The sequence below is a fragment of the Seriola aureovittata genome, chromosome 15 (assembly GCF_021018895.1).
Source record: "Seriola aureovittata isolate HTS-2021-v1 ecotype China chromosome 15, ASM2101889v1, whole genome shotgun sequence".
Taxonomy (NCBI): Eukaryota; Metazoa; Chordata; class Actinopteri; order Carangiformes; family Carangidae; genus Seriola; species Seriola aureovittata.
Window position 1 is genome coordinate 6,754,987 of NC_079378.1, and position 220,294 is coordinate 6,975,280.

General features: G+C 40.4%; 7 protein-coding genes, 1 long non-coding RNA gene and 1 other non-coding gene across 21 annotated transcripts; 5 read left to right on the forward strand and 4 right to left on the reverse strand.

The window, feature by feature from the left end:
• The first annotated feature begins 31,510 nt into the window (after positions 1 to 31,510).
• LOC130182665 (serine/threonine-protein kinase pim-1-like) lies at positions 31,511 to 34,972 on the forward strand. The gene is made up of 9 exons (XM_056397751.1): positions 31,511 to 31,780; positions 31,929 to 32,222; positions 32,643 to 32,798; positions 32,960 to 33,054; positions 33,150 to 33,197; positions 33,331 to 33,549; positions 33,655 to 33,835; positions 33,950 to 34,123; positions 34,242 to 34,972. The coding sequence occupies exons 1-9, from the start codon at positions 31,717 to 31,719 to the stop codon at positions 34,331 to 34,333; spliced, it is 1,323 nt and encodes a 440-aa protein (XP_056253726.1). The 5' UTR covers positions 31,511 to 31,716; the 3' UTR covers positions 34,334 to 34,972.
• A 1,915-nt stretch (positions 34,973 to 36,887) lies between these two features.
• arfip2b (ADP-ribosylation factor interacting protein 2b) lies at positions 36,888 to 52,222 on the forward strand. Of its 8 annotated transcripts, none has more exons than XM_056397358.1 (10): positions 36,888 to 37,190; positions 39,774 to 39,884; positions 42,985 to 43,041; positions 44,815 to 44,923; positions 46,049 to 46,105; positions 47,692 to 47,807; positions 48,010 to 48,231; positions 48,347 to 48,504; positions 49,202 to 49,376; positions 49,503 to 52,222. In XM_056397358.1, the coding sequence occupies exons 2-10, from the start codon at positions 39,786 to 39,788 to the stop codon at positions 49,656 to 49,658; spliced, it is 1,149 nt and encodes a 382-aa protein (XP_056253333.1). In that variant the 5' UTR covers positions 36,888 to 37,190; positions 39,774 to 39,785; the 3' UTR covers positions 49,659 to 52,222. The 8 variants fall into 8 exon arrangements, with proteins under 8 accessions (XP_056253333.1, XP_056253336.1, XP_056253337.1 ...); XM_056397361.1 differs by having other exon boundaries at positions 42,985 to 43,017; XM_056397359.1 differs by having other exon boundaries at positions 36,914 to 36,969.
• An 869-nt stretch (positions 52,223 to 53,091) lies between these two features.
• On the forward strand, positions 53,092 to 60,741 carry fhdc3 (FH2 domain containing 3). Its single transcript, XM_056397925.1, has 12 exons — positions 53,092 to 53,176; positions 54,116 to 54,647; positions 54,969 to 55,030; positions 56,162 to 56,264; positions 56,387 to 56,472; positions 56,919 to 57,019; positions 57,140 to 57,210; positions 57,337 to 57,444; positions 57,564 to 57,634; positions 57,825 to 57,942; positions 58,046 to 58,210; positions 58,363 to 60,741. The coding sequence occupies exons 2-12, from the start codon at positions 54,177 to 54,179 to the stop codon at positions 59,428 to 59,430; spliced, it is 2,424 nt and encodes an 807-aa protein (XP_056253900.1). The 5' UTR covers positions 53,092 to 53,176; positions 54,116 to 54,176; the 3' UTR covers positions 59,431 to 60,741.
• Positions 60,742 to 60,950: 209 nt separating this feature from the next.
• Positions 60,951 to 104,907, forward strand: trim3b (tripartite motif containing 3b). 5 transcript variants are annotated; one of them, XM_056397929.1, is made up of 18 exons: positions 60,951 to 61,085; positions 62,797 to 62,877; positions 79,701 to 79,876; positions 82,252 to 82,381; positions 82,917 to 83,027; positions 83,171 to 83,322; positions 83,610 to 83,790; positions 84,080 to 84,181; positions 84,344 to 84,442; positions 84,860 to 85,012; positions 85,322 to 85,700; positions 86,368 to 86,471; positions 86,578 to 86,745; positions 86,904 to 87,072; positions 87,720 to 87,761; positions 101,935 to 102,005; positions 102,170 to 102,310; positions 102,474 to 104,907. In XM_056397929.1, the coding sequence occupies exons 3-18, from the start codon at positions 79,731 to 79,733 to the stop codon at positions 102,624 to 102,626; spliced, it is 2,301 nt and encodes a 766-aa protein (XP_056253904.1). In that variant the 5' UTR covers positions 60,951 to 61,085; positions 62,797 to 62,877; positions 79,701 to 79,730; the 3' UTR covers positions 102,627 to 104,907. The 5 variants fall into 5 exon arrangements, with proteins under 5 accessions (XP_056253904.1, XP_056253903.1, XP_056253901.1 ...); XM_056397928.1 differs by lacking the exons at positions 60,951 to 61,085; positions 62,797 to 62,877 and adding an exon at positions 65,567 to 65,790; XM_056397926.1 differs by lacking the exons at positions 60,951 to 61,085; positions 62,797 to 62,877 and adding an exon at positions 75,241 to 75,375.
• trnaw-cca (transfer RNA tryptophan (anticodon CCA)) lies at positions 62,000 to 62,071 on the reverse strand. Its single transcript has one exon. It is a non-coding gene; the product is annotated as a tRNA-Trp (tRNA).
• Positions 104,908 to 105,519: 612 nt separating the features above from the next.
• On the reverse strand, positions 105,520 to 114,597 carry trim47 (tripartite motif containing 47). The gene is made up of 8 exons (XM_056397932.1): positions 114,361 to 114,597; positions 113,774 to 113,985; positions 111,132 to 111,177; positions 110,894 to 110,989; positions 109,916 to 110,140; positions 109,587 to 109,609; positions 109,346 to 109,467; positions 105,520 to 108,813 (listed from the first exon to the last, which is right to left on the reverse strand). Exons 1-8 carry the CDS (start codon positions 114,541 to 114,543, stop codon positions 108,284 to 108,286), a joined length of 1,437 nt encoding a protein of 478 aa, XP_056253907.1. The 5' UTR covers positions 114,544 to 114,597; the 3' UTR covers positions 105,520 to 108,283.
• A 1,798-nt stretch (positions 114,598 to 116,395) lies between these two features.
• On the reverse strand, positions 116,396 to 176,940 carry LOC130182781 (FRAS1-related extracellular matrix protein 2-like). The gene is made up of 24 exons (XM_056397924.1): positions 171,789 to 176,940; positions 168,872 to 168,961; positions 155,116 to 155,262; positions 144,767 to 144,997; positions 139,634 to 139,759; positions 137,896 to 138,147; positions 132,541 to 132,690; positions 132,193 to 132,402; positions 131,025 to 131,222; positions 130,460 to 130,624; positions 130,016 to 130,198; positions 128,745 to 128,875; positions 128,134 to 128,292; positions 126,993 to 127,296; positions 125,958 to 126,089; positions 125,214 to 125,545; positions 121,493 to 121,685; positions 121,262 to 121,387; positions 120,974 to 121,101; positions 120,645 to 120,779; positions 120,415 to 120,541; positions 120,024 to 120,211; positions 119,750 to 119,896; positions 116,396 to 119,288 (listed from the first exon to the last, which is right to left on the reverse strand). Exons 1-24 carry the CDS (start codon positions 176,788 to 176,790, stop codon positions 118,740 to 118,742), a joined length of 9,405 nt encoding a protein of 3,134 aa, XP_056253899.1. The 5' UTR covers positions 176,791 to 176,940; the 3' UTR covers positions 116,396 to 118,739.
• A 12,017-nt stretch (positions 176,941 to 188,957) lies between these two features.
• Positions 188,958 to 199,834, reverse strand: ufm1 (ubiquitin-fold modifier 1). Its single transcript, XM_056398262.1, has 6 exons — positions 199,749 to 199,834; positions 199,589 to 199,645; positions 196,472 to 196,529; positions 192,894 to 192,933; positions 191,099 to 191,131; positions 188,958 to 189,403 (listed from the first exon to the last, which is right to left on the reverse strand). Coding segments are annotated over exons 1-6 (264 nt in total). The 5' UTR covers positions 199,751 to 199,834; the 3' UTR covers positions 188,958 to 189,329.
• Positions 199,835 to 200,707: 873 nt separating this feature from the next.
• LOC130182850 (uncharacterized) lies at positions 200,708 to 207,966 on the forward strand. 2 transcript variants are annotated; one of them, XR_008829754.1, is made up of 3 exons: positions 200,708 to 200,968; positions 202,347 to 202,645; positions 207,852 to 207,966. It is a non-coding gene; the product is annotated as an uncharacterized LOC130182850 (long non-coding RNA). The 2 variants fall into 2 exon arrangements; XR_008829753.1 differs by lacking the exon at positions 207,852 to 207,966 and adding an exon at positions 203,181 to 203,344.
• Positions 207,967 to 220,294: the final 12,328 nt, after the last annotated feature.

The following is a 220,294-nucleotide window of genomic DNA, read 5'->3' on the forward strand; positions in this document are numbered from 1 at the left end:
CTCAAATCATACAGTAAAGGTTAGCCTTTAGTGGTATGGCAGAAACCTGAGCTGTAGTAGCCAATATCCAGTCAATGGTGGATTCAGTTCTTCCAGCTCATATAAAGGCATATGATGTTGACATAGCTGAATAATTACAAAATGTTTATTTCATATGGAGCACAGACATGTTTGTATAGCTGCTGGGGATTTCTGCCTCATTTGGTCATCACACACAGTCGAGCAGTGTGTTATGTACAGAAGGAGCTGAACATAGATTTTGACAAGGTGTAAAAGAAAGAGCCAGAGACAGAAGCTCCTGTGGTACAAGTGAGACAAGCAAGACATCTTGTGAAATGAGCGGCGATGATGAATTGCACATTTGAAATGCAAACCATTGCATTTGAATGTTGACATGATTGTGTTATATGTATATATTGTGATTGTTCTCACGTCTGTAGTCAGCTGAGGTACAACTGTACAATTCAGGGAATGGTTACGCATGTACATTCGTTCTGTGTTATACAATTGTAGCTAACCTGGCTAATTTAAAAGCATATTAGCTAAACTATAGTAAAAGAGTTGTTGCCTTCATTTATAAGTTCACCTCAACACAGCTGTGTTTACAGCCTGCTGTCCCAAGACTGCTTTTGGAACCTGCTCTTTCACTAACCCCACACAACTCCAAATAATCACAAGCACACACATTCACATGCGCACACAACCTTAGAGGCTACTACACAGTGACACACATGGCCCACAACAATCTCCCCAGCTGATTTTGGCTCAGCTCCAGCTCCTACAGGCACATACTTGGCAGGTTTTTTAGTTGCAAAATCTGGGAGAAATCTGTCTGAAGCAGAAGTCCATCCCCTGAAGACCTCAAGAAGATGTAAGCCAAATATGAAATCCTTGGTACAGTATGATATTTGTGTGTGTGTGTGTGTGTGTGTGTGTGTGTGTGTGTGTGTGTGTTATGACATATTGTAAAGGTAATCTGTGAGACACGTGGAAAGGCACAATGAAGTGCCACATCCCATGCTTCAGATCATCAAGTAATAATCGCCCTGTTATTGGAAACCTCTTCAACCCTTGACATGAATGTGTTATCATGGGAAAGATTACCAGGACAAAACATGGAAGTATATTCACTTCAAGATCCACTTCAAATCCTGTCAAGGAGCTATTTGTGAGTTTTGTTATTGCTAGCTAGGATTAACACCTATTTACTTCCCAGTCTTGCCAAGAGCTTCAGCCAGCGTTGGATTTACAATACAAGAGTGTTCAAAAAAACACAGCCCTACAAGGTAATAAATCGTAAAGGTAAAAAGAATAACAGACCATTTAGGCCAAAGTACCTTTTCAAACAGCTTTTAATCAAGTGTGCAAGAATTCTGAAAAGATTTAGACTTGTAAGCCTATTCAAGTACAATTCGAGACTTTTGCATTATTCCAAAATGAACATTGGTTTTAAAAGATAAAACAACACTGTAAATAGTTTATTGGAAAAAAGGTTAAATAAAAATGTAAACTAACTCTTGTAATATAATAAAATGTAAATCATATTGCCGACTAATCTTATCATTTTACTTTGTTCTGTGTTTCTACTGTAATTTATATTTATAGTTCTTTTTTTTTTTCACTAGCGCCCATAAACCTAAAAGGAAAGCTGGGGAAAATGTGCTTTAAGTCTTTAATATGAAATAATAAAAACACACTGAAGCATTTTGATGCCTAAGAAACCTTTCGAAGCGCTGAGGTGCCCAGCCTCCCCTAGTTTGCTCTGATTGGTCAGGGGAGATGTCTATCAACAAGTTAGTCATTCAGAAAAGCTCTGAAAAAACAGGCTTTTTCTGATAGAGAGAACATGTCATTATGTCTTATGCTTGGTTACGCTTGCTGTCTTCCTCATGGATGTACATCCACGGTCCGACCCTCCTGAAGTGAAATATATAGATGTATATATAGATGAAATTTAAAAGCATTTACTCCTCAGAACACATTGAGAACCTTGTGATGGCCCCTTGCACGGGCCGGGAGAAGAGGGAGAAGAATGTAGACAGACATACTTGTGACTAATCAGAGAGCTAGAACAAGCTGCTACGCTGTTAAGACCTGTAAGTGAGTGAGGAAGGTTGGTTGACAGCACTTCAATGCTCAAGCTACAACATAGTGTTTAATGCACAACTGAATAGCTTTACTCTTACAACACATTTTAGTTCATCACTGTTTTCCCCGACAAGTGGGAAACAAATGAAGATTTTCAGTTTAACAGCATCACTTTTAATGGCAGCTTTTGGTATTAGTTTAAGCCTAATTGCCAGAAAAAGTCATCTCATGAGTTTGGAACTGAAGTGAAGGCTTAGGAAAAACACGATTATGTACTTTGATAAACCTTATTCTCCTGAAATGTCAGCACACTCTGTTAAGGAGCATGTTTTCTTTCCCGTGGGTCTGGGTAATCTGCAGCTGCACTCTCTGGGAATCAAGCCTGTAAACATCATATTAAAGTTGGCCAGCGCTGCAGTTAGTATCCAGGTGCTCTTTCATTCTGACTTTGATCAGTTCAGCATCATTAAATGATGGATCAGTGCATGCACGTAAATGCACAGCTACTACAGAACAAAATGGCCAATACATGCAGCTGGTAAGTATGAAGAACTGTGCATGGTATATTAGAGAAAAATATTGCTGCACTGCACCCGGTTTATAACAGTATTCATGAATGTAGGTCAGTGCACAGAAAGAGAGAGCAGGAAGAGAAATAAAAAAAACAGAACAGAAATAGGAACAGCCCTGAAAGTAACAATCTTTATTGTAACTTTTAACTGAGGTGGAGGTACTGCAGGGATTTCTTGAAGTGCAAGTTTTGTATTGTGTGTTTGATGTTAGTTTGATTAAAAAAATCTGCAAACAGCAGAAAAATATGAATAATTTCCCCTCGAGGATCCCCATCTTAATGCTTGAATTTAATTCACTCTGATGAAATACTAATGAAACAAAGCTTTAAACTAAAGGCTGCTTTCATTTAAAGTCTGATAGAACTTCCACTGGATGGCTGGTCAATTTTGAAATACACTAATTTTGTTTCTCTAATAAGTAAATGGAAAAATGAGAGAAGTTAATTATGCTGATGGTAAGCTACACTGATCATAGTGTTGGATTTCATTCCACTACAGGAACTGTTTTCATATGTGTAGCCCAGTGCTTTCACTTTATATCTTCTTTGTCTCTTGAAGAGCTTGCCAAAGTTTGAAAAGCTATTCTATAATGTTAAATATTATGTTCTCTCTGCTTGGACCAAAGTTTTAGTGTGCATTTAGGGGCACATTATGGGAAATGTGGGATCCAGCGTCATTGCTGCTCGAACAATACGAGGGACTTAAAGTCATGATATTTCAGCCTCTGCTGCACAGATTCTTTTTTGACTCTTGTGAGTTCCTCATGGAAGTGCAATATTTAAACCCCTTTAAAAATAATTCCCCTTTAAAGATGTTTAAAAGGTTAAGACATTTCATGAAATAAAAGGTTAATTCAGTTTGCATTCTCAAAGATGTCATCATTTTGCATTTCATTTTATTTGAGTCAACAATGTGGTGCTCCCGTCAAAGGGTTAGATAAGAATACCTCAATTCCAAAATCTATCCATGTCCCGTTCATCCAGAAGTCTCTTTGAACAGATTCCCAGAGCTACAAACAAGACCTGTGGAAGTTGGCTAAAGCGACTTCTGCACCAAGGTCAGCCGGGCCACAGTGACTCTGTTCCCCCACCCCAGGAAATTACCATGAACACGTACATCCCTACACAACGATATTTAAAGGCTCTCATCAGTACCTCTGGTGCCAAGATCCAGTTTCATGCTGTTTATCATTTGTTATCTCTGCTGGCAAAGGAAAAGCTTCTCGCTGTTTTCCACTGCTGGGCTGTTCGGGACATGTGTGTATGTGCGTTCTGTACGCATGTGTGCAGAGAGAGTGTGATGTTTGTGCACACGTTGTGAGCTACGCCTTCCCATTTGCGGTCTGTTTGCACTTTAATACTGTCATGTGGTCAAGTTCCAAATATCAACTTTGCCAAACAGCCTAAATTGATCACCGTGCTCCAACTGGTTTTCAGAGAGTTTCGTTAACGCGAAAAGTTGCAATGTTCTTTCAACCCTCATTGCAAACTCTAAATTTAAAAAACTAAATGCAACTTAAACCAATATGGAGTTAATTTCTGCCTCCCCTTTGAGCTGGGCCACTTGCGTGACTCACAGTATTCGTGGAGGAGAAACAGTCACTGGGGCTCTTTGGCTTGCAACCTTGGAATTGCTATTTTTAGTGAGTTTTCACTTTTTTTTTTTCTGTGGCATCAAGCAGAGAAAAAATGACAGGAGAAAGGAGCCAGCTGAGTCAGTGTGAGCCTGGTTCTCATTTGTGCTGACCTTGTGTTACAGGACTCCTTTACTTGTGTCACTCACACTTCACACACTGCAGGACGGAGGAGGGAGGAGAGTGAGGTGGAAGGGCGTACGGGAGAGATGGCAAGGGAGACTGACAAGGAAAAACAAAACAGTTTACGACTGAACTTATCTGGACTCATATTCAGCCACATATACGGGTCAGTATTTGAACTCTGCTACATTGTTAATTAGTAAGAAATTACAAGAATTGAAGGGAATAATCCCACTGGGAGTTTGTGCCATTTTAGCCTTTCTAATTGCCATTCTGACCGAGTGTTTAATGCACGTTGTTTGTGCATTGTTTAAAAATAGCACTATTAATCAAGTTCTTAAATGTTAAAGAAACAAATTGTACTGTGGATTGCAGCACGGAGCAATCAGTCAGCAAAACCAAAATATGAATGTATGAAAAATTCAAAGTTCCTCTCAAAAAAAATGCTCATTTCCCCACAGCTCCTGAATGTGTCCTCGTGAGAGTGTGCAGGTGTCAAATACTCTGGTGAGACCCCGAACGTTTCAGGTTATGGTCAGTCGATCAATCTGCTGGCTTTTAGGGCTGAAAGTACCTCAGGCAAAATATGAAATATGAGCTATGTCAAATTGAGCCACATGTGCAAATGTTACAGCTACTTTGAGACTCTGCAGCATTTAGGCTGCCTTATTGTCTAGAGCTGCATCATTAGACGATCATGTTGACGTGTAAATATCAAGTAACAAAATACCTGTTAACACTTAGAGCAGTTTAGCTTAAGGTTGGAAAATGATCACACATCAAAACTGCAGGGTCTTAATGTTGTTATGACAACATTACGATTTTTGGGCTTAGAAATACTTTTTTAGTTTCACACATTCCTAAATTAAAAAACATACTGGCAACAAATGGATCCCAGTAATCTGGAAAAATAGGTTTACATTTTAAGGCGAGAGAATGTAACCATTGCTGAACAGTGGCCTCTTGTGGCCACAAGTGGAAATTACAGCAACATGGTACATTACATTTCCCTCCACTTCCCACTTTTCTCGTGAATCAGTTGATTTAAATGGGCAATATTTTACTTTAAAACATTCAAAAAAATTAATTAATATTAATAGCGGAATAAAGAAATGTTAACATTATGTCAAAGACATATTTAGTTGTTGAGATATCTATTTAAGTTAGCATGCTAACCAGCTAGCCCCGGCCCACCCGTCGCATAAAACCACTTTGTACCTCAAGAGGTGATGGTGAGTCGCTGTAGCATCCAATCTGCTCTCAGTCGGACTTTCCTCAACTCTTTCCTCAGACTCAGCGCTCAACATCATCTAGCTTGCTGCCATCAGTGTGTGAGCGTGTGCGTGAATGGGCGAATGAGCCGCAATTTGTCAGGGTCATTGGACAAAAGTGAGTTAACTGTGACATGATTAAGTTTGATGTGAAAAGTTAGATCTTCACAAGATAAGTTCTGATTTTGTGGTGTATTTCTCGAGTTTTTTCTGACTGTAATTCTGGAAAACAATATCTTATTATCTTGAGATAACAAGTAGTGAACATAATGGCAACATCAAAGTGTCATTACAGTAACATACATGAACACCGTGTCACATATTAGGGATACCTCATTCTCTCTGGCAGTGACTGCATGATGAAAAAGTCTGATGGTCATTGAGTTTATTAAAATAAAATCTGGAACAATCGTTAGACAAGACGACAGGATAATTACATTGTGATCATGAGCTTATGAACCTAAATAAATTATCGGCTATCACAGCCACTCTCAGCTTCCATGGTCTACTGGTAATCTGACTTTTATTACTTTTTTTTTATCGGTAGCATTTTAATCTTGTGCTTCTACCCTGTTGTTTGTTTAGGAGAGTTTAGTTATTTTAGTGCTAAAGATCTAGATTGTATAGATTGTAGATTGATGTACCTGTAAATTGAATTCGGTCGGTAACAAAACCAGGTACATCATCAAACAGCAGAGCCCCAAACAGATTAAACCTTTGACATCATAATCCTCCATAGTCGCCGTCCACCGCCTTTACTGATTGTGAGGAATGAAGAGCTGTAGGCCATTTATTCATGATCTCATGCTCTGAGCCTGAATGGGCCATTCAGCCCCTGCGCAGGTTGCGGTGCCGCCAGCCAAGACATTATAGGGTGGGGTGTCTTTCTAGTTAGTAATTCTTTATTTGCATGAATTACGGACCATGGTTACTGAGACAGAGTTCAAAGGTCATGTGGATGGCACCCAGTTGGAAAGTACGGAGGAAAAGGGAGGGAAGCTGAGTTTGCCAAGATTATTCAATCTTCCCTGCTCTGCAGAAGTCCTAATGGACTCCATACCTTTCTCTCTCTCTCATCTCTCTCATCTGTTTCTCTCTCTCTCCCACTGTGCATCTCTACAGCGGGCAACTGCAGCAGGAGAGCTGGTCCCGGTCCGACTGCCTGTCAGCCTCTTAGTCAGTGAGCATTGTCAGAATGTCAGCACAGCTTAGTCTGAGTTCACAGTGAGGTTCGGCGTCCTCACTTGCCTTTTTTTCTTTATTTGATGTATTTTTTTTTTTTTGTCCTGTGTTTCTTTTATATCCATGTGTCAATTATGAAACCTCACCATTTCTCCATCTACTTTTCCTCTATCCACCCCACTGTCACAATAACCACCCCCCCCCCTCTCTTGTTCTCTCCCAGCCTCTTCTCTGCCCTCTATATTTGTGTCCAAGATGTGAGCCAAAGGTCTGACACAGATACCGAACTTAAGAAAACACTCTTGGCCCTCAATCAGGAAGGTTAAACCAACACCATAGGCAATGAAGGAAAGGAACAGGACAACAAAAACCACTTCTTCTCAGCACTGCAACACCAAGCCTTTAAAAGGGAAAAATTGTAACTGTGGTTGAGGCGAAATATGTTTCACATTACAAGCCATTATGCTGATTTATGATTGATAGATTGATAGACTGCGAGTCAGACTTTTTCTTAAATGGAAAAATTCAATCTATAATGCTGCACTGAGACTTTTCAGCATTTTAAAACACCACAGTTGCCCGTTTATTTCCCCATGGCTCCGCGTATCACGTGTACACGTTTTTTCCACTGTGTGCGCAGAGTATCCCAAAGCTCTGTAAGGAGGTGCAGGTCGCTGACCCCCTCGCTGTCAAGGAAACGTTAAGGCATTATCCTCCGCAGATTTTTCAAATAAAAACAATAACGGCGAGCTTTACTTGCGGGGTTACAACTGACATTCCATCCGGATTATTTGTCTGCTACTCACTCCTGAGCGAAATCTCACGCATGTAACCCTCTGTAATGGATTCAGTAAGAGCAGAACAAATCAACTGAGACATCCGATCTCAGAGCATCCACTTATTGTTTTGCATTTTGGCCGTGCAACGTAAAAACAATCGCAGAAAGTAGTCACAGTGTGCAGGTTCTTTTTAAATTAATTTCCCATTTTATTCTCATCTCCCATGTCTGACAAGAGTTTATTCAGAGGAACTCTGGCCATGCATAATTTGTTTCCTGTAGTGAACCATCTTACAGTATTGTTTTGTGGAAACTTTTGTTCTTTCACTTCTATTATGACTCTTCTATAATTACTTGATTTATTCACTGGCATTTGTAAACAGCTTCTGTCTTCATTTAAATTCTCTGCTAGGCCGGTACGTTGCCCATCAGTCTGAGGCAAGAGTCTCTCCGAGAGACTATGAGAAGTGCAGCTGTTTTATGACTTGGGTAATAGTGCAAAGTGCTCAGATATAGAAACAGTCAAAAGTTATATATCCAGAGACATAGCCAGTGGTTCACCCTGTAATCATCATAATTCACAAGTGTTATGAATATTACTTGATAACAGGCCATAGTGGGCAGTTAGGCAGCTCTCTAATGCTTGGTGCAGTTGTTTTACTGCTCTTACTTTTATTAACTTTGACACTCGAATCCTTCGAAAACAGAGCAGTCAGTGTAGCCACGGAGATGCTGCTTCACATCCAACCACATGAATCTTAAATTTGAAACTACCATGTGTTTATGATGATTTGCATTTAAAAGTTAAAGCCATGTTGGTCAGAGTTCTGTTGGAGCTGATTTTGTCTCTCGTTCACTTCATTTTCTACACTTCATGATTCACGATTCTCCTATGAACTGCATTCATACGCAACTATTCTGCAGCACAGCAGTTATTTACATCCAACGGCAGCATTCACTGTGCACATGCAGTGTGATGTTCATACAATGAGAACCAAGAGAGGTTGTTATATTTTTACAATATGATTTTTGATTTTGACCTTGGAAATTAATTAAAACGCAGTTACTCAGAATGCATTTAAAAAGGACACATACACTGTAATTACAGTTTAATTTTCAGTGGTGCGAACAAGTGTCCTCTCAGAAACATTTATGGTATGTAAAATTATAGAAATTCAACATCTGTCTCAAATAACCAAATGGAAAAACTGGTACTTTGACACACTTCACAGATCAGAATGTGTTTCCAAGCTTTCTCTCCCTCACTCTTCAGTATGGACAAGTCTTTGCTTCAGATGAGTCTGCCCAGAGAGGAGAGGTAAAACAGGGAATTAGGGAGTATTTACAGTAAGAGGGAGATCCGTTGTGTGCAGCTTTTTTGGCCATGAAGCGACGTGGATCAGGCTTATCATTGAGACAAGCCAACTGCTTGTCATTTCAGCTTAAAGAGTTGGGATGCTTAAGTACTCTAGGCATAGAAAATTTTGCTCAACACTTTGTTTAGATTAAGTTGGAGGGAAGAAGTAGTGCTACGCAGCATGGCTTATATCCACTATTCGCACTTCAATAAATTAACTGGTGGGTTTTTTTTTTTTTTTGACAGACACATTTACAAGCTACAGCATCATGCTCCTTTGCAGAATAAGTGAGTAGACAGCTGAGGAACCTGGGACTGATCTGACAAAGTGGCATAGCTGGCACAACATTATATGAGCATTGCATTTTAATTTTGATCCACTGAGCAAAAATTTTCCTCTCTGTGGATCAAATATTGTATTATTATTTATTTGGCTTATACATTGCACTATTTAAACCTACTCGCAGTGATTGCTAATTTCTCTAAAGGTTATACCAAATGCGGTGAAAAAGGGAAATAATGGAAACAAGAGGAAGAACTTTTATTTCCTATGAATCACATTTGGCGTTATGTTTTATTAAGGGTGTTGCCTGTCCCAGTGGATTGGTCAGTATTAAATCAATCCGACATTGGAAGTCTCAATAAGCATTTGAAATTGGCTAATTACTCATTTTTAAATGTACTACTGTTTGTACATTTCAACACTTGCAATTTTGGCTGCATCAGTGGAGCTGCTGACAGTTCAATCAACCATTTTGGATTTGCCAATTGGAAAGCTGGTTCACAGTCCAGTAAATAGATATGGTCCAACTCAACTGAACAAAAACCCAGACGAGGTCTGGTGATATCAGAACTGCACAGTTGGTGGAGAAGTTGTTTATAAGTCATTGTAGCGTTGGTGCAGGTAAGACTAAAGACACTGAAACGTGGCACCGCCTTTAATAAAATCAGCAGGGAAATGGTGGAGTGGTCCAGGGTAGTCATTATATAATAAATCATTACCGCAAATGACAGCTACGAGTTTCTTTGAAAAAGACTGAGTCACTGCAGCTGCCAGTAGTAGTAGTAGCTGAGTCAGATACTGTGGCTCCTGTGTTTGATTATAACCCAGTGTCTCAGGGCTCCACATGTCTCCCAGGGTGTCTCTCACAGGCTGTTTCTGTGAAGAAAATAAGGAGAAAAAAAAGGACAATCTGTTTTGGCCCGCATGAGTAATGAAACCACATTTCTCCTCTCTTGCACGGAAAGGAGCGAGAGAGGGCGGGATAGCGGCACTGCAGGGACGTAAAAATCATATAAATTAACAAGATTTAGGTTTTGTTACTTCCAAAAATGTTGTTTTCTGGCTGATAAAAGCCTGGATTACTTCCACTGATTTATAGCCGTGTGTTCAAGTTCGCATGATGCTTAATCCACAGCCATTTATGTTCTTGAGAGGTCAAAGGATTTGAGGGGATTGTCCCAGTCGAGGTGGGTGGCGTTGCTGCAGATATAATGAGTCACATTTGAATTAGGTTGTTTTTTGTTTTGCCCTCACAATGAATGGTCGGACTGTGGAAGAATTGGCTTCTTAACCGATGACAGCCGCCGACCACATAATAGAGATATCAGGCATAGTGAGCTGTGAATGATGAAGATTTATGGGGGCGCTGTAGATATCTTCGAAGTGTCCCCCATGGCTCCCACATTTCCTGTCATGTCCTGAAGGTAGACTCCCTCCATTATCTCAGCATGAGAGTTCATGCTCATCACTGCCACCTCCCCCTACTGTGTCCTCTCCTGCTAACTCCCTTTACCTCCCCTCTCCCCAAACTCTTACAGTTAGAGAGATTTAGACAGATGCATCAGGGTGTTGCACCTTTCCAAAGCCCTTTTCTATCATACTTACAGTGCTCTGTCATTATGAATTATATCTGGTGTGGAAAAACACAGGCTTAAACGTTTGCTGATTGAGGAAAAACAAGCGCTGGCTGAGCCTGGCGGCAGGGGAGGAGGGAAAGAATGTCACGATAACTGTGATGGTATTTCTGCAACTTGCTGTTAGTGCAACTGCTGAAACTGGGGATGTTTGATCCATTATTATCTCCTTCTGATTCACCGCAGTTAATTTGCATCGGTTGGTTTCCTCTCACCCACATTTAATATTGAAGTCTTTACACAATGAAACGTGGCACTGGTCAGTGCTTCAAGGATTGTATTCCAGTAGTGTCAGTATGAAAGATGGCTGCACAGTAACTCTTTCCCTTGGAAAGACAGGGGAGATTTGGATGTGGGCTTTGTTGGCTAAATCGTTAAGCATACTACAACATGACTTAGTGCCAGGGGAGTGAATACACAAAGCACAGAGGTCTATGTATCTATTTTATACTTGATTAAACTATTTTGTAGGTCATGCTGACATGGAGAAAGTTGGAAGAATATCTATATTTACTCAGCTGACAAACTAAATTCTCATTTGCGTGAGACAAAACATTCTTTCGAGTCCCTTTTTCTATAAGACCTCATCCAGTATTTTATTTAAAGGAGCTATTTGTAAGTTTTGCTATTGCTACATAGCCAGCGTTAGCATTAACACCTGTTTATCTGCCAGTCTAGAAGAAACATCACAGGTATTAAACTTAATTCCTTTGCTCACTAAGAGCTGTCTCTATAGTGGAAAGCAACGCCAATGTTAACCCCTGTCTCTATCATGTCTCTTCTTCCACTGAAGTTAACATGCTGACCAGCCAGCCCCGGCCCTTCCTGACAGTGACTCACTGTAGCCTCCAATCTGCCCTGAAGATGAAGCGCTGCTCAGAGGGCGTGTTATAACAGCTTGTCTTGTAAACACAACGATGGCTGAAGCTCTTGTCAGGCGACAATAATCACCACCTGCTCCCAGCAAGAAACCATGTTCAGCAACAGGGAAAACAAACAAGATTTTTTGCTTTAGTGTCACTTGTTCTTAGTCAAATGCAAACTAAGATTTTTGTAACTTCACAAATACCTTTTGCAGATTAAAATGGTCTGATTTTACTTGTTAACTATAGGACAACAACTTGGTTCATGTTCAGATTTGTCCACACAAAGTTGTGAAAATCTTAAAGTATTTGACAGAAGTGAAGCGTTAGGATCACGAACACCATGATCTTGTCACGCCTATGTCAGGGCACCACTTGTCTTTGGTATCGTGTAGTTTTCCCAGCTTTGGAGGAACATGCGGGTCTGTTAAGCAGCAGTCAGAACTCCAGCGGTCAGCACATGCGGTTGCCATTTGTAGCTATATTACTAAATACTAAATACTATCTCCCCTCACATTTCAGAGGAACTACAGGAGGGATTTTTGACAGCAGGCAGGAGGTTTCAACCCCCTCCTTGGTGTTCAACCTCCTCCTCTCGCTTCTCATGGCCCCACGGTGTGTGAGTCTTCCAGGTTGTAAAGGATACGGGTTGCGGTTGTACATAGCTCAGATGTACTGAATTCCTGGCAGTGTGGCATGTCACTCGGAGGAACAGTAAGATGTCAAGGCCAGCGAGCCATGAGTGAAAGAGGGAGAGGGATGGGGGAAAAAAGTAGCCCAAGAGATTGTGTGTTGGAATAAGATGGATGAGGTGAGAAATCCATTTCATTACAGAAGCCGGTCAGCGTGAACCATTTTTTTTTTTTTTTTTTAAATTTTGTTTCACATAAAGAATTTTCTGCTTACTATGAATCTTTTTGCAAACCTACAGATACAGTGAATGTCAGTGACTGTGTTTCATCATAATTACTGTTATGGAGATTTTAAGACATCCACCCTACTTTAAGGTGTGGACTGCCTTTATCACAAGAAATGCACTGATTATTTTTGATCTTTGGATCCTAATGAATTTATACTTTTTTCAAGCATTATTTACTATTATTATTTACAGACTGCTTTTTAAGATATGGAGACACCGTCTTTTCAAGGTGTCAGTTAAATGCGTCATCAAAACGTCATCGGGTGTCCTGCAACGTGGCTCCAGATGAACGCTAATGTTGCTCCATATCAGCTGAATGCGTTTGCTAAGTTTGCCATATCAACTGAAAGGTTGACGTGTCTGCATGGTTTTCCTCAGATGTGACCCATTGAAGTGTACCAGCAGTGGGTGTACCGGTTCTTCGTTGTCACAGCAACATCAATAAACGTCATGGTTACAATAATAAAACACCTGGCTAAGGTTGTGCAAAGGTCATGGATAAAAGAAAAAAAAGTTCCTCCCGTCGCCATTACTACGGCCACTAGAGGTCGCCTATCAGAGAACAGTAACCATGGTAAAGTTAGTTGTTGCACAGACCACCTCAGAGATCTTTTCTTTTTTTTTTTACAGTGTCACTCTACAAATCATGAAGGTGTAAGCCACATCTTACAGCACCTGAGTTAGGCAGCCATCAATCTACTTGATCATATGCTAACAGAAACTAAGACATCCCAAGGTTAAGGTTTGGGACAGTTAAAGTGCCTGAATACAAATCATGTACTATGGCAACAAATATCAAAGTAATAGCTAATATGAAATATTTAAACATAGTGTACATGCAGCTTTAAAGGTTGTAATTTTTCATTTGGGTTTAGATGTTTGAGTTATTGGTCCAGATCTTCCAAATGCTAACAGCCCATCTCCTCTAAGCTACTAAACTACACTGTTGCATCTTTTAAAAATGGCAGGGGAGAAGAGAGAACAGCCAAAACCAAGGTTGGCATCACACTCTTTAATTCTGGCCCTTGACATGGAAAAAAAATGAAGGGGGTGGAGGACAATGTAATCCTCGAGGCAGCAAACTCTTGGGTCCAGACTGTGAAAAATGCATACCATGAGGTTGATGCTTAAACTCAATCCAAGTCGACTAACCTCGTGAAAGGTATAGTGTGTGAAAAGAGTTGTTGAGTGTGGATTCAGACGCACAGCAGCAGGATTACTTTTGTGCTTTTGTTTTCCACTGAATAATGAACGTATGGGAGACTGTTCACAAAAGACGGGCTTGTGCCATTAATCACCGGCTAAAAATAAATCTTGCACAAGCACAACTCTAAGTGATGGAGAAGGTGACCAAAACAGTGATTCTCTAGAGAGTACAGCAAGAGATGTTGAAAACAGCTTAATCATTTCCTACATTGTGTGTGTGTGTGTGTGTGTGTGCCTGTGTGTGCCTGTGCCTGTGTATGTATATAGCCATACAATGCACATACAGCAAATGTGTTTCAAATAGCCAAACTGTAGCACTATAAGTCATGGCCCAGCCTGTGTATGTTTGGAGAACCCAACAGGCGCTGATTGCAACTTTATTTACAGTTAGCTATAAATACATATAAGGATCTTTTTACAGTCAGCTCAAAGCTGAAGTCAGGCTCTGAGACGCTCTCTTCACTCTCAGGCCTGGTGGATGAATGGGAGTGCGTCTCGCCTGTCAGATGGAGGATGCAGATGGAGGACATATAGATACTTGTTTTCTGTACTCCGTGAGCTGAGATCACGCAATCGGCTCGCACACTTTCACTTTCTGCAGCTTGATGCCAGAGCACATTGTGCTTTTTTTCACGAAGATAAATACGATGGTTGGTTATTTGCCTGACTCTGCTTCTCGGGGTCACATTACAGATGTGTATGTTGCAAACATCATTCTTGTCATCTAAAAGGGGGGAAAAGGAGATAAACTGCCTCGCCATTGTGAGCCGTTACTGTAAGTTATTGTGTACCAGTTCGGCAACTGTCAACTGACCTCTCATGAACCTCACTCAGCATTGTTTAGCTGCAGCGCTCAGCCAGACGTCGTATTGTTTTTGCTTTTGGGGTTTCTCTCACGCTCACCCTGTCACTGCGGCCTGTCTTTCCAATACTGCTCCTCTGACCTCACACAGCCAGCTCATGCTCGGTTGTGGGGCTTTATGCTCGCTGCACGTCTTTGTACACATTGCAGGGAACGCTTAAATGTCTGTGTACAAGTGCGCATACCTACATTCATAAGCTACAGGCGGGATTTGTGTGTGTGTTCCTATCTGTGGTTAAAAAAAACCTCTTGTTGAAGGACCAGAACACAGGTTGAAGAAAACTGGAATGGGCTCAGAAACAGCGAGCAGAGCAAACTCACGTCCAAGACTTCAAGTGGAAACTATTCCAGACTGAAGTCCCATCTGCTTTCACTTTAGAGTCTGAGTCCTAAACTAAATAAAGATCCCTCCTGAACACTTTTATTGCCCTTCTCTCTCTATCCATCCTTCTTTCTCGTCCTCGTCTTTTCTCTGTATCACCATCCCTATAGCACAGATTTTCTTTATTGTTACTTTGTTTGAGCTTCGGTGTTGACTTGAATGTGAACGGGCCGCGTTCACTCCCCTCTTTCTCTCTGGTTGCGAATAAAACTGTCCTGCGGTGTTACGAGTTAAAATGTCCCCAGTAGAGGCCAGATCTGCTCCTGCTCATGTGCAACACTTGGGTTTGTTTTTACTTGTGTACTGGAAAGATTTTAACCTTCCTCTCAAATGCTGTCTCGGTCTTTTTGTTATTACAGATTCATATCTGATGCCCGGCGTCTGTGTCTCCTAATGTCTTTTTTCCTTTTTGGATTGAAATATAACTTCAGTGTTGCCCATCTTATTCTGAAAATGAGTGTTCCACTGAAGAAAGTAATAATGAGGCACAAATCGCTACTTAAGGAAAAACTATATTTAAAAGTGGCTGTAATCAAAGTTTTTATAATAACAATTTATCAAATTACAATGTTTAAAACTAGAATTACCGTCTCGTGGTTGTATTCCTCCGCCACTCATTCTAGTTTCAGATTACGTCCCTGTTTATCCAGAATAATACAAAATATTAACCATTTGTGTGAAATTTTGTCATTAAAACCGTAAATTCGTCCGGCCCTAGCTGTTGCTGGCGCAGAGGCATAAAAAATTTTTACAATTTAGAGTTTTATAGTGAGTTTCAGCTCATTGTTTTAGCTGTTCGGCCCAACTATACGGTTTTAGTTCGCTCTCACAGCTCTCATAGTGTTTTGGTTTTTTCCGGCTGCAGTAGGCAGCTGTTTTCAGTGAAAAAGCTTTAAAATCCCACTGTTTGCTACCAGCTCAGCACCAAACAGCAAACAGACACAGTCCACAGTGAATAGCCGGTGAACATAGTGGAGCATTTAGCAGCTAAAGAGCCAGATATTTCCTCTGGGGTTGGCAGACATCAAAAACAGAGGGTGAACATCCGACTTACATTCGCCAGGTGGCCAGAAACGCGACTCCACGTAACTGCTGGATGTGTAAAATAAAATTAAAGAATTAAAAAAAAAGCAAATGTTTGCTAAGAAGTGAAGCGTGTGGGCGATGAGAAGTCGATGATGTGTTCACAACTTGTTTCCACTGACCCGAAGCAGCCCAAAATCAATCAATCAAAAAAAACAAAACAAATCATTATATTCTAAAATCTGTCAGGTTTATATTCCTTGTTTCATCCTATCAGCTGGCCACCATTTTTATTTTTGCTGAAAAAGTACCATCCTACTCATTCAATAATTCAAAAATATAACAGTCAGTGTTCATGCATGCGTGTTTCACATCTGGATTCTTGGCTCTTGCTCTCTCTTCCTACCGAACACTTATTGATGAATGGGATAAGGGTTAGGGTTAGGGTTAGGAAAAAAAAGGAGCAATAAAGGGATACAATAAAGAACGAATAACTGAATGCTTAGTCTTTCTTTGGTTTTGATATCTGAGTCTCAGGGAACAAGGCAAACATATTTTCCCAAGACAAAGGCATGATTTACAGCCCCCTTATTTAATATAAGTGCCTTGAAGCTCATTATCTGATTAAGTAAAGTTTAATTGTCATCATTGTTTCTGAGGTTGCCATAAAAACGCTTTTCTCCGAGGCCAAGACGACATTTATCAAAGACATCTTTGTTTTTAATTTTGTGCTCTCCCCCAAACAACCACAGAGCAGCACAGCAGCATTAAATACTCCAATCAATTTAACAAACAGTATTGTTGAGTGTAGTCTGTACACACAGGGTGCCACCATAATGAATGGTCACCACACTAAACTGAAACTGAGTCAACACCACAACTTCGAGTCCCATTAAATTCTCACTGGGCTAAAAAAGCGCTGCTGGAATTGGACCAAGAGACATCTGAATCCATGTTTAAGTGTCTGTGTGTTCAACGTCGACCGGGGGAGCTCCTGCACGATGAATTATATCCATCTGCTAATGTCATTCCAGCGTGCTGCCTTATCCCCTGCCTCTCCCTGCATGGTATGGTTTGGATTGTCACACTCTGCAGCCAATGCAATCACCGGGCTAACTCCCAGGCATGCGCTGCAGCCCGTGGCCAACGGAGGCCATGTTTTTGTTTGTCTAAACAAACACTGTTCATTTTTTGATGTCAGGTTTGTTTGAGTTTCAAATAACATACACCAGAGGGAGGGATTGCAGTTGTTGGGCACTGAACAAAGACTTCTCCATCCATACAAATAATTCATAAAATGAATGAAACACTCTCTAAGTCCACACAGATCTACAGAGGCATCTGCTGAACAAAGAGATGATGATGGGTTTGTGGCCGGACCGCATATCCCAAAGAGACATTTACTGTATATTTATGGGGATGTAATTCTGTTTACCGATGTGCAGGCTAACCGGCTGTCTCCTGGCTAGGTAACGCAGGTCAGCGGAGGGCAGACTGCGTTCAGAGAGCTTCTAGGTGGGTCACAGGTGACCTCATAGTCCCGGAGACATGGAAAGAATGAATGCACTGCTTCCCATTTTTCTAATTCTTCCCAAGGGAGTCAAACCAACCGCACAGGGTGCATGAATAAGTCATGAAGTACAGGCATCTTTTTTTTTTTCATCTGAGGTGATGCTCCTCTTTCTCATTGGCATCCCCTTCTCTCTCTGTCTCTGCTTCTTGCTTACTTAAATTCAATCAGAGCGTCCTCTCTTCATTAAGGCCAAGCCAGCCTGGGTCCTCTTTGTCTTCTTTTAAGAGATGCACACTTGCCCTTCTCCTTCCCTCTCCTCAATTCCTCCTCTGGGTCCTCTTGTGGTTGAAGAGGGCAATTTATTCATCTATTGATTTACTCGTTTGTATGTTGGTCCCATGTGAGGGAGGATGATTTCTCTGTGGGCTTCTCAGTTGAGTGCTGTGAGCCCAGATTTGGCCAACCGAGTCAAATCAAAAAGATAGGCGTCCACTGAAAAGCACAGAGACATGTAGAATGAAGTGGCAAATTATGAATATGAATCAATAATTCCACTTGTTTACCAAGGCGCTGTTCCATTGAACTGTCCATTTCTGTCTGTGTTTTATATTTTAGTCTGGGTCTTGGCTAACCCCCCCCCCCCAGAGAACAAGATCTGGATGATGTGGGTACAGAGGTCAAAGGTCAAAATACAAAGTGCTTAAGAGGGGTGAGAAAGGCTTCAAGAATGATTGACTATGAGAGAAAGGAAAACAAACTAAAATGGTAATCTGATGCCTCTTGGAGCTAATTTATGTAAAAATGTGCAGAAAAAGTCAGAAAAGGCATCAAACACCGTAAAGTGCAGAATGCAGCATGACTGAGAAGAAGAAATACTGCCACGCCATGTTCCTCTTTTTTTCTTTCTTTTTACATCACGTACCAGAAAAGGCCTCACACAACTGACTTTTCCTATCACATATGCCAGTGGTCCTCAAACTTTTTCACATAAAGAACCCCTAAACTGACACAAATCAGACTGTGGACCCCCATTTGATTTTGTCCCAGGGTCCCTCATCTGGCAAGATTTGTGCTTTTAGATGTTTTATTACAGAGAGTGTTTGAAACCCATGACCAAAATAGTCATACACTGTGTCATTGTGTTACTTATGGAAAGAAATATTTATTTTTTATTATATATTTGTATGAAATAAATGATTCCCCATTTTGCTGGGGGCCCTTGAAGGGATTCCTGGGGGTCCTTGAACCGCACTTTGAGAAACACTGACATATGCTGCCTCCAATTTGCAGGATCATCTTTTCTTTTTTTTTACTTCTCTAAGCAAAACAAAACAAACAAACAAAGAAAACCTGCAAATATCAGGACATGATGAGTGACTATGGAGAGCTTGGCTTTAACATGCCTGTGGCATCTCTGAAGCCATTAGTACATTTTGTCAAATTTATAACAGATGCACCTAATAGATGAAGACAGATCCTGAAACCGAGGAGCGTCCCCACAGACAAGAAAACTGCAATTCACCGTTGGGTTTGTAACCGACTACATTATGAGAGAATGTGAAATAATTATATTAGCTGAGACAATGTCAAAACCTGATCCAAAATTTATGAAATTGTATTATTTCTCCTGCCCTTTTTTTGTCACATTATGCTTTCTTGCTGTGTGATTTTATCTGTCTTGACATTTGCTGGCCTCCTGTCGTTGAACAGATGAAATTCTGCATATAATGACAAGCAGCAGAAACACAATTTCAGTGAAAGAAAAAAAAAAAAGAAAAGAAAAGAAAAAAAAGTTTAATTTTAGAACAAACAAGAAAATATATATGACCTGGGTCCGGAGGAGACGAGAATGGCATATACAATCACGCAGACAGGAGGCAGTAAATCAGGGCTGTAGTAAAACCTGTGGCATATGCTTCTGGTGTGTGGTATGGGTGTGTGTACGTGCACGTGTGTAAGCTGGTCACCAATATGCCCATCCTAAAATACATTCATAGCACAAAAAAAGGAAGACTCTGAGGCAACATGTGCATCTATTTTGGGTGGAAATTCTTTGCCAAGTGTGACTCACGAGTGAAAACACAACCTGTTTTTCAGATTTATGACATTTAGTCAGCTGGGGGAAAAAAAGCGAAATTTGCATTGGCTGTTATTTGTGCGTCGTGAATGTTGTCTCTGTAACCAACAAATACGTCACTTTGTGTCTGCACTTGTTTCCCCTCGTGATGCATTTATCAAACTCCAAAGCAAGGATTCAGAGAAATGAAGAAGGATGACGATCCCGGATATATCACACAGAAACAAGAGGAAAGCCCCGAGATTGTCAGCTGATAAAACTTTTCCACAGTTGATGGCCATTGGTAAGACATGGTGCAGATTTTTCTCTTTTGGCCTTTTGACCCATTTTTAAGAAGAAGAAGAAGAAGAAGAGGGAGAGATTTGAGAGAGTGGGCTCGAAAAGAAGCCATTAAAGTTTACTTTGTACATCCTGGTTATAATTCAGGATAAGAAAAAGAAAAAACTCTTTGCCGTGGCTCAACACTGGATGTCTAAACCTACTGTAGTTGAGCTTCAAGCAGTCCGAGGTATTAAACTGATTCTTAAGCTTCCACAGATGGATGTACAATGGTAAGACCCTTTTTCTGGTTTACCCTAGATATACTGTGCGCACTCTCGGAGTAGGTTGATGTGACTAGGGGTGGGGGGGTGGGGGGCTATTTCTTAGCTGTGAAGTACAGATGTCTCAGTAACATCAGCAGCAATTGCAGGGCTAAGATGAGCAGCTTTCACAGTAAGCCACAATGAAAGGCTCCGAGACGCCAGGATGAGCCGCGTTATAAGCTGCACTCGCCCAGAATAAAGTTGAGGCTGTTTTCTTGAACTTTCTCTTTTCTTCAGTAGGATCAGGATTTGTGAGAGAATGTAGGGATCACTCTGCTTTTTTTTTTTTTTTTTTTAGTGGTTTAATCTCTGTAGTTGATCCAGTGAACATACTGTCTTCGTGGGGTTTCAGAGGATGCAGAGGAAGGGAGAAATTCACAAAAGTCACAAAATCAGATGTGAGGTTTGCTAATTATGGGTATTTAAGAGAGGAAAAACTCACCATGAGAGCAATAAGAAATCAACTCGGGTTTCATCAGCTGTGCACGTCTATAATCCTGGACTAAAGTCAACTGACACACAACAGTTCAGTGATCACCAGAATGACAACAAAAAATCACTTGGGAGAGTCACTGCGGCGTCTTTTGACTCCTCCCGATCTTCTGCTAACCCGAGTTCACAGGTTTTCACAAACTCTCTAGACACATGGAGATTTAGTCCAGGCAGCAGCACCGAGAGAGAAATTACACCACGACCATATAAGGACATTATTTCTCCTGATCTGCAATCTCAAATGCAGCTCTGTGTGTGTGTGTGTGTGTGTGTGTGTGTGTGTGTGTGTGTGTGTGTGTGTGTGTGTGTGTGTGTGTGAGTGTGTGTGTGTGTGTGTGTGTGTTGTGTGTGTGTGTGTGTGTGGTGTGTGTGTGTGTGTGTATGTGTGTGTGTGTGTGTGTGTTTGTGTGTGTGTGTGTATGCTCGTGTACTTTGTAAGCACCATTTTGAATTGTAGACCTTGAGAGTGAGGATATTTTTGGAAAGTGAGGACATTTTTGTCTGACTGATTTCTTCAAAGGGCAGTTTTGGGTTTAAGATAAGGCTTGAGGGTTAAGGTCAGAAATAGAAGCAGTGATGTTTTCATTCAGGTCAGGGTTGGGGTGGAGGTTGGGGTTAGGTATTGTGATTGTTAACGGGTGAGTATATGAGTATATAGTGAGTGTTTCAGTCATTTGACATATTTCTGACAGGGAGAGTGAGATGCATTCACACTCTGTATGATGCATGTGAATATAACAGTATATAATATAAGGCATTCATGGAGCTTGCTGTTGTGCATTTCTCAAATTTACACTATCTGAGCAATAAATTCCATCATGCATAATAAAATATCAACTTTATTTCCATTTTTCTGACTTTCCTGACTATTTGCAATATCATGTTGCCTTCCCAAATAAAACATTGGGGGGAACTCCTCAGTGTCTGCCTCAGTCCCCCGAAAAGGAATCAATGAAAACTGACATTGTGCTATAACTTCACCATTTTACAATGTCACATGTGGTGCTCTCAATCCAAACATCATGTCAGAATCGTGCTGTAATGTTCCAAAAATGCAGCCATTTCTCATCCGCTAGAAGCTTTTCTGGATCCTCTCTGCGTGCCGCTTCTTAAAGGAGTCCCGGGATGAAAACATGGAACGGGTTTGGAGGGAACACAAGAATGAGGGGAAAATCGAGAAAGTGTAAAATCTGCAACTGGAAGAGAAAGCAGGTGGGCCGAGCGCTCATTTCTGACCTGTAAAACTCCGCTTCAGGATAGTGGCGGCCTACTGTGCCAAACCTGGCTCACTTTCGCTTCATGCTGAGCGAGCAAAAGGTCACCCTGAAATTCATCCAGGGGAGAGGCGGACTTTGATGCAGGCACAGTGACACAGATTCAACATTTGTGGAGGCGGAGGATGTCGAGAATGCAGGGTCAATTTTTGTGACCTATTAATCTGTCCTTTATTGGACTCCTATTTTAATAGATTTGACAGGTAAGTTCATTTTGATGAGTAGTCTTATCCACAGGAGAGAGGAAGTGGCTATTTGGGTGGCTGTGGCCTCCTGCACACTTCAATCCTATAAGCTCTCTATAAAGGAACCCCCTTAAGGAATTCACTTCTGGATGAGCTTGTGTGTGTGTGTATATGTGTGTCTTCCAGTTAAATATATGTGAGGTCTTGCTCCCTCGTTACAGGTATCTTTGTCAGTTTTCATATGGCGATGCACCAATGCCTCCAAATTCCTGTATATTTGTACTTTTTGGCCAGTGAAGCATTCGTGATTGATTTTCCTCTTTTAAATTCATTGTCAATTCTCCGGACTTGATGATTTGAAAACACACTGCGTGTGCAGATGAATGCCAGCGCAGTCAGTTTCTCTCTTTGCAATCACTTCAGCAGCAGCTAAAAGTCAGAGGTCAACAACTGGCTTTTACTTTATGTATTATCCTCTCCAAGATGTTGTCGCTGAAATTAGGAGGAGGAAGAGTTGAGGACGAAAGATGAGGAAAGCAAGGAAAGAACAGGAGAGATTATTTGCTTTTTGCATTTTTTTTGCAGGAGGGGGAGATGGTCTTGTCATTTTAAAGGGTTTCGAGGGGATGTTTGTTCACCTTCTTAATGGCTTAAAAGGACTGGAAGCATCTATCTTTTCTCTCCGCGCGTTTCAGGGGGGAAAAGCCCAAGAGGAATGGACCAATTCTAGTCTGTGACTGATTGCACAAGCTCCAACAGATATGCCCCGGCACACATGGAAAAATACCATTATTAAAGTAAATATCACAATGGAATTTCCATTCCTCTGACATCAAGTGGAGATATCCTCCATATTAATAAAATCTCATGAAACCAGTTTACATTTTAATCACAAGGAGCATGGGATTTTCTGTTTTTTGCAGAACTTAGGAAAACATATTTCAGTACATGGTCTATAGAAATACATGAGGATAACGGTGTATTCTTCTCATTGCACAGTAGAACAATGTTTGATGCAGCTACTTTACAACCATCTCTTGTGATTTTGTGTAGATGTACTGTATAAGTGAATATAAACTGCAGACCAACATGTTGCTGGAAATACTACTCCAAAGGAATGTCAGTGTGCATGTGCTGTCAGAGTGTGTGAAAGAAAGAGAAGAAAAAAAAAATTGATAGAAAAAGATGATAAAACTAGATGTCAGGAGACTGTGCATGCATGCACACATAAATCATCATCTAAATCATTTACGCGAGCCAGCCGCCACCGAGCATGACCAGTGACAGCAGTCCGTCTGCTGCCAGGCCTCTGTCATGAGGAGCCTGGCACGGTGGGTTTGACAGCCCCACGATCTGAAACATGAAGACCAAATGGACCTGGGGATCTCTGGGGGGCTGGATAGGATCTTTCGGCACCTCTGTGTCCTGCACATTTGGCCCATACTGCACTGCTGTTATGGCTGGAGGTACAGAGGGTTGAGGGTGAGGTGAAGGGAGGGAAAAAATGGAGTATTCAGGGGCAAGAGATAAGGTCTCACACATTTCAGAGCCGTGCAGCTGTTCTGTGGTTTCTTTTTTTTTCTTCTTCTTCTTCTTCTTCTTCTCCTTCTTCTTCTCCTTCCTTTTTCGTACAGCGTTCCTAAAGACTCAATACATTTGGGAAGATTTAGTTGCACATAATGTGTGCTTCATTCTGTCTGTCTGAGGAAAAGCAGGATTCCTACTCATTATTTATGCGTATAGATATCTATGCAGTTGAATCCCTGCTTGTTAATAGCTGTGGTGCCTTTAATCACATTGTACCTGTCGGTGTCTGTATGTCATAAATTTGGATATTACTCTTTAAGACAGACGCTCCGGTGAGGCTCATATTGTGCTGTTGCCTGATAAACAGACACATTCTTGGCACGTTGGGCACATTACTTGATGCTACTTTGGATTTGACAGTAAATGGCTTCAGTGCATGAAGGAGTATGTCTTTGGACTGCCTGTACAAGGGTAAATGTTTACTTTAAGTTTTGTTGCCATTCCTTGCCCTTGCCTAATAATTGTATACGTTTTTAATTAGTCATGGTTGTGATATAGCATCAGAGCTGCTGTTGAGGTCATGTATTTAGCGTGTTTGTGGTGTTTGGATGCCTCCAGGGCTGAAAAACCTTTAGTAAAATCAACACACAACTCTAAGCCCTCATGCTTAAAGCCTGCATCCTCATCTTCACTATTATTTATCTGTCCTAATTCTGTCTTTAACTTCTTTTTTTTTTTTCTTTCCTTTTTTTTTTTTTTCCCCCAACGAGCATCTCCCAACAGTTCCAGCTGACCAGCGTAATGGAAAGCTCCACACCAAACCAGACTGGGCTCGGTGCAGCACAGGCAGCCTAATGCGTCTCATAAGGCTGAATAATGGAAGTGTCACCAAGGAGCTCCAGACAGAGACCACAGACAAAAACCACGAGGGGCAGCGTCTGAGTGCGTGCTTTTAAAGGGATCCTGTTAGAAAGGAGATACTGTGTTCAGAAGTGTCATAGAAAAATATGAACAAATGTGAATAGAAAAGCAAGTGTGATGATAAACCTTCTGTCATCAACAGTAAAAGGCTTTTTTTTTTTTTTTTAAAGACAAAGCACAGCAGAGGAATGTCTGTGGAAAAAAAAAGGTGTTTCCTCTTTCATTGTTAGCGGTCGACTGGATGTGACTGCCTCATAAACCCGTGTGAGTGCTTGGTGTTTCTGTGGCGGCTTGTTTGATTACACTCCATTTCCCCTCTCCCACAGCCCCACCAGGTGGCTGCCCGGCGCTCCTCTGTCAACCAAAGCCTCTGTGGTCCCGCGGTGCTCACGTCTCCTGGAGGCGCTGAGGTTAGTTCAGGGGCGTTTGGGCTCACTGCAAAAAATTATGGGTTTGTCAGAACTGTTTCAAAGAAGACTGGCACATACAAAAAAAAAAAAAAAAAAAGAGAGATCAAAGAGGTGCCTTTAAGCTGCTTGATTTGAAAAAGGATTCCTCAGAATACACAATATGTTGGAGGTCCTCTAGGTTCCCAAACACTGCATTGAAATATTGGTTTGAATGGAACTCCCAAAGTTTTTGAATTATCTTTTTGAACTGCCCATTGTTGATCATAAGGGTTTTTTTTTCTTTCTTTAACTGTGTAAATTCAGTGTGTTGCAGAAATGCAGATTGTGCAGCCGCAGTTTGTGATTGTTCCTTGCTCATATAAAAATGAGTCACAAGCAGTAATATTGTAGTATTTTTCTACACTACAATTTATCATGAGATCCATTCATCTTTTGAATGTAATATACTATATATGAGTTCAACAGTGATGTCCAGTTCATCTTTTTAGTCTCATGGAGATGCTTCCAGCATGAGCTCACTAATCCCATAGGTATGACTGCTGAGGACAAATCGTCTCTTAAGATGTCACCTCAGGAAAAATAAAGAATCTTTACTCTCATTACCCACTGATTAACTACAGCTGGTGTAAATATTTAGGAGATAGCTCTTGTTTATTTTATTTCATATGCATTTCTCTCTCCTTTCATGATTAGGCCCATGGATCCCCGCTTCCTGGCTGGATTAGTGTGTTTGCTTTGATGTGGCTTGTGCCCGTCTTGGTGTGTGTGGGCAGGCCTCTCACTCCTGTGAGTGTGTGTGTGGCATGGTTGAGGTGACGGGGTACATGCAAGACCCCCCCCCCCCCCCTTTTTTTTTTTTTTTTTACTTTGGCAGTGTTTAGATGTAGTGCGTGACCCGGAGTGCACCATAAACCAGCAGATTGAGGAACAAATACAGCTGTAAAACACCAATCTTGGCAACTAAGGCAAACACTTCTGATCACAGCTTGCTCATTTGGCCACAACTGTGTGCATGTATGTGTGTGTGTGTGTGTGTGTGTGTGTGTGTGCGTGTGCCCCATTATGCGAATGTACGTTGTGTAGTTTTTAACAAGCTACAGTGTGTTCTGCCAAGTACAGGTAGCTGATTTCAAAAACAAAATAAACTCAGGAAGCATTAATAACATCTCTGGCACATATGGGAACAGTGAATGCGTCCAACATCGCAAAGGCCTCCATATGAATTACAAACTACAGCAATATCATGTTCAACACGCATCAATATTAATACTTATCATATGTGTAATGTATCGGTTTAGATAAGAAACATTAATATCAGACTGTCAGTCCAGGTTTAAAAGTAAAACGTGACTTTGGGTTGGGGCCTATGGGTTCAGGCTAATGCTGCTGCGCTAACGGTTGCTAAGTGCCGCATGAAATACTTGCTAATCAGTCAATACTATGATCATTAATAGCTGAAGGCTCATGAACAGCATTTATTAAGTGTTATCCAAACATTAGACAGTGAAAGTTCATTATTAACTCTGGAAACTGGTTTGACAAAAGAAATGATAGACTCAAGGTCCACTTACTGGCTTTCAACTGCATCTTGACCTTTCTCAGAGGATGGGGATTGCACAGGTTGTCATGGAGATAGCTCATTTCTCATTCTTAGGTCATGGTATGACAGCTGAGCAACTGTATCTCCATGACAACAGAGGAAGCTCTGTGTGCTGAGGAAGATGTGGCTGAATCTCTGGACAAGGCTGCGATGTGGATCTTGATTTAAGATTTGCTTTTGCAAATATATGTCAATTATGGTTAAAGCACATTTATCCAAGATTATCCACATATGGAAATTAGCAAAATATGGAAAGTAGTTCTACTGGAAATGTTGACTTTGTTACTGTTAGTGTTGGAATGAAAACGCTGTCACTTATTAAAGGAAACGGAGGGAAAGGATTTACACCACTGGACTCGGAGAGCTCCTGTGCTAATATTATAACACACCAACACACACGCTTTGCAAAAACAGCAGCACGACACCCTTCACGGAGAAAGAAAAACCCTGAATGGCAATGACCTGTAATATTTACCTATGGTGACTCCTGAATGGCTCGCTCACAGCTACAGAGGGCCCCGCACACCTCAGGGCAGGGGCCAATGTTTTTGCTGCTCCTGATGCAGAACAGATGAGAATGACTTTTTTGGAAATCTTTTGGTTCGCTGTCGAGGACTGGAACCCCCTCGCTGCACTCAGTGGCTTCATGGTCAGTCAAAAAATATTTAAACACTGATATGACTTTAAAACACGTATGAGGAAAGTGTGTTTGCGTGCGTGCTGTGGAATTCGTCCACATGAATCGAGTATCTCAGTGGAGTACACACACCGTCAGTGTTAAACAAGCACTGTGAGGTCGGCCGCTCTTTGTTTGAAAAGAGGGTGGGGTGTCTCTCTACAATGTAAACACCTCAAAGAGAAGATCAGTCTATTAGTGGCGTTTCTGATTAGCTGATGAACAAAAGCAAATGAAGGCTGGTGTGGTCTCCTGGAGAATATACACCAGTGTCATGTACTCAGGGCCGGCTGGCGATTGGCATGTTCATTAAGTGTCATGTTTACAATGAGCTGAGTGCGAAGCCCACATGTGAAGTCAGCAGATGATTTCAAGTGGCTCTGAAGGGGTTGTTAGTCATCCAGTAGATCATGGAAATAATCATAAAAGCTGCTGTAGTCATCATGATGTTGCTTCATCTTTTTCCCTTACACGGATGATATGTGAAAAGCTTCATCAGCTTTTGAAGCGAGTTGTCTCTCGGGGGATGAGATGTTAGTCTGCAGAAACTTAATATGATGTCTGCTCTTTGTAGACATGATTTGTAGTCGTCTGTGTTTTAAGTTTGGGATTTGGTGCCATCATGAGGGCGTATCAGGTATAGAACGGACCAAAAATGCTTTGTATTGAAGCATTTAGTGATTGAGATGGGAGGACTAAATGTGTGCTGCACGTCTGATAGGTTGCAAAAGTTAAAAATGTGAAATGCATTGATTTCTAATTTATGTTCAGGATGAGTGGAGACAGTGTCGGCGCCGGTGATGAATGTATTTGCATGAGACTTTTCCCTTCATGTGTGTGGGTCTCTATATGAGTCAACAGGTGAGTCTACTCACTAATGACTGAGTAAGGAATAACATCCTCTAGTTCCAGTAACTGGTCCTTCCGCGGCCAAACTCACGCCTCGTGCGGTCGCTGACTAACTCAGAAGATCAAAAACTTTCTCCGTCACTTTCTACAACCATGACATTTAACAGAAAAATATGTAGTTCTTGCCTCCTCTGTGCTGCACACTGCTAACTCTGCACTTTCCACAGGAGCAACGAGTGGTCACACACAGACTTGCTTATGTGAGGGACGTGTGATTCGCTACAAATACTATGTGTTCATGCTAATCCCTGATGTTTTCCCCCAAGTGTTAATTTGCATAATGTTTGTGAGAAATGGACACAACTGCCAAGTTAGAATTTAATTGATGTGTTTGTTCCGCATGAATACGCAATAAAATTCCTGCACATGTCCATAAAAACAAAAGGCTGAGCACAGAGAATAAAAACGGAGAGTATGAATTATGTTCCTTGATTTGTGTGGTGGTAGTTTCTGGTAAAAGGAATAATTTTAAACATAAGTGTCTGTGGAAGCAACTCATCTCTACAGGACATGTTTTGATAACTTGACAAAAAAAAATGCAGCTGTTTTCATAGTATCTCCTTTTTTACTTTTAGCATCCTGTTGGAGAGAAGAATCTCAGCTGTTACAGAAAAAAATATGTTTCTTCATTCTGCATTCTCTGTATTTTGAGATAAATATTAACTTTTTCATCATATATATATAATATGGTAATTTATATTTAATTTCATTGGGTCTCCCTCAGAGCGTGAGTATAGAGGGAGGATATTCTTTGGCTGTTACTTTTAAAAATTATTGTTTGAATATTAAAGGTCCCATATTTTACACTTTTCCTTTGTTGTATTTGAAGTGTTGATCCATAAGAAGATATATTTGTGGTTTTAAGAACCAAAAATCATCTCAATGTAGTTTTACATCTCCTCTCTGGAGCTCTGGATTATTTTCTGAGTGATCAAATAAAAATATGGGCGCGGCTTGGGGCATGGCTGAGGGAAGTGACTGCTCTGGTGTGACATCACAAAGTTAGGGAAGTCCTGACGGCTCGTTTTAAGGTTAAGTTTCTGAATACAAGCTGTGTGCATTTCTCTGTGGACCGGGCGCTTTGATACTACTCACAGTAATAATACAGAACCTAAACCTGCTTTATAATAAAAGAAAACATGGACATCTATGTTTATACAATATGAGACCTTTAAAATCCATTTTTTTCATACTTGCTCACCTCTCTTCTCTCCTCTCATGTGTAACACACATGGATGGAACTCATGTAACTGTAACATAACCAGGAGAAGAGTCAATGAATACACTCAATCCAGTAAATCAAGATTCATTTTCACACAATAAAAGTAAATCATTATCATAATTTGAAGAAATTGATTGTAACTGGCCGATCTGGAGCAGGAGTGTTACGGCTGTAGGTTATAATTTGGAATGACAGCACTGTACACACACATCTGCAGTAGCAGCAGCTGTGGCGAATTATGTTACATGCGATTATACTGTTCGCATGTCCGCAAGCTGTAAAACATTTTTTTGTTTTGTGTTTCAGTTATTTAGGATAGAGGAGGAGAAGAAGAAGAAGAAGAAGAAGAAGAAGAAAAAGAAGAAATTGCACGAAACACTGTGCCATGTTCACTGCAGCAGGTTAGTGACTCAGACTGGCATCAAACAACATGCCGACAGCTGGGAAAGTCGTTCTGTGTTCACGCACACTTCCATTGGTAAAATGTTCCCATATGGAATTTCACACCCATTCCCAAAAAATAGACCATGAGTTTCTCTTGGCTGCACAGTTCTTTCAGTTTCCCATCCATTCATTAATAAAACGTTCACTCTTTCCCTGGCTTTCACTTTCCACCTCCGTCCTCGGACTCTGATTGACTGCAGAAGCTGTTAGAAAAACTCCCCAGCCTGTCAAGTGCTTGCAGGATAGCATCCAGCACTGTTAACATTGTTCATAGGCAGTGGTTCATTCACAGCTTCCATATTTGATTGTGACAGGCACATGCTGTATGTGCCCAGTGTTATGCTCAAACATTTACTGTCACATGGAGGCTGAATCCTAAGTGATGATGCCCAGCTGGATGCGAGGGAGTTGATTTGCTTTGGTTTGAACTGTATCATCCAAAATGTACACATCAGCATCAGCTAAATGTCTGTGATTATTGGTTTAAACCCTCAACTCATGTGAAACCATTTATAATGAACTATTTGGCATGAGATCCATATTGTGATTGGCTCAGAGGTAGGTGTGTGTGTGTGTGTGTGTGTGTGTGTGGCTTTGCTTTTATTCAAACAATCTTTTCATTTTAAAATTTGCTTGTGACAGCCGGATCTTGTGGTTGAAATGAAAATAAAATAACCTGAATTTACTTTGCATATGAACTAAAATGTAAAAGACATCCATTTTTGTTTTTTGTTCATTTAAAAATAATATTAAATCCTCAGTGAGTCTGTCTGTTTCAGTGTGTGGCGGGGCAGCAGTGAAAACAGTAATTAAGATCACACAGGATCGTTATGAAGATGCTGGATTCACTGAGGGAAAAAAACATTAGTCACCTGATGATCACCCCAGACTAAAACACTTACCCACAGAGGGCAGCACTGTAACTATGTTGTTCAAAAACAGGAATAGGAAGACTACAGTGCAAGTGATGGAGATGACAAGTACGCAACAGAGAGGAGATGTGCAGTTAAGGAGCAGGGAGAAGAAACAACAACAGAAAACAGATTTTATGAGTGAATACAATACATATGGGAGTCTCGAGTTCGCCCTTGTTTCATCAAAGCCTCACTAAAGTGACATCTAGATAAAGTAAAATAATAATATCTAAAAAACAAAAAGAAACATGGCCTCTGAACATAATCCGGCCAGGGATAATACATGTGATATATACATTACATATATGAGACAACATACATGAATAGAAACCTTAATGCATGTGGTGACAGGTATTTTTCCTTCAAAAAATATTTCTCATTCCAAATTAGTTGTAAATAAACATAACCTGTGGGAGACAGAGTTGTATAAGCTTTTTAATCGGTGGGACGGTCGGCCATGTGACTGAGAAACAGCGGATATCAGTAACTGCACAGTATGCGTGTATCATTTGACTCATTTGAGATGTGACTTAATGACTTTCACTGAAACAAACACTTTCACATGTCTCACATGCACAATTTATTTTCAAACATTCATTTGCATATTCCAGAACACCTCTGTGTGATGTCACTGACAGGAGCACATTCCGTGTTCTATACGTCACACCTAAAGAACACGCCGGGAGACACGTTTCAGCATACAACTGTTGGATCTACGTTCAATCGTCGTGTTAGTGAAGTTAGTTATATTGTTAGTGAAGTTATCACATTCGAAACTTCTGGAGAATCTTCATGGATAAAGCACCTGGAAGGAAGATTAAGAATCGCCGCTGTCAGGCTCTCAGGGGAGATAAAGGTAAGTGAGAAATGACTGTTGGTGAGCCCTTTTTCTCATGCTGAAAGGTTATTAAAAAAAAAAAAAAAGACAATTTCAAACAGTTAGCCTCTACAATTCACAACAAACTGATTTTCCAATATTTCACTGTGTTTTTCCTCATTTACAGAGAGCAGCAGCAGCAGCACTCAACAAAATGCATCACCTGCAATGGATAGCAGGACTCAGAGACCTAAGAGGAAGGCCAGTCCTGAAAAGGAGACCCAAAGAAAAAGGAGAAGGGCCTCTGAGATGGCTGAACCCTGTGGCAGCAATAAAGAGGATGGCATCGTGAGGAGAGGGAAGAGGAAAGTAATGGACGACGGAGAGGGGCCATCAAAGCAGCAGCAGAAGAAGAAGAAGATGCCAGTATTCTACCTTCTCAAAAACAACGAGGACTCGGCCTCCACCTCAGTGGACACTGGTAAACCTAACCTGATCATGTGTATTGTCAGTTTATAGTTTACATGAGGTTTATATTTAGTGGATACATTAATACAGAAAGCACACAAATGTCCATCAACTAGTGGTAATTATTTGTGAAGATCATTTTTGATTTTTTTCTGTCCAGATTTTGAGATATTTGTCTTTGAGATTTTTGAAAGAAAAACTTTTTCTTTGGTAGAAAGTAGCTCCAATACAGAAACTGAAATGAGCAGCCATTCTTTGAATTTAGATTAATCCATAGAGGTGGCAGATCAGAAAAGACTAGTGTCATTTTGAAAGGCACTGAGTCACAGTTTCTTATATCATTTAGGTTGTGAGGTGCTTATGAGGATTTTATTGTCCACATTACTGTCACGACACAAGCTGATGTTCCTCTGGGTGTTTTTCTCTTCTGCAGAGAGCAGCGACCCTTTAGAAGGCTGCAGTACATTTGTGAGCAAGAAAAGCGTTAAGAGAAAGGCCACCGCTGAAGGAGAAGGACCGAAGAAGAAGAGGAGACTGGACCCCAAGGAGACAAAGAAGGAGGTGGAGGAGTCAGTAGATGCCCAGAGAGGTAAGTAGGAAGTCATTAATGTAGAGTTTGACTTTGTGTTAAGGTGGGGTTTAAAACGAGGATTTACATCAGGTGTAACATAGGAGGGATTCATATTTGAGCTTGAATAATTAATGTTCCTCACAATTGTATTAAAACAAAATATGTGTGTTTGTGTTTAGCTCAATTTAAGGCCAAATACAAACAGCAGAAACAGCTCGGTGAAGGAGGATGTGGGTCTGTGTTTGCTGGCTACCGCAAAGCAGATCATTTACCAGTAAGTGATACACACACATGCTCATGTACACACAAACACACACACACACCATATGGTCATAATGTGCTAATCAAAGTGCTGTTTGTGTCTTGTAGGTAGCTATCAAACACATACCAAAAAACAAGGTGTTTTGTAAGGAAACGGTGAGTAAACACCGACTGTTGTTGAAATGTGCTGCATTCATCAACACCCTCACTAACCGAATGTAGTGGGAATGAATTATAGTCATCTATGGAGCATCTCTCCCTCATCCTCTATCCTGTTGTTATGTTTCAGGACCAGAATGGGAACGAGCTGTCTGTGGAGGTGGCTGTCATGTTGAAGCTCTCTGCTGAAACGCCTGGATCAGTGGGGACGTCAGCGCCTGTGTCTCTACTGGACTGGTATGACCTGGGCCAGAAGCTCATCCTGGTGCTGGAAAGACCAGTCCCCTGCGAGGACCTCTTCACGTACCTGGAGGTCAAACGAGGCACTATTCAGGAGGAGGAGGCCAAGGTAAGCTACTGGAGGATCTTATGTGTAGGACGGCAGTTGTGGTCAGCTTTGAATCACAACAGCTAACACAGAGTCACCATGTCTCTCCGTCTGTCTCTCTCTCAGATCATAGTGAAACAGCTACTTCAAGCAGCAACCGAACTGGAGAATCAGCGCATCTTTCACCGGGACATCAAACTTGAAAACATCCTCATTGAGACGGGCTCAGACGTCCCGCGTGTTCGCCTCATCGACTTTGGACTCAGCTGTTTCTTCAAGAAAAGATCAGTTTTTCAAGATTTCTATGGTAAGATGTCTGGCTTCTACTACTGCTCCTCAATAATTCACTGGTCTGTAACGTTTAATCAAAGCTTCTCCTCCTACTCATCCTCTTATTATTGTATGTGTGTGTCTTTTCTAGGTACCTGTGATCACATCCCTCCAGAGTATTACAGTCATTTTACCTACAGCGCCAGCCCCACCACAGTGTGGCAAGTAGGAGTGGTCCTGTTCGAAATGTTCCACAGACGAGAACGTTTCGAGACCAGAAAGTTCCTGACAAAGAAGCTGAAAATCAACAAACAACTGTCCGAGAGTAAGAAAAACACACTCAGACACAAACCTGTCAGCAGACACACATCCGTTCACTCTGATGGACGACTGGAGCCGTCACCTTCCTCATCTAACCCCCAACCTTGAATCTTTCTCTCCAGATTGCCAGGATTTCTTGAAAATGTGTTTGACCAAACTCCCAGCGCGTCGCCCGACCCTGGAGCAGCTCCAGCTTCACCCCTGGCTCAGATAAACCCCCCCCACACACACACACACACACACACACACACACACACACACACACACACTTCAAATTATTCAGACCATACACACCATACAACAGGTAAGGGCCAATCTTATGGATCATTAATGGATAATTACTAATTCCTTTCTCTCTTTTACAGCAAGGATGATGCAAAGATTTCCTTGGACTTTAATTGGACTTTAATTGGACTTTAATTGGACTTTAATCTGACTTTAATAGGCTTTTATTTAACTGGTCTATATCAGACTTCTTACATAACATTTTTCCCACTTGCAGTTCCTGTAGCACCCCCAGCCGTCCGTGGAGAGGGGATCTCTCTTTGAATTGCCTCTCCCGAGGGTTCTTCCCATCTTCCCTCTAGCCTCGGGATTTTGGGGAGTTTTTCCTCGTCTTCTTAGAGAGCTTGGGCTGGGTCAGGATCTGCTGCTGATATAGACCCGTGGAACCCAATCAGCCATTATGTTCGGACACTTTCTCACTTATACCACGGCCGCTTGCCTGCAAAATGCTATACACTGTATAAGCAAGCTAAAGATACCAGTCACATACAACTGGTTTTGACCTCGCTTTCCATATTGCAACGAAAATCAATCATTTGCCTCGTTCTCTCTAAGAAAATATTTACTCTTTTTTCCCACTATTGTAAGATTTTTTCCCATTACTGCTGGTCTAACAACCAACAGTAATGGGAAAAAATCCTTTGCAGCTTGATCTTATCTTGATCTTATCTTAAACTAAAACGCTTGGAGCTAGAGTTCCAAGCGTTTTAGTTTAGGTTCAGCTGTTGTTGTCTTTACCAACAGTTTAATACTGCAATTAACTTAAGTGGCCATTGTACAAGTAATATTAAGTAGCAATACCTAATTCATAATCCATGTAACCAAACTGTAATTGAATTGAAACCCAATAAAATAAATCTGTTGTTTAAACCGCAGAGTCGTAATTCTTTTGTTCTTGTTGCATTTTGAATTATATAAATGCTGTAATCTACCTCCAGTCTCTTGGTGACAGACACATGTAAAGAAAGTATTGACAGTGATGATCTTAAAAAAATAAAGTTTTATTTTTCATCAAACATTTTTTTCCTCTTTCATTAAGAAAAGATACCTCCCCTTGAGACACACTTAAAATGAAACCTGACATGATGAGAAGCGAAGTTCTCCTGAAGCAGTTTCTTTCAATAAACGAGCATTAATTTATAGCTGTGCTGTGATTGTGGTAATCTGACTTTGAACAGAAATAAAAGCAGCCTTAAATTGCAGCCCAAGTGTTACCAAAGTTACTAACTTTTGCCTTCCATCTGAACTTATATTTTTTGTAAACTTGGTTCTCCTTGGAATTGTGCCTGTGTCTTTATGCACAGTCTATGAATCTGCCCCTTGGATTCACAGAGGTCAGAAGTACTAACATGTGTTGGGGCACAATGACGAAAACGAACAGTTACAATTCAAAGGTACCTGAGTTAATGTACAACCATCTGCAGAAACCTGTACACATCACCTCCAAGATGCCCCCGATACTTCCAAAGACGGGTTGTAGCCGGATAAAGGAAAAATGAAGACCTCTCACTCCGCTCCAATTTCCAGGTACAATTCTAAAGTGTGATGAGGAAATGTGCTCAAAGTCTGCAGTTTATATATTTTGTTAAAAGTATCAAATGATGATTAGTTTGAAATTATGGAAGGTAGAATTTACATATTTAATTCATCACAAAGATGTAAGGAAATTGAATGCTACAGTGGATTCTTTGAAACCATTAGGATGTATTAGTAGCTATTTAATTATATGTTGCACTGTGAGTTTTTATGGATGGTGCCTCTTCAATTATATCTTACATAAATCACAAAAAGGCAACCATCCAGATTGTACTGTAATTATATCATATCTTCTGCATCCTGCTTTACACAATGGCCCTAATGAGCTATAAAGTAATTGGCTTTCATTTTGCACCATCCTCTGAGGCCTTGGTAACACACACACACACACACACACACACACACACACACACACACACACACACACACACACACACACACACACAAACAAACAAATGCATATGTAAAGTACACACTGACCTCTCATTATTGTTTGTGGGTGTGAATATATTATTCCAGTCCAAGCCAAAAAAATGGAGCCTAATTAGCTAACTACTTGCCCTGCTTTTGATTCGTTGTTTGTTTGTTTGTTTTTGCAAATGTTATAATGCATATGTGGTTGTACAACTTGAGTAGCAGGCCCAATCAATTTGACCTGTTACAATGACTACACAACGTTAATGTAAACATTTTGGTGCCTCCTTTTCAGTATTAGTTTTGTGAAGAGTTAGTTAAATAAGCCTTTAAAAAATATTGTCGGAAGAGTTGTGCCAGATCATTTATTACTTATATAATATATAAAATAACTTCAAATCTGCTTGACAATGGTGAAAGTTAGCAAAGGTAGCGGCATGGCTGTTTTTACATTTGTAAAGTGAGTGATCCATCTTCTCGTCAATAGACGGTCTTTGCGTCGGAGCGCGTCTGAGAAAAGAATCCCACGGTGTCGTCAGTTCCGTAAAGCGTTCCTCTTGGCTTCATAGAAAAGAAGGCAGAGGATTATTTACGAGGAGTCCAAAGACAAAAGCAGTGAGAACAAGACTTTACCTTGTTATGTAATTTAAGTGCTTTTAAATAAGAGCGCTGCATTGTTTCCCACGGGCAGTTTTTTTTTTTTTTTACTCGGGCTGACAAAACACACATCAGTCTCCTCTAAGCCGCGCATGAACTGGGATGCACTGACGTTAGCTTCTTAGCTTGCTCGTTAGCTTCCCGAACATCTCCGTGTAAACGACGGGACCAAGCACACCGTAAGTCCAATCCGTTTGTAAACGACGATATTGCTTTTTGTCTGGGTGCGAGATTGTTTGAGATTTCTGTCACAGTTAACCAACCGGCTTTGCATTGTGAACTCACTTGTTTGCCATTTTTAAGCAGCTTCATCTGAACAGCTGTATGTGTGAATCTGGAATCAGGCCTTTTATTTTTTCTTGGGAGCAAATTAATTTCCAGCCTGAAAAGATGCTCCAATGCAATGCACATTCTTACGAAAAAGCCATTATGATGGGTTCTTTTTTTTTTTTTTTAATGGCCTCTACAAACCATCACCGTTTTGGACAGATTGGACCCACCGGAGGCCAAAGCTAACGTTACCTGCTGTTGAGGGAATAACCGTACACCTGTGCTGCTGCACCTGTTCGGGCTCCCAGACGTATTCGGCACGGTATCAGGAGATGTGTAAACCTTTAGCCTTTTCCTCTCTCTTTACGTCTGAAGCTAACTATTAGTCATTTATTAGTATTTTTTAAATTGTGCACTTGATTTGAATTTAAACGATTGGTTTAAACGACTCGCATTATATTAATAACAATACTACAAGTAAATAATAACACGCATTGCCCTTGATGTGGCTCATTTTATGCGGCTAAATGGCTATTTCGAGTTATTTCGGATGCTGCTTATTGCTAATTATAGACTGCCAATAACTACTATTAAAGTTAATGTCCGATCTTAGCCTTATGCCATTTCCCATTGATTAAGTGACTTGACTGAGAGACACAACATACTGTAGTGAATCGAAGCACTTACATAAATACTGCAGCCAGATCGAGGCCCATTTCAGATGTAGATGTTATGCAAAGTAGCAAATTTGTTTGCTCAGTCTATGAAGACATTTAGTATCTCATGTTGGAAATGTAGAATGTCAAATCAATAAGAGGACTTTTCTTTCCAGTGTGTGGCACTATGTGTTAAGTCAGTTTGGGTTAACATGGACAAGTGTCGAGCATTCTTGGGCAAGAGAAGCTCCTCTCTCCTGTGATGTGTTAAAGTCAACAGGGATGTGTCATTCCTCTGGAAGTGGACTGGGCATGGCAAAGTGTGCATTTCTAATGGATAAAGCCACTCAGGCGAGGACAGAGCAAATGTAAACAAGTCTTACTCATGCCTCCCTTCATGCAACATCTGTGATGTTCGTGCCAGCGAGTGAACTAACTGCCACAAACCTGCCATATTGTTGTGTTCAAGATGCAGTGAGCCCTGTGGTTGCAAGTTTACAAGGACACCAAGGTGTTTTGAAAAAAAAACAAAAAACAAAATCATATTTTTGTCCTACTTGACACTCATTATTCAGGTATGCGGCATATACTGTATATCCTTTATATCCTGCTTTGCACAACGGCCTTAATGAGCTATAAAGTATTTCAAGGACATTTGAGATTGCACATCAAACAAGATTAGAAGGATAATATACAGTAGTTATGTTTCATGGAGATCTGTTATCAGCATTTAATTATCAATCAAAAACTGAATATTTGTAATTACAATGTGATACATCTGTTTATAAATGAATAGTAATTAGTGAATTATTTTTCCGATGATAATAAGTGGCTGGAAATAAAGCACTGCTCTGTCACTTATTCATGAATTTGTGTTATCTACCAGACGTCCCCATTTTGTTTCCCACACTTAATCATATTAAACTCACATGGTCTACAACAGATCAGGGAACAAACTGGTTAAGAAAAACCAGTTGTGGAGACACCACTGTTCATGCTGGAGTTTCTCCAGACGTGACGTTTACCTGTTATACCACAACCGTGCTCTGCCATGATAACCATCTCCCACATTTGTAGACCTTAATTCTGCAGCATCATCTGTAGCCTTGTCACACATGCAGTAGTCAAGTCAAGTCTATCTTTTTTTATAAAGTGCCAAATCACAACAGCACACACTTATTGAATAGAGCAGGTCTAGACCGTACACTTTATAATATTGATTACTGAGACCCAACGATTCCCAACAATACAGTACACACTGACCCTTTATTGGTTTCTGTTGGAGTGAATTCATCAAGCTGTGAATTCATTATTACAGTCCAAGTCAAAAAACAGGAGCTATAGTTCTACTTGACCTGCATTTTGGCAGTTATTACATGTGACCCTGTATAGCACGCCAGATCAGTTTGACCTATTAGAGCGACTGGGCAATGTTGCTGTGAACATTTCACTGTCTCCTCTCTAGTTAGGGGTTTTTTAGGGAATGGGTGCTGCTAGCATACGGCCCTTTAATTGAGTGGGGTAGAGTGGCCACTTCAGCAAGATGGCTCATTGTAGCGGCGGCTCCCAGTGCATTGGGCTTTCATAGGTGTGTTTGTTTTTTATGCCAAGCGGTAGCCTTGCTCTTTGAAAACCACATCCTCGCTTGTTTGTTGCAATTATATTCCCATCTGCCTAATGATTTGGGTGTTTTGACTACGCTCTTTGGTCTCTCCTCTTCAAAGCAGCATTCAGGCCTCACTGTTTTTCCATGTCTGCCTTTTTCACTTCATTTACATACAGTAGCTCGTTGTATCCACACTTTAACCGTCTCTCTTTCTCCCCCTTTTCTCTCAGAAATAGTGCATTATGACAGACAGCATTATGAGCAAAGCTGCCACAATGGAGATTCCTATCAACAGTAATGGCGACACAGGGACACTACCAGAGGACGACAGCCTTGAACAGGTGGGTCCTGGCTAATTTATCAGTTGACAGTGTGCTGTGTGTGTAGCATTTTGAGACCACCCTGGGTAGTTGTTATTTACCTATTTAAAGCGCTTACACATGGGAACAAATATACACACTGTTTGTCTTTACCCACATGTGATCCCAGGGCAACAAGAGATCATTTACATACTCGCCAGCAAACAGATGAGAGTACAGAGAATACAGAGTTGTTTACCTCTCAATAATCTTATTTTTTTAGTTTCAATGTTACAGCAGTGATGATGTGATTTTTCAGTCTGAATTACTTTTTATATATTAATTTATAGTTATACTTAGTTTTTTTTTTTTTTTAAACTATTAAGTATATTTTATTTTTAAGGTTCTGTCTCTTGTCAGTTTTAGTGTAAGATTCATTGTGAAGTCTTTGATCAGACACCCAGATATTTTTTTTATTTGCCTCTAGTTTAAAATATTCTCCTCAGAAAAGTCTAACAATAGCCTTCTCTTGATGATGTAACCAGTGATACAGTACTATCCCCGAAGGTCATACTGTATCATTCACATGAGAGCACATGAGGAGAGTCAAACCTACATAAGTCAGCCAGCTGATGTCATTACGTGGAATTAGCGCTGGTTGATCACAGTGTGTGACGGATAAAGGCGTGCCTCTCGCTTGTTTGACGTTGACACAGTGGTGATGGGTATTGTTCCTCAGCTATCACAAGATTAGCTAAGTGAGCTGACTCTTTTCATACCATCACACCACAGTACAATTCTGTCAGTAAAAATATACAGTACAATTTAGGACTCATTGTTCCTAGTAAATACAGTTCTACAGCTGCATGAATGTGGCCACTCACTTACTATTATTCTCTCACATTGCCTTAATGCACCTGTGTTCAGTTGCGGAGAATGATCACTCTGAACCTGTATTCCAGTCTCCCGCTGTGAAATTAAATCTTGCTCTTTGCCTGGTTTTAGCCGTTATCGTATTAAGTCCTTCCTGTCATTCACTGCTAGATGTCCTTGTGTTTCCTTAGCTTGCTTAGCTACAACCGTGGAAAGGGATCCTACTGGGAAATCAGGTGTTGGAGTCCAGATGTCTCCTTGGGAACCAGCTTCCCCCATTAATGGCTCATGTGGCCTCCTGTTCGGGGCTGCAGATACATCTCTGGTGTATTTGGTTAAATCTGAACACTAGGTGTGAAACTGAAATGCTAGACTCTGTAGATGTAGTCGTAGCTCTCCAGGCGGGAACTGTTTATTTACAGAAGGAATAAGCACTTGTCGGGCCTCAATTTAAGGCAAATGCTCCTGTGGAGGGGGTGAAGCACAAACATTTTGTCTCTACCCTTTCAGGAGGTTCTTAGTCAGTGTCGGTTAGAAAGGAATAACAGTGGAGTTGCAGAGTAAGTGACGTTCATTTTCCTGCATCCCAGGGCACACCTTGTTAGACAAACAGACTGAAGATCCTGGTGGAAGCACTGGTGGTTATTTGAGTTATTTGCTCACCAAACTAAGTGTGGCTCCAGTCATGTAGTAAAAGGAAGCCCTACCCTCTCACCAAGTGTGCACAGCAGAGCGAGTATTCACCCGTTTGTTGGGGCTACTTCAGTTTAATGTGTTCATCTATGTGTTTAGCTTGGCTGTTTAGCGCTGGATATTACCCAGTTGTCATAGCAACCCTGCAATTAATCTGGCTGTGAAACTGGCTGTGCTTTGTCCTTGGGTGAAAGCCCTCTGAAATCAGATTGATATCTACTGGGTTTGAAGCGGCAGCAGTTTGTGTTGCTCGTGCACGTAGAGATGAAGATTGGCAGGTTAGGAAAGAGCAGATGTCCGGTTTCAGATGATGTAGCACCGAGCTCGTGTCGGAACATGGTTGGTGACTGGCAGCTTGACAGTGACAGATAGGACTGACTGCCAGCAGCGTCCTGGCAAAAGCATGAGAGGCATCACAGTGGATCACTGGTGGGAAGTCAGAAATTCAACAGCATCTTACACTGTTTATACTGTTGTACACAATTTCTCGTAGGTGAAAGAATAGTGGTTTGTGGCCTTTTTAAAGCAGACTCTGTGTGTCCATCATGTTATAGCATTCTGTCTTTGGTACGACGTCTGTACAGAAACAGGCGAGACAATTTACAAGACTACAGACTGCGCTGTTGTATGACAGCCGGAGTTATTGTGTGATGACATAAAGGTTCTGTAGTTTCCTACATCTTAGGGAACAGGCACTGTGTCAACAAAGTGTCCAGGGAGGGATCAGTGTCTGCGTCACTGTTCTCCCACACTGAACAGATGCCACAGCATGAGGCAGATCTCTAATGAATGAAGGTTTTGTCCTTTTTTTAACATGCTTTTTGGTTGTTGGTTCAGTGTCCGTGTAGTTAAAATGTTGAAAACTATCATTTTAGGCTCCAGAAATTGGAACCGTTGTCATGATGAGAGCCAGTTGGCCGCTCCAGACATGACCCAGTTTAAATTGGTAAAATGGTACCTGGAGTTTGGCCACTCAAACTTGGTGTTTGTGTGGATGTTTGCATGTGTCCACAGTTTCTTCTTTCTTGATTTTTTATTTTATTTTTTTTCCCTCCTTAATGTTGATGTGACTTTTAATGTCTTGTAAATGTCTTGTAAATGAATATATTCATTTTCACAGTGCTGAATTAGAATCAGTATTTTCTGTGTCCAGACAGTGATGGAATCATATCATGGCAAAGCTGTGGTAACACATTATACATGGACACACCAAGTGAAACATGTTCACCCAGTGGATGAACAATCCACTTTGAAACTTTGACATATACCAGCTAAGTGACGAACCCTGACCTGACCTGCTGTGATATCAGTCATCACTGCTCTCCATCTCACATCCCCGCTGTCCGTGGACATTACAATGATTTTTCTGGGATTTCTTTTTTTACATCGTTCTATCTTGTTTCATGCTTTCAGTCATGGATTTTTCTTTTTGTCTCCTTTCCTTTTTTTTTCCTTTTTTTTAATTTTCTTTTTACCTTTTTTTGTTGTCGTTCTTGTTGTGTTTGTTGACCCCACCCCCCACCCCCCACCCCCCTCCTCCTCCTCCCTACCCCCTTCCTCCTCCATCTCTGTGCAGGCTGCAAAGCTGCAGTGGAGCTTAGATGAGCAGGTAGGGAGCTCCAGAGGCACCAGGGTGAGCAGGCCATTTGTGCATTTGTGTGTGTGTATGTGTGTGTCTCTATGTTGGTGTGTAGCACTGCTGAGGGGTTTGACTTCATGTGGCGTTACATTGCCTCGCATCACTGCGTTGGTTTATTCCACAAAATGTGTCGGAATTGCATTTATATGGCAAACCACTGTGCAGCTTGAATCGTGCTGCCTGTTAATTTGGCTCCTACTAACTCCAGCTGGAGGGAGTCTCTCAAACTGGACATGTTTCGAGAGACAAACAGCTGACAGCTAACACTTCAAACTCAACACAAAAATCTGTTTCCATTTGATTATTAGATTCAAAAACATCTAGATCATGTTGTCTTGTGTGAGCTAACATAGCCTAGATTCTGTGTGTGTGTGTGTGTGTGTGTGATCGTTCCCCAGGGTGATGTGTGTGTGTGTGTGTGAGAGATCCCTTAATTTTTTTTTAGTGGGTGTTGGTTGACAAAACAAAACACTGTGGCATACTAATTATCATCATGTCGTACTAATGCTGTGATGTTGATGTGTTTCAGCTTCACTAGTTCTGTTTTCATGTGTCAGCTGATGTTAAACAAATGTAGGTGTGTTACAGCAAGAAAGTCAGGTGACTGTTAGGTCCGTCTCAACAAGCAGACAAGGCCCTGAAGCAGAGAGAATCTTCATCAGTGAATGCTGTTTGACCTTTAACGAATCACAGCAGCTGTATTTTAACTTCCTTTTTGCAGAATCAAACATACTCCTTGTGTTTGTTTACAACAAGGAAATAGCGTCCTCCCTTCTGGAGCATTCTTCTGTAGTCACAATCTTACTGTACAGTCTAAGCCCAAGGTTTCAGGAAGTGCCCTATATATTATCCTCCCATTTCATTTTCCCGATGGGCGATATGGGCCTTTGCCACAGTTGAGTTACTGTGAATTGTTTTTGTAGCAAATAAAATAAGTCTCTTGCTCACGGCACAGGCATGAGTAAAATTTAGACCTGATTTCTTGTAGGAACTACGGCTCACAAAGGCTTCTACCAAAGTGACAAAATCTGTTCGGGCCAGATATTCCCCCTTTTTCCATAAATCCCTCACCGATGTGTTTTTTCTTTACTAGCTGATACACGAGCAGGAAGGCAGACAAAAGAAAACAGTGAGTTTTAATTAAAGAAAACACACAAGATGGATCATGTGGCTCATAACACACAGTCCCCCCCACCCCCCCAACCCCCACCCCCACCCCCACCCCACCCCCTTGTGATCCAGAGCTGCGCTGAAGCCTGTGATGGTGATTATTTTGGAAGGAGAAAACAGTTTGCTTGAGCATTTCCTGCTGCATAGATCACTGGAGCCGCTGCTCGGGTTAGACTCTACGTCTGGTGATTAAACCTCCTTTGCTCGCTCTCTCAACAGCATCATGGCAGGAGATTCAGCTTAAATCCTTAGTTAGGTTAATTATTGACCGTGCACTTTAGAGGTGTGTTTTCTGCTGTTCACACACCTTGAAGTTTTTCCCTCTTGGCTCCTAGTTAAGTAGTTGAAGTTAGACAATGCCTGAAGATATGTGTGTACTGACCAACCTTCCTAACATAGTCGTGTTTGTCCCCCTCTAGTGAATAAGCCTTTAACTTACATTGTCTACACTGTGTGAATGTAACACTCAAAGTCATAAATGCTTGTTTACATATCCCCACCCCCAAAACCACCCAAAAACCCTTCCCTTTGTTCCTCTGTTTTTTTTTTTGTTTTTTTTTTCCTTGTTTGTTTTTTTTCACCGTTTAAACTTTGCAGGACCTACAGCAGGTGATGGTATCGGGTCCCAATCTAAATGAGACTAGCATTGTATCAGGGGGGTATGGAGGAACAGCAGAGGGTATCATCCCCACCAGCTCAATCAAAGGTAGAGTCCTACTTCACTCTTTGTCTCTCTCACTCATCTGTGACATCTTTCCAGTGTCTTTTTCTCAGCCGAACTGTCGCTCTCTCCCATTTTTGACTCCCTCTGTTGTCACTACGGATGTCTATCTGTGAGTGTAATTCGGAGGACAATGAAGAGTTTGATTTCTCAGACCTCCGATCAGTCTTCCCATGAGATGATGCCGCAAATTAATTTGCAGTAATTGGTGGTCAATTTGTGCTGATTTATCGCCAGCGTGGGCCTCTGCTCTCTCTGCTCCTTATTACTCAGATTACATGGTTCAATGCCCAGGCGTGGGATAGAGACAGTAGAGTGAATGATGAACTACTGAACACTGATTTTAAAACAAACTAAGTGTTCTTATAATGATGTGTTGACTACTACCCAAACTTCCTGTCAAAAAGATAATATATATATATTTTTTTATAAATGCAACTATAACTACTTGAAAACTGACTAATCAGCAAACATGATCTGAATCTGCACTGCATAAGAATGTGCTTAGACATACAACCCCCCCCCCCCCCCCCCCCCCCCAGCAAAAAAAAAGAAAATGCAGTCATTGTGATATGGGCGAGGAGCCGCGTTGACCAATCAAATATGTGCAAAGTACACATTCTTTCATGAATGCAGTGTTTACAGTTCATTCAGCATTTGTCACAATCAAAGATAAAAAATGATTGCGGCCTTGATAACTTCTCACAGCACTGAAAGACAAATTCATTATCAAACACGTCATTGTTCCTAAATGTCAGGCAACCGTTTCGAAACCACAGCGTCCCAACAGTTCCATAGATGCCCGACGTCAAACACCGTTTCATCTCACTATTCCTCACAACGTTTCTTCTTGCTCGCAAGCGGTTAATATTTTGCTTTTTAGATGAAAACTTACAAAAATAATTACACACCGAATCATAAATAGATCCAATACATGGTGTGATGCTGCGGGTCTGCAGCTGAGGGATTCATGTAAGTTTCTAGTTCAAGGCGCTGACCTCAGCAGTGTCGCTGTATTCACAGTTTCAGAGGGAATTAAACACCATCTTGTTTCTTATTTGATCCTAATATTTCTGCATCTTTGTCCCATCCTCTCTCTCTCTCTCTCAGGCCCTGCTGTGCGCTACAATGCAGAGTTTAACAAAAGGATCCCAGTTACAGGATTAGGTGGCTCCACAGACCAAATTATTATTAATTATAGAGAGCTTATTTCCAAAATGTGATGGAATCATTTTTAGCGACGCTGGATGTTTCTAGAATCTAGGATATCCAGTTTATAAGTACTGCTGTTAAGATTCTGTAAGCAAGAACTTCATCTGTTACCTACAACACACAAAATGTGACTCATGGATATTTCTCACATGATGAATCTCTCATTTTGGAAAGACGTTCTTTATACAGAGTGTGACTTTCAAATGGCAGAGAATTAGCTTCTCTGTCCCTTTTCATGAAATGTTCTCTGTTTCAGTGGAGTGGAGGGGAGTAAATTTATTTCTGGCTGCTGCTACTTTTCTTTGACACAGTCACAGTATTTCGTTAACATACTTCTCCTCTATTTCCTGGTTGATTTCTTCTGGGGTTGTAAACTCATCCTTTAACGGGTCTACACTTTTTTGTTCTTGTGTAGCAAAACAGAAACTGCCTTCATGTGTATTTGTATAAAGACCTTGAATATCAAAGTCAAAAGTCAGATATTACCGTGACAACTTAAGTAAACATTTAGTTTCTTAAAAGCCTGGCTGATCCAGTTAATTTAATATCACACTATTCAGTTCTGCTGCAGTTCAAACTGCCCCCGTCTTCACCATCACTCATTTGTCTGCATTGTTCACTGACTGTCATGCACTAAATGTTGTCTTTTCATCTTTGTACTTGTCTATCTTTATCCTCCACTTCCTTTTCACAACTCCCTCCTACATGTTCCTCGTCCTCCTCGTCTCCCTATTGTTGCCTCACTTTTCTGTCTTTCCTGCGTCTCCCGCTCCTCTCGACAAACTTCCTCCTACGTTGTCATTCCGTTTTTGGCACGCTTGTGCAACCTCAATAATTACTTCATTTCTAAACCCCGAAATATCCAACTATCATTCTGAATCCTGATCCCAACTATATAAATCCCACTCCCACATCCTTCCCTAATTCATACTCACCCTGAACCATTCCTTCATCCTTACCCTCCCCTACGACCCCCCACCCCCCACTTCATCCACTGTCACAGACCTGCGTATGAAGGCCAGGCGAAGTAGCGTTCCCCCGAGCAGTTCTGTCATCTGCCATATAGCAGGCCAATCACATGAATACCAAGGTACTGGAGAGGAGAACATTCAAAAGGCTCCACAATGATTAATAGTGTAGCAGTGACCCAAAATATCCCTGTAGTCCAGTGTGTTTTCATCTTATCACAGCTCAATAGAAAAGAATTTAGCGTCTACAATATTAAGTTTGTTTTCCCCAGTATTTCTTGCCACCTTCATTTCTGCTGCTCGCCCATTAACTCTACTTCACTCCTATGCATGCTCTACAGTGCTTTACGGGTCAGTGGTGACGGACATGGGTTGCAAGATAGCAGACAGATTTCCCTCAGTTTAGAGCAGCACAAACTGTGCTGAAAAGAAACTGTGCTGTAAAGTGAATGCACTTTCAGTAGCTGGTTCTCTACTCGGTCTGTTCTTTGCTGGGGGGTTAATCATGATGTCTGCCTCAACGTGTTTGTTGTTTACCATGTTTCTTGTGCTCGTTTGGGTCTTCTCTCTCAGGGTCCAACATGCACCACAGCAGCAGCAGCTCGTCCATGACGGCAGAAGAGCTGACCCGAGGTGTGGCTGTGGAAAAACTAGAAACAATGAAGAAGTGGGGTCTCAACACTTACAAGGTATCTGTAATGTTGACTAACAAGTAAAGCTGTGAATAGATGATAGTTTCAAGATAAAGAGCTACTTGGTGATTTTTATGTTTCTTGGCCTGAGGATCCTCTGAATCCCCTTCTCCCCATGTCTTTATGAAGCAGGCTAAAGTCACAGGAAGGAATTGCTTTGTGTTACTGATGTGTCTGTGCCTCTTCTTCATTGCGTCAGTGTACAAAGCAAATGATCTCGGAGCGTTTCGGTCGGGGTTCCCGGACTGTGGACCTGGAGCTGGAGGCCCAGATCGAAGTGCTGAGAGACACTAAGAGGAAATACGAGAACGTCCTGCGACTGGCCAGAGCACTGACCAACCACTTCTACAACATGGTGCAGACGCAGCATGCGCTCGGTGACACCTTTGCTGACCTCAGTCAGAAATCTCCAGAGCTTAGGGTGAGGCCTCAAAATGTATTTATGTGGTTTTTATGTCACCTGTCTTAACGCTTAGAGGCTTTAATACCATTTGTGTTCTGCATAGTGTGCGTTAATGCCTTGTTTTTCTATACAGGATGAGTTTGGCTACAATGCAGAGACTCAGAAGTTGCTGTGTAAGAACGGGGAGACTCTACTTGGTGCCATTAACTTCTTTGTGTCCAGCATCAACACACTAGTCAACAAGACCATGGAGGACACCTTGATGACGATCAAGATGTATGAAAATGCAAGGTAAGGACATTATTCATATCACCCAAGAAACTGGATGGAAACTCTTTTCAGAGGAGGATCAGCAAAGAGATTTAGACAAAACATGAGCACAGAAATACGGATGTTGTCCTGTATCAAATGACAACGTGATTTGAGTTGCTCAAAGTGATGAGGCCACAGAGAATTATCACGTGAATCTGCAGTTTTATAGTGAGATTCAGCTCGATGTGTAGCGGTCTGATCCACTTTACTATTTTGGTTCACTCACTGTGAAAAAGCTGTAAAAACACACTGTGCACGAGTAGAACATGTAGCAGCTAAAGAGCCAGATGTTTTTAAAGTTAGTTAAAAGAGTGAATATTGGACACTACGTGGCCAGAAACAAACTCCAAATTAAGTGCTCCTTAACTGCTGGATCTGTAAATAAGCCATTGTTAACAAGTTCCCCAACAACCTCAAAAGGTGATAATGTTGTGTTCACAACCTGTTTCTGCCTCCCCCAAGTGGTCAGATTTAAAAATGATTTTAAAGTTGTTTTTTCCAACAGGATTAATGAGAATAAATCATCTAAACTGGACTAAGAATTACATTTATAAATACAAGGAGCAGACAGATAGGGTTCAGGGTTTCTTTATGATGACACTGAAAATTGGTCTGGATCTTTGAAGTGTTCCTCTTTTTCTTGAAACTGTGTTTTCTTCTCTGCATTTCTGAACAGACTGGAGTTTGATGCCTACCGGTCAGACCTGGAGGAACTGAGTCTGGGTCCAAGGGATGCTGTTGCCATGGCCCGTATAGATGCTGCTCAGCAGCAATACCAAGTGCATAAGGAGAAGTATGAACGCCTCCGCTCAGACGTCATCATTAAACTCAAGTTCCTGGAGGAGAATAAGGTTGGTTTGCAGGACAGATCTGCATCATCAAAAAAGTGTTTACCTCCACGCTGACTCAAAGTGTTTTTCTTTGTGATAAATTGCACACTAACCAAATTCCTAAACTCTCTTGTCTCTGTCTCTCAGGTGAAGGTTATGCATAAGCAGCTCCTGCTCTTTCATAATGCCATCTCAGCATACTTTGCTGGCAACCAGCAGCAGCTGGAGCAAACGCTGAAGCAGTTCAACATAAAGTTGAGGCCTCCAGGGGCCGACAAGCCCTCCTGGTTAGAGGAGCAATGAGAGGGCCTGCTGGACCTCCTGCAGTCTCCTTCTTGACCACCTCCACCTGTTACCTGTTGAAACCCCCAACTTACAGAGGACCACTACAGAGGGAAAACACATACAGATAATTTGGTGGATGAAGAAATGAGATGAGCGTGTGGCTGGATGATTGGACAGATGAAGGAAGATCGGACAGATGGATTGCAGGGTATTATTGATGAATGCAGCAAGAAACGACGTGGCCAGTTTCATGAACAGCCAGGGGGCTATTAGTGCCTCTTTCCCCAACTTCCTCTTTTTTCCACTCGAACCCTCTCCTTGTGCTTTGTTCCCAGAGAAACTGTTCATCTGCCCCTTCCCTCTCCCCCATTCACCTTAAACCCCCTTCTATCTCAACACTACTTTGCTGTGTGCGCTTGTGTTAGTCATTCTTATGGCCATTATCGTACTCCTCAAGTGCTCCCAGTGATCTCAGTTAAACTTCAGTCCCACACCATCTTAGCAACAGAGACAGATGAGTAAAGGAAAAATAGTAAAAACCCATTAAAATACATTCAGATGTAACCAAACACAACATCAAAACTCCTCCAAACCTTATAACTCTCCTCGTGTGCCTCCTTATGTATGATCTAATGTAAGTGCAGAAAAAAGAAGTCAAACTACACATGAAGGGGATTTGTTTGCTACACTGGAAAGGAATGTGCAGACATTTCCAATCAATGTACATTTCAAATTAAGTACTGTTTCACTTTTGAAATGAAATATTATACAATTGTTTGTAGCTTAAATATATATATAAAAAAAGACAATGCTGTGTTTAGTTTAGTTTTTGGTTAATTTGACCATCATGTCTTTGTTTTTTTCTAACTATATCAGTTGTACTCAGCTGTATGTCTCATGCCTCAGAGTGAAGGACAGTATAGTCTTAGGGCAACGTGTGCTGGTGTTTAGTCTGAGGTTATGAGAAATGCTACAGATTTGAATTGTTACCTGATTTACTTGTTTTATTTACCCAAAGAGAATTGAGAGAGATGGATGATGATTGGATGATGATTGGATGATGAAACCCTGCTACGTTTTCATGGGTTATTTAAGCAACGCTGATTGGTTCAGTCTGGACTGAGGAAGCTTTGAGGGACAGCTGACCTATGACAGTCTGTTAAGATCCAACAAACTTGAATGGATTCACTCCATTATTACATTGTCTAACGGGCTGTATTTACAAGGAATTCACATTGATACATGATACATTGAAATGTGTTTTTTTTTTTTTTAAACTTTGTTTGTCTCTGCAATGTCTAGGGTCATATCTTCCAGTCCTCCTGAAGCAGAATATATTTGTCTATGGTTACATTTCTTCGCCGTGAAGATTAGTGTAGCCGTCTAATATTACTAATTGTAATATTTCAACATGATTTTGTTGTTGGTGATTTGGAAAACAAATTTTTTTTTTTAAATCTCCTGTAACTGAAACATTGTCTTAGTGTAATGTTAGTAAACAATCATGAATGGTTGACAATTAAGAGATGGTATTGCCACATGGTACTGCAAATGTAATGTTGAATTTTTATGCATCACTGTATTTATTATGTACATTGTATGTGTTAATCTGTTTGAATCAACATGTTGTACACTGGAACTTCTGGTTTGTGCAAATCCCTCATTTTTATGAGTATGACATTTAAGGCATTTTACAGGTGACACACTAACATGACAATATGCCTCAGGCCAACTAAATCTGTAATTGATATACTCCAGAAGAAGAAAAGATATTCTACACTAACTGATAGGAAGAACCGGCTGCAAAGTCAAATGAAGATAATCCAGTATAATGAATGTTTTACCATGCTGCATTTAATCCTAGAAACAGAAGGGAGTGCTCTGTGAAACCTCCATCAGTTAATGTGTCAGGCCTCCAGCTTCTCGTCTCCTCTCTATTTGCATGGCAGACAGCGATCCAAAGTATAGGAGCAGATATCTGTGAGCGTACCGATGCTCTACTCTTGGCCATCTGCGTGCCAGCTCGCATGGACTGGCCTAACGCCGTGCTTCAGGGTTCACTTTTTAATGCTGCACTCGTGAGGACAGTCGTGAAAGGAAGTGGATTTGATTTTTGATGAGAAGCAAATATCAAAAACGGATTCTTAAGATTTTTTTTTTTCTTATGTGTCAGTGTGTCAACTGGGTGTATTTTATTCCAGCTGTAGGAAGACCTTGGCCTCACTTACAGCAAAAACTGCAGTTTCGCTGGCCAGCTCCTGGTCTGTTTGACCGCCACACAGCAATATTAACAAAAATGTGACTCCTCTTTTCCAAACCTGCCCCTTTGAAATTCCTCCCCTCTTACACCAAAATGAAGATTTATAAAATGAGATATTTTATTTGTGTACAATCGATATTTTCTAGGTTGAGCTGGTGTATTGTACTGTATGAATGATTGCACATAATGGTATTTAAGATGATCAATGAAGTCGTGTCATGGATTGATGTGATACTCTGCCTTCATTCCTCGCTCAGACCTGAAAAGTCCCACCCTGCCCCACCCCAATGGAACAAAAATTAAAAATACACATTTTCAAATGGTCTGGCTGTATTTCCTGTTTGTGTCTTTCACCTCATTTGTTTTCCACTGGTGAACTTCCTGTTGCACGTGGAGTAGAGCAGCAGCAGCCATCTGGATTCAGTCAAATTCAACTTTATAATCTTGTGATTAGTCATCCACTGCCATTAAGACCTATTCTTGATCAACCTCATTTATCTAACTTCTCCCATGAAATTTAAAACTTCCTGTTTGATTATTATTATTATGACAGCTGACAGAAGCCCCCCCCCCCCAACGCTATTAACATTTCTTAATATGCTGTCTAATGAAACCACCAAAAAATAAAAAATCCACACATTTGTACCACATTTTTATCGGGGGTTTTCTTCAGGGCGCTGTTGTGTTCATTATTATTATTATTAGTAGTAGTAATTGATATTATTGTACTATTGGTAACACTAGTACCTATTGGTATTGGTATGATTATTCCCACCATAACAATTAACAATAAACAGCACATACAGATAACACTATTACCTATGGGTATAACTGTTTTCACATTTACAATTACCAATCAACAGTGTTTACTGCTCTCCATCTGTTCCTGTTGCTGTTAAAATTGAGTTGAAAATTGAATTGAATTTTTAAATGTATACATCTGTGAATATATGATAGCTCCTTCTGCCTTTATCTTTATCTATAGCAATAAAGGACATGGTAGTTTTTGTATTCGCACATACTCATTTAATACTATACTCCGTTAAACCTGCCTGTTTGTAATTTTTTACATTAACAGAAATACCAATGGTTTTTTTTTCTTACCTCACGATAAAAAGGCGTTTCCATCCAGGTACCACAGACTTGAATTTGATTGGCGGAGACGCGCCCTGCACCTGTGATGCTGTTTGTGAGACACTGACTGAGGCAGTCTGCAGAAGCACGAGGCGAGAGATCGGAGTGAGGATTTATTTGACAGCTGTATTTTAAAAGCACGGTGAGTAAAATAAATCCGTAATGTTGCCCTTGTGACAGTCCAGACTCTATTATGACCCTTTATTTTGTTTGCCGGATGATTTGTTAAGGAGGAACACGAACGAGGATGTGAATGTAACTGACAGCGAAACTTCAACAGAAAAACGTCAAATCAATGATGCTTTGTTTGTCGCACAGACATGATTGAACAACTTTGAGTATATTTTCGGATTTTTAAATCCGAACTTTAAAATTCCGCATAGGAATATCCCACCGAATAGAATGTGTTTCAATGTAATCACATTTAATTGCAGTTGGTTTGCCTGTTTATTCTACAGCTTCCCCCTCCACGAAAATAAACGGCAGCAAACTGTGTAGGAGCAAATTAGAGAGTAACGTTTAATGTGTGATTATGTTTCTTGGTGGATGCCATCCATGCCGAATTTACCACTAGGCTCTAATGAGTAATATAAGGTATAAATTGAGTTATGTGAAGCATTTTCATTTGCTGTTTAGACAGGAGCATTAATTTGTGACATTTCCTCAATGGCGTTTCCTATGATGCACTGAAGATCAATACTTCAAGCAGGGTGTTGTATTTCTGGAGTAAATGTTATGCTACTGTGTTTTTCAAAAATGAAAAGTAGAAGGTTGAACAACAACGATATGTCTTTCTTTGAGTAAAAAAGTGGTGGCACAAACTATAGTGTCTACCTTACAAGTTGATTCTTCTTTAAATATTTAACTTGCTGTATTTAATATCACTTTTATGGTATTTTTGTTACGTGTGATGTTGATATTTAGAAAACTGTGGCATCTGCTTACCTAGAAAACATTCATATGTACCTATGAAACAATGAGAAAACATTACATTTGGAGCAGATTGTTCCTGATGACTTTATAAGATGCTACCAGTGAGTGTTTGTCTAAAACACTGCTATATACTTCTGTGTCTCCTCAGATCTGAGTGGCCAGCAGTGGGATACTTTCATCCAATCATCTTTGGGATTTGACAGATACAGATGGAGGGAGTGCTGATTTTAAAATCTGCATCTCTTCCCAACTGTTCCTCTCAAGACTCGTCTCCCCCTTCGCCACTGGATGCTCAGGAAGATTCAGATCTCCAAGCATCTTCTGCTGTGACTCCCTCCATATGTGTTGTCGCTGCACCACCTCCGCCACCACCACCACCTCCTCCTCCTCCGCCTCCTCCGCCTCCCCCTCCTCCTCCTCTCACTACCACTTCTTTTGGCTCTCGTGATGTCCAGAGACGATCCATGAAAAAGCTGAACTGGGACACCATCCCCAGCCAGCGCGTCCTGGGCAAGTTGAACGTTTGGACGTCTAAGCGGCCTCAGAGGGACCTGGTGCTGGACATTCGCAGCATGGAGGAGCTGTTCAGTCATGTGGACAAACGGGCATCGATACGCAATTCAAGGGTCATGGGTCTGAACAAGTTTGACGGCATGGACCTCCTCCCACAGGAGCCTCAGGTAAACAACTTGGGCTGCACTTGGGTCATATTTGAAACCATGACAGTGGCTGATTTCCAGAAAGTGATGTAGACGCTCCTAAGTTTTTATGGATGAGTAAACTGAAACAAAATCCACGTGCTAGGGAAGTAATGAACACAGAAAATAGGAAGTTATTTTTAAAAGTTCCACACCCATTATATCGTCAGTGAGGAACTGGGAGGGTTTTTGCTTCCTCAAAAATGATGTGAATTATAATGTTGAATGTGGACTTGTCTCATCTGAATATGGCTGTACAGAGGTATCTGTTTACTGATGTATTTTGTTCCTTTTTCACCACAGGTCACAATCCTTGACTCTAAAAAGAGTATGAATATCGGGATCTTCCTGAGACAGTTCAAGAGGTAAAGTAAAAGCTGAGGTAAAAAATCTAAAATAGAGAAAAATATTGAACACTGTAGAGCAACACACGAAGTAAAGGATGCACAACAAGAGCTAAGCTGACTCCAATTGGTGCAGCTACAGTAAGCAGCGGTCAGAGAAAGGCGCTTTCATGTCAAACACAGTGGATGCTGGAAATACGGATCATATACGCATGAACCACTTCCACTGTGCTAATCATTACCCAACCGGCAGGTTCTTTATCTCAGTGGTTTCATATTCAAATACATGGAAATGCCTTTTTAAACATCATTTGACAGCATTCAGGAGCAACATATGGGATAACATGTTTGTTTGAACAATTATGACGAATTTTATTAACACTTTAATGATAGGAAAACATAGTTCTGACCAGTGAGAGTTGAAAGGGAAGATTGAAGTTGATTTGGACGTCTAATATTATAAAGTATAGTTACACAAAATTGCGTAAACGTGTAAATATTTTTAGGTTTAGGTAGTTGTGAGATACATGCTGGCGCTGTGTCTGCAACTTATCAAGATGATGTCACTCTCAGCCCAAAGTTCACTCAGCCGTCACTTTGAATATCAAATGCACTGAATGTGTGTGAGCAGCTAAGTACTGCAATAATACCTGCTATAGCAACTTAGTCCAATTCAAATTGCGTGAGTTTCTGTGTGGTAGTGATGAAGTTCATTCCATGATGGTTTTGAAATCACATGCTGGACACTGTAAAGTGTGACGTGTTTGAATGACTATATCAACAGTCATGTCATGGAATAAACGATCACATTCATTATTTCATTTCATTTAAACATTTCTTGTTATAGCTTGAATCTGTAACTTAGCATAATAATATTATCCTTGGCAGAAGAGGTTGATCCAATATGTGAAAGTAGGCTGCCGACCAACAACTTGTGGCTTCTAAATTAATATTAATGTTTTCAAGGCGTCTATGTTTGGTCATTGTTTGTGTTCAGCGCTCTAGTCTCCTATAGGTGCACTGTAGCACGTGAATACACCACCTTGAGGAATTTATCAAACAATTATTGTGATGTTGGATGAGTGATGGTGATTGTGAAGTATGGAGGTATGCTACCCTTTTATTAGAGTTGTGTTCTGTCTCCCCCTGCAGGCCGGTGACAGAACTGGTACAGGACATTCGTCAGGGGAACTGGCTCAGATTTGGAACAGGCAAACTGAAAGAGCTTTGTAAACTGCTACCAGAAGAAAGTGAGGTAACAACAGCTCATCTTTCCACTTTGGTCCTGTATGCATAAAATAAGAATAATGAATATGTACATGTCTTGGAATAAGAACTACTGTAATATTACATATTCCTCCATTTCCTCCTGTTTAGATGAAGCATCTGCTGTCGTTCAGTGGGAACCTGTCTGTGTTACCTGAGGCTGACCAGTTCATGGTGCAGCTGGTCAAATTGCCGGGGTGAGTCTGGAGTTTTCCAAAAAACACATTACAAAAACATTTATAAAATATTTGATTGCATGTTAGTTAGCCATGTGTGCAGTGATAGCCAACTAAAATGTGTAAAAGTCTCACACATATGAACTCACTTCTTTTCATGATCAGTGACAGCCATTGTCACCATGACCCCCCCCCCCCCGAAAAAAAAAACCACACTATCTGCTGTTATGCTGACAGTGAAGAAATGTATAGAATATTATTTTTTAAATCTTGCATACAGTATCTTCTATTGTTTTTATAATGCTACCACTTTTGCGCCGTAGACTTCATATATAGCAAAAAGCAAACAAAAAGAAAGTGTTGCCATATCCAGATCTCTCTAAGTTTAATAATGGGTAATAAAACTGAGAAACTGACTACAGCTAATACAGTAAGTAGCAGTTTTGCTTATGTTGTCTTTCCTTCAGCTACGAGGAACGCCTGAAAACGATGGTGCTGAGGGAGGAATTCTTTCCTCTTATGGAGGAAGTGAAGAACTCTGTTGGTGTCATGACCAAAGCAGCTAATGGTAACCTCTCACACGCTTCCACCAAAATGTGCTTACAATCCCAACTGGGTCTGTTTTATACCATTTGATGTTTATATTAAGGTTCTTTGTCTCCATCTCTTTTTTCCTCTCTCCTCTTAGAGCTGTTGGACTGTGATGAACTCCACTCAGTCATTCGGCTGGTGTTGAAAGCTGGGAATTACATGAACGCTGTTGGTATTTCTCTTTCAGAATCACATTTCTATTATTGATGCATTTAAGCTGCCCTTTTGTGCTTTCATTTCATTTATTATACTAATGAATTGACAATTGAAATATATGAATAATTTATCATTCAGGGTGGCTACAGTGCCAATGCCATCGGCTTCAGGATGACGTCTCTGCTCAAGTTGGCAGACACCAAGGCCAACAAGCCTGGCATGAACCTCATGCACTATGTTGCCAAGGTGAGGAGGAGCCCTGGGATGGACAGGATGCTCACTGAAGAAAATATTTGTGAAGTGATGATGCTATCATACTATATCTATATATCAGTTATGAACCCGACTGTCTCTCCCACCCACAGCAAGCAGAGGACATTGATTCTGAGTTGCTGACTTTTCCCAGCCAGCTTGAAAACATCGGGATGGCAGCAAGGTGGCTATCTTTATTTTACTGACAGTCTATTCTGTATTTGGTTCTATTTAACTGAACATGTTTTGCTTACTAACAGTTAATTCAAATATTGTATCTGTATCCAAAACTGAATTTGATTGGTTTAATGTACAAATTTTTGCATTCCTCGGAACACGTCATGTCAGTGTGTGAATGTTGCTCCATACCGCAGAATTTGTAAAGAGGAGGTAATCGCAGACTTTGAGAGAGAGGTGAAGAAGATCAAGGAAGTGAAATTGTACAGCAGCACACAGCCTGGCTTCTTGCAACAGATGGAGACGTTCCTCATGGTAAAGTCCCCCCCCCCTCCACAAACCGAGCTTGTGAAAACTTTGTGCACTTTGCATCCCTCTTCTTTTTTTTTACCCTTTTCTTTATGTTTTAAATCGTCAGAGGGCTGATGCCAAGCTGGCCGACGTGGAATCCTCTCTCCAGGAGCTGAATGGCCTGAGCAATGCTGTTGCTGAGTACTTCTGTGAAGACCCGGCGACCTTCAAAATGGAGGAGTGCTGCTCTATCTTTCATTCTTTTTGCAAGCGGTTTGATACAGCTGTAAAGGTAAGACTAGAAAGAATTTGCAATAATATTTACATGTGCATCATGGGGGGAAAAATGATGTTCAGTGTTTTGAATTTCAACAAGCTTTGTCCCCCTGGGGTTATAAGTCTGCCCTGTGTACTTGAATACGTCTTCCCTTTACCTGGCTGCAGGAGAACCAAGAGCGAGAGGCTGCAGAGCAGAGGCGCAAGCGGAAGGAGAGCATCCGTATTACAGGAAAACGACGCTCCACAATGTCTGGCCCGGTACCTGAGCCTGGTCGGGACTCGGCCAGCTTGGAGTCGGCCTTACACAGCTTTCTGACCAACGTTCCAGAGGGATTAGTCAGATGTAGGAGGAACCTGCTGCCCCCAGTCGAAGGATCCCCCAACGGCCGCAGTCCTCGCAGTCCTGGTCAGTCAGCAGAAAAAACGGAGACTACGTCCTCTACTAAACAGAGGAGGCCTGAGAAGAAACAACCCAAACTGCAGAAAGAGCAAGTAGCAGCACCGGAAAACAAGGAGGAAGCTGAGAAGATGCGTGTGATAACTCGGAAGGTGCTACGCTACCAAAACAGCAAAAGTAGCCTTGATGGGGACAGAGTCTCAGGCACTCCGCGGCGCTCGGGGAGACCGCAAGACTCTCTGGCTACTCCAAGTACCCCGCGGCCTAGGACCAGAGACTTCTTCTTTGCCAACAATGGGGACGTGGGCTCCCCGTGGACTATCCTGAGCCCTTTTACTTGTTCTCAAAGAAACATCCCTAAGCGAAACAGACAAGCACACCAACAGAGACTGTCCTCGACTTCTGGTGGAGATGACCTGGATGATGGAGTGTGGGAGAGTGATGAAGGCAATTGTCTTCCCAATCGGGACAGTCTAACATCTCCATCCGTGGGTACTGCGTCTCTTCCCGAGTGCCCCCACCAGAGGGCTGTGTCGCAGGCTCCCATCCTCAGGTCTATCTCCATGGATGAAACAAGGCGATCTCCAGCATCTGGTTTCCGTCTGGGGGACATGTTCCAGAGAAGCATGTCTCAAAGGTCATACTCGTCCGGCTCAAGGACAGAAAATACAAGAGAAGAAGTTGCAGGAGTCTTTCCATTGAATCGCTCTAAGGCGAGGAATCGTGTGGAAGGGCAAGTGAGCAGCTCTGGGCTTATATCCTTCTTCAGACGCATTGGAGGCAGAAGTAAGCCTGGTGATGTGGAAGAACAAAACTTCAAAGGATCTAACACTTGATTAAAATTTTATTCAGAGACAGAAACCAAGCTTTGTCATGTTTTTGTGCTTTAGATTGTTAAAATTTGTTTGTCCCCCCCCCCCTACCCTGTCATGGTTTTACCCTTCAGTGGAACCAAGGCAACTGAGGACTTGCTTTGAACTGAGGACTTTGATTTTTGGAAGTCAAACCACGTTCAAAAATCGTAACATCTTTTCTTTCTTTTTTTGTCTTTTTGTGCGCAATAAAGGGTGACGTTCTACCTTTTTACTTTAGTTGTATATGGAATATGCACTTACCATACCATTACATTTAAGTGTTATGTACAGCGTTTCTGGTTGAAATGTCTCCCCATCCACCCATGTCATTGAAATCCTTGAAAGTCTTAGTGGTGCTGATGTCTCCTTAGTGACGCCTGCTCAGTTTCCAGTACTTACCTTTCACTTCATCTATTATTTCTTCTCTCGGTCAGTCTGGCTGGAAGGCGGCAGTTCAAGTAGCAGAGAAGTTGGGCTCTTAACTTTTTGGGCTCAGAAAGACAAATTCATCCAGATTTGTAGACCATAGGTACAGTACATTCATTTAAATTTCAAACTTGTTGCAAATTCTCTGACAAGAAAATTACATTTGAATGGGACACATTGTTGTTGATGAACCCACACTGGGTATTTCCAGCCCCCTCACCCCTTGGCTTTCAAATGATCTGTCCACCACCACTGTGCCACCCTGGTGTCTCTGCTCAGCAGTAAGTGAGATTTTGGACAGAAAGAGACATTCAGTTGAGTCACTTGGGCAACAGGGTTTTATTTACACCCATTTCATTTGAGCCCTCGGTGTAATAATACTCTCTGGAACAATCTGGTCAATACAGGCTCCTTTCTGACTGTTCTGTTGTCCTCCCCACATCCATCCCTCCCACTGGCGCTAGCTCAATGGGGACATTTGCAGTCGCCTGGCATTTCAAATCAGGGGGCATGATGAATAGAATGAATGGGGGGAATTTGGGAAATATATGGGCAGTTTTTTTGTTTTTTTTAAAGAAAGTGGGCTACTATGTGACAATGAAAATGAAGTCTTTAGCTATAAATATGCAAATTCTCCTTTGTGGTTGGTCAAAGCAGAGGCCTTGCACACAACAGTCTGGTACTTAAAGCGCTACATCAGCGGTCACTGAGCTGTTTGATGTCAAATGAGAGCTGTTGAGGACCATCTCATGTGAGTCGTCTCCTGAGGACATGAGGTGACCTGCTGTCCTCACCAAGTTGCACTCTCACCAGGGCTATCCCTCATCAACTGGGTGCTCAGAGTGCGTGTGTTTGTGTGTTCGTGTGTGTGTGTGTGTGTGTGTGTGTGTGTGTGTGTGTGTGTCCCAGTGAAAGATGAGAAACAAGCATGAATAGAGAAGAGAAAGGAGGTGGGGTGGGGGAAAACTTGGACCAAGTGAGAGTGAGTGAGAGAGAGAGAGAGGGAGACTTGCAAGTTGTATTGTGAGGGAGCATTTAAGCAGAGAAGAGCATGTGAGAGGACAGAGGACGCCAGTATCTTAAAGCGACAGAGAAAACACAAAAAGGGACTGACTGTACAGGACTAACAGATGAAAAGGAACACAGCAAAGCCTGTATAGTGACAATCCTGGATGTTCTTTAATGTGGGAAGAGGCGGCTGGACCAAAAAGGTAGATTAATCAATTAATTAATCAATTGTTTCAAGAATGCATGATAACAGATCAGCTATGAATTGCTCTAAGTGATATATTTACATGTTTTAATCTATGCTTTTCTATGTACTTTTAAATTGAAAGCCCGAGGCATTAAGCACTAAAGCAAACTGTCTATGTGGGGAAAAAGTGTTGTTCAGACAGCGTCCTGCTGACATTACATTCTGTGCTCTTTAGTAACGTGACAGAGGATCACACTGTGTCGTTGCTTGTGCTGCAAACTTAATCCACCATAGCAGCTATGGGTATTAGACTGTTTACAAGTGTGTTGTAATCAGATTTGAGGTTGGAACGGAAGACCATGAAGAATCCACTCGTGATGCACTGTGATGTGTTTCCAGAAGTGCATGTGAATTCATTATCACTCATCTGTGATGAATTTCTGTATGGGAAACGTGTGACTGAAGACACTTTTTATGCCTCATATCCAGCCATGGAAAAAAGAAGACTGCTCAATAGTTATGAATGATTTGTTTATTTTTTTTGATTTGAATGTGTTTTTTTTGTTGTTGTTGTTGTTGTTTTTTTATTTCACTGCACTTTTGAATTGAACTTAAGTTGGTACTGGTTAAGCACAGAGAGATGACACCTATAATGAATAATTAAATTTAAATGAATTGTAAATTACAATGAGTGGTATGTGTTTTAAGGAAAAGGTAAAAAAAAAAAAATGTATTTCCACAAGTGGTCTTATAAACTTAAAATCGAGGATATTCAGAGTGCCCGTGGCTGAACACAGGTACAAGTAGACTACTGCAGAGAAAAGGCTGTTACGTCCTTATATTCTGAAGAGAGTTGATATTCTAACATTGCAGAATAAATGTACCATTTCTCAGCACGTATCAAATTTATTGTTGAAGTTTTCAAAGAATTGACCCCGACGTGATTTGAACACGCAACCTTCTGATCTGGAGTCAGACGCGCTACCGTTGCGCCACGAGGTCTTGTGACGACATAGGTGTGGACAGCCGATCATGAACCTATGGTAGTGGCTATTTCTGTCCCCGTGCGTCGATTTAAATATCTACGAAATGTTTGTCTTGTCGATCGTAAGCTTTCACGCACAACAACCCTTCCCTTGTGTTTCTCGTAGCTGTTACCTGATTTGGCTTTTATTTTTAATTGACAGTGCGTGTCTCTTAATTTTCACATTAAAGAAGAGCAAAACATGAGATCACAGCCCCGCTTTGTCCTTTCACCAGCACGGTATGAAAGTTTACGCGTCCCTCCGTTTCCATCCAGTAATACATGAAGGTGTTGCAGGTGGTTTTGTCTTCAGTCAGTCACTAGATGGCGCAATTGAACAGAGTTTAGTTGGTTTCTGATTCAGTCTTAACTTCTTGCTTTTACGCCCAGCAAGAGCCATGAAGGCCCTCAACAAAACTGGCCCTTTACTAGATGTAAGTACTAAAGTAAATAATAAGGTATTTGCACTAAAGTAATGCAAATTAAAGAAGAATGTATGTGACATAGTTGTTAAAGTTCATGGTCCCTCTACAGGATGCAAGGACTGGCTGCAATTAATCTGTGCTATTATGAAAACAAAACAAACTGTCGTTTCCAAAAGCCTCGTGCCTGTGTTATAAATACATGTGCTAAATTTGCTTCTAGTTCAGCTGATGTAGGTTGGGCAAGTCTGTCTGTTAATTCCAGCTGTTCTCTTCTTAAGGAGAGAAGAGGAGCATCTGGAGAATCTAGAGCACCTGCTAACCTTCATTAGTGACCAACCTATTCATAGGAAAATGGATGGGTAAGTGCACACAACAGAACACACACAAAAATTTGTGGTTTTTGTTTGCAATGTCTGTTGTTGCATCATGTGACATCACAAGTTGAAAACAAGCGTCTTCTATGGCTGTTGCAGTATTCTTTACTTCTCTCACAATTCGCAGGTCTGTTGTCAGTAAGGTAACATAAAACACAGTCACCTTAAAGTAGGGTTGCTCAGTGTTGACGTTATTGTCCCTCCTGCTGCACCAGCAGTTTGTGGCATGTTGATTGGTGCAATAGGTGAACATGCAGTACGATAGGAAGCAGTCAGTGTCCATCCAGTTGTTTTTATTTCACTGTTTCTATCACAGCAAAGCCAGATGTCCTTTCTCTAATTCAGAAATATTCAGCAGATATTCTTGGTATCTGGACAGTGAGGTGGAAGCATGGGCCTCAGTCTTGATTTCTAACATGTGTGCCTGTCAGTGTGCATTTTGTTTTGTTGCTGGACAACACAAGAAAGACTGAGATTGTACATGTCACAATTCCTCCTCTCGCTGTCAGGAAACAGAATAAGAACACATACAGCCTCCCCCACACACCTCGCTGCTGCAGCAACCAAAGCTCCAGTGCTGCTTGATTCTCAGACTAACTAATACCCAACTGACCACATTCACTTGGGTTTAGCCCAATTTTAAAATCCATCTAAGACACAATCTACCAGTGAGATGAAAGCCTGCGCTCATAAGTAACACAGCTAATGAAAGATTTTTGAGATGATTTTGGGTCAGGAATCGCAGCGTCACCATAGCTGAGCAGTGGCATGACTTTAAAAGTTTTTACCGTACTCTTAAAGAACAGAAATTAACTTAAGTTCATGTGTCTGAACATGAAGACTGCAACCTTTAAAGGACCATACCGGTTATATATACTTCACATTTCTGGTGGCCATTTTCCCCAAAAATACTAGGTATTTTTATACTAATTCCATACCGTGCAGATCCCCACTGTTTCCCATTCATTTCAATTTGATAGTTAACCTATACAGGCTTCCTTACGCAACTAAACCATCATTGTCAATATATACTCTATATGATTGTTTTTTTCTTTATGTTTAAGAGGGTAGAGCTTTTTTATGCAGGAAGCCACTGTTTCTCTTCTAGTTTTAAATTCCTGGCCACACAGATTATGACATGTAGCTAACTCTCAAATCCTGGTCCTGAATGTTTTGTTCAAGTAGTTCAAATTTCAAATGATATTTATACCATTCCGGCATAAACTGACAGTCATGTCTGCCTGGAAGCTGGGAGGTCAATCTGATAGCTTGGGGCTTTGGGAAGTGATCAACACGAACACCAGTGCAGTATAGAGTTATTGATTAAACCACTGTCTGTTTACATCACATTCTCTGCTCCAGCCATCACATTATAATAGTATCCACATAATGTGCATTCAAATGCAGACCATGTCCACTCCACATGGGCTGATTTGTCTGTGCACCAATAGTGAAATGTGAGGTTTTTTTTCCACCTCCTGGATATCTAATGACATGTGTAAATACAGAATTTCTTTAATATACTGTAAGATGATGTTTGGTGATTAAGCTTTGTGCAGTTTTTCTCATGCAGTTTCTTGAAAACGCAGGTAATGAATAGGCCTCTTCTCTCGTCCATCAAGAAATAGTTTGCCTGTGTCAAAAGCTTGTCTATAACCTGGAGGGTTTTCTAAACCTGCAGAGATTTTATGATTTGCAGTTCAGGGATAAGAAGCTAACTGGACTGTTTCAGAGAGAGAGAGAGAGAGAGAGAGAGAGAGAGACAGAGACAGAGAGAGAGAGAGATAGAGAGAGAGAGAGAGAGAGAGAGAGAGAGCAGCCATCTGTGTGTTCTGCTGCACTGGATGCAGTCTCCATGGCAACATGGTGCTCCCGCAGCAAAATCCTGGGAAGATGGTTTGGTCCCCACCCCCATGCGCATGCACACAAGTGCTCCACAGACACTTGAGAGGAGGACAGCGCTCATGCCTCTGCCGTCCACACACACACACACACACACACACACACACACACACACACTGATCCTACAAACTCCACTAGCACAAATTTCCTGTCAGTATATATTTCACTACATGTTACATTCGCTCTTTACCACTATATTTTATTATTATCACAATGTCAGTTTTCCTTGGGGAGAACTTGAACCATTTCTCAATCCATTCTCTGTCTGTCTTTTATATACCACTCCATCAACAATTGCATCACCCTCTTTAAAGCCGAGCTCCACATTTGTCATTCTTTCCAGCCACCAATTCCCAGCAGGCTTTGGTCATTCCTCCTGTCAGCTGCCCTGCACCTACACTCTGTTTGTGAGGAGGATGGAAAGAGTGATAGACCTGGTTGGCTTTTCTGTTCATCACTTCTTTCATGTGAAGCATCACCAATTTTCTGTTTCAGCAGTTTGAGCTTTTCTCATTCTCCTTACAAACGCAGCGAAGGAGGGAGAGATGAGATAGGTGAGGGAGAGTGAGGGCAGGAATTGAAAAATTCTCTTGTCTCTTTGTTGCCATATCCCCTTCACTCTGCTCATCTCCCACGCTATTGGACAATCCAGCCCCCTCCCATTTTCACACCAGCCAGTCAGCTTGTACAATCTCTGTATCTCTTGCCTCCTAAGAGTCGCTCTCTCTCTCGCTCTCTCTCTCTCTGTGTCCCTCAGTCACTTTCCCTCCCGCTAGCACACACATACATGCGTTAAAGCCAGATCCTGATCACACACATACACACACACACACACACATACACACACGCCCTGTTCTTGCCTGCCTCCCTTGACTCCCTGCATGAGGTGCTTTTTGCTGTGGCGATGTCGGGTTTTGTGGACGGATATCGCTTCCACTGGAGGAGAACGTGCTGAAACTTCCTCGCACCTCCTCTTTCATCTGTCACGAACCTGCTGTAAGTGAATCTTTCTCTACGACGCCTGCTCTCATCCCCGCTCTTTCATCCCACCCCACACCCCACACCCCCCTTTTACTATGTGCCGGCGCTCATTCCTTCATCCTCCACTATTTCCATACTACACCTTCCTCCCCTTGGTTGGATGGTGCGCCCCTTTCCCTTCTCTCACGTCTCCCTCACCTCCCTCCAGCTGGCGGATGCTGACACCCTATGTTGGCTGTATGCAGAATAATGCTGCAGGCCATTTGCTGGCCTGTGATGGGTTTGTGCTGTGCAGCATAACCTGATAAATATTTCCCGTGTGTATGTGAGACCCCTTTTTGTGAAGCTGGCCTGACTCTGATTATAGATGAATGGAGCTATCTGTGCTGGATAGGTGGTTTGGTGATATTCTGGTGTGAACACAGACTGGGAGACACTAGGAATATGAATGTGTGGCTTGACAATGAATATTGTTTGCATGGATGATGTAATAACTCAGATAAGACCTTTTTTTATTGAAGAAATTTAAACATGCAACAAAAACCATTGTTTTGTTTTTTTTGAATATCATTCAGCATGCATCAATTTGATATTGTTCACTGTAATTTTTATTATAAATGGTGCTATGTCTCACCACTACAGTCAGGTGACAACCCTATGTCTCCATGTTTGGTCTGTTTTTTACAATTTCAGATTACATGCATTACACGGATTTAACAAACTCTACAAAACTCTTAAAAGCTTAAAACAAGATTGTTTGCCTCCGCTAAGTGTCTGAAATGGATTTCAGTTCCTCACATTGGGCTCAATCTAAACTCTACCAAGATACAGTTGATGATGCTGGGAGCAGAACATTACTTTGACCTTAAGCATGATTCTTTGAACGGAACTCCAACATGACACAGTTGAGGCTCAGTGGAGGGCTACGACAGAGGTTTGCACTCTCGTACATGTAAGAGCAGAAAAGCCGGGATGTTGTATGAGGACATTTTCTAAAAGGTTGAAATAGTGATCCTGGGGCACCTCTGGTCGCTGTGGGGGAAGTGGAGACTGGAATGTCCAGCTGGCATGGGAGGAATGTCACTGGAGCTGCATGGGAGGGGGCGAGAGTCAGACGAGGAGGGATGTAAACTTAACGGTGAAAAAACACTGAATGATTAACTGAGCGGTGGCCACTACTGTAACTGCTGCATTTTCTGCCTCATTGGCGTCATAACTGTCATATGCACCCCTCTGACTTGCTAATGTGGAGGTTTTTTATGCTGATGCTGAATCAGTGCAGCGATCTGTACAAGGAAAGACGTGGAGCCATTTCTGTATTCTATTAATACACTAGAGTAGTTAAAAGCACCACGACCAGTGACGTGACAGCAGCTGATATCCCTGTAAGTTGTGACTGTTGTAGCCTGTACGTGTGTGTGTGTGTGTGTGTGTGTGTGTGTGTGTTTATGTGTGCGTTTTAAAGGTGTGATGCTCTAAGGTGATTGTGTTGCCATGGGTAACAGCAACAGACTTTCTTCCACTCCGCAAGGTCAAGAAAATGTTTGTGCAAGTCTAACTTTATGTAAATGCTTTTGATGCAGCTTTTATATGCACACATCGGGGGGGGGGGGGGGGGGGGGGGGGGGGGGGGGGGGTGGAGAGGAGAGGGTCCTTTGGCACAGAAGCAAACAAGTACAGCTCAAACTCATTAATTCAAAGTTTTAAGAAGAAGAGAACATTTTTGATTAAACTCTCAAAGCTAGAGGGCTTCCCCTGAGAGATGTGACAGCTTTAGCTGGGACTTCTGTAAGAATCTGGTCAGGCTAATTGTTATTACCCTCTGATGTAAAAGCTGTGATGGCTAATTCAGCTTAAATGACCTTTTTTATTTTAGTTCAGTTTTTATTGATTTTTTTTTTTTTTAAACATCCAGCTCCAGCTTCTCCAACAGGCATGCTGGAGCTCAGCTATCACTTTTTCTGATGGATAACAGTCATGTGGAAGTGATATTAACGATTACTGGGTTATATGCTCTAGTGTCAGTTTCTATGTGCGTTATATTTTACACCAGAGGTTTTCGAATAATATGCAGCTTATGTTTTATGTTTTTCATGTTCACTTTGATGTGTATTCTAAGCCCAAACTATTTTTTTTCTTTTTTGGACAAAAAATATGATGTTTTAGTCGATAATTGGCTGGATAACAGATTCCACGGGCACGGTTAGTATCTGTCCCTTGTTTGGATTGAAAATAAGTGACTGTACATGCTCAGATGTGCGCACACGTACAGCATTAATGTGTGGAATAAGAGTGAGCGCATATTTGTGCTGTGGTTAAAGGACATATAAGTTTTCAAAAGCATATTCAACCGTATTTACTTTGCATTGTTGGGGGGGTGGGAGCCATGTGGTGAAAGCTTAGTGACTGAGCTGAGAGATGCAGTCATGTCATGTTGGATATATTTAGACAGATCCCTCAGGGGGTCTCAGTAATAGCACTGACCATATTATGCCATTTCCTGAGCATTATATTTATAACAGGATATGAAACTGCTGTAAAACACTGCAATTTTAGTCAGTTTGGTCCATTTTACTGTCATATGAGAGAGGTTTCACATCTAACTAAACATCTCAATACAGTGCACCAGGAAAGGGGCAGATTTCTTATAGCCAACAATACAAGATCATTTCACATGGGCTCAGTTTATTCTTCAATATATGGTGTGTTTTGCACTTTTATTTTAACTTGTCTTTTTCCACTGTGCTTGTCACGCAATCCTTGATTCCAGAAGATGACTGCTTGCTTTCAATGTAGGCTTGCAATTCTAACCTTTATATTAATACAGAGAGTTGTGTAGTGATGCTTCAGTTCATTATAAGTTCTGATCAGAGGGTCAAACGAAGAAGATATTCAGCAAATCAATCTGCATTGTATGGCACTGGCATTTTTTTTTTTTTAAATCTCTTTAACAGTGGAGAGGTGAGTCTGTTGTTCTATATGAATACAACTGAAGGATAGACTAGTTACACTCGTTGATGTGTTAAAACAATGAAGTACTCATGTTCCTGTGGTCACTGTCTTGATAATAATCCTTGAACCAGTCATGAGTTGGTTCATTACTTCTTGAAGGACTGACACTCTGTCAGCTATAGGCCCTGTACAGTATGGAAACCAAACGTTTAGACGTTTGAATTTGCACTGAATGTTTCTGTATTGAAAAATAATAATAACTGTAAATTCTCCTTGCTGTATACCATCTTCTCCTATAGGGTAAATATAGGAACCAGAGAAAAAAAAGCTTTGGTGAGTCTGTGGTGGTAAAAACAAATAGTGAGTAGTATTGGTTAAGTTGGCAAAATTTGGGTCAGTGTTATGAAAGCAGCGTATTTAGAAATACATGGTCAGATGAGCTTAGATGAACAGAAAACTTGCGATGTAGCCATTCACTGTGGATTAATGATTGCGCTATTTCGAGGTCTAATTAAAACCATAAATCCACTTGTAATCAGCTTCAATCAAACTTGTGTAATTAAAAATCAAAAACACACCCTGTCACCGTGTTGCAGATGCAGCCCTCTAACTGAATTCTGTCAGTATCTGTGTTTGGAAGAAATCCTGATGTGCTTGTTGTTTTTTTTTTTGTTCCGTCGACATGCTTTTGTTATAATGATGTGCCACTAGAGCTGCGTGCACCTGTGTGTCTGTGTGCGCTGAAGTGCGAGCCGTGTGTTAATATGTTGATGCAGGCGGTTCCTGTGACACATTCCTGCCCAGCTTGGCTCAGATCAGGCGAGCTGATAATTTTAGCTGCGCTTACATCAGTCGGGCCCCGCTGTGTGCGGGACAGTGAGGAGGAGGTAGCGCTCCTCGACATTTGTCATCCACTACGACGTCCTTGCCATAGGACTGCACATGATTAATGTGTGTGTTGTAATGTGTTAGTCAGCAGATAGGCTTCCCTGCTTTTCTGCCCTGCCAAACGTAGCAGCAGTCTCACAGACTATAAGGCAAACAGCGTTGGATTTGGCATCAGCAAAGTGTGATCAGTATAGTGTAGGATTTCTACGGATAAAAAGAAGCACTTGCACATTCCAATGCAAAAAAAAAAAAAAGCAAACACAAAAAAACCTTTGTGAAGCCTTTTATTATTCAGTTTGTGTCGAGATGGTTTCACAGAGGCGTTGTTTCAACTAGGGTCATTTTACTGGAAGGAGTTTCTGTTATTTTGTCCAGCAGAACTACTTTTCCTCCTTCATGTGGAGAGGTTTAACAGACGTGCAAATCATAAATCCGCCGACCTATCTGCATGACGGACAATTGATGGAAATTCTAATCCCCTTTAAGTAAATGAATTTCCGCCATGTGAGGACCCACAGGGTTTTTTTTTTTCATTATGCCTTTTTAAAATGAGCAGTTAAGAAAAACAACAACAAGAAAACAAAACAGCTTTCACACTGAGGCGCAGCTATTCTGCTGCTTACAACCACAAAGTGAGAACCAAAACTCCAAGTCACGTTACATAACAACTATATTTCATCTCTGACATCCATCACTGTGTTTGATTTTGTTGTGTGTGTGTGTGTGTGTGTTTCTGTGATGTGAAAGATATGGGAGCAAAATGCCCATGGCTTTTTTATTTCTTCGTCTTCTTCCGTTATGATTGCTGCGCTTGTTTTCTGGATATTTGGCTCTTACATAAACCACATTGTGACCTCGCTCAGATCATGACAAACATATAAACTCCCCACATACCCAGAACAGATAAACACTCAAACGCACACAAAGACATGGAAGCTCTGTTCAACTTCAACCTATACCTGAGACATCACTGCGGTCTGGTTCTGTTATGCCATGTGACTCGGAACTGGCTGTTTATGTTAATATATGTTTAGCTCGGGGCGTCTATTCCCACAGTTATTTAAAGAAACAAATTATGTCAGGATCAGCTCCCCTACCCTGTGGCACATGCTCTGCCTTCACTGAAACAAGTCTCTGTGCTGGGAGAGGGAGAGGGTCGGGTGGAATAAGAAAGTGGATGAAGAATCTGTGCATGATATAATATTCCCTTTGATTGTATTACCCTTCAAAATATTATTTAATATAGAAGATTATGATATTCATAATATCATAATCTTCCCATTTCTTCTGCTTATACCTATGTTTTGCAGGCTTTTAACCGGCCATACAAACTCTCTGTGTAAAACACATGCGGGAATAATGAATGTCAATGTCAAAGTGAGTGTGTTTGATATTCATAATTCCTTTCAAACAAGAAAGAAAGAAAACAGCTTGCCCATTTTTCCCCCCCAAACTTGGTCTGTTATCAAGATGACATTATGATATTATGTGACTGTGCTTTGCATCGCGCACTCTGAGAGATGGAGCCTGTATCTCTGTATCTGAGCCGCCCCGTGTATCCTATTTCTCGAGGCTCGGTGGAGTTGAGCTGCTCTTCTGATGTTCGCCTTGACGTTATTCATGTCAAGAATCTCTTGATGAAGTTCTGTTTGCAGCAGAGTGAATGCAGGGGTGGGGGGTGGGGAGGGGTGGGGGGGTGTGGGGGGGGTATAATGCTTTTAAAACTGCAGCGTTCCCAGAAATACATTTTACTTGTGGTTTATTTCAGATGTGTAAAGGATTAAAATGGATCAACGACTTTTACAAATTTTTATTATTATCAATTCTTATATTATTTTCTATGAGACACATTCTTTATACACTTTTACACTACATCTATTTTAAGGCAGGTGCAGGTGTGAGACTCTAACAATAACTTGTATGTTTACAGTTGAATGCTTTCAAGGGAACTTTTTTTGAATGATACTGACACTTGAGTGAGTGCTTTTCTTTTTTTTTCATTCTGTTTCATATGGATGTAAGGCAAAAGGATGTTTGTGTGAAGTGGAGCTCTTGGCACACATTTACGCTCACACACCTGCTTTCCCTGAGGCCAGATGTGGTGTAACGACAGCTGGGTCACTGCCACTGCATTTTTTTGTTTCAACCCATCAATCAATCAGGGATTTGCACGTACAGTAGTGTTTACTGCGGGTTTACTCTGAGCAGCCAATAACAAGCCTCCTGGTTACAATGGTACGTGCATAGTCTCAAATGGCCTGCCGTGTCTGTGTGGCATATGGTGTGTTTACATATCTATGTATAGAATAGCAGAGACACACATGCTGATAATTCTCAAACCTTGTTAGTAGTTACACCTATTTGGTTTTTTTCATTCATAACTTTGAATATAATCACACCTTCTAAAAAATGCTGTAACCATGAGAATACGGTTTGCACTGTTGTGCAATGTTAATGCTGTATAAACAAACATGAAATCAGACTCCTATGTCTAATATGCATCGCATGAACCGGAGCTTTATGGAACCAGGTGCAAAATCATGCAAATGTTTAGCATGTGGATCCTTCTCGAGCCTTTCTGAGTCACTACTATGCTGGTCGTCCGAGGATCCCTGCTCTTTTCCACAGTGTGTGTGCAGCTCAGAGCACGTGCCTTCCAGTGGTGTGAAGGGGATGAGAAGTGATAGCTCTATATATAGAAGTATATGTATGGTGGAGGCTTAAGACTGAACCGTGCAGGAGAATGGAAGCTCGGTGAGCATACTAACTGAGGGTTACACAGGCTGGTCCGTACACATCTATTAGCTGTGGGTGTGTTGTTTTATTTGTATCGTTATAAGGACCAAATTATGGTTTAAACCCTCAGAGTGAGGTGTGTGTGTGTGGTGTGTGTGTGTGTGTGTTTTTGTATGTGATTGGTGTCATTTCAGCAGCAATGCAGGAAAGGGGGAGGTGGGCTATAGTGTGACTCAGACTGAAACAGCTGACTGTGTGTGTTTGTGTGTGTGTGTGTGTGTGTGTGTGTGTGTGTGTGTGTGTGTGTGTGTGTGTGTTTGTGGAGATAGAGTTATCGTGTCAGGCCTGGAGCTGTCAGACTCTACGCCATCGTGGTAGACCCAAGATCTCAGGATCATGCTCTGTTACACAAGCGCCTTCTCGTTATTCAGTGTGTGTACGTGTGTGTGTGTGTGTGTGTGTGTGTGTGTTTAAATGTAGTGTATATACACTATCTGTATGTCCTCTTTTCCTCTTCCTCGTCATCGCTTTTCCTTCTCGTCATGTTCTTGAGTCTGTTTCCCCTTCTTCTCTTTCTTTTCCTCCACATCTTTTCCAAGTTCACTTTTTCTGCCGACAGCGGTCACGAGGTTTCAGAGCGCAGCAGACGGAGGCAGGAGGGTACAACGCTGTGCAGGGAGTAGAGCTCCTAAAACACAAGGCATCAGGTGTGCAGCGCTGAGTGTGGGCACATTACTGGCTGCGAGCAGGCACAGCGGCACCCTTAAACCCTTGTTACTCACTTTCACATTATTTGTCGCTGTGTGCGACTTCCCACAGGGCACAGAATAAAAAGTGTTACACCGGAGGACCTGAAAAAACAACATGGCAGCTATGTGATTCTGTGAAACTATAATTCTTTACTCACTGCCTGAAGTAGGTGTAGTAGATTTTCTTGTTGGATGAGCATCGCTATCATCACCATCATTACTGTTATTGATCCGCCTCTTGACCCCAGGGCAGAACGGTTTCTTTATGTTGTTGAAGACACAGAGTCAACAGCTGCAGTGAGTTTGTTTCTACCATTTGACTCACACTAAAGTTCCTCCTCCCTGCTATGATAACCATATTATTATTCGTATTGAAAGGAATGGGGGAAATTTCTACAGTGATATAAACCTTGTAATATCTGAGAATATGTAATGAAACACTTTTGTTTTCTCATTATCTATCGTCTTTTCATGCATACTCCCATTACATTACGTGAATAGTTTCAGGAGACTCACTGTGGCTGCCACTGGTGGTTCATCTTCCTCCAGTTTTAATAACTGCAGGAGTTGTATATTCTGATAAAACTGTCGTTTCAGCAGAAAGCGCAACGCTAAAGCAATAATACTGTCAAGCGCTCACTGCAGGGACGACAGCAGTCTCCCTCAAAAGGCTGCCCACACCGGAGTGCAGCATTTTGTATATTGGTTTTGTCAGATAGCCCCCCCCCCCCCCCACTTCTCTAATTACTTACTGCGGAGCATGAAAACAAGACATCCGATTAGGTTGTTCTATCCAGCGGCAGTATGTTTGTGGGAGTTGATTTCGTTTGGAAAGAACAAGCCTGCAGATCTTGTAACTGCTGTCAAGTCCAGCATGCATTTGATTCACTTGTTTAACAGGTGTAAGATCACTGGCTCCTACTGAAATCAGTGGAAGTTGTTAAGAAGCTGCAGCAATACAAAAAACACAATAATCTGTACGGGAGATTCAATAAATTCGCTGCAGACAGCTACTGATCTGTCATATCTCTTATCCTTTACTTCCTGTTAAACCCACCATAGTAGATGTGGCCTGTGAGTATTAGGCTGATGGGATTTCGGAAAGGTGTGTGTGGGCGTGGAGGTCGCAGAGCCGGAAGCGAGGGAGGAGAGACCACTGGACTCAATCCGCGCAGATTTACTGTAGATTGATGTTTTTGTCAGAAAATCGTCACCTCTTGCTCCAGATTAAACTCTTGAGCACTTCATAAGGACAGCATGTTTAAGAGATTGGGAGCAAAATTATCCCGTGGTGAGATATTTTACTTCAAATTCAAAATGATAATCCCCTTTTCAGTATTAAGGGTTTTTCTTCATCCCTGCATATGTGTAATTTGATACTATAATACTTGACGGAGAAGCATATGTTCCAAATTCTCATTTGAAGTTTGTTTTTTTTCTTTTATAGGTGACGTATCATGAATTATATAACTGTGTTTTGTTTGGCTGCCCTGCGTGTGTGCGTGTGTGTGCGTGTGCATGTGCATGTGCGTACTTGGCTGGCTAAGAAATGATATATTTCTGCATAACAGTAACTGGAGGCCAGATGATCCAACTGTTTGGATGAGCGTCACCCGTCAGCTGCTGTTTAGAGAAGTAAACCTGCTTCTGGGCCTGATCATCGAAGCTTTTCAGAGCGCACAACATTTCACAAATCACATAATGAGGCACCAGATTGAGACATGACGTGCAATATGCTCCCGGTTTCAAGTTATTGTCTTTCCAGCTCTGACAGTTGGACTTTCCTTCTTCTTTTCTGTTTCAATCTCTACCTCTCTCTCCCCTCTGGCCAGCACGAATTGTTGGCCCATGATGCAACCCCACTCCACAGTTTAAGTTTCCCAGCCAATCAGAGCGCAGCAGTAGGAGGGTATCCAGTCTGCTCATGCTTGCAAACAGCACTGACAGTAGGAGGGACTTTCAATTTACACTCCCACCCTCTGTTGTCGTCCCTGTTCAGTCCTTTTTCAGTGTGCCTGTGTGTGTGTGTGTGTTTGTGTGTGTGTGTGTGTGTGTGTGTGTGTGTGTGTGTGTGTTTGTGTGTGCTGTATTGGAAAAGGAGAAAAAACGAGAGAAGGAAAAGGGAAAAGGAAGAGTGGTCAGCAGGACTGAGGGGGGGTGGGGGGGTGGGCCTGCGAGCTTGAGTCAGGGCGTGTGCTGATTCTCCAGTGTTACTCTGACTTTACACATTTCTGCCATGGAGCGTTCTACACTGATCTACTCCTCTCTACTGACAGTAGGTAGTCTCTCCGTCATGTCTGTGTGCGTTTGTCCTCATGTTCATGCAGCACACCTGCGCATGTATGACTTTGACAGTATCAGCTCGGCTGTCACCATAGTGACGTGTGTGAGTTTGTCCAGGCTGTCGGCACATATCCATCAGGGCTGTACAGGTGCATGACGGTGAGCGGGGAGCAGATGGGCTGATACTTTTACTGTGTTCTTTTCCTTTTCCCGATGAAACTGTCTGTCTCTCCGTCCCTTCTCCCTGCCCTCCTGCTGAACTGGGAAGAACGACGATTAATTTCCTGTCTCTCCTACTCCACTTCTTCCCCCTCCACTTCATTTCCACGTGTGTGTTATAAGAGATACACATGAGCTGGGAGGATCCAGTTGTACAGTGAAGCAAGAGCAGGAGTTTTAGAGCTGAATGAGACAAAGAAAGTGAGGGGAAGAATACTATTACTTTGTGTCCTGTTAAGCCTGCAGTGAATAGACGCTTTGTGTTTGAACTCCACGGGTGTTAGCTTTTTGTCACACGCGAACCTGCTGCAATCATGCACTTAAAACACACACACACACACACACACACACACACACACACACACACACACACACACACATACACTGTTAGTCGCACTTGCAAGCACTGTAATCCTGAGAGTTCGGGGAATTACTCAAGCTAAGGTCACCAGCAACATTACTGCTGTTATTGTTGTGTGTATAATTGCCAGGAGAATTATAACACCTTTCATTTTGATGGTATTAGTTGACAGCTCCCTGCAGGATGTGTCTGCTCATACATCACTTTTTGAAGCTTCCTGCAGTCCTGCCTGGGTTTGGCTTCATCCCACCCTGCTGCTTTTAACTGCAGAGGCTAAATTTCGCATCTGCACGTCTTCACTCACTCTTCTGATTTAGCCAAGCCTGTCAGTTAACTGGTCATGGTTACTTTAAAGCTTCAAAAACTAAGCATTGTGGCCCACTTAGGAATTAAAGCAGCCATGAATGAAGTTGGAACCACGGTCGGCTGAATACATATGCATAATTCATGTGCATGCATGACTCTCACGTGTGTCTGTTGTTGCATCATGTATGCATGTTATGTTTCAATCAGCCGGACTGTTAAGAACATACAAGTGCTTTGTAAAACTCTTAAAGCTTTCATGTGTCAGTCAAACTGTAAGTTCAAATTTCCATTTTCTGTGACTGACACTGACCAGATGGTTTAAGCTTTTGTGCTTTTCTTTTCATCCCAGTGTTTTGAGAAATACTTCTTATTTTGAGGATTTATTCTAATGCAGAATCTTATTATTACTGTGGCCACCCAAAAAGAATGTATTTTCAAACACAGTCAGCAGTAAATAAACGGACGCCAGCCACATCACTCTCCAGCAGTTCTGAGACCCCTGGTCCTATTTTAGTTTCGCTGTCATTGATTCCCTCGCCTACCCATTAATACATGTGTCTAAATTTAGACAGACGTCATCACAGAATGATGATATTAGTATCAGTGTGTTCTAGCACAGACAGAGAATGGCAGGGAAGTGTGAGAACTTTACTGAAGTACACAGAACATCCTGTGGTTGATCGCTCTTTAATTCTACATTATGTGGAGAGACATTCGAACTTCTTTTCATCAGAGACAACCAGATACTCTTGAAATGGCGCTTTTACGTGCAGGATTTCTTCAGAACAATGCATATTTAGATGTAGACAACACATTAGCTATTTAGCCTCTGATCATTTCCATCAGACACCCTGCTTGTCCCTAACCAGCGTGTGATTGTGACCTTTAACCTCCCAGTCAAGAGACTGTGTGTCACTGGACCCTCTTTGCAAAGACTGGAAAGATTCTGCCTGGTTCTTACCCACCCTGATCATGTGTGTGTGTACGTACTGTATGTGTGTGTGTGTGTGTGTGTGTGTGTGTGTGTGTGACAATTGGACATGAGCAGAGATGGGACATAGGGGATTGAGTGTCGTATTAGAACCAGCTGTGACAGATGCGCAGACAGGGGGAGAGTCTGGTGGGGGATGATGATTATCAGTGTGTTTGTATGTGTTTTTGTGCCTGAGTGTGTGTGTCCTTGCTATTGTTTATGTAAGTGTTTATGTTCATAACTACTGTATATCTTAAGGCCAGGTATGTTTGTTGGAAACACACGCTACTATCCACTCATCCCTACAGTTATATGAGCGTGTGACTACATGTCTGTGTCTGAAACATGAATAATACATGTGTTGACCTACTGAGAACGTTTGGCTGGACTACATTACTTGAGCTAGTTAGCAACACAGATAAAAATGGCATGCATAGTGTTCAGGAAAGGTGCCATTTGAAGCCTGAGGTCAGGTCAGGTCTGTGTATCTCAGAACTACACACTGTGATGGCCTTTTGTCACCTCTCACAAAAAAGCCAATGTTGCAAATGGCATGCTCACATTTTGTTATTCAGACTGGATATTTTTGCATTGCTAACACCTAATCTTTCCACTGTCTTATTTCACATTCACACACTAGATGCATGTTAGCAATGGGAATATGCTGCAGTAGCATCTTCAACATACTGCTGTAATTGTCACGCCATATGTGTTGGGGCTTGTGCTGATGAATGTGTAAGTGGTGTAAGTGTGTTGCTGGGCAGAATATCCATACCTTGCAGCTGCAATTCCATAATGGAGGAGATTATGTAAGGCATGGGGCTCTTCCGTTTTGCCACTATTAATAATAAATAAACTGTCAGTGACATGCATTGCAATTTATTAGGTGTGTTATTTAAAATGTACATGTGTATTTTCAATGCAGTTTGAATTAGAGCCAGCATGAAAATATTTGGTAACATTTAATATACAGTTCTTATTAAAGGTCCCATATTTACACTTTTCCATTTTATTTGAAGTTTTAATATCCATAAGAAGATGAAGACCATCTGAATGTAGTTTAACATCTCCTCTCTCAGGCTTCTCTCTGGAGCTCTAGCAACAACAGGTCAATGGGCCAATCAGAGGAGAGGCTCTGAGCCTCTTTTCTGATTGGCTGACTGTTTTCTGAGTGATCAAATAAAAATATAGCAGATTTCGGTCAGAGAAACCAAATCCTGCAAGTTTGGATGTTGCGTCAAGGGTGGAATGGGCTTGGGTCACGGCTGAGAGCGATGACTGCTTTGTTGTGACATCACAAAGTTACAGAAGTGCTGGCTGCAAGTTTTAAGGCTTAGTTTCTGAATACAGGCTGTTTGTGTTTCTCGTTGGACCTTGACACTTTCACAGTATTAATATAGAACCTAGACCTGCTTTCTAATCAAAAAACACATGGACATTTCACTTTATACAATATGGGACCTTTAAACAATTCCATACACTGATGTATTATCCAAATTTAAACAAAACAGTGCCAAACCAGAAAAATTATAATGCAGGATTATAACATACCATCACTCACAAACGGATGCACAGGTCCTTTAATACACGCTGAAACTAAATAGAACTGCTAGATCAGTTATTTGTATACAGGCTCATATGTCTAAAGACAACAAACTTTATATGTAATTATACAAAAAATTATATATATAATGTAAATCTATGTGTATGTACATAGATTAAGAAAAAAAACCCAATTATTTTACTCATGTTGAATTCTATATTTTATGGTAGCACATGTGGCTTGATCTTGAGAATCTCTGGTACTGAACTATTAACTAGACCTCACTAGTGACTAGCAAATATAGACAGACTGACAAACACAAATAGAGGGAAACACAGACACTACCCTGCACATTCTGCACATTCATTCAGTCACACGTGTGTACGAGTGAAGTGGATGTAACTGTCACAACAGGTCCGGTGCATCAGGAGTGTGTATTATTCCTGGTATGGATTTGAGGACTTGTGTGGCCTGGAAAACCTGTTTTAATGCATTATTTTTTAGATCTGTAATTAAAAGGCATGTCTTTAACTACTGACTGCACTTAGTGTTTAGTTACGAAGCCTTTAGCCTCCTTTATTTTCAACTGTGATGTTCAACAAGTTAGGCACATGATGATTCAGGTTTGTCTACATCTGCTCCTCTCTGTTACACTCAGCGCTGGTGCATGTGTCTGTTTCACACAGTTCTCCTTCAGCTGGCTTTGTCTGGCATTAACCTAGAAATAACACCACAACAATGGAGACATTTTTATACTAATCAAGGAGTTAATCAGCTTTGTTCACTTTGGTTCCTGGTACCTCCTGCGGGAAGTTTGCTGAGCTTTAGCGGCAATGAAAGTGACACTCAACAGAAAAGCTTTTATAGGCATATATAGGCAAATATTCACACTTTTATCTTTTTCTCTCTCTGCAGGCTAACTGCTGTCGTTGTTCGTGGCTTTAAATGTCCTCTGCCATGGCGAAGCGTGAGGCTGGGAGCACCAGCCCTGTGGTCCGTCAGATAGACAAGCAGTTTCTGGTCTGCAGCATTTGCCTGGATCACTACCGCAACCCCAAGGTCCTGCCCTGCCTGCACACCTTCTGTGAAAGGTAACTAATACTTGTGCTCTCTTATTGAATGAACGCTGGCAAAAGCCTTAATTACCCACAATTCCCTCAAGCTAAATCTGACACAAACCCAAGTCTCTGCACACCCCTGTTCACACCGTCTGCTACATGTAGCTTTTTGTGACCATGCAAAGAAGGTGGTAGAACACAAGCTTCACTGTGGCTGTTTTCCCTGCCAGGACTTATCCTCCCTGCTTATTACTGAAGAATTCTTGTCATATTTACATGTCCCATAATAGAAGAACCTCATCTATTGCAAATCCCTACCCGCAATTAAACAGCTCAGAGCACTTCTCCTCACCGACTCCACTGGGATAAGTGCATTCCTTAGCATCAGGGACCGTCAGTGACTGCAGTCTGACAAAAAGCCCCATTGTTGGGAGATACATTTACAATACTTGAATTTGCAGTTCCTTAGAAAGACGACACCCCCTCGGGCGATACTTACTGCAGTCTTTTTGTGCCGAGCCAAGCTGAGGAGGCCTTTGGGAAAGTTTGTTGTGGGTCAGGGTGGGAGGATGGAGAAAGCAGGGATGGGCGTGTTGTTAGGTGCACAGGATAACCAGGATTATGTTTCAAACTGGTTTACTTCTAAACCTATCATCAAACAAATATTTATGGAATAGTTTTGAATAGCCACACAAAGTATGGGATAAATTCTTTTTCCAAGCAGGGGGCATTGAGGGGCATTTGCCCACCAGAAAGCAAGTTTAATCCCCGGTTTAACTGGATGGCATGTGATCTGAAGCCCTGCTGAGGTGAACAGATTTTTGTCTGGAACTATACATGATGTAGCCAGAAAGATGTTTTAATACTGAATGGGCTGATGTAGTTTTAGGGGTTTTAAAGCTGAGCTGGCAACCGCTGCTGGGCCTATTGTGATTGGTGTGGTCTGGTATCACTTTTAATTTAGCTTCCTTTGATTATCTGTCGTTAATCACGTAAACTTCCAGCACATCTGCTTATGAATCTATAACGATGTGTGATCAGGATCGCCTCAGGTTATCCTATTGAAATTATGCCAGAATAAATTCTATCCTCCTATAAACAGGGTCACGTGGCCTCTTGTGCTCATACTCATGACTGTTGGACTTTAAATTAGCCAGTTAATCAATTAGACTGACAGAAAATGAATAATGAATAAAACAGTTTTGGTTATTGATTAATAGTTTTTCTATTTAATTTGTTGTTTTTCTCTGTTTTATATCATTGTGAAAAAAAAAAAAAAATATATATATATATATATATATATATATATATATGTTTTTTTTTTTTTTTTTTTCACTGTTATTGGAACAAATATGCAGTTTAAACAGAAAACAGAAATCTTTTTCTAATGTTCTCTAAACAGGTATTCCGGTAATTGCAAATCTAAAGCTTAATCGACAATGAAAATAATCATTACAGATCATTTCACCATATAAGTGTTTGAGCCTGTGGTCGCCAGCTGGCTGTGTGCGTGTGACAAAGGAGCAGTGTTATAGTGGTGTTGACAGAGCGATAGGTATAGACCAAGACTTTAGTTAAAGCTCTCAACAGCTCATGACTGCACTTCACCAAAGCCTGGTTGACACAGGCCTGGTGTGTTGTCATAAATTAAACAGGCAGGTGTTAGTATGTAGCTCAGCCCAGACAGCTGCCAGACCCCCCTGTGTACAGCAACAGAAACTTATCCCCGACAATGACCTCAGGTTGTGTTGCAGCATTAACCCCAGTATCAGTGATCACAGAAGCTACAGATAAGAAAAAAAAAAAAAAACAGTCAGGGGAATGCGGTGTAATCTGCATATTGCAGCTGAATTTTGCTGACTGTGGGTTTGGTTCAGGTTTGAAGGTGTCTTATGTTAAATTGATTGCCTCCTAAGGGCAACTGAGCCTGAACATCCTCAGCCTTTAGGGGCTGGTGGGATAGATGTAGATGTGTGACTGCTGCCAGGATGAGGCTCGGGCCTCGTCACATGCCACACGCGCATAAACATACGGGCCACACACGAACATATACTCTCCCCGAAGTCTTTTGTCTCGGTGCATCTCTGTCAGGCAGATTGGTTTGCCAGAAATTCACTTACTCAAGGCCTCAAACTGTGGGTGTTTTCTCCTGAGGCTGCGGGTTCTGTGTATCGACTTGGATTTACACTTTCCCCCAATTTGTTGTGACAGCGGCACCGCTCAGACGCTGTTTCTCAATTACGGTGATAAGGTGACAGCTCTCCCTCTCTAGTGTCCTCTCATTCTCTCTCTGCTGTATCCATAAATTGAATATGACTAATAATTATACACAGAACAGTGCAAAAGAATCACATGGGTATATCTCATACTCTAACTCGTGCTTTCTTTAACTTGTTCTCCCTCCTCAGTTGTCTCCAGAACTACATTCCCCCAGAGTCTCTGACGCTCTCGTGTCCAGTGTGTCGGCAGACGTCCATCTTGCCGGAGAAAGGAGTTTGTGCTCTACAGAACAACTTCTTCATCACTAATCTCATGGAGGTTTGACTCTTAATCCTTTTTTTTTTTTTTTTGTTTACTTCAAGTCAGACACAAATGTTTTAGCCCGACAGGATTTTCAAGTACGTTTACATGGAACAAAGGAAGAAACGATTATGAAGTAAACAACAAAGCAAAGATTATTAAAAAGCAGTTACAGACAGTACTGAGCCAGAGGGTTTATGTGTGTTGCTGATGCTGTTTTTGTGAGAACCACTCCCAGTGTTAAACAAAGGGAGGACATTTTTTCAGACTGAGGTCATTCAGGACAGTCCTTGCTTCTTCAAGAGGCTCTTTTTAGGATTTGTTTACCAGTGCCACCACTTCAATTCTGGCTGGGGACTTTTATTAAATATCCCCGCTCTCTGCTCTTGTTTCCTGTCAGCTATTAACTGTCAAATAAAAGAAAAAAATGTCCCCAAAAACACTAAAAGAAAAATGGAAACAATACAACACCAGGCCACACAGATGGTTTTCTTACAAGTCTACTGCTCATTACAAAACAGCATAATGAAGGTTCAAATGTTTGTCCGACCAGGTCCTTCAACGAGACCCAGAGTGCTCGCGGCCGGAGGCCTGCAGTGTCCTGGAGTCAGTCAGTGCCGCAGTTGCAGGAAAACCCCTCTGCTGCCCAAACCATGAGGGGAAGGTGGGAAGCTCTCAGCTCAGTCATCGCCTCTTTTGTTATTAGCAATTATTAATGTGCAAGTGAAAACTGAACTTAAACCTATCTGCAATTCCCAGCAAGAATGAGGGAGCTTTTCTTTTTACTTAGTTTGTCTCCCTCTGCAGGTGATGGAGTTCTACTGCGAATCATGTGAGACGGCCATGTGTCTGGACTGTACAGAGGGCGAGCACCGGGAGCATGTGACTGTTCCTCTGCGGGACGTCGTGGAACAGCACAAGGCTGCGCTGAAGACACAGCTGGACGCAATACACAGCAGGTGGGGAGCTTGATGCCTTGATAAAGCTTTCAGAATATATCCTTCACATCAGGTGTTTGGGAGTTTAGGCATTTGGCCCAGTTTGCCATCAAATGTCACCTGTGCTGTGCTGTGCCTGGCGTGTTAAAACTTGGTACTGATTATAGTGACTCATGTTCATGCTCAGCAAAGAATACGTTTTTGTAGCTTTCTAGCTACTTCCTCATCAGATTATCTTTTGATTTTTAATTTAATTTTAGTAAGGATTTATAAAAGTTCACATTGTGCAATCTTGTGCGATCTTGCAGGCTCCCTCAGCTGACAGCAGCCATCGAGCTGGTGAGTGAGATCTCTCGCCAGCTGAATGACAGGAAGAATGAGGCAGTGGCAGAGATTACCAGCACGTTCGAAGAGCTGGAGCGGGCGCTGCATCAGCGCAAGTCGGCCCTCATCACAGACCTGGAGAGCATCTGCAGCGCCAAGCAGAAGGTTAGCATGTTATATATATATAGAGTATACAGTATATGCTCTCACATGCATGCACATGCATATTTCTGTGCACTTGCATCTTTGCACACTCATAGTCAGACACACAAGCGTACACATTCATACGAACATGTCACATTTCTCACATTCCTGTCAACAATACTTAATATTATAAAAGACTCTTAATCACCTCTTTTTATATATTTCATCTCATCTCACATTTTACTCTGACCTGTTCTCCTCATCCACTCGCTCTTCTGTGTCCCCTTGTATTCCACTTACCTGAGTGCAGGTCCTGCAGACCCAGCTCTCATCTCTCCTTCAGGGGAAGGAACACATCCAGAGCAGCTGCAGCTTTACAGAGCAGGCTCTCAGCCACGGGAGTGCTACTGAGGTGCGCTGACAGATTGTAATTTGTTCAAGCAAGCTAGCAAACACTTAACAACACTTATGGGAGCCAGCTATCAAATATGATGCAGCAGTGTAACACAATGGGAGCTCTTGCCAAATGATGTATTAAAAACTGACTTAGAAGACAATATGTGTCTCTTGCAAGGTGCTGCTGGTTCAGAAGCAGATGAGTGAGCGGGTAACAGCGCTGGCCCGACACGACTTTCCCGAGAGACCACATCAGAATGCACACCTGGACTGCCAGGTATCGCCTGCTGCTTATACTGATTCAAACTGTTTCTCTGCTTTTTACTATTGTGATCTGACTGATGTTCCTATATGGTGACGCAATGCAATTTCTAAGCAGTTCTTGAGTCTATTATTAACATTTTTTTCTCCTATTGAGGGTGTGGGAGTTTTTCCATGTTGTCACTAATGATCTCAAGTTGTTCTGTGATGTGTGAAATGTTGATGTTTATCGCTGGAGAATATAGACATTAAAGCTGAGTTAATTAAGTTTTTACATCCAGCAGATACAGAGCAACATGAACATCCCAGTTGTATTCATGGTCATCTGATGGCTTAATATTCACTTTCCTTTTAACTGGTTTGTTTTCCACCAACTTTAGAAAGCAGGAAGTTATTCTACAGTTGAAAATGTTGTGTATCTTGTGCGCTGCAGGTGGAGACTGAAGGTCTGCGACGCTCCATCCAAAACCTGGGTGTTCTCCTCACCACAGCAGCTGTAGCTCACACCTCCGTCGCCACAGGAGAGGGCCTCCGCCATGCAGCAACCGGGCAGCACCACACCGTTACTGTGACAACAAAAGATAAGGTACTGTCTTCATGTCATTTAGCCTCACTGTCATTTCCTACATGTGTAAAGTGAACCATGGAGAACAGCTTGAAATTTAATGCCATTTTTAGCTTGTTTTTTGCAAGTTATTTTATGGTGGAGACTCTTGTAACCAAGGCAACTAATGAGGATATTATTATTATCAAAAATAAAATCTTTTAGGAGCTTGTGATGTGTCTGTAGAAAGTGCTGCCCTAGATGCTGCGCCCATGTGCATCATGCTTGAACAACAAGAGATTTTTTATTTTTTTGTTGTTGTGGAATTGAATCAGTGACCTCTGTCTGCAGGATGGCGAGCTGGTGCGGACAGGAAACGCTGTTTTAAAAGCAGAGATAACGTCCGTTGATGGGAACCGCGCTGCAGAGACAGAGGTAACGGACAATAAGAACGGAACATATGAGGTGGGCTACACGTTACGCTCTGAGGGAGAGTACTCCTTCGCTCTGCTGCTGTACGGCCAGCCGATACGCAGCAGCCCGTTCCGCCTGCGGGCAGTGAAGCCCTCAGATGTGCCGCAGTCTCCGGATGACGTGAAGAGGAGGGTGAAGTCTCCCAGCGGGACAGGGGGCCACATACGGCAGAAAGCGGTGCGGCGGCCCTCCAGCATGTACAGCACCACCAAGAAAAAGGAGAACCCCATTGAAGATGAGCTCATCTACAGAGTGGGTAAGACGGCTGACCACATCTAGGAGAGGATGTAGACATATGTCATAGCAGGGAAAATACTATATTTCCTCTGTATTTCCTGTATTTGTTGTTTTAATTGCAGATCAGGAATGTGTAGCATTACCACAAACTAGTCTCTGAACCATAAAACAAGTTTTTAGATTGGCATTCTCACTTCCTGGCTGTTTTCAGTTCATGCCACTGGACTGCAGAATGAAAATCAACCTGCTGAGACCTGACAGAAGGAATGACATCCACAGAAAATCCAGTGTATTCACAAGCTATGTTGTCAGGAGATCACACCTAGAAAGCAAACAACAAGCAAACATGGATGATGTGTAAAGGATAATAAGAATTTGCTGGTAGCTTATTTGCATTATGAAGAGTTAGAGAAAGAGAGATTATGTAACTTCCACAAATGAATGAAAGTGTAATTTTCTCACTGTGATTGAGTACCTGGCTCAGGCAGGTTTATGCAAGTTCATTTTTGAACTGTACTGACATGAAAAAAAAAAACTCAATTTACCTGGAAGGTAAAAGTCAAGTTATGCTTTGTAAAATGATCAGCATCAATGTATGAGCCTTTGAGGAAAAATGTGACACACTGGAACTAAGGTGAAAATATCAAATGGCACATTTACTTAGTGTGTAATTATTTTTCTTTCAGGGTCCCGGGGCAGAGAGAGGGGGGAGTTCACCAATCTGCAGGGAATCTCAGCCTCTAGTAACGGCAGAGTGGTGGTGGCTGACAGCAACAACCAGTGCATACAGGTGAGGCAGACGCAGAGAGGAAGATGCATGTAAGGTGCAAACATGTGTGGGTCATGTAGAAAAGGAAAGTATTGTTGTTAATGTCCTGTGATGGAACTGATTACAGGTATTCTCCAATGATGGCCAGTTCAAGATGCGCTTTGGGGTCAGAGGTCGGTCTCCGGGGCAGCTGCAAAGACCGACAGGCGTCACTGTGGACATGAACGGCGACATTGTTGTGGCTGACTATGACAATCGTTGGGTCAGCATCTTCTCCTCTGATGGCAAGTTTAAGGTGAGGCTGCACTGTCTCAAAAGCTTTTCTGAATTCATTAGGTGAAACATAAGAAAATAAACATTATAACATAAAGAGATAACGATGGTTTAGAAATTCTCTCAATGTCCATTTCTTTCTTTCCCTGCTAAAATCCTCTCTGTCTTACACCCTCCCAGAATAAGATCGGCGCAGGCCGGCTCATGGGTCCTAAAGGTGTGGCTGTGGATAAGAATGGACACATCATCACCGTGGACAACAAGGCCTGCTGTGTCTTCATCTTTCAGTCCAATGGGAAGCTTGTGACTAAGTTTGGAGGCAGGGGGACATCGGAGAGACAGTTTGCAGGTGAGAAGGAAGCATTAATACGTCGCAACAAGACGGGAAGCTCACAAACAACACCCTCTCGTTCACTGGCACTATCTGTCACTGGGGCAGCTGTGTCTACCAGCTTTTTAAAGTAAATCTGTCATGATTAATGTATTTAAAAAAATATATGGCAACACAAAATATTGTAAGGATAATATTCTGCAACATGTTTTGCAGCTTGCATTTTAGTGCTTTTTATATCTCTATATAAGCACTCATTGTGAACTCTCTGACTAACAAAGGTGCAGTTCACAGTTATTTTCTTTCACCTCTATAATAGTTAGCTATTAGCTGTGCCTATCTGAGCATGAAAGTAGGAAGTGAGGCAATGGCCACATCATCAGGGTGTAAATATGCGATTCTCCACTCGATTCTTTGGTTTGGTTTGTGCTTTTATTGTATTTCTGACTATAGACTGAAGTGTTATGTTGTGATTACATCCTCTTTAAAAAAAATATAAGCCTGTATACACTTGTAGGCAAAGCCCCCAGGCAACAGAATCCCCTCACACACTGTGCCTGTGCTGACCACCCTACTCTATTTTCTTCTTTCTTCTTTGCTTATCCTCCATCTCTGACTACATATTTTTTTTCTTTCTTTCTGTTCTTCCTGTTTTTCCAATTCAGAAAAACTTGGCCCAAACTTAAATAAATCTGGCTCAGTTTTCAGTAAGTACTAAGTGTGGCCTTGCTGCAACCCAGGGGCGTAGGTTTGGTCTCAACATTGGTAGGGACACAACAACACCGCCACCCCTCCAAAACAAAGAGATTGACTTTTTAATGCTGTCAACCTAATGGTTTATTAACATATAAGATCTGAATTTAGATTCAGAAATGCCCATACGCAAATGTAATATAATTATATATGTTAATAAAGTTGCATTTTACTATATTTCATATATTTCATATATGTTATAAACTTATATATATATTATATATACTTATATATGTCATTATAATATATCCTCTTATATGTGTGTATCCTCTTATATGTGACACATATGGTAACATCATTCTTGATATAGAGACCTATATGTCATTTATATGTCATACTGTATGTCATAGTATAGTATGGCATAAAAAGTCATAGTATGGGAAGGCAATAGAGTTGACACTTAAACTGATGTGCATATTTTTGGGCTGCCCTGGGTCCGAACCCAGACTCTTCTCACTCAAAACTGTGAGGCAAAAGCTCAAAAAACTACACTACCATTCCAAACCATAAGCAACATCATAGTATGCTAGGGAATGAAAACTCATGGTATAGTAAGGCATGAAAATTCAATGTCATACTATAGTACTGAATAAAAATATAAACTATATTAAGTCAAAAAAAGTCTTAGTGTGGTAAGGCACAAAAATGTCATTGTATACTAAATCATAAAAAATTTCATATTATATTTAGGCATATAAACGTCATAGTTTAGGCTTAAAAGGCTTAAAATATCATACTATAGTAAGGCATGAAAGTCATAAAAATGATATAGTGTAGTTTGGCAAAAAAGTCATAAAAACGTCATAGTATAATAAGGCATAAAACGTCATACTATAGTAAGGCATGAAAGTCATAAAAATGACATAGTATAGTATAGCAAAAAAGTCATAAAAACGTCATAGTATATTATGGTATAAAAAGTCATAAAACGACATAGTATATTATGGTATAAAAAGTCATAAAAACGGCAAAGTATAGCAAGGCATGAATTGACATAGTACAGTAAGGCATTAAAAGTCATAAAAACGACAGTATAGTGTGGCATAAAAAGTCATAAAAAGGTCATAGCATAGTATGGCATGAAACGTCATACTATAGTAAGGTATAAAAAGTGATAAAATAGTTCATAGTATAGTAAGGTATAAAACGTCATAGTATAGTAAATCATAAACAGTCATAAAAACAACATAGTATAGTATGGCATACTGTAAAAAGTCATAAAAACGTCATAGTATATTATGGAATAAAAAAGTCATAAAAACGTCATATTATAGTAAGGCATATAACGTCATAGTATATTATGGCATAAAAAGTCATGAAAACGACATAGTATAGTATGGCATACTGTAAAAAGGCATAAAAACATTATAGTATATTATCGTAAAAAAAGTCATAAAAACTTCATAATATAGCAAGGTATAAATTGACATAGAACAGTAAGGCATGAAAGTCATAAAAATGACATAGTATAGTATAGCAAAAAAGTCATAAAAACGTCATAGTATATTATGGTATAAAAAGTCATCAAAACGGCATATTATATTAAGGCATAAAATTACATAGTATAGTAGATATAATAGTGTGGCATAAAAAGTCCTAAAAACAACATAGTATAGCATGGCATAAAAAGTCATAAAAACGACATAATAAAAAGTCGTAAAAACGACACAGTATAGTATGGCATAAAAAGTCATAAAAACGACATAGTATAGTATGGCATACCGTAAAAAGTCATAAAAACATTATAGTATATTATCGTAAAAAAAGTCATAAAAACTTCATAATATAGCAAGGTATAAATTGACATAGAACAGTAAGGCATGAAAGTCATAAAAATGACATAGTATAGTATAGCAAAAAAGTCATAAAAACGTCATAGTATAGTAAGTCATAAAAAGTCATAAAAACGACACAGTATAGTATGGCATAAAAAGTCATAAAAACGACATAGTATAGTATGGCATACCGTAAAAAGTCATAAAAACATCATAGTACAGTAAGGGATAAAAAGTCATAAAAACGACATAGTATAGTGTGGCATAAAAAATCATTAAAACAACATAGTATAGCAAGACATAAATCAACATAGTACAGTAAGGCATTAAAAGTCATAAAAACGGCATAGTCTAGTACTGTATAAAAAGTCATAAAAACGACATAGTATAGTATGGCATACTGTAAAAAGTCATAAAAAACGACATAGTATAGTATGGCATAAAAAGTCATAAAAACGACATAGTATATTATGGTATAAAGTCATAAAAACTTCATAGTATAGTAAGGCAAAAAATGTCATAGTATAGTAAGGCATTAAAAGTCATAAAAACGACATAGTATAGTATGGCATGAAAAGTCATAAGAACGACATAGTATAGTATGGCATAAAAAGTCATAAAAACGACATAGTATAGTATGGCATAAAAAGTCATAAAAACATCATAGTATATTATGGTATAAAAAGTCATCAAAACGACATATTATAGTAAGGCATAAAATGACATAGTATAGTATGGCATAAAAAGTCATAAAAAAATGACAGTATAGTAAGGCATAAAATGTCATAGTATAGTAAGGCATTAAAAGTCATAAAAACGACATAGTATAGTGTGGCATAAAAAGTCATAAAAAATGACATAGTATAGTATGGCATAAAAAGTCATAAAAAGGTCATAGTATATTATGGTATAAAAAGTCATAAAAACGACATAGTATAGTATGGCATACTGTAAAAAGTTAGAAAAACAACATAGTATAGTATGGCATACTGTAAAAAGTCATAAAAACATCATAGTATATTATGGTATAAAAAGTCATAAAAACCTCATAGTATAGCAAGCCATAAATCAACATAGTACAGTAAGGCATTAAAAGTCATAAAAACGGCATAGTATAGTACTGCATAAAAAGTCATAAAAACGACATAGTATAGTATGGCATACTGTAAAAAGTCATAAAAACATCATAGTATATTATGGTATAAAAAGTCATAAAAACTTCATAGTATAGCAAGGCATGAATCAACATAGTACAGTTAGGCATTAAAAGTCATAAAAACGGCATAGTATAGTACTGCATTAAAAGTCATAAAAACGGCATAGTATAATACTGCATAAAAAGTCATAAAAACGACATAGTATAGTATGGCATACTGTAAAAAGTCATAAAAACATCATAGTATATTATGGTATAAAAAGTCATAAAAACCTCATAGTATAGCAAGCCATAAATCAACATAGTACAGTAAGGCATTAAAAGTCATAAAAACGGCATAGTATAGTATGGCATACTGTAAAAAGTCATAAAAACGACATAGTATATTATGGTATAAAAAGTCATAAAAACCTCATAGTATAGCAAGCCATAAATCAACATAGTACAGTAAGGCATTAAAAGTCATAAAAACGGCATAGTATAATACTGCATAAAAAGTCATAAAAACGACATAGTATAGTATGGCATACTGTAAAAAGTCATAAAAACATCATAGTATATTATGGTATAAAAAGTCATAAAAACCTCATAGTATAGCAAGCATAAATCAACATAGTACAGTTAGGCATTAAAAGTCATAAAAACGGCATAGTATAATACTGCATAAAAAGTCATAAAAACGACATAGTATAGTATGGCATACTGTAAAAAGTCATAAAAACATCTTAGTATATTATGGTATAAAAAGTCATAAAAACTTCATAGTATAGCAAGGCATGAATCAACATAGTACAGTTAGGCATTAAAAGTCATAAAAACGGCATAGTATAGTACTGCATAAAAAGTCATAAAAACGACATAGTATAGTATGGCATACTGTAAAAAGTCATAAAAACATCATAGTATATTATGATATAAAAAGTCATAAAAACCTCATAGTATAGCAAGCCATAAATCAACATAGTACAGTAAGGCATTAAAAGTCATAAAAACGGCATAGTATAATACTGCATAAAAAGTCATAAAAACGACATAGTATAGTATGGCATACTGTAAAAAGTCATAAAAACATCATAGTATATTATGGTATAAAAAGTCATAAAAACTTCATAGTATAGCAAGGCATAAATCAACATAGTACAGTAAGGCATTAAAAGTCATAAAAACGGCATAGTATAATACTGCATAAAAAGTCATAAAAACGACATAGTATAGTATGGCATACTGTAAAAAGTCATAAAAACATCATAGTATATTATGGTATAAAAAGTCATAAAAACCTCATAGTATAGCAAGCCATAAATCAACATAGTACAGTAAGGCATTAAAAGTCATAAAAACGGCATAGTATAATACTGCATAAAAAGTCATAAAAACGACATAGTATAGTATGGCATACTGTAAAAAGTCATAAAAACATCATAGTATATTATGGTATAAAAAGTCATAAAAACCTCATAGTATAGCAAGCCATAAATCAACATAGTACAGTAATGCATTAAAAGTCATAAAAACGGCATAATATAATACTGCATAAAAAGTCATAAAAACATCTTAGTATATTATGGTATAAAAAGTCATAAAAACTTCATAGTATAGCAAGGCATAAATCAACATAGTACAGTAATGCATTAAAAGTCATAAAAACGGCATAGTATAATACTGCATAAAAAGTCATAAAAACGACATAGTATAGTATGGCATACTGTAAAAAGTCATAAAAACATCATAGTATATTATGGTATAAAAAGTCATAAAAACCTCATAGTATAGCAAGCCATAAATCAACATAGTACAGTAAGGCATTAAAAGTCATAAAAATGGCATAGTATAATACTGCATAAAAAGTCATAAAAACGACATAGTATAGTATGGCATACTGTAAAAAGTCATAAAAAACGACATAGTATAGCAAGGCATAAATCAACATAGTACAGTAAGGCATTAAAAGTCATAAAAACAACATAGTATAGTACTGCATAAAAAGTCATAAAAACGACATAGTATAGTATGGCATACTGTAAAAAGTTATAAAAACATCTTAGTATATTATGTTATAAAAAGTCATAAAAACTTCATAGTATAGCAAGGCATAACTCAACATAGTACAGTAAGGCATTAAAAGTCATAAAAACGGCATAGTATAGTACTGCATAAAAAGTCATAAAAACAACATAGTATAGCATGACATAAAAAGTTATAAAAACGACATAGTATATTATGGTATAAAGTCATAAAAACTTCATAGTGTAGTAAGGCATAAAATGTCATAGTATAGTAAGGCATTAAAAGTCATAAAAACGACATAGTATAGTATGGCATAAAAAGTCATAAAAACGACATAGTATAGTATGGCATAAAAAGTCATAAAAACGATATAGTATAGTATGGCATAAAAAGTCATAAAAACATCATAGTATATTATGGTATAAAAAGTCATCAAAATGACATATTGTAGTAAGGCATAAAATGACATAGTATAGTATGGCATAAAAAGTCATAAAAGAATGACAGTATAGTAAGGCATAAAATGTCATAGTATAGTAAGGCATTAAAAGTCATAAAAAGGACATAATATAGTATGGCATAAAAAGTCATAAAAAGGTCATAGTATATTATGGTATAAAAAGTCATAAAAACGACATAGTATATTATGACATAAAAAGTCATGAAAACCAAATAGTGTAGTATGGCATGCTGTAAAAAGTCATAAAAACATCATAGTATATTATGGTATAAAAAGTCATAAAAACTTCATAGTATAGCAAGGCATGAATCAACATAGTACAGTTAGGCATTAAAAGTCATAAAAACGGCATAGTATAGTACTGCATAAAAAGTCATAAAAACAACATAGTATAGTATGGCATACTGTAAAAAGTTATAAAAACATCTTAGTATATTATGTTATAAAAAGTCATAAAAACTTCATAGTATAGCAAGGCATGAATCAACATAGTACAGTTAGGCATTAAAAGTCATAAAAACGGCATAGTATAGTACTGCATAAAAAGTCATAAAAACGACATAGTATAGTATGGCATACTGTAAAAAGTTAGAAAAACATCTTAGTATATTATGGTATAAAAAGTCATAAAAACCTCATAGTATAGCAAGGCATAAATCAACATAGTACAGTAATGCATTAAAAGTCATAAAAACGGCATAGTATAATACTGCATAAAAAGTCATAAAAACGACATAGTATAGTATGGCATACTGTAAAAAGTCATAAAAACATCATAGTATATTATGGTATAAAAAGTCATAAAAACCTCATAGTATAGCAAGCCATAAATCAACATAGTACAGTAAGGCATTAAAAGTCATAAAAACGGCATAGTATAATACTGCATAAAAAGTCATAAAAACGACATAGTATAGTATGGCATACTGTAAAAAGTCATAAAAACATCATAGTATATTATGGTATAAAAAGTCATAAAAACCTCATAGTATAGCAAGCCATAAATCAACATAGTACAGTAAGGCATTAAAAGTCATAAAAACGGCATAGTATAATACTGCATAAAAAGTCATAAAAACGACATAGTATAGTATGGCATACTGTAAAAAGTCATAAAAAACGACATAGTATAGCAAGGCATAAATCAACATAGTACAGTAAGGCATTAAAAGTCATAAAAACAACATAGTATAGTATGGCATACTGTAAAAAGTCATAAAAACGACATAGTATAGTATGGCATACTGTAAAAAGTCATAAAAACATCTTAGTATATTATGGTATAAAAAGTCATAAAAACTTCATAGTATAGCAAGGCATAAATCAACATAGTACAGTAATGCATTAAAAGTCATAAAAACGGCATAGTATAATACTGCATAAAAAGTCATAAAAACGACATAGTATAGTATGGCATACTGTAAAAAGTCATAAAAACATCATAGTATATTATGGTATAAAAAGTCATAAAAACCTCATAGTATAGCAAGCCATAAATCAACATAGTACAGTAAGGCATTAAAAGTCATAAAAACGGCATAGTATAATACTGCATAAAAAGTCATAAAAACGACATAGTATAGTATGGCATACTGTAAAAAGTCATAAAAAACGACATAGTATAGCAAGGCATAAATCAACATAGTACAGTAAGGCATTAAAAGTCATAAAAACAACATAGTATAGTACTGCATAAAAAGTCATAAAAACGACATAGTATAGTATGGCATACTGTAAAAAGTTATAAAAACATCTTAGTATATTATGGTATAAAAAGTCATAAAAACTTCATAGTATAGCAAGGCATAACTCAACATAGTACAGTAAGGCATTAAAAGTCATAAAAACGGCATAGTATAGTACTGCATAAAAAGTCATAAAAACAACATAGTATAGCATGACATAAAAAGTTATAAAAACGACATAGTATATTATGGTATAAAGTCATAAAAACTTCATAGTATAGTAAGGCATAAAATGTCATAGTATAGTAAGGCATTAAAAGTCATAAAAACGACATAGTATAGTATGGCATAAAAAGTCATAAAAACGACATAGTATAGTATGGCATAAAAAGTCATAAAAACGATATAGTATAGTATGGCATAAAAAGTCATAAAAACATCATAGTATATTATGGTATAAAAAGTCATCAAAATGACATATTGTAGTAAGGCATAAAATGACATAGTATAGTATGGCATAAAAAGTCATAAAAGAATGACAGTATAGTAAGGCATAAAATGTCATAGTATAGTAAGGCATTAAAAGTCATAAAAAGGACATAATATAGTATGGCATAAAAAGTCATAAAAAGGTCATAGTATATTATGGTATAAAAAGTCATAAAAACGACATAGTATATTATGACATAAAAAGTCATGAAAACCAAATAGTATAGTATGGCATGCTGTAAAAAGTCATAAAAACATCATAGTATATTATGGTATAAAAAGTCATAAAAACTTCATAGTATAGCAAGGCATGAATCAACATAGTACAGTTAGGCATTAAAAGTCATAAAAACGGCATAGTATAGTACTGCATAAAAAGTCATAAAAACGACATAGTATAGTATGGCATACTGTAAAAAGTTAGAAAAACATCTTAGTATATTATGGTATAAAAAGTCATAAAAACCTCATAGTATAGCAAGGCATAAATCAACATAGTACAGTAATGCATTAAAAGTCATAAAAACGGCATAGTATAATACTGCATAAAAAGTCATAAAAACGACATAGTATAGTATGGCATACTGTAAAAAGTCATAAAAACATCATAGTATATTATGGTATAAAAAGTCATAAAAACCTCATAGTATAGCAAGCCATAAATCAACATAGTACAGTAAGGCATTAAAAGTCATAAAAACGGCATAGTATAATACTGCATAAAAAGTCATAAAAACGACATAGTATAGTATGGCATACTGTAAAAAGTCATAAAAACATCATAGTATATTATGGTATAAAAAGTCATAAAAACCTCATAGTATAGCAAGCCATAAATCAACATAGTACAGTAAGGCATTAAAAGTCATAAAAACGGCATAGTATAATACTGCATAAAAAGTCATAAAAACGACATAGTATAGTATGGCATACTGTAAAAAGTCATAAAAAACGACATAGTATAGCAAGGCATAAATCAACATAGTACAGTAAGGCATTAAAAGTCATAAAAACAACATAGTATAGTACTGCATAAAAAGTCATAAAAACGACATAGTATAGTATGGCATACTGTAAAAAGTTATAAAAACATCTTAGTATATTATGGTATAAAAAGTCATAAAAACTTCATAGTATAGCAAGGCATAACTCAACATAGTACAGTAAGGCATTAAAAGTCATAAAAACGGCATAGTATAGTACTGCATAAAAAGTCATAAAAACAACATAGTATAGCATGACATAAAAAGTTATAAAAACGACATAGTATATTATGGTATAAAGTCATAAAAACTTCATAGTATAGTAAGGCATAAAATGTCATAGTATAGTAAGGCATTAAAAGTCATAAAAACGACATAGTATAGTATGGCATAAAAAGTCATAAAAACGACATAGTATAGTATGGCATTAAAAGTCATAAAAACGGCATAGTATAGTACTGCATAAAAAGTCATAAAAACAACATAGTATAGTATGGCATACTGTAAAAAGTTATAAAAACATCTTAGTATATTATGGGATAAAAAGTCATAAAAACCTCATATTATAGCAAGGCATAAATCAACATAGTACAGTAAGGCATTAAAAGTCATAAAAACGGCATAGTATAATACTGCATAAAAAGTCATAAAAACGACATAGTATAGTATGGCATACTATAAAAAGTCATAAAAACATCATAGTATATTATGGTATAAAAAGTCATAAAAACCTCATAGTATAGCAAGCCATAAATCAACATAGTATAGTATGGCATAAAAAGCCATAAAAAAATGACAGTATAGTAAGGCATAAAATGTCATAGTATAGTAAGGCATTAAAAGTCATAAAAACGACATAGTATAGTATGGCATAAAAAGTCATAAAAAATGACATAGTATAGTATGACATAAAAAGTCATAAAAACCAAATAGTATAGTATGGCATGCTGTAAAAAGTCATAAAAACGGCATGCTGTAAAAAGTCATAAAAAGGGGGCGTCGTGTAGCGTAGTGGTCTAAGCAGGCGCTCCATGTGTAGAGGCTACAGTCCTCGCTGCAGTTGGCCCCGTTTCGAATCCCGCATCGGACGGCCCTTCGCTGCATGTCATTCCCCCTCTCTCTGCCTCCCCGATTCCTGTCTCTCTCCACTATACTATCAAATAAAGGCATAAAAAGCCCAAAAAATATACTTTAAAAAAAAAAAAGGTCATAGTATATTATGGTATAAAAAGTCATAAAAACGACATAGTATATTATGACATAAAAAGTCATAAAAACCAAATAGTATAGTATGGCATGCTGTAAAAAGTCATAAAAACATCATAGTATATTATGGTATAAAAAGTCATAAAAACGGCATAGTATAGTACTGCATAAAAAGTCATAAAAACGACATAGTATAGTACTGCATAAAAAGTCATAAAAACGACATAGTATAGTATGGCATACTGTAAAAAGTTATAAAAACGACATAGTATATTATGGTATAAAGTCATAAAAACTTCATAGTATAGTAAGGCATAAAATGTCATAGTATAATAAGGCATTAAAAGTCATAAAAACGACATAGTATAGTATGGCATAAAAAGTCATAAAAACGACATAGTATAGTATGGCAAAAAAATTCATAAAAAACTTCATACTATAGTAATGTATAAAAATGACATAGTATTGCGTGGCATAAAAAGTCATAAAAACAACATAGTATGGTATGGCAAAAAAGTCATAAAAACATCATAGTATATCATAGTATAAAAAGTCGTAACAACGTCATAGTATAGTATGGCATAAAAAGTCATAAAAACGTCCTAGTATATTATGGTATTAAAAAGTCATAAAAACATGATAGTATAGTAAGGCATTAAAAGTCATAAAAACGACATAGTATAGTATGGCATACTGTAAAAAGTCATAAAAACGACATAGTATAGTATGGCATAAAAAGTCATAAAAACAATATAGTATAGCATGGCATAAAAAGTCATAAAAACTACATAGTATATTATGGTATAAAAAGTCATAAAAACGACATAGTATAGTGTTGCATAAAAAGTCATAAAAAATGACATAGTATAGTATGGCATATTGTAAAAAGTCATAAAAACGACATAGTATAGCATGGCATAAAAATTCATAAAAACGACATTATATTATGGTATAAAAAGTCATAAAAACGTCATAGTATAGTAAGACATAAAATGTCATAGTATAGTAAGGCATTAAAAGTCATAAAAACGACATAGTATAGTGTGGCATAAAACGTCACAAAAAGGTCATAGTATATTATAGTATAAAAAGTCATAAAAACGTCATAGTATAGTAAGGCATAAAATGTCATAGTATAGTGTGGCATTAAAAGTCATAAAAACGACATAGTATAGTATGGCATAAAATGTCACAAAAAGGTCATAGTATATTATAGTATAAAAAGTCATAAAAACGACATATTATAGTAAGGCATAAAATGTCATATTATAGTAAGGCATTAAAAGTCATAAAAAATGACATAGTATAGTATGGCATAAAAAGTCATAAAAAATGACAGTATAGTATGGCATAAAAGTCATAAAAACGTCATAGTATATTATGGTATAAAAAGTCGTAAAAACGTCATAGTGTAGTATGGCATAAAAAGTCATAAAAACCACATAGTACAGTAAGGCATTAAAAGTCATAAAAACGACATAGTATAGTACTGCATAAAAAGTCATAAAAACGACATAGTATAGTATGGCATATTGTAAAAAGTCATAAAAACATCATAGTATCGCAAGGCATAAATCAACATAATACAGTAACACATAAAATATCATAAAAACAACATAGTTTAGTATGGCAAAAAAGTCATAAAAACGAAATAGTATAGTATGGCATAAAAAGTCATAAAAACAACATAGTATAGAATGGCATAAAAAGTCATAAAAACTTCATAGTATAGTAAGGCATAAAATGTCATAGTATATTAAGGCACTAAAAGTCATAAAAACAACATAGTATAGTGTGGCATAAAAAGTCATAAAAAGGTCATAGTATATTATGGCATAAAACGTCATTAAAACCACATAGTGTATTATGACATAAAAAGTCATAAAAACGTCATAGTATAGTATGGCATGCTGTAAAAATTCATAAAAACATCGTAGTATATTATGTTATAAAAAGTCATAAAAACGACATAGTATAGTACTGCATAAAAAGTCATAAAAACGACATAGTATAGTATGGCATAAAAAGTCATAAAAACAACATAGTGTAGCTTGGCATAAAATATCATAAAAACGACATAAAAAGTCATAAAAACAACATAGTATAGTATGGCAAAAAACGTCATAAAAAACGTCATAGTATAGTAAGGCATAAAAATGACATAGTATTGTGTGGCATAAAAAGTCATAAAAATAACATAGTATAGTATGGCAAAAAAGTCAAAAACATCATAGTATATTATGGTATAAAAAGTCATAAAAACATGATAGTATAGTAAGGCATTAAAAGTCGTAAAAACGACATAGTATAGTATGGCATAAAAAGTCATAAAAACAACATAGTATAGCATGGCATAAAAAGTCATAAAAAGGTCATAGTATATTATGGCATAAAAAGTCATAAAAACGACATATTATAGTAAGGCATAAAAAGTCATAAAAAATCACATAGTATAGTATGGCATAAAATGTCATAAAAAGGTCATAGTATATTATGGTATAAAAAGTCATAAAAACGACATATTATAGTAAGGCATAAAATGTCAAAGTATAGTAAGGCATTAAAAGTCATAAAAACGACATAGTATAGTGTGGCATAAAAAGTCATAAAAAATGACATAGTATAGTATGGCATAAAAAGTCATAAAAAGGTCATAGTATATTATAGTATAAAAAGTCATAAAAACGACATATTATAGTAAGGCATAAAATGACATAGTATAGTATGGCATAAAAAGTCATAAAAAAACGACAGTATAGTATGGCATAAAAAGTCATAACAACGTCATAGTATATTATGGTATAAAAAGTCTTAAAAACGTCATAGTGTAGTACTGCATGAAAAGTCATAAAAATGACATAGTATAGTATGGCATATTGTAAAAAGTCACAAAAACATCATAGTATATTATGGTATAAAAAGTCATAAAAACTTCATAGTATAGCAAGGCATAAATCAACATAGTACAGTAACGCATAACATAGCATAAAAACAACATAGTATAGTATGGCAAAAAAGTATTAAAAAAACGAAATAGTATAGTATGGCAAAAAAGTCATAAAAAACGACATAGTATAGTATGGCATTAAAAAGTCATAAAAATATCATAGTATAGTAAGGCTTAAAATGTCATACTATGGTAAGGCATAAAAAATCATAAAAACCACATAGTATAGTATGACATAAAAAGTCATAAAAACCTCATAGTATAGCAAGGCACAAATCAACATAGTTCAGTAAGGCATTAAAAGTCATAAAAATGACAGTATAGTATGGCATAAAATGTCATACTATAATAAGGTATAAATGTCGTAAAAACGTCATAATATAGAATGGCATAAATGAACATAGTATAGTAAGGCATAAAAATTCATAAAAATGTCATAGTATAGTAAGGCATAAAACGTTATACTATATTAAGGTATAAAATATCAGAAAACCTTAATTAACCTAATGTGCATGTCTTTGGACTGTGGGAGGAAGCCAGAGTAACTAGACAGAACCCACACAGACACATGGCCAGAGATCGAACCCGGAACCATCTCACTTTCAGGCGTTGGTTCTAACCACTTTATTACCGTGCCACCCCATAAAAAAAGTCATTTGGTTGTACCCTCTTGGAGACATTGATATGATCTATGATCTAATATGACTTCACTCCAAACATAGTGTGAACGAGTTCACCCATATATTGGTAGGGACAATTCTTTCCTTCCAAAATATTGGTAGGGACATGTCCCTACCGTCCACATGCAAACCTACGCCCTTGCTGCAACCTTTAATCCCACAGTGCAGTGCCCTTTGTCTAACCCAACCCCTGATTACGTGATCGAGCTGTGCCTGTACGATACTGATCAAACATACAAGTACAACCCATTGTAATCATCACTTACTATTACAATAATGAGCATTTTGTCACATGCACTTTGTTTTTTCTTTTTGTGTAAATGGCTATGGAAAGATTTGTGTGTATGATTTCTCTTTGCTCCGACTCCAGTGCCACGAAACTAACCAATGTCCCCTGTTTACTATAAGACAATCAGTGTTGAACTCAGCCAATATGTTTGTGAGAGGGGATTGAATCTCAGAGCCTTGAGCCTTTCCAGACAATCTAACTTTGATGTTTTGTTCTGTTCTGAAAAAACAAGCAATCATGTAACTCAAAGCATATAATGCATGAAAAAAATGCCAGCACACTATTGCAGGCAAAACAGCTAACCATTTGAATAAAGTATGTTATGTAATTGCAGCTTTGGGCAGAGCTACTTCAAATTTGTTTAAACATCCTACTAACAGTAAAGGGAATGAGGCAAACTACATGAATCAGCTCATTCGTTCAATAACCTGCTTCTGTCTCTTCATCCAGGTCCACACTTTGTTGCAGTTAACAACAAGAATGAAATAATTGTGACCGATTTTCACAATCACTCTGTGAAGGTAAGATGTGCTGCGTTTAAAAGAAAATCTTTCTCAGAAGTTTTTGAAAACACATTTATGTGGTCTTAACCTTTATTCATTTAGACACATTCGCAGTCATTATATGTATCAAAGTACACATGGAGGTGTAATCAAAGCTTGTGTTGACTGGCTTCCTGTCCCAGGTGTACAGTGCAGATGGAGAGTTCTTGTTCAAATTTGGCTCTCACGGTGAAGGCAATGGTCAGTTCAACGCTCCCACTGGTGTAGCTGTGGACTCCAATGGTAACATCATTGTTGCAGACTGGGGTAACAGCAGAATACAGGTGAGACAGGTTGTTTTCATCACATCTGTAGGACTTAAAAACTTATTGCCTGTGATGTGGATCTTCAGTATCACTTCAGACACAGCAAACTGCCATATAAGTCACAGCAACCTGAAACTTGCAAATCTGAGTGCCTGAGTATGTTGTGTTTTTCCTTTTCCAGGTGTTTGACAGCACAGGCTCCTTCTTATCCTACATCAACACCTCAGCAGACCCACTCTATGGCCCCCAGGGCCTCGCCCTCACCTCAGATGGACATGTGGCTGTCGCTGACTCCGGCAACCACTGCTTTAAGGTTTACAGATATCTGCAGTAGGCTGAGGAAGACACATGTCCTGTTCAGACAAGTTAATGTCACATATCACTTGTGGACATAGAGCTGCAATGTGCCTGCACACTTTACAGTGACCCCAAACATTAATTTCCTTTTTATTTTGTCTGTAAGATCTAATATTCAGAGCAGACAACATACAAATCTGAAAAAAATGTCAGATAAAAAACAACTCAAACCCCAAAAGTGTAATTAAAATGTTATTAAAACAGAACAAGCCAGTTATCCAAAAACTTGTTGTAAAAAGTAACATTGTTTCTCAAAAGACTATCTTGTTTTAAAAAAAAAGTTTAAAATAAATAAAAATGTAAACGCAGCTAAGAAACAAAACCTGTGATCAGATATTTCCCTATCTGATCACACATGGTTTGTCTACCTGAAACTGTAGAAGGGGAAAATGAACTGGAGATTAGCCTGTGGAATAAGGCGTTTCAGCTCTGTGTCTTCAAAGTGCGACCTCACCAGTAGACAGCCTGACAAATCTAAAGTCGGTGATACACTGCAATTTTTTGGGCAACAATCCCAGCAAACCAACCAGCAAACAGAGTGAGACAGGGAAGCAGGGAGGAGTCAACCACACTGTTTCACCCCCCTCGAGGAGAAGACGACGCTTTGTGACTGAAGTACAGTAACAATGCTCAGGCTTTTTCTTGAACACTGTTGCATGTCAGTGTGCTCCAAAAAATTCCCCTGTGGTCACTGCCTTATGATTCCTCATCAGTAAACACAACAGAACACATACACACAGACAGGAATGTGTTGTTTTAAAAGAAATGATTTCTTATTCTCATTCTGCACCTTATCACTCTGACTAAATCCCTGCACATGAATATAGTAATTTTTTGTTACCAATATGCAAATTTTTTTTGTTTTTGTACCCAAAGACAAGCAAAAAGAAGCACAACAGTTAATAGGATGAAAAGGTTTTTGAACCAGCTCAAATCTTAACATCAAGTCTAACTAGTCTTTCTCTTCTATTTACTCAAACTTCTTCTATCTGATCCCACTAGTTCTTGCACTTTTGTGTATTCATATCTACAACCTGATATAGTTGTATATATGCATATTTAGATGTGTGTGTACATATATATATATATATAATATATATATATATATATATATATATATATCATGGAAAAAGGAAAAAAATATTTTATTCCAACTTTATGAGCAACAGTGTATATATATATATATATATATATATATATATATATATATATACACACATATGGATTTGGTGTCCATGTTATTTCACTATATAACCTACTTATTCCAGCACCTACTGAATCAAGAATTTCAACACTGGAGTATATACTAATACAGTAGTAGAAGGTCATGCCAAGTAGTAGCCAACTGAATGACATCAATGGAACAATGTTGTATACACATTATTTGCTGTATTTTATTTTTGCAAAGGATTTAATTTATTTTTAATTTTCTTTTCTACATAATTTGTTCTACAAATTATTTTTCTAATTGGTGCGTTTGAACTGTCTCCTCTTTGCCAAACGTCATTGTACATAGGTCTTGTAACTTGTAGCACTGAAAGCTGTTCTCTCTCGTTTGCCTCCTCCTCCTCCTCAATGAGCTCACATCCAGTTATACACAGTAACTTCTTCTTCCCTCCGCCAAAAACGTATTGTCGTAAGTTGTTGTTGAACATTGCACAAAATACAAATATTATAAGAGTTATATATAGTTTGCAAGAGTAATATATGCCTCTGTGTATAGTTATCATTTAACATAATCAGAAAAGTGTAGTGTATATTACAATCATATTCTTGTTGTAGCTCACAAGCACCTTTTATCATGGATTTTCCAGTGGTTGCATTCATTTGCTTTGTGGTTCGGTGTTTTGAAGGTTTTCTGTGTTTGCTCTTAGAGAAACACAACACCAGCTAACACGCAGTGACACTGAGAGTTTTTCCCCTGTGTTTTATTCTTTTACTGTATGAACCCTGTAACCGATCTCTCTCCATCTGAATTTTTCACTCATTGGAAAACTCTGTAATGACAATTCCCTCCTCCATTAATTGTTCAATTCAATAATCCTGTTTTTTTTTTTTACTATCTCTCACCTGTACTGGTCACTGACCTGCTCATGTCTGTGTGAAATAAAGGAATAAAGGAAGAACATATAAATGAAACACAACCATCAACCATCTTGTGTAGCCTACTGTATACAACAAGAGGCCAGTCTTACAAGTAATCACTATGTAATCATGGCAAAGGTATGATTGTAAATATTAAAGAATAACACGACAAACTGTTGTGCAGATGCTCTGTTTTGTATAACCAGACTTGAGAATGCATTTATTTCTATAAAACGGTTAGAAAGATATATTGCTTTTGGGAGTGAACATTCATATGCTTGTTTTTTTTTTTTGGCAGATTAGAAATCTGCTTTTCCATTTCGTCACTTGTGGCCTTATAAAGGAGCTTCAAGCCTGCCTGAGTGCCATCCTGACAAGCCTTTACTGCTCTCTAGTGGCTGCTTGAAAAACTGCTGCAAACACAATCAGTTACAAGCTGTGGAAAATGGCAAAGTGATGGGAACTTTACTAAATCAGACTGTTACACTACGTCATTTAAAAATATGTTTCTCAGAAAAACTCAGATTAAAGGACATTTCAATTTATATATTTAGCAGTAATGGTTTTTTTCTAGTTTTTCAAGCATTTCTATTGTGTTTTATTTAAAAAAAGGACTTCCTCTCGTACCACGATTATTTTGAGTTAGCAGTAATATTCATTTTAAACACAGGAAATATTCCAGCAAAAATCTGATATTGGCATCTTCATTGGAAAAATGTCAAAATCAGTATCTATCTTTGCTTTGTTACAGTGCAGCAACCACAAGCATCAGGCACCCAGTGATGTAGCATGTAAACACACTTTAATCAGCCTAATGAGTGAACAAATCATTAACATTCAAATTTCTTTTCTCACAAAGCTTATATAACAAGCTTGAGACAGAAATACAGAATAATGGGAAACAGCTGGGAAATGGCCACAGATCAGACAGCGATTCATTCTTTTACCTGTAACTATTTTTGTTTAGTTACTCTTAACAAACTGCTGCAAGATTCAGATACTGCCTCTGCTTCATGTTAATGAATTTGTATCACATCATACAGGCAACTATTTATATGGCCCCTCATTAAAACCACATCTCTGAAGAGAGACAGGAAAAAAAAGTCACGACTGAGTCATTACCAAAGCAGGAGGAGGAGATGGAGAGAACTCTTGTTTTCTCACCTCCTCCTTAAATGTTCTTGCTGTACGAAAAACTGAATCAGCAGCACCAAACTGTCCCAGAGAGTTATATGAGGATGTTGGAGCAGAAAAGAAAAGAAGATGAGGGTGAGAAAACAGAACCACAGCCCAGCAGGTTTTTGGAGCCATCACCAGGAGATTGTACATATCAAAGTTCAAGAACTGGGTTATTTAGGTGTAAAAGATTCTGAGTCAAATTTCAGTAATTCTGGCTGACAGTGTCCTGATATCAGAAATGATTAATTCACTGGGTTTTAACTACACCAATTTTGCAGAGCCACTATGGCAAAACCATAGTACAGGCTAATAATACAATAATGTGCCTGTAACTAATTTCCTGGCTGTCTCCTGAAAAGATGGTTCGTAAGAGTGAGCAAAGTGGGTACAGTGAGAGGATAGTTAAAAACAAAAGTTTTACAAGAAATTTGTCTTTTTACCTCTTTTAATCTCATTGTAAACTCTGAGAAACACTGAGCACATTAAGAGCACGTGAAAGGGTCACAGACAGGTTACCAAGATTGTCACATCATGTCACATTTATCAAGACAGTCCAAAAATGGCAAAGCTGAACACATGAATGAAATTCAGCGGTGAAATGTATGTAGGTATTAAATGGAAGTACAGCATCTTAGACAAAACATTCATCTGCAAATACTTAAAGAACCGAGTTTTGCAGTTCTAACGTGAACATCTTAGACGTTTGAATGAAAACAGATATAAGGAGCCTCTTGAGATATACTGCAGGAAAGGCCTCAAATATCATCACTCATCATCATGTTCTTAAATGTTTCTATGCTCCTCAATAACATCAACACAAGTACAATGTTGTAAGATGGCAAACATCCCATTGTTGGTCCTTAACACTAAGGGGAAATGTACAAGCAAAAGTAAAGAACCATAAAAATTATCAGCTCAAATAAGAAAATGTTAAAAAAAAAAAAATCATACTTTTATAAAGGAAAGAAAATATATATAATTGCCATGAAACATGTACTTTAACATTCAAAATTGAATAAAATGGCATTAATTAATCAAAAATAATGGAAAATAAAGATCACACTGGACTGAGTTGGATAAGAGACCTAAAACTGTTAGGACCAACTTGCAGCACCAGGACCAACTCAACAAATAGCAATTAATAAACTGAAGCAGGATTAATTAATGGAATATAGTCAGAGAAATACTGTTGCAAAAGCAAACAAAAAAATAACATGTAATAAAACTTTCATTCAGCATTCCACAGGTTTTCATTTTAGTCAATTCCACCAGGCTCTTGTCTGAATCCTGACAGTAGTGGAATGTCTTTTACAGTAAAACACATCTACAGCATCACCCATTGATATATTTGGGGACGTAGCTGATTAACTGATTAATGAAAATTAATAATTTGTCATAAGAATATTGGAAAAAAGTTTGCTTTGTCTTACACATTCTCATTTTGAAGCAGACTGATAAAAATGTTTCAGATTTTAAAATATCTCAGACAAAGCTAAATGTGCCATGAGTATCACTGCTCAAAAAATAAGCTGCAAAATGTGACTCAGCAATATACAGAGGAATTTTTAACAAAAAAGTCAACAATGTATAGAATAATAAAAAAAGAGGATACATGAAGACGATTTTAAAAGGCAGATGATATAATTATTATCTACTGATATTAAACATCCACAAAACAAAAACAACCTGAGCCATTAGTTCCTGGAAGTTTAGTCACTGAGCTGAAATCCCAGTAAAAGCTGGCCAGTTTTAGTCAAATCAGTCTGATAACTATCAGCAATGACCGACTGTTCTTCAGTCTAGAATCAATGAGGGAATCTTAACTGTCAACAACTATCAATGTGATAACTACATCATATTTCCTTCAGGTTCTACCCAACAAGGCAAGAGCACCAACCGTGCCTGGCAAAAACTTAGCCAATATGAGTTTATGTACAGTAGTATAGCATAGCAGTTGCTAATGGGATAAGAGCTGTATATGCCCTAATCAACAAGAGCATCTGAGGCATCTGTATCCCAGCAGACACAGTGATATAGACAGCAAAGCACCTCTCCAGACCCCCAGCCACAGTAGTCAAGGGGTATAAGCCTACAGTGTGTGTGTCTATGTTGAAAAATGCCAAATTTTCAACCTCAAAACATGAGAAATGAAGCTCTTCATTCCAACCAGCGTGATTAGACACCTGGTGATCCTTATTCATCGTAACCTTCATTTTGTAACACCAGTAAGACCAACAAGTAACGGCTCAAATGCATACAATACGTTTCTCCAAGGGTCAACCTTAAACCCTGCTAACAGCAAATCTGAAAAACACTGGCATACATGAGTTTACTGTTAGATAGTTAAAATAAACACTCGTCACTGCTCTCTCAGTAATAGTGGCATATCTGCAGCCTGCTGCCTGGATCATTTTTCCCTGGGCTGAAGAAAGGGTAGACAGGCTCTTCAAAGCAGGTGTCAAACATGTAAAGTCTCTTCATTGTGACGGCGTCATAGAAACTAAGACGCCCATTGTCATAGTCTAGGTACACACCGACTCGGGGAGAGTTCCAGTAGTCAGCAACTGGGATGCGCCCGTCCTCCCCGTTGGCATACAGCCGGTCCTGCAGACACAGGCTCCAATATCCTGAGGAGGGTGTGAGGCTGACAAAGCCCTTTCTGTTGCTGCACTCAGTGGTGACTCCCAGGTACCACACCCCTTTGTCTCTCACATCCACCTCCCAGTAGTGCTGGCCACTGGCATACTGGGCTGTGGCAAGGACACCACAGAAGCGGGTGAAGCGGCCTGGCAGGTCTGGCTCCTGGTTACGAACACGGCCCTCCTCCACTTTGGTGTCAAAGTCTGAGATAAGCAGGTTTAGGTGAGCGGTGTCTGGGTCCAGGGTGAGGTTCTGAGGCACTACACAGAGTGACATAGTCAGAGATTAATTCACCTCGCTCCTACATTGGAGTGAAACTGGCAGTACATTTGGGAAAAAAATGTAATCTGATATTATTGTCGAAGAAAACTAGAAGATTTGCAAACCAAAAATATCTATTTGTTGTTCGTTGCTACAGCACAAGTAGACTGACCAGCCAACTTTGCCAAAATTTTACACTGCCTCCAAATACAATGACACATCCAAATAGTGTTATGTGATTAGTTACACTCTTAAAAGGACATCCTTTGGCTACATGTTCTTGGTCTACAGTTGGTTCTACGTCTACAGTTGAATTTATTCGAGTATATTCAATTGTTGTATTAAAATTGTTTGTGTAGTCAAAGAATATACTAAATACTACATGTAAATGTGCTTAATATTAAAGGTAAAGAATGTAATATGTATTGTACAATATGAATGATCAGACTTTCATTTAAAAAAGTGTAAAGCATATAATATAAAAATAATTTTTCCACAAACTACATTTTCCACGAGATAGAGTCAACTCACTGGTATGCAGCACATGCATCATCTTCTTCCACATAATAAGCTGGAAGGGCCCTGAGAAGTCTGTAAATTCAGTCGGACAATTAACTGGATCCAGAGATGTGAAAGGCTTGCAATGGATAACTCTGTAGGGAAAAATGCAATAAAAATGATTATGCAAAGGTTCATTTTTTTTTTTTTTTAAATAAAAATTTTATGGGATTTATAGAGGTTCATATTAAATAAACAACTATAAGTTACTTACTCATTGAATGTCTCAGCAAGGCTCTGTTGGAAGAAAAGAAAACACATTGACTTATATCAAACACACTTGATATTGAGCTCATCGTTGAAGAGAATGTTTTTAAATCTTTGGTTCACACCAACATAGTCTGAAAGATACTGTATGTGTTCATTTCAGGAATATTTTTTGAAAAGACAAATCAATTCAATGCAGTACTTTTGGTATATAATCCTTATTACACAGACAGAAACAGAAACTGTTATCCACATCTAATACAAGGCTCTAGCATAGGCATGGTGATTTAAGAGTTAAACCATCTCTGTGATCCACGGCTGACATGATAGACTGACCTCAAAGCTAGTTTTCCCACTGATGTGGCTGTGGATATCAGCTATGGCTTTGTCCACAGCTTCCGCCTCCGTCTCCACCGTCTTCAGGTTGTCATCTATGACGGCCATGGTGGCGACTTCCTCAGCATCCAGGCTCTCAAGCAGGGAGTCTCTCTCATCTAGCAAGAACTGGACCAAGGCACCAACATCTGCCTCGATCTTCTCCTTGAGTCTCTTTTTCTTCAACTGTGGGACAGAGGTTGAAAGATTAGAATGAAGTTGCGGTGTAAGTTCAGTGTCAACTGTAACGTTTTATTGCAGTGTATATCTTGATGTTAATTACATAAAGCACTAAATGAATAATAATTAGGGTCTCTGAGCTGGTTTGCACTTCTGATTGTAAGTTATTTGAAGAAACAGGGTGAAACTGAGAAGTTAGAGAAGGTTGTTGATAGGGAGAAATTCTGCTCATCGGTGGTCGAAGTATTTCAGTGAATAAAAACTCTCTGGAGCTCCGGGATGTCTTATGCTGAGGATGTTTATTGAAACTTGGCCAAGGAGAAAGGAGGAATCATCAATACAGTACTCTGTGCATGATGTCATCTAAAATTGACTATTGGTCCATTAACCATAAACAAGGAAGCATGATTAAACACTCCCAGGTGCTGATTCTGAGCACCCAGCCAGTTGCTACTGACCATCCAAGGTCTTCTGTTATCAACCATCAGCATTTCCAGCACCAGCAATATCAGAAGAAAACCACAGCTGCGTCTAGAGATTTAAAGCAATAGCTGTGGCACAGCAACCTAGGGCCTCCCACTGACCTGACTCAGTCCTTCATTCATTCATTCATTCATTAGGTGGACAAGAGAAAATTCTCTCACAGTTGTAATCTTGAAAGACTGCCTGAACCAAACAAACACTGCAAGCGTTGCCTGCAAATATGCAAATGTCACAAGTCAAAAAATGAATTAATAAAAGAAAGAGTCCATTCCATACCCTCACTTCACTTTTGGTGCGCTCATCAGTTGTTATAACTTTTACACATTGAGACTTCTGCCAGTTGAGCTCCATTAGCCTCAGCTTTAACTCCATCTGTAACAAACATGTACATCACATGACACATGCACACACAAAAACATGATATAATGAAGCATGATAGTCCAGGCTTTTAAAAAAAGTAGAAAGATTTTAGATTTTGGTGAATAAGAAATCTCCGATCTCTTTGCCAACTTACCTTCATGTCATTTACAACTTCTGGTACTGGTGCCACCTCATGGTGCCTGAAACAACAAAGCAAATGGCCAAGTTAGATGTTTCCAGAGAAATTTATCACACTCTCAAAACATTTGAGGTGCCCAGCTTTCTTGTAAACTAACAGAAGCTATTGTTATATTCAGTTGTCTTACTAAACTGCCATAGGTATATACTTCCGAGGTCAGTGCTGAATACATTTCCCTCCTCAAAAAACATTTGAAAAGCAAATTCTTTAAAAATGATTTCTGTTTGCAGTTTTCTTCATCACTGTTTCTGTTGGTACATTGCTGTTTGCTGGTGTCTTTCTATCTTCACTTGTCAATGAATTTAGTTGAGTTTATTACATTTATTTGTCAGGGACCATGAACAAAAAACATTAGCCTCGTACAAAGACAAGAGTAAATTTCCATCTGCAGTCCCTGGGCATGTAGACACAAACTAATATAAAAAAAAATTGTGAAACCAGTGACAGGATGCGAGTCACACATGCATGTGACGACAAGACCACTTGTAAAAACATTGTTGGTGGTCAAAAAATTGGCTTTTTAACTGTGGGTGCACGCTTTAGGAACACAATGTTTTTCACTTGCTTGTCAATTAATTCACCCCTGACAAAATTTCAACAACTGACATTTGCTAAAACTCCTGCATTACTCTATGACCTTTTGGATTTGTGTAGTGATAATAAATGTCCTCTGCTTTGGAAGATATCACGACAGTTTCGATCTATGTTCATGTGTGTTCTTCATAACTTTCTTCACCCAATCACAGGCAGATGCAATGGATGGCGGTGTTTTAGTGGAATGAAGTCAAAGAAATGTTTCTTACATATGATTGTGATGGAAAACTTATTGATGCAAGAATTTTCAGGAGACCCACATGTCTTATGCAGAAACATTTATTGGAGGTCAATTGAGGGAAAAAGAGATGAGCAATTAAACTTATTCTGGAGGTTATCTTCCTTGCAGGGCACATGTTAAGCCATACAAAACTTACTATGTGCCCAAATAAGGATATTCTTCATGGGATCACAGCACTTATCTATATATGTCTAAAGATTCAATTTAGTACCAAATAAGTCTCTTATTTTTCATGCAGTACTTTTTCAAGGGAAGAGTCTGTCCCTGAGCTGAAGGGCCCCTATGTTATGAATGGTCACTCCCTCGACCGTAGGCTAAGTTTATCATATCTTTTGCGAGTGTAGGGTCTCTTCTAGAACCTTGGTTGCTATGGCAACTGCCATTGGGGACTGGGCCAGCTTGACTCAGTCTCTTCACAGCTATCCTTGAGACAGACAATAAACTATTGCTTCTAGGGCTTACTTGAAATTGACCTGTGGAAGCACCGCCTAATACTTCGTTAAGAACCAAAAGAAGGAAGAACTCCATCACAATGATTAAAAGCAAAAGAGAGTAGGTAACGATGTAAATTACAAATCCAAATGAGCTGAAGTCCTTTATTACAGTAATTTTAACAAAAGTAAACTGTATAGTTTCCACATAAGTAAATACCTGATCTCAAAGCTTTTAGGTCTCAGAGTATTTTTCCCTTATCAATATAAATGGGTAAATGAAGAGGTTTATACACTACACCTACACACAAAAGTTGATTTAAGATGAGGTCAATTCTAAATTCTTGTATTCAAAATTACAACTGCACTAACTTCAGATAACCATTTGGGGAAGAAAAAAAAAAAAAAAAAAAAATCAAACTGTCAGTTGGACTGGAAGCTTAATCCAACGGTTGAACAGTATAAAAACCCAGAAGGCACAGTGAGGTGCTATACTGTTCAAGGTAAGAGGCCAGTAGACACAGATAAGAGTTGGTGCATTGTGAAAAGTGAAGAACCTGACATCAAGAGCAAAAAATATTAAGTAAAGAGGTCTGTGTTGCACAAGGCAAGATACAGGAAACTGGCTGGTTTTTAAACCAGCTACACAATGTACAATATGTATCTTTAACTAGTAATTCAAAACAGGCTAGCGAAATCTGAATAGTACGATTTTTCAGATAGTAATGTTATGTTCATGTTAAAGCTATGGTTTGATAAGGGGAAGGCTCAATAATATTATGTTTATTAGTAAACTAACTGTACTGAGACCTTCCATCTACCCTGCAACACTATCGTCACATTTGTCCTTGGTGCATTCTTTCTCAGCCCTTAACTCATCCCTTACACCGTGTTAGATACGCATGTGGACACTCTAATGTGCTATCATTGTACTAGAGCTACTACATTCAGTAGACTAACTGATTAGTTGACTGGAAGAAAATACCATTTTGATAATCAAGTGTGATTCTGTGCAGCTTGTGCAAGTTGTGATGGCTGTTTTTCACCACTTTTTTTTTTGAAAACAATTGAAGGTTGAAGCCCTCCACTGTACCCACAGCTGTGCTGCTAAACACAGTATATCATCAGCTGAATCCATATTTTCTACAACACACACACTAATGTCTGAAACACTTAAATTTGTGATGTTCCAGTACAGACATCCAAAGGTCTATGTCCTGCAGCTGCTGCTGAATTCTAATGGAAAGGGACAAATTAAGTCTACAAAGGTTTTATGGAGAAGAAGAATATTACTCTTATTTCCCCACACAAAAAGTGAGAACACGACCAACCTGTGTGATCTAGATTCCCGACACACTACACAGATGGGCCTTTTATCAGTCTGGCAATACAGTTTCAGCTCTTCTCCATGTTGTTCACACTTTCCATCTACTTTAACGGGCTTGGAGGGTGTGGGACAAGACCCCAGACACTCCAGGTCATCCAGTTTGGCCACCAGGTTCTGCACCAGGTAGTTTTTGGTGAAACTCCTCTTGTTGAACACCTGAGAGAACAAAGAAAGCAAGACGCAGAAACCTGCTTGTAACCAAGTACAAAGACAGTGTTACTTTGTTTGTAGCGTGTATTTATTTATTCTGCATTACGCCGTTTCTTTTTTTTTTTTAGCTAAAACTCAAAGTTAACTGGTTACTGGCGAACTTACCTGCTGATGAATTTTAGCTAGGTAAAGCCAGCTAGCTAGGTATCATAGCAACAGTAGCTACAAAATGCACTGCGTAGCTAATTTAAGACTACCCGTCGACCAGATACTCTGAATTAGCTGATAAAAAAAACTTGGAAGTAGTACTCTCGCAACTGTACAAACACATTCTGTGAAGAAAACACGGTGGGGAAATACAGAAAACGTGTATTTACTTACCGTTCGACACTGAGGGCACTGGTAGCCGTAGTCTCCGCCATTTTCATCCCAGTGCATGCAGATACAAAACCGACAGAAATTGTGCCCGCATTTCAGTATAACAGGGTCTTTGAAGAAGTCCAAACAAATCGCACATGTGAGCTCTTTCCTCAGGTCGTCGCCAGTTGCTCCGGCAGTGGCCATGTTTACAAGCCAACAGCAGTACAACAACTGCAGGAGGTGGAGGAGGAAGGAGGGAGGGGAGGGACGCAGGCACATTTGTGGTGCGTCATTTTCCATCTTAACCAATCAGAGACCCCCTTCGCCTTCCCCTCTCTCAGAGTGGCATGAAACACCTGAAGTAAACCTGCATTTCTGTATAAATTTGGTCAAATTTTCATCTAAGTCAAAATAAACAAACACAATCTATTTTTACTATTGACATCATTGTCTTGTTCTTGTCTATATTGAAAACATAATTTAAACATTCAAGGTGTTGGCTAGAAAGAGTATGTGAAACTCTTAGCAAATGGCATTAACAAAAGTTAATAGGAGGCAATAGTTATTAAACCTGGAGTCCAATCATGAAAGCATTGGAGGTGTGGGTTAGAGCTACTCCGATTTCTAAAGAAACAGTTTGAATTTGCTATTCACAAGAATCATCTGCTGACGTGAACCATGCCTTGGAAAAAAAGGTCTCTCACAAGACTTACAATCAAGAATTGTTGATTTGAATGAAGTGGGAAAATTTGAAAAAAGTCATCTCAAATCGTGTTGGTATTCATCAGTTCACATTTCGACACTGTTTGTTAATGGAGATTATTTAGTTCTGTGGCTACTCTGCTTAGAAGTGGGCTCCCAGCTGACTCCAAACGCACAATGCAGAATGATCTGTGAAGTAGAAAATCAATCCCAGAGTAGGAATCATTGGAGCTGCTTAGCATCTCTGTTCATGAGTCTTCCCTATGTCACTGCTGGGAAAATGTTTTGTGGACTGGTGAAACCAAGGTTGAATTGTTTTGGAAAAACATGCAGCTCTATGCATGGTGTAAAAATGCCACTGCATACCAACATGGAATCATCATCTCAAAGGTGAACTACAGTGAAAGAAGCATCATGATTTAGGGAATGGATTCTTTGCTGCCTCCTGGGCCTCAACAGCTCGATATCATCAAGGCCAAAATTGCTCATATGTGAAAACCTACTAGTTCCTCATTGTGTTTTTTTGACAGTCATGCTGTTAGACTGTTCTTTTAACTTTAAATGTGCTCCCCTGACAGCTGGACACTTCATGATTGCAGTACACCAGACCATTGTGAATGGCAGTGTTCTGAATTTTTACAATGCCTTGTGTGGATGTCAGCAATATACTACTGCCTCAACATCCACCAGAACTAGGAGCAACTCTGGGGTTGTTGCATAGGTAATTGCTTAAAGTCATTCTATCTTAAACCAATCTATCTCTTTTTTAGAGGTGTATGATTATTCTAATAATAATAATCATAATCATACATGTATGGGTGTTACAGAGAGAAAATTGTGTGAAAATTACCAGTTCTTTTACACTTTTTTTTTTTTTTAACAGTGCATGCGAATCAACTTGCACACTAAAAATTAAGCTCATTCCAATTATACAACTACGAACACAGGGTGAAGGGCTGGTCTATTCTACACAGGATCGAGCACATAGTTTGCAAATACTGCCGTGGTGTCTCAGTTCAAAGGCTAGCAGAAGATACCTGCAACTGTTCAGATGTCATGACTCAATCAACACTCCTTCTATATCAATATCACAACTTTGACCATTCAATTTGTTTTTATTGGCTCTCTTGTGTGACATATACTTTTCGGATCTTAAAGTGCATAAAAGAAATGTGTATGAATTTCAACTGGATTATGTAAACTGTGAATATTGTATTTCTTCACTTTGAGGAAAAAATGGCTCCGGCAGCACTACACCTCCGAGTAAATCCCAATCAAATCTCAAGTTCTCATTTTTCTGTCATATTCCAAGTCTCAATTCTACAACTTGGCATAAACACTGATTAAATCAACATTCTACCAGTAAGCAACAATATTTATTCTTAAATACATATACATAAAAACCCATTCATAAAAAGACACAAAGTGAATATCAAGTTTGATTGTTTGTGCTAAAATTGTCATATACATGGGAATAACTGGCTGTGGGTTATACGTTACATTGCATAGCTTGGATTGGCATGTGAGGGATGTGACTCAAAAAGTGCATTTGATGTCAGATATGGTGTTATTTCCAAATTCATCAGGGCCAAAATAACATAAAAATAAAAATTACAGCTGGGTCTCCACAGACTAATTGCTGTACAAACCCTCACATCCCTCACTGATTCATACATCTCCAGCTGATGTTCGTCACATCATCCAACCCTGATAAATATTGGAGATAAGTACAAATTGATGACTCACAGCACCATAATAAGACAAATATTTAGGAACACTGATCTCAGCATGTTGTATATCCAGAGCAGAGTAAGACACAGGTTTAACAACACATGTAAACAAGAAATTTCACCAGTGACAACATGAATGAAATAGCACATTATATTAAATGTCTTAAACGTAACATTTTTCATGGTGACATACTGATCTGTAAGAAGCTATTTAGTTTGCATCCTTTGTTCGAAAAAACTGAGTCAGAACACTGAAATCCCACACAGCACTAGTGACAAAAATAAAGCTTACGGGAACATAATGTGAGAAGAACAGGGGTCAGATCATTGGTTATGGATACAGTATTTGCATGTTCACAGCACCACACTTATTAGCAGTGTAACACAGAAGTGGAAAGTGGCTCCATAGAGATTCTCTACAGTCAACAGTAGTAAATTGTGTAACAACACACAGTCCATTCTCTATAAAATAAATAACTCCTGAGATGAGTGTCTTTATACATATGTACCCTAAAACTAGTGTTAATTAAAAACAAACATGAAACATGATGTCCAAAGTATTTTGAATGAATATGGCAACACAGTGGAGCAACAACACTGCGAGGATAGATAGCAGTAAACATTGGGGTGACAGAAGCCATGATGAACTGTAAACGAATGACAATAATAAGAATAACTGAGTTTACAAAAACACAACCAATATGAGAAAACCCCTCCCCAGAAATGATCAATATATCTAAGAAAACATTCCTCATCATAATGGTAACCAAAATAAAGAACAGTAGACACAGTGAATGAATAAAACGTTCAGCTGGTTATTAAACATAAATTCCAACAGCAGTGGTTTTCATCCAGTAGTTTGATAGGAGAGCTACGCAGGTTTAGTTCACAGATAAGAAAAAACTGGTGGCATCTTGTGTCATTACACATTGTGTAATCCAGAGTGAGTCACAGCAAATATTTCAGGACAAAATTGTAGGCCTAAAGGCACAGTTCAGCCCGGGGTGAATACTAATCTACTCATGCAGCGTAGTCTTAAATGTTTTGTAACCAAACATTTAGGCTATGGGTTCAATATTTATAATGAGTCCAATCTTTATCTTTCAATCCTCAATACTTTCCTAAATCCTCCGGTAATGGATGCACTTTAGAACAACTCTGAGGACAGTGAGTGAGATTATTGGGGTAATGCTGCATCCACAATGCAATCGCAAGCTGCTAAATGCTTAGAAAATGCTACACAATGTGTTCAGGAATCTAGTGTCTCTTCTGCGAGCTGTAGAAAAGACGGTCTTGTTAGCACTAATGTTTCAGGAGATGCGCAGGAGTAACGAACTTCAGTGAAGTTTCGTCTGACAGGAGGACAGTTGTGGCGAACTACTCCTTTCAGCACGATCAGTGACATCATCCGGCCCCCTTCACCCGAGGTACACACGCAGCACTAAACCTCCGACTTGGTCTGTGTGACACTAGCTTTATTAGAAAAGTGCTCTCTGTGACTGGGACTGTCCTGAAGGGATATAGCTGCTTCAGGCACTTTAACACCATTAAGCCAGTGAGAGAGAAATGGAAATACCATGCTACCAGCAGCACAAGTTGGAATGTTAACTGAGGACAGTGTATAGGACTGTTGTGCTGTTTCTGTTGCAGTGACCAAGGTGCGTAATGGATCCAATACTGTAGAAATCCCCCCACACTAACAGGCACACACACACAAACACAGACACACACAGACACACGCACACGCACACACACACACACACACACACACACACACACACACACACACACACACCAAATAACGCATATGATCAATCTCAGATTTTTGGTGTTATGAAAGTAATTTAATACCAGTTAAAAATTTAGAAAAAAAAAAGAAAATCCAAAATTTTTTTATTTATTTTTTTTATAAAAGCTCCCACATACTCCTCATCTCTTTGTCCATCTGTCCATACATGCATCTGTTGCTCAGACCTCCGAGCTGTTGTGGCAGTCTTGCATCCTCACCACCAACATGGGCTCTGTGCTGACAGACCCTTTCACCACCTCCTGCACCCCCTCCCTCCACCCCTCCTTAACATCCTTCTGTCTGGATCTCAGCACGAGCACCACGATGACAATGACGAGGACGGTCAGCAGCAGCCCCACCAGCGCCCCCACCACAGTCACCAGACCCTCCTCTTCCTTCTCTGCATTCAATTCACTAGGTTCAGGCCTGTCGACGAACAACTCATCCGACCCCGCCGCCCGCCGCTTGGTGCGGTCCAAAGCGATGTGCATGATATTGGTGCCACGGTTGTTGTCTGCTCCGATATCCTCGGCAACCTTGGGGACTTCATCGCCTGCCGACCTCCTGGAGCGATGACCTTTGCCGCCCGATGCGGTCAAGACCAGATCGTTGCTCGTGGAAACCAAGGAGTGGTACTCTAGGCTGCGCTTTCCAATGCCTCTGTTAGCATTCTCTTTGGAGCGGACTGTGTAAATGGTGTGAATGTACCACTCACGGCCTGCAGCAACCTGAGGAAAACATGATTATGCATATCTTAGAATTATGTTCAATTTAAGAAATGAGTGAAATATGGCACAAAGAAAGCAAACTGAATTGGTCCAAAATGGGCACGTCTTGCAAAATGAATCATCTATGGTAATTTTTGATAAAATGGGACCTGCTGGTGCTAAACTGACTCATTAGACTTTTGATTTCTGTGAGCTTTCACAGCCTTAAACTGACTGAATGTATTTGGTGATTAAAAATACAATAATACTCTGCACAGGATCATCAGTCAAGGAAAAACATATAGTGTATATACAATAGTGGAGTAACAAAGTCTACATGTTCCAAGCTCTCATGGTTGTTCTGCTTCACAAATGCACAGTCGCTCTTGCACTGAACAACAAAGTATCTCACGACTCAAACTTCTGGTTCACAATAAAGAGAATCAAGCAATTGGCTACAAGGAAAAGTAAAAATAAGGTACCTGGAACATGGCTGCAGAGTCCACTCTAAAGCCGTCAGATCCTGGCTGCCTGACAAGGGACAGAGCTGAAGGATCATCCACTGCCAGCTTAGCATTAAAACTGACATCACCAAACCCGTTGGCCTGAGTCTCTGGCTGAGCCTTGTCCTGATGAGGTGTGTGAGATTGAGAGGGAAAAAAATAAATAAATAAAAAAATCAGGAAATTGTAAAATATCATTTTGAATCCCTCCGTGTACAGAAACTACAAAAATGAAAAACCTGAATATACTCACAAGAATCTTGAATCTATAAAGCAATGACGGAGAATCAGCCAGGCAGCCGAATTCAAACTTGGTCGGGTTGTACTTCGGCACATATCCATCGGCGCCGGTGCAGAGGAACACCTTCTCTATGCTACAGAAGAAAGAGTCTCCCAGATTCTGCACGGGGTCCACCATCACACGGCCATAGATCGTATCACCTGAAATAGGAGAAATTGGCATAAACTCAGATAAATGGCTTCCTGAAAGGTAGAAAAATCAGACATTGCAAAAGAGACAAAATGATATAATGGAAATTCCACTTGTGGGATAAAAACATCTACAACTATTGGTTTATCGTAGCTCTATAAATTTTCATTGCCCAGATGATTAAAGTCTTTAGGGCTTGTAAGAGGGAACTTACCCTCTGAAAAGGCTACGTCACTCTCCTGACCGAAACCCATGGAGCCATCAGAGAGCCACAGGCTCCTCTTGGACAACAAGAACATCTGAGTGTTGAGACTGAATTCCACTGCAACCGGATCGCTCACCTGAAGAAGGACGGAGATAGTTAGCGGGGGATAGTACAGCGAAGAAAGAGAGCCAGCAACAGAGAGAGAGAAAAACAAGAAGAAACAGAGAAGTCTGCCGTACTTGCTGGAATCTGATGTCTAGGTCGAAGGTGACTGGCTCTCTGGGACTGCAAACAGGTGGAACCGTGTACTCTGTATTCTGAGCTGTGGTACAGGGGATCAACTTCACAGTGTACGTCCCAGAGTAGTCTCTCACCTGTATGGAGCAGAGAGGCCAGATACACAAGGATCAGTCTGTTTCATGTCAGTAACACAGATTTATTCAGCGGATGTTTCAGGCTGTGCACCGGGACACACCCACACACACACACATACACACACACAAACACACACACACACACACACACACACACACACACAAAAAAGAACATTTAATGCGGCCGTACTTACAGCAAAGTCAGAGGTGAATGTCCACTGCTGGACCGGCTGGTTGTAGGTGGGCTCACTCCTCATTAAGGTGAGGTTAAAGGTCAGGCCTGGGTGGTCCATGCTCATCACCATAGATGACATGGAGGTTGCTTGGTAACACAAGTTGAGAGGGGGATAAGTTCATAACGGCAGACTGATTTTCAACTGATAAGATAAAATGTGATGCCTATCAAGCCATGTATCTGTGTCTTCAGTGACTGTGAATTTAATGAGGAACAATATATGATTATAATAATCTGTCAGTCTCACCAGCTCTTTTAATTCTGCCTCCAGAATGAGACTCCACGAACAGACCCCTGAAACGAGCCTTGGTGCGGAAGTTTACCACCAAACGTCCCTGGTCATTGATGCGCATGCTGGTGGGATACAACGCACCTGGCGAAAATACACACAAACACACCAGATTCAACAAAACTGTTCTTTTGTGTAGATGACATTAAGTCCAGAACCTATAATGTTCTCACAGTCTTGGAAACTGACCCTGTAGCTCAGCCTGAGGGGGGCTGCCGATGCCGTCCTTCCAGAGAATGGCTGTGTCGTACACAAAAGTGAGGCGCAGCTCGGACTGCAGGTCGAAGTGCTGCCAGCCACCGGTTCCCACGGGGGAGTGGAATACGTACGACACGTAAAGAGGCACACGCAGGGTCACGTAGGACTGGACCAGGTTCAGCACCTGTAGGGATGTTTCCAACAGCGAGGAGTGAAGAACGAGCTTTCATAATGTCTGAGAAAAACAAGCCAATACATTGAATGCGACCATCCTTGAACATGTGTTTTTCTTCACCCTGAGTCAAGAGCAGTTACAACTTTAGGCTCAAAATGTTCTCAGGGAGTAAAATTCATCATCGACAAGGCACAGTGTTTAAAACAACAAGAACTCCGCAGTAGATGCTGTGTGACAGCAGTTGTATTATGCCTTTAGATTAAGGGTGACTCTAGGTCGCTCAGCTATAATAAGCAGTGAGAAGATGTAACAGATGAACACACTGTTCTCCTCCACAAGGTGTTTGAACTCACTCCTACTCAGAGCTGTCAAAGATGCATAAAAGTCTTCCTGTGCTGTGCAACAGTGGACGGTGATGTGGGCTTGTATTGTTCATTTCTATCTTGTTTTTTTTTTTTTTTTTAAGTTTTCCAAGTATTTAAAAACTTCATAATTCACACTGAACATTACTAAGGCAACAATCACTAGAACATAATGGTAATTACACAAACATCCGATCACATTTTCTTTGATTTATAAAGCTGAAAATAAACTGTTACAAATCTACTCAACACCTTTTCTGGAAAAAAAAAAAAAAAATCCAATACAACTTAAAGCCTCAGGTAACATGAAATTTTTAGCTGTATTTACACAAAGTCATCCACTAGGTGTCTCTGCTCACCAACATTATTTCAGCATTTTTGTGAGACCTGAGAGATGTGCCCACACACAAGTTTGTCAAAGCCACTTTGTCTTAGAAACAGATTGAAATTGCACAATATTATCTTTGTTCGACTAGAAGTGAAAACTTGTCAATTAGCATAGTCAATTACCAAACGGAGAACTGGGCAGGAGATTAACTGGCAAGAGAAGCTAAGAAAAGCAATTTGGCACAAGATGTTTTCAGTACAAAAAAAAAAAAAAAAAAAATGAAATGAATGAATGTGATTCCTAATCCTTTCATTCTCCTCCTTTCTCCCATCAACTATTCTTTATCACTTGAGTACATATATAGCAACACCAAATCTTATTTCTAAAAAAACCTTTCTAGCATTACACAAGTATCACTACATTAAGAGTAGATATAATATATTTGCCAACAGAGAGAATCTCCACCAAAAGCCTGTAATTCACTACCCAGTTTACCCAAAGCCAAATGAGAGATTAAATGACTATAAATTGAGAGACTAACCACCACAGCCTGAGGGTTTGAAAAAAAACAAGGATTTTACTTCAACAACCTCCTAAAATAATTTTATCCTGACTGGAACAGAAAGGAATAAATAAAGTCGCTGTTCACCTGGAGATTCCAAATTACAATAGACATTTTCAACTGTCTTGAAATTTCATCATCTTTTCTGCGTTCAATCTTTCAATCTTAGATCTGCATGTAAAAGTTGTGATGAAAAACTAAGAATAAAACAAAGATCAAGCTCATTAAAGCCAAATTCTATGTTTTTCTTATTAAAAGTAGTTTTGTCTTTTGTACGTCGGAGGTCACTGAATTATCTAACTCTTTCTGTCCTCTTTTATTTGTGCACCCTGCTGGAGCTGCAAGGTTGTGACTGCTTCGTTTTCTTTCTTTTTTTTTTTTTTTGGCACTCCTTGGAAACCTAACCCGAGTGTATCGACTTCAATTAGAATAAGATTTCATAAAGTGAGCTTGTTCACAAATAATTCCAAAGTTTATAGTCGTAAATCAATCTTTGTAAATCTATATGAGAAACTGAAGGTTGTACATGTGTAAAATGATTTCTATTGTTAAAAAGCAAAGGATGATGATGATATCAGTTATGAGGTTACACAAAAAAATAAAGAAGCACTTTTGTGAACATCTGTATATAGATTTAAAGCACAAAACAGTGGTGAACTCAGCCCTCAAAGGTCCCACACCCTGAAGCTACAAGTGCAAATATTGACCCTGTTCTCACACCGGAATTTGACTGGACAATGACACTCCAATCACAAAGCACTTTGAAAGAGGAAGTGATTTTGAACATGTGTGAAAAAATGTGTATTTTTACGTTCAGGGTCACACGCTGTGCGGGACCTTTGAGCTCTGAATTTCACACATAGTTTTGTGCTTTGTATCTGTATTCGGATGTTCATAAAAGCACTTCTTTATTCAGTGTGTCTTTGAGCGACCTCACCACTGATATCATTTGTTCACAGAGTATATTTACAGTCTCTGTATACAAACACAAATCTTTTCCACACACAAACTTGCATTTCTCCTGCAGATTTACAAAGGTTTATTTACAACTATAAACTTTGGAGTTATTTGTGAACATCAATTTACAAGCTTAAAATCCCTTTGAGCCTAATTTGAGCCTTTACAAGTGACAGTGTGACACTGATCTCCCTTAATTAAAAGGAGGTCTTGTGGATGATGGGTGTCATGTGTAACTATGAGTGCCAGGGGTTCTTGCTGTGACCGGGGACAAGTACATAAATTTCTTATTTCTTCTTCATCTTCCTATTTTCCTGTCTCACACACACACACACACACACACACACACACACACACACACACACACACACACACACACACACACACACACACACACACAAAACCCACCCACACACACACACAAAACCCACCCACACACTCAGCAGTCTGATCAGCAAGGAGAAGCTTGTAGATCAAAGGCTGAAGGAACAGAAAAGGGCAGCAGGACATGAGCAAAGGAGCAAGGGTCTGTTTCCTAATGCCCAACAACAACAAGAGGCAGGAGAACATTGGAGCTCTGAACATAAATAACAACTGCATCATCTGTTGCAATGATACAACAATAGCAAACAACCACCAAGGGTGGGTTAGCGTCTAATTGACAGCCGACAGTAACATCAAAATTCAACAGGGCCATCTGACTTCTATGCCGAGGTGTAGTTTCACAGCAGTGAAAGAGAAACTGAGCAAAGCTGCCGGATAGGTAAGTAAGACTTGTGCCCTTAACCTTGACAGGATGTTTGTGTACTCAAGCTATCCACTGCCCCAAATCAGTTGTTTTGTCTTTCAAGATTTCACAGATTTCCTGTGAGTCTAAGCTTTAATGCTCCATGTTGATAGCAGTGGTAAGCATTAAGGGAGAGACTGACAGGCTGGAAATACTTTGTTTGAGTGTGTACATTTCTGTGTACGTATGAGTGCATGAGCTCTAAAAGTTGACAATCATATGGCGGGATGCAGAGCTGGCAAACACACACACACACACACACACACACACACACACACACACACACACACACACAAATATGCAATGAATGAGACACAGGCAAACAGATATGGTGCCGCTCTCTCTGTGCATCCCTCTCACTCAGAGGGCTGTAAATAAACTAAACATACAGACAGAAACACACACAGGTGGACACACACACACACACACACACACACACACACACAAAAAGGCTAACAGTCAGGCAGATGTACATACAAAGCCTAGATTAGAATTTATAAGTTGTGGACATATGTACACAAAAACACACACACACACACACCTGTCCATCAGTCCCTATGGTGCCTCCGCAGTCAGTGAGCAGCTCAGACATGTGGTAGTAGCTGGTGAACTCCCAGAGACAGGCTTCCAGGTTGAGGTTTTTGTAGAAGCGCAGTGTGCTGTTCCCCCGCAGAGAGCTGCTGAACTGATAGGGACCCGCGTCTCCCATGCTCTCGGGCGTGCGCGTCGAAGCGGTGATGAAGCCGTAACCGGTGGTGACCTCGTTGTAGTCAAGCAAGTTGGAACAGCGGTGGTTTCCGACCCGGGTTCCATCAGGACTGAGCGTCAGGTCAAAGTTCATGAGAGGTCGAGTGGAGATTACCGGAAGCATGCCTGCAAAGCAGAGAGAGAGAGAGAGAGAGAGAGAGATGATGTGATCCTGAGCGTGTCCAACTACCTTTGATATGTGAAGTGAGAGAAATGATTATTTCAAAAACTAAGAGGAAAGAAATAGTTGAACGAAGAGGGAGAAAAGTAATGAAAAGAAAAGCAGGGGAGCAACAGGAAAAAAAATGAGGAAGGAAACCTGGAGGAGGCGAGGCAGAAGGAAACTGATTAAAAATCAAGAAGGGAATGTTAAGTAGCGGGTGTGCTGGAGGGTTTCTACAGTGGGGTTCGATACAACTCGGCAAGATCTATATTCTGGCTGTCACGCTCCTGAGGATCCCCAGACGTGAATATTACACACACTACATTACACTTCATTTCATCTGTGGTACGAGTCCTGCCTCCAGCTTCTACCCACCATCTATGTGAGGCATGGTGACAGTCACTTTGATGAGGTTGGGATGTTTCGGGTCGTCTGCTCCAGTGTACCGTAGCTTGGCAGAGAAAGGCTCAGCGCCAACGGTCCCCATCTTACGCGGTTGACACATACCTTTATAAGACAGAGGAGAGGAGGAGAGAGACTCTGAACACAAGGACAGACTGCAACACGAAATCAAGGGCTATGTTTGGATCAACAGCTGGTTACTTATGCGATAAATCCACCTTTGCTCATTTAACATTGTTATACATGCTGTTTAATACATTTTCCGCCTGATGTGTCACTGAGTCAGACGGTGGTTTCCATATTTCTAAGAATACCTTGCGACCACCCTGAGACAGAGAGCCTGAACTTGTTGCTTGGAGTGAGCGCTGCATACTGAAATAGCATAGCAACAGAGAGGAGGTTATTATAATTCTATATTATACTATATTATACTTCTACGTTTCAAAATGAAACCCAACTACATTTATTTGACAGTTTAGTTTCTGCTATATTCTGGTAAGATTATAGCATCATATGATGACCTTTTAAAATATCATGCATTGTTACAGATTAAACTAATGGTAGATAAATTAATTTAAATTAGCTCCACCCTAACAGTAAAACTCTACTTACGCATTAAAGCATCAGAAATAATCATCCAATAAAATGATAATTCATACTATAACACTCTTAGGTTTTGCTAATACTTCAAGTAACATTTTGAATGCAGGTATTTTACTTGTAATGGAGTATTTATACATTGTGGTAGAGGATCTGAAGACTGTTTACCACTTAGCTCAGTGCAACGAAAATAGGAACAAAAAGCTGCTTTGTAAATGCTTGTCTTCCACTGATTTGGGTGGATTTTTCTTTTTCATTAGTCTGTTACACAACTGTGCCGTACAGCGGGTACTTTTCACTCAAACACACTATCCCTGAAGTCTTTTTGCTAATGTGTTTTATCCCTTCTCTAGAAAAAAACTGGCAACACAAGACTTAAGAGAGGGATGTTCGTTGTTCCGTCCTCACCTTCCTCCTGGCTGATAGTGACAATGGGGCTGCTGAGCTCTAAACCTTCATCCCCGTTAGAATTAACAGCCCTAGCAGCACACTGGACCCTGGAGCCTGCCTGGAAGTAGACTGAATCCAGCGTGATCATCTTGGAGGAGGTGAAGAAGGTGTCAAAATCCACCTCCCTCATGGGACTGGTGACGCCATCGGGGCCGGCAGGGGCGCTGATCAGCCAGCGGTAGCGGGTCAAGGTGTTGTTGATGTGCTCGCTGACACAGATAGAGCCCGTCTTGTCGTAGTCTGGGTATTTCGTGCTGCAAGCCTGGAGGACGGATAAGGAATACAGAAGGAGTGGGCGGATGGGCAGGGACAGCAGAGGGATGGGAAAGCAGACGCCGGAGGACAAAGGGAGAGAGAGGTAGAGAAGACAAGACAAGTGAGCGATTGTTGCCAAGGAAATCCAGATGTTTCGGTGTGTTATGCTTTCCTATTCGAATCCTTAAAACTGCTTATTTTGTAGAGAGAGATAGAGAGATAGAGATATGGCATGGAGGCATAAGCCTTGAAGTGTTTCTATGGATTTAAACCTGTTGACACTGTGCCTCCATGTGCAGCGCTCAATACAATCAATTTTGACAAGACTACTTCATTTTGTCCTCCCAGGGAACATCCTACGCAGCTGACCACGACACAGGGAAACACACACACACACACACACACACACACACACACACACACAAACACAAACACAAACACAAAAAGAGCTCCAGCCACACATAGAATTCACCTGAGAATCAGATGACTTAACACATCAGGAAAATCCATTTAAGTGCCCGTATTCAAGAGTGGTTCTCCTGTGGGTGAAAGAACGAGGACTGTGGCCTACTAAACTGTTTAATGTGTGTTTTAAGGACAGACTCTGGAAGGACAGTTTAACTTTGGCAGAACAAAAGTATGGATCCTAGGGGGATAACAATGTGCCCTCCACTCCCAGAGGATGTGGGTCATGATTAGGTCCTGCTGAGTCATTACAGAAAAAGCCTACCATGCCCCAGAGTTACAGTTTGCCAGGTGCTGCTGGAGTGTGCAGGTTTTGTGAGTTCAGTTCAATTAAAAAGAGGTCCTCAAATCCACTTTGTATCCTTTGAGGTTGACTCACCGTCACGCAGATGACGGGGTAGCCGGCAGGTGGGTGGAGGTTGTCCGGTGTCCTGGCGACGTCGTCGTAATGGAACAGAGACACCACGTGAGGCAAGGAGGGGAAGGTGACGTCAGCCATACTGTTGGTCTCCTCGATGTAAACTATAACTTTAGTTACCTGTTTCACAAAAAAAGAGGTGCAAGACCAATGAGAGCTACTCACACAGACACAATGAATTACAGTCATCACAGAGCTGGATGTGTTTGCATTCTCACAGTCACGGCTGAATCTTGGTTTCTCTTTCTACTCATATCTCTCTGTCTGCCTCTTTTCTTCTGCTCGCTGAACTTTTTTTTTTTTTTCTCTCTCTTAGATAATCTATTATTTATTGTGAAATGTTTTCATCAGTCTTTTGGCTGCAACTACAGTAAAGTGCTGCTGTTGTCTGGGCTGGGACACCCGTGTAAAAGAGATCCCTGATCTCAGCGGGAGTGACCTGGATAAATATGGGTCAAATCAGGAAAAAACGTTTCTTCATCTCTTTACTTTTTCATCAGGCTTCAATCCCATAACTGTCTGTGTGGATTTCGTATGATTTGCTCGGTTGTGGGCATGAGCACGTTCCTGACCTGTGTTTCAGCCACCATGTTTTCATCCGGCTTCAGGTGGAGAGTAAAGGCCTCCCTCATCTCTCTGACGCCGTCAAACAGCACCTCCACCTCCACCACGTGTTCCTTTTCCCCTTGTTTAAACTCGATGTCTGTGGAGACACATGCGAACACCAGAGAAAGCAGTTTGAAATGCAGCTCATTAAGTGCACCAACAGCGTAATGCATAAATGGCTCTCTGACATTTTTGTTGGTGATAAAAGTGGTTCAGGTGATTTCAAAGCCAAGTTTTGCTGAGTTTAGTTTTCCACAAAAAAGAAAGAGAAAAAGAAAAGTCTCACGGTTTAGCCCAATTCATGTTTTATTGCTTCAGAGGAATATATCACTTTGCTAAAAAGCAGTGCATGCACATTCCTATTTGCATACTGCCAAAGGTGGTCCATCTCCTTGCAAGGAAAGTAATAGAGCTTTGCATTAGAACTGTGCTGCACTGAGAAAATATTGCACAAAATGAGAAATTCAGCGCTGAATGATTCAAAACTGCTGGGACATTCGCACTATTTGAACAGCGGGGCCAGGCAGGTATGATTTGAATAGACTGAATGTATTTCACATAAATATTTCAAGCCTTGATTAAGCAAAGAAAGGTTCCCTGCACTAAAAGCTGAGTGGATGGAGAGGAAGATTTCACCCTGCTGACAAAGCATGAAGAATACTGAAATTCAATCAAAAATTACACGATCCTCCACTGGACTATTGAAGAAATAATCTTTCCCCATTTGGGATGAAATTAGAAATCAATGACCCTCGCCCCAATAAACCCCCTATGCCCATTTTCATTCACTTAACATTCCTATAGGGAGCCTTGTTTCAGACTTGTCAAAACTATATTAGCTGCTGCAAATGCATGACGGGAATGTATCAGGATATCTGCAGGCTTTAAGAACAAAGGTGATGAGTCTTGTGAAGTTTTTGACCACAAGTGGTGTCGCAGTGTGATAAATCGACGAGTGGGTTCCTGAATTATTTCTATCATATGGAGGATGAAGAAGAAGAAGAAGAAGAAGAAGAAGAAGTTTTTATATACATCACTTTCACTTTTTCAAACTATGCTGGTGATTTAAAGTTTTGGATGCATCCACTGGTCGCTTAGAAAACTCTTATGAAGATCAAGCGTGCATCATTTTTGGTCAGGCAAGGTCACATTACTGTTGCATGCTGATGCTGTTAAAGTGCAGCATGAATTACAAATGCAACTATATGAGCCATAAGACGACGTGTGCAGAGTTTACCTCGAGACACGGGGTAATAGTCCTCTCCAGAGACAGCCGACCCGTCTTTGGTGTGAACCCGGACCACTGACACCTTTGACGTGTCACCCACTCGTACCACGGGGATCCTCACAGTTGCCACGGCGCCGGCCTCTTTCGGTTCACTAACACTGAACTTGGTTTCCACAAAACGGATGATGGGTTCTAAGGTGCACGGAAAGTGAGGGGACAAAGATAAAATATGAAGCAAAAACATTATAGGATTATGGATGTAAACCTTTAAATCCTTTATCATCGCTGCTCATGACAATTATAAATTAAAAGCATATGTTCAGGTATACTCAGCATTTACCATATGTTTCATATTCATCAGCCAAAACACTTCAAGTATCCAGACAAATAAAAACTAAAATATTTAATATCTGACTTTCCTTCACCATCGTCTTCCCTCTCCATCTCACTTACTGTCAGCTGTGTCCTTGATTTTCACCAGGGTCTCACTCAGAGCTCCCACTGACGCGCCAAACTGTGAGTCGCTCTTTGCGTCGCCTAAAACCAACCGTAGCTCTTCTCCTTCTTCATACAGCGTGTCATCAACCAGTGACAGAACACACGGCTTCTCCACCTCGCCTAGAGTGCACAGCAAGGCGGTGATGACAAGACATGTTAAAAAATTCAAGGTGGAAGAAAAAATAGAGTAAGTTCTACAATTATTCAGTTTTCTTTTCTGTATTTCCCCCATTTACTCAGGTCCTCCAGAGTTTTTGGAAGCTGTTAAAATATATTTTGCAAAAAAAAATGATAATGACAGCACAGTAAGAAAGGTGTGGAACACAGTTAAACTTGCAAGCCTTTGCGGTATCTGGAAGGCACTGTCGATCTTGCAAAAAATGTGACAAAAAGCTGAAAATGTGTGGATGAGCTGTTTACTTGATTAAAAGGGTGTCAACTCTCAAAACAAGATACCTTTAAACAAACACAAAAGAAGAGAGAGGAAACATGTGGTGTACTTGTGTGATTATTGAAGTACCTGGTAAGAAAGTGATGACTGACGCTTCTGTGTTGGGTCGTTCATCAAAGTCAGAGGTGACCTGTGCGGAGCCCTGGCGGGTATAACAGCGAACAGTGGATTTGTGTCTGATGTCACCGCTGCGATACACTGTCACGGCGATCTGACCGTCACTCTCCTCTCCGGTGTACACAGGCTCACGGAACTGGACCTTTGGCACTGTCGGTCAACAGGAGAGTTCATTCATGCGCGACAAAGGCAGTAATAATGTCCTCCATGCTGTCTGGGCTGACACTAAGTGGCTGAACTGATTTTACAAATCAAATCCGATAACACGGCTGTCAACAACAACAAACTAGGGATTCACACCAAAGAAAATTGACAAATTAATTGTTAAGCTGTGCTTAGCAAAGCAGGTACATTGTTTAAAAGTGTAAAGAAAGAAACAAGCTAGGCAAAACATGTTCCTAAGAGAGTTTTTACCACCTGGGGCAGCTACTTCCATTAATAACAATAAACTTTATTCATAAAGCACATTTGACACAAAAAGATTTTGAATGAAACATGTAAAAACAAAAGTCTACAGTCATACTAGGGGCTCTGTGAGGCGCAGAGCTGAACGCTAGCAAACATCTGTAACGCTAGTGTCTGTGTGCAAGCATGCTCAGCACCTTAGCATGCTAACATTTGCTAATTCACACTAAACACAAAGTAAAGCCGAGGCTCGTGGGAACCATAAACCACCATAGTAATGGTTAAATTGAAAATTCGTGATCCTTTGATGGTGCTAGATGGAAAGTCAGGGAGGAGAAATATTATCTGTACAACATTTTGGGCCAATCCATTGAGTAGATGGTGGCACCAGTAGAAAAATCAGAGGATCCTAAAAGATTTAGATTTATCTTCTGGGCATCATAGGTACCTTTATCAAATTTCATGGCAATTCATCTACTCATTATCAAGGCCTTTCACTAAAAGCAATAAAATGTGAACCTGGTGTAGAGAGAGGAAGAGTAAGGGGATCACCATATTCAGGAGGATTCATCCTCTGGGGCCCATGAATGTCTGCAGAAACTGTATGCACCAATGACAGACTAACACTGCCCTCCCTAGAGCCATGCATAAAACAGCAAATAAATATATGGTAGGTGAGAAAGATTCTCAAGTAAAAGATAATCAAATCACTTACAGTCAGACACCGAGTCATTGATAAAGACTGTAGCCTTCTCAGGATCTCCCAGGATGCCCTGCACTGGCATCCGTAGGACCAGCTCAAAGCTCTCAGTCCCCTCCAGCTCTGGCTGTCCCAGGTCATCCAGAATGGTGACCTTGAACGTCTGCATGCTGACACCCGGGGCGAAGTCCAAGTTACGACTGATGCCCACATAGTCATTACCGGCTGGAGGAGGGACAGAGAGTGGGGTGACAAGTCAGACAATATTACAATGATGATAAGTTGAGAAGAGATGGTCTAATTGGTGAATTCAATCATTTGTAATCAGTCACAAGCAGCTTTTGTTTGGCTGTATGACCTCACCCTCTGCCGACACGGGCTCGGCCTTGCGAGAGCGGACGATGACTGTGCCAGTCTTGGACAGATCGGTTCCCGTCCTCCACACTTTCACTTCCACGTATCCATCGCTCTCATCCACATGATACTCCAGCTCTCCAAAGTAAAACACTGGAGCTGGGGAGCGGAGAAAGCAAAAAAATTAATTAATTAATTAAAAAAAAAGGAAATAAATAAATAAATTAGCAGCACTTTGTAATTGTTGTTTATTTTGCACAATGGTTTCATCATTTCCCTGATGTTCCAATTTGTGATTCTGCCCTTGTTGTTTCTTGATGCAGTTTCGCTGTTTGACATCCTGCCGTGGACCTCCAGACTGTTTGACATATAAAATACTTACATAAATATTAAAGCTTTTTTTTGATCAGAATATATTTGGGCACAGGTGATCTATTTTTTATCTCATGTTGCTTTGAAACTCAATATCAGTACCTCTTCACTGGTCCTCCACTTCATACGACCAACCTTTGTTAGTTTACTGTTTCCTCAGTGTTAATCTTACTTGGCTTCTCTTCTTATGCATGCACCTGCGCTAACATTAGACCTGTCAGGAGCCACCCGCACTCTGACATGATTCATTTGTAAAGCCAGCGGCCGGATACAGAGGTCAAACAGCGACAGCCCATTAGTCTGAAGTTAATCCGCAGGGAAGCGTGACCTTTCAACCTTTCTTGGCCTCTCATCCAACCTCATTGTTATCAGTCTTTGTTATCATTCTCCTGACAGAAACCACTAAGTACTTTCAACGAAAAAAAAAAGATGAAGTTACCACTGAAAAACAATATGTGTGTGTGTGTATGTGTGTGTGTGTGTGTGTGTGTGTGTGTGAGAGAGATAGTTAGAGAGAAAGCGGCCCCCTAGACTGCTCAAAGGCTTGTTTGAACTGGCATTGTTTCCTGAGGCAGCAAAGTGGAGGCAGTCCAATGTGTATTTGACAGCTTCATCTCTCGCAACCCCCCCCCCCCCCCCCCCCTGTGAAGTCCATAAAACTGACAGAATAAAAGTTCCTCTGTCTCCATTTTAAGATGCCACTCTCTCTCTCTCTCTCACTCAACTCCTTTCTTATATTCTGGCATATAATCCAAAAATAGCCCTGCGTATTATCATTTTTTTGTGTCATGATCAAACACTTCAGCAGTCCAGACGTTTTTTTTTTTTTTTTTTCCTGAATACTACTTTACTGATATATTAAATTTCATATTTTATTTATATACTTTAACTGGGCCAGATAATAAAAGCTAAGCATAGTGTTCATAACGCAGGGACTGAGGAAAATTACTGCAGTTACATTTTTGACTCTCAACTTGACGATATCGAGCGAGCATCTTACATCAAGAGCAGCCTCTCCATCTAAAGACTTGTTTCCTCTGTGCATCTGTCTTTCTCTCTCGTACCTTTTTCCTCCCACACAGTCAGCCTCACCTCACAGATGTAGCGCTGGTTTGTAATGCAAATAGACTTTATGTATTTGCACAGTGGCAGGGTAAAAAAGAAGGATTACAGATTGTGTGTGTGGGTTAAAAACATTTGACCAGATAGACAAGTAAACAGTGTGGAGGCTGGCAAGGGTTTTTATTTTTTATTTTTTATTTTTTATTATTGATTATTACTGCTACGTCAATGCCTACTTCAACACTCATACCGGAAACATGTCTCAATATGGCACACATTCCTTTTATGCTTTAGAGAGGAAACTTCTGCTCGAGTGATAATGTACACGTCTGCGTTCACACATGTCCCGACTGCGCCCGGGACGACAGATTCTTGACACTGTGAGAAAGGGCTGAGTGATGACTGATGAGTGAGAACCGCATCCTCTCTCCCCTCCGGGGCCACGCCTGTGGTTTAGCACTCTGAAGTGTGTGTGAGGGCTGGGGAAGGTGTGAAGCCAAATTGTGATAATTACTACGTGTGGGCATCTGTAGCCATTTGTGTGTCACTGCACCTTTAAATACCGTTTATGGAACATTCTCAGCTGTCCTCTTCAGGAGGACCCCTGCTTTTAGGAAGGAGCAGACAAATGAGATTGTACAAATTAAGTTCTTTTCTTTGTCATACATTTCTCATTGGTGCATGGGCTTTAAATTTATACATATAAGGGATCACGCAGTGATTAAGAAGGCAGGAAATTAAAATGTTTATGTTCAAGATTTCTGACTTTTCTCTTAATATTTGCTTTTTGATGTCACACTGTGGACAGTTTTATCTTTTCAGGCCTTTAACAACGAATAAAATCAAACACAACTCTGACCTGATTTGTTGTATTTTTCTTTTCATTTTAACACTCAGTGTTATATTGTATGTAACAGGAGGCAAAATTAAGGCAGAAAATTAAGGAATTGTGAGAGAAGGGGCTCGCCACAATTTGTTGCTCGCATGCTAATTGAGGACATGTGGTGCAAGATGGCGTGTATGTAAAGTAGAAGAATTTGTAATTAAAATGATTTGCTTCGAGAATGGAATGTGTTGTTCTGTAATAACAATAGGAGGAACAAAATCCCTCCAATTGTGAGTCTGCCACAATCTACCTCCTACAATTGGAAAGTAACAGCGCTGTTTATTTACAGCGAGGGCACAGCGTACTAGTGAGTAAGTCTGCTGCTTCGTGAGCGTGATCAATTGCAAGGCTGCCCTAATATTGATATGAAGGACTGGGTTTCCAAGAAATAGCCCGAGCTAATCTACAATTCTACAAACTCAGCTGTGGCCATATGTACCCAACTGAGAGAGCCTGAGTGTCCTCTCTCCTTGGCAGGGTACAAGGAGATGACAACACTCACTTTGAGTCAGAGAGTGCAGCCATGCGGAGCGCAGCACGCAGGGAGACAGGTACTGTAGAGTTTAATCTGATAAAGTACTAAATCTAGCAGACACCCCTGGGCCCTTTTTTTTTTTTTTTAACAGCTAAAGTGAGAGAAAGAGTGAATGTGTGAGACAGAGGAGAGAGAGAGAGTAGTGGTAGTGGGGAAATGGATGGAAGGAGAACAGCAGACTGAACTTGACTTAGACCTGGGGGAAGGAAAAATGGGGCCGGAGAAGCACCAGCGGTCGCTTACAGTTGATGCAGAATTCGAGGTCTGGCGTTAAGTCGGTGCGTGCAGACACACAGGCACATATAAACATACAGGCGGCCAAGCGCACACACACACACACACACACACACACACACACACACACACACACACACACACACACACGTGAACGCAGACTCTCGTTTCGCTATTTTCCTTGGTGACTTGAGGTTGAACTAAAGTGAGGGAGGCTGAAGTTTTGACTGCCTGGGTGCAGGTATTAGAGCACTGGCAGACGGTGTATTATCCTCTGGGAGGCTAAAAATGACACATCATCTCTCACAGGAGTCGGGCTTTCACAAACACATTTCCATTCCTTTGAACTCGGCACCACGACTGAAGTCTTCTGACAATTTACTAACAATCAGACAGAGTGTCATGCTTTCTTGTTAACTAGCCCCCTGATGCCTCCGCACACACATATTCAATTTGGCGCAATTGTTTGTATCCCTAAATGAGTTCTCAGTTCTGAGTCCTCATTGTTTTCTTTATTCCAGTCTGCAGTCTGGCAACAGCATGACAGGTCCTCTCTGTCACTGTTCTTTCCAATACAAACAATAGATGACACACTGAAGGAGCTACTAAAGAGGAAGACACTCATCAACAAAGTGTTTCTAGTTAAGAAACTATAGTAAACTGTTAGTTACCTTGTGTGATACAGTATTCTGCTGTATTGTCTATTTAGAGCGCTATTTCCACCCTGACCAGATGGCATTTTTAGCTTTTAATATTATAACTATTTTTCTTGCTCTACCTTAGAGTTTTTTTTTTTTCTTTTCTTCCCTCTGTAGTTATTTAAGATGGCAGCTAAATGTAGACGCTCATTTCCGGCCTCAGAATATAATGAATAAAACAAGGTCAGTGTCTATTTAACAAGGTAACAATTATAGAAAGGGTGAACAAATAAATTTAGGGCACTTTATTGTTTGTACATCTGGAGCATTGTAGCCAGTGAAAACAAGTCATTTATACTTAGTGGGGCTGGATGTAGGTCAATTAGACTTTCTTATTTATTTGTTGATGCATCGTCCTCACAACTCATCGTAAAAGATTGGCTGGCATCGTGATGCTTTAAGTGTTACTTGTACTTAACTAACAGGAAACTAGGGCAATTTCAACAGTTTGCATTTTTCTGGTTAGAAGCCAGATCGATAGGGGAGCTCATAAGCCTCTACAGTGACAGTCACAGCGTGAACAAGGACAGGAAAAACTTCCTTCACACTATCTATTTGGCTTTGATGTAGAGTCAACCCCTTTGTTACATGGCTGGTATTTGACCCAAATTTATTACACCACTGCTCCCGTCATCATTCATCTCCTGGAAGAACAAAGTATGACTTTTACTGTAACAATCTACGGCATGGCATTTAACAAAAAACCTTGAGCAGAGACATTCAATCTCTCCAAGTCTATAAAGTAAATCAATGCAAAATAGTGAGAGGGTGGAGAACGCCTGTAGATTGGAATAGGTATTTCCCAACAGGCTTGTCTGTCCCAAGATAAATCTCATAGACATGTCTCTGCCTCTCAGAAGATGTAATCTACTTTGTCCATACGATGCTGCAACACGATGAAAGCCGACCACAGACATGTGTGATAATGTAGTCCCACTGGACTCCTGTGTGAGTCTGGACTGTAATTAAAAACTGTCTGGATGACAGTGAGACAGGGAGTTTTACTCCATCTGTCTCCTGCGAGGTGCGGGGTCCATGTCAGGGTGCTCTCAGCACTCTTATCCAACACCCAGTAGGTTTGTAAACAACTTTTAATTAAGAGAATATCTGTGACATAAAGGCTCTGGTGACAATTCAATTCACCACAACTTCTAGCACTGTGAATACACACCCATAAACTTTATATGAAACTGTGTGTCTGCATATAAGCATGTGTTTTTTAACCTTAAATCCATACACACACACACACACACATACACACATACACACATACACATACACATACACACACAAACCAGGCAGAAATTAATTAAATCTCCTAAGCCTCTCTTTGGAGACAAAATGCCTTTTTGCAAAGTTCACTCTGACCTCTCATCCGTGTGATTTGGGTACATCACATTCGAAGGAAAGTTTAACCAGAGCTTGATTTTCTCTATAAAGTTATTGTAACTTTCACAGGAAGATCACTGGGAATAGAAACACGGTGGAAGCTAAAAAAAAACAAAAAAAAAACTAATTACCTACAGATTGACAGACATATTCTGTACATACATATTATCAGAATCAGCAGGCCTTACCATCGTCCATATCCTCCAAGATGTTGACTTTGGTGCTGGGGTAGTGCATTCCCAGACGTCCCCCGACAGGCAGCGACAGCGTGACATTGAAGCTCTCATCCCCCTCGTACAGAGAGTCGTCGATGATCACCACGCGACACTGCTTCTCCCTCTCACCCTTGTCGAAGCGAAGGATGCTGCCGTGCTCCTCCGGACGGGAGATGTAGTCCGAGTAAGACAGGACGGTGGTGGGGATCGTTCCTGAGGCAGACCCTTCAAGGTGACCGGGAAGAGGACAGGTGAGGTCAGAGTTATAGGGGGGGTGTGTGTGTGTGTGTGTGTGTGTGTGTGTGTGTGTGTGTGGGGGGGGGGGGGGGGGGGGGGGAGCTGTCCAACATTTAAAACATCTAAATCATTTAAATCATATAATTAAAACATAATGTATTTGAAAAAGGCCTCCGTACATATCAGAGCTTTTAAAACAGCATCTCTAATTTCAGAAGTACCGAGTGATCAGCTTCAGGCACATTGTTTTTCTATAATGACTCACTACATTTGAAGTAGTCATTTTCATACACACATTCATATTTAGATGAATATGAATTTGAAATTGATGGGACGAATTGTAGAAAATTCAGAGGGGGTTGAACGTACAACCAAAACATCTTCATCACGACAATCAGTAGGAAGATGCATTTTTTCCTTTTCAGTTTAGTAAAATTCAGACTGTTAAAATAGCCATAATGGCTTGTGAAAGTTTGACCTTTAATTACAGCAAGCCCATCAGTTCAGTCAGTATATCAGTTTTAATATCAGAACGCCATGGGAACAGGCCACCCCCACAGGTTTTCTCAGAATGAAACCTGCAGTGTAGCTACTTCTGACATTTAACAACAGCAGCTTCATTAGTCTAATCAGCGAATGCATTATCACTTCATGTGTTGTCTAAATTTATTTCATGAGATTTAATGGCATTAGCAGAACATACAGGCTGGAATGGGTAATTTTTCACACACTGTCACCGTATAACCAGCTGCAAACATGCAACTGAAAGTCATTGGAATTATCACAAAGAGAGTGGAGTGGTTGTGGAATTTGTACTTTGTTGATCTGAATGAACTACTGTAAAACTTTAAGGACACTGGTTAACGGTTAATTATCATACTACTGAGATTATGCTGCAACTTTTTATATTTGTCAAAAGGCTAATGTGGTGTGAACAGTGCACTGCTGTATTTTAAACACACTCCATCATACACTTTTGATATATATATATATATATATATTTTTTTTTTTTTTAATTTTTTATTAAAGTATATTTTTTGGGGCTTTTTATGCCTTTATTGGACAGGATAGTATAGAGAGACAGGAAATGGGGACGCAGAGAGAGGGGGAATGACGCAGTAAAGGGCCGTGTGTTTGCGTCCATAAGGTCTGAATTCACAGCAATAAAACTGGATGATTTAATTATGTTCATCTGAGAAACATAAAATGCTAATTTTCCATCTATATCTTCAACTCTTAAATCAACACGAGAGTATTTGTGATTGAAAATTTTGCATTGAGCCTATAAATAATAACTTCCACCATTTGTATCTTCAGTTTGACCACCAAGGCCAGCAGACAGGCAGGCAGGCAGGCAGGCAGACAGGCAGGCAGGCAGGCAGGCAGGCAGGCAGGCAGACAGGCAGGCAGGCAGGCAGGCACGGTACGCTGAGGATAAACGGGTTAGATGAGGTGAAAAAAGGCCAGTCCGTACCCTGCTGTGTGTAGCAGACCACCATGAGCTCCTGGCTGATATCTCCACTGCGGTGCACCGGGATGAAAAGCTCCCCAATATCTTCCTCAACTGAGTGGATCTGTTCAGGGAAGAACACAGTCGACTCTGTATGGAGGAGACAAGAGAACGAGTGGAGAGAGTCAGAGGAAAAAAAGAAAAGGGTAATGATATGTATAACAATCTGCGAAACAATCCACAGTACATTAAGCAGATACAGGCTTTTGTTCTGATTCTGCATTAGTGAGCCGCAGCCACTTTTTCTTTTTTTTTTTAATCCAGATCTATTGAAGTGGTGGACCTGCGGTGTGCTTATTCATATTCAAAAATAACTCTCCATCACGGTTTTCAGTTTGATGCAACCGGAGGTGCTCTTCAAAGAGACCCCTCCAGAAGCTTTTTCTTACTACCTAGTGTGTCGCAGACAATTACACATGCAAGCCTCTGAGTTCATCCCGCAGCGCGAATCAGCTGGGAGTTTCACACACCGACCGCTCCGTTCACACGAGGGTCAGCCGAGCCATCTCTCTTATTTTCTTTCCATCTTTCCCCTGCTCCTCGCTCCATCTCTGAGAGGAGTTTTGTGATTGAGAGAGAGACTTAGAGCCAGTGAAAGCACCATCTATCAAAGCAAAGAACTTACTGGCATTATAGAAACAATAAATGTTGGAGCTATTTTCCACGGACGCACCGGGACCAATAAAAACATAGAGTGGACTGGGCTTCAACTCGCCCCAGATCTTCTTGGGAGTTCGTTACCCCTCCACCTCCTTCAATCCTTCTTTGAGTGACAGAATGAATGAGCGAGTGAATGATGGGAAATGCAAGACACTTGTGGCGCTTGCTTGTGCAACAACAAAACTTGCATCTAAAATGGAAAGCACTAGAGAATGAAAATATGAAAGAAAAAAACAAAAATAAAACAAACAGATTTGGCCGTTTGATTCAACAGCCAGCGTAAAAAAGAGCTCAACACCTAGAGATGATTCTGTGGGATGAAGTCATCAACATAAAACAATCTTGCGCACTGCAGGGGGGTCAAACATTTCTCTTCTCTTATGGTAACTCCCTAAATCGTTCTCTCTCCTCTCAATTTTCTCCCCTCTCCTCCATTTCTCCTTTCTGTCGGTGCCCACAATTTGTCGCTCCCTGGGGGGTACAGGGGCTCATAGCAAGGGATTAGGGTCCACTGCTTACCTATTCCACACACACACACACACACACACTACACCCTGATATTCTCTCTCTCTCTCTCTCTTTCTCTCTCTCTCTCTCTCGCCACATTTATGCCGCAAACCTCCTCGCCTCACAGTTCTTTCACGTTTCACCCCACACTTCGTTCTTCTGGTGCCTCCAAATTCACCCGAAGGTTTAGAAAAAAATAACATTTTTTAGTGGGTCGAGTTCACCTCCTGGAGGAAAACACACAGTCGTTTTTAAAACATTAATGGACACACACACACGCGCTTTTACGGACGGTGTTAAAACAGAAGATACATGCACCTTATCTTGTTATTGTTGCCCCAAAAAAAACAAAACAACACAAAACACGCACAAAGGAAATGTTGGGCTCTTATTCCAATGCCTAGAACATCTCCATTATTGATAATTTCATGAATATTCTATGGATGCAGGAGTATTTTGTTCCTACTGTTTGGTTGTTGTTGTTGTTGTTGTTGTTGTTGTTGTTGTTGTTGTTGTTGTTGTTGTTGTTGTGATATAGTTGTGCACTTTTTACTCATTAACAGTTTATAATGCGGGTTATGCCCATCAGCTAATTACCTAAGCTGTAAGTATAAAACAAACAAGCCTGTGTGCACTATGCAACCAAACACAGCACAGCCCCCATGGTCACAGTTCAATGCAACAGCAAAACTCGCAAGATGCACTCCCTTGTTTTAATGCGTCTTGCATTAGTCAACGGGTTTGACGTCTTAACAGAGACAAAGCTCCTATAATTACACAAGAAGCGACTGCAGCTGGCCTCGTGGTTCTACACAAAAAACATCGCAACGGAGAGAGGGAGTAGTTCTTCATCATTTAGTGGGATGACCTTGACGCAAAATGCAGAGGGGGGGGGGGTAACCGCTCTAGTGATATATAGTAGCTATCGTGGAAGCAAGAAAGATATCACTGGCTGTGGCAAGATGCTACTGCTGCAAACAGTCTAACAGCAGGCTACCACCTTCATCTTGAGTCCGCATTGTGCATGAATTATATATGACAGAAAGTGATAAAGTTTTGGAGGAGGAAGGCCAGTGTATCACAGCCTGTAATCAGACAAACTTTGTTAGTGCTGAAGCACTAAGAGTGGGTGTATCATAGGCAAACGCACAACAGGACGAGCTAACACAGAGATATTAATCAAAGTTTCAATACAGATGCAGTTTGCATTCTTACAGCCGAAAGAAAAAAAATAAAGAAAGAAAGAAGAGCTCCAGGCATTTGTACAGATAAACAGAGACTGCCCATGCTGTTAGAACAAACTCAGCTTGTTATGCTCTCTGTAATTTCGGAGCACTTTTGGTTAAAGCTTGTCGATCCGCTCTCCTCCTCTAAAGCTGATATTAGCCTAGCTGACACGTCCTCTAGGGAGGGAATCTTCAGGCTAAGCAGAAGACCAGACAAAGCCAGTTTTCATCATTAGAGAAAGAAGCTGGAGTGCGGCTAACGCCACAGGCATAGCTAAAGCTTCACTGGCCCATTAGAGTACAGAGTGACACATCTCTGTCACATTAGACAATCCCCGGAGACGACAGAAAACAAACCAGCCCCTGCCCTCCACACACACCATAATTAACCCACAGGGGAGGGATAGATTGAAGAGGACGAATGTGAGGAGGAGAGAGACAAGGGAGATCAAGATGTAGTGAAAGATGGAGAACGAGGAGATAAATGAGAGTGAGAGTGATGAAAGCGGCTGTTGTGTATGGATATAATGGGAGCTTCAGTGTTTCCATCTTTGTTACGCATTACTTACAAATTGCACTGTGGATGGGAGCGATGCATACACGAAAAAAAAAAAAAAAACTGAATGTAAAAGCTTCACTAGAGTAAATCCAGCCTTGATGGAGCAGGGCAGCCAGTTTGTCGCTACACTCAATATTCCATTAACATTTCAATTTGCAGGCAAAGACACAAAGAACAAGTTTTGTGTGTGTTTTTTTGTTTTGTTTGATGAGACACTTTGTGCACGCAACCATTACAGTTTGACCAATGTACACGGATAAACAGCAAAACAAGTACATGAGAAGAAAAGTGTCCATAATGTGTCCCACTGATAAACTTTGATTTGGCCTGATAATACACATAAATAAAGAAGTAACTCTGATTATTATAGTTTTAAGAAGTAAAGATTCTACTCAGTAAAAAGATAAAAGACAACACTATCTCTACCGGCTGTCATGTCAGTTCTATATTTCTCTTCTTTGCCTGAGGGCAGATTTGCATGATACTACATCTAAAGTGGGCAATGTTTGTATTGACAGTTCTTCATTCTGTGCGAGCCAAGTTGAATGATGGGTTGTGTATTTTTCATTGCTTTGTAAGAGCAGTACCTGAGTGGCAGCTGGGATTTGTGTGTGGTGTGCATTATAGATGTCAGATTCTTCAGTGTATCCGCAGTCACAGTTGTCTGCTCAGGCAGGCAAAAGTGAACGCTCGCCTCTGCTCTGGATATATTTATTAACTTTCGATCCTCCATATTGCCCGTCCATAAAGGCAGCCTTTGATTTTCATTTTTTAATAATGGATATCACACGGAATACGGACACAAGACTGAATAAATTATATATTCATGCTGGAAAATATAGAATAAATAAATGTAGAATCCAATCTATTCTTTATAGAATACAGTTCTTTATAGTCTGCTTGAGTTACACACACACACACACACACAGCTGCCAATCAAGAGTCATTTATGAACCCGTAGAGAAAACTTACAGATTAATCTTGCCAACATCTAATATGCTGCATCTGTATTCGGGACCTTGAAATAGTTTCTCCCAGGAAAGAAAATCCTCTGTGAATAATCAGATTAAATGTGCAAAAATAATTAAACAATTTCCATCTTTTATCAGCTATTGCAGTGGTTCCCAACCCGTGGGCTGGGGCCTACTGGTGGGCTGCGAAGGTGCTGCAAGTGGGCTGAAAAATTATTTGCAAAGCAGTACAATTTTGGTGAAAAGAAAATTTAATTGGTGAAAAGATTAAATTATTATATTTATATGCAGTATGCAAAAATATATTATATATATATATATATATATATATATATATGATTCTGTGGGATGAAGTCATATATATATACCTATATATATATCTATATACAGTATAGATATATATATATATATTATATATATATATATATATATGTGTGTGTGTTCATATAGAATGTTTTAAATGTTTTAAAACTAAATTATCTGTAAAAACAAGACATTTTAAATTTAGAAAACTCCTTTCATTGTTATTCTTCTCATATTAAGGTCTATCACTGTGATAAGCCAACGATAGGAACTTCATGTTGTCGCTGCCGGACCACATGATATATTTGTTTGCTATCTCATGTGACTATGCGCTCAAAGATTACATCAGTGGCAGAAACTGGGGTATCAAAATGGATAGCTGGTTAGCAACAGGAAGAATTAAAAGGAAAGAGAGTCAGAGACAGATGGTGAATCGAGTGATTTCTCCCCCATCAAGAAAAAATGAAAAATTGAGCTTCTCCTGCTTTCAGTTCAGTCCTGAATGTTCGATTGTTATCATTACAATAAAAAGTGCTCTGAGAAACTATTACTTGGCCTCCGTATTGTTACAGATTTGACTGTGGGCTGCCATCATTTTTCAAGTGAGCCTTGAATTGGAAAAGGTTGGGAACCACTTGTCTATTGTGATGTAACTTAAGACAAAAATTCCTCCCTCATTATTGTGCCAGTGGCAGGAGAAGCAATTATATCTTTTATTGAAGTAAAAGTACCTTGAAATTGGAGTTAAGTACAGTACTTGAGTAAATACACTTAGTTGATTTCCACCACTGATTGTCATCACAAAAGTATATACAATGGTCTCTAAAAGTATCCGTGTGTGTGCTATAATGTTTGCATGAGCAGCACTGACCGTCGCTGGGATCCAGGATCTCAACTGTTGCTGTGGCAGGGAACTCCATCACTCCCATCACCGGCTCCGAAAGCAAGATCTGGAAGGTTTCCGCCTGTTCGTACTTCCCATCAGTCAGGATGCGAACCCGCCACGTGGCTCTGGTCTGACCCGGGTTGAACTGGACCTGCCTCTGGGACTTACCCTTGAAATCCTCCTCCTTCTTTGCACTACCATCCTGGGTGCCAATGCCTGAGAGATACAGACAGTGATGGACATTAGAGGAGCAGGAAGTGACAAGGAGAGCAGGCCAGATGAGAAAAAAAAGAAAAGAAAAAGGAAGAGGCAGAGACGAGAAGAAGTGGAGACAAAGTAAAGAAAGCCACGGAAAGGTGACAGGCAGGAGAAAGAAACAGATGAAAAACAGATTAGATATTCACACCCTTTAATGTTGTTCAGAGAGTGGTGTGAAAACGAGCGGTGCATCTATTTTTCTTCACTGATCACTAACAGAGCCTCGGAAATGTGTGAAATGAATTTGTGACTGAAGCATTTAAATAAGCATATTCAGCTCACTGGGATGGATTAGCCACTATGGCTGTTTTCCAAGTGTTAGGCATGAGTGTGAATATGTGTGTGTGTGTGTGTGTGTGTTTGTGTCATCTTCTTTTCTCTTCAAATGGCTCTTATTACATTTATAATAAATCTTTCATGTGAATCCACTTTGCAGAGGCCCAGCCAACATTCATGCTCATCGATAAACCTCCTTTAAAAGCAGGTTAGCTCACTGGTAATACTGAGGTTTCACATATAAATGCACATCAAGGAAACCCGGGTGGTGTAAGCTACAAAGTAATGTATTATGTTTGTAAATATGCTGTCCACCCCCCCCCCCCTTTTGTCTGCATTCACGGTGCCTCGCGAGAACAACGCGAGCAGATGCATGCCAGGTTGATGCATGTGCCCGTAAATGAAAAGGATTTGTTTTCCTTTTTCAGACATTCAAAGGCCTGAACAAACAGAGAAAAAGGGGAAGGCGACAAACACATGCAGATGAGACTGGATACATTAGATTGTATAAACAGTAAGATTTGACGGGCGAGTATTGTATGCAAATCATAAACTGAAATTAATCACACATGCAGACATTCATGTTTGTGTTCCTGCGAGGACCTTCAGTGGGTATAATAATATACAAACCCCAAAAGTAGTGAGGAATACTGTAATCAGGTTGCCTTTAAAACGGCTTCTGATGTTAAGCTTTGACAGTCAGGGTTTATTTTATTGCCATTTTTGTTTTTATCAAGAGTTAAATGGGCATATATGCTGGAGAGTAAATGGAGTACATGGGCGGGGTTTGACCATGACAAAATCTTTCATCACTTATCCTCCAGTTTCTTCTCTAAACTGTTTTTGCACAGTTTCCACAACAACAGCACTGAGAGAAATCCATAGAAACCTGTTTTTTTTTTTTTTTTTCCCCACCGGTGGTCACCACAGCTAACCATAATGCAATGCAGCACTATCTCATATTTAACCTGAGGATCAGCATCGTATTAAATGTAACGCCCACAGTTTTTTCTCCTCACAAAAAAATAAAATAAATAATGATGCTGCTATTCCTGACTGCAGCTTCACTACAGCACAAACAAGTACAAACCTAGTGTACAGCTGGACTGTGTATGGGTCATGTAATGTGCATGCCACTTAAGAATAATGTACATTTCTACCACTTCAGTTAATAAATTCAACAATATAATCATGCTATTTGTAACATCTGGTTAAAAATAACATGAGTTAAAAATAGCAATCACCTTTAATTCAGGACTGAAGAAGGGAGTCAACACTGCTGTCTGACATGATAATATTGAGGTTGCAATTCATTGAGCCTCACCTCCATCACAGCAAATAAACTACATTTATTACATGAACCACCATCGCTAAAGGAGGCAGAGGATTAACTAAACATCAGACACACCGAGGATCTGCTGTAAATGCCCCCTGATGACGTATTAGAAACAATTTGTGGGAAATAATTTTGAAAGGGAAACAGCCAGTGGGATAAAAGGGATAAAAATAAATACTCGGGGCGACCAATGGTGTAACTCTATCACTCACTCACTCACTCAGTCACACAGTCAGTCACAGACATTCACAAAAAAAAACTTGTTCACCTAATGAGTGGACTCACAAAGCTGGCTATTACCAGTAGGTACATTGGAAATGTGAAATAACAACACTTTACCAAGAAGTAGATGCTTTCTTAATCCAAACTGATTATATGTATCAGCATCAGTGAGCCCTGTTTCTCACCTCACCTTAAACTAAAAAAAAGCTACGCAGACACCAAGTTCTGATTCAAACTATTCATCCTCTTGGAAACATAACTGTGCTTCGTAAATGTCATGGAAATCTGCCACTGGATTTTGATATTTCTCTTGTGGAGATGAAAATTTCAGCTTTTGTGGCGTAGGAGGGCCTTGACTATCAACAGCCAATTCCATCGCAATTTGTTACAAGTTGTTTTCTTGCTCTGGAACACTAGTTTGGGTTGAACAGGTAGTTGTGCAGACAAACTGACCTGAAAAAAGTAAAAAAAAAATATTGCCAATTTTTGGCTGTGCCAGCAGCAGAATGAAAAAACAACTTTAAAGATAAGATTTCAGCCTTGGTTGATCAGGCACTTTGTGGTTGATAATGGCATTATTTAATTTTACAGATTCCAGAGTTGTGAATTTTATTCAGTATGACATGCGTGTCATGCCTTGAGCAGTCTCCAACCTAGAACAAACTGTCGGCTGAAAGGAGTCATCGAATCACCCTTAATATAGGACTAAAGAAGAGAGTCAACACTGCTTTCTGACATGTTAATATTGAGGTCATGACTGCTTGTCTTCTTCATTATGAGAAATGTGCACATGTATTGGGTCAGGTCCTGAGCTTGGGAAATGATCCACGGCTTGTAAACATGCATGGATCATTTCCTGTGGAGCCCTTGTGCATGATTTGAATTCAGGCAGACTCAACTAAAAAGGAAGACTGCATACTGTACGTACTGTATATATATAGAGGCTGTTACAGAATGCAAAAACATTGAATGGCTATATCTGGAAAAAATTGTGTTATAATGAAGGATTATAACATTAAAGAAATTAAAAAACTATAGAAATGTGTCTTCACGACAGATGGTTTCTATCCGTCTTATCTTTCTATAATGATGAGCTGTTGATCCACATCTAATAAAAACCCACAAAATCCTGCCCACAGGAGAGAGGAAGTGTTGATCTTAAAAAGGGTGGAGCATTATGGTGCCAATCTTACCGGACTCCCTGGAGGGCAGAAGAGATGCCTTTCCTGGGGTTGCACAGAGGTTCTTTCTCAGCAGGTGGAAATATACCCACCCTAAGGCCTTCTGATCTCTATGGAGATGTTCCTCAGTGCTACAGTCCCTTGTGTTTGTGTCTCCATAACGCACACACACACACACACACAAACTCACAGATACAAAGAGTATGCTCACAAACACACGCAAATTCTGTTTATAGCTGCAAACTTTTCTCCCCTTTGTTCTGTATTGTAGTTTATTCCTCTGTTGAAAGCAAACACTGAAGCAAGCTGAGTTTGGCTGAATGTAAAATATACAATTCATCATAAAATTTATGATAGCAGGTACCTTCATGCTCATTATACCATAAAGGTCATTTCACATCGAGGCAGCTGAGGTGGAGATCTGTAGAAGCGAAGTTCATGGGGGCAACAGTTTCTATTCTCTGCTGGTGAAATAAAATTATCTCTCCATCCGCCCTGCTTGGCAACAATAATGAGGCTGGAATACATCCCACAGGAGATGATATATCTTAACCTGGCAAAAGTACACGTTGTTAACAATCCTCCATTTATCTCTCAGAGCAAGGACAGGGCAGAAAAGGACAGTGCAGAAAGAAAAGAAAAAAAAAAGTTGTCATGGAATGAGCTTTAACTTATGCAAGGAGTCAGGAAGAAGGAAAGGAAAGGAAAGGAAAGGAAAGGAAAGGACGAGGGAAGGATCAAAAAGATGTTACAAAACAAAGACAAAGATGGAGAGGAATGAGCAGAGGAACAGCACAGTGGTTATCAACCAAATACAGGAAGCAAACAATGAAGTGAGAATCTACAGACAGAGCAAGAACAAACTGCGAATGAGCGCTGCGCTGGAGTTAGAAGGAGGAGGAGAGAAGGAGAAGGTAGAAACAAGATGAATGGCAAATGGTGCAGTAGGTGGAGGAAGAATTATAAGACACCGCTTATGGCACAGACCCAGGGCTATACGGCTGTAAGGCAGTAGGAAGAGGAGAGGTGTCGTCTTTGATGAACAGAAAAAGCTGGTTAGGTGCAAAAGGACCAAACGCTCTCCACAGTGAGATGGGGTGAGGAGAGAGATTATGGATGAAAAGAAAAGAAATGTGAGACGGATTAAGCGGGTTGACAAGTCAGCGGGACGAGTGTCACAGGAGAGAGGAGAAAGTGACAGAACTCAATTAAAAGGAGCACAGCAGGTGAGACGGAGAGCACACACCCATGAAGAAGCAGAATTACAGCTGAAGGTTGATATCTTAGTCATGTTTGGATTATTTTTTTATTATTTTTTTTTTCGTAAGAAGCGAGAAAGCAAGGTATAAGCTTGGAAACAGTGGTAGAAGAATCCAATCTGATCCCCACGCTCCTGTCCGGCCCCGTTCTGCCTTAGCTCTGCTTTGCGGGGGCATCTTTGAACCTTGATCTTATCTCTGTGTTCCTCCTTCAGTGATCCTCTCTACCTATATGTCCTGTTGTGATGGAGCATGTGTAACAGCTCCCCTCCGCCGTTGCCTGGCACCACACCAGCTTTCATCAGTAAAGCTTCTGACAACATTGCAGGGTGTGTTTCTCTCCGCTTCTCCACCCCTGACACATTTCTGTATTTAATCTATTTGCACGTACACTCTCTACTTTTACCGGGAATTTTTTCTTTTTTTTACCTTTCATTACATTTTATATATTTTTAGATTTTTTCTTTTAAGTAATCAATTTTCTTTTCATTTACAGGTCTGGTTTTGCTGTGATCTTTAATCTTTGTCATTTTTCTCCCATTCTCCTATTAGCAAACACACTCACACACACACACACACACACACACACACACACACACACACACAAACACACAGGTGTTTCTAATCGTAAAGGCTCAACTTCACCATATTAGCTTTGAAATGAAACATTGAGTTTGAGCTTTAAGGGTGTTTGAGAGAGTTCATATTCTCACTGGTTCAACTTTGTAGAGCTTAATTACTTAGTCAATCAACTGAAAATTGATTGGCAACAATTTTCATAATCTATTAATTTATGTTGCTGGTTCCTGCTTTGTGCAAATGTGAGGACTTACTTCCTCTCTGTTCCTTATGTCACCGTATTTTCAACATGTTTGGATTTTAAACTGCTGTCAACTGAATTATGTCACCTTGGGCTCTGGGAAATTGTGATGGCATTTTTTCACTCTCAGACAATTTTTTGAACAATGCAGCGGAAAGATAACAATAGCGGTAAGTTTTTAGCTGTCCATATGAGTTAACTGACCGATGTTTGTGATTGTTCCACTATTTTCTGCATGTAGGAAAATTGGTGATAGCGTTTGTAAACAGGGGGGTCGCGGTTTTCCACACTGTTCATTTGTGCGTATAAAAGAGTTGAATGTAAGCTGAAAGCTGAAAGTTGACATTTTTACCTCACACTTGCTGTTTCATTTCAAAACCCAATGTGATGGAAAAATGTGTCTTTGCTTTCATACTCTCCGACTGCCCTGTATTGTCAACCTCATCAGTGTTTTCAGCTTTTTACAGAAGTGATAAAAGTAAACATTTTTTCGAAAAATTGTGAGGTGATTTTTGAGACTTTTTAGACTTTGGGGCTTTGATTCCGTAAAAAAAAACAACAACAAAAAACAACTAATAAACATAAAACATCCTATCTCGATGTGTGTTTCAATGGGTGTGTCCTTGGCTTGTAAGTCACAATCACAAAGGCAATGACATCAAGCGAGTCATATTACAATTTAAGTACTATCTGCAGTACGTGTCCGCTTTAATAGCTAAATGACAATCACTGATATCAAGGCTTAAATGAGGCGACTCATGTAGAGGCCAGTCGAGGACACCCATCAAACACACTACAGAACTGTCCACTGTGGAAAGGAGAGATCTCTGAAAAATCATTAAGGCTTAAGCCGAACACATGAAAGCTGAATTAGCAAAGAGGAACTTAAGTGAAGCCTCAGCAACATTGACTCTTAATGAGATATTTGCTTGACAACAACACAAACTACAGCTTTTCAAACTCAAGTGACAGCAAAAATCAATCAAAGGCACCAGTACTGAAGGGAGTATTGGATTGAATTGAATTACATTGTATGGTGTTCCCGCTATTTTGTCCATTTCGAGTGTGTTGCCACTCTATTATTGGTTCATTGGCTCCATTCCTCTGTTCACCAGCCCAGCAAATTGAAATCTATGAACGTTATTAGACTTTGATCAGTTTCTGTTTTTCATTCTGAGTTGCCCTAAACTGGACCATATTTCATCATCTGTTCCTGAAGGGATCCACACTGGGCCTAAAGACACAGAAATGCATAGAAATGCGTACATGCAAAAGCATACGCACACAATCTATTTGAGCAATGAGAGAAAATAGTGTCGTCCGAGTGACTTAGATTTGTTGATACGGAGTAAGGTTAAGGTTACAAATAAATATTTCTTATCCATAACCACTTAATCTCTTTTCTCTCAACTCTCAACTCAACACGTTGGAGTGACGTCGGCCTAGACAACTTTCACATCGATGCTTTCTAGCACCATGTTGACATACCATGTTAGATGTTCATTCAAAAAGCAGGCTTGATTGTGAATGTGTGTGTGTATGTGTGTGTGCCGTCAGAGATAACCAGGTGCACACGCACTGACTGTGCAAAGAGATGAGAGTCAGAACGCAGGCTTTCATGTGTGCCCAAGAGATACACTCCAAAACCTTCCTGAGAGGAATCACACACACAAACACACGTGCACACACACACGCACGCACACACACACACACACACACACACACACAGACACATACATTTAGACAAGTCTTAAAGCTCACATAAACTGCTGCACTGCGATGCTAACACCTGACCAAGCGATTAACAGGGATCAGAAGGACGTTGAGAGGTGGGAGAGAGTAAAAGCTGCTTACAGCTGCTGCTTCTCGCAGAGCGTACGAGCTGAAGCATGATAAAGTCAGAGCTAAGAGGGGCGTTCAGGGACAGGGAAATCAGCAGCATCGTCATCCTTTCATCCTGCACAAACACTCATGCTGTGTCTCGATTTGCGTAGCCTATTTCCACACTTACACCTGCCGGTTTGAGTCCATAAATGTGTTCACACGCTACAGCAACATGCAGTGCACTATAAGTACGCGGATGGTGAACTCAAAATGGCCAACAAGTTGAGTGTAAACTGCTGGACACTTCTTGCCCTTAACAGTCGCCATCTTGGCTGTGCAGTGGAAGAAGAAGTCGTTGGTGCATTTCGCATGTAATATAGGTCACACACGGAAAAGCAAACAGTATTTTTAAGCTACGTGTGCAAAGAAGCTGGCAGAAATTCTGTGAGTGCACTAATGCAGTGGTTCCCAGGGGTCTTTTGGGGGGGTGGGGGGTGGGGGGGTGATTTATTTTCACTATAATTTCATCCATAAGTAACACAATAACAGAATCTAGCTATGACTATTTTGGTCACGGGTTTCAAACACCTTCCTTGATGTGAAAAAACTTTGAGAACCACTGCACTAATGAAGCAAACTAACACACAGCATCAGGCGTAAGTACAAAAACATGCTCCAGTGTTTCAACACCAAATCACCTATATCTGCTGGTCAAAAAGCTCATTAAAAACTGCAGCATTGATGTTACAGGCTGGATTTGAGATGTGATGAACACAGAACCAGCAGTGTGTTCTCTGCGTTTTGTACACTCACGAGTGTTGCAACCAGCATTATGATCATTTTATTTCTTTAAGTCTGCTGAAGATTCACTTACTGTCAGACTCTGGTGTTACTGTTAACTGCTGTGACAAGACTTTTTACAGCCTAATATGGCTAAAACTTTACCTCTAAGGAAGGTGGACATCTACCTTAGATTGTGATAAACTTAATTTTAAGAGCCAAACAGGTCTAATTTGGAATGAAATGTAACAGCCGCTTTTTTTCTTCTCACTCGTATTTCACAAAGCCAAGAGTACACTATGTCACTTAATGTGAAATTGTGAGAGTGCAGCTTTGTATTTTTTCTGATCTTAATGTCATCTCAGTCTCTTGCCTTTTATTCTGCAGTTTAGGGCGCTGACGCATCAAACCCACCTACATAAAGCAACTTGACAAAGAGAGACTGACATATTGGCTCACTTTGCCTCCCGCCTACTGTCTAAAGTTACATTATACACTGCAAGGACCATACTCTAAGCAGCTAGCCAACCTTTTTCAAAGCCATTGTGATTCTGATTAAATAGTCCTGTGAAACGTAACAAATACGAAATGAGAATATATATGGTATAAAAGTTACACTTTCCACCAAGAAGTTTTCCTTTGTACTTAAGTTGTCAGCTTGTGCATAGAAAGTAAAAGGAGGTGAAAAAAAAAACTGCACTAAAAGGATCAATTCCCCCAGAAGAGCAGCCAGTCAGACTTTGAAGCCAGTTCAATGTGCTCAGTTGGTCAAATGTGCACTTAAAAGCGCCAACAGTGCTGGACACACTGTGAAAACTACAGGCTTGTTGGCCATACACCACTGAATGGTTTACTGTCAGCTTGGGTGTATTAGAGCCCTAGATAACAAGTCGAACAGATATAAACAGACCAACATTCATTCAGCTTTTTTTCATTTAGAGACAAAGAGTCAATGGGATCATTTTCAAGCTAATGATAGTGACGTTGTTTTAGCAATGATTTGATCTAACCTCAGTTACGTCACTATTATTTATGCTCTTCTCTCTTTGTGGATTTTGTGGTATCCGCGGTTCAATGCAATGTATTTTTATTGCCTTTTGACATGCACTTGTTTTGATTCCTATTTCATGTCCTCTCGGTGACATGCTGAGAAATCACTTGCCCATGTGGGAATCAAGGAAAATAGCATGTTGCTTCACAGGCAATCTTGCAGCAGAAAAAAAAGAAAAAAAGAAATTCTTTTCTTGACATTGTTTTCCTGTATGTGGTGGTAAATAAAGACTTACATCTCTGCAACTGCCCTCACAGCCATCTCATATAGTCTTCTCAAATTCATAACAAAAATTCATTTTGTAAACTCCAAAATGACTTGAGGCCAAACAAAATTACTTTGACTTTGAGGATAAATCTGGTTATACCGAGTGCAGGAAATGTTGCAATTGCTTTTTGTTTTCAGCTGTGGTGTGTATATGTATTGGGGAGCAGCAGACCAGGCGATTGTGATGTATACATAAGACTCTGCAGTGAAGAAAATGACAATACTGGGTACACTATCAACCATCATGCAAGCAAAAACTGTGAAAAATAAGGTTGGGGTTTTGTGTTATGTCCTGAATTCCATTGCATTTTGAAAGTAATGTCTCTGCACTTTTTCCATTAATGCTAGTTCAACACAGAAAAAGAGCTATGAAAAACCTAATATTAACAGTAGCGTAAAGTAATGAAAGTTTAAATGAATGCTACTGTGAGGCTGCAGCCACGCTATGTTTGTGAGGCTGTACTCAGGCACAGCGGTCGCTTGGAGCTAAATGCTATTTTTGCTCCTCTTTTTTATTTAAATGTGTAAAAATCACTGGGGGCATGCCCTCATTTTCAATGATGTCAAGAGTACACACAACAGAATAAATACACAAAAACACACAACAGCAGAACACATTAAAAACTGTTACATTCAAGAGTGGGATAATGTCAGTACGCTAACATAGCCTACTCATGCTAATATGCTTTTGCTAATATGACGTTTAGCAGGTAGAATGTTTACCATGTTCACCACTTTTGTTTAAAGCTGAGGCTGATGATGAATGTTGTTAGCTTTGCAAGTATCTGGTCCAAAACAAAATATGCTAATATGCTAATCCATCCAATAGACCTAGTACTTGTTACTCAAAATCAGTCACACTAGAGGAAAAGTCAGGGGCTCACCAGTGTATTGAAGATTCATTATCTGGGGACCATGAAAGCCTGTGATATTTTAATCTGGACCGAAGTGATGGCCCCACAAAACCATCCCCAGAACCACCCAGCTAGCATGGCTAAAAACACAACGCATGTCCTCTTGCATCAGAAAGGGAAGTGAGACAGAAAGACAAACCACTCACCAATGAAAGACGTCTCTCCGAGGTAGCCTCTCCGCTTAAGCACCACCTCCAGAAACTTGTCCTCCTCGTCCACCACATAGTACTCTTTCTCCAGAGAGATCCAGGCCCAGTCCAGCCGGAACTGCTGTCCCTTCAGCTTGTTACCACCTGGACAAAATATATAAGCACATAAAAGCATTCTGTTAATGGTTTATTCTTTATCTATCTGAACTATCTGCTTCTTAAATAACTCAAGTTTAAAAGTGTAAACATCTCTATTAGATCTCTATGGAAAAACTGCCGTGGAGGGTCTGTGCCCATTTCTTTTCCTGATTTAACCAGCAAATACTGCGTTAGGTTTTCAGCAAAAAAAACTGGAAAGGAAACTATGAGGGGGATTTCTGTGACCCAAGGGAGCAATTACTGTAAAACTGTAATGAAGAAAAAGTGTTTTAATTATTTCCAATGTGCAGTCCAAATGTTCACAACACATCTGCTGCAGAATATTTACAGATTCATTAAAAAAAAGACACCACACAATCTTGAACCGTCCTATATGTAATAGACGATCTTTTTCTGAGGTCTATAATGAAATTCACATTCTCCTACTGCATTTTTTTTTTCTTCTCGCTTCTGCAAAAATAGCACATCATCTTGAGGATCTGAGTATGCCAGCCAATCAGTGCTATAAAGGAAGGGGTTTGCAGAGTAAATGGTTGTGTTAGCGCTAGGCTAATAGTACTCAATAGCTGCCACTTCAACAAGCGGACAGAAAGGATGCTATTTGTAAGGATGCTTTGTGTGTCTAATTTACCCACCTACTGCCGGGGTACAGGAGAGAGTTCTGCAATAATGAATAGAAATAGTGAGAAAACATTGTAAAACTGGAATAAAAGAAGTGGAGGAGGGTTTTTTTTTTCTGCTTTTGTGTTGTGATGAACAATGCTTTGCTGTGCATGGCATTCCGGTGAGTGCTGAACTAGACGTCTGAGAGTGTGTGTTTTACTTGCAGAGGGAAACGCAGGGGCGAAGGACTGTTTGTGCAAGCGTTATGTGTTGGCTGTCAAGAAGGAAATCTCATAGAATCCTATTCAAGATGATTTCAAAGATGTTTGTTCTTTCAAGTCATTTATGCCTCTTAAAGGCTGAAGCAGTACGGCAGTTAAAAGCACCAACAGCATGGCACTTCACCCCCGTCAAATGATCTCATGGAGATCACAAATGGCAGCAGGACAGTTTTGTATTTCAAACCTCCTTGTGCAAAAAAAGTGGGTGCTACGGTGTGACTACTCCTGCATTCTCACACTCTGATAACAGGTAAAAATAAGAATATTTCCCTCATATATATCCTGATTAATAAATAAATAATAAATAGTATCATAAAGAGTGGAAATGACACCCTCCAACTCCACATCAAAGTGCAGATACAGGTCCAGCTCTGTTAGAAAGAAGCTCTAAACATGGTCTACAGACGTGGTGCTAAAACACAGCAGGGGTGAAAAGTTCAGCACTTTCCGGCTTATCACACATAGCAACAAAAACGCCGAGGTGAGGAGACAGCTAATACAATCAGAGCCCAAGTATCCTCCAAAAAGTCTTTAGGCCAAGTTCAGCCTTCACTTCGGAGTTGCAAATATAAAAATGCACACTTACACCCACGCAAACACACACACACACACACACACACACACACACACACACACAAACCCAGTTCTTCCTTTTCAACTTCGCTGCAACCTTGACTTTCAGCCCAGCTCCCTGAAAGTAAATGCAGCATAAGCTGCCTGAAGTCTTACAGTGTGCGTGTGTCTGTGTTTGTGTGCATGTTTGTGAGTGTGTACCAGTCCTACTGTGTGACCTCCCACTGGAGGTGAGGAACTGCACACAGACAATAGGGATCTGAATCGGTGGGCTTCAGACTGCCTCATTCCTCCAGCCTTTCGAAGGATAAAAGACTTCTCGTGTGCTGACCATTCAAAAAAAAAAAACTGCTTTGAAATCATCCTCAATAGAGCTAAATTCACTTTACACCTTCTTTCAAAGGCTTTTCTAACAACAACTCACCACAAGGGTTTTTTTTTTTTTTTTTTACCAATTAGGGATCACAGTTTCTGTACAACAAATTTCGAGGATCTGGGCACTGAGAAATCTACAGAGAAAAACTCTGATACTACGGTTTTGTTCTTCTTTATGGAAAAATCACAGGACAGCTGTCCAGTCAGATGAAACTACTTTTTAATCACAAAAGCATCTTACTTTAATGCACACTAAGAATGTTTACATGATGCTCATATTAAGTTTGTTACAGCTGCTGGTTTTTCATCATTCTCTCCTGAAGTTCAAGATATGTGAACGCTTTGCTGCACGTCATCATGAAAACCACCATATCTTGTTTGACACGCTGTGAGACAGTGTAGACTCAGCTCCTGACTCAGATAATGTCGGTCTGGTCAAATGTTAAAATTCGCTAAGGAAGATGGGCTTTGGCGAAACAGGTATCTTTATCATTATATTTTCTTGTGGCTCACAAAACTTTGGGATTTAACTCTCTTCGCCCCATTTTACATCACACTCCAAATGAACATTCCATTGTTTAAGCGCCACCAACATGTTTTTGTGTAATATTACTGAAGCAAATGGTGTTGTCTGAAAGCCTTGCTTGCAGTGATGAAGCAGTGAGAATTATATTAACCAACACTGCCTCAGTAGAGCTTTATGGTTTCTTTCATCTCACTGTTTTGGTTTTACGGCCCACATATTACAGTATGGCTCAGCCTTAATGCTGTCTTTTGCAGATTAACCCACTGTATTCTACCTGCCCAACACTAAACAGTGCATGGAAACGCTAAAAATCCAAATATCCGAAGTTAGTGAGACCTAACCAGAGCTACAGTGATTTTTAAACTACTTTTTAAGCAGGGCAGAGACGCAACTCTGATCGAATGCTAATGCTGCTGCTTGACTGCTGGGTGTAGATAGACGTCTGTTTACTCTGCTGTCCTTCAGCTTGTTTGGTCATGGGAAGTGTCACTCCTATTTTAAATAAAATGGCTTTTTCATACAAAGATGATCAGTCGAGCTTTCATCGCACACTAACCCACACCTCTCTTTTCTTGGAGACCCTCAACCCCTAAAACAAACCCATCATGAAAGTACAACCACTCAAAAGCACATCAAAACAAGTGTTACTGACCCTCAGCTAGGCCTGGGTATCTGCGGTGCTTCTGAACATGCTGCTAAGCTTCAGCCTAGATTCTCACACTTTGGGCTTAGGGAGAGGATCGAGTCTTTCAAGTCATAAAACTTGAGGCTATGTAAAGTCAAGAGATCTTAGTGTTAAAGTCAAAGTGGAGTTGAAAGTAATTTTTTTGAGTTTATTAAAGCAGAATCTGTTATCGAAATTCTTGATCTGATTCTGACTTGAGTCGAAAGTCTTGTGATTTGAGTGCACAGAGCTGTCACGCATGTTCTGTCTGAGTCAGCTTAAGAGCAAATGGAAAGTCAGAGTTTAGTGAAAAAGAAATTTTGAAAAAGGATAAAACAGCAAAACAAATATCTTAACATCAGCAGCATTTTTCCTATATATAATGATTCTCATACTGTGTAACAGCCAAGCAAGAACCAACTCAGGCTATTTCTCACAACAAAGCCTGAACCGCTGTGATTACACCAACCAACCAAACCAACATTACAACCACTTAACTTCCTTTCTTCAGTTCTGCTGATTGTAGTCTATGTCACTAAGAGTGTCCACTCAATGCTTTACACAATATGGTATAACCTATTTTATGCTGTATGCTGTATGTTACATGTCACTGAGCCATATAATTAACTTCCTTCTCGCGACAATAGACAAATCAGACTGAAATCATGACACAATAAATACATAAAAACAGTCTGCACAAAGCTGTCACATTAAATCTTCAGATCAAATCTCTGAAAGTGCTTTTCCAAACTCTTTTCACGTTAAAGGTCCCATATTGTATGAAGTGCGATTTCCATGTCTTTTTTTTTCATTATAAAGCAGGTCTAAGTTCCATATTAATACTGTGAAAGTATCAAAACGCTCAGTCCACAGAGAAATGCACACAGCCTGTATTCAGAAACTGTGTCTTAAAACAAGGCGTCAGGACTTCTGTAACTTTGTGATGTCACAACAAAGCAGTCATCACCCTGAGCCGTGCCCCAAGCCCCGCCCATCTGGACCCATCATCCAAACTTGCAGGGTTTGGTTTCTTTTAGTGTTTACCCTGTTCAACCCTGTTTTACTTCCTCCTCCTGAGAGAGGAGGAAGTAAAACCACATGGAGATGGTTTTTGGTTTTTAAAAATATATCTTCTTATGGATCAACACTTCAAATAAAATACTGTGAAAAATATGGGACTTTTAAAAAATGGCACTTAGATTGACATAGATTTTTATAATTCAAAGTTTAAAATTAGGCTTTTAGCTTCATGCTTTAAAAAAAAAAATCAGGGCTGTCTCATCCTGAGTTTCAGCTGTGTGTTTATGTGTGTGTGTGTGTGTGTGTGTGTGTGTGTGTGTGTGTGTGTGTGTGTGTGTGTATACATGTCTGAGATTTCACCCTCAAAATCAAAGGAAATTTTTTCACAGCAAGACGATGCGCTCTGCTGTTCAGTACATCTGCTGCTGGCAGTGTGGCCCTTCCCTCGCTGTTACGTCTCCATCTACCTTGAGAGCTCCTTTGTATACGATTCCAGAACTCCCAGTGCAATTGGCAACCAAACAGCTATATGCAACCAACAAACCCAAAGATCTTTTCTCTCAGCTTTGGAAAACCTTTGAGAAGCATTGGACCGGGACGTAATCGCTAAATCTGCTATCTATTCATTCAGTTGACAACATGTTCCTTTTCACGAGGTACGTGAAGCACTTTGACACTCTCCCTCTGCTAAAATAGACTAGCAGTAATATTTCAGTAGTAATAGGAGCCCACGCACCACCCAGCTGACAGGAGTGGCACTCTGAATAAATTTTGATGGCTGACAAAATACAAACATCTCACTCCCCCTCAGGATGTTTCAGTACCTTTTAGTTTATCCTGACAGATTTGCGGTCGTCACACTGGTGGGCATGGCATTTGGCAAAGAGTACGGTAAAGACTGTGAAGGGTCCTGCACTCAGCTGTTTCTTTAGACTACAAGGTGTGTGTATGTGTTGTGCTCACAGATATATCGGACTGAAAGCTGGTCATTTTACAGCCCTTTAGCCGTTTACTGCCCAAGGCGAGCAGCATGAGAGTGAATACCTCCTGAGGTGTCTTAGACATCAGTAGGCTGACCAGGGAAAGTACGTTTATTTAAAATGCTGCTCAACTCGAGGGCAAATTGACATTAATGTGCATGAGGTTTCTTTGTGGTTAATTCACCAGGATCAAATACATTTTGACTGTCTCCACTGACACTTTAACACGAGCGCAGGTAATTATTTCCACTCGTCAGTGCGTTTGATCAATCACTTCACACAACTTCACAACCAAATCCAAAATGCATGGATATCAGGGAGACTATATATATGCATTTGTATGCGTGTGTGTGTGTGTGCCTGTTGGCAACAAAGGAAGTGAAGTGTACATACAATTAACCACCGCCCCCGCACCCCCAACCCCACCACCACACAACCTGCCCTAAAGATATAAAAGTTGCATGCGCCAGGATAATGCATTGTTTCCTTCCTACGTTCAATAGCCATCAGGCATGGCTGCGGTGCAGAAACACCTCAAGCAACCTCGTACATGACACTATAAGAAACTGACATGTAGGGCAGAGATTCCTCCCTCCTTTGAAGTTCTTGTGATACACTTAATAACCTTGAGGTTTTTCACTGATGTCTACAAAAACATCCGTATATGACCCTGAGCGTAGCTAACGGGGAAAAGGCTTCGGGACAAAGAAATGGCAGCTTCCTTAAAAGGTGTATGTGTGTGTGTGTCTGCACTTGTAGCTACAGCTGCGCATGTGTGCGTACATACATCTCCATTTGTGTGTCTGTGTGCGTTTTGAGTGTCAGATGAATAATAACACCTAAAAGCATTTGTCGTCCCGCAGGATTTTTTTTTTTTTTGTGCTCATCACAGAGGCAGAACTGCTGTGCGCCTATCACTCCGGCTTCGGCACAAGTCTCCCCATGCCGTTAATATAATATTTAACAGAGGGATGGGTTACTGAAATCCCTGGTTTCTCCTTGCCACCTTTTCTTTTTGCTATGCTCTCATTTCCCTCCATTGTCTCCTGCAACTCTTCAGATGTTCATGTTTACTTCAGTGGCTTGCCATACTTTTAGATGTATGGTTTTTATTATTTTATAATAAAGCAGAGCTCGGAACAGCTCCCCAGCGCTATGTACTTTCATACTGCAATGTGAACAGAGAAGTGCAGAATCACATTTACACTGTGATGCTTATATGATTAACAGTAAATATAAATTAAAGGTCCATTAGAATCTATTAAAAATGAAATAGCAGGAAACAGACGGTTCATGACACATGTTAAGACAGTAAAAGAGAGAATATGAGGTGGAGCTGTCACTTTCATACCGTTTTATGTTGTTCAGAGAAAATCATGAGGAGGAAGGACAGGGGGAAAATTGGATGAAATAACTAACTTTTAAGATTTAAAAAAAAATGTAAATCATAACATTTCAGTGGCAAAATAAATGTTGCAAAGACTCATCTTTTTGTTTATTCGTCAGATTAGAGCGTGTTTGGTCATGTTTGTGTAGTGGATCAGTTGTCAAGCTTAGAGAAACACAGAATCACAGATGATTAGCATGATGAAAAAAATCCCTTCACATCTCTCAACAAGTCTCATGCTCTCATCTCGACGCTCTAATGAGATGCAGATCATCGCCGGGCGACATTCGCAACTGCAGAATGTGCCGTAATTCTACAACAGAGACATCCATCAGTGCCAGCGCTGACAGACAAACACGGCGGGAAGAGACAGCAGGACGAAACAGCAAGGGTGTGACAAGTAAAACCAAATTCTGATGCCTCAGACAAGAGGCGACGCTCAGCACAATAAACCGCAACATGCTTTGAGATTAAACTAAACCAGACGGGGAGGGCAACACGTTAAGACTGTACCTCGAGAGGAAAACAGGACACTGATAGGCGGCTAGACAGATAAAAATAACACCAAAGAAGAAAAAATATATAATGAACACGAGATGCTGAGCGGAGTAAAAGAATGGAAAACGAATAAAACGCATCCAGAAAGATCTAAGACTGACAGTGTGAGAAGGGTGAGGTGAAGGCGATAAAGATGGAAGCGTTGGGCCCTGGGAGAAGTGAATGACAGTAAATTCCTGAATGTAGACAGATAAAGAGAATCCTCTATCAAAGCCAGGAGACATGTTAGTGTGTGTGTGTCAGTCTGTGCCTCATGCTGATGTATTACCTTGCTACTCTGCCCTGATCAGCTGGACAGGTTAACACCAAAAAAAAGAAAAAAAAAGAAAGAAAAAGGGATTCACCTGCTCCATTTGTTGCCGTGGTGACAGCCAGTTTATATCTGTGTGTTTGGTTTTTGTAACTTGACTTTCAAAGAGAAGACGGCGAGATATATTGACTGGGAGAAGCAACAGGACAACTACTTTGGAAACAAATCTCTTGAATTCTTAATGTAACCCCTTGCCTTTAGTGTAAATTGTTTGAGTGTAGTTTGGTGTTTGTGATTACTGTATCTACTGGATTTATTTACTGCTGGCGGTGCAACAAATTGCAGCTCAGGGACAATAAAGATTACCTTGCGCCTAGAATTAAAGTTCCCATATTGTATAGTATATATACTATATACTGTGAGATTTCCATGTCTTCTTTGGTGAGGTCTAGGCTCTATATTAATACTGTTAAAGTATCAAAGCGCTCAGCCCAAAGAGAAACTCACACAGCCTGTATTGAGAAACTGAGCCTTAAAATCAGTCAGGACTTCTGGAACTTTGTGATGTCACAACAAGGCAGTCACCGCCCTCAGCCGTGCCGCAAGCCTCGCCCACCTGGACCCACCATCCAGCCTTGCAGGATTTGGTTTTTCTTGAGTGTTTACCGGAAATCTGCTATATTTTTATCCAATCACTCAGAAAACAGTCAGCCAATCAGAAGAGAGGCTCATGCCGGGAACACACTGGATGTGTGGCGTATGCGCCAGTGTGTTCCCGGCCTCAGAGCCTCTCTCTTGATTGGCTCACCAACCTGTTGTTACTAGAGCTCCAGAGAAAAGCCTGAGAGAGGAGATGTAAGACTACATTAAGATGGTTTTTGGTATTTAAAACCACAAATATATCTTCTTATGGATATAAAAAACTTCAAATAAAACACTGGAAAAGTGTAAAAGTGTATATATATATATATATATACATTTTTTTAAACACAAAAATCTAAGACTGAACTATTATTATCATTATCATGATTATTATTTACATTCCGTGTGTTTGCGGATGACTTCACATTTCTGAGCCAAGATATAATCAGACTCTGTGATTCATTCCATTATTGAGCTGAAGGGTTTAAAAGGTATTAGAGAAGCAGTTTAGAAGAAAAGGGCACCCCGGGGAGGTTATATCATCTCAAGTGTTGTCACTACTGTTATAGAAAAAAGGCTTTTTGACGAGAGGGGAAAAAGTCACTGTGGCGGCGCAGATTCATACCCAATCACACGTCATGCACAAACAAAATTGACGATAAAGAACCGGTGCCCTTCCAGTGCAGTCTGTGGTGATAATTAGTCTTCTAGCACTAACAAGGGGAAAAGCTGCAGACAGTATGTTGTTTTATTCAAGAGAAAGTTGTGACGGACTAAATGCACGTCATGTGTATTGCGAGCAGTGAAACATGGATGAAGTGGGGATAAGGAAACTGCAGGGGCTCTTTTAAGGGGATATATTGTAACTTCACATAAAGCAGTGGTATGTCAAGGCTGCTCATGGGCAGGGAGGGGTGAGGACGGGATGAAAGGAATCTGTTGTAACAATCAATGCCATTTGCAGTGGGACGAGAAACATAGAGAAAAAAAGAGATGGGATGAGAGGAAAGAGCGAGAGGAAACGCATCGGTCTTATTCAGCAGGTACTTCCCTCGGAAATGATCCGTCTGTGTGAGAACACATGAAATACTTTGTAACTAAATGAATGAAACTAGATGAAAATGACAAATCAATCATCATTGATTGTATTTTTAAGCATGTTTTCTCTTAACTTTGAGCTATCCATCACTTTGATTTCTGCCACTACCCAGTGGATGTGAATGAAATTCGAAAGCAACATCTCTTCCAAGACACAACGCAGCAGTCACTCTGAATAATCCAAAGATCTCACTGTCAACAGTTGCTGCTGTTTCATCCAAATAAAAGCAATCAAGAGCCAGGTCTGTCTTATCCACAGTACACTGCTTACAGACAAGTAATAAATTCCACTCAGATTCATTGTATTGTGTCAGTGGCAGAGATGTTGGAGACGGATGTCGCACAACCTGGACAAATAAAACCTATAACTATCTGCATGGCTGGATACCACTAGAGTTAAGCCATAAAATTTGTGCTTTTGTAACTTGGATGAAGCAACCTTTTTTACCTAGAACGGACACAGTTAATTAGCCAAGCCATTGAAAATAATTAGCAGCTATTGTGGTAATTGATGGATTCCAAATATTCTCTTTTGTTCCAGCTTCTCAAACATGAGGATTTTTCTGATTTTCTTTGTTTGTTCTCTTTGTTTATAGTCAACACAACAGCTCTGGTTTCTAACTGTTGGTCAGACAAAATATTTGAAGACATCTTGACTCATTGTGACATTTTGCGGACCAAATGATGAAGCAATTAATCGTGAAAATAATTTGCAGTACTGCAAATATTCTGTTTTCGTCTTTCATCGCTAAATGTGCCGTTTCTTTCTGCTGCATTTTAACTCGCTGAATGTCCCACAGCCAGAGAGAAGCCTGGGAAACAAGTTGTGTTCCAGCCCATTACAGTCAACCACAGCGATCGCAGCTGGTCTTAACCTGTGACAGAAGGTGCTTCCTGCTACTCTTCCTCTATGGATGAGCCGGTAATAGAGCCATGTAATTACCAGTGGTAATTACCAGTGGTTGCCTGGGAGCTCTGCCCAGCTTAGATGCCCAGGGCCCTCATTACTCACAATGCTGCCTGAGCTCTTAAATATCAAACACCTCTTTGTGCTGGAGGCCTGACCGCCCCTTAGCCCCCGGCTACCCCTCAGTGCTCTGCTGTGCACGCATGTGTGGGATTGTTTGAGTGAGTGGTGTGTACGAGTGCACATGTATGTGGATAAGTGCTTTAATTTATATACTTATGTGTTTGTATATACATAAATATAGGTGTACCTGCTTACATGTGAATTCACGTATTAGAACTTCCAGCTGTAAACGTGAAGGAGTTGATTTTGGGGGGGTGTTTCTTCCTTGGGAGGAAGACACTGAGAAGGATGCTTCAGACTTTATTGTACCAGCTACTGTGACTCACTGCACTGCTGCCCTTTAACAGTGTGTTAAAAGCTTCCTCTCCCCCTCTCTCTCTCACTCTCTACATATATATATATATATATATATATATATATATATATATATATATATATATATATATATATATATATATATATATATATAATAAATGTTGGCTTTTCTTTGCTAATTCTACATCCGGAACCAGTCTGCAGTAACGCCAACTCTCCTGAGAGGGAAGGAGGCTCAAGTAGATCCAGTAAACTTATGGATTGATAATATAAACTCATGTACTTGAAGTACAGAGTTCCTGTTAAAAGCCTCAGGCCTTTTTATTAAAACCATGACTATTGCCAAGAGCAGAGACGAAAAAGAAAAAAAAAATCTAAGAACTTTAGAGGAGCATGGACAATCAATTAGTCAATGTTTCTCCTTTCATGTGCATAAACACACTGTTATTCTCCTACACATTTGCATTTTTCTTCTGAGTGCATTAGTGCTACAGTATGAAAAGCACGTCTGAAAAATCAGTCTAGGGCCATTAGCACATTTTTATACAGAAAGTGTGCAATACATGGTTTTTCTATTGTGTAATTTGAATAGCACGTTTAATTTTTGGATGTCAGTGATTAAGTCAGAGAGTAATTTTAAACTGAAGGGCAGAACACCATCTAAACATGACTGTTATATCCCACTGAAGAACACGCCCAGCCTTGAGAAGAACAATGAAGAAATAACCTTGAAAAGAGACTCACGACCTCAACGTTTTCATATGACTCTCAATTATACGTAGTCTTGTCGTCCTGTGAGTCTCGGAGAAGCAAAGTGTTATTTCGCTGAGTTAGTGAATGTGAATATGAGGATTTCTCTGCCAAGTCCATTAAATTCAAATACCCCAGTGATGGGAGGCTTACAACGCTCTACATCAGTTGTTCTGTGCGTGCTCCATTTTTAATACAGCACCATCATATTTGATCATAGAGGAAATGAACATACTGAGAGAAATGAGAGAAACTGCTGCGACTTGTTCTGAATGTTTCCTGTACTGAAACACGTGTGTGCTATTACACACACACACACACACACACACACACACACACACACACCTCTTTCTTTTTACTGTGCATCTATGTGAGGACCCCACAAATGGCACAAATAGCTAGTAGCTGCGCATTTGCACATGAAAAGTAAGGTTGTAGCAGAGTTGCAGAAATTTCAATCAATGTGTATTTTGGATATTGTCGTCAGCGGACAAACGGCGACCACAAGTCAATTAGTTAAAAAAATAAATAAGAAAGAAAAACAGAGCAGAATCCAATATGAAATAAACCCATAAACCTGTTATCTGACTGTTTTAACACATGGTTAGTGTGGAGTGGGAGTGTGGGGCTCTGAGTGTGTGGCATTACATTTGAAGTTAAACCCCAACATGAAGTGTTTATGAAGGTATTTATCATGGTCACTTGATTTTTAAAAAATGTTTACTTTTTTTTGTCATTCCTTATGTTTTTTTATGTATTCAATAACTTATACTGCATTGCTTTACAAACCTTTCTATAAATAATGGACAATAAAGGACAAAACATTCTGATAAGACCAGAAATAAGACAAACTTTTGGTGTATGTTTTGGTATTTGCCCGGCATGTCCCACACTGATGTTTGTTCTCTCCCTCTTGTTTTATTCTTATTGCCCGCTGACACAAATACTTTGAATTTGAAAGGCTTTGAAATGTTATTGCTATATAATGATCATTACTGTTCAATAGTAAAATATTTGGTTTTCTTTCCTGAGTTCTTCATAAATCGCAGAAATTTCCTATATGATCCTCCCAGTTGCTGATTGCTTCATTAGCGGCTGCCTTTAGTAGAAGGAAGCTAATTTATGCACACTGCGAGCACACTCTTATAGGACGAAATGTACAAAATTTTAAGTGGCATTTGCATAATTTCAGTCGCAGATGACAGTTATTATATGCATCTCAAGTTCATTATGACAAAAATAGAGAGGAAGATAAATTTGATACTGATTTTACGGATAGAAGAAGAAAGCATGCTGTTATTTGTGCTCATTTGCTCTGTATAAGAGAGTTGTCCTGACCTTCTGTAGCTTGTATTTTCAATACAGGGTTCAAATTCCCTTCTCTGTGCTGACAAAAAAATAACTCGTCCTTGCATCAGGACAGAACATACAGTAATACTGCCTGACACATCCTGCAGTTAAATCCACAAAGTACACAGGCAGCCTCATCAAATCATTGAACTGTGAAAATGACACGAGTTAATCTCAGCGACCACAGAAAGAGTTCTCTTTCTTTATGAAACTTGACTCCTCATCAGTTTCTCCAGCGAGTTAACAAGATGTAGCATCATTTGTAGCGTACAGGTACAGAAGCACGGCCTCTGTTGGCCCCGCGCAGATTCTTCAAATCCCAAATCAAACGAAGTCAGCGCAAATGCATCAGAAGCTCGACAGAGAGGGGGAGGAGGAGGCCTTCGTTTAGCACAATGAATATGAATGAAAACAACGGAAAATGTCGAAAAACAAACTTCACTGAACTGTTTGTGAAATCTGCGGGGGAACTCTTTGAAACAATTAAAAACAGCTGGAATATGATGCTTGACAGCTGACTCGCAGGTGCATCACAATTGTGAGTTGCGAGCTACTGAATGAGTAATGAGTGATTCTCTGAACTGCTGCAGAAAAAGTCAGAGAGGAGAGGGGAGTCGCTAATTCACCCAGAGAGATGAGAATCACACCAGAGCCAGTGACAGGTTTGATCTTCACCTAAGCCAATTTGTATATTTCAAAATTCTGTTTAAGTTAAGGCTGAATGAAAAATCATACTGGAATATTTTTGGCAGACATTGCGATCACGATTTCAGTTGGAATAGTCATTTTTTTGCATTTGATTTTCATTGAAAAAAAAATAATAGAGAAATGATGATGATGGGATTTTTGTTGGGGCTTGTACCAAACAAACAAATAAGCATGTTCCTTTATATGCGGAGAATATGATTTATAGGCCGGGGGAGACTCTGTAGCAGCACAATGCGTCATTAATGGTTATTGTGATACATTTGACCTTTGCAAAAAATTAGAAAAATTGCAGCTCTTGCAAAATGCATTTGGCCATATTGCGATTTCAGTAATACTTCGATTAATTGTTCAGTCCTAGTTGAAATGTCGTTTAGAAACACACTCGGGATATTTCTGCTCGTCCAGTCTAAAGTTTCTCTGGATAAAGCAGCTAAAACCTAAATGCAAACACAAAAGATAAAAAGGTGAAATCTTGAAATCTTACCGTTATCCTCAACAGAGAAGTGGAAGAGATCAGATGTGGCATTTTCTTCATTCCGCAACACGTAGCAGATGTTCAAGTCATTGATATCAGCTGGAACAGAAAAGTAACTTTGGCTTAGTTTCACTTTTTTTTTTTTTTTTTTTCAAAAAACATGCAGGTGTTAAAAAAATCTGAGCTGGACAAAACACAAAAAACTGAAATTTGTGCAAATATGGTAAAACCCTGTCACCTGAAAACCAACAAAAGGAGGACAAACACAAAGATCGCACACAGATGACAAGCAAACAACAACAAATGTTTTGATATAATTAATGACAGAGTGCAAATGAGGGGCCGGCGCGCTCTGCATTTTAAACTGAGGCGTCACACTGTCACATCAATGTGAGATGATGCGCGATTAAAATTCTAAACAACCACGTGGCTCTGACTTAAAGCAAGGTGAAAGCTAAATTAGAAATCGCACATTGAAGAGATTTGCCCTTGCGAAGGTTAAAAAAATATGTATTTACTTATTTATTTATGAAACAATTTGCATTTTAAGATTAAGAAAAAAAAAAACCTCGTAAAGTTTCATGCTGGCTGCAGAAATAGCCTCAAACACACTTTGAAGTTGCATTATGGTTTTATGGCTTGTTCAAACACTCTCTCTGTCAAATAATCGTTCAAAGATGGAAGCTGTCCTGCTTCAGCACCATATCAGCTACAGTAACAGCAGGTCTCAAGTATCACACTGATTCAGTTCCTTATCAGCACTCAGCATGAACAATTTTCTACCAGAGAAAGCGCTCTGAAAGTCATGCATCTGTAATCCAGGACGATAAGGCCACCACCTCAAATCCAAGACAGCTCGAGCAAAAACCAACAGAGAACGTTTAAATCCTGAACCTTCCAGCTCTCTGTGTCAACAGCCCTGAAAACCAGGTGACAGTGGATGTTTTAATGACAGACGAGGGGAAGAATGTTAAAAACAGGATTGCGACAGGGCAAACTGCACTTCCACAGCTGTTTTTTTTTTCACCCCAACTCCTCTGAATTACAGGGCTCTCTCTGCATTTTTTTTTCACCGTTCTCCAGAAACGTCTATTACAGTGCAGAAAAAAAAAATCATCAAGACTGTGAAAGGGCTTGGCCCCTGTGAACCACCTCCTTCAATAATAGATGTCAGAGGAAGCAGGTTCATAAAAGTATAAACCCCTGACTCCTGGCTGGGACACATCTTAAACCTCTTTGGTGGCTTCCTGTCATCGCAGCCTCTCCCCTCCTACTAACGCGGAGGAAAAATGCATGACCGCTTTACATTTTACACTGATTTAAAACAACAATTACGTCACCCTGCTTTCAGATTGCCGCTCATCTTTCCACATAAGCGAGTATTGATCCGCTTGTATGTCGGGGAGGCAACCAGACGAGGATCTTGTCTTGTGTTGTGACGCAGCCTCAAACCCTAGGACCTTGCAAATATAAAGTCAACACCGTGAACCGGGGGCAACACTGTTCATCAAATATTTAAAGAGAAAGCCTCATGGGATGTGCCCTGGAAATAGGATGAGTAAATAAAGAGCGAGGGATTGTCTCTTTCACCTGACTGATTCCTCTGACGAGCCTGTTTGCTCTCGCTCGCTCACTCTCTCACGCCCCCCTTCCTTCATTCTCTATTTCTCTCATGCCACCTACACCCTCCTCCCCGTTTTCTCCTGCCTCCTTTGCACTCTCTTCCACTTTACTTGCTCCCTCTGCCCCTTCTTCTGCCCTTTCTCCTCTCTTCCTCACTGCACTTTTGTTTCATCTGTGGCTTCCCCCCCAAAAAGAGTACAGCCTGCACAGTGGTTGTCAGAAGTGTCTGTCTCCTGCGGACTGAAGAGCTCTTTTGTCCCCTCTGTGCTCTCAGCCGCCGTCTGTTCTTACGCCAGGGCTGTGGCGCGAGCAGGTGGATTTTCTTACTTGTTCGTATAATTGCCTCAGCATGAAATGAAACGCTGCATTGATTGCGTCGTTTTAAAGCTCAATTACTGGCGTTGTTGTCCTGGCGCTGTTCAATACCAATAAAGAGAAATAAACACATGTAAAAGATTTTCACAAATTCACAGTTCAAGCGCCGCATCTCATTCTGTCTGTGTTTGTTGAGAGGTTTTAAGTTTTCTATGCAATTTTTTTTTTTTTTTTTTTTTAAGATGCACAAATTCCAACAAACAGTTTTTCGAATTTGCTCTGCCCTGGCGAAAGCATCAGAATGTGCTGGAACTCAAATGCCATCCTGTCACTAAAAGGTCTGCGCTGACCTTTTCACACCGTCCTCTACTTCTGTCCTGCTTCATTTAACAAACCGCTGTCGAGAACATCAGATGTGAACATTTCCCCAGAGATGCAGAAGTGATAAATTATTCATCTCTAACCATCTACAAGACATTTGCGTGAAACAGCAGCCCCTGACTTTGGTCTGCTAATTATGATTTGATGAGCAGGGCACATCTAAATCAGGCCCCACAAATTAACCATTGAGATTCCCAAGCCCGTCACTCATGGGAATAATTATTTCCACATAAATTAAACTCTTTGGTAGTTGGTGTGAAGAATTAATCAAAACTTGCAGGTTTGCAGGGATTTTTTAACTTTGACAATTTCCTACGGGGTTAAAGTATCATATTACACATTAGCAGATCAAAATGATTTAATACCAAAAAGGATGATTTTTTCATGTCATAATGTAATTTTGCTTACTAATAACAATTTGGAAACTCTTGATATATTATAGAGTGGAATATCATTTCATGTAATTTAGATGCCTAGATAGGATAGATTATATTTTATAATCTCAAGTATTTAGTAAATTAAGTAATTTGATTATGACATCCAGATGCAATATTCATGCAAATGTTAATACATTATAATGTTGATGAAAGTTTTGTGCAGAGCTTACCTTGACTAAATGTGTCGATGGAGTTGTTCCCGTGTCCCAGGTTAATGATGTAACCGTGTTTGGGCTGCGTGGTGACGTGGAACACCAGGGAGCCTGGGCTGCTGTCTCTGTCCTCTGCCCTCAGCACTTTGGAGCTGAGGGGGAACCCCAGGTGACCTGTGGCCAGGATCTTCAAAGCAGGAGCGCCCTTATTCACCACGATCTGTGGGACGCCGTTGTCTATGGCCACGATAGTGATCTTCATGGTTTGAGGGTGCCGGGTCTCAAAGACCGTGTTGGGGAAAACATAGAAGTCAGTGTGTGTGCCGTCGGTGACAGTGAAGGAGAAGGAGTCCTCTGATGATTCTGTGCCATCGTGCTTGTAGCTAATGAGGTTTTCATTTAGGTCTTGTTTTGTGAAGCTGGTGACAGGTGAGGATTGGTTGTAGAGGAGTTTGCCGTGAACAGGAAGCTGAGTGATGGTGAATTTCAGCAGCTTCTCAGCTGTGTCTTGGTCCTCAGCGGTGAGCTCAAATGGTGTAATCAGCTTAATCTGCCCTTCTGTCACAACTAGACTATTTACAGTCACGACCGGTTTCTTATTGTCAACATCCACAATAGAGATTCTGAATGTTCTGAATATGGGATTGTAGCCGTCAGTGACTTCAAACTCAAAACTGTCCATTTTCAACTCGTCGTCGGAGGTGTGGATGTAGTAAACCTTGCTGCCAGCCAGTTGCAGCTGTGTAAAAGACACAATGGGCATCCCGGGAGTGTCTGTACACTCCAAGTGGCCCCTGACAGGGGCCCTTGTGACAGTAAAGACCAAGTTCTCATCAGGGCTGTTGAGGTCAGTGGTGCTGAGGAGATCTGTGGTCAAAGTCACCCTGCCACCTTCTCTCAGAGACACGCCTTTACTGACAACATCAGGGAAGACCATGTCGATGCTGCCGACGGTGATGTAGAAGTAACGATCGATTAGTGGGTTCATCCCATCTGTGACATCAAATTTGACCAAGTCTCGGATGCCCTCCTGCCCATTGTGTGAGTAAACTAGGAGCCCTGCATCGAGCTCACCTTGTGTGAAATTCATTCCTAGCGTGATATTCTCCAGAGACCCGGAGGGAGTTTTCCTCTGCAGGACACCCTGACCAGGCCCAAACCGGATGATATATGTGAGTGTGCTGTCATCTGAATCTAAGTCTGTCGCTTTGAGCGCTTTGCTGTTGATCTCTTTGGTCTCTCCAATTTCCACCTCCAGACCGTCGTTGATGAGCATTCTGGGAGTCTCGTCATCCACAGAGATGATCATAACCATAGCTGTTTTCTGCACAAAGTACTTCCCGTCCGTCAGAATCACATCAAAGCTGTCCTCTGTTGTCTCTGAGTCATCGTGCTCATAAATAATACTCGATGCCTCTCTGATCTGCTCTAAAGTGAAATTAGTCACCAGAACTGAGCCTGTGGGTAGCTGGTTCAAAATGGCACCGTGTTTGGGGGGTTTGGAAATGATGAACGTCAGCTCCTCGGGTGGGATATCGGCATCGGCCCCATTCAGAATCGGAGTGTCGATGACGATGTTCATCCCCTCCATCACGACTATTTCCCTCAAATAAATCTCCGGCTTTTCATCATTTGCCGGGATGATGACAATCGGAAAGAAATGGTTCTCAGAGAAATTGATGCCATCGGAGCACCGAAATGTGAACCTGTCCTCCACCGGCTCTACCCCTTTGTGAATGCTCTGCACATAGTAGACATTCCCCTCCCTGATGTCTCTGATGGTAAAGGCACTGATAGCCGTGCCTGACCTGGACTTTTCTGAGCCTGGGGCTGGTGATATATTTTCCACATAGCCGGCAGTAGGCTGCACAATGATGGTGCAAAGAATATCATCTGTTGGAGTGTCATTATCATCAGCGTCCAAATGCTGAGGGCCGATGGCGTATTTCTCCCCTTCAATGACACTGAATTGAATACCAACTCCGACCTCAGGGGCCTGGCTGTCAACAGGAAGGATAGTGACTCGAACATGAACCCCATTGACCTTATTGCCACCTACTGTCCATTCATCGGACATGTCCGTGAGAGTCAAATTAAAGCCGTCCAGCTGGGAGGCGAGACCTATCTCCCCACTGGTGTGTGCGTACACGACCACGCCGTTAATAATATCAGCCTGTGTGAACCTAGTGGCTGGAACTCCTTTAACCAATATTTCACCCATAACCGGAGGATCCTCCACAATAAAGGTCAGCTGGAGGTCGTCTGTGTCATCATCATGGCCTTGGATGACATTCGTTGTGATTTCTGTGGCTCCGTTTTCCAGCACATCCATGTGAGAACCGATCGTTCCCGCGGGCAGGCTGACGGTTGGAGTTTCATCATCAATGGGCTTTACATTAACTTTGACAGTCACGGTCACAACATGGATCCCATCACTCACATCCAGCTGGAACTCATCGCTCACCGTCTCCTCCCCGTCATGAATATATGATATCTTCCCCTCTGAGATATCCTCAAGTCTGAAAACCCCTTTTTTCTCTAGGTCAGTGAATGCAACCTGGATCTGGCCATGTTTAGGAGGCTGGCTTAAAGCGAAGGTAATCTGTTTACTCTCCGTGTCGAGGTCCGTGGTGTCTAGCTCAGCGATGGTGATGATGTGCATGCCGCGTTCGAGCACAGTAAAGCCAGTGTTTGTAATCTGAGGGGGTTTATTGTTGACGGGCTGGAGGTAGATAGTGAAAGCCCCTTCAACACTATTCCCAGCTGTGTCCTCCACAGTGTAACGAAACTGCACCACGTGGGCTGTGATTCCAAGCTCAACATCCGGGGGACCGTAGGATATTTTATGATGGTTAATCTGAGCTTGTGTGAACTCTGTGACCTCGGTGTCCGGGCTGTCTGTCAGAACCAAAGAGCCGAACATGGCTGGGTTATTTTCATCTGTATCTGTCGGGGGCTGAATAACGGTGTACTTGAGGTCACGGTCCTCGGAGTCCAAATCAGTGTAGCGCAAAACTTCTTTGTTAAACTGAGTGAGCTTGTACTCCTGAACTGTCATTTGCAGGGTGGTGCCGGGGAACAGCTCAGGGGGTACGTCATCGATGGGCAAAACCCGGATTATAAACGCGCTCTCTCCTGACTCGTTAGGGGGGTCATTGTCGTCCTGAACTGTGAACACAAACTGATCCATGACGGTGTCTGTGTTGTGAGGGCCTGTGTGCTTGTAAAACAGCTTCCCATCAGTGATATCTTTCTGAAGCCACTCTGTCACCTCCTTCTCGTACACTTCGTCTTCAGCGTTGAACTTCCAAGAGGAGGGGTCCTCAGGGGCGTCCGACTGCCTCAGGAGCACCACGCCGATTGTGGAGAAGGGGGGGACGATGGTGAATTTGATAGTTGAGTCTTCAGAGTCGATGTCAGCAGCACTGAGCATGAGGGGAGATATGGGCATCATCTGCTTTTTGAAAAGCACCAGGCCAGTGTTGGCATTGATAATCGGAGGCTCGTCATCAGTGGGGACGATTGTGATCGGAAAAAGGAATTCTACTTCGTTCTTCCCATCCGTCATCTTGAACACAATGTTGTCGCTGTACGTGTCACTCCCATCGTGCTGGTACACAACAACCCCTGTGGTGAGGTCGGCAGGCGTGAAGAATTTCCTTTGAGAGCCCAGCACCATGAGGTCCCCGTGGCGCAGCCCATCCATCACCGCGATGGCGACCATGTCCAGGTTGTCTTCATCGCTGATCTCCAGGTTGTGGGTGCTGAAGAGGGGCCGGGACTGGCCCTCGTACAGCAGCTGACCCGTGTTGCGCGTCACAACTGGGGCCAGGGAATTCATCGGCTTCACGACTATCATGAAAGCGAAGGGGTCTGAGACGGCCCCGTCTGTGTCCACCACCTCGAACTCCAGCTGGAAAATCCTCTCAGTGTCTGAGTCCAGGGAGGGAGGCTTGTAAGCTATTTTCAGATCACGCAGGTCTCTCTGGTAAAAGGACGTGATGGGGAGGTTTCTGTCATCAGTGCTGACTATGTAGCCCTCCTCATAAGATAGGGGAGAGGTGATGTTGAAAATAAGCTCGTCTGGGTCTGACTCTGCATCCTCTGCAGCCAGCATATCAGGGGTGAGGGCCGTCATGACAAACTGGCTGATCTCCATCATCATCATGGACACAAAGCTGGGTTTGGGGCGAGTGTTTTCCTCTCCCTCTCTGATGCGAATCATGAGATGGAAATACTCCTGCTTCACTAGGTTGCCTTCTTTATCATGCAGCTCCACCACCATGGGAACATAATCCCTGTTGGGGGACTTGCGGTCAAACGTGTGCTCGTAGCGGATGTCTGCCTGTGTGAATTCATCACAGTCCATCACGTTGGAAAGTTTACCCCCATCAATAAGTCTTCCATATCTGGGCAGAGTGCTGCCACCAGACAGAGCTGCCACCTCACATTTATGAGCGTCTCTATCATAGGTAAACTCTAAAATCTTCTTATCAATAGGATTACTGAGCCCCTTCAGGTTATCAACAGTGAGAGGCATGTTTTTGGTGAGTAACTCTAGCTGCGTGAAAACAACTTCCACCTCCATCATGAACGGGATAATGACGGTTTCGGTTTGAGCGTCATACCTGAGCTGCAGCCGCACTCTGTCTTTAGCCGGACTCCTGGAGCCGTAGTGGGAGTACGTCACATCATTGGGGCCGAAATCACACGGAAACTTTTTGGGAGAGAGGTGCCCGGGTCTCTGTGAGAGCGGGTCGTTATCCAGGACGGTGATGCTGCATCGATCCCCCGGCTGAGTCTGAATCACCAAATCATTGATGGGATCGATGAAGACCGATCTCCCGAAAGGCACGCGTATTCCGTTGTTGGCCACCAGGATTGCATCTTCTGACAGTTCAGATCTGAGAGCGTAAAATAATCCAGAGCTGTCAGGCTGCGCGGAAACAAAACCTGTTACTGAGAAACACAGGAGAAGTCTATAGAACAACATCTCGGCAGCGGAGGTGATCCAAAGCATCCGAGAAAAAAAACAAAAAAAAAAACAGTCACTCTGCCGAGGTGATGCTGAAAAATCCCGCGCTCTTTCTCAGGTTGAAAAAAGGAAAAAAAATCCCCAAAGTGTTGGGAGAGTCAGCTGGGATGTCTACACGGCGACACCCGTGCATCTGTCCGCCCGGACCCTCGACATACTCAGCGAGAATAGCGCGCAGGAGTTTTTAACTTCAGACACTTGAGAGGCTGCGTAAACGTGCTGCCGCCCACCTCCGCACACATTGGAGGGAGTTTAGGGCTTGGTGCCTCAGCCTGGTCGGCGATAGGCGGCCCGGCTGACACTCACAGGTGGAGGGGGGAGTGAGGGGGGTGGGGCGAGGCTTAGAGGATGATCTGAATTACACAAAATGTGATTCATTTAGTTCAATTACTGAGGCTGCGGGGAAACATAAGCGAACGGAACACAGAAGTCTGCAAGGAGCACGGATTTGAAAACAGTCGCTCAAGTCGAAGGTGATGGTGAGAAATCATCAACTCAGTCTCTCTCCGAGGTATAATAAGGGCGTTCCGAGGCTTATTTAAATACGACATAAGACATAAGATCATATGATCATGTCTCCTGTGAAGACACACACTGATGGATTTGGGAGAAAGGAAAAGAGAAAGTTGAATCTCTCCACTAACTTTTTTACATCACTGCTTTGATGATAAATACTAGTTTGACTTAGTTGAAAATTTAATGAATAATTTAAATGATTTATGCCCTATTGCAGACTATATATATATATATATATATATATATATGTGTGTCCCTGCGTTCATGTTTACTACTCCAGAAAATGAAGCTTGGTAGTGTCCTCTCTCTCTCTCTGTCTCTCTACTAAACTATTTCCTGTGTCTTCTGTCAGACTGTTGAATGAAGTTAAAAAAAAAAAAAAGGAAGTTCATATTAACATGTCCAGAAACTACAGGTGATTTTACACATGATGGTACTCCCTGAGTATAAGACTTTAAAAACTCTAACATTAGCTCCAAAAACAGGGAGTGCTATGGGTAAAGAAAAGAGAAGAAAAAAGGGAAGGGGATCAGCTCCTATCCAAAGCATGGCCTCCATACTTGAGAGATGAGATGTGACACTGACGGGATAAACTTTCACAAGCCTTTTGGCATTATCCCCCTAAAGGAACACTGTCAGTAACAATCCTCTCTAATGCTCCTCCTCATTTACTCTAACTTCACACCTCCTGGAAAAAAAAACAAAAGCTAAAGTGTTATCAATAGGTTGATGAAAGTGAAAGTTTGGGGGGAATTATTTCTTATTCATGTATGCATTCATCCATTTTTATTATTTTTATTTTTTGTATTATGTCGTGAATAAGCAGTTGGACGTGGGCCTCTGAAACGTGTCGACCTTCCCTCAAGCAAGAAAAAGAAAACAGTGAAAAGCTCTCGTAGCCCAGTCGGCTGGAGACAGAATGACCCTGTCCTTGTCAGTTTGGATCTGTAAACTTAAGTGCAAAAAAGAAAAATGAGAATCTGAAATATTGCCCATAAGCAGCAGTATGGTGATGTGAAATACACATTCAGTTGTCAGGGATCCACAAATAAATAAATAAATAAAATTCTGCAAATTGTTTCTTAAGACTGGAGAAAATCTATCCGGGCCGACCTTCGTGCTCCGAGGGAGGGATTTGTACAGCAAGTTGAAACATCTGTCACGCTAAGTCATGAGAGAATAAACTCACTCGCTCTGCAGGGAGACGTTTTGATGTGATCCGTTCTCTGCCATTTAAAATTTTTTGCTGAATACTTTTTTTATTTGATATTTAGCGTTTATGTGGAGAGAAGGATTTTGCAGTGGCTTTGGCAACAGTCCCGGGCAAATGAAAAGCTTGGCTGCCATTAATCAAATATAAGTCAGTTAGAAGAAGTTTGTGCAAAAAAAAAAAAAAGTTTTTACAATGACTGAGAAACATTCCCTGCACCTCTCAGGAACTTAGAGACGTTCTTCAGTGAGGGACGGAGCGTCAGCAACGGGAGCATGTAACAATTCACAACGCCGTTATGACTCAGATTCACATAGACGCTGTAATCTAATTGAAGGATTTTTTCTCATCGCTATGAAACTGGCTACAAGTTTCAGACATGAATATCTTAGAAGCTCTTCTTGCAAACCTGGCAGCCTGGAGTTTAAAAAAAAAAAAAATCTGCATACATAAGCCTGAACCTTAGAAGCACTGCTTGTCACTACATTTTGTTTCTCAGCTCTCCACCACCCACGTTTAAAATGCCAGGTGATTAGAGGGTTTCGGTGCCTTGTCATTTCAAAGTACACGGCACCCCGAGCTTTTCCAGCTGTCGTACTCTTTATATGTGGCAGAACATTCTTCCTGTGCATTTACATGACAGACACCACTCAGATACATGCATGTCGGATCGGTTCTGTGATAAGTCAGCACAATTAGACAGATTATACCGAATGATAAAGTCTGACGGGAGACAGAGGGAGTGACGAGAGAACAAAGGAGGGATTTAAGAATTATTATTCTTAAAACTGACTAAATTAGAGACCAGTGAGCATTTTCACCTGGAACTTCAAGCAGTTTGTTCCCCACAATATTACTTTCCATAGAAAACATACAAAGGCGTCCATAAGACAGCATGATGAGCACCTGTTTATAAGGGAGGCTTATTATTTCAACTCCCTGGATATGTAGAGTTTCAAAAACATATTTTCTGTTCCCATCTGACTAATTAGCTGCAGAAACTGCAGCTCATCCCTCGCCGTTCGTCTCTATCACCTACCAAGCACTTTGAAACTTTTGGAAAGTCCAGCCTAGAGATTTATGACATATTAATACAGTATGGGATGTTGGGTTTCCTTCTTGCACAGCAGCTGCTCTGCTGCGATAAGGCCACACGTGGAGATTCTGGGGTTTGAGCCTACATGGGAGTGTGAACAATACAAAACCGTCACGTAATGAGGCAGTATACGAGGGTGAGGAACCCATCGTATTGGTGCATTTGCATAAAATGTTGGCGTGCACGCCACGGAAATGACAAAAAACATTACCTACTTATCATAAAAGCTCATTTATTTGACTTTTTTTTTTTTTGATGAGCTGGATCCACATTCAACATTAAAAACCAAATTAATATTCACCAATGTTGCACACATTTTTATTCAGTAGCAGGAGCACACATCTTTTGTTTTACTCTTGTTGGGCAATTTGAAAATTACTGAGGATTAGTATTGTTTTGACTTGTAAATGTATGGAGCAAATGACTTTATCTTGTTACCAGGAGGTAGAACCATTAAAAAAAAAAAAAGCCACCATAAAGCCCTAAAATAACTGCTGAGAAAAACAATGCAGATTCACACTGCAAAGGCTGAGCCCCGGTACTAAACCGAGGAAACTTGAAGACACACACACAAACACACACACACACACACACACACACACACACACACACACACACACCGCCCACACACCTCAGGCTCTGTCCCACCAGAATCAAGAAGTAGGAGTTTTAATCTGTGATGCTGTGACGGAGCTGAGTGTTGCAGTGGAAGAGCGCAGGGTTTTATTTAAAGTCATTTTAGGAGAGCACCACTCCCGGTCACATTTTAATACACATTAAATAAATGACCCATAACCCAAAAGAATTATTCATACAGTGGATATATTCAAGGGACAGAGAAGAATCTCCTATGCATACACAGAGTGGAGATAAAACAAGTATAATATTCGATTGCTTGCACTTTACTTGAGTGTTATCATCTTATGCTACATTGCACTTCTTCTTCACTGCATTTCAGATGGAAATGGAAATGGCTTCTTCCTTTTTTTTTTTACTCTGCTGTATCTTAAAAGCTTTGGTTACTTTGCACTTTGCACAGTTGTACAACTGTAGTTGGTTCAAATCAGTCTCCACTCAACCAGAAATTGCTCTGTACATATCAATTCATCATAATCCAGTAATGAAATGTAGCTCTTGTAGAAGGGGGCCATTTAGCTTAACAAGCACCTTTGTTTTTGATCACACAGCTGTTGCCCAAATGCTTTCAGCACTCAACATCAATGAAAGGAGCGGGCCTCCTGTCACTCACTGCTGCATCCTCACCACATCTCCATAACTACGGAGAACCTGTTGCTTCTTGAGGAAGCCCACACATGAAAGCAACGGCTGGACATGCAAAACCACTGATTTTTTTTTTTTTTACCTCAGCCTGCAATTACAGTTTGTCCAGGTCAGCTGAAAGTGTTATGGGAACCCCCATAACCCCTCACTCCCCCTCCTTGCACACACACACACATTCACACAATGACATACAAACACATCCAGATTCACATCTGGTCCGTCTTTGTTCCCATATTACAGTCGTGAAACTGCAGGCATTCAGGGGACACACCAGGCATCCCAGCGCCGCCGCCACTCTGTAATCATCGACACAATGACCATGTGAGTTTACACTAAGTGCCGTTCTGGTAAACGTTTACCGTCTGGCGAAACTGCCGGTTTGTTCCTGCGTCTCACGCGCTCATTTACATGATTTACAGATGACACAATGCTCCTGTAGGCGTTTGACTTTCAGTCAGAGGAACAAGATTATTATCATTAATTAGAGCAGAATTAGGTAAATATCTGTTGTATCTGTGAATCTGTTTCTAGATGAATTGCCCGAAAAACTGCGAGGAAAAAAAGTCTTTCAATGACATTCGGGACTTTTAATGAGCCACTTTCTGGCTTTTTGAAAAACAGTACTTCTACCAGCTACTGCAGCTTTCCCCACGTTGATATATTCACTGATGCGTCTTGAACCTTACATGTATAATAGCCTCTATACTGAGCTGTTAGGCTTTAATGACTTGTTTACAGCTCGTGTGTGAAATGATTTCCAGCTGGTTGGCTTTGTGACATGCCTCCACCCCCCCGCAGAGCATATTCTCTCTATTTCATGCCATTTCACAGAGGTGATGAGTCTAATAAGGGACAAGCCTGCCACACTCCATCACGCATCAGACAGAGCACTCGGCCCTCAGCCCTGCAGGCAGCGTCAATTTGCAGTGGCTGTTGGTCATCTCTTGTGGCTTCTTGCGGACGAACCTTTGTTAGAGCACTTTTACAGCATCTTCTTGTTGCTGTGAATTGTAAGAACGGACCAAAGACGAATATAAGAAGAGAAGAAGGATGAGAAAGGAAGAAGAGAAGACTCCGGAGACTACAATCAAAAGATTCCCGTAGTGAGAGAGGAAGAAAAGAAATGCCTCCACTAAATATGGCAAATCAATCATTAAAATGCTGCCATGATTTACACCTTAATAATCAGGGAAAGTAATGGTGTTATTTTTTAATAGACTACTGCTCTCTGGTGGTGAAGAGCGGCAGCAGCACGAAGCAGGATTCAGCTCACAGATCGGGTCCTACAGGTGCCTGACATTGATCAAGTCGCACTGGCAGCAACGCAGCAATGTGTTCAGCAGAATCAGAACTTAAAAATATCCTTTTCTAATGTTTTCAGGCATCCCAGTGTTGTGTTACACCGAATTATTTCCACAGATCATAACATGGATATTAAAGTTCTTTGCTGGCTCCAGGCTGCGAGTGTTGAGCAGAATCAGAGGGTATAGTAAGTTAGGGTGTTAAGAAAGTTATAGCAGCACATCAAAGGCCTCAGACGATACACACACAAACAGAAACATGCACACACACACACACAAAAAAAATCCATGTTTAATTTGCAAGTTTACTCCAGTGAGGGTTTTCCGCACTGACATTTGACATTACAGACATCTTTCTGCTCTCGAAAATATACTCCACAGAAAAGGCAGCACTGTTAAAGACAGTCATTAAAAGAGAAGAGAGAGAGAGTGCGAGCGCCTAATAACAAAGTTTCAACTGTCACAGCTGAACTCTGAGTCAGACCAGACAGTGCAGCTGGTTTGAAGGTTAACAGCATTCTGTATGACAGCCTTTCCCTTTACTCCAGCTCTGCTCTTTTCCCTTTGTTCCACTGAGTTGTTCTTTGTCCACTAACACTTGCTGTACACACACGCACACACACACACACATACACTCTCTGACATTTATTATCAGTGCACCAGTGAGATCTCCATTACAAGGAAGACTGCTTTTATCTTATCAGCAGTCGCCTCAGAGTTCACTGTGAGTGCGCCACAAACAGACTCTCACCTGTGTGAAAGCTGCACCACTCGTGGTGGCAGAGTGAAAAGGAGTAAAGGAGCTTTTAATACAAAGAGAAAACAGCAGAAAGATGGCATCAATAAAAGGTGACGTCTGCACTGTACAATCCCGCTTAAAAGCTGCTCTAAAAATATGTTTTCATTTGATATAGATCGAATCTGTTGAGCCTCCCGTGGACATCTAACAAGTCTACGCTCAGAAAAACAAGAAGCACAAGACACGGTGGTCGGTGGTCAGCGGTCCGCCCCACCTAATGGACAGCTATCTCAGCTTCCTACCTCTAACCTCAGACTCTTAATGAGAGAAAGGTTAGCACCCCCCCACAGAGAGACTATAAGAAAACAAGGGATGATGATGAAGGTAAGCAGGATTTAGCCAATCAACAATGAAAAAGGACAAAACTTTAAACTTAATGTTAAAAGATAAGCCCAAACTACAATGCTAAATCCTACAATTCCCATAATGCAGCTAAATAAATGCCTTTCATTACACCCTCCTCCCTACCTCCCGAATACCAATTTCTTTCAAACCCCACACCTCCAGTTTGCAATGCAGGCTTCCTGTTAAAAATTCAAGACTCAAGCCCAAGCCAAGATAATCCCGATGACACCATTTCCTCAGACTTTAGAGAGTTCCCTCCAGAGCCACAGAGCACATTACACAACTGCTGTCACATGCTGAATAATACTCTTTGTAAAACTTAATTTCATGAGTGAAATTGGCACAGTGCGCCTGTAAGTGACCCAGTCAGTGCTGCTAAATGCTTGCAATAAAAAAATAAAGTTTTCAGAGAATAATTTGGCTCCCACTGGACGAACACATATTCAGTCCTTAGATAAGATGTTCTGCCTAAAATATTTATATATATACAGAGCCTAGTATTTTAATTAGGATTAAATTAGGACTCATGATGACTAAGTATTATCATTATCATCATTACTTGTTGATATTGTTTTTGTTTTAGTAGTATTTAGTATTTCAGTTTTATTTCAGTTCTAACATGCTGATGTTTACCATCATAGTTCAGCATGCTAACATTTGCTAACAAGCAGTAAACGCAGAGCACAGCTGAAGCTGATGGAAATGTTAAACAGTGTGAAACAGTTTCACCCTGGTGTCGCTGGATTGAATCTCAGAGGACCAGCAGAGCGGTTAGCGTTGATCCTGAGGGCAGCATGAACGTGCAGCAAACGTCACGCCAAGAGACTGTCAAGACATTTCAATATAACCACAACCATGCTGGTGGTGGAGGGCAACTCATTGGGATTCATCGTCATGGTAACCATGGATATCTGCACTAAACCTCCCCTCCTTCCGATCAATACTTGTCGAGACTTTTCACTAAAAACAAAAGTGTAAATTTGATGTTTTTGCCAGAGGAAAATGTCAGGGGATCACCAGAGTCAGTAGGATTCATAGTTCGGGAACCATGAAGGTCCGATCCATCCCACAGCTGCTGGGATATTTCAGTGTGGACTAAAGTGGTGGACCGACAGAGCGACATTGCCATCCACTGAGCTGTGCTGCTGGCGCGCCTAAAAAGAGCAAAACAAGGCAGGGATAGAAAGTGTGGAGCTGTAAAGTACATCTCCACACACACACACACATGCAGCATGAGCCGTTGTTGGAAAGACTTTGCTGTCTCTGTTTTGACCAAGCTCGGATATGGATATACCCACAAACAAGCTAAACTCGCCTGTGGCTGTTGTGTCCTTAAAACACACTCTCCCAGCAGTTTATTAATAATCCCACCAGCCCTTCATACACATCGGTGCAGAAAGTTGGTGCAGAGAGAAGAGATGGCCTACAAAGAAAGAGGGGATTATAAAAGATTAGCTCTAGGACTGCCTCAACAGATTTAGGAGAACACTTAACTTAAAGGAGCGAGGAGAATTTGAAATGTTTTAAGTTTCTCTTTTACATTTGAAAAACATTTAAAAAATTGCTGCTGTAAAATTACAGCACATTCTCGTCACTGGATGTAACCTGCAGCACAATAAAGTAGAGGATCATACGCCTCCATCTCTAATATGAAGAATAGTTATATCAGGCTACTTATAAATCACAGGGTAATATCAACAGCAATGAAATGTTCAATTATATAAGCTTATATCATAGCTCACAACTGAAGAGTGTGACAGTGTGATGCACTATATCTGTTCACGTGGGAAGGTTTGCGCTTACAAAATCCAGGCTTACAAAGAAGAGCACCCGGTGTTCGTCGCTAAGGCGAACAACCCCAATCACTGAAAGACGTTCTGCACACTTAGGAAAGACAAGAAGAGCCTCTTCAGATACAACAAAAAAAAAGAAGGATCAACTCCTTTCCTGTTGACAAAGGTGACATTAACAAAAGTGTTAAAGTAAATTCTTTTCATGGGACCTCCAGCTTCAGCTCGAGTGTTATTCTAAAGACTTAAACCGGGTAGAAAATACAGCGATGGCTAAGAAAGGAGAGGTGGTGAGAGGCAGAAGCTATTTTCCATGAATTCATCAAATGGCAGGTTAATGAGTCACATTTTGGATGTGAAATAAATGGATCATTTTTCATCTGAAGAGCGTGTGTGTGCATGTATACGTGTATGTATGTGTGCGTGTGTGTGTGTGTGTGTGCGTGTGTGTGGGCCTTTTTCTCCAAGAGATGTGTTATAAATGTCGACAGGTTCATCATTCCTAAAAACACATTGGTTGGATTATGAGAATTCACATCGGTCACAGATTCATTTCAATTGAGAAGAGATAGGAAAAGAGCACAAATAATAAATTAGATAAAAGATGTGATTTATATCAAAATATGAATTGATTTCAGAAGGATATGGGAAAGGGCAACGATGTACAGCATTCCTATAAAGATATGTACCACTGAGAATGATAAAAAACTGAAAGCTTGTTTTAATATTTGAAAACAAAGAGATGCTTTGCCTTAAAACCACATTATATTTCTCGCTTTAGCCCAGAGGATATCAAATTGACACATCCATGATAAGGAAGTATATTCCTCCAGGCTGGGAAACGTGGAGTGTCTCGTCTCATTGCTGCATTGGAGAAAATTGCGGCATGTCTAAAATATGCTAGTTGCCTAAATATCTGTTCTCCATCAAGATTAATTAGCTGTCATTTCTGCAGAGGAGGAGATACAAGAACATGAATCGGAGCTGCCTAACAATGTCTATGGTGCCCCACGGGATTTTCTTCCAGCTGCCATACTTATTTTAAGACAGAAGGGGGCAGAATTAGGTCATCAATATAATTAAATAATCTTGATGTGGAGCCTGCGATGGTTTTTAATCGGTATCCCTGAAGCGTAGTACCACCTGGCTCTGTGTGTGTGAACACTGTTTGCACACACACACATACACACCTGCGTATCCACATGTGCTGCACATGTTTGAGTGACAGATGTGTGAGAGTGAGGTGAAAACGAGCTGGATGGGCTGCCAAAGAAGGGCGGCTGTTTCCATTCCCTGGTTCCCCATTTCTTTACATGGCTCACTGACCTGTGGCCACAGCGCTGGTCTTACCCACTGCTGCGTCTGTGGAGGACCACCAGATCTCATTTTAGATTGGCTGCCTTTAATGGGAGGCCAAGGAGCACACTCAACGTGTCGTTTATAAAGCAGTGGGGGCACAAAGGATTGGGGAAAAGAAGATGGAGTGAGTGGGAAAACCCATTTTATAGCAAGTGGGGCTTGATTCTTCTATCTATCTATCCCTCAATCACAAACACAGACACAGCTTCATGCAAACCCACTGCGGTCAGTCAATACTACTTTGTCATCCCTGTGTCAGCATCCTGTCCACTGTTCCTCTGCATGTCTGCCATCTTCAAACTGAGACACTTCAAGCCGTTCACTGTCTCAGATCAAGAGTCGGTTACAGGTGTTTCAACAGGTGACTATGTGGTTTTATTCGGAAAAACCGGATGATCAATTTTTTTTTTTTTTTTTTACATCTGTAGGAATTCATACAGGTGCAAGGGCAAAGAGGCTGAAGAGAGGACACATCCAACCTCCCACAATGCTGCACTGTGAGGAGGAACCGGCCTCTCATTATGGAGAGCAGTGGAGGGCAGGCGTGCTCACACTCAGCCAAATGTAACCTAACTGACCATCTATGAAACTCTCTGCCATTTACCATCAAAAATGATGAATCAATCCACAGCCACACACACACACACATCCTCTTCAGTGCCTCGTCTCAGCTGAAGGACTCTCACAGTTGCACTGACTCTCAGTCAGATCATCATCTAATGTGACATGTGCCTGGAGGATCCGTTTCACTGCAGAGTCAACAGGCTGTGTTGTTGTATCATCAACCTTTCCGGAGGATGCCTCGCTAATTCTTTTCCTGGGAGCCACGTTGGACTTGCTGAAGCTTGGAAAAAGTGCTGGTACTGATCCGGTGGTGGATCATAGGACCCTCTTCCCTTTGTGCTCTGAGGGCCACGGGTCTGTCTGTGCAGGAGGACAGAGAGCTCAACCTGAAATGTGATTATGAAGCATCTTTCTGCTTCGACGCTCATAAAGATTAAACTGCGGCACTTGTTTTGTTTAAGAGTGAAATTTTAATTTCATGCCTAAAAGAGCATAAAATCAGCGGAGGTGATGAAATGAGTTTTTTAATTTAAATGAATCCATGTTGTCTTTTCTCTTGTACTTATGTATTTATACTCCACCCTGATAAAAAAAAAAAAAAAACCCACAAAGATTTGAAAGATGTAAACTGAAATGTTCACTCACACTTGTAAATACATATTATTTTACAAAAAACTGCAGTAATTAAGAATTTTTTTCAGAGCACCGAGGCCGGCACTTCGGTGCAGCCAGACCACTCTGTGGTCTTTTGTCATTTCAGAAGTACATTTCTGGAGAATGTGCCCAGCAGTGACTTTGATTAAAATAAATGAGGAAATCCATTTGTGACGGCGCTCCTGCTTCTCCCCATCTGAGTCTGCATCCTAATGGATGGTGAGATACAACGGTGTGCTTTCTCTTGTGAATTATGCACGCTCCATTATTCTCTCTTGCTCATTTTTCTTTACCAACTATGCATTTTTGTTTTTCCGTGGCAGAAAAAGAGAACCAATTCAAAAACAAATGATTCAGACCTTCTCAGATGATAATGATTAATGTGGAGGGGATAATAAACTGCTTTCCCTCATTAATCAGTCACAGAAACAATAAAGCATAAACTCCTGCTCTACCTATTAGTCAAGCTTTTGTTTTGTTTTGAATGGGAATAATCTGGAGACTTAATATGAAAGTATATTTTCTATCCAGTGATTTTTCAAATTGTCCTGACAAAAGGAAAGGCGCAGGACTGAAGATATCAATCAAACACTTCATTTATTTCCCAGATGAGAACCAGTGTTTTAGGTTTTGATCGGATGAGCTGAACCTCAGCGACGGCTATTGTGACACAGTCTGGGGGGGGGGGCCTCTGCACTTCAATCTACAATCTTTGGATGGCTGCCTCATTTTCTCACCACCTGCTCCTCAGCTCCTAATTAATCTAGCAGTGCAAATTAAAACAAAGTTTAGATTACTCAGGATAATCTTTTTTTTTTTTTTTTTTATATTTATTGTGCAACATAACACAGGGCTTGAAATACAGAGGTGAGGCATTTGGCTCAAGCACAAACCGATGTTATAATGTAACCTGACAGAGGGCAGCAAAGATCCACGTGCCTGAACAGTTCGACAACCGAACAAACACACTTCTTTACATTAGCCACAATATTCATATGCTCTTTTAGTTATGGGAAAATCTGGTCCACAGTACAGGTTCAGCACAGATCCATGATTTGAGGAATACTTCCCTGACAACAGGTGCCTGACAACATCTAATGTGAACAGACATTTACCTGCATCTACAGCCACATGATATAATGAAAATGGTCCTTAAAAGCATCTTGTACATATATTCAAAAAACATTGCCATCTTCACAATGCCGTTAAAAAAAGTAAACATTGCAAAATAGGCATGTACTGTTAGTCATACTGATTGTTTATTGTCATTTACAAAGATACAAAAGCTATAACTGTTCACTCAGCAGTTTGTTAATCTTCGCTAAAATCTTTCCCAGGATGACGCTGCTGTGTTTGTGTATGTCAATTACTGGGTAAATCTTTTGATGCAGTTACACTTAGAAGATGAAAAGAAAAAAGCTGAAGCAGGGAGCATGCAAGAGTGTATGCATGTCATCATCACGTTTAAATATATATATTCTCATGTGAGTCACTGTCAGTTGTGGGCCAGAAAATAAATATGACACATGCTGAGGTGTTTCCTGGGTCTCAAGTGTTATATGATTCTGCCGGGTGAGTGATTATTGCCGTCAAGGAGGGAAAAGCAGCATCAGTCTCCTTGTCCTCCCACTCTGTCTCTGGGAATGATGCGAAGCTCTGAGCCGTGTTTTAGAAACACATTCCCTGCAACACAGGACAGAGCACCACATAAAGAGAACAGTTTATAATCTGTGTGCTTTAATAGGGGCGTTTTACAGCCACTATTGCTGCTACGCTGCAAAACAATATGTAATTTTACCAGCTGGGAGAGAAACTAGAAAACAATTCCTACTCTCAAGACAGTGATGAAAAATACTGAAAACCAATTGAGTTTGTTAATATAACTGGAGCTGATTATCTTAAACCCTAATATAAAGATTAAAGAATCTATCAGGTGTATTTTAGCGAGCACGCACACACAGTAATTTCATTTGAATAATATACAATAACCCTAATGTAATTTAATTCATTAACTTGTTAATTCAAGCAGCAACCATGCTGAGATCATATATGCATGCATCACTCTCAGGGCCATCAGTGCATAAGTGCACCTCTATTATGCCTCCGGAAATGTACAATATTGGCCTTATGAAGTTGTGTGAGGAGAAAAAGGTTGTAAAATTACATCGGATCAGTTTCCACCATGAACTCAATCCTGTGAACATGAGGTAGACTGGCTGCAGCGGGTGAAAAAAAAAAAAGGCAATCTGACAGAGGTGTCTGAACCGAGGCTATTCTTGGCAGCACCACACAGCATGGATGTTGCGCAGATAAAAAAAAAGAAAAAAAAAGATGCTGTGAATGCCCACCACTTATTTCCTTTTCTTAACCGAAAAACACCCAATCTTGCCTTCGGTCGAAGCAGGCATTAGCTTATCCTGCTTTATGCAGAAAACCCAGTCATCTGTTACCTGTCTTTTGTTGAAAGTGATGACTTACATAAGGAGCGGTGGGCTACACTTTCAGTATGAACCTCGGGGGGTTCGTACTGTGTTCGTAAGTGATTCACTGCAGCTCAGCAATAATATGGGAATCTAAAGGCAAGTGACTAAACAGATTTCCGCATCTAGTTCGCCTCCAGTCAGAGGTCACTTTTTAATTTCAGATTAAATGCTGCTTCTCCAGGCAATGCATCTATATTCATGACTCAGTAAACGCCATCTCCATACAAACAACTGTGAGGTCTGCTCAGACACTCAGTTAAATCGGGATTATCTTGCTAACTCAAGATTATTTTAATCATTTCATTTTTCAATTTATTCTATATATATATATATAATATATATATATATATATATATATATATATTCTATTCTAGACTGTTATTGGGGGTTTACCTCAGTTGTGCAGCAGCCATTTTTATTTCATTCCATTTCTCAGTTCTGATAACACTCAACGCCAATACAGATGTGGCTCAGTGTTTGAGCATGTCCAGTGGTGATGTGACGTTTTGACACGAGTTTTAGCATTTCAACTTTATCAGATAATTTGGTTGGTTTTCATCGCTGCCCATCACAGCGATTACTTTATGAATCAATGGCCCCTGCTTAACACCTCTGAGCTGTTTTTTGTACATCCTCTGATACAAATTTAACTTTACTGTTCAAACCTGACTTAAATAAACCTGATCATCATCCTGGAATGATTTGATTGTAGTTACCTCAAATAAGGCTTTTCATATTAAACCTTACATTTCTTTGTGATCTTTTGCAGAACCATCCACAGACGTCACTGCCTCTGAGGGCTTTGCCAAACTAATCTTATTCAGTTTTCTTCTGTGGAAACAGTAGCTTTAAAGATCTTCTAAGGCATGGACTCCAAACGAACACCACAACTCACCTGCTGTCTGGGCAGGGTTGATTCCTATTCCATCTGCACGCCAACAATGAAAGGAAAAAAAATAAACAAAAAACATCAACACAATGTAAAATGAGAAGACTGTCATGCAAATGAGCAGCACGGAAATGAAAAAAAGACCATTTACAATATCAGCAGTTCATCCATAATGATGTTGCACTAGGCAACAACAAAAATGAGAGCGTGCCTCAGCAGCAGGCAATTCTATCTGGAATAATAACAGACCAGTCATTAATTCAGCACTGATAAAACTAAAACTCACGTTTAGCGTGGCGGTCATATGTCAGCCATTTTAACACAAACCTCATCTCAGTGCAACACTCACAAGTCCAATATGTTCCCACAGCCGTGAGAAAATGTCATCTTTTTATGACTAACCTCCAGTATGTGACAAAATACATCAGGCATACTCCTTATGAACATCTCTCTCTCTCTCTCTCTCTCTCTGTAGCCTAACGCTGTCAGCACAGAGGTGGAGAGGTAAACGAAAACATCATCAGTTTTTTATCTTATTTTATTTTTTCACGTGGCACTGCACAGTTTAATTGTCAGGATACACTGAATAAGCTGACAATTTTCCTTCTAACAGCCACAAAGACAATTTACTGTAATTTGTTCCAGTGATTACTACAACTGTGGTTACAAGTGTTCTGTGCCTGGACGAATCCTGCCGAGTATTTTTACATTTTACAGCCTCGGGTTATTTTAGACGTGATTCTGTTGGGTATTTGATAGAAACTGTTCCCTGATAGGCCGTTATTTTGACAGCCACGGTTCTAAATGCTTGAATTTAGTTTAGCACTTCATATTGTCAATGAAATAATCAAGTCAAATAATCCTCTTACTAGTAGCAGTATATTGAGTATGATATGTGATATATTTCTGAATATAAATCATCTTTAATTGCTGTTTTATCTGGGCTCTAATTTGCTCTAATTTTTACTTGTTTCTAATGTGCAAACAAAATGTTGTGCCAATTATTGGTCAATGTGCGTTAGCGGGGGTTTGGGGGTTGAGATAAGTGCCATCAGCATTCTTGCAATTCCAGCTGGTAGCTGATACAGATCAATAAAGGTCAAGCAGAATTAATAGCAGACACGGAGGCTGCCATTAATTAAAGCTGCTGTGAATAATGCCCAAACAGGACTAATCATACTCTGTGGTTTGATGCTGGAAATTAATACAAGAAACACAAACAGCAATTTTCTCTCAAAATTTCAGGAACCAGAAATACATCAAAAAACTTGACATGGGTTCCACATGCTTCTTGTGTCATGTTAGTGTAGTAAATGATTTTCCTCTTGGTTCAATATTTCTTACAAATTACCTAAATTCTTTTTATTAGGATTTCGAGGCTACTATATGCAGTGTTTCAGACATTCTGTTAAATAAATAATTTTGACGTTTAAGTGAAAATTCGAATTTTGTTGATCATTATGATGTATCATTATCTGAACAGACAGAATTTATTTATTTATACTCCCAGCATCACACTGTAGTTCAGAAATTGCCTTAAGCACTCCCTGATTTTTTTTTTAGAGCCCCGTCAAATCCTTCAAGTTTGCTGTTGAGGTTTTGAAATCTGTGTTTTTCTCAAAACACATAACTTCTACAGGAATGAGGGTCTCTCTCTAACACCGTTATTAATAACTGTCAAGCTGGTAAACATGTTGATTTTGCACTTGCTAAAGAAACAAAAAATCATTCTTAGAAAGACCCCCCCCCCCCCCCACACACACACACACACACACACACACACACACACACACACACTCACCATTTGTTATTATTGCGCTGGTTGCTGACGGCACTTTGAACTGTAAAAGAAAATGAAGCAGAGAACAATGATTACACATCCCCTACATCGTGAATACTGCAATTTCAAATTTGCTCTCTTTGATAAGGGGGCACCAGTCCTCAGGGAGGACAATGTTATTGATTTTCTGTATTGATTAATGTGATCAATCTTATATCAGAAGCCCTGACTTCTCGATTCAATGGATCTCCAATCTTGAAAAGAACACAATAGGACAATGACAGTGTAAATAAAGAAATGTAATAAGTAGACCACTATCTACAGAGTAAATGCAATGTCTAATAACCATCAAGATGAATATAATAATGAAATGAACTGATGAGTTGGCAATGGTGGAAGTGAATATGTTACGGCTATGTACAATAAGTACAACTAATGCTCACTAGGTCTACGAATGAGATCTGAAGATTGAATATTGTTATATTTCGGCATGAACGCCATCACGAGCAGAAAGTGAAGACCGGCCTACTGGAGTTGCGCTGTAGCTTGAGACCCTTGGCTGGAACCCAGGTGGCTGAGATGGTTGGTAATTGTCGACGACATGTTCTGGATGGAAGTGTGCTGTTGTGCACATTACCATGGTAACGGGTTCTGCCAGTGTCCCACAGCAGCTTCAGCTTTGATGATTTCGGCCAACAGACTTTCTGTCTCGGGGAACTCTTGATGTCTTCGTAGGCTTCTCTGCAGGCGGTCGTGGGCAGGTCGTGTTATCTGCTGGCATCTCTTGCGGGTTGATGTGAAATAAAACTCTAATGCACTTAACTGTCGCTGGATAACTACAGAGGAGACTGCGTTGGCCAGATTACTCTAAACTGTCAAAAATCTTCAGAAAGGAAAACGTGATAATAATTAAAAGTTACAAAAACTTACTCTGAGGCAGTTCTGCTGTTTTGGTTCAGTTGGTTTTGACTTGGCTTATAAAAATAAAAGATTGCGTGTGTAGACAAAAAGAATGTTACTTGGAGAACGTGGCAAAGAAAGAACAAAGGACACGGACAAAACGATAAAGAGCAAAATGGCAAAAAGCAATTGCTAAAAGCTGACAGCTAAGAGCTGTTGCTGAGAGCCATGTGTGAAATGATCACAACTGCTTTATCCCCTGGGGGCTGGCGCATGTTTCTGGGGCGTCACCCATCTTCTCCTTTGTTTCAACTTTAGAGAAGAGAGTAATTTTCCATGGAACCTTAGAATTGTATAATCTAGAGTTTTCCTTTGCACATTCGTCTTCCACCATGACCATAAAACATTACATGAAGCAGCCATTGACCTATTACATAGAGGCATCACATTAATTACAATAGAATAGTTAGATATTTAATTTTGTATTTTTCTCAGATCTGTGTCTGTGAAGAGTGTTCTGCTCGTCACTACACGTCACAGGATTGGGACGTGGGTTGTAGTTTATGACTGTTATCTAAAGAGGGACAGAGGGTTTGTGCGTTTCTATTCATTCGTGACACAGAGCGTCCCGGATTCATACCTTAGGAATAATCAGTGCTTTTAGTTTTTCTTTTTCCTATATAAGAAGCAATCAAATATCAATACAGAGACAGACTTATATTACAAAATGGAGATTTAAATTGTTTGCTCCAATTTGCCAGGTTATCCATTTGTTGATCCTCTGGAGCTGAACCTTTGACCCGTGGTCTGGTTGTGCATGTCTCTGACATGCTAAAAGCCTGTGTGTTTATGAGAGAAGGGTTCTTTGTCTCTGTTTCCTATCAGTTTGATAGTTTGATGGTGGTATGTCCCTACACCCCATTAGTGAAATCCACAACAGAAGCTAGTATTTGACATTTCTGGGATTTGAGCAGCACTAAAGTATTTTGGTTAAATAGTCAGTGACATGCTGCTATTCAATTTCAAACTGGCCTGAAGACACTGTGAATAAAACATCAAAACAGAGAGCTTCATCCACTGAGTCAGCGCAATGAGACTCACTGGCTTTGTTGGGAGACAACTTCATAATAATAGGAGCTGCAGTTACAATGTCTTCAGAAACAAACTTTGTGAAACAAGCAAAAAAGAAAATGCTGTGGAGTGCGTTTTGTTTTCAGCCTTTGTCAGCCAACTTACACACTAGTCAGACGCACGTGTGTTCGCGTTTTCACACAAATTTTAGTCCACATTAAAACGGCACACACACATACACAAAAACAGTTGGGAAAGAGCCTGAGGGAACGATAGCCACGCTTGAATTTCTGGAAGAAAATCACTCAGCACGGTCACAATACATGTCCTACTTCAGTGTTCGACAGAGGAGGGATGTGGGCTGGTGGGATTTGTGGTGAAAAGACGGTGGAATCAGTCTGTCACCGGGGAGATAGGGTTAGCAGAGTCCTGCTCAACAAACCACTGCTAGGTAGCACAAGCAGCAAACATGACATACAGTTTAGATCTAGAATGAATGGGTGTTGTTGGAGCTTTGTTTGAGGTAGTGGAAAATTGGTGGAAAAAAGGATACAGTAAAAAAGAAAATCACCTCTTAATGATTACTGAATAAAATAATAGACATTTTTAGCTACAGCATGTCTTTCAGGATATGAGGTTTCTGTAATTTGTTAATGTATGAGGTGTCTCTGTCTCCTTGTTCAACACATCAGCCACTGTTTTAATGGTCAACACGGGATTAAAATAAACTCCTGCTAATTAAAAGTAAACTTGGCACTGGCTAATCACACTATATTTTACCAACCACCTTGGGAGGCGAGCTTTTGCCAAGTAAAAAACAGTATCCCTGTGACTCTGCAAACAACAGTCTCCTTTTAAACACTTTGCTCTTTTACTGGTTAAAATGATTAATATTATCCAACTGAAAATACTCTCTCTGTTTGCTTGATGGTGCCTCCAAGGTTAGATCATGCAAAGCCAGACAATGAATGTGAATATTACATCCCATCAAGATGCTGGTTTATAACAGAAGCACAACAACACCCCGTCTGCACATTGTAAAAGCCGCACATCATCAGCAGGAGCCGCAGTCTTTCTGTCAGGGTGCGTTCAGCATCAGTGCTGCTGTATGTTTATGTGCATAATATGGAAGAAAATAGACCTGCAGCCTAAAAGGAGGCTTTATGCCATGGTTTTGTGTGTGTGTGACACATGGGGCATTATGCAGCCTGTGCAGACAGCTGTATTGATTGAAATACAAGCCAATCGAGAAAGATGACTGAAAACCGCAGCTGAAATGCTTCCTGTGTCTGTAACACCTGCAGCTCTGAGACTTCAGTTCAGTTTACCAAGGTCATGAATAACTGCAGATACCAAATTAGCAAGTGTTATGGTCATATAGAGATTAAAGCCTGACTGATAGTAGTTCCAAAATCATTATTTGAGAGTTAAAAATAATAATTTTAATAATAATAATAAAAGCCACAGATGATGATTTATTTGCTGATATACATAAACATATAAATGCCAAACGTTCTTGATATGGATCCCTTAATGTGTATAAGTATGCATCTTATAGTATTTCTATGATAGTACATAAAGCAAGACCCTGAAAGTCTTTAGAGAACAACCAAAAACTGTAAACTCACCTCCTCAGCTGCAAACTTCAAAACTGCTGTGAACGGCGTGCTCTCTGGGACGCTTAGTCTGTAACAAAACAATGCATTAAAACAGGATTTAATTCAAAACACCACAAAATCCAGACTTTACTTTATTCCCCATGTTTTTACTGTTTGCTTTTTAAAGCAGGAATGCCACATGATTAAATATCATCTCTGAACCTCTGGACCTGAGCTTTGATCGACAAGCACCTGTGCTGCTCTGGTGTTTGAGGGTTTGACACTTATACCACAGCAGCTCCACACACAGAAAAAAGGAGAACAAAAGGAAATTTCCTTTACAAGACTCAATTGAGTGTAACATTACTTCTGTCAGAGTCATTTCTGTCAGAGCATGTGAGACTATTTGTGGCATAAATAGTTATACAGTTTCAGCTAGATGCTTCTCCAATGAATCCTGCAGTACAGTCACCCCCCCCCCAGGAGTATAAAAAACAAAAACCAACACAAATATTTTGCTAAGATGTGAGATAAAAAAAAAAAAAAATCTCAAGGCCAGAGATGCAATCACCAAGTAAGGTAATAGAGCGGGTGCTGAGGTGGTGGAGGGCAAAATCAATCGACACCATCAGTGCAGCAGCAAGAAGCCGAGAGAGGAGCCTCAGCATTGTCAGTGAGACAGTGGAAGCTTGTCAGACTACAAACACCACCATACTGTCTTAACTGAGAGTGAGTGGTAACCTGTTCGAATGTGAATACTGATTATCAAAAATAAGCTGAAAAGACTGACGGTGTCCTCAGGTTAAGTCTCTGCCAGAATTAATATTATGCCTCATTTACTGCCTTTATCATCCCTCTGTTCATACTAAGACGTAACAGCTGCAGTGAGGCCTTGTCTAACGCTCTTAGAGAATTGACACCCTGTGGAGTTTCTGGTTAGAGTATTTGAACAGTCTGAATGGCCTCATTATTTTGAAACTATTCATTAGCGCTCGGACAAATCCAAATTCAATTCAGTGAAGCTCTTTGGGGAAATTTAAAATGCACCAAGAGGCAAAATTACTGTGGGAAAAAAGTTTAATAAACATATTGGTGTCTGATTTTCATCACTCTTATCAGTATCTTGTTGACATTTTGTAGATATGCTGGTTTCTGCAGCAATGTGACTCATTCCAGCACTGTATTATCATGAACAGGACAAATATAGAAATGAAAGGGATCCAAAGCAACATGTAAATTTCACTGAATTTTTTAACTTCGTATCCTTGTTTATTGATATCATGTGGTCTGGTATGTGCATCATCTGGAGAATAATCTGGAAAAATCAAACTCTTCTATAGTGTTTTGTATTGAATTGTACATTGGCTCCTCAAGATTGAGATCAAGACGTCCTTCTGATCATGCTGCCAGTTCACACCTAGATTGTCTGATGTTTTACGTCATTTACACGTGTGATCAGGAAGCATATACATTGAGACATGACTTCAAGAGTGAAGTACGTGTCATCTTCCATTCAGCAGTTAAACTTTTGAAATGAGCCATATTTGCATATTCACAGATAATGGTTTTGTTTTACAAGTGAGAAAGTGTAAATGCAATTTTAAGATTTTTTTTTTAATGGGGTAATTAAAGTATTTTGTGGAGAAATTATATCAGAAACAATTTATTATTCCAAACAAAGTATTTTTATACGCCTGTAAACATGCCTGTGCTTGAGTGTGACAAAACACAGCAGACATGGATTATGGTGCGCACACAGTGGCACACCTAGAAATTATGGGTTTTATACACAGAGTATGACCCTCCACTAATTTTATTACTGTCTGTGTTTTGAACACCAGTGTGATGGCGCCGAATGAATGTCACAGCAATAACTTTCCTTCTTACATTCGCCAGGAAAGAATTTTACGAGGTCCACCAGCCAAGCCTATGACTATTTCTGTCGGTCATCTCTGTTTTGATCAAAGGAGAACTACCCATAGTTCTCTCTCAGTTAGATCTATGTCCGTTACTTCTTCCTGTTTCCAGATCCAATTTTGTGACCAAACATGACCGGGCTCCAAACTCTGGAATCTGCTGGTGGTGTAACGGTGCGGGGAATGTTTTCTTGGCACACTTTGAGCTACCACAGCCTATCTGGGTATTGTTGCTGACCATGTCCATAGCCACATTTTTACCATCTTCTAATAGCTCCTTCCTGCATGATGATGCACTATATCACAGAGCAAAAGTTGTCTCAATCTGATTTTTGACCAGATCTGAATCCAGTACAAAACCTTTGCGATGAGGTAGAACAGGAAATTGGCAGCATGAATGTGCAGCTGATAAATCTGCAGAAATTACGTGAGGCAATCATGTCAACATGGAGCAGAATCTCAAAGGAAAGTTTCCAACATATGGTAGAGTCCATGCCACAAAGAACACCGGGTATATTGAGAACGAGGAGAGGCCCTGACCAATATTAGTAGGGTGTTCCTAATTAAGTGCTCAGTGTATCTATACACATTTATGTATATACATATATGTTTTTAATCACTTTATTCTACCTTTTTAATTTTTCACCATTCTATTTGATCTTGATCTTTTTTGCACTGCTCTGTTTTAAATATTATTACACTGGTTTCACTTGTGCTTCATTTATTTAGCTTCCATTGCCTTTGTAACAGTTGTTTAGTAAATTGTTATATAAATAAAATGTATAATTATCATATTTTAGAGATGTAAATTCATATTATGTATTGTTATGACAGTAGTTATGTCACATGACTCAAAGTTGTCACAGACTAAGTAACATTATTTTTATTGTTGACACCCTGTAAGATGCATTTAATGTATAACAGAACCCTCAACATGCTGTAAGCTACTGTCGGCCATACTAATACCATGTTCAGAAAAATAAAACGGGAAGTTAACAGCAGTGTTAGCTGGTGGCAGCATGTGAATCACAGCTTTACACTAACAGATGTTGTCTCATTGACCACAGATTATGTAGCGCTGGTCAAACACATCAGCATAGGTTAAAAAATAACAGTAAAAAATATCAGAATTTGCGGTGACTGTCACCAGTGTTAAATAACGGATTTTAAAAAAAAAACTGAAGTGTACAGAGATGTAAAGCTGTCAGTGCTGAGCTGTCAATGTACTCACACTTTGTATGGCAGCCGGGGGTCCGACGTCAGGGTGATTTTAAACGTTACTTTAGACCTAATGAAGAAAATGAAATGAGAGAGATTAGCGCCTTCATACTGGCTAATTCCCATGAAATCGTCTTCGGCTAAATTTCGCACAAAACAGGAGTAAAACTCACATCTTTACAAGGCGACTCGGCTAGCAACCTGTTTATACACCACCCGGAAGTCCGAAGGACCCGCACATACACACGTCATCGACCTGGTAGTAGTTTTTAACACATATTTATGCGTGTTTACTGTTCTTAGGGGCATGTTAGTATTTTTTCAAAATGCTGATTTTCTGACCATCGAAATTGGGTAATACCATAAAAATTGAAGGTAAAATTTGTCCTAATAATTGACAGGCATTCATGCTAAACGACTAACATTTACCGTAAATAACTACAGTAAGGCGCACTCAAATTTTTCTTGCGCTGTATACAAATCAGTGGAGATGGATAAATGGGAGTCTTCCCTTCTCACAGTGTGCAGAACAACTGTCAGTACACGGGCGTGTAAACATCTGCTTGCAGAGATTTGTGTACATCATTTGGGGAAAACATGAAAGTTGCCCAGGAAAAGAAATCAGCCCGAGCGTGCATCACATTTTGAATCTAATTGTTCTGTCTCAATGATTCTGAACACACAACCAATTTTGACAATCTGACTAATTTGCACCACTGCCACATAAAAGGAGGCAAAATTTGTCTGATGTCACTATTTTGAATTCACATAGGTGGGGAATGAAATTGGCATTAACAGCATTACTAATCTTGAAACCTATTTACACTATGATGGAGTAGAGTTCACAGATTTAATGTTTAGATCTGATTCCATCCTGCATCTAAAGGAAGGGCTGGCATGGAAAAAATACGAAATTAAGCCATTCAGGCCCAACACCAGAACAGCATTGGGCCGAGCCCCGGCACATGTTGTGGACTTAAGGCCTGGTGTTGGTTTGTTGGAGTCTGATCGCACTTCAGCCGGATCTCTGGGCCGAGACTCGGCCGAGTCTTTTCCAGGATAATTTCAATATCAGAATAAAAAAGTAAAGTGCGGAACAAACAAACCCAGGAACTTACCTGTGCCCGTTTCTGGAAATCAGGTGAACAGGAAACGGGGCGTGCAGGGAAGAACCGGAGCAAGCGCACAGAGACCTGCGTTTATGGACTGCGCACAGGCGGGTATTGGGCCGCATGCGCGCCAAAGTCGCTTTATATAGGGACGACAAAACACAGTAAGGCCGCAATGAGCCCATGCCTGGCCCCGAGTACAGTCTGCTGTAAGAAAACTCAGAAACGTCCAACAGGCTTTTACATCCTGTTTGCACGAGGAAATCAACTGCCTGGTACCGGAGGTAAGGAGGATTTATTGCAGGACTGTTTTTATTAGACTACATCGGTTTTAGCTGGATGATCCTAATAAATTGCCGAACTGAGTGTATATTAGTTGGCTAATTATCAGTTGTGTGCACAAACTGCAAAGTGCCTGACTGGAATTAACCGGTTGATTTAGGTGCTGTCCTCATCTCTGAAGTGATACACCTGGCAGCCTCAAGATGCTCTTTGATTAAATAGATTTATCATATGTTATTATTATTATTATTATTATCACCATATAACATGTTTTACCCCACCCCTTTTAAAATGTATCACGTTTACTCAGACATTTTAACTGACTTACTTTGTACTTTGATTATGAACTTAGCATATTTCCCCAAAGCGTCCTTGTTTAAATACTGTTTGTCCTCAATGTTTGCTTTTCTGACAATCAGCCAGATCTCAGTCATGTCAGACTTTGCATGTCAGCAGCACAGGAATACACTGGGACTTATAAAGACTGTGCTTTCAGCTGCATAACATTAATGTAACTTTGACAAACATGTACAGAAACATGCATAATGTTTACTACGATTAGTTCATACAGAAGTGAATGCAGCAGCAGTTGAAAAACCTGGCATGTCTGTGTGTCTGTGTGTGTGTGTCTGTGTGTGTGTGTGTGTCTGTGTGTGTGTGTGTGTGTGTGTGTGTGTGTGTGTGTGTGTGTGTGTGTGTGTGTCTGTGTGTGTGTGTGTGTGTGTGTGTGTGTGTGTGTGTGTGTGTGTGTGTGTATGTGTGTGTGTGTGTGTGTGTGCAACAAGCCCAACAAGGATACTGAAACAAGTATCTGAGCCTAGTTAATGCTGAACTAAAAGCGGTGGGTGTGTCAGATTATGTAATTATGGCTGGATTGTCTGGCCACAGTGGGCAGCATTTCAGTATTTCGCCGTCTCAGCGCGGTCATATTGAGAGGCACCATTTTCATCAAAGTGTGAAAATCCTGAACATCAAGGTCAGCCACATCAAGCTGTTCACTGTTCTCATCAAACCAAACAGGAAGCACGAACCAGGCCAGGGACTTGCTCAGATTTATTCAGAGTTTGAACGATTACACATCTGAGTAGATGCTGATGGATGCGCATGAACGATTTCTGCGTGCCACAGGAGGTTCAGAGGAGAGCAGTGTGGTCGGTTTAGATACCTCCTCAAGTCTGATTAGATCTAATCAGACAGATTCTGCTGGTGCGGATTATGTTTTTGTTCAGTCGTATAATCAGACAGTCTCATCAGCTATAGTCTGATCAGTTAGACCCACAAAGGCAAATTTGTTCTGTGATGTTTTATTACTGTCCACTTTTACGTTTTGACTCACATATACTGTGTTTAAAAAGGAATATTGTGGATATTTGTTTTAAGGAGAGGACGATGCTGGACACCCCAGTTTAAAACCAGGATGGACACAGCTAAATCATTTAAGACCGTCAGGAACATCTCAGTGGGACTCCCTTCTGCGGCCGAGCTGTCAAAACATCTGGTGAGAGACTTCAATTCACAGTAGCATGAACACTGGAGCGGTGTATGACTTCTCATGCAACCAGTGTTGGGAACCAGATCAATGTGACGATGACAACCCTGGACAAGAGACCGAATGAGCACAGATGGAGAAGGATCAAGGAATCCACTAGAAGACGACCATCAGATGCAGTTGAAAGCTAGTAAGTGGGCCCTTTATCTTAAATTATGTGTGTGAATATTTAAATGTATATTGAAGTCCATGTTTTAGATGCTGCCTATCTCAGTTCAGCACCTGCTGCTGTATCACAATAGAGAGACTGTGTGTGTGAGAGAGAGAAGGTGATGCAGTGTAGGCAAAGGAATGACATGCGGCAAAGAGAATGGGAGCAGACTTATAATGATGACTCAGAGTTACACTGCAGACACTCAGGCACACACCTCTGGGATTTTAGTGGTGGGTCTCCCCCCAGAAAGAAAGTACAAATACAGAGGAAGATGTGGTAAAGCTGGAAAAAGAACAAAGGGAGACAACTTTTATCGTAGCATGTGGGAAAAAAAGGAAAAGGAGCGTTGAGGGCTGTGGCATCAAAGCAAATGAGAAAATATATCTTGTAGAATCTTGTTTCCAATTAACTATTTTTATAGATAATGTAGAAAGTCTAGGTATTGAAAATATCAAAAGCAGACAAGATACACGAACCTTCTTTTTTTTTTTTTTTTTTCACATTTTACAAGTGGCATTAAAATAGGACGCAGCAGAAGATTTTAATGAAGCAGCCAGATTGAAGATTCTTCCCGGATCTTTTTCTCCTTGATGATAAAGAGAATGACATAACGGGCCAGAAGAGGTTCCACATAGAAACAGGTTTTCCATGGACTGACTGTCTGAGGCCACCATTGTGGTGGCGAAGATGTATGTGCTTTGAAGCAGAGGGAGCAGATGAAAATGTGACAGTTCCATCATCCTCTTGGAGGAGGCGTGAGAGTGCATTTTGAAATGCAAAACCCAGCGAGTGCATTCAGCGCACCGTGCAGCCTCCACTGAAAGACTTTATTAACATACCAAAAGCAGGTCTCATGAGTAGAGAGAGAAAAATGACAATTACCTGCAGACATATAACAGTAATCAGTGGTAATCTTGCTGCTTATACAGGCGAGCATATGCGCAGACACACACTCACACAGACACACAGACGTACACATATATGGTAGATGCAATACATGCATAACACATGTGCTTGTGTGAGCAACAGGAGCCTTTTTTTACTAGTCGAAAAGGCCACAGCTGAACTGATTGTGTTATTTTTCACTGGATCAACATTAATATTGACATGGTCACATACGGTCACCCTCAGGAAAAGGGCACAGACCTCATCGTGACCCGGCAAGAAGAAACAATGCAACATGAGTATCTTTGGTAAATAGTGCACGGATTAAATTCATTGTCGAAGAACTCAGCCATTTACAAACACAATATCTTTCTCTATTATTATGTAGGGAATTCTGTTGCTGCAAAGACTCTGCAACACCCCCTCAGCTTTTGATTCAGGGCTTTTATATGTGTGTTGTATTTCTGCGAGCCGCATAATGTTCCCCAGCGTTATGTACAGAAGATAGCTCCAATCGCTGTGTGGTTGACCTGAGAGATAAAATCAGAAATGTATCAATGCTCAAGATGTAACGTAGATGAACTTTCCTCTTATTCATTTCCTGACCTCACTTCTCTCCACGCTGACCGCTGATATAACAGCCCTGCTCTATAAGCTGCATATTGTCAGTTTGTGTCACTTTGTAATAAACGCTTGGTTCCTCGGTTTCCCTTCACGTCTGAAATATACTCTGCTCCAGATAGAGAGGTAGTTCATAATAAATGCCTGTTAATAAGGAGCCCCTAACCTCTTAGCACACGGCTATTTTTAATAGGGGGAGTGCTGTATTTAAGACTGGATTTAAAGCTGTGGCTTAGCTTATCAAACCGTTCCTGCCACACCAGAACAAAGGGTCAGGAGGGTGAAACACGTCACAGTTTCATAGTCATAATTTGTTGAAAGAGGAATCAGTGTCATTCACAGATATCAAGAAATATATATAGGATGCTACAGATAGACAGAAATATTCTACATATCGCTCAATTGCAGTGTATCCCAAATAAAGATATAATATAACCCAAATAATAGCACAGTCTGTGGTAATTATCCTTTGAGGAGAGCTCAAAAAGGTCTATTAAACTCTCAGTGTTTATGCTGTTTCAAGGAAATGAATGTGCGGCTCCAGACTTGCAGTTAATACATTTGAAATTATACCTGATTCTCCTCTCTGTTCGTCATACTGCTGCTGTCTGGGGTGCAACTGACAATAACTCTAAAATCTGTACAATCATTTTCCACAGTGATTAAAAAAATATATAACCAGTTTTCCACAGACGACAAATGTTACATCACCACATCTATAACAGATTATCTTCTCACAGTTCTCATAATGCCAGTGTTCTTTTTTTTTTTTCATTTGTATTATCGGGTTGACTTTACAATCAAAACACAGAATCCACTAAACGACGAGTGAGTGAAACACCTCTGTGTCTGTAGCACAGAATATGAAACTGTAGATACTGAAAAAAAATGGCACCAAATTCTTGGTCTTGTTTACTTATTCTTGGATCAGATATTGTTTGACATGATGTAGTTTTGTTAGTTATGTGCTGTAGAGTATTTGAGACTTTTGGCTTAAGTTTATTGTAGAGAAATATGTTAGTATAAGTTATTTTCCTCCATACTGAGCAGGTAACCATGTTTGGTAAGGTTAATGTATTATTAAGCGTGATGATGAATAATCATCTGTGGAAAACTACAGCAAAGAGACCTCAGGAGACAAACCCCTGTGTCACTCTTCTGGTGTTTACTTACTTTGCATAATCCACAGCACACTGAGTTGTAATTAAATTTGAGCTGAGGAGTAAGTTGCCTGGGCTTTGTTAACACGGAAAGGGCACGATAAGCAAAGGAACAAAGCAGCTTTGCCAAAATGTCCAAATGTTGCTCAGGGGAACATTGTGCAGGGACGCAGTTGCATGATGTGTGGTTTGTATACTGTGCGAATAACTCCCAGATACTATATATCACAACTTCCTGTTTTTAATGCTCTCCAGGAGACAAGTCATTATCCAGGTGGTACACTGAGCCCAAACAAAATAAATCATAGACACAAGAGAGAGGCCAGATAAATATATTAGAACCGCAACACACACACACACACAATACACACATACAAGTACCAAAATCTAATGATGCATGACAGAATAATTCAGTTAGGCGCTTGCACTATGGGTTTCGGAAATATAAAGCAACTGGGGGGGAAAAAAACATGTTTTCTTTTATGTATTTAATATTTGCATTCAAACATCAGTTTACATAAATAATGTACTATATTCCCCTTGATGGCAGTTCTTCAAAGTGAAAAATTTATTTTTGTCTCCCAGCATGACCCCTACTTCTCATGCACGGTGCATATTTATAATCTGCAGTCAACAGCGAAGCGTTCCTGCCAGCAGACTGGAGCTCAGGTAGCAGGCGAGTAAAGGGGTGTCAAAGTGATGTCAAGATAGAAGCACGTTAAAAAGGGCAACAGCTGGAGAGCAGACAAGCATCCATTTTAATTACATGCTTCATTCAGAATGGATCGGAGGTTGCGAGTAAGAGCCCCCCCCCCCACCCCCCCACCCCGAAGGGTGTGTTGAAAGGGTTGTGTGAAAGCCTAAAAGTAACCAGAGGATTGGTGAGGAACAATGTGAAGCTTATGCAGTGTTAAGAGTTCGGGGAGAAGATAGAAGAGATGAAACGTGGTGACAATATGGAGAGGCTGTGTGATGTGTGAGTGTGTGGTCCTGGTTACAAATCAACACGTCAAAAAAGGATAAATAGCAGCAGCCTCTGTTTCAGCTTCACCGCATTGTGTTTTTACACAGTATGAAAAAAGGTGTTAAAATTAAAATAGACGATATTTTAGTGACGCAAATGGTGTATGTTTGCAATAGAGCTGCATTTTCATTGTAGAAAATATGATTCTTGCATGAGGAAGTTTGGCATCTTTTCCTCTTCCTCTGTTCTTCCCGTTTCAGCTCTTCCTCTCTCTCTCTCTCCATCTCTCTCCCTTTTGTCATGTGTCATTTCTTCTTTAAATTTCCTCACTCATGTGCTGCCACAGCTTTGCACCACTCACTATCTCCTCATCGTCAGAATTCTGCATCCAATTTGTCATTTACCATCCTCCTGTCAACCTCTTCTCTTCCTCAAAGATGGGGATCGAATGTGCTGCTGACAGTTAAAGCAGCCTGCCGTCGCAGTTAAGCGTAAAAGCATTATGGTGGCAGCTTTAATGGCGGCTTACTCCTCCTCAAACTCTCCGAAAGGTCAACCCAAAAGCACCAACAGTTGCAGAATCAATACAAATAAGACCATTATATGCGGCGGATCGCTCTCAGAGGTTTCTCGAGAAGCAAATTGATCATTACCATTACCAACCTTTTAAACTACCAACTGCCCCTCCTGGTTATTCCCCCTCCCCCCAAAAAACATATGTGTTTAGATAATGTGTGCATTTGTGTTTGCGCGTGTAAGAATGAGCAGTGGCTCTATTTGTGCCTCAGCTGCCTACGCTACTGAGGATGAGGCCTAAAGCGCTAATTAGAGTGTCTATGATTACAGCTCAGTCCCTTTCTTCTGCCATCGCACACACACACACACACACACACACACACACACACACACACACACACAAACACACACAGACATAGCCAACTATATTTAGAGGAAGAAAATCGGTGTTTCTGCCAGAAAACACTGAACCATGATTAGTCTTGGATGCGCATGATTGGCATCTCTAACAAGGTTTGTAGGTATTTTGAAGGCAAAGCTGTTAAAATGTTCTAGTCTTTTTTTTTTTTTAAAAGGCATCCATAAGCTCAGAGGTTGCAGAATTTCACCTACACAGACCCGTTTGATCATTCAGTTTGCGTTAAACAAAGAAAATCAATAGAAGTTACAAAGTTTGCACCACCAATTTTTAAAATTTTTTTTGTCCTTACTTGACTCAGTGGACTAGATTCATTTGAGAGTGGATAGCCTTTGTAGAATCAATACTAACCTGCTTAGCGGGCATCATTTGTCATGCTGCACAGAACTTTTCAAGTTTTGTGTTTTAAGACAGCTCTGTCTAATCAGTTCGCTGGCCACAGCCACTGGCCCCAAATGTGCTGTTCAAAATAACTTCTAATTATGTGACTAACTTTTAGAGGTAAAAAAGAAAAGGGCAGCTCCCTCTGCAGTATGTCAGTGACATTTGAAAGTGAAAATGGATTGATTAACGACTTACCTTCTTTAATAAATCTCCTTCTTTCAACTTGCCAACTAGAGCTCCAGAGAAAAGCCCGAGAGAGGAGATGTGAAACTGCAGAGATGGTTTTCGGTGCTTAAAACCGCAAATATATCTTCTTATGGATCAACACTTCAAATAAAACACAGAAAAAAGTGTAAAATATGGGACCTTTTTTTTAAAGTGGAAGTCAAAAAACATGAATAAATGCCTAAAACATTGTAATCATTTAAAGTCTTCGGTGTCGGGCGGATTGGGTTTGTTTATGTCAAGAGAACGGATTAACTTGATGAAACTGTAGCCGCTGTATATTTACTGTATTATTTTGCAAGCTCAGCCATCCATGCCTGAGAAGTGATTAATTCAGACTGGATAACACATAATGGCCTTCGTGGGGAATAATGTGCGTCTGTTACAGCCGCAAAGAATAGGACTGAAAAACCACACTGCTTAAAATAATAATATGAGAAGTAAACATTACAGGTCTGCAGTGTTATTTAGTAAGAAAATCTCATTGGGTTCAGTGACATCGTGCTATTGACAAATTTATATAATAACACAAACTTGCAGTAAAGAGAGCTACATATTGCAGAGGATACTGCAGAGAGGCATTATCTTCACTTGGGAGAAAAAACAGGTGCATCAACTGAAATATTAACAAGATTTACAAATGGATGCAGTAAGTGTAGAAAACATTGTCATATAATTGGATCTCCAGTTCATCAAGCTATATGTATAGATGGGAATAAAATGTGTTAGAAACAGGTCTTACATTGTCTTGTTGCTCACTGTCAGATTCTCAGGCCAGTTTGATGGTGATGGACTGTATCTTATAGTTAAGTAGCTGTGCATAGCTCTAATCAGTCCGGCAGTAATAGCTTTCCATCTGCTGCCATGTAAACACTAGTCAGTCATTGTAGATGGTCATTGTCCTGTCTCACACACTGAAAATAGGCTACTTCACGTTCTCACACACACACACACACATACACCATACAGGCTCACGCTTTTCTGCCGCTGATTGTCTTGAAAAATCGTTTTCATGTTTCTGTCACGTCTGTCATGCTCATAATTAGTTTCACGGATGTTCTTCTGTTCAGTCGATCCGCCTGTGACTCTTATCACACAGCCATAGTGCTTGACTGCACATAGATACCGAATGCTGAATGTATATGGAATGTGTCCAGCATACTGCCGAATGTATATTTTCATTTCTGTATGTTATTGCCTGTTTTCCGCTCCTTCAATATGTGCTGTGATGGCATGTGGTTCATTCATATGTTTCTGCACCAATTAATATGGCTCTTTTTGGCGGACACCTTGCACCAGACTGATAGTTGGGGGAGGAAGGGACTTGTCATGAGTGTATCAAGCATTACACTTGACAGTAGTTAATATGTGGCAGAGCTACAGATTTCCAGATGAGGTAAGCTTAAATGGGGGTCCTGTCAGAGATAGAGTGATGCTGTAGATAGATGTAGCCCAGGGAAGGGGAAGGGGAGGAGGAGAGGCTCAGGACTCATCTTTATGCCTTGGCTTCCAACAGGCTATTTCCTTTTTTTTGTGAATTCGGCATTATGAGTAACAGTTCAAGTGTTGCTGCGATTAATTTTAATTGAACAGACAGAATTAGAGACATATAAAAGCAGAGCTCCTCTTTTTCCAGCTAATACAGGGGGTGAGACGGAGATGAAAGGCAGGGTCAAGCATGCAGCACAGCAGTGCAAAGTGCACAATGAAACACACAAAGCATAAAGAGCATCAACCTTCAAACCGTTCAATGGCTGTACCTCGCTCACAACAAGATAAAAGAAATGAAATATGAAACTGTGCTTTTATTGGACTCTACTGTTGGAGAAAACTGAAAACATTTTATACTTATAAGAGACAGCTGACACTCTTATCCGGGCCAGCCAGCGGCAAATATGGACCACATTTTCCAAATTGGGCCCCTCATCCACACCCACTAAATTAATAATACATACAACTCTGTGTTTGCTGTCAATCTCACCTGTTGCTTCCGCCCTGTAGCTGTCACAGCAACATGTTGACTGCTGTCCTCCTCCTCTTCTCCTACATCTCTCTCCTCATTAGTATTGGTTTTATTGGAAATGTATGAAACAAATTAGTTGGATAGCTAATCATTGAGGCTGGACTGTTCAGCCCTTCCCGTGTGTGTTTTCTTAATGTTCTAGGTTCCCGGTTTTGCTAATACCTCTGGTCCAAACTTTCTTAGTGCCTCCTCAGGACGAGCCCCTTTCCAAGAAAAAGTTGAATCAAAGGCAGCTGGACTTGGTAGTCTTTGCAAATATTTGTCAATATTCCATTATTCAATATTCGTCTGGATTGAGGGAGCAAACATTCAGTGTCAGAGTTAGAAAATTAACATTAATGTTATACATTTGCACGAGCAATATATATTGACTAGCAACTGTGCTAGCCGTCTTCTCTGCGGGGAAAAGCCAACAACAATCCTTGATCCCACGCATGATCATGTTTTTGATTCAGAGTGTGCACGGAGAGGAGGGGCTGTGAAAGACGAGTCCGTCAATGTGTGTTTGGGTCTGTTTGTTTTTCAGGCGCCGTAGAGATGAAGGATTTGGGAGCTGCAGATGTGATTCAGTAGAAGAGGAGGATGTTAGATGAGTAACACAGAAGATAGAACAGAAGATCAAGATCAGCGTTACGGTCCTGACAGCTGTTTTGTAAACCATTGGGGCAGGGAGTTTAAGTTAGCACTTTAACATTATATAGTAGATCCCTGTTTTAAAGGAGCTATTTGTAAGTTTTGCTATTGCTACATAGTGAAGTTTAGCATAACAGATAGTTAACATCAGTCCAGAAGAAATGTGAGTTCAGCATCACACTTCATTTTACTCACCAAGAGCTGTCTCCTGTGGTGGAAAGCAACCTTCTTCTTTTGCTTCTATTTCTATCACTTCTTTTCTTCTACTGAAGTTAGCATGCTAACCGGTTAGCCCTGGCCCGGTCGACTCGTCTCATCACTTTCTGCAGCACCCAGGCTGCCTTGAAGAATTAGCGCAGCTCAGAGGACGTATTATAACTTCTTGTCTTGTAAGTGCAACAATGACTGAAGCTCTTGGCAAGACTGGTAAGTAAACAGCTGTTAATGCTAACCACCGCTGTGTAGCAATAGCAAAACTTACAAGTAGCTCCTTTAATTATTTAAGAATAGTTCCACGCAACCTCAAGTGGATGCACTCTGTATTTTCTTTTTCAACGGAATGCAGGAAGCACGCCTCCACATCAGCTACTTGCTTTGTTTCGAATGAATTTCCACAGCTAACACTCATGTGAATTAAAGCTCCCGTTCATTTGATGCACAAACCACATCAAAACTTACTGCAGAAAGGTTCAAGTTGAAATGTTGTTTGTTCCACAAAACAACATTCCCAACACTAATCCTCCAAACCACCTTTCCTTCTTAATTAAACAGTCTGCTTCGAGTTTGCTTTGTCAGTGTAAGTGCTGCCAAGTAAACAGCTTTAAAATCAATCAGTTTTCATGCATTGCAGTTCTATCGCGTATCCCCTGGGTGCATACCAAGGTGTGATCTAAGGCAGGGAAAGAATGATAAGATACTTGTGTTAAAACCTAGCCATATTCGTAAGAAAGAGAGAGAGAGACAGAGAGATGGGGAGAAAATTAAAGGAATCTGCTTTGTTAACAGTTGAGGCTGTGAAGCTGGTGAAGATCAGCCTGCTGTTTTTGGCACCAGGGTGTCAGCACAGAGTGTACCCAGGGCCTCCTTCAGCAATCAGAGGCTTAATGGATGAATGGCCAGGAAACTGCAGGGGCTATGCTGAAGTGACGGAGGTCTGACTCAGGATGCGCCTGTCTCACACACACTTGCACACACTCACACATGCAGACATACACAGTGGGATCTCACGGCTTCGGTCGTCAGAGGAAAATGCGATCTCTTCAGAGACAATTGGGCGCTGGCTGTTTAAGGCGCAGGGTGCATGGCAGCAATTTGCACTGGCACATTTTGGTTGGATGCACAGTCTACGATTTGTGCTCGCATCGCCCACCTGCTCATCCAGACTCGTGTCACAAACGGCAGCGCCACGGCTGTAGGTGTTGATTTCACTGCATGTTACCCAATTTAAATTGGATCTTAAAATATCCTTCAGCAAGAAATAAAACATATCTACTCATTCTGATTAGACACGGTTGTGTGAATGAATGTCAGCTTCGAACTATCATGATGCACCATGTTGCGTATAGTGCATGAAGTGACAATGGCTAAGGTGCCAGCACACTGTAGTTGTTACAGACTTATGACAGAGGCACTATTTCCTGAAGCAGAGCTGTCACCGCGGCCCACCACTGCATCTGTTTGGCTGTAATATAAATGAACCATTTCTTACTCTGGGCAACTGTTCTCCTAGGAGCAGAGTAACTCGGTAAACAAACATGTTACTCTATCTCCCCCCCTAAACTAATTTAATTTCAGATGTTGTATATTAGCCTCTGGTGTTTCTGCTCATCCAGCCCAAGGATATCAGTTTCCTCATGGGGGGAGGCCATTGTGGCAGGATTTTACTTTTTAAAGTGCACCCCTAGTGAGGGAAAAATAGGCAATTTGCCGGTCATGATGCAAACCTCTAACACACCTGAAAATGTATTCCACCTAATCCCACCCCTGCCATGAAAGTGCCAAAACCCATGCGATGCATCTCTCCATTGATGCACATGAAGCCCATGAATCAATGAAAATCAAGATTAACCAAGAGGTATTATGAATAATAAATCACATTTTCTTCATTTGCAGCGAGCTACCTATATTTAAATGACAGATAATACGTTTTAAATTGGTCTAATTTTTCAATTTCCTTGACACAGAAACAGCATTTTTCTCCCTAAATTTTGCACTGTAGCTGCAGTTTTTTTTTATTATGGAAAGATTCTCCAGACCTCGGCCCTGTTGTGCCCCCCAGGTGGCTTATTAACAAACACCATTACTGAAACCTACCCTCAATTATTACAATAATGTGACCTTAATGATGACAAATTCCTCCTCTTTTGCCTCAGCAGAGATATGCAGGAAGGCTGTGCTAAAACCTTATCGCACGTAAAGACGAGAGGTGTTTCATTCTCAATGGGAAATTGTGGCGATCTAATTTTAGCTGTCAGACTGATGAGTCACAGCATTGTGCTTGTAGAAGAGATGGAGGAGCCATCTGCGTGCTTCTCTTGCAGCTATTCACTCACATTATCTGCAGGTTTCCAATGGTTAAGCAAGTAGCTGCCGCCTTGCGTACCTGCCTGTCAAGCTACCTGCTTGTCTGCTTGTTGAATCAGGAATTTGTCCTCAGATGTGTATTCAGCGCGGTGGTGATGTATGATGTTTGAGGCCACTGCTTGTGTCGTAGCAGTTTGTGCTTTGTTAATATTCAGTTATGCTAATTATTTTCATCTTGTTGACAACTGCTCTATTTGTCTTTGTTTGATTCCCTTGTCTTTTTGAGGCCAGTAACCGTTTATTTTAATGCACCGTTCTGCATGTTTGTGCAACGCCTCCCCTCCTGCCTGTTTAACATATTTCTGTCTAAACATGTTGTGATTCTTTGAAGAGCCACACGCTGTGTGTGTGACAACTTACAAAAGCTTAAGAGACTCCTAATGCCCCGAGGCGCTCTTGCTCTTGTTAACCGTGTTCACGTCATCGGAGCAGCTGAGTTCAGTGTTTGTCCCTTTTTCCAATTCACAAAAAGCTCAGAGCTCCGATGTGATGCGCCTCTGTATGTCATGTGCCCTGTGGGAAGACTAATAACCACTTGAGAGGAACCAGAGATCGGGGTGTGTGTGTCTATAAAGATTATGTGTGTGTCTGTGTGTGTGCGCGCACATGTGTTGGCGTGTGTGTGTGTGTGTGTGCGCATAAGGGTTGGAGGAGAGGTTAATGGATATTGCAGTAGATAATGTAGATATAGTGAAGCAGGGGGCAGTATAGATTGTGAACAAAGCTCATTTACCATCCTTAATCCATTATGGACAGACTCATCTCCATCTCCATAAAGTAATAAGTCATCACACAACCGATATGGATGGTTGCACCATAGTGGGGTCAGACTTGGTCGATGCCACAATGTTTGCCATTATCTGCCACGCTGAGCACCCATACCGCTGCACCCTGTGTGTGTGGCTGTAAGCAGAAAGGGAGGGATCACTTAATTAAGACAGTGATTAGAGATTAGCCATCTATTGACTTTATCTGTTGCATACTTGGTAACCAGTGGACAAGTCTTTTGCTCATTCCCCAAAGTTGAATAATGTTTGCTGATAATCCTTGGCCAGCCCCAGGAGATGACAGAGAAGAGGACAGGAAGAGAGAGAAGTAAAAGATAGTATCTGAAAATGTCTGAAAGAATGGGCGCAGTTAGAGAGTTTGACCAATTTAAGGAGATACATAATTAATAAGTTAATAAGTGTAATGAAAAAATCCCCTGACTTACTTTGCTGTTAATCATATATCATTTAACTGCACATCACCTTGGAAACATCAATCATTTTGGTGAATTCAGTAACTTTTATCCTGGAAGAGAAAACTGTTTTATGTAAAGGTCAACGAGAAAAAGAAATCTCTGGTAAATTACTTTACTCTCCAGAATTATGTTAAAAGGTCTGTTAGTTTTCATTAGGTTTCCACATGGTCGACACTGCACAGCTGAATGTACTGACATTTTAAACTCATAGAGGGAAACATGGAACAATAATGTGCATGCATCCATTTCTAAGGCTGCATATATACAAAGGACAATCGATCAATGATAAGTAAATGATAATACAGGACAGATAGTTCTATTATTCAGAAATGAGCAGCAAATAAACTGTATCCTGCTGGTTATTTGGAAGCTAAATTGTTTTGTTTTCTTTAAATTTGTTGCTGATAATTATTTTATTTGCTTCAGATGTCTGAGATTCTGACACAAGCTTCTGTGGGGGTGGAAGCCCGTCGTGCTGCCCAGAAGGAAGGGAGATGTGCTGAAAGTCAAACTGTGTTGACCTTGACTAATATTTACACTTCAGTGGCTCTGTTTTAGTGAAATCATTGGTGCTCGGTGCAGTGCACAGCCAGAGGTGCTCAGTGATAATGGACAGGCTTTTTTTTGGGGGGGGCTGCTGCTGCTGCAGCCGTTGTGTGTGTGTGGGACTGATTCACCAAAAATGATATGTGGACCCAAATCATGTTTCCAGAGAATCAAGAATCATTATACCACCCAGTGAGCGTGTAGGTTGAAGGCAGTGCAGCGGTTCCGCGCTGTGTAACGACGTCAGGCCACATTGACTCGCCCACTGGAACTGGTTGCGTGTCCAGTGAGTCACAAGTTTGTCAGGGTGATTTAAGTAATGTGTTTTGACCATCCAAAGGTGCTGATGATACATGGACTGGGCAGCGTATAAAGCTCCAGGGTTCCCTATCTTGTCCCCTCGTCTAAAAAAAGAAAAGAAAAGAGCGCAGTGAAAAGCTGTGTTGAAACACTCCCACCTGTTTTGCTCTGTGATCCTGAATGCTATACACACTGCTATGCTGTAATACGCATTACGACATACACTAGTACGAACAGCACGCTGTCCTGGCCTCAGTTCACACACACACACACATACACACACACACACACACAAAGTCATTGTATCTACTTTCTTTACGAAATGACTCTTTTCACCTTTCCTCCTCAGCATAAAGTCTGATGGATCAAAGAGGATGGAAAAAAAGGAAAAAAAAAAAAGCAATACCGCCAGTGATTGCTGCAGTGATTTTCATTTTCTGTTCTGCTAGAAATTATTATACCCGTCATCTGCCCTCATCCTGGCACTAAATGCCTGAAGTGCTCGATGACTCTAACATTTACATTTTAATTGAAATTGTTCAATTTGAGGGGTGTGTTTGAATGTAATTTCCATCTAGTATGTACTTACCACACACACACACAGGTCAAGATTTAGAGCACATCTATTTCTGGTCATGTTCAGTCATAACTACTCCCCGCACTGACATTATTAGTGAGAATAAGGAAATTGTAGCCAGTCCGTCATGAGCAGCAATGACAGGAGAAGAACTGTGAAATTCATGCAGAAAAAAAAGCCATATAAAGATTTAAGCAGCGTGTCCGAGTGAAGTAAATTACCCCTGATGTGGTCAAGCGGTGGCACGCAACAGAAGGGAACATTATAGGGTGCTCAGTTTCATTCTTCACCTCGGGGACTTCATAGATAAACGTGATTAATACAGATTGCACCTGCTCACTTAGGTCTTTCAGAATAATACTCCCTTCAGAATAAAGTAAAGCCAATCACAACCTTTCCTCCTCTGAAACTGATGTAATTCTCCATGTACCCCTGTTGATGTTTTTGTTCTCCGTACTCACAACTCACCTTTTTTAGACAGAGCAATAATTTGTCCTGCCATATTGTTTTGGAGTCAGCCACATAATATGATTGATTTTTTTTGGGTGCCTGGTATCACCCTATGAAATGTCAGCGGCTGAATATTTATCAGCTCTAGACATTTCAAAAACTCTATTCTCTCTCGGGTGAAACACCAAAAACCATCAGTCTTCCACTGAGCTCACTTGACGTTTAATAAAAAAGACTTTTATTAAAGGGCACCTTACCGATGTGATACCACAGCAGGGACTGATACCATCTTAAGTGACCGTCATTTTAACAAGTTGTCGCAATGAAATTAAATGCATCAGTTCTAGCCGAATATTGACATGCCATTATAACTGATACTACGTGGCCTTTTGAAATGTTATGTGTAAGTGTACTCACATTCATTACAGTACATCCCATATGCAAATGTAATATATGTACATATTGAATTTCCATGTATGAAATATATGTACATATAAAATAAAAACATTGTATGTAAAAATTATATATAAAACTTATTAGAAACTTGAATAATTTCAGATATAGGCATATATTCCTAGCCCATGTAAATATGTGTGTATGTATGTATGGGGGTGGCTCTGGCTCAGGAGGTATACGGAGAGTAAACAGAAGGTTGGTGGTTTGATCCCTGGCTCCTCCTGTCTGTGTGTAGAAGTATCCTTGGGCAAGATACTGAACCTCAAATTGCCTCTGATGGCTGTTCCATCAGTGTATGATTGTGTGTATGGTAAAAGCCCTGTATGAATGGGTGAATGTGGCTTGTAGTGTATAAAGCACTTTGGTCAATAAGACTAGAAAAGCTATGTATGCTTATATTGTAAACATATGTTATGTAACTATATATATCCATCCCAAAGCCTATCAACATATGTTGCTATTATATACGCCTACCCCAACTTGTGACTCAGTTGTGAAGGGAACAGAATCAAGATTGGTAAAGAATGACACAAATATAACATAAAACACACAGATAACCTCCAGCTGGGTCTCTTAACCTTTAATGTATTTACCTTCAGTTCAAATAGCCCTTTCATTGTTTGTCATGGACTTGCTAAGACATTTAGAGAGGTGTAATAAACACAAAAGTAGGAATGAAAACCGCTCCTCGAGCTCCTGCGGGCCTTTAAAATGTTTATCCACTCTTGCAGGTGACAATTTGTCAGTCAGAGCGTCGGTCCACCACTTTGGCCCAGACTGAAATATCTCAACAACTACGGGACAGCTTGCTATTAAATTTTGTACAGATATTAATGATCCCCAGAGGATGAATAAGCTTGGTGACTTTTCATCCAGCACCACTATCATGTCCAAATTCAATTTAAATTCCTGTAAAACGGGTGACATTCCCTTGACCCTCAGCTGTTCTTTCTGTTTTGTGCTAATTAGCCAATATTAGCATGCTAACGCACTAAACTAACATGGTGAACGTGCTAACATGATACTTTGTAAATATCAACATATTAACGTAGTCGTTGGCCCTGTTCAGACCTGGTATTAACATGCGTCTCAGGCGATCCAATCACAAGTGGACAGCTCTAAGTACGTCAGTTCACACCTGACATTAACATGCGTCTCCACGTGCGTCTCGAGTGACCACTTGGGATCAGAATCTCACTTCCCCACTCTATATGCAAATAAACACGTATGTGGTGTTGTTTTTTAGCCAATGGACAGACGGGTCCGTTGTCAATGATCGGGTCTCAAATGTCTCCACAATGCATCTTGGGTGCATTCACTCCTGTACTGAGATGTCCGCTTGATCACAAGTGACATGATTGTTGAAATGGAAAAAACTTCTAACTTTACATCCAAGGTTTAAAGAGTGTATCTCCAAACTCTTATCCCAGTGTAAGTTTATCATTACAGGAAAGGTTCATTTTCACTTCAACATGGAGTAAACCAATTAAATCCAATGGCTGCTTAACATCATGCTGCATGCACTGTCAGACGGGGCTCGGCTGAATGCATCCTCTGGAGGCAGTTTTTCTTCCCAGTGTATATGTAAAATTATGGGTGTTTTCTAAAGCAATTACAGCCATCGGGAATGACGTGCAAGTATTGCGGCTCAGAGTGTTTTAAGTATTTTAAAAGGACTGGAACGTCTCATGAATATAAATCTTATCTTATGATTAGACAGAGTCAAAGGTTTCTGCTGCACCGAGTCTATTCATGAGAAATGACACCATGTGATTAGTGCAACTGGAGAGATGTTTTCATGGATATCTCACAAGTAAAGCACCGTCACGCACGGGAGTACACAAAAACATAATGATCTCTTGTACAATTTAATGGGGACATTGATTTCCTGCTGTTTCGAACAATAGGCTTTTGTGGTGTTGAGTTAAAAGATGCTGCGGCCGGATGGAGAGCAAATCTAATTCAAGGCATTACTTCCTCAGGAGGTTTTTATGCTTCGGACCAAGAGAGGATCTTTTCCAAATGGTTGGACTCAAGTTACACGCAGCCAGTCATTTGTAATGTCATAATGATGTTAGAAAACACAGCAGGGGGAGATCAAGTGTGTCCAGCAAGTAGCTTACACCCTCATTAACTTTTTTTTTTTTTTTTTTTTTTTTAAACCAGATCCATGAACACAACAACTTTAAAATCTTCTTATGCTGCAGTTTTATCTCTTCATCTCCTTTTATACTTCCTGAGTCTTTTCTTTTATAGTTCAACCATACACTCAACCACCGGCTGCTCTTTGGTGCATGAAAAGACAGAATTTGACTTTGATTTTTTCTTTTTCTTTTTTAAAGGCCTTACTTCACAGGAAAATATCTTTTTCTCAGCTGCAATTATTTAGATCCCTCATATCTTCAAACCCCCAGCGAGTCCTGGTCTTCTATAAAGAACTGCACTTCAGTATGTTGTTACCATTATGTCAAGTTAGTTTTCATCATGTGCTAATATATCAGCAGGTATGGCTCTTTTAAGTCATTTATTAACGTTTTAATATTGCTGTTTTATTATCATGCAAAGACATTGTTTTTATTTTATTAGATATTTTCTTTGCCCTGATCCTGAAGAAACTTTTTAATTTCAAATAATAAATAAATTACTAATTCATGGATATATCAAACTGCATGGCAAATCGTAAGTGTAACAGAAAGAAGAAAGTAAACGGTGGTAGTGTAGATACACTGCTAAGTGTGTGTGTACAGTGCCCACTTACACAAAATTATAATGATCACTAAGTGCTGCAAGTTCTAGGAAACATCTGATGGTTTTACAGTCCTCAGTGTGCTCTCCCTCCAGTATTTCAAAAGATTATTGGGTTGTTTATGTAACAATAAAACAAAAAAGATTCATTCAGAAAGAACAAAAAAGACACAAAGGGAACATACATTTGCTTTATTGTTCATTTTTTGCTTCAATGTAGCTTTGTTTAATATAATAGAAAACATTTTAACCTTCTGGAAGGAAACGGCTTTATCAAAAGCGTCTGTGCTGTCGCACCAGTGCCTGAGGATGATAAATGAGGGCGTTCCTGTAATGGTCAAGTGTTAGAGGAAAAAATAAAAACATAAATGCAGACAATATGAAGGATGACACTAAGGTCAGGATCTCTAGATAAATGACGGCGTGGATTGATGGTGGTTTCTAAGAGAGAGGAGGTCAGTAAGACGGCAAGGCCAACTTATTAAATCACTAATATGAAGCTGTGGTGGAACCCTGGACTATAGACTAAACCAAAGAGGCCAGAGGTCTCTCCTCTCCTCCCTTTAGAAGTCTCCACCGTATTCTCCATCAGCTCAACTATCGATTATGTATTCTGAGAGAAGAAGTCCTGTTTAACCAACCATGTAGGCTGGAGAATGGTGAATCTTAATTTGAGTCACCATTGCTTTTCTACTGTATCTTCACTTCCCTGTAAAATGTAAGTGTAATTGGGCAAAATATTAGCATCAAGTAAGATTCTGGTTTGGATTCATTTTGATCATGAAGCATGAAGATGGATATTCTCACACGAGTAGTTCTCAATCAAGGTTTAATGCCGACAAGCTCCAGGGAACTATTTTACACTAAAGTGACCGTGATTCATCGTAGCGTCGGTA

What these genes read in the sequence shown, in the direction of transcription:
- LOC130182665 (XM_056397751.1), top strand. Translation starts at nt 31,717, where the DNA reads ATGGATAAAGCACCTGGAAGGAAGATTAAGAATCGCCGCTGTCAGGCT. An exon ending in TTCAGGAGGAGGAGGCCAAG is followed by an intron (nt 33,550 to 33,654) that starts GTAAGCTACTGG and finishes TCTCTCTCTCAG; the next exon opens with ATCATAGTGAAACAGCTACT. An exon ending in CAACAAACAACTGTCCGAGA is followed by an intron (nt 34,124 to 34,241) that starts GTAAGAAAAACA and finishes CTTTCTCTCCAG; the next exon opens with ATTGCCAGGATTTCTTGAAA.
- arfip2b (XM_056397358.1), top strand. Translation starts at nt 39,786, where the DNA reads ATGACAGACAGCATTATGAGCAAAGCTGCCACAATGGAGATTCCTATC. An exon ending in CCCCACCAGCTCAATCAAAG is followed by an intron (nt 44,924 to 46,048) that starts GTAGAGTCCTAC and finishes TCTCTCTCTCAG; the next exon opens with GCCCTGCTGTGCGCTACAAT. An exon ending in GGGGTCTCAACACTTACAAG is followed by an intron (nt 47,808 to 48,009) that starts GTATCTGTAATG and finishes TCATTGCGTCAG; the next exon opens with TGTACAAAGCAAATGATCTC.
- fhdc3 (XM_056397925.1), top strand. Translation starts at nt 54,177, where the DNA reads ATGGAGGGAGTGCTGATTTTAAAATCTGCATCTCTTCCCAACTGTTCC. An exon ending in TTCCTGAGACAGTTCAAGAG is followed by an intron (nt 55,031 to 56,161) that starts GTAAAGTAAAAG and finishes CTCCCCCTGCAG; the next exon opens with GCCGGTGACAGAACTGGTAC. An exon ending in GGTTTGATACAGCTGTAAAG is followed by an intron (nt 58,211 to 58,362) that starts GTAAGACTAGAA and finishes ACCTGGCTGCAG; the next exon opens with GAGAACCAAGAGCGAGAGGC.
- trim3b (XM_056397929.1), top strand. Translation starts at nt 79,731, where the DNA reads ATGTCCTCTGCCATGGCGAAGCGTGAGGCTGGGAGCACCAGCCCTGTG. An exon ending in GCCCAAACCATGAGGGGAAG is followed by an intron (nt 83,028 to 83,170) that starts GTGGGAAGCTCT and finishes CTCCCTCTGCAG; the next exon opens with GTGATGGAGTTCTACTGCGA. An exon ending in CCTCTGATGGCAAGTTTAAG is followed by an intron (nt 86,746 to 86,903) that starts GTGAGGCTGCAC and finishes ACACCCTCCCAG; the next exon opens with AATAAGATCGGCGCAGGCCG.
- trim47 (XM_056397932.1), bottom strand. Translation starts at nt 114,543, where the DNA reads ATGGCCACTGCCGGAGCAACTGGCGACGACCTGAGGAAAGAGCTCACA. An exon ending in AAGTTGTAAATGACATGAAG is followed by an intron (nt 110,990 to 111,131) that starts GTAAGTTGGCAA and finishes TGTTTGTTACAG; the next exon opens with ATGGAGTTAAAGCTGAGGCT. An exon ending in GCACCAAAAGTGAAGTGAGG is followed by an intron (nt 110,141 to 110,893) that starts GTATGGAATGGA and finishes TCTGTCCCACAG; the next exon opens with TTGAAGAAAAAGAGACTCAA.
- LOC130182781 (XM_056397924.1), bottom strand. Translation starts at nt 176,790, where the DNA reads ATGCTTTGGATCACCTCCGCTGCCGAGATGTTGTTCTATAGACTTCTC. An exon ending in CTTGGAGGATATGGACGATG is followed by an intron (nt 132,691 to 137,895) that starts GTAAGGCCTGCT and finishes TCCGCTCCCCAG; the next exon opens with CTCCAGTGTTTTACTTTGGA. An exon ending in CATTCACCTCTGACTTTGCT is followed by an intron (nt 120,780 to 120,973) that starts GTAAGTACGGCC and finishes TGCTCCATACAG; the next exon opens with GTGAGAGACTACTCTGGGAC.
- ufm1 (XM_056398262.1), bottom strand. An exon ending in CCCCGGCTGCCATACAAAGT is followed by an intron (nt 196,530 to 199,588) that starts GTGAGTACATTG and finishes GTTTTGTTACAG; the next exon opens with ACTAAGCGTCCCAGAGAGCA. An exon ending in CAACCCTGCCCAGACAGCAG is followed by an intron (nt 189,404 to 191,098) that starts GTGAGTTGTGGT and finishes CCTGTGTTGCAG; the next exon opens with GGAATGTGTTTCTAAAACAC.